The following is a 288358-nucleotide window of genomic DNA, read 5'->3' on the forward strand; positions in this document are numbered from 1 at the left end:
GCAAAAGTAGAAACCCAATGCAAATCCTGTCTGCCTTATGAAATTGTTGGTTCAGTAAATGGGATCAATTCTTGGCCTGACGAACAGCTCTATCTTCTGTTGACATGACAGAATGAGCAGGGGGTGTGTGTGTGTATGTGAACTGTGAGCCACATTAGTGGAAACACTAATAACATTCCTTGAACCCCCTCAGCCACACCTATGCGCTATTAGGATGGCTCGCCTTCCTACACCCTTAGTTCATGAGGTACATTTGCAGGCATCTAGTAGTTCATTGTTCTCTCTCTGATGGCTTTCTCCACAGCGTAATCCCTTTCAGATCTCATTTCATTTTCCAGTAAAACAACCCCCTATTTTTTGCAGTACAAATAGTGATTCTTTTTTTCCCCCCTCAACGTGTGCTAGCTTCTGTCTTCTAGGATCGGCAGGAGGAAAACATTTCCCCAGATCAGGAAACGGCACATGGGTAGTGACTAAGAACAAATCCAGACAGGCTGTGCTGAAAAACGTTCTGGCAGACTTGCTGCATAGTGGTCTCAGTGGGCTGTGAAGTTTAATTTATTTAGACTGGGCTGGTACAGATAGTGATCCTGGAACTGGTGCGCAATCTAGAGATAGATCAATTTATGTCATTTTAACCCGCAGAGGCTTTCGAAGAAAGACACCAGCACACCGCGCTTAGTGTACAAGAGTGTTTACCACGCTCTCTCTGTGAGAGTAACCCCAAGGTAGTCCTGGTGCAGTAATGGGTTTCTTTCATTTTTATAAACCCAAACTAATAATGGGCAGTATGGGGAAGAATACATATCATGGCATAGTGGAATCCGTTTTGGTAAATGTCGCGTTATAGTGATGTTTATGAATTTTGGATGCTTTATTACTTTTATGGAATGTCTGTTCTATTTTGACAGGAACCACCGAAGTAAGCCTAAAACGTTTTATTGGCCAAAATTGTACAAATAGAAATGAACCATATATAGAAAGACATCAATAGTGCTTTTCCAACATGAACAAGATGGAGAGTGCATGTAAGTACAGAGTGGCTTCTCTGAGCCCAGCGAAAATGGTGCTAAAAATTTTTTTCCATCTAAATTTTTCAAGTCATTGGTAGTGACAAAACCAGTAGACCGAGTTCATAGGTATATAGTATAAACTGACAACACAGGTAACAACATCACACAGTAGTAACGAAACTAATAACACTGACAACACTGTTAACATCATCTGACTAGGAACTAAGAAGAGGTTGACTTTTTTCCCAAGACACAGCCTTTTTTCGTTGATGTCCCTGGAAGACGTGAAGTAATTCAGGAATTTTCGTTTTCCACACAAAATGCATTATAAGTCACTGCCGCATGCAGCATTCTGTGTTAGAAAACAATGAAGTTCCAAGATTGTTCTATCTTGGGTCTAATTTTCATGAGACGCATATCTCATATTTTGTTCCATTTTTATCTCCTAGTTTATGTGTTTTGGATTTGTTACAAACTGAATAATCTAAAATGTTGCCTCTCTTTTGGCAAGCCTTGATCCTCTCAGCGTTTCCCACAGATGATAATAAATTATTATATCATTATTTCTTTGTGCAGCCAAGCACTTAATTCTCTGCACCTAAATCCCCATTAATCCAGATTGCGTAATAATGTTTTTATGACCTAAAAATGCTGGAATGTCAATAAACATCTCCATAATTGGAATATATTAGCAGTTGCACCATCATTACCGAATATTAGCATAGATTTCTAATAATTATTTTCTACTCTTCTATTCCATCACTCTAAATGATTATTGCAGTACTAATAATCAAGTACTATTACCTTTCAGAAATGGTCAGTTGATTAATTGCCCTGATGATCTAAATTGCTACCATCCGTATGTGGGCACCTTTTCTGGTGAATAATGCTTGATTAATACTGTGCACGTTATGGGTAGTTAGTTTTAATACATGTTTAGGTGCTCATTATTAGAGCTGGCATTAACTGCTATAAATACACAAACAGTGCAGATGGCTGTGAGATTATGATTTTTTTTTCCTCAGAAGCCTAAATTATGGCCAAGTATGAAATTGACTATAAAAGCATATGAAAGGTTACTTCATCATCACCACATCATCTGTTTTTCTACACAGAGCCAAGAGTTAGAGGCTTTTAGGGATGATAGGCTTACTGTGAATATATCCATCTCATAAACGTTTCCCAAGCCAGTGTTTAACAGCCCACAGTCCTGCTCCCGCAACACCTCAGCCAAGTAATCAAAGACTGTATAACATGGATTATCTGGCTCAGGTGTGTTCGCAGCTCAAATTGAACAAAAATGTGGAATGGCTAGAGGTCCTTGAAAGCCACAGCCAACCATGCTTTTTTACAGTGCAAGCCGGGGAACCCACTAGATTCTAAGATACAGTAAATTAATTGTAGTCTACTTAAAATATTAAAACCTTATTCTTATAAGATATAAAAGAAATTTTAAGACTTTGTTCCATTGTAAAGTTTTATCTAACAGAGTTCAAAAGGCCACACATTTCTGACTCTGTTCCAATTTTGCTGCAGGGGGAAAAAAAGCAAAACTGCACTGTAATGGAGTTTCTGTGCCGGTGGTTGTAATGAGATGCAGACTTTTGTGAACAGCAATCATAGTCCCTCTTTGACAAACCTGTTCCACTCCTGCTGTATCAAAAATATACACTACATGACACAGGCTCGCTTCATATTTAACATCTTAGTCTTGCCTGAAATATTTCCAGTAACTGTGTGACCAAATACTACAATGGCGGTCCATCATCCTGTACACAGACCACTATGACTCATAACTGTCTGTGTGAGGACAAAGGCTTCGCTCTATAAGTGAGAGTAAACATGTACAAATATTTTCATCCCAGTCTGGTTAAGTCATAACGTAAAAAAACTACACTAAATTGAATGCCTGCTGTGTCAGAGAAGATTCTGGATCGAAACTCACCCATTTGATGCTCGTGCCTTTGGACGTTAATATGTGCTACATTCATGGCAGCTTGAATATGAAAGCAAAATGAGGATTAGAACGTAGGACATAGACCATTATTCTTTAGCTATATTAGTCTCATCACTTCAGTGCAAAACTAAAGAAGCATTCTGCCTCATTCAAAAAGTACTCAGAGCTGAAACACTCCTTATCTTCAGCGTTAATGGGCAGAGCTAAACTGCTTTAGGCTGAACCGAGTGGGTTTGTGACATCACAGACACAATGAATTCAAAACAGTATAGTTTACAAAACAGTATAGTATAGCTTTCCATATATGGACTGTATGGATTATTTCTATAGCGCATTTGAAACAACTGCTTCAAAATGCTTTACACAGATAGGGTCATTCAAGATGAATACGAAGAAACAAACAAGTTAAAAAGAAAACAAAGCTGGAGCTGCCCAATCACCTTTACCTTTTTCCTTTAACCAGAGACACTTAGGAGACATTCATGAGAAGATCTCAGGGCTTTCTATGGTGTGTGGAACTGAAACATGTCTGATATGTAAATAAGAGCCAGGCAAAAAACCCACAATAAAACCATAGACTAAATTCTTAATTGAATTGGAAGCCAATAAAAAGATGCTACAATTGGTGCAATATGATCATGCTTTTTCATGCCAGTGAGTAATTGAGCTGCAGCATTTTGGACTAACTGTAGTCTTGCCAACAAGGAGTGACTGACAACAAGAAGCAATAAGTAAGAGTAGTCCAAACAAGATGAGACATATGAATCACCTTTTCCTGTCACTGACGGGCAAAAATGGTAGGGGTGTACAATGATGTTGGAATCATATTGGTATCGACAGATACCAAACGACATCAGACAGATGTTTGGATTTAGCAGATATTTCACAGTGATATAAAATGATCTGTTTATTGTACTCTGGAAGAGCAAAATGTTTAGGTGATGATGGGCTACTATGCTTAAATGTCTGCATATTCATTTCACTGCATGTGTAACCCTCTACAAATACATATAAAATTTCTCTGTAATGCTAATCCAAGTGGATCTAGTCTCAATTTCTACATATTATAATTTCTTATCTATTGGTATCGGTATCAGTGGATACATACATGAAAAATATAATTTATCGGCGTTGGTGCATAGGTAGGAAAAGCTGCTTTAGACCACCGTGGAGGTATGCTTATCAAAGTTGAGTTCTGAGTCAAAAGTCAATCCTAGGTTTTTTACCTGAGGTTTCATGAAAGATGATAGATGGCCCAATTTTCCAAGGTAATCACTTGTCAGGTCAGAGGAACCAAACAGAATAACCTATGATGTAATCTCATTAAGTTGTAAAAACTTGTTGGTCATCCAGTCTTAGATACACATGAGGCAGTTCAAGTCAATTTCTTTGAAGCAGAGCCGCTGTCATTCTTCAAACGGATATATAATTGTGTATCACTAGCATAACCATCAGCTTACTGAACCTACAAAAACCCTCAGAATTCTCACACAGTCAAACTAGCAAAAACGTTTAGAAGCTTCATTATGACCCATCCATAGGTATGTGGCAGAGGCTTGGACAGAACTTTTAAAATGGAGTGGCCAGGTTGATCCAGTGATTTTACTAATATGGCAAAAAAAAGGAAAAAAGGTTAATTACATTCTTCTGTGCATATATTAAGGGTACGTTATTAGGATTACTTGAAATGCCATGCATTTAATTAACTTTAAACAAAGCATTTAATGTAGATAGGCACTCATAGAGGACTCTGAATTAGGCTACCCTCACTACAGTATCCTAGCTACCCAGACAGTAAAGTATAAGGTAACATTATGTGGAAAATCTAGTGTAGCATTATCACAAACTAATATTTAGCACTGGATTCTCTTCAGATGCTGTCTAGCCTACTTTGATAAACATTCATGTATTTCGCTGTAAAAGGCAGTTAGTATGACACACGATTATAGCTGACTAATTTTTTAACACATCTTACCATTTGATAGTCTAATGTAGCCCCATTCTGTTCTATGAACAAATGTTACTTCATTCCCTGTATCATCATCTCTGCTGAACATTTTTAAAATTGTACCCTGTGTGATCCACATTGAGCACAATGTATTATAAAAACAGACAAAAATATCAAATTAGTATACTAATGTTAAGATTTATGTGCTTTTAATTCTTTATTGCTTATGTTTAAACCAGTGTTCACTGCTGAACAAGACTAACATTAACATTTTGACTAGTGTTTACTCGCGTGTTTGCTCAGTGAAGTACCGTATCACAGCGAGATTCACAAGCTGATTATTAAGTGCACTGTCATTAGACACTTATAACTGATTAGCATCTAACCTGATGGCAGATTGTCACTAGAAATCGTAGCCTTCCATGCAGGGGGGGTAGGACAGCTTCTCTCTTTTCACTGATGACGGCTGACTGTCTCACTTTATTTTACTGGGCTGGCCACTCTTCACTTTAGGCTACATCACTGGTATATAGATGTTTTTGAAAGTATAACCTTTACTCTGTGTTTTGGCCGAACAGCATTTCAGAGCTTATGCAAAACACTGTCTTTTTAAACTTTTGAAAATGACTTTTGAATTGTCAGTTATGCTCAGTTGCCTTTTTTGAATTTTAAAGTGATACATATACCTTTAAACATATGATACAGTATGGAAATTTCCTCTCACAGACTTTCAAGGGACATACAGCAAGACAGACAAAACTGCTTTTAGAAATACTAATTCAAAACATACTAATGGAACTTTTTAAGTTCTGACTACTGAATTACGTTCTGACCACTGACTACTGAATACACATAGTGTGCTGTGCTCTCTCACTCTCTCTACACACACATATATATATATATATATATATATATATATATATATATATATATATGTGTGTGTAGAGAGAGTGAGAGAGCACAGCACACTATGTGTTTTCAGTAGTCAGTGGAGCTTTCGTCCCCAGCCTAGATTTCATTCACTGTCAGTAGTGTTAACATTTCTGGGTGAATTATCTCTGTAACCCTAAAGTTGCTACAGGGCCACTGCAATTCTGACACTTCCTTCTACCCAGCACTAAAGCCTTGTGAAAAAGAGCAGAAACTGTTCAATGGCCCTAGATAAATAACTTAAAAAAGAAAGATGAAAAAAGGCCAGTCTACCCAGAACACATGGATGACATATTTCACTCCGTTGGGCCCATCATAACAGTCCAAACGATCATAGAGTGGCTGTGTGGAATATTCCAGAACAAACAGACCTTGATTCATGGGGCTATGAAAAGAGCACTGCAGGTATTCAGATGGGGCTGATACAGCAGCTTGGCTGGCCAGGCACAAAGCTCCATTTTTGTCTGGGGTATTGATAGGGTGTGTTGCATAACTCAAGGCATCAGCAAGACAGTGTCACTTAACATATAAACAGCCAATGCAAACAGACTGAGCTACGTGCATGTGTCTGTGAGATCACCATGTTACAGGGAAGTGTGTGTTATCTGTATATATGGATTAACCATCCTATTGCTGTCCTTAATCTAACAAGAAGCTACCTTGAATTTCCAGTGAAATATACATAACAGTAAACAATACCACTGAAACCTTCTGACATGCACACAAACTGCTGTTCTGTAAACTTCTGTAAGATTCTCCAAAATATACAAGGCGTTGAAAAAAAATCAGTTATTGGACACTTCTGTTTTTAAAAACTCTGCATCGATACACAAAATGTCATAATCAGGTTTTTGTGTAAGCTCTGTGTTTCCCCTACTGTAAACTCATGAGCAGCCAGAGACATTAGAAAGTAGAGTACTTTGGCAAAGCCTGGCTTGGAGGAGGAAAAGATGCAGGATCTCACTAATGCACGTGTTTGTAGTCAGTTTTTTGATATATGAAATAAAATGCCTGAAATCATAATAAGCATATTGTTCGTAAGACTGCTGCTTTGCTAACAGGTTAAACCCGTAATATTCAGAGATAGGCTTTAAGTTTAACTGTACATTTAATAGGATTAGCTCTAAAACTGCAACATACAAAGTAAAAAAAGTAAAGTGAAGGTCTGTTACAATCATCACGTCACACTTGGAGCAGAATTGCTACAACAAGTAGCAGTCTGGGGAAGTCAAGGTACAGCAGTGTTAACCTGGTGCTAAGATTACATTGAAAACCTAATTAAAATGCTAACAAAAGTTAGAAGTCACGTGGCAGTGTTATTTGTTTAAAAGCCCTCTTACAAAGTAGTGTCTACATTTAACATGATGAGAAATTTGAAAAGATGAAATGAGTGGACTGTCCTTTCTGTTTAGACAGAAAAGACAGATTTAGTTTGTTACCTTGGGGTGCGCTATGTCAGAAGTTCTCTGTCCTTAATATATGTACATTTTTTTTAACACCCGATATTGCTGATGAAAAATAAACACCTACAAGCTATACTGAATACCATTCATGACAAATATAAATGTATTTCCTTTTTTTTCCTGTTTTAAATCTTAGTTTAAACATGTTAGATGGTGAAACAGGCAGATTGTAGGCTACGTTCAGATTCTCTTCACATTCACTATAATAAATCCCATAGAGCAATACCTGACAATATGCGAAACCCACAACCCACAAGTGGAAATTTAAAACGAGGGAGGCCTCTAGAAGAAAAACATTTATCAGAAATAAAATAAAACGTAATAAATATGTGGGTGATAAACGATAATAATAAAAGCAGTTGTACATACATGATAAGTAATTTGTGCCAATCCCTTGGTAACACGCTTTTTATGTTTGTCATTACGGTATTATTTCACACTACTCAGATCTTTTAGCTCTACATAATGCAGAATTGCTGGTTTCACGATTCACCAAATTGGGCTCACCAAGTTCAGCAAATTGGGCTGGTTTGCAGTCACGTTTGAAAATGATCAAATTTCCAGCAGCTGATAAATGGGTTCAATTGCAGACAGTTGAAAATGAAATTTAACAGTTTTGTGAGTGTTAACTGATGTTGAATAGCTGGTGACCTAATGACAGACAAGCAGGTACCACACGCTTCAGTTAAGAGAGGGAGAACAGAAGAAGAGGATGGTGCGCTTGATGTTACATCAGAGATTTGTTATTGTACATCCATATCCTGATCATTTTAAACGTGAATTTAAACATTTTACCATTTGGAAACTTGCATTTAACTGCTTGACAGACAGATCTTTGTGTTTTCATACAAGTAATTATTAATCACAGTGTTTTTTAAAAAGAAGAGAGACGTTATTCATGAGTATCGCACACTGACAAAAGAAAACAGTACAAGAATATGTACAACATATGCATGTGCAAGAATTCTAGCAGTAGCATACAACATTTGTATAAGCTGTAACATTGTCATGAACGTTATCCATAAATGTACATATATATCTATAGGCTATTGTCAACAGGGAGTTTTGGGTGCCCCTGAAATGTTAAAAAAAGCTAACATCAAATTACGTCAATGGTGATAGTTGCTGTTTGTAAGAGACAGACTAGGTATCATGTAGCAAAATCATCACTATAAGGAGTGTAATTTCTGATTTGGGAGAACTGCCACTGGCCCATTGTTCAAAGGACCAGATTTTTCATAAATATTGTTGGGAAAAATTAAGCCCTTGCAGTTTATATCCCTGTCTTCAGCCCACCCTTACACAACTGTTTATAAATGTGGTTATGGAATTGTTAGAGTTGGTCTCACGCCCCACACCAGATCATAATAATAACTGAAAGCATGCGCTCAACTTACCACCTAAAGGGTTAACCATGTTCTGGAGTGTGTCTCTATCTCAAGGCAATAAACTCCAAAGTGAAACCACCAACCAACACATAACAAACAAACTCTGATAAACAACAGAGTCTGTTTTTTCCCTTCCTTTCCCTTTTGTGAAGAATTGAGAAAAGCAGGCCCAGGTCCACTGTTGGCCTGTCCACTGAAGCCCCCACCCGTCCTTTTAGAGAGCATGGATGAGGCCAAGGAGCAGCAGGGAAGGGAAGGGGAGCACACTCCAAAGATCAGGACAGGATTAGCGCTAATGCGGCCTGCTTTATCTACAGTCACGTGGGCTAACACCTGGGACTGGCTCTCTCTCAGGGTGTTGAAGAAGCCAGCAGGGCTAATCTCGCGGCCTCCCCACACACACTCATACGCGGCACACACACACACACACAGAGCAGCCACATATGCTAACCATCCCAACACACGTTCTCCTCTTCTCCTCACACGGAACTTTCGGACTCCAACTCTGATACATAATTACCCAGCAATATTTGTTGATTTACGTTATATTGTTTGAGCTACAGTTTAACTCCTATTTCATTTCCCAGAAGCTCTTGGTTATTGTGTTATTAACTCCCTGTGGTTCCTGTGGGCGTTGAGTAAAAGTTTGTTAAAGTGTGATTCCACCCAGTGCGTTCTTTTCCAGCTCTTTGAATGACAGTGCTTGCTTTCCTAAGGCAGAGTTGGGACAAATGACTGTAATGCTCAAATCAGATTTGTTTCTTCCTGTCTTTTTTCCTAACCTAATCACATTCATGTATTTATACAAGCTAGCAGCTTGGGAAAGTTTTCTGAAATGCAATGGAACAAACTGCAATGGAAAAGACTCGGACTCGTGAGGTGAAAAAAATGTTTGAGCTTCATGCTGAATGTGGGTGTGGGGAGTGATCTAGCGGCCTGTTTAAACATAACATCATGTTATATTAACATTGATTTGTGCTGCTCGTGTACAGTTTGTGTGAAATGCACGCTTGATTCATTTAAGTCCTCATATCAAACCAGAATAAAAAATGAAATGGTAGAGTGCGAGTAAACTAGTAAATCACACTTTAGATGTGAAGTAATAAGTCTGCAACATGGTGAAGTTTTGTTAAAATATTCAGTTTGGTTGCTTGTCTAAACCAAGTACCAATAGCGTGATTGAGTAAAGAATAATAACAGAATTTGAACATTACAGTATGCTGGCTAAACATATTGTAACAGTCTGATTCAGTCTGACAACAGTGCACATGTTGGTGAGAAATCAGATTCTGCTAAATGTTTCTTAGCAGGTGTGTGATTTGACTCCTCAGTTCACTGCTGATAGGGATACTATGAATATTTATAATGTTATTGTGTATTAAGACAACGTCTGATCCACATGTGGAGCACAGTCTGATTCATGTGTGTTGCAGTGAATCTTGTTTCTCTGTGCTGTGAGGTCATAACAGGCTAATCAGAGCTCACCTGAACACTGCTGGTACAGCCCATTGCTAAGCGCTAATGCACTGTCTCAGTCCTGACCTATCTATGCATCAGAGGTTACTGTGGGTACTGTGAGACCTACACTTAACAATAGCTATTCTAAGCATGTGTCACATAGATCCGGATCCTGTGTTGCTGCACTGATTGTTACAGGATTGGATTGAATTCATTCTGTTTTTTCCCTGTGATATCCGATCCAGCATTTTCGGGATAAAATTTCAGCTCTTGCAATTTGGAAATTGTTCTTTTTCAAATTGTAGTTTTTATATAAAAACAAATAATCGTTTAGCCCTATCTCAGACGAATACCTGATATCGAATTGGTGTCATCTCTAAATATAGGTACAAATCTGCGCTGCTGGTATCAACAGCATCTTTGTTTTTTTTTTAACTCTTAATCTTTTGCATTGTGGAATACCTACACTACACTTTAGACCCAAATAATTAAACCAGGAAATGATGTCTTTTCAGTAATAAGAGTATATAGAGGCTTTATGAACTGTTTTTCCAGTATATTATTCCAGTGGCAAATACTACCATTGTTTAGAAATTGTAGCACAATAAATTATGCTTATGAGAGGACATTCATGAGGGTCAACTGCAACAACAAATATGCTGACAGATTACAATAGAATATTTTATAATCATATTATTTTCTGTCATCCCATAACTTAGTAGGGCCAGCCAGTCCTGAATGATTGAGTGGCTAGTTTATATTATATTGAATAGCAGCTGTTTGTAGACTTTGATCTTGTCTTACATTTCTAAATTTGTACTCTAGACTGAAATTTTATTGTGCCATTTTACTTACTGTGATATATTATGCTAGCATCATTCTTCAGAGCTGACTACAGTTAACAGTACTGGTGGTCTATTTATAGTAAGGGTGTAATACATCATCAAGGCTTTCTGTATGTCCATGCTAGAGGGGGACAGAGGCACCCATTACGAGTTTAGAAGCTGACACTGTTTCCGTAACTGGGTCGTATTATACTAATGTGTGTGTGTGCTAACCTAAATGTTATATTTTTGACAAAAGTGTGCAGATGTCGCATACATTCTGGCAGTCAGGTTTGCACTGCAGCTTTTTACGTTTGCTTCTTTACGTAATTCAGGACCTTCAAGGCCATAAAGTCAGCTATTTCGTTCAGACAGTTTTGATTTGTGGATCAACAGAGGTCACTGAAAGAGGAATTTGATATCATTACACAGTCTGCCATCCCAAGGTCGGAACAGTCATTCCGCAGTTGGGACCTCTGATCACTGAAGCATGCTTTAGTATTGCGTTTCTCGACCCCTTTCTTCCTCCACTGTCTACGTCCAAGTGTCCACACGCTTGTTAAAATATAGTGTGCATAGGAAAATCAGAAACATCTGACACAAATAAAAGCCCAGTTGCACAGAGGAGAGACACACAAGTCTATTATTCAGATAATGGACAGAAGTTAGAACAAGATACAACTCAATGAAGATAATGTTAGGGCTGCATATATATAATTTGTTATTTCATCATGGACATGTGTAATAATGCAAAAAAGGCCTCAATACCCAAATTAATCTAGTCTTAGATAACATCTTATCTGTTTTCGTGCAATGTTATGTATAGGGATTTGCCTTCAGACTAATGTTCTGATTAATATTCAGATATACATAAGTGTCAATGAACATATAATCGGGTAAGCACAAGGAAGGAAAAACCAAAAGAATGCATTCCGCCAACATTAAGGCAGAGCTATAGGCTTACTTTTTAGGTGACAGCACTGGTATAGCAGCACACAGAGGAATACATTTTAAAACATGCCTCGTTATTCAAAAATAGCCAAGGGAAAGCAGTAGACTTTCGTGTTGGATAAGTCACGGAGGCTGTCTCTTCAGAGGAGCTAATGAGCTAACAGAGCTAACCGGTACAATCCTGAATGGTGATGAGGACTTGTTGTCTTCTTACAGGTGGACAGTGTGCCAACATGTTAATTTGTCACTCTTTCTGGACCTAGCTAAGATCAGCTAGAGTAATTTAGTTAGCCTTGTTAGTGAAAAAGCTGCGCCATACCTTAACTCATCCTTAACATTGTGTCCTTGGCAACTCGCTTAAGTTCAGGTGCTCATGTTTCAAGTAGCAAAGCATACTTACTCGCTAATATGAGTGAACGTACTATATTTTACAGTCCTGTCAAAACATAAAATCAGTGTTTCACTGAATTGTATGTCTGTGTATTTTCTCTGTCTTTCCATGCTAAAATTAAGCAAATACCCAAATAGTGATTTCAGCATTCGAATATTGGCATCTTGTATGGTTAACTGAGCACTTAAATACCCGTGCACTGTACACTCCAGTTATGTACCTGTTTTCCTGTGAAATGGTAGTTTTTTCAAAAGCTGAAATTTACACGGGTCTGCTTTTGTTTTATTTTTGTACTGGCATTGAATTTTGAGTGAACACAGACTTCTGCTTTCTTCACCCAGTTCTTTTGCTTTGTATGTCTTTGTGGCCTAGACTTTGGGTATGCCTCAGAGTTTTTGAGAAATCTTGACAGGTTTCATGTACAATGAATACTTCATACTCTAACAAATCGGAATGTCCAAACTTTAAGTTTTTGTTATGTGTGATGGCAGTTTAAAAGCCTTGCTGATTAAGGCTTGGCAAGAGCTGAATGCATCTCCTACGAGCATGTTGGAGCATGGAAGGCAGAGAAAACAAACTCCAAAGCCATCAATCTGAACCATGTGCAAGGATCAAAACGAAATGCCAAAGCACTTGGGAGGGTCATGTCTCACATGGACCAGACTAGTTCTGTAGGCCGATTTGCAGGTTTCATCGCCTGATGGAGTTCCCTCTGAGGACAAGCAAAAGCGCGTGGGTGCGAAGAGACAATTCTCACTGCGTGATCAAGAGAAGGCCTTCATCAGGCTTCAAACTAAGCCAGATTGAATCTCAGGTTACCAGAGTTGAGAAGCTCAGATGAATATAGGCTTAGCCTCTGGTGCCTCTTTCTTGCCTAAAACACACCACCTCTCATTGACCAATATTATTAGGTCATCTGCAGCCCTAAGCAGTACAGTTTGACTGCAGTGGCAAAAGATGAGCTGGTCTGAAACATGAGGTTACATGCATAAAGTGATCATTGTTGTTTTAAAGCTCTAACCAAGCTGTTTCTTTTCATATGCACCATGCAGAGAAAAAAGTTTACACAAAAAAAAATTCCAGGATTGCAACATCTATGCAAATATGCTCTACCTCTTCAACTTTCATTTCAATCTGTACCAAACAATGCAGCATTCAGGATGGATGTTTCACAGGAAGGAGCAGTAACTGCAGATCCTTCAGGGATTTGACTCTGGTGGTCCACTAAACATAGATTTCCTTTCTAGAGCAAGCTGATTAAACACTATCAAATCTGATTAGGATATTTAGTTCATTGATCTTCACAACCAATAAAATCTCCTTAAACTATATCCTCTCAAATTCAAAGATAAAATGAACACAAATCCTGGACACCCATAAATCTACGGAACTGCCGATTCTCATTTAGTGAAGAGGGCTAGTCATATGTGTATTCTGGCACAATGGGACCTCTGGGATCCTGAGCTTTCTGCACTTTTTAACACATGGGCTGTAAGCAGGAGCTTACACTAACAAAAGGAGATGTGTCCTTACCGAGGGCCCGGCTAAGTCGGACTTATCAGGGTGGCGTTGTGTTGGGTTGACCTCAGGGAAAAGGTGGGGAGGGAAAATCTCTCATTTTGTGCTGGGAGCCAGGATTGGGAACGACAGATTGTGCTCCCCCTGTGCCTCGTACATCCATGTATTCAGAGAACCTCCCGGCTAAGCTGGGTTAGGCTTGGCTGGGCTGTGTTGGGTTTGTCAGATGGAGTCTGTGTGGTCGTCACGATTTACTACTAAAACTTCATCATCACAGTGAGCCCAGTTCCAGGTTTTTCCTGAGTGTCTACATCACTTGCATGAGTCAGGATACCCTGGAGGCGGGCACGGAATTTCCTCATCCTTTGGCATAGTCCATTAGGCAGGTCCGGGACTAGCAGATTGCAACTTTATAATCTTAAGCAGCATGTAAAGTGTGCTTGTATGAATCCAGGTGCCTCTTAGATATATGATGATTCCCCTTCTGCTTATAGGGTTTCAAACCTATACAACAGGGATAAGGAAAAGGATTGCATCACGCAAAGCAGAAGACAGATCAATGGCATTCATGTGAAGCAGGTGGACATGAGGGATAGAGTGACAAAGAAAAGAGTCAAAGTTCTTTTTTACAGTCTGCACTATTTCTCAAAATTTGGTTTATTTTTAACATAAGAGAAATGAAAAAAAAGTGATTCCCCAGTTTGGTTAACAATTTGCCCATTATAAAAATTACCCATTTTGAAAAACTTTAAGCCTCACTTACTTCTGTCCCTGCCTGTTGAAATCCTGACAGCATCTCCTCTTGCATGGTGGATATGTTTACAGGACAAGGTATGTGTTTGGAGTTTAAGGACAGGCTGAGTGTGTGTGCGCTCCTCCTGGTTGTACTCTCTCTTTCTCTCTCTCTCTCTCTCTCTCTCTCTCTCTCTCTCTCTCCTCCCTGTGTTGGAGGCTCCTCCTCAGACGGAGCAGTGGTCACACACTAGCTCAGATTACTGTTGTTTCACTAATCGTATGTGGCAGGGCCCTGGCACTCCCCCATCATCAAGCAGGACATGAAGGCTGAGGGGGGGTGGTCACCAGGACACGCTGACCAGAGGCTTCTAACACCTCTTTGCCACTGCATGTCTCTGTATCACAAGCAGCAGTGGGCCAACTGGCGGCCTTGAAGTAGCCACTCTTAGCCCTGTCAGACAGGCTTTTAAAGCTCCCACTTTGTCTGTGTGACGATGGAAACTGTACTGTGACCTGTAAAACCTACCAAACTGGCCTTGCTTTTCTTAAAGCTTTACTGGTTATAAATCTTTTCCAGTTTCAGGTACGTTTGGACTAGAATGCTAACTTGTAAAGCCTTGCTTAATGAGCTCGTTCATTTCTACACCTTTAAAAAAAAGATGGTTCTTCAAGGGTTCTTTAGTAAAGACAGTGGTTGTTCAAAGAACCATGAACATTGAAACGACAATTTGCATACTTGAAGGTTCTTTGCATCGTGAAATGGTTCTTCAGATTGATGGAGAATGTGTTGTATATTGTTCTATTTAGCACCAAAGAAGATTCTTCTATTGTTGCAATCTTGATACTGTTACAATAGCAGAACCATGTTTGGTGCTATACAGATCCCTTTTCTTAAAGGTTCCATATAGAACCATTGTCTTTGTTAAAGAACACTTGAAGAACTATCTTTTTATGAGTGTACAGTCCACCTCATATCCTTAGATCCTTAGTTCTGCCACTTGTTGCGCTCTAGTTGTTCATTGCTACAGCTCCCACACTCCGAAACTCCTCATGACTGCTCTTCTGTTTCATACTTTAAAACCGTCGTCCTCCGTAATGTTCCTTATTTCCATTTCTCTTATTTTTGTTAATTTTTCCCTGCTGTAGAGCATCCTTGTAAAAGGCACTATACAAACAAAACATCTATTATTTATTATTTATACACTGAGTTGCTAGTTTATTAGGCACATCTGTAAAGTAAGATTTTGTTCCTCCTTTGGTCTTAAGAACAGTTGCTCTTGGCATGGTTTCTTCAACACACTGGATGTGTTGTGCAGGAATGTTGTACCATATGTAAATTATTATGTTGTGATGTTTCTGCAAATTGGATGGCTGCTGTGAAAGCCCTTTCCATATTATCCGACATGATGCTCAGTATAGTTGAGAGCCAGGGGCTGTGCAGGCCACTGAAGCAATGAAAACTCACTGTCATGTGTTTAGAACGATTTGATGATGATACATGATGATGACTTGGTGCCTTATCATGCTAAATTGTCAATCTCGTTTTAAGCTGAGTGTACACTGCACAATTTCAATTCCAGTTTTCAAATCTTCCAGTCACCGAAAAATTTGTGAGATCTGTGACAAACTTGATTTGCCTGGTGGTGGTTCTTCTGGTTGCATCAAGTTCACAATTCTCCTTTGATTACCCAGACCACTGAGTTACCTTCATCTACAAGATCACTGATCACAGGTAGTTATTGCTTTTCGCACAGTTGTCAGTAAACCCTTAAAATGGTTGTGCAATAAAAGAACAGGATGACAGTTGTTTGGAAGATCCTGGAACCAGCATGCCTAGTGGTAACTCCCTTAAGGTAACTTGGCTGCTAAGAGCCTTGGCTTGCTCATTTTGCACTAACACTGTACTGAACACTAACTGATGTCATAAATGCTAGTCTACCTGATTTATACCACATGCTGCAGTCACGTGATACATTATTTATTGTAATGTGCATGTGTTATTATTTGTAGTAGTAGTAGTAGTAGTAGTAGTAGTAGTAGCAGTAGTAGGTGATCCAGGGGTTGATATTAGGCTTGTTTGTGGACTTCAGTTCTATGGACAGTTAAATCCATTTTTTAATTGTTCAAAGGCCTAAATCACTTGTCCACAGAAAAAAGTAACAACATTTGCAAATGTTTTCATTGAAATGCTACAATTAGCACTGAGCAATTTATAATGTGTGTCTGTGTGTGTGTGTGTGTGTGTGTGTGAGACTATGATGCAGTCTACCATTTGTTCCTGCTCTTCTCATTCGAGAGAGATTTTAGCCTGCTCAGTTTAAATGGTGTTCCTTTATCAAACAAGGTTTCATTATGTCACACTTTTTCAAAAAGTTTAGAATGTTTTGAACAGCTTCCAAAGATCAGATCTTTTCCTGAATCCATAATTTCATTTCCCTTAAACTCTCAAAAGCCCTGTTTTTACCATTGCTATCAAAAACATTCTGACTGATAAGCTTGGCTGCTCCCGCAGAATTGGAGCTGTCAGGTCTCATGAAAATATAGACTTATTTACTGTGCATGTGCCTCGTTATGCTACTCTTGCTGGGAAACCTAAACATTTAACGTATATGTTAAAATGATCCTTTTTAAAGTGTTCACTCATCAGAATATGTTCATTTTTTTGTTTTGCAGAATAATCTGTTAGCCTGTTTGTTATTTTTATCTTGTGTATTTACTTGTCTGACCGGACAAGTAAATTCATCATCCACTTGTCCTGGCCTAGCAGACAAACGTTTACGTCGAGCCCTGTTATTGTGTTATGCTTTCGATCAGAAACTGGATGCACCTCACACGAATGCTGCGGCACGCATGGCCTTCAGCTCGATTGGCTAATAAGGAATGTCTTCAATCACGCTAGAGAACGATTCCCTCTGGAAGTCATTTCAAAAGTAAAACATCTTGCGAGCTGAAGACATAAACCAGAGGAGAAGTTTACTAGAGAGAGAGAGAGAGATGAGGAGAGAATGAAAGAGATGGAGAGAAAGATTCACATCTTTAAAAACAGGCCAGCTTTTTTGCAGTGTGAATATCGGGTGTTAAAAGCAGCTAATGGCAAACAGATGGAGGGCTTATGGGCGGCCCTCCAGCACTACAATCTTCAGAATAAATAAATACCTGGTTGCAGCGTGAGATGTCCGAGAACAACACAGAAGCAGCGGCCAAGGCTCTTACAACCACAACTGGGCAACAGGGGTCAGGGCAAGCTGCAAATAGTGTGTGTCCAGTTCCTGTCCCCCCGGCACCTTTTCCACTTGTAAGAGAGTGTCTGCTGCTCTGTTATATACAAATGTTATTCACCTGTAGCAATAAAGACACACTTTGTTAAAGTGATGAAATGGGTCAGTAGAAAAAGGCTTTATCATATTCAGTGTAATAACTGAGGAATCAGCTTATATTTTTAGTAAGTATAATAACAGTAATAACAGTAACTATTAGAGCCAGGAACAGTTACAGTGAGGGTAACACAACAGTAACAATAATGATGACAATATAATGATGTAATAATGACAGTAACAGGGCAATTATAAGCAATAAAGTGAGTAATAAAAAACTTATATGGATGCCTGCATGTCTGTTCAGCAAGTACATGACCAGCAAACACAGCTTTGAACAGTTGTACACATATAAGACCATAATATTTTTCATTAAAACACAAAAAAAGTTTACCTAATTGCAGAAAACATGTTTTGGTAGTGACAATTCTTAATGTTACACGCTTTCAGACTTTCTTTCAGACTTTGGGACAGATTCACCTTAGAAAACAATTAGGATCTAGCTGCTTACCATGTGGCAGTAAGGGAGAGGAATGCAGTCTCACATCCTGCTCTAAAATACAGGGGTGTGGCTACAATAAGACTATGGACTAAAACTCTTTGTGTTTCAGTAATAATGTGAAAACATGGGAGTTTTTACTTTAAAAATTAAACTCATAATAAATCTTAAAAATACATCTTCACCTTAGCTGAAATCAAAAAGTATTTTAAAAACACTGAATTTTTTTTTTCTTTTCAAAAGTTGAAATGTAGGAGTTAGGGTTTGGGACAGCCACCTCCCAATAATAAGTACCCTATAAATTTGGAATTTGCATATATTTAACTTATGGCTATCTCAATTAATGCCTTCAAATGCAAATCTGTGATTTAATTCTGTTGCACCTTTATTTAACTGACAAAAATACAAAGATAAGATTTGCAGTGTTTTCACTGACCAACTTAATTGTAATTTATAAATACAAACTAATTTAGAATTTGATGCCTGCAACACTCACAAAAAAGGTTGTGGCTGAGGCATGTGTTCACATTTCACTTTTCATTACATGTGTTCACCTTTCCTTTTCATTACACTTATTAATCATTTGGGAACTGAAGATACTATTTGTTGCAATATTGCAAGTAAAACATTTTCCTGTTCTGGCTTGATTCAAGAGTTAAGCTGCTCAGAAGTCCATGGTCTTTGTTGTCTTATTCTCTTCGTTGTCTTATGCACCATACATTTTCAGTAGGAGACAGATCTGGACCGCCAGTCAAGCACGTGCAATGTGTGTCTGCAAAGCCACTCTCTTGTTGCACATGCAGAATGGGGCCTGACATTTTCTTGCTGAAATAACCAAGGACTTCCCGGGAAAAGATGTTGTCTTGATGGCGGCATACGTCTCTCTAAAATCCGAGTATGTGCCTCCGTGTCTGTAGTACCTTCACACATTTGCAAGTTACGCAGTCCCATGGGCACTGATGCACCCCACACCATGACAGATATTGGCTTTTGCACCTTTGCTAATAAAAGAATGGATGGCCCAATTTGTCTTTGACACAGAGAGCTTGATCTCTGTTTTTTCCACTGTCTTTCAGACCATCTCAGATGAGCTTGGGCCCAGAGAATTCGGCAGCATTTCTGCGTAGAATTTATGAATGGCTTTCTTCTTGTATAATAGAGTTCCAAGTTGCATTTCTTGATGCAGTGGCAGACTGTGACAACGGTTTTCCGGAGTACTCCCGAGCCCATGTGGTTGTATTTAACACAGTAGCATGACGGTTTCTCATGCAGTGCCATCAGAGGGCTCAAAGGTTTCGCACATTTAACAGTGTTTTCCGGCATCATCCTACATGGATTCCTCTGGATTCCCTGAATCTTTTGACAATATTATGTAATTCGGCAGACAGTGATTGTGGGAGAGAAACAAACAAAAGTGGAAACAAACAGCAAAGTGGAAAGCTTCATTTTTCTGAAAACAAGACATAATGTTTTGAAACTGAGAGGATAAAGTTTCTGAGAAGTTGGAACATCCAGCCACTGTTGCTCTCACATTCAAATGAGAACTGTTCACCTTATTTTCATGTTTACCCTGCCTTTGCATGAGTTTCATGTTCAGGCTCATGTGAACACAGTGTTCGTAAGATGAAAATAATGTTACTGAATAGTTGAGAGTTATAAATATTTTCTGATGAAGCTGAATGTGTCTACTCATGTAGCTAATCATGTAATCATATAATATGATCAATCAACATTCAGAGACTTTGTCTTTGGCCCCTAAATTCTTTAAAATCTCCCCACAGAGTAATTACAATGCAAGCATGTCCACTTTTGTTAATAGTCATATGGATTAGCATGTGTTATAGGAGCTTTCTGTGCTGCTGTGTTTTATATCACTATATAAAAGAAACACAAGACTGTCTTTTTGTTCTTGGGTTCAGTGCAATAGTTGTCCGAACCAAAACACAAGCACATTGAGTAATCAATTTGATTTTGAATTGATTTGATTTGCAATACATATCAGGCTAGGAAATGTAAATCATTGGTAATCAACAGCTGAGCCCTTCATTTCAAACCATTGCCATTTTACAGCTGAAACAATGAGTGTAAAATGGTAAAGATTGGGTTTAAACATGCATGCAAAAGAGTAAGAGTTTCTCTCTGATATTTATTTTTTAAACCGCTTCTTAAACATTCTCAGAATGTTTTGAAGTGGTTTTCATAATTGTGTTCATTATTTGAAGAAAAATAAACCAAGAAATATTGGCTGACTTCAGAGCTAAGCTAGAGAAACAGACAAAGTTGAGGATGTCTCCATTTAAGCCCATAGAGGAGCTACATAGCTTTTTGGATGGTAGAACAAGAGGCTGTTTTCTCAGAAATTAAAATCAGAGTTCAGTGCAAGTTGGCTTGTTTAGTCTGTTTCATTAAAAAGTTTAAAACTGTGCCTGAGTAAGCCCCGATACGTTAGTGACCTTAACCCAAGAATATCAAGAAACTTGTCGAGCTTTGTAATAGGGAAATGCCTTTTCTGTGACACTAAGCCCAGATTCATTTACTGGAAATAAGACAGATTCACTGAGATGTTCTCAACGTTTTCTTAAAATATCTGGGGTGATTGGAGTAGAGCTTGAAGGCTCAGACATGTATGGCAACAGATCATCAGACTATAAAGAAATATTTATGGACTGACAAGCTTGTTATTTTATCTTAAGAAGAAGAATTTATATATTAAAAGAAAATTAAAAATAACAAAATGAATAATTAATAAAAGAGGAAAACACCATATAAGGAACACAAAAAATCCATACACATATATGAGAGAAAATTTGTTTTCTCATTAAATACAACCAAAAAATTGAAATCTGTAGTACTGTGCGAAAGTCAGAGAGCGCCTTTTCATTTATTTTATTATTAGTTTCTGCTTCTCAGTAATCCCAAACACATTCAGTGTTGTTGAGGTCTGGACTCTGGGGTGGCCTGTCCGTTGTTCTGAGAACTCCCACAGCTTCTTGTTTGTACATCTTGATCGTCTCTTGCTGTAGAATGATTTTCTTACTAATCAAACATTTTCCAAAGGGTATTACATGAAGTATTGAAAATTCCCTAAACTTCCTTAGGTTGATCCTCCATAATGCTTGACTGATGGTTGTAGAGTCTTTCATTGCTATGCCAGCATGCCTTTGGCTGCTCAGTTACTACCATAGACCTCAAATTTAGACTCATCAGTGCATAAAACCTTACTCCATGTCTCAGATTCAAGATTCAGTGTTCTAGTGCAAATTTTCTTTTTTGTCTGTTTCTTTTTTGAGTAATAACATATTGACAGCTACACATTCCTTTTGATCCATAGCATTGAATTGTCTTCTCACAGTTGAAAAAATGGACAGAGAAATCTGTGGATGTGAGGGAAGCTCATCTCTCAAAGATGAAAGCGCTAAGTACTGTTTATCTGATGGTGACAGTTTTGATGATCTAACTGGTCTTGCATGGTTGTTAAAAGTCCTGTTTTCTCTGTATCTTTTAATAATTATTGGAACTCTGGTTATGAAAACTTATTTTCGTTTATTCTCCTGTAGCAGTTTAGATGCAAATGAAAAAGATGGGTAGTTGCTTATGTGAATGTTAGTTTTCTATTTGAAGGGTAACAATGTCAGTGACTCCTTCGGGAACACCTTTGGTTGGCAGGATACAGTTGTAGCTCGTTGTATTTAAGATACTTTGTTGGTTTCATGATACTTAGTGTTGGAGTCTTTTGTTTAATTTTCTGTTAAACATTTTTTTTTTTTTCTGGCACTGAAAGTTGGATAAAGTGATTACCTTAATGTTTGTTTTCACTGGAAATTAAATAAACAAAAGGGTAGTTTCTGATTTTTGCCCAATACTGTCTATTGTCACTGTTATAAAACCTTATGTCTTTAAAATGGTTTTTAAAAGTTATTAGGAGAAAGAAAAACATTTTCTATGTTAGTATGCTATAACAAATTTGAAGGTTTACTGCTGTTTTAAAACGGTTTAATAAAATAAATACCAATAACACATGATTCAGTTTCTTAATGACATCACATACATTTGTACTTTTTTCATTTAAATATAGCTGTTTTCTGCTCAGTAAACATAAGCTAGATTCTGTTTCTTATAAGCAATTTTTGACCATTTTCAAATTTGCCTTGTTTAAGCAAAATACTAGAAAAAAATAGTATTTAAACACTTAACAGATTTATAAACTATGCTAGAGCAAGTTTTGTGCATAGAAACAGTGCTGTTGAAAGAAGTTAATGATCTGAGACTGCTGATAGGAACAACAGCAAAACACACTTGAAATGTGAATTGGTCTTTGCTGGAACGGTCTTAACGTGGTCTTGGCTGAAGATGGATCTTTCAACATGACAACGATCCAAAACACTCATCAGCTCATCAAAGAAATGGTTGACTGGGAAGAAAATCAGTGGTTTTGCTGCTCAAACCTCAAGGATCTAGAAAGGTTTTACTAGAAGGAAGTCGAAGATCTCTCTCTGTTCACTGATAAAACATTACAACTTACTGCCATTTGTAAGTGGAGCTACATAGTCAAGAGTGTTAAAATAGTTTCTTTTAGTTTTTGAGGGAAAAATTGTAATTATCATTAATTGCCTGATGCAATTCTCCCCACAGCGTTCACCAAATTGAAGAAGTCAGTTTTCACAGAAAGATTTTTTGTATGATGTTGTATGGGGGGTCATTCGTGCTTTTATTAACATCTTTTGTCAGTGTGGGATACGCCTGCGGAGTATGGAGTTGTGGAATGAGGATGTGCTCATGTGAACTGAAGGTATGATTGTGGTACATGCGCATACGCATTTGGACTGAATACATGCTTGCAGCAGAACCCTGTGCACATTCAGACTGAATACATGTTTGTGGCAGAACCACATGCGCATTGGACACAAGATATGCTTGCAGTATTTTCACATGTGGAATTAAGACCATGTAGTACCGCACTGCATGTTCCATAAGAATATCTTCAAGCCGAAAGAGACAACAAAACAAGACGTAGTGTTGAATAGTGTACAACAAGCCTTACCACCCAGCTAAGGGAAACGTGTGGGAAATTTTTTCATCTTCCACAAGCTTTGCTCCCCATTCATTTCAAACATTACCCACTTTTACAGGGTGCTTGTGATCCAACATTGTAGCTATAGTGTCTCATGTAGTTGTTGAAGTACAGCCTGGTGCCTGGGATATCTGTCTCCTCCTTCTTTTTTCTTATAAATTGAGGATTAGTTGTTTGTTGATTTGTTTTTGTGCTTGTGGTTATGCAAGACTATTTTGAACCCAAACATGGAGATAGTTTTATGGCCTTTTGAATCCTATGGAAGGTAATTTATTTGCCATCCACTGTACATTTTCACCGATCACCGTCACAGCAAAAACTATACTATACGTTTTTTGCATGATTCATGCATTATCTGTAGTTAGCTGTGTTTACACCACGAATTATTGCATCATTGTTTTAACTTCCATTGTTGGAAGCTGTAACAATTTGCATTTATATTACTTCTTGTGAATCTGCTTTGAAAAACAGAACTGCAAATCATTAGTCACTGCTGATTTGGTGTTAAAGTTTGTTGTTTTTGGCACCTGTTAATTTGCTGTTGCTATTGCACTCTTAACAGGCCTGTTCCAGAAAATGATTGTCTTTGTACTTGGTATTGACTTGTCACGCTGTCATAAAGTTGCAGTCCCTGACCGAATAGAGTTACATGGAATTGTAAGCATTTGACTGTGGACTTGCCAGGTGGTTCTTTGGAATGGGGTTCAAGAGTTCCACTGAAATCATATGACACAGAGCGAAGCAGTAACATTATCGACATAGCTGAACAGAATCATTAAACTTAATCTTTAAAAATGTGGTCATTTTGGAAATGGAAACATTTGAATTACACACTTACCTAATAATAAACTTATGTGATACATAATAATAACTTCTGTTCATTTATTTCTTGCTTATTTTATGCATATTTCTAGGGAAAATTTCCATAATTTCCATCAATATCCATCATTTTTTTTCATTCTCTCCAGGAAACCTCTGTATAATTGACATTAATAGACAGTGTCATTTTTAGTCCAGTTGTCCAGTTGTTTAATCTGTAAAAAGTTTAAAACATGTCATGTTCAGTTCTGTAAAAAAATTGGTACCCCTAGTCAAATTATCAGTGCTTTTGTTGATATTCTATTTGAAATAAGAACACAGAGAACACACTTTTCATTGCACAGTTACTGTTTATTTGCCAAATTTAACATTGTGAAAAAATAAAACATAAAATGTGGTATGTACAAAGGTTAGGGCCAACTTAATATTTAATTTTTAATTAGTTAAATTCAGTAAATAAATAGAAATAGTGCTCTAAAATTTGCAGAAAATTGCAGTATTTTCTTTGTTTACTGAAGAGGAGCTGGAGCAGAGTGCACCAAGTAAAGGATTTGTTAAGTGAATCAAAGTAGTTCAAACTGGGTGTATTCAGACTTCAGATATTTAGAAGGATTATGTTGTGACTTATTTAAACCCAGTGCATTAATTGAGATAGTAATAAGTTAAATATGTACAAAATCATAATTTATAAGGCTGTCCTAAACACTAACTGCTAAATTTCAAGTTGTAAAAATTCAACTTTATTATTTAAAGACCTTTTTATTTTGAAGTGAATTTTAAAGATTTACATTTATCATGAATTTAAATAAAAAAAAAGTGCTTTCCCACATTTTCGTGTTACAACTGAAACATTTTTGTGTCTTAATGAAAATATTATGATTGTATGTGTGTACAGCTGTTCAAACGTTTCTTAATTATGCTCAAAATTACTACTGAAATAGTCACTGCTGAAATATTAGCTAAATTTTCTGTGGTGTTATGAATGTTTTGTTAGTGACAAAATGGAATGTTCAGTCATTTGTTTTTTTGGTCATTCAAAGCAAAAAGATGTTAGTGTAAAATGTAAGTCATGAAAAACTCTAAAATGGATTTTTAAAATGGATTTTAATACTACTGAAAATTGGACTACTGACCACAGAAGAACAGTCCAATTTTCAGTAGTATCACAAATGTGTTTGTATGTATTTGATATTTGCTACTTGCCAGGTGTGAGTTTGTTGTTTTAGTAGCTTTTGCTTTCTGTCATCTACAGACTTCACGAGAACCAGCTTTAACCAAAACATCAGGGATTGTAAAGTCAACTGTTTGTAACAGAATTACGAAAAAAGAAACCACTGTTGATATAAGCACTGGAAAAATGACCTGGTTGACCAGGGAAGCCTACTGTACTGGATGATGGAGAAATCCTTTCTGTTGTCATGAGAAAACCTCAAACGTTGACCCAGCAGGAACATTTTTCAAAGTGTAGGCAGAGAAGAATTGGGTCACAATCCACTTTTATTTATTAACAAGAAATACAGAATCTTTGGAGGTCTAAACACACACATGGCTGGAGGTTCATTCTCAGGCTGATTTCAACACGTTCATTTTGAAGTGTCTGTTTCAAAAGGTACTAAGTACTATGAATCATTGAATATTGTACATGCATTTAGTTCAAAAATTAATACAAAGTGTAAAAGATACCAATTGGTAGCTTAAGGAAACCATTGTGTTAGCATAGAAAGTACACCACCAGAAGGTAAACCACTAGTAAGTCATAAGAAAAGGATGACTAAAAGCCACTAAATGCATAGTGCCAGACTATAAATTGAACACCACTTTGAATTTGTTTAGTTGGACATCAAAGGTTGAGAAATGGAAGTATCAGGTGAAAAAATATATTTTTGAAAAAATAAATGTGTAGCTGTAATGGTGGTAGACGGAACCAGACGCTTGCAGAAGAGGCTTGAGTTAAGAACTTTAATGCCAAAGGGAAAGTCCAAAATCACAGTCGATAAACAGTAGCAGGGAGTCGAAAACCAGAAAACCAAAACAGAGCAAAGGGATAAAGCTAGAATCAAAGTCATAAACGGAAAACGGGTCATAAACAGAGCAACACTAAGTAACATAGGACAAACGCTTGGTATCCACATTAACGTGACGATACTTCACAGTGAGAAGTTCCAAGCAGACTAGTTATATACATGGTATGACAGGTGTGTGTGATTTGACGTCTGATGATGAAGAACGGCAGTAGGTTGATCGGTGAGAGTCCTGAGTTAGTCTGGAGCGGTTGTGTTGGCCATGTCAAAGGGAGGCATGACAGTAGCCATTTAAGCCCAGTTTATGAAATATGCTTGTAAGTGAAGCGTCTCCATATCATAGCCATTCAGGATGTGATGTTTTTTAATGTGTAACTAAAAAAAAAACAAAAAATGGAAAAAAGAAACAGAAAACTCAATTCAAAGATGGCTACATAATCAGACTGCCTCCCCTCCAGTTGTAGTATTATTTGATTTAAATATTTAGGGTTCATATTTAGCTATCATTACTGTATGTTATTTATTAGAAATTTTGGAGATGGAATGAAAAATGTGTAAATTATGTCTTGAATATCATCATGGCTATTCTCTTAAAACTATTGACTTTAGTTAAGCTAGCTAAGGCCAACTCATTACCAAAACATTTATTTTTCATTAGTCAGTGTTACCGTAATTCACTTGTTATGGTAATGATTCCTTTTGTTGTCTATTTTATAGATAATTTCAGCCACTGAATATAGCTATACCTTTAACACAACATTTCAATTTTTTCATAAACTTCAAAAACAGGTGACGGTTACATGAAATTGGTCACAATACGACCCTAATTTAAAAACATTTAATTGTGTGACACATTTGATCTTGTTATTGAAATTATTAATGTGATTTTAGAACATCTGAACCTGGAATATGAATGCATTTATTAAAAAATACACAAGAATTTAAGATGTCATATGATCTCTCCATGAAACGTTAAACAAAAATGTAACGTCAGTGACAACAGTTTAATCAAGAAAATGTAAAGGTCATGAGATTGACGCAGTAGTAAGCAGGAAATATCTGTAGTATATGCCTGGTAGACTATACAGTGAAGATTAGAATCTGGTGCTTTGTATGCCTCCCAGAATTCAGGATGCATGTGTACTATATATATGAAGTGATGCTAAATTATAAGCATGACCAGTGCAAATTTCAAAGCTTTGGTCATAACATTTGCCTGGCCTCAAGTATCCCCTGTATGGTCATGTATATAAAAGTTGCTGTAATTTTGAAGTAGTTCATCTGATATGTCATTGTCCAAATCCTTTACAATAATTTCTGCAAACCCACAGTCATTACAAGCGGAGGGTAAGCTATGATTTGTTAACAAAGACATTTGTAAACATTCCTAAACAGCTCCTCAATGGACCTCTGTTTTCTTCATTTCAAATTTAGCAATAGCGAACTCTCAGTGTCATAGCACAACCCGGGCAGTAATGTTAAAGCACCTCTGGATGATTTTGTTGCCATGGATGATGTGTCTACAACAGCCCATGACACAGTTCTGTTCTGCTCACCCCAGTGCCAGACAAACTTCTCTGGCCCGCATAGAACAGTCCTGGGCCTTTGTGCCAATTTGTCCATGAATCTGGTTCTTTTCAGTGTTTGTTATGTTTAAGAGACAGCACTGTAATGATCCAGTCCATTATCTCCTTCATTCCAAGAGACCCTATAAGAGCTGCGACGTGTCTAGAGGTGCGTCATCTTTTTCTACGTGCATTATAAAAAAATAAATAATGCGGGACCCTATTTTTAGCTTTTTTCCTTTGTAGGCTTGCAACCAGCATGGCTTGTTCCAGGAGAAATCCCTCATGTGTGTCATTTAGATAACTGGTTATAGTCTCTGTGACAAAGTGCCGCTTTGACATCGGTTGGTGCAAGCCAAGAAAACTGGATTAATTTGTCCATTAGAGTGGCTATATTTGTGGTGCATATCAAATATTAACTTTATAAGGGAACATGAGTAGAAGATATCCAGTAACTACTATGACATGCTCTGTGTCCACTTTGTGGTGTACAGTTAGAGACTATAGAGACTATATCATGATATTCTGCTGTGCAGACTTGAGAACTTGATTGGCATCACTGACACTGTACCTCCATGGTTTAGATCATATCTTACAGATAGAACAGAAAATTGTCTCCATTGGCAAGTTTAGGTCTGAGCCATCTCACGTCTCCCTTGGTGTTCCCCAAGGTTCAGTCCTTGGCCCTTTTATTTTCGTTATATATAGCGTCCAGTTCCATTGCTATGCCCACGATAAGCAAATCTACACCTGCTGCTTTGATTAACTGTTTGGCTGATATAAAGACTTGGATTCCTAATTAGTTCTTGCAATATACTAATTGCATCATCAGCTACCCTGAATAAAATAGAACACCCCACCCTGGTTATACCAGAATTTATTTTGTCCTCAGATGCTCTCAGGTTAGGAATCGCTCCATATTATCACTTGATATTCACATTATAAACATCACTAAGACAGTGTATTTCCTTCTTAAGAATCTAGCCAGGTTACGTTCTACTCTTTCCCACTTTGTAGCCAAGAACCTTATCTATGCTTTTATTACACCCAGGCATATCTACAGCAATACTGTTCTCTTCGGGCTTCCTGTCTGTGGGCTGAAGAAGTTACAGTATGTCCAGAACTCAGCTGTGAGCTGCACATACCATGGGAACATAGAACTCCCACTCTCAGATACTTAAACTGGCTCCCTGTAAACCTCCGTATACAATATAAAATTTTGGTCCCTGCAGGGTCTGGCACATCTTTAACTGTCTGCTCTTCTTCATACGTTTTCTCTTTCACGCTCTCTTCGGTCCTTTGACACCCACCCTTTTTTCTGTCCCACCCTTCAGGCTATGCATTTATTGAGATTTTTGCTTCGGGCTTTTAGCTTTGCAGACCCAAAACCTTTGAACACTATCCCTCTACATCTCCATTCTTGTACCTCCCTCTCCTCATCCAAAAAACGAGCTGAAAACCTAGCTCTTCCATATTGCCTTCTCTCCTACTTAGTCCCTGACTTAATATCTAATGATGGCATATATGTACATTAACTTTAGGTGTACTCATTATTGATCCATTTTTGTTTTTTGTTTTTTTTATTATTATTTCCTTTTTTATTATATTTTTACCTTATTATTTTGTGCTATGTCTTTTTATTTCTTTTATTAGTTCACTTTCATTTTTGAAATTCTGATATTTGGCTGATGTATGTAAATGTGCATGTATGTGTTTTGGGTATTTTGAAAGGTCCAAATAACGTGGTCAGCAGTGGTCCTGTAGTGGTAAATGAGTTAGAGGTTGGCTGGCAAATTGTGCATGACAAGATGGGCTACTGTCTGTAATTGTTCACTTAGATTAAGGGTGGCAAACAGAGTCCAGCAATTAACTGCTGGACAATTAACTGAGTTGGATTAGGTGCGTTTGAGCAGGAAAATCACCAAACGGTGCAGGAGTCTGGCCCTTAGTTCCCCACCCCCATATATTTAGTGGATCTATAAGCTCAGTGGAGTGCATAAAGTGTTGAGTGAGCAGGAGTATTAAAATGGATGGTAAAGGTGCAAAAAATTAAAAATGTTGCATATGAAGTCCCTTCAGGATGTGAAGTTTCCACAGCCATTTAAGGATGATTCTGATACTTTATAACTACAGAATGGCTCCAGCAGTGTCGGTGCATTTTTCAGTGGCTGGTCATCTTGCTGTCTATGTTGTGTTAATTGATAAACGTCCAAATGAGCAAGGTGTTGTCAGATTTCATAAGTAAAAAAATGGCAGATTTTTTAAAACACAACTGCTCCAATGATGGAAACAATTAAATGTAACGCAATCCACTACTAGCACATATGGGGAGGAAACTATTGCCCTTTGGCTGAGGCCTAAAAAATGTTTATTTAGATCAGTGCATAATTTACAGAGCACACCAAGGGCATTCTGACATGGCTGCGGTTGGAACTCCTGTAAACATCTCCATGTAATTTTAAGCAAAGCACCAGTGGAACAATGTGTTGCCCATGTATTGCAACAGACCAGCTATGGAATGTTCTTTTGCCTCACAGCGAAATCTGAAATAGAGTATGATCTGTGATGAAGACAGTACAATTTTAAGCTATCGGACCATGTGTGTGGTGATATATGTGACTTTTTTCGTATGTCCTTCATGAGCAAGTTTTGTGAAGTGGCGTAACGGAGCTGTGATGCCAAACGAAAGGTGATTTCAGCGTTTTGACATCCACAGGAAACCACCCCACCTTTTAGTAATTGTAAAAATATACATACATGCAGGGTGGGGCAGCCATGTGACCCAGGGGTCATTGATGTTATGAAAGTGTTCGCAACCTGTTGCTGTGAGGGTGACAGCTTTGAGATGGTGGAATATAAATATTTGGCCCATTTCCTGTGATTCAGCGTTTCCTGATGGAGCTTCATGTGTTACCAGAAGATCTGACCTCCACCGCTTACTTGAAACTCTTACAGGGAACATTAAAGGAAGGAACCTCAAGCTATGCCCTGTTCTGGTTCTTCATCCAACCCAAAAAACTTCAATTACAGTCACAAAGATGTTTGAGGATTGCTGCTGTGTTCTGAGCAAGCGCAGGTTATCTGTGTAGGTCTTCAGTTCTGCTTCCTGTTCATCACTTCTAAATGAAGTCACCAGGATGAGTGGCAAGCTTATAACAAAAGTCCAGTAGACTTACAAGTCGAAGCAACTGTAGTTCAGCAGGTCAAGCTTTCCCTATCAGCAGTGCCCTCTTGTGTCAGCTTGCAAAAATTGCACCTGCCTATTTTTGCACCAAATGCTAAATGACTAATTTCAGTTAGCAGTACCCTTAGTATTTACCGTCTTGCTCTTTTTTTTGACAGTGGTCCAAAGAGTCAAAACACAAAAGCATTTAGGAAGCAAACAAAAGACGATAACACAACAACATTAAAAGAAGGCACAACAGCTTTAAGGGAAACATGGCAGTGTTGCCATCAGTTAACCGTTAACCAGTTCAGCTAATGAGCTTAATGTTGGTGTGCTCTTCTAATATTGTTTTTTTTTTTTTGCCTTAATATTGTGTTCTCCTTATTTGTGCTTCCCGTAATAATGTTCCTTCTTCTTTGATGTTGTCTTATTCCTTATTTTGTGTTCTACTTTAATATTGTTGTGTTCTCTTCATATTTTGTTCTCCCTTAATGTTGCTTTGTTCTGTCATAATGTTGTTGTGTTTTGCCTTAATATTGTTATGTTCTGTCAATATGTTGTTGTCTTCTGCCTGAATGATGAATGAGGTGTTCTTATCTTTGTTTGCTTCCTAAACGCTGTTGTGTTTTGACTATTAGGGCCACAGTAATTTTTGCATATGATGGTGGTGCACTTATACACTGCTCAAAAAAATAAAGGGAACACTTAAACAACACAATATAACTCCAAGTAAATCAAACTTCTGTGAAATCAAACTGTCCACTTAGGAAGCAACACTGATTGACAATCAATTTCACATGCTGTGCAAATGGAATAGACAACAGGTGGAAATCATTGGCGATTAGCAAGACACACTCAATAAAGGAGTGGTTCTGCAGGTGGGGACCACAGACCACTTCTCAGTACCTATGCTTTCTGGCTGATGTTTTGGTCACTTTTGAATGTTGGTGGTGCTTTCACACTCGTGGTAGCATGAGACGGACTCTACAACCCACACAAGTGGCTCAGGTAGTGCAGCTCATCCAGGATGGCACACCAATGCGAGCTGTGGCAAGAAGGTTTGCTGTGTCTGTCAGCGTAGTGTCCAGAGCCTGGAGGCACTACCAGGAGACAGGCCAGTACACCAGGAGACGTGGAGGAGGCCGTAGGAGGGCAACAACCCAGCAGCAGGACCGCTACCTCCACCTTTGTGCAAGGAGGAACAGGAGGAGCACTGCCAGAGCCCTGCAAAATGATCTCCAGCAGGCCACAAATGTGCATGTGTCTGCACAAACGGTTAGAAACCGACTCCATGAGGATGGTATGAGGGCCCGACATCCACAGATGGGGGTTGTGCTCACAGCCCAACACCGTGCAGGACGCTTGGCATTTGCCAGAGAACACCAGGATTGGCAAATTCGCCACTGGCGCCCTGTGCTCTTCACAGATGAAAGCAGGTTCACACTGAGCACATGTGACCGACGTGACAGAGTCTGGAGACGCTGTGGAGAGCGATCTGCTGCCTGCAACATCCTTCAGCATGACCGGTTTGGCAGTGGGTCGGTAATGGTGTGGGGTGGCATTTCTTTGGAGGGCCGCACAGCCCTCCATGTGCTCGCCAGAGGTAGCCTGACTGCCATTAGGTACCGAGATGAGATCCTCAGACCCCTTGTGAGACCATATGCTGGTGCAGTTGGCCCTGGGTTCCTCCTAATGCAGGACAATGCTAGACCTCATGTGGCTGGAGTGTGTCAGCAGTTCCTGCAAGATGAAGGCATTGAAGCTATGGACTGGCCCGCCCGTTCCCCAGACCTGAATCCGATTGAGCACATCTGGGACATCATGTCTCGCTCCATCCACCAACATCACGTTGCACCACAGACTGTCCAGGAGTTGGCGGATGCTTTAGTCCAGGTCTGGGAGGAGATCCCTCAGGAGACCATCCGCCACCTCATCAGGAGCATGCCCAGGCGTGGTAGGGAGGTCATACAGGCACGTGGAGGCCACACACAATACTGAGCCTCATTTTGACTTGTTTTAAGTACATTACATCAAAGTTGGATCAGCCTGTAGTGTGTTTTGCCACTTTAATTTTGTGACTCCAAATCCAGGCTTCCATTGGTTAATAAATTTGATTTCCATTGATGATTTTTGTGTGATTTTGTTGTCAGCACATTCAACTTTGTACAGAACAAAGTATTCAATGAGAATATTTCATTCATTCAGATCTAGGATGTGTTATTTGAGTGTTCCCTTTATTTTTTTTGAGCAGTGTACATTGGATGTTGGGCTTAAAAGAAGGATGCTGTTTATCTTATTAAAGCATATTGAAGGTTAGCATACAGCCAAACAGATGCACAAGTACAACAATTAGAACAGTTAGTTTTATAGGAAATAATTCAAGCTAGAGGTCCAAAACTTCTGGTCTGTGATTCATTTTCTTTTATCTAATGGAGCAATTCAACTAAATATGCTTGTCAAATTCACGCCTTAACTCACAAAATCCAAAACACAGATATTTTTAAGGTGACTTTTATTATTTCTTATATCCACACATTTCCAGGCAGTGTGTTTTTCACAGATAATGCAACATAGACTTGGGCATAAAATTGAACCACAAAAGGGAGTAGCACACTGGAGCAGTGACGTTGCGTACACATCCCAAGGAAGAGGAGGAGGCGGAAGAGTCCTTCATCCTGGACAGTACCAAGCTCCCTTCTTTTTCTACCCGGAGATCACGCTTTAAAAGCACTCTGCAGTGGCCTTTGCTTAACTAGAATGCTTGCTTTTAAAAACAGTACAACCCTCTCACAGTATAAAGTCCTTTCAAATTTCAGCCATTTGATTGTATAGTCACATAGTCCCACTGTATCCAAAGCCACTTCTTCCACAGTTAACTGTTATTTATAACTTAGTTATTCTCATTGTTAGGTCTTGTAAAGAATGCATTTACACTATATTAGTTAAGTTTTCACTTTCTTCAAATAGTTTACACTTGCACTAGTAATCGTATTTGGTATAGTTATCATCATTTTAGTTTTCGAAGTACAAGTTGATAGCTCATATCTGACTTTTGTGGGTTTGTTTTTTTTTGTTTTTTTTTTATGACAGTGATGATACCGAAGTTTGATGTAATGAAAAGCACACATTTGTTGTGGCACATCAGTCAGTAGTGTTAGCTAAAACATTTGCTATTAGTCTCCAGACAATTTCTGCACCACTCATTTGCACATAACAATAGAAGTCCTTAATCAAGAACAGTATTTTTATGCTTACTGTCAGATTTGCAGGGTGGTTCCACATAAAACTCCTGTCTCGGGAGTAATGAACATTTTACTGTTCTGGATCAGCACTGCATGGTATGTATTGAAGTTACTCTTCTGCAGATAGACTGACAGAAATTAAAATGTTACACCGTTTTAAAATTGCATTTAAAATGCATAATGGGTAATTTAGATGTTACACCAAAGCTTGATTCATATTGCACCTGTAACCACTTACTTGAATATTTGCCACCCATATATGAAACAGCATTTTAAAAAGTCAGTGTGGACAAAGCCATTGCATTGTTTCAAGGTATATTCCAGTGCGTTTTTGGAAAGCATGGCTTTGACCAGATCCTCTTCACCTAAATCTAGAGCCTCTAAGAAATCACAGAGAGGCACAGAGTAAAATCATCGCATAATTGATGGATGATTAAAAACCTGTCACGAATGATGTTATTTGAAAAGATGGAAAGATTTACTCTCACTGCATTGCTTTTTCATTTTGTTTGCATGTACAATGAGTTTTTTCTTAATTCACCTTTTATGAAAACTCAAGTCAAACCTATGTGCATTGACTTGAATGCTGTTTAATGTATTTGAAGCTAAACGATCAAAACACTCCTTTGCAATGGGAAGATACATGAGATACAGTGTAATCCACCGAGATTAAATAGAAATTTTACAGCTTTAAACACTGGCATCACACATTCAGATATGTAAAAGAACTGCAATCAAGTGTACCGAGCCATCTGAGTGATAATCAAATAACTCTGTCCTTCCTAATTATACTCTGCAAATAATGCAGTCCAGAGTTTACCCAAAGGAATTTGCAAACAGATTATGTGATTTCTGTTCCTCTCTGCATTTTGCTGCCTGGTGTCCACTGCATTACCCTGATAAGGCGGTAGTAAGCCTGTGATGTCTTGTGTTCATCTAGAATGCAATTATCTCCAATAGAGCCCCAGTTACACAGACCAGGCCTGCAGCTTTTTGACCAGATGGGCTTTTTGCCTGACCGTCGTCATGGCAACCCGTGCCTTGAAGTTGCCTCACTTTGTGCTTTGCTTGGACTGCCTGTCTGTTTCTGTTTATTTTGTTAAGTGTCACACTGTAACACGGCCTAATTATGCAGTCTGAACAAAGCGTCTGACAGTCAGCATCAATTTTTGTCTACATCCTGGTATTACTGTAACAGAAGCTTATGGTTTGAGCAGTATTCCCAGTTGTCACTGTGAGTATACTGGTATTTGTACGTATGTATGTGCAAGGTATTTTAGCAGTACTGTAGTGTGTTAGCTTATTTCCTGTGTTTTATGACAGCACCAAAATTATATCAGCGTTACCACAGTAACAGCATCTCAGCTCTCTTTTGCCAGCAACGCCCCTCTTTTCTCTGATTCCTGGTTGCTAGGAGACATGAGTGCTCCTACTGACACAGAATTTTCTGCTTGTTGCGCACATTTGATTTTCCTAACGTTTCCCCCATCAGTACTATGCACAGCCTTATAGCTGATGTTTTGTTTCTGCTTAAGGAATCATTCAACAGAGAAAACATATAGTTGGATATATAGATATTAATATAGTATATTTTATATTTTTATTATAAATTAGTTTTTTGTTAATTTTGTTTATTCTTAAGTTATATGAGGAGTACTAAGGTGACTTCTTTGAAATGAATGTTTGCTAGAAGTTTCCCTCCCAGCCTCCCCCCCTTTTTTTTAGTCCTCCTGGGGCTGTGAGCACGTTACACAGGAAGACAATATAACTACTGTATTATACTTTTTTGAATGAGAATTATTGTTGTTATTACTAAGTTACTCTGAACAGATAACAGCATTCAGCAAAGGGCATGTATAAAAACATGACACACTAGATTTAGCGCCGAGCTCAAATTTCTCTCCCCCTCTTTGACGTGCTCACGTGGTCTGGGTCACAATAGATCACACAATAGATTCACAAGCACAGTATGAGCATGGGGACCAGCCTCTTGTGCAGTCCAGCCTGGATCGAACAATCCAGTCTGGATTTGGTCCAGTCAAGGCCCAAGCACTTAAACGGGCATGATTTCATTCATTGGACGGACCTCCAGTCCTTTTGTTTAGACAACACAACAAGGAAAGATATGTCCAAAGGTAGCATAAAGAAGTGAAGCTATCAGGATGTAATAAACCTTCATTTCTGTTCTGAAACTGGGTTTAAGCTTTCATTTCTTTCTTCAAACCTCTGGTCAGTGTTGGCAGTCTCACCACTTGAACCTTTCTTGCTGTCTTGGTGCAACCTGCTTGAACCCTCAGCTCAAACTTCACCTCCAAAAACAGCTTTCAGCCTAGGTGACCGCTCCACCTGGTACAGCCTGCCGTCAAACAGCCTTCTGATTGGTTTACCCCACAAAGACACCAATCCTCATCGGTTATTTGTTCAGAGGCTTGTTGGCTTTGGGTGTCCCAGTGGTTTCTTCAGTCGTGCCCTCTGTAGCGACAGTAGGAGCAACTGTGGCATCAATCATAGCAGTTTGGTCAGCTTTGGAGGCAGAGATGTCTGGCTCCCAGAGGAAGAATTCGTGAAGAAGTGTATTCACTGTATCAGGGCATTCCATCATGACCATGTGACTGCCCTCCTCAATCACTTTCAGGAAGGCAAATAAAAGGATCTGGAAATGCACAGAATGTCATGCTTATTGTTAGCAAACATCTTTGAGACAAGGCTTCATATGAGGTTGCCAGTTAAAGTTTTGTCCCAAGGTTGATGCTACATGCTGACACTGAAAACTGTAGAATAAACGCCTGTGTGCAAAATGGCTCCAAGTCTAATATATACTGCACTACGTAGATAGCAAATGCCATTAGCTCAAAATCTAGCTAGTAGGCTCTATACTAGGCTCTATAGGGAGCCATTTTAGTTCAGCCACAGAGTATTGTGAATTTTTCAAAAGCGCTACTTTTTGCATTCACTTGCCAATGAATGCGCTCACTAGTGATAATTTACATTTAAGTGCTCAGTAACATGCTGTAAAACTCTGCTGGTCCATTTTGGCAACCATAAGACTAATCAAGCAATGTCTGGAGTAAGTTAAGTCTTAAAATTTCAAGACCAATCAAGCAATGTTTAGAATAAATAATGCTGGCACGCTTAATGTTCAGCGGAGTGAACACTCTTCTCCTCAGTAAAATAAAAAGCCTTTGTTTCATCCAGTACACATCTGCCACTTCTGCAGTGACATCTGCATATGCGTAATACTCCTTAACGAATGATACGCTTCACACTGCTCCTGTTGTTCACACTGGTCTTGCCAGCCATGGAGTCTTAACTATAGCACAGTGGCAAATCATGTTACTGTGTTGGACACTATCTCATCATACTTCTCTTTATAAAGCTAATGAGAATGAAATTGTGAAGGATATTATGAACAAAATTTTTGTAGCGTTCAACATTTCGCTGTACCTCTGCCATGCGCTGATCTTCTTCCATTGGCACAAACTTGTCGTAGAGGCCATGCACCAGCAAGATGGGTACAGTGAGCTCGGCATGGTACACCTCATCTCCCTCGGGCCAATACTGACCACTCATCATAGCTCGCAGCACGAATGGAGAGACGTTAAAGGCATTTCCTTCCTTCAGCAGCTGCTTCTCTTTAGCGCCCTGTCTGGCAAAGCCAGCCCTAAAGGGAGGGGGTGGAGAAAGAGAGAAAGATAAGAGAGATAAAATGTGCAAAAGCCCCATACAGAGAACAAGCGAGAAAGATGCAAAGAGTAATAACAATAAACATAATATATGGTGGAATAGTTTTATGAAGGTGCAGTTATCTACAAATAAACTATTATTAGTTCAGTCCAGTGACCATTGAATGCCCAAGGCATGTGCAGCCAATAAACAGTGCATTAGGTTGACGTTAATGAGCTTTAAATAAATATGTAGTCTATTAAGAACAGCCATTATATCGCCTACTATTCAGCTGCATTGAGGTGCTGAGTTTGTGTTTGAAGAAAATTCTGCCCCAACAAGAAAATTCTATCCTTGCTGCTGTCACAGTTTACATTATATATCCCTGTGCAATAAGAGTGGATGGGTGTGGCTTCGTACTTGAGGAAGCTCCAGGCGAGGCAGGGGGATAGGCAGTGCAGAATGCAGGAGGGCAGCTGGAAGATTGAGCACAGGCTGGGTTCCAGTGCAGTTGGGCCTCCCCCGTTAATCATCACCACCTTATGCACCTGCTCAGGGTACTCGTGCGCCAGAAACGTGCAGAATGATACCCTAGAGCACAAGAAACAGTAGGGAAAAGGTGCCATGTCATTGCATTTCCTAAAACGAATTAAATTAGAAAAGAAATACAGTGAAATGAAAAGAAATACAGTTCAGTTTTCCTAAATACACAAATTGAATATCTTCTAAAAATACCTTCATTTGTCAAGTGTCTAAGTTTTCTTACATCTATATAATGGGAATAGGAGCACCTAGTCCAGCAAGCTTTCTATAAAACATTAGAAAAATACAGGTAATGGTGTTGGTTACACTGACAGTTTGGCAAAAAATCTCACTTTATACAATTTTTTCCTTACCTCAAATGTAGTCACTCAGCCAAGGTATGTTTAGTTGTCCAATTTAGATTTTTTTTAGTTCTGCACTGGATCTATGAGGCTAATTTAGCTAACAAGTAATGGAAGCTTATGTATACCAATTAGCACCTATTTTTATCTATAATAATGGACAAAAGTCAGGCTTACAACTGAAATTTGTCTATATGTCATGTCTGTAGTGTGTATAGAAACTACGTAAGCAAGTGTGTGAACATTTAGGAGTGCAGTTTACATAATGCTACTTGATGAGATATAACATTGCTCCAGTGTATTACTAAAGAAGAGAACTTTGGACACCAAATATATCTTGGCTGATTGACTATTTGGGGTAGGGAGAAAATTGTGCAAATTTTTTGCCAAACTGTCACGTATAACTGTAAACGTAAGCTTACCCATATGAGTGGCCAATGAGGATGTTGCGCTTGCGGGCATATCTCTTGAATATAGCCCGCAGGTCCTCAGCCAGAGCGTAGAAGGTGTAAGCTGCTGCTATTTGAGGCGCCGTACTGGCCCCGTGCCCTGCCAGGTCAGGGGCAACGACCTCATAACCCAGTCTGGAGAAGAAGTCCAGTTGGCGGCCCCAGATGTCCAGTGAGCCCCCAACACCATGGATGAAAAAGAGCGCTACGTCAGAGTGTGTGCCTTTGCAGCTGGTGATGCGTCGCTCAGAGTCGATGAGGACGGTGCGCTTAGGCTTCCGCCTGCGGCGCCTCGGCGGGGGCGCAGGCCTCTGCTGGTCTGAGTCCGGAAGTGGAGGTGCAGGTTTGGGGTCAGGAGAGGAGGGGGCGGTCGAGTAGTCAGCCAGTTCCACCTCCACAGTGCTACACTGTTCCACATCTCCGTTCTGACACTGCAGGATCTCTGAGTGCAGGACGTCACCCAGATTCTCAATCACAAGCTGTCCATTGCGGTACACAGTGATCTTACGCTTGCAGTGGATGCTGACCCCCTGTTCCTGCTGTGAACCAGAGGTGGCTTGACGTTCGGGTAGGATGTGGCGTACCCGCAGCACGCGGCCTGGCTTCACCTCCACAAACTCAAAGCCATCAGCAGGACCTGCATCAGAAGACTCCACAGGCAGGACCACATTGGCAGTTTTGCCCGTCAGACAGCACAGGATACCCTCGGTGATGCTAGTGAGCATGCTGCTTGCTTACCTGCACAGATGCATACAGGTTCTGATCAACAAACATAGCATAGGTAATTAAATCAAGGTTGATCAAAAGTTTGATTCCCTGTCCAGGCAGAATCACCACTGCTATACCAATAAGTCCTTGGCCAAGACTCCTAATGCTACATTGCCTACTATTATATCTTGTCCTAGATAAAAGCATCTGCTAAATACACACATCTAAACACATGTTAAATTAGTGTTTTCCACTTCTGTCTTCGGGAAATGAGAAACACGAAACGCTCTATACCAGCTTCCAACAGTTCTGAACCAAGCAGTCAAAAACTCAGTCCCTTGTAGAGTTATGTTAGGAGCTGGGATAAACTGGTGAAAAATGGGCACTGTCAGGGGGATCCCTAGGCTTACACTGGAAAACACTGTATTGCAGCATTCACAGACACATCCACAAAACCAATTACAAACGCCTTCAAGACAGTAAGGCATTCAGTCAAGTCCTTATTTTCTCTGTTTGTATCATCAGTGCATGCCACTGCTTTAGTAACCTGAAAGGTTACTTCAGTAATCTGTCTTCCAGTCACCCAAGGAACTTCCTAAAGTGTCCATCATTTTAGAGGGACAACTTGGTATCCAATAATAATCAAATGTTCAAGTGGAACTACACTGGGTGTTATGGATGAAATCTCACTACTAAATCAAATTGTCTGTCAAGAATGAGTCTGTTTCTTATGTATCCAAGACACTGGCTCAAGTACCAAACAGTAAGTCCTAAATCCTTGACTTTGTTGCAAATGTGGTGGTGTTGGCATGAAGTTGTTACACAGTGTGGACCACTGTAACAAGCCTTACAGGCATGGAATGCAGGCGCAGAGAGGCACACAAAAGAGACTGCGTGCAATTGCTGACGTGGTGCCTGACAGCTTCTGTCAGCCTACAGAGCGTAAGCACTTTCAATGCCACAACAAAGCGTACAGTGCCTGCAGAAAAGCTTTCAGGGAGCTTCGAGTCCACGCTCATCTCCCGGGCTTAGGGCAGATGAGGATTCACATTCAAAAACATTTCTCTGCTGGTATTTAATGCTAAATACAAATCAGCAAGTACTGTACTGAAGACCCATCACCAAGTCCTGCGGGCAAAAGCATTGAAGACCAAACACTCACCCACATAAATGACCTCAGATTTGATGCGCATTAGCTAAGTGAAAATGCTAAGACAATAGGCAGTCTGTGGTGTTGTCCACCACTGTGGTGTTCATGGCAGTGAAGACACTGATTTACATTCTGACCTAGACACAGATCTAAAAATAGCCAGGGTTCTTCCACCATGCTTCCCTTGGGTATTAATAGAGAAAGTGGCCCAAAGCACATGACTGCACCAGTGCCAGCCATTCAGATGAAAGCTATTCTGGAGCCACACTTAGGTTTCAATAGAGAGTGGATGCTTGCCAACCCTCTGGTGTTGGGTCACAACTCTCGAGTACTTGCAGCTGTCCGTCAGAGGGCGTATACTGTGTCAGTTGGCTAAAATATAGACACAAAGACAAATGTTCAGACAATGGCCAAATCAGAATTCAGCTAAGAAGGATTTGTGTTGCATATATGTTTGTCACATTCAGAATTCTGCATGTGGGCACAGGCCAGAGGTCTTCAAATCCAGACCTTGAATCCAGTTTCCTTTCCTGCATCTGGTAAATGGTATATACAATCCTTGGGATGGCTCCCAAGCAATGACCATATCTGTATCATCTGTGACTTAGCAGGTAGACAGTTCGGTAGATATAGTGTAAAATGACCAGGGATATCACAGGAACGTACTACAATAAAATACCTATTGTCAGAAAAGTCAGCATCTAGTTTAGCGCAAAATTTGAAGAATGGCTGATGTGTTGTCTATACTGATAGTGTGACGCTGTACTATTGTGATAGTACTTTTCAGGTTTAGTGATATTTTAGCATTGTATTTGTATTTATAGACATTCTTTTAGCATAGGGTGCTAGTAAAAATCATCTCATTAACTTTATTAATACTAACTTCAGTATCATCTGATACTCTATCATGATACTGAATTTTATCTGTACTTTTGTCCAGTTCTATAGATAACAATGTCAGAAACCATATAAGTAAGTGTAATTGAGATCACTTAACAACAATGCATTTTGAGACAAGTACTTTATGATTATCTATGCAGTTCCTAATTGGCACAATGCAAACACGTATACATGAACTTTCATTACTAGTCAGCTACATTAGACTCAGCTCCAGTGCAACAGTAAAGAACCAAACTTCAAACACCAAACATGTCTTGGCTGATGGATTGTATTTAAGTTAAGGAGAAAATTGTGTAAATCAGATTTTTCGCCAGACTGTTCCTTAAAGAGTTAATAAGGCTTTCCCTAGCCCTAATGCTAGTGTCTCTTTCCTCTTACATAAAACATTTCACTTATTCATTTCTGTATTGATTGACTGTAGCCAGCACCTGCAACATCGGCAGCCGCAGAGCTGCATTAGTCAGCAGATTGCAGTAGCTCGTCCCCTGTGTGCAGGACGGGACCCAGACTGACTCCTGTACTCTCAGAGTGCTGATGGGAGCTGAGAGTGGGATGCGAAGCAGCAGACAGAGGAAACAGATAGATGGGTACTGCCGAGGTATAGCTCTCACAATTTGCAGTCAGAATACCGTGCATAAAAAAGAACCATTATTCATCCTTGATTTAATTAATGCATGCTAGCAGTAAAAAATTTAAAAATGGAGCAGAATTTTACTTTAAAGGGGCATTTAATAAATAGACATTAATATAAAGGATATCCAGGACAAGATGTAAAAAAGTAATTACATAGGAGAAGGGGAAAATGTTCTTTACTATATATATATATATATATATATATGTTTGTATGTGTGTGTATCAAGTAAGCAGTATGTAATTCTCACAGTGAATGTATCTTGTGTATAAACACAAACCTCAATTCCAAAAATGTGGGGACATTATGTGAAATGCTACTAAAACCAGAGTAGCATTTGCTGTAAATATACACTTATTCTAAATTGGCTGCCTGAAACACATTTTAAAAAAGCATGTTTACCACTGTTACATCACCTTTACTTTTATCAACAGTTAATAATTGTTTGGGGACTGGAGACACCATTTGATTCAGTTAATTTTTTTGCCATGTTTCTGCTATACAAGTCTTTGTTGTTGTATTTTGTGCTTCGCATTTTCAGTGGGAGACAGGTCTGGACAGCAGGCAGGCCAGTCTAGCACCTGCATGATCTGATAATGCACCCATTCTGTTATAACACAGGATGTGGTCTGGCAATGTCATCTTGGATGTCCCTGAAAAAGATTTTCGGAAGGCAACAAATGTTGCTACAAAATCTTTTAGCCTTAATGTTGCCTTCACAGTGAAAGTTACCCATGCCATGGGCACTAATACACCCCCAAACCAACACACAACATCCATTCTATGAACAGTCTGAAAGGTTGACTTGCCAGACCACAATACACATCTTCACTGTGCATCAGTTCATTTCAGATGAGCCTGAAACTATAGAAGTCGCAGCATTTGCTGCTTAGCTTGTATTTGTGTATACAGTGCCGTCTGAGAAAGCAATAAACAGTGTTTATTGAATTTGTTAAATGATTTCTGAGCCCATGTGGTGATATCCATCGCAGCATTGTGGCTGTTTTTTTAATGCAGTGCCGTCTGATGGTCACAGGCATTCAGTTGTGGTTTTCTGCCTTGCCCTTGACACTCAGAGATTTCTTTGGATTCCCCGAATCTTTTAATGATATTTTGCACTGCGGAGGGTGAAGTATCGAAAATCTTTGGAATCACTTGTTGAGGAACATCCTTAAATTACTTGATTATTCACTGACGCATTTTTTGGCAAATTGGTGATGGTCTGGCAAAGGTCTAGGCCTCTCCTGGATGCTCCTTTTATAGCCAAGCATGATTGCTTCACCTATTTAAGAGGGTTTTTTTGAACATTTCACATTTCTAATCCTTAATTGGCCCTGACCCAACTTTTTTGGAAAATGTAGCAATTTCAGAATGAAAGTAAACAAAGTAGATTTAGTAATCACGGCTTCCTATTTTGATTTGCATTTTATTTTTTGGAGATTGAGGTTTAGATATCAAAAAATAATGGTAATAATAATAAAACATTCTCAGAGAACATGTCTCTCCTTCATCCTCTCCCTGCCTCTTTGGCTTTCTTAGGACAACATAATAACACCACCATCTCTCTTTCTCTCTCTGTAATTTTCCCCAGCTCTGTCTCCTCTAACCATCCTTGTCTCTCTGCTCCTCCCAGCTCCACCTCCTTCTGTCTCTGTTCCCAGCCACCTCCACTCGTTTTTCCCGAGTTCATACTGGGGCGCCATACATTATTCAGACTAAACGGGAGGTTTTCGGCTGTAAATTATTCATAATTAAGGAAAGCGTTTTTCAGAGGAATTCAGTGTCTTTCAGCCTTACAGTTACTCTAGATTTTGTGGAACTACTTTACGTCATAACAGAGGGGCTACTATAAAATATTGGATAGTCCTTGCTGCTCTGCAATGTGCTAATACGATAAGATGCATTGATTTAACGAGATCTGATCTCTGTTCTGTTACTGTGGCACTGAGAATGTCGTTGTGTTTGTGACGCAGGGAAAGCATCCCTTCAAGCCTAGTCGAAAATGCTTCACATTGTCATTGGGGAACTAAATCCTTTTACAGCTTTAGTGCCCGTTAGAAGAGGAGCTGAACTTGAACATTATCATTACATTTATTTTACTTGAAAAGTTTGCAGCAGAAATCATTCTTCTCAGTTGTAACTTTGTTTTAGCTGTTGACTGTTTTTATTTTCCTTTTGTTAAGATGTAACTGGAGAGTATGTGTAGTGATTTTGGAAAATGGACTGCATTAAGTGGCTCACGTGTAGTTCACAAGTTCATGATGCTGAGTTATAGGCATCCAGGACATGCCAGAGACAGCGTAAGTGCTTGCTGTGTTATTCTTTAACAGTTTAAGGCCGCATGTTACGGCTGAAACCTTTGCAACATTTATTTTTATTTTAAATATGAATAACTTTACAACCACTTGCAGCATGCTGTAAATTCCACAATAAACTAGAGAAGCTGAGCTTTATGTGTGTATATACTATATACTATGGGTGCCAAAGGTATTATTCTGTTACACACTATTTTCAACCTTTACACTGAATATTTGTGTTCAGTAACTTGTGTAACTAAAAAAGTTGAGTTTGAGTTTGTGCTGCATCCAGGTACACATCACTTTGTGGTAGTATAATACAACCCCAAATGCACTTAGCCACTTTAATGCTTTGTTGTAAAGAGCTAAGTGCTCAGAAAACCACAGTCTGTGATGCCAGTTATCAGCACAGATTCTGATAATAGTGAAGTTTTGAGTTTTCACTGGGACAGAACCGCTGCTCTGCCTGTAGATGCTGCTGTGAATTTTCTCAACTTTCTGCTGGCAGAGGGTTTGTGCTGAGGTGTCCAAACCAGCACCCTCACTCAATCAATACCGTGGATGGCAAGAGGACAGCCAAATTTACATAACCAAGCTTCAGTAAGGCCAAGTTTCAAGAAAGAACTGTCTAAATATCTGCAAACATAATGCTTGTTACAGAGGCTACTTTACTGATCACTTATTACTTAGAAAGTACTACAAACTCTTCAGTAACTACTCTGAGAGTAATGTGTAAGTTATGTGGTTATTGCAGTGAAGTGTGAATTGAAGTGTAACCCCAATCAGGAATTGACTTTTCCATGCTCCACCCAGACAGGTTTTTTGAACAAGCTTTTCAATGTTGGCAAAAATCTTATTCATGTTTCTTCAGGGTCGCTACATAATATTGAGTTTCCAGTTTAAAATGCAACCGAGCTGAACCGTGTTGTTTTTGCTGATAGAAATGAGGCACATTGGAAACTAACATTAGCTGGATTACACAACAAAACAGTCTACATCTGATTTATCCTAACATTGTAAACTTTCACCTGCATAATAAATATCATGTGAAATTAATAATGCAGGTACAAATTTACATATCCTGACAAAAACTGAGCGCGCTACAATTTCTCATTAGGTTGAATGTTTCTTTTGCAACTGTCTATAAAGCTTTTTCGACTTTGCAATAGTTGCTATGGAAGAATGCATTTGTGGTCAGAGCATGGATAGATCGATTGCTGCAGAGCATCATAGCCACACCTCCATTAGCTCCAAGTCTGCCAACAGTGGGCACAGTAAATGTAAGTGTTTTGTATGTTGCTCCAATTGTTGTTGATCAAAAACTACTGTTGTTGCAGTACCATAACTGTCCTGCTAGTTTTCACTAGGGTTCCAACATGAAAGAAAAGGGAAAGAGGGGGTCTGCAGGTTGGAGGCTAAGACCACGTTGAACATCAAAAGCACAACTGCAAATGTGAAAGCCAGTGATTTACTGAGAAGAGGAAGGGGCATTGGCTCTTGTAAACTCAGCAAACTAAAGGATTCTCCTCTCCACAGGGAAGCTCATTAAGAGCCTGGAGTTAGCACCTCGATCGATATTGGAGGGTGAGCTGTATGGATAAGGAGAGAGTGAAGGGCAGAAGGGGAGAGAGAGGGAGCGAGGGAGAAGTGAGGACAGCAGAGGCAGGAGGACCTGCCAATCATGGCTCCACAACAACCCAATAGTCTGTGACGCATTTTCCAGACAGATATAATCACAAGTATTTGCACCTGTTTTGATTGTTCCAGCTACAAAGACAGTCACAGAATATCTAATTAAGATCAGACCTAAAGGATATAAATGATGTCCCAGAACAATTCAAACTAAATATATGAATATATAGAATGTTAATGTAATGATTCTTTGAAAGATTTCCATCTGAAAAGTAGATCTGTAGTGTAAAAGGCAAGCCCTGCGAGACATTACCTACAAAGTAACCTTAAGGAATACTGCAATTACTCAGTAACTGAGTAAAGGACTCAGCTGGTCCTAAAATAGAACGCAGGCCAGCACAAGTAAATAGCCCTTGGCCGTATCAATATGGTTCTGCTTCTGTTTTCTGTTTAATTTCACTGGCATATTTAGGTCAGCCAATTCCTCAGGATGTGTGAGCATGTGAATTAAATCTAACATGGACTGGCCCATATTTTCACCTAGTGGGATGAGCCTCTGACGTGTCCTCCTTCAGTCTGCAATGCAGAATTGGTGTGCAGGCCCACAACTGGAGTAGGCAACACATACCGGGAACAATATGTACAGTTGTACTGTAACCCAGCCACCCTTATGTGCAGTTCTATGCCAAAAACTGAAGCAAGGTGCCCACTGTAATTGCTGGTATTTAACTGATCATATCTGTGACTGTATTTAGCAAGTACTTAATAAGTGTCAGTGCATGAAGTATATGCCACTGATCTGGAGTATGATGCGTCAGAAAAAAGACATACTCCAAACATACAGGTGTAAAGGCAGTAGTGCATATAGCAGGCTGTCATTGCAGAAAGGAGGTGCAGAGCAAAATGCTGAGCTACTGTAATAAACGTGCTAGTGGTACTGATCGCAGCACACACTCTTAAGATGGATCTTCAAGGGTTCTTTAGTCAAGGGAACAGTTCTATTTAGAACCATGAGTTCCATATAGAACTATTTCGTGATTAAATGCTGCTTTGCATGGTGAAATGGTTTCTCAGATTGATGGAGTATGTGTTGCACATGGTTCTATATAGCACCAAAAAGGGTTTTTCTATTGTTGGGATGTAAAGCTTGTAACAGAAGAACCCTTTTGGGTGCTGTATAGAACCATTCTATGTAGAACCATTTACACCACATTCTCCATTAATCTGTAGAACAGTTTCACCATGTAAAGAACCATTTAAGCATTAATAATTTGTTCTATATAGAATTCATGGTTCTAAATAAAAAGCATTCATTTTACCACAGAACCCTTGAGAAATAATCCTTTTTAAGACTGAAGGCTTCAAAGTAGACTCAGCTTTGGATGCACAGAAACGATATCACAGAAATGCAACCTTACATTGGGACAGCGTGTGGTTTTCAGAGCATGCAGGTTCTGATTTATGTGCAGTATCAGCTCTAGCTTACCTGGGATGCTACTGCTCAGGGATGGAGTCTGCAGGCTGCGTCTTCGTGCTCTGCAGCGATACAGTGGCAGCTCATTCGATTTCGAAGGCAAAAAAATGACCTATGGTGTTTCGAATCTGCTGCACTACGATGTACTATCGCAGTTTGAATGAACTGTGCAAAAACGGCTGCGAAACGACTGGCATCGTTTCTTCATCTACGTCTAGCTTTACTCAATTGTTTAGGCTAGAGGGCTAAAAAAACATGCTAGTTGTCCACAGGCATCTTCCACAAGTCAGCTGCATCCCCGCTTAGCAGCGCGCACGGGCGGGTAAACTAGCAACCCAATGCCCTTGTTTTCTGCAGCCGCTAGGGGGCGGGGCCTCTCGGCTGGTTTCTTGCTTGACTGACACGGCCTGTGACCAATAGCGGTCCGCGCATATCTAGGCGCTCTCCAATTGAACCTCTCCAGCCTCAGTCCTGTTGCTATGGTGGAGAGAGCACCCCGGAGCTGTGGTCGCAGATCGACTCCACCACTGTAGTTTTCATTTATTTAAGTTACAGTCAAACAGTCCATAAGTGCATACAATATATTTAACAGAAATGTACGCTTTTTTCAGTATTTACGGTGTCCACTCTCTGCCTTTATTACAGCTTCCAGTTTTCCAAAGAAATCTGCAGGCCTATTTTTTAGTCTTCTAGCAAGTAATTCCAAACACAGTCAATAATTTTGAGGTCTGGGCTCTGGGGCAGACAATCAGTTGTTCTGAGAACACCATCAGCTTCTCTGTTTGATTTGCACATTTTCTTCTTTTTGTCTATTTCCTTTTCTCAGTAAAGGTGTCTTGACAGCTACGCATCCTTTGAGACTCATGGCGTCGTCTTCTCACAGTAGAAAGATGGACAGAAACACCTGTGGATGTTTTCAGATCTGAGGGGAGAGTGGATCTCTCTCAAAGATGAAAGCTGTAAGTGCTGTTTTTCCAGTGGTGACAGATTAGGTGGTCTGCCAGATCTTGCACTGTTGTTTGAAGTCCCATTTTCTTTGCATCTTTTAATCAATTTTAATGGGATGTCTGGAAACTCCTATTTTTCCTTTGACTTTTTCCCCTTCCTTATACAAGTGGATTATCTTATGTCTGATCTTCTCCTTAACATATTTCCTTAAAATGAATAACTTGATGACCACTTTAGTTGGAAATGAAATAGATGAGTGGTGCTCTCTGACAGTTATGTATGTAGGTACTATATATTGATGGCCATTTTAAAAAGAGAGACGTGTTGTTTTGGACCATTTTATTAAAATATTATTCATTGTATTATTATTTTTCATTGTGTTTTTATTTCAAAACAAGTATTTGTAATGTTGGCATTTCACATAAAAATGGCACACAATAATAATCAGTGCATTACCTCTAGGACTGAATTTCATCACTACTTTTTCTCTACATATGACACATTATATATTAAAAAATCATTGTGTTGACAGTGCAATGTACCTCTTGGAGTGAATTCCACCACTCTCATTCAGCTCTATTCATACCAGGGTAATTATATGACATAGTAACAGATGCTTTGTATGGCCTTAGCACTTGATTTCTTGGCTCTCTTACCTAGCATAGCTGTCAGTTGGATCTGGCCTAACATGCTAGAGAAATCACTGACTATGTCTCAGGACAGGCAGTCATCTTATGTCTTAAAAAATGAAAATGTCCATAAGGTGCTTAGTGAAGCCTGCTCTCAGTTGGATTCTCGTATGACCATGTGGGCAGAGCTGGCTCTCATCAGTTGCTCTTCCTCTAGGGCACTATGGGATCTCCATATGCACAGCTTTGCTCGATGGCGAGGTTATACCAGTTCCCTTTACCTCCTTTATACGCACTGGTGACTATCCGGGCCCAGCCTGCCTCCCCCTGTGGACAAAAGGCCAAATTACACGTACCCTTAACACAGCCACACTACTGCAAGGATCAGTCTCAGCTTAAGAGATGTAAACAATTTCCATTACATTGTGTAAACACTTGCAGTTACATAGTATGACCAAGACTACATCAAGTTAAGAGTAAGGACTATTTCTTTTCTGACATCAGCCTTTAACCCTTAGAAGCACAGTTGTTGAAAACAAACGCATACTGTAATTCAATGTTAATTATTGTTCATTCATAGCTCAAAGGAGAAATTCTGTCATAAACGAGAAACTTTGGAAAGGTCTGAACGTGTAATTCCACTTATTGGTTCTTTAACCACACAATAACCACAGTGATAGAACACACTTTATGTTGTAGCCCCTTTCACACAAGCACTTTTATATGTGTATTTAAGCCTGAGTTTAAATCCTGGTTCCACGGACGCTGCATGAGACCTAGTACACTTCCTGTGAAATAACTGGGAGGGCTCATGTGAACAAAAGTCAATATGTTACTAGGAAAGACTTTGATTGCATGTTTCAGCAACATCTTCATTTTTAGTAGATTTTTTTTTTTCCGTTTTTTGCGTAAAAAAAACAACATAGGAGTGTTTTGTATGATTAGAGTGGCACAGCACTTGAGATAAGCAGCAAAAATCTGCCCCTACTACACAAAAGCCATGCAGCATGGCCAGCAACATTTCTGTGGCGATTTTGTTTTTACATTTGAGTTTTCAGTTTTCACAGAAGAGTCTGAATGACTCAAAGCCCTAAAATTAGCAGTAATTGTATCCAAGTAATGTACTAGATGCTCACTGTGAAAACACTACATAGCTTTTTTTTAACACAACAGAACTGATGCACATGTAGCAAAGCTATTGTATGAGAACTGACCCAAAACTCTCCCCAGGAGTTCCTCACTATCCAGTACTCTGTGCCGTTCTCATCCACACCCCAACCGGCGACAGATATGATGTGGTTCATGAGAGATACGATATGAAACTCTGCAAACACCCCTCCTTGATATGCCTCAAGTCCCTTAGTCGCCATGATACCACAGCTGGAATGGAAGAGAGAACAGGCTGATGCAGCACATACAAAAGTGATAAAATAATGTTTTATCATATCATCATATTGTATTGTGATTCTGTTATTATATATTGTGATTGTGATATGCCTTGCGATATATTAAAAACATAACTATGAACCTCTGATATGCAGGCCTGGATCAACTAGTGGGTTTTATGGGCATGTGCCCAGGGGACAGAGCAACTTGGGGGCCCCCCGCAAGCAATTATGAGAAAATTTAAACAGCTGTTTTGACTCGAGGTGAGGACTTTACTAGTGGCACAACAGGAAAACTGAATACTATGTCCTAACAGCAAGCGACGTGAGCGACAACAAAACCAAAACGCTTCCATTATAAAAAACAAAGCTGTGTGACGCAGCGTTTTTGACAGACGCCCCTTTTCTCTTTTTGACACATTGCTTCATTCAATTCCACCCTAAAATAGATGACAAGAAAATCTTCCATGAAGTGGAGAAGAGAGGGATTTCTGCGAACCTTCCAGCAACAGTTTGGAGAGAAACAAGCAAAGCTTTCAGGTTTTTAGCATTGAGCTAGCATTCCTGTGAATGTACCTTGAAAATGAAGCTCCAAATAATTAAAGAATGTGTCTGAGGTATTTGTAAAAGTGAAATGTGAAACTTTGTAGTAAAAGATACCCATTTCCAAAGCTTATTTAGCTAAAATGTCAACCACTCAAGTTTATCAGTTGATTTGTACTTGTTTGCAGTGATCTGCATCATTAGTGGTAAGATATACATGGAAAAAAAAAACAAACATTTCCACATCCGCCGTGGCAGTATGCTTTAGCTGGACTACTTAAGTTTGATGCTTTTTTCCATCTTTATGCACATTTCAACCATCTGACTGTAATTTAGATCATCTACACTGGGGTTAATGTTTTGCTTGTCAAGAAGGGATGCGTGCTTTATAGGGAAATGTTGCACTGGTTGTTGGGTTTATGGTAACCTGTGTTCTTATTAATGTGTAAGTATTCTTGCCACTGTTTTGTCTTAAATGGAAAAAAATGAGATAATGGTGACGTGCCAATGCGGCTGCCATTGTGGTCCTTTTTTAATTTGCTGGTATTTCATTAAAAAAAAAATCACTGACCACCCAAACAAGGTAGCCACGTAGGGGCCCACAAAACATTTGTGCCCAGGGGCTTATAACTTGATGATCCAGGCCTGCTGATAGTTAAAGACAGTCTGCATTATTTTGACCAATATTATTTACATTTGTTGGATGACTTGAATTCATAAAACACCGACAGACACACAGTGAAGGGACATCTGGGGTTGGTTGGAGGCGCTCACATGACAAACAATTTTGTGAATAGTAAAAGGCGTATTTGCATATTGTGTTCCGATATTTTATATGTCAGTACGGTGTAAATACTGTTGTAACATGGAACATTCATGGAATCATTAAATAATTAGGTTTCCATTAAAAACTTCTGGATACATGGAGTTTTGCATTGGTACAGTGAATACAAAACAAGGAAGAGGCTGATACAGAAATGCTACCTGATTAAAATATTGCACCAAACAGAAATTCTGAAACACCTCCTAAAAACAGTAGATTCATATGCACTGCAGGTCTGAGCTAGGAGCCATACCTGATTGGCCCATTTTTGTAGATCTCAGCTTTCATTTGGTCTCGTCCTGAAATCTCCCCATAGTCTCCCACTTTCCACACAGTATAGTTCTTCACAATGGAACAGGACCCAAAGAATGAACAGGTGCCACACTGGTTAAATGGATCACATTCTGTACATACACACAAAAGACCACAGGATGAAAATCACTGTAAGAAGAATATTGTTTGTCTCAATATGTTTGATCATTACTGTTTACATGTTGGACTGTAAGTTGCATATAATATGTTATAACTGTATGTTAACTGCATTTACACGAACAGATTTCACAGACTCTGTCATCGTAATCTAATTCCTTAAACTGCAGACTTATTTTTTGTCTTTAATCTTACAACTTATATTTAGTAACTGCTATTAAAAACTATTCATAGTAAAAAGGAAGTGGGGTTTACATGCAGGCCCTTGCAGTTTGAGGACTTATGTAGGCATGCATACAATGCACATATTCTTAAAACATGCTATGTTTTGTTTAAAACTCATAGTTGATTGGTACAGTTAAGTTACTTATTGAGAAACATTGCATTAGCATTAATAAAAGATACTGTGAACTTACTTTGATTTTTGGCTTGGTAATTGTTGCAGGTCTCATCTGGAATGCCCTTCTCATGTGCGTAAGCATACACACCCAGATGGTCTCCTCCATAACAAGACCCCGCCCTTCCACAGTCGATCACATTCTGAACCGACAGGTAGGCTGATGGCCATGCCCCTTTCCTTTTGATGTTTATACGATCTTAATGAGAAGACAACAACCAAAGACAGTCTTTGCTGAATTAAAGATTTAAACCATTTCATATTATGCAGTCTTCTAAAAGCGACTAACACTTACCCCAATAATGAATGGAAGCTAATAATCATCAACACACGCAAAACAGCATAGGTGGGCAGAGTAGTCAAAAATCTCATTCAAGTACAAGTCGTTGTTTCAATCTTATGATTATTCAAGTGGAAGTTAAAGTAGTGACTAAAAAAAACATCTTGCGTATAAGAAATATTTGGGTTAAAAAGAAAAAATTGGATTATAAACTCCACCTGAGTTCCCTATAGAACTGCTGTGAAACTTCTTATAGGAATGCACAATTGGATGTGGCCAAGATCGGAATAGGCCAGCTGTTGCTCCAAACATCCATTTGGCCAATTTAAGATTTTTATTTTGGTTGATCTGTGTTGCAATTTTATGACGTAAGCAACATGAGGCAGGTAAGTGCACTTGCTCTGCATCTGAATGGCCCTGCTCTACTTACAAAATGTCATAGCATAATTATGCAATACATAACCCATTATGCTAAATAGTTAGTTGCCTCTTACAAAGCACTTCATTTTATTCATATAATTTAAGTAGGCAATTTTCATTTACAAATTTAAAATGCCAGTTTGGCTTGTTAAGGACGAAATACTGTTATTTATACTGTAACTTTGGCAATTAGAAAGTACTGGAAATGTGCTGGTGTGATTAATATGTTCATTTAACCCATACATTGGATATTTTGGCTGTAAAGATGATTGATGCATCCCTGACTTCTTAAATCCAGCACCTATCAATATATGAACTGAAGGTTGTTCAGTGCTATTCTTCTTTTTGGAATCCTTTGGTCTAAAATAAAATGCTTAAGCTCCTGAGTGAGAGGTGTAAGTGACATCAAACCAATCCAGGTGCTATCAACAACATATCAGAATGAATAAAAAGTCAACGACGTTAGGGACTAATTGCAAAGGAATGAAATGGATCCTTTCATCACAAATACACTTGAGTGTGAATCATTTCAAACCATTCAGTACACTGTACATTTTCACTGCACGTGATTTTCCCAGTTCCAACACACTAATCTGAAACTTTATTAAAATTAATTAACGAGCTGATAATGAAACAAACAGCTCCAGTCTGTCCTACCCGCAAGTGCGCTGGTGGCCCCCATGGCCCAGCATGAGCCGCAGTACTGCGGGATGTGCTGGTTGCGCGTGACGCTTACATAGTTTCTCCCATCGACACGCCGCCAGTCCCAGACTGCAGGAAGGTCTGAGGCATTCAGGTACTCATGAGGCCTGGGGTAAGTCCTAAGAAAGACACATGAATGCGTGAAGAGCTGAGTTGCTGGGGTTCTTAAATGCAAAACACCTCATGGACCTGGATTTAACTCACTCATTCAAATATTCACTCACTCACGATTAACAAGATTGTCCACATGGGGGAGCTATTGGCACTCTAGGAAAAAAATCACGGTGGGCTGGTGAGAAAGTGAGAAATGCATGGTTTCTAATGTAGTCATATATTAAAATGAACGAAGACCGCCCAGGACAAATAGTATGTGCCAGGTTATAACTGTAGTGCACATACCTACATTCATTGGTGGCCCACTGTGTGCTCAGCATGTGGTCATTGGCCAGTCCCGCAAATGCCACTGCCCCCAGAAGAAAGCACTATAACAGAGTTTCACTTTCACACATTATTCTACCCCAACCTACATAGGTCAGCTAGGTTACGGTAAAGTCCACTGGCAAAAAGCAATTAAACAAAACAAAAAATATTACTAATAGAGTACTACATGCTGGAGCTTCGCATCAATGACACTTTGTGCCTTAGTTTTTGTATGAAATTATGGTTATTCATATGTTGGAGCTGTATAACAGTGCAACTGTATAACAGTGCAAATCAATTTATTAAATGTCTTAAGAATTCTTCTTGTTTTGGAACTTCCTATGATGATTATCATTATTATTATTATTATCATTAATAATAATAATTATTATTATTATTATAATTATTATCATTATCATCATTATTATTATTTGTAGCAGTAGTAACAATAGTAGTATTATCAAAGAATTTGTAGAGAGGAGAATTACTATTATAGAATTACATTACTATACTATGTAATGTCCGGGTTTCTCAAATGCTAGAGGGCGTTCCTGAGTGAGTTCAAAATGAATGGGTTAATATGGAGCATTTGAGCAAAAATCATAGTTTGTAAATGCTTCAGCATTTTTAATATAAAAGAAGACATTCGTTTCCAGAACACACAACAGCATAAAACAATTTAATGCTGCTGTTATATTTTTAAGAGCTTCTGAACTTGAGTTACAGAGGTTTAAAATGGTGCCTCATGTACGTTCATGACATCAGTGAGCATGAAAAGCCAAGCTGCTCCACTTGCCCACCAATCAGCACCCAGTAGCACTAATCCTAGCATCCTGCTTCCCCAAACCCATCTGCTATAGCATACAGGTAAGTTTTCTTTGTTTTGTTTTTTTTTTTAGTGAAATACATCCTTCTACTTTCTACAGTTAAAGGAAAGTTCTTGGCAATTGATCAGAAACTATTTTAACTTATCATTAACATTGCTGAATCTAAATCTTTCTGTCCACTGGCAGGCTGTTTTTCCCCATTTTTCTAATTAAATATTTTATATTAATTCTCTGTTCTGTTCTTATTCTCTGTTCATATTGCTCTTATGTTATTGTTTTGCCATCCGGTGACCAGAGGAGGATGGGTTCCCCTTTTGAGTCTTGGTTCCTCTCAAGGTTTCTTCCTCTTGCTCTTAGGGGGACTTGGACCTGGATTTTTCTGCTTTGTGATAATGCCTGTTGTAAAAAGCACTGCATAAATAAACTTTGATTTGAAGTGACTTGACTTGCTCACAGGTGTCCTCTAGTGTTTTGCAGTCATGTTTTTTTATATAATAGGGGGAAATGGGAAGTGGCCAGGATCCTCTTAATCCAGGTCTGGTATTACTCCAATTATAAGTAGTACTGTTATTCTTAATATAATAATAATAACAGCCAGAAAATCTCACCATGCTTTTACTTTTAATACTTAAGTACATTTAAAAGGCAGTACTTTTGTACTTTAACTCTAGTAGAAATTGTAGACAGAGAGCTTCCACTTTTACGTAAGTAATTTTTAGCAATGGTACAGTATCTTTACTTTCAAGTAATTTTAGTAGAAATAGTAGTACTAGTAGTAATAGCACTAGCAGTCATAGTTATAGTAGTAGTAGTATTAGTAATAGTGGTGAAAATAATAGTAGTATTACTAGAAGCAGTAATACTAATAGTCTAGTAGTTACATAGTAAAGTTCTTTAGTAAAGAAAATGGTTCTATATAGAACAATGAACACTCAAATAGCCCTTTGCATAGTTAAAGGGTTCTTTGCAGTGTGAAAGCGTTCGTCAGATTGATGGATAACGTGCTGTAGATTGTTCTATATAGCACTAAAAAGAATTGTAGTTCTAATGTCAAGCTTGTAACAATAGAAAAACCCTTTTTGGTGCTATACAGAACCCTTTTCAAAAAGGTTTTATATAGAACCGTCTACAGCACACTGTGTATATGAATCATCAATCTGAAGAACCCTTTGACGATGCAAATTTATAACATAAAATATAGAACCATTTTCTTTCCTAAAGATCCCTTTAAGAACCATCATTTTAGAGTGTAGTAGAAGGAATAGTAGTAGTAATAGTATTAGTCTAGTAATAGTATCAGTAGTAGTAGAAATAGTAGTGTTAACATTTGTAGTAGTAACAGCATCAGTTTTACTAGAACTAACAGTAGATGTAGTAGATCAGTAGTAATCATAGTAATAGCATCACAATTAGTAGTACTAATAGTAGTAGTCATAGTAGCCTCAGTAGTAATTACAGTAATAGCTCCAATATTAGCATTACAAACGTAGTAGGATAATAATAGTGGTAGTCTAGTAATAGCACCAGTAGAAGTAGTAGAAACAGCAGTAGCAGTAATAACAGTAGTAGACCGAATGGTAGTAGCAGAATTAGGTTTTCAAATGGGCTTTCTGGATTACATCAGCGACCTCCTAAAAGAGACTTCCTGTGACAGCTTTTTGAAACCGGGATGTGAGCTCTGAGGCAAAAGCCAAGGGTCCACTAACCAACACCCTACCTCTAAGAATACGGACTATAATAAAGGAATAGGAGCTTGGAGGTCCAGGCCCAAAACCTCGACCTGTAGCCATGGTAGAAAAGAAATTTTGATGAAAGCTCTAAGGCCCAGGCAAGGGTCAAGTAAGACCCAGCCATTTAGCCTCTAACTGTGAGCTGTGAGGCACAGGGCCAGCGTCCTCGCACCAACCCCCAGCCCCTTAGAACAGGTATGGGTCCAGTGCACAAGACCCAGCCCTTTAGTCTTGATAAAAATAAATTTGGGATGAGAGCTCTGAGGCCTTTACTCCAGCACCCAAGACCCTGCCCTATCGCACTGTTAGAAAAAAGTCCGTAAAAGAGAGTCTGTAAAATGATCCTTTATTCGCCTGAGCAAACCGGAGTGAACTTTTTTGATAGCGTAGCTGGATCATCGACTAAATCTTAGATACTGTAGGTTACATAAACCTTTTGTGTTGCTAAGCTCACCTTATAAACGAAGGTCGGTCGTCCTTGACTGGCTTGTAACACGAATCCTCGACAGCGCTTAACTCCAAAATATGTAAAACTAAAGCCAAGCAAAACAAAACAGCGTTGACGGGCGCCATGCTGTATTTGTTTTGATGTAGCGCTTGTTTTAGCGCCACCTACGGTAGTGGAGGAGAACCGTCTCTCACTCAACAAGACAAACTCCAGGCTGTCGTTTCTGCGGCTGTCGAAAGATCAGTCGATAATTCACCCACAAAAGCGCCAAAGACATAATGATAATGAAGCTTTTGCAGAACTAATGAGACGTCGATACAGGCGATTGTACTGGTCAATATTCCTGACCATTATTCCCATTATTTACTACGACTGCTGTCTGCTGCTCAGTGCCCCGATGTTTTTATCCTTTTCGTCCTCCAGTGAAAACTTAAGTAACTGATTTAATATAATAGCAGTAATCATAATAGTTATTTAATCATTAAATCATTAATAACTATTATAATAGTTATTAAATCATATTATCATTAATAATAATAACTATAGTATATTTACATAAGAGTAATTTTAGTAAACTTAGTAATAATAGTAGTAGACATAGTAGCTCAGTAGTAGTCACAGTAATAGCATCGATATTAGTAGTATCCTTTCATCGTCCCCTGGAAATTTTATATGGTGTGCATATTATTATTATTATTATTATTATTATTATTATTTTATTAACTACATTTGGAGATATTGAAGGACATTACGTAGCCTTGTCACTACTTAAGAGAAAAAAAAATACATTTAACATCTAATGACCTGATGCTCATGATGTGGATGTCCTGCTCCAGATTTCCAAGATAAAAATAATGAAAATGAATTTTTGAGGATGAGCACGTGCAAAATGTCCATGCAAGCACTGCAGAAGTAATATCCTCCGTAAGACGTGCGTCTTATTTAATTGTACTTGATTTTATCGTATTTTGTATGTTCTTAAAACGTTATAGAACAGCTTACAGTATGTAAGTTTTTTGACCAGTAGAGGGCACCAATCACCTACCAGAGTACACAGGCATATAAATCTGGCCTGTATGTTTCATTTATTTGCACAGGTGGACTAGTTGTAGATTTGTAGTAGTTGTAGTTGTAGTAGTTGCAGTTGTTGTACTACACACAATATTAGTAACAGTAGTTGTAGTAGTAATAATAATAATTGTATTTTTGATAGCAGTCATGGTAATGTCAGTAGTAGTAACAATAATGATAGTGTCTTATTCTGTATTATGATTATTATTATTAGTAGTAGTAGTAATAGTAGTAGTAGAAGTAGTATTAGAAGTACAACCACATTTCCAAAAAAGTAGGGACACTGTAAAAATATAAATAAAAACCGAATGCAATGATGTGCAAATCATTTAAACCGTATATTTAATTGAAAATAGTAAAAAGACAACAAATCATGTTGAAACTGCGAAATCTTATTGTTTTTTGAAAAATATATTTGCTAATTTAGAATTTGATGCCAGCAACATGTTTCAGAAAAGTTGAGACAGGGCAAAAAAGGCTGGTAAAGTTGTGTAATGCTAAAATAAACACCTGGTGGTTAGTTGACAACAGGTCAGTAACATGATTGGGCATAAAAAGAGTAAAGAAGGGGAGGGGTTCACCACTCTGTGAAAGACTGCACGATCAAATAGTGCAACAATTCAAGAATAACGTTTTCAACCTAAATCAGCAAAGAACTTGGGGATTTAATCAATAAGGTACATAATATTAGGTACAAAAGGTACAAAATATTCAGAGAATCCAGAGAAATCTCTGTATGCAAGGGACAAGGCAAAAACCAATATTGGCTGGCCGTGATGTTCAGGCTCTCAGGTGGCACTCATCGCTGCATCCATAAATGCAAGTTAAAATTGTACCATGCAAAGTAAATGCGGGATGCAGAAACGCTGCCGCTTTGTCTTGTGGTTCATTTAAAGTTGGATTGAGGCGAAGTGGACAAGTGTCCTGTGGTCCGACGAATCAAAATTTGAAATTCTTTTTGGAAATCATGGACACTGTGTCTTCTGGGATAAAGATCACCCGACTTGTTATTAGTGCACATTTCAAAAGCCAGAATTCATGATGGTATAGGGGTGCATTAGTGCACATGGCATGGGTGATCTGCACATTTGTGAAGGCAACATTAATCCTGAGTGATATATACATGTTTTGGCATAACATATGCTGTCATCCAGACGTCTTTTTTAGGGAAGGCCTTGTTTATTTCAGCATGACAATGCCAAAATACATTCTGCATGTATTACAAGAGCATTGCTCTGTATTAAAAGAGTCTGGGTGCTAAATTGACCTGCCTGCAGTCTAGACCTGCAGCCTTGGATCACTGTTGAGAACATTTGGCGCATTATGAAACGAGAAAGTACGATAAAGGAGACCACAAACTGCTGAGCAGCTGAAATCGTATATCAAGCAAAAATGGGAAAACATACTTCTTTCAAAACTACAATTTCGCAATTGGTCTCCTCAGTTCCCAAACTCTTACAGAGTGTTGTCAAAAGCAGCGGTGATGCAACACAACCCCCGTCCAAACTTTTCTGAAACGTGTTGCTGGAATCAAATTCAAAATGGGCATATATTTTTCAAAAAACAATAAAATTCCTCAGTTTCAACATTTGATATGTTGTCTTTGTACTATTTTCAATTAAATATAAGGTTGAAATGATTTGCATATCATTGCATTCTGTTTATATTTACATTTTGCAGAGCGTCCCAACTTTTTTGGAAATGAGGGTTTAGTAGTAGTAGTAGTAAAAGTTACCGCATCAGTGTCAGTAGAAAAAGTCATAGCAGTAGAATCACAGTTACATACATACATATATCATCTAAACCGCTTATCCTTCTGGGTCGCGGTGTGGTGCTGGAGCCTATCCCAGCTGTCATTGGGCGGAAGGCAGGATACACCCTGGACAGGTCGCCAGTCCATCGCAGGGCAGACAGACATACACAATCACACCTAGGGGCAATTTTAGCACGTCCGTTGGCCTAAATGCATGTCCTTGGACTGTGGGAGGAAACCCACACAGACACAGGGAGAACAGGCAAACTCCACACAGAAATGCCCCTGGTCACCCGGCCAGGAATCGAACCCAGGCCATTCTTGCTGTGAGACAGCGCTACCCACTGCGCCACCTTGCCGCCCAGGATCACAGTTGACCTTTTGAAAATATCAAACATAAGGTCTTTCACTGGCCTTTTTCCCTCCTTTTTGCAGTATATTTCTGCAGGTATTTTGCAGGTGCACTAAATGCTTTAGTACATCAGGCCCATTATTGAATGTATTATGTTTGTTGACTATACTTTTACATAATTAAATTGTTCTCAATAGTTTAACAGCCTCGGATCATTACTCCACTTTTTGTCCAGTCAGCAGAGTGCTTTGAGTTTAGATTGCCATGTGATCCAATTAGATGCAGCACACTTCCCCTTAAATGCAGCCCATCGCTTTCTGCTTGTCAAATGAGGCAGGTATCTTAACATAATCAGAGTAATTTGTATTGTTCAGTGGCAGTATGCACTCTTATGCTAAAAGCTTGTGCAGCTAAATAGAAATTAAGGTGGCATTTGACTACGGGATGGTAAATATGTCTGTTTATTAAAGAATAATTGTAGAAAATTAGATTTGGCCTGCACTGAGGGAGCTAGCATTAAAGGGGCATTACACAAAACTGTTCAGCCTGGTTCCAGTGGGACATACAAGGAGATCTGAGAGTTTTTTTTTCATATCTGTTTATTTTGCATTATATGGAATTTCATAAATCTTTGTTTCTAATGAAAACTCTACAATGTTGATTACACACAAAAAATGGCATGCATTGTATTGCTTTAAGTGTGTTCAGTTTCCACACACGCTTAATGGAAAATGAACGATTGCCTCGACTCGACAGAGCTGCCCTTGCCTAATTTGGTTATGTAACTCATAAATAAAACTTTCCCCAATGAAATAGTTTTTCCTAATTGATTAGCTCATTTCTTCTAACTGAGGTCATTGTTCTCAGAACAGTTAACATTTAAACAGAATTTACTCAAAGTTAACTACAGAGTTATATAATGCTTGCATTTCTGATATCAAACATGATATTGCATGTGGGAAGATCATTTCATTGCCGGTGTTTTGGCATGGAAAGCTGTAAAGCTTATTTTTCAGGATGTTCAGCAGTCTGCAGATTAAAACTGAAGAGGATATGTAGTGTAATGCAATACATACAAATTAAATGGTAATGGTAGACTGCCTTTGAAAATAATACTTAATATTCTCCACCACTGTTAACAGCACTGAAATTAATTTATTGAAATTTAAGAAAGTATGGAGAACCTCATGTTAGGATGTCAGCTGAGCACATGAAAGCAATTTTGCATTAGCAATTCAAGTGAATGGACTTTTACAGTGTCTCTTTCCATATTAATGATATTTGCTTGTGTGTTAATTTCAGTTTTCCTATCATCTAAGTTATGACCATTGGAGTAAACCTCTATAGTAAACTATATGCTGTGTATGCAGGAGGAGGCTGTAAAATAGGGTGTGGTGGGAGCTCGGGTCATTGAACTGTGTTAAAAGCTTGAGACGGTTAGCTCTTAACTGCAGATTTGCATGGTACAAATGGCCTCCAGTAATGCATGGCAGGATGGGTAGCCCTGGAATTAACAGGACATTATAAATGTTTTAGGGATGATAATGATGATGATCAGTCACATACATAGCAGTGCATAACTGAACAGATAAGCACTGTAATGGACAGTATGCTAATGTTCTGTCCTGCAAATTCTGATGTCCTGATTAAAAAAACATATATTTAATCAGCTTGGTGATTAGTTTGCAATTCAAGGGATATACAGGGTAACACGCGTCATTATAAAGCCATGTTTAGCAGATTCTTTCCAAGGGGGAGCTTTGGGCGCTCAAATTGTTTTTCTGCACAGTGTTGAAAGAGAGGAAACCCACACCAGAAAGATCACACAAATTGTAATTGAAGCAAAATTAAATATTTGGTGTTACAAGCTATGTGTATGTGAAGTAAAACTGTGTTAACACTGTATAATTAAAGCATTTGTTCACCTAAGTCTAGGCTGAACATCTCTGCAGATATCTAACAGGCTACCCCAATATTCAGAGTTAGACTTTACCAAAGGATTCACTGTAGAACTATAAAGAATATGGCATTTGAATGTCTGTTACAAGTGTTACATGCTGTAGCAAAGAATTCAAAATATGTATCATCCTGGTATTTGTGGGTATCAAGAAAATCTTCATATAGCAGTATATAATGCAAGATGATACTAATTTCTGCTAACACTGATAAGGGAGTTTTTATTTAAGTGCCAAATTAGTGGTTCTGGTTTTTCACTTCACACACAGACATATAAATAAACATATATATATATATATATATATATATATATGTGTGTGTGTGTGTGTGTGTGTGTGTGGAGGAGTGCTGGGAACAACCTAACGTGATTCACAATTTAACACAGACTTTTTATGTTGTTATACAAGGTCAAGCAGTGTGTGCTTCCTAACCACAGTCTCCGGCGAAAATTCAGAGCGATTCATCAGTGTTTTAAAGAGATCTGTGCCAAAAAGTGTTTTCAGGGCATGTAGGTAATTTAGTTGTTTTTTGTTTTTTTTTTGTTGGTTACTGAGCTGTTTGTGTAAATCACAATTTACAAGCTTGTGTTACTTTAATCACCATCTTATTGCCTACAATGTAGTGCCATTTTAAAGTATGTGACAAGCTTACAGCAAGTCCTACAGCCTCCGTACCGCGGGGTTAGTTGTTACATGGTGTTACAACTAAGACACCTTTAGTAAACAAAGAGAAATAAAGTAAATTTTGTCTTTTTGTTCCATATGTGTACACAGATTTTAATGAAAAATGAAAATGAAATTATTAGCATCTTTCAGATATTAGCATTTTGTTTGCACTCATTAAATTTTTCTAGCAAGTATTACGACTAAACCTCTGGCTGTTACAATGAACCCCACCCATGGGGTAAATTGTAACATTGTGCTTAATGTCATTTTCAGTGGAATTGTACATGAACGGTAGGTGCTAGACATAAAGCTTAAGTGGTAAATGTATACAGTACTGTGCAAAAGTCAGAGATCATCTTATCTTTCTTTAATTTCTTAAATTCGAAGCCAAAATGGCTAGTAAGTGTCATTTATTCATTTTTCATGAGATACTTCTGAGGAGGTTAACTATAAAATAATTCACTTCAGAAGTCAAAGAAAAATAAGTGAAAAAACAGGAGTTTCTAAAACACAAATAGGACTCTTAACAACTGTGCAAGACCTGGACCACTAAAACTGTCTGCATTAGATAGACAGTACTCCTTGAGAGAGAGGAGAAATTCAGGCTACTCATTTGCTTCAGATCTGACAAAATCCACAGGTGTTTCTGTTTATCCTTCCACTGTGAGAAGACAACCCAACAGCATGAGTCTGAAAGGATGTGTAGCTGTCAAGAAGCTGTTACTGAGAAGAAGAAATAGATAAGAAGAAAGAAGAAAATCTGCAAATCCAACAAAGAAGCTGTTTGTGTTCGTGGTCACCCCAGAGGCTGGACTTTACATCAGTAAATGTGTTAAATGGGACGAATGTAAATTTTTAATTGGTATTGGATTGTAAGAAGCAGAAAATGCAATCAAATTCTATGACTGAACTTTGAAGGAGTGGAAAGAATATCTCTGCAGATATCTTTGAAAAATGGAAAGCAAGTCTCTCAAAAGGCCAGGGTTGGGCACAATAAATACAGAAAAAATGATACTACATTTAGTTGTTGAGGCCTTTGTGTGATTATCTGTTAAATGTTTTCTGCTTTTTTCCTGATGCTGGTGCTTAATGGTATTTGTATTTTCAAAGAATTTCTGTTTCTCCTTTTCAGTAAAGGATTTTGGAATCTTTGAAAGGTTCTACACAGTATGTTATTGTTCAATTAGGGTCACGTTGAAAACATTCTGTATATGAGTATAATGACTTTTTTATCTTTATTCAACTTCTGCATCAGCAGCAGTTGTTAAACAATAAATAAGATAATGACATAATGGGCTTACATCCAATCAACATAAATCACATACCCCTAATCAGTGCCAGTGTAAAATCTGCAGACAACAAATGAGAAAGCTGACATCTGATAAGCTTTTACAGACCAGACAGCCCAGCTTAAATTATAAAACAAAATGAAATATTTTTCAGTGGTTTGGTCATGTTCTGTCATTTGTGTTATAGTTAATATAGAGAAGTTCTTCATTGATTTCACACCAATGAACTTATCAGTATGCATTCTGAGCAGATACCCTTGGGGATTATGTTATTATCAAGCGATCAATTGTGATACTTTTTTTGACCCACTGTTTATAATCAATGTGATTTGCTTTGTCTACCATTAAGCGAGAGCCTCACTATCAATCATATTTGATGTGCATGGAAGATAAAACTTTGGGACAAAAAAAGTCCCAACCGTTGCCAGAAGAGTGGAAGAGTGGTGGGGTATAGAAAATGGCATCCATTTTGTCTACAACATTAACTCAACAACTCCTAAATTATGGATAAAAGACGATTGTTTCCTGATGTTTGTTAGTCACCGAGACTGGGCCTTCGGAGAACAGTCTTAAAAAGTATCGGCATCAGTCAATAGATGCCACTTTGCTCTGTATTGATTGACTGTATGCCATGCATCCTTTGCTTCCTGAAGAGAATTGCCTGAGTAAAGTAGCTGTGTTAACGGGCGGGGGGGTGAGTGAGATCATTCTGCATGAACATCTTCCCCTATGGATCTTGATCGTCTGGAGTGTGGTTGGTTTGTTCGAGATTGTTGGGATCAGTGTCTCCTCTGCAACAGCAGCCATGGTGGAGTTTGCTGGGAGAAAAATAGAATTATTTATTTTACCCATGTGCTATAGGAAGTATGAAAAATGTCAATGCCCACAGCAACTTCAAACTGCTGTAACCAAAGAATGGTCATGCAGATGATCCAGATTGGTTCTCTGAGTCAGTACTTAATTACTTTGCCTTCATTCTTCACTCAGAAGTGTAGAGTTGGTTGGACTCATGAGATTTAGTCAAATGATAGTATTTTTGAAGGGTTCCTCGTGTTTCAAGCAAGTGCATACATGTAACTCCTAAATTTAGAAGCTTTTTTATATCAGTTGTTCTTAGATTTTTTTTCTTCTAAATGATCTACACTTAAAATTATCATTATAAATATTGTTTTCAATGAGGGGCAGCCTGGAAATCAGTTCCTTTATTATCATTTTCATTTTGAACCTTTCCCCTGATGGAAAGTATTTGCATATCTAGAAAGCATACTTAAGATAACCACCCTTTCGTTTCTTTAATTTTCAGTCAAAATGACCCATTAAGTACAAGTTATTTATTTTTTTAGTGTTAGACAAAAAGCAGAAAATATAGTTTTAACAGAAAATCACACAAAGGCCTCCAACATTATAACAGCAAATCTATCAGTATTTATTTTGTCTACTCCTTACTTTTGTGCACGCTACTATCACTTTAGCTGTTCCATCCTTCCAATCTTAAAACCCCTGTTAAACTACAGTTAGGCCTGTCACGATCATGAAATTTCAGCTGGCGATTATCCATTGAATGCTACTTTTACAGAACAAGTCTAAAGTGGCCACATTTGCTGATTAGCTGATCTGCTTTCCAGCTAAGTTTGATTAGTAGCTAATTCGTGTTGTACTGATGAAATGATACACTACTGTTGTGCCCAAACACTCACACAAAGAATCTACATAATCATGTATAGTCAAGCAAAGCTACCCTAGAGTGAAAATATAAGCAAAAAAAAGCTCTGCTAGCATACATGCTAAAAATGTTAGAATTAGCTACATAACTAACAAATACACAAACATTGGCACTTTCCTTTAAACAAGTACTGGAGCAAGTTAGAAGTTAAAACGTTTTTATTTTTATAAGCCCCACGGTGTCTCAGTGAGTGCATTTACTGCTTTCTTTTATTTACATTTACATGCCTCAAACTCACCTTAGCTGACTTGCAAATTTCTTTCTTATGTGCTTTAATTTTTACCCGATTTTTCTGCCCAATTTAGTTGTCTCAACGAAAAAAAAGCTCCACTCTTGCTTCAGATAAAAAAAATCCACAGGTGTTTCTGTCCCTCCTTCCACTGTGAAAAGACACCTCAACACTGTGGGTCTGAAAGGATGTGTAGCAGTCAGGAAACCATTTCTGAGATAAGGAAATAGACAAAAAAGAAGAAAATTAGCACTAGAACACCAAACTGGACAGCTGAGATATTGAGTAGGGTTTTTCCGATGAGTATAAAGTTATAATTGGCTTTGGACTGTGAGAAGCAGAAAATGTAACTTATACGACTGAACTTTGGAGGTCTGGAAAAATATCCCTGCATTTTTGTTTGTAAAACTGAAAGCAAGTCTTCCAAAAAGAACAGAAGCTGTAATAAAGGCAAAGGCATAGTAACTTTACAAGAAAAGGCAAGAACATTTTTAACTTTTAATATAAATTAATATAATAAAATTATATTTACATTTTTTAATTATGAAAGGTTTTACACAGTGTAAAGGACAGTTGATGTAGAAAAAATAGAGATGCATGGTTTTAACATGACAGTGATTTATACAATTAATACGTATGTAGGGGTGGGCAAAATGACTATTGTTATCATAATAAATTATTTCATTATACACTTTTCTAAGCATCTTGTGGACATCGCTAATACCTAAAGAACACTGACTAACTGCATATTTCACAATAAAGTGAGCATAATTACACCTGTTTAGTTGGATTTAGTTCAGTACAGTTTGTAAAACACGGAATAAAATCATTGTAATTGTAGATTTATTGTTATTGTTGTTGTATTTTTTTTAAATATGGCACTACAGGTTCTATTTTGTCTGTTCCAACTTAGTAAGTCACAGAACAAAAATATTATGATGTGTATTGTGAATTTTGAAAAAGTCTGAAAGTATCCCACCCCTATATGTGTGTATGGTTTTATACAGCTATTACAAAAAGTAAAGTTTGTAATAAGCATTTGTATAAATAAAGTAATAAATTATGACAGCTGTACATTTAGCCAAAGCTTTTCAACAGAGTAACAAATATGAAGTCACTGTAAGGGTGGTCCTTTTGAAGATGGGTTTGGTGCCTTATTCAAGGCCACTACAGCGATAGCCATCAAGTGCGATCAGATGAGCTCGACTCATAAGCTGATGTACCAAATAAAATAGAAAAAACTAGTGTATCTATTATTGGCCGTGAGGAAGTTGTTAGACACTAAAAGCTGCAGAGAAGTTAGATACAGCAGCCTAATTGCTTTTGGAAAAAAAGAAAGTGATTATGTAATCCTATGCCTAAAAGTGGTCTTCAAATAGTTTACAACATAATGTAGAAGCAACAAAATGTAACATCAGTTATTCCTTCCTAATCAAAGCCATTAGTAACTTAATATTAAAACAAAGTTTGCATCACACTGAGAACATTTTGATGACATGTATGGATATTTTGTTGTATGGATACATTGTTCAATTAACCCCTTAAATGGCCACAGCTTGCCAGCAGGCCCAAAGTTTTATTATACATTTCTATAACCTGAGAACAGCTCAACCAGTTTGCTTTGAAGTCCCTGTAGTTACAGAATAATAAGCCTTGGTATGTAATAAGCCTGGAATTTTAAGGGGTTAAACTAGTGTTGAAACTGCATAAGTACAATATGTTCTAGTATGATGCTCATGCTAAAAAATTATTAACTTATACCCAAACACGATTTTGACTGGAAATAAAATAAATGGGTGGTGTAAGACAGCACATGTTACGGATGCAGAGTTTAATAATAATATCAATAATAAAAAAAGACACAAAGTAACAAGATGAGCAGTTAATACAGTCCAAAAATATCCAACAGGATATAGAAAGGTCCATTGTACAAAATACAAAGGGAAAAATCATGATCAGGGTCAAAACAGGCAGGGAGTCAAAAAACAGTGAAGCGGCTGTAAAAAGTCTAAATGGCTAGGAACTGACACTGAGTGGCAATACCTTGCAAAGAGCATGAACAAAAGTCTGTATATTTGTGGGCTGAGTAAGTGTGAATCAGATGTGTGTAAACAGGAGGGGTTGATGATCAGTAATCCAAGGAAGCTGATCGCTGATAGGTGGTTCTTCCAGAGGACATGACAGGTGGTCTCTGTCTGTATATATATATATTCTTTGGGTTGCTTATGACTGGTCCTTGGATGAGCTCTGTTCCCCACATCTCCAACACCTTACTTAAGCTTTAAACTAAATGAAGCGGCACACTTATTTTTAACATAAGTTTAAAAGGTTTTATATCACAGCAGATCAAGAGAAAGAGAGAGCTTATAGAGAGAGAAAAATAGACTTTTAGAAGAAGCACTAGCTTGTCCATACTCTATGGAGCCTATTTGGCGTTAATGGATTTTTATCAGTAATTTGCAGGCCCCATTTTACAGACCATTTAACAGCACTAGTACAATGTTTGAATTCCTACATATTATTCTATCTAAAATGTAGTGACTGTGGACAATCTGCTGGAGAAACCTTTGGAAAGGTAGAGCTGGGCTTTTCATACATAAAACCTTTTTAGGCCAAATGCACACAGGACCCAATGGTCATTTCTTAGTAATGGATCTAAATTGGTGGCCTGTTTCTCAGCAGATCTATTGTGATGTATGCTGACGCAGAGATATGATAATTGTTCGTCTACATTCTTGGCGAAGTGCAGACTTCCCCAGCTGTGACTATTTTCTTGGCGCTTGGAAAACGGAAAATGCCCGTAATGTGAGCGAAAACCTGATTCTGTTACATATTAATTAGTCTGTCAGAAAATACATCTGCAACAAGGCGGCTGACAGGAATAATGTTCTCTAGAAAAGCTCTCATTTTTAATGAACCGGAGTTCCTTCTGAATGCTGGTGCTGTCTGAGTGCTTTTCCCCCACCGGTATTCCGCAAGCCCCGCCTCCCTCAGTGGGATTGGTTGGCACGATTCCGCCTCCTGCGCAGGGATTGGCTAGTATTTTATACTCACAAGACGTCCACCTATCGATCTGCCGCTAATTATAAACTATTAGCCAATCCTATAGCAGGAGGCGGGGTTTGTCTGAATACGGGTGGGAAAGAAATAACGCAGTCAGAGTTGAACTCCCTCTGGTCCCTCGCGCTCATTCTCATTGGTTGTGTCGCTGATTGCGTATGAATTATTTTGTTATTGCCCCATGAGCGGGCAGCATTTCAGTCAGTGCAGCCTCGTGGAGTTTTTGGCTGAGGTGCGGAGGAACACTGCCTCAGAAACCGAGCCTGAGGTAAATACGAAACGTTTTATTTGACAGTAAATTTAACATACAACTACAAGTATTTACTCTGTTTACTCCATCAAACAGCACGGTGAACTTTTTTTGTCCGGCACTTCAGTGAACGCTGTGGTTGATGTTGACTGTTGGCCGTTAAGTCGGTTGACCCAACGGTGACAGAAAAGCAAGAAAACTCATCACACTTTTACCAGAAAACTGAATGTTCTGAGTCAGTAAAACCTGCCTCCGTTTTTTGTGCCAAGGTGAGTCTACCACTTTAATGAAAAGCATGAAACTGTGTGAAATCTGTGAAGTTGAGAAGTCGTCGGTGGTGAGCTGTGAAGTGGAGAACTGAAGCAGCCCGAGGACTCTCTAAAGGAACTCATGTAGCGCGATGCCGCCTTGTTCGGACTCAAGGAGGGAACCAAAACGGCCAAGTTCATTTGCTTTAATTGAACCGGATAGCAAGAGTTTTCTTTTTTGACGTTTTGAACTAAGCTGGATGTGAGACCCCTGGGCCATGGCGAGCGAGGTAGTGTGTGGACTCGTCTTCAGGCTGCTGCTGCCGTTTTGCTTGGCGGCAGGTGAGTTTACCTACATCCTCATCTCAGAATATCTCAGCTGAAGGCTTTCTGATAGGGTTAACGTTCAAATTTAATGGTATTTTTCCTCACATTTTTCTCGTCTGTCAGTAAACATTGACAAACTGAATTTACCAGAATGCAAGAATAAATCCACTGAAAATATGCTAAATTAAACAAATTGAGTTAGTTTCCCAGACAGGGATTAAGTTTAGTCCTGGACTATACAGTCTTCTGAATTCTGGAGATTCTCCATTGAAAAGAAGAATGCAGTCCAGGTCTAGGTTTAATCCCTGTCTGGGAAACTGACTTAGTGTGTTTGACTTAGGAAAGATCTTTGACTTCTGCTTTGTTTCAGACAGTGTCTTACATTTGGAGTTCATTCAGAATCAGATGGTAGTTTTTTGTAAGAACTCTTGAGCTTTGCGTGTGTGTAAAGCAGGCTGTGTGAGTTTGGGCTGCAGTCATAACATTTTCACTTGAAGCAGAATTTTGGGGAAAAGGCGATACGAATGCGAACAATTTATAGCTCAGTTTCTACTAAACTGGAAGGCATATTTCTCACTGAAGGTGACTGTTAGCTAATTCACCTTTTTAAAAAGTTCTTCTTTACATGCATGTTGAATTTCTTTTTTTAATTATGTTGCAAAATCTAACATTTGCCATGGAAAGTTATTCTTAAAGAGAAAAAGGTACCTTGAAAACATGTCACACAATTTAAGTTCTTGATTTAGGTGATATTCCTAAAAGAATAACCTAATGACATAAATCACAACACAATGCATCACTTTTTGTTGTGGATTTATAATTTGATGATGCAGTAATCATATTGTATAGAATAACAGTACTTTGATGTCATATTGAATACACTCAGGTTCATATCTCTGAAATCTCACTGGGTGTTTTTGAGCATGTACAGCCTTTTAACGGCAGTCAGGTTTCACTGCCAGTACTCATCTCTGACAAAATGCAAAATGGAGCTCTCCAGCGTTGTGCCAACACAGTTATTGAATTGGACCCAGATATTGCAGTGCAGTGTTAATGTGCCGCTCCTGTAATCCATTAGGCATCAAAACACCAAGCACTTAATTTTAAATCTACATGTAATAAACCAGATAATGCCACTTAATTTTATATATTGAAGGTCTTGATTTGATGTATGGGTGACCACAATTGATAAGAATTAAGCCACTGTCACTCATAATACTCAGAATCGCTCTCTCAGTGTGGGCTTTCAGCAGCATGAAGCTTTCTATAGATAAGATCCACTCAACAGTATAGACTGATAATGTATCGCGTGACAGCTGAAAAAGTCTGTCCTTTTTCCTCAGAAAGCAATCTCACCAAGCTGTGGCGCATCCCCATTAATCGCTGGAAAGTCGCTTTAACCGCATGAATTAATAATGTGGCATGAGAGGAGAGAAAAATTGACTGCCCATTATCGTAAACACACCTTTAATATTTGATGATTTTTTGTTTTAAGTGGGGATGAACAGAGGTCACTCACAGGAATGTTCCATGCTAACAGGAAAAAACAATATGGAGAAGATAGGAAATCTACATGGGTAATGCAGATGAATAGAACACAATGAATTGTGGGAAGTGGGAACATTTGCAGGCTTGTATGAGTGATCTGTTGTTTGGATGAGTCCTTAATGAATACTGCTTGCTGATTGTTTTGGCTTTTAAAGATGCTGAGACGTCTGTACTGAGGCACAATTTATTGTAAACTACCAAGGAAACAAGGCCAGAAGCATCATAGCATTAAGATGCTCTTAACTAATGAAAAGCGGTATCAATTGGTGGTCATTCTTTGTTTATATGACAGTGTTTGTTTTACATTGGGTTTGACTATGTATAATTCTATAAAAGGTAATGGGATCTTTTGTGCCTGTTTCACATTTCTAGGAAATTATTTGCTGGATGTGAGGTAACAGAAAGCTGATGGCTCAATAACAGTGTGATTCGTAGACTTTAGAGGTTTGACCTCTATATTTAATGGTAATTCCTTATATAGGATAATTTGATTAGAGTAATTTGTCGTGCATATATGTTATTTATGCCTGTTAAACTATATCAAGGTCAATAATATCAAATGGCTAAATTCCTGTTCTATGTTTGGTGTTCATGTTTCTCAAAGTTCAGGCTCATAAAATTGTGCAACGGTTAAATAATCAAGATTGATGTAGGCATGAGATCTTTAAGTGTTCTTAGACCGTATCATTTTAAACTCAGCTCACAGCTGCTGTGGCTTCCACTTTTCAAAAGGCATCAATTATTCCTGAGTCGGTTCACCATGCCGGTGGTCAAACCCAGCAGTTAAGACAAACGCAGGATTGTTGCATTCTGAAACCGCTGCTTTTTTATTCATGTTCCTGAGCTAGGCTGCAAACAAAGATGAGCATCATTGTAAACAGTCTTATAATGGCTGACAACTTAGCTTAACCTGTTCTTATGTGTACTACATTTGCAAATGCTCTGAAATGAGCCTGTATGTGTAGTGTGGTTGTCACGATGAGAATATTTCAGCTTTACTGCTGATGCCAAATGATCCATAACAAAACAATTCAGTGACAAAAAATGAAAAACACTCATCATTTGAATACCTAATGCTTATTGGCCTTGACACAGAAAAATATTTAAATTATTACAGTTCAATTAACATCTGATTTGTTCTGATCTATTCAATATAAATCTATTCTAAATATTCTGAAGCGTAGATCAGCAGAGAGACGATAAAATACAATGTAGCCTAACATTCAACACACTGTGTTTGAAACAAACAGTGAATAACTTTATATAATAACATTGATATTGATTGTTTCTAGGTGTGTATGAATAAGACTCTTCACATTTGTGTAGAGGTGGCACAATGCCACTCACTGTTTTCTGATACCGATAAGGATATTTCAGCTCTGAGCATCGACTAAGGTTGATCTGTTTGACCAAGGTTGGTTTGATTTTTTTTTAAACACTACTAAGCTTTGAGCTAAGTTTAGAACTTCAATTTGGATAAGATTCTAAGCTCTTTTCACACCTAGTTTGTTTACTAAAGTCCGCACCAGAGCTTAGGCTTTTGTGACATGATATCTTTTTCATTGGTGAAAAATTGCAGGGATACAAGTGCTCTATTACTGTCACATTTGCTACTATTTGAGCCAAAAAACTCATATTTCCATACAAATAGAGAAACTTAACATCTATGTGTATTACAAAACAATAATATTAAACCTCACTTGATATCTGCTTCATTGTGATTCGTTTGTCAGTTTGATTGTCAGTTGCTGTTGTGAATTAGGAGGATATCAGTTTTTAGTTGATGACTGAGGGCTCTCTTAAATTGGTAGTGGTATGCACAAAAGGGAAGAGCCTGGCTATAACTATTAAGCACTGGCAGAAAAAAAAGAATCCACTGGATGGCACATTAATATATATAGGTTTCAGAACAAATAAAATCATTAAATGAAGATTTTTTTTAACATGTTGGTTTCCACCAGAGAGCTATTCTTTACTCTCCTGGCACTGAACTGTCCATTTGTTTCCATTGTGTAATTGTGTGTTAGAACTCTTCAGTAGGCATTATTTACAGGGTAAATAACACTCAGGCTATCCCCTCTCTGCCCTGCAGTCAGTGTGGCATAGACAGAGGGATGCACAGAGGATATGTAACTTTAGTCGATGAAGGATTTTACACAACTTTCATATAATACACCTTAATTAGTTTTGAGTCCAGCCAAACTAATTGGAGTGTTGCTGAGTCTGGTTCATATAATCGGATGTAAAGGGACATCAGATAATTTTGGCTCATCCCTCCTCACACCAAAGCTACTGTTTGAATAGTGATGATGTCATGTAGACACACATTGTCACTCACAGGTTTTGCTCAGGTTTTGAGTTTGCATCTTGACCTCAGATGACACAATTCTTTTTTCTCAGACAGCACTCTGCTTCTTCTCTGAATGCATTCTGGTTGTGTTTTATTAGCATGACAAATGTGTGCATTGTGACAATATATAAAATTGGTGCCCCCTGTGGTGTTTAGAGCATCCTTATTTCAGTGTTATCTTCTTCTCTGCCACATAACAGAGCTGTGGGATTGTATCATTGTGAAAATGGATCCTTTTTCTATGTAGTTCAGATGATCTTGTTTGAGAACAAATTCAGCATGTCTTTGTAAGGAGGTGCTTAAAGGAACAGTCCAGTGCAACATTTTAGTGTAATGATAAGGGCTGACCTGAGTAATTAAAATACCTGTTTTTTCATTCATTATACTGCTATTTGTTTCTCTGTTTACTAGGGGTGGGAATCTTTAGGCACCTCACGATTCGATTCGATTACGATTCAGAGGGCTGCAATGCGATTATAAGACAATTATCGATGCATCTCGATGCATCTTTTTTCTATACAGGATTTCTATTTTCCTACTGTCTGAGGACTTGGTACTTTTACAGCAAAGTATCTGTAATGATCCATAGTGAATTTACTTCCAATATCTTTTATTAATAAATCAAATGGAAGTGATGTGGTAAGTGAAATGGAAGGCTCTCATTCACTGCTATTGTTTGGAGCACAAGAGACGCTGCTGCCACTCATCTGCGATAAAATGCGCGCATGCGCGCACACACACACACACACACACCATCTAAACTGCTTATCCTTCTGGGTCGCAGTGGGGCGCTGGAGCCTATCCCAGCTGTCATCAAACGGAAGGCAGGATACACCCTGGACAGGTCGCCAGTCCAGACAGACATACATACACAATCACACACACAGTCACACCAAGGGGCAATCTAGCGTGTCTGGTTGGCCTGACTGCATGTCTTTGGACTATGGGAGGAAACCGGAGTACCCGGAGGAAACCCACGTAGACACGGGGAGAACATGCAAACTCCACACAGAAATGACCCTGGTGGCCCCGGCTGGGAATCCAGGCCATCCTCGCTGTGAGGCAACAGCGCTACCCCATTACAGCTATCCTACCCGTTTAATTCAGTGATTTTATAACTTTGGTTTTGGTCTCGTTGTAGAGACGGGGGGGGGTAAAGTAAAGTATCTTGAGGCGGGGCGTGTGCAACATAGCGCTAAAGCCCTGTTTCGCAACTGGCTGCAGGTCACATAGCAACGATGCGTTATCCGCATTCATAAGCACTGCAGTTGATTCCTGGCAAGTTAAATCTGCAACGAGAGACTGTCACACACTTAAAAGGTGCAAAGATGAAGTCGCTTCTCTTTAGAATTTTCCCGTTCCACCTTAAATAGTGCCGCATTTACATTCGGTGCCTCAGTCAGATTTTAAAGTGGAACGGGAAAATTCGAACAAGAAGCTGGAGAATAAGAAGCGACTTAAGCCTCATAAAACAGTAGAAGGTTGAGAGGCATTTTACGAGAAACTGTTCTACTTCTGAAGAAAAGTTTTCTGGCGGAGATGGGAGGAAAGCGGCTATGGCTAAAGCTTAAAGCAGAATAAAGTAAATCTGCACTTTTGTTTATATTGTTAAGCCTCTAGCAGGACATCAGCACATACTGAGACATACTGGACATTAAATGTTGTGGCTGCCAAGGTCCTTTGATTTTTCTTGAAAGGACAAAATGGCTCTTCTTATTATTTGGGTTGTGACTCCTGATCTAACCTGGCTTTAATGCAGAGGCTGCCGGTCTGATTTCTCACTCATCCAGTAGTGTTTTTGTTATGTGCCACCGCAGATTGTCCAGGCGCTGCACTTACCCACTTCCAAGTTCAGCCTTTTGCGTTTCGTCAACATTACATTATAAATTAAATATTTAGAAAATCGATTTTTGACGTTTGTGAATCAATTCAGAATCGTTCGCGTCCGCATCACGATGCATCTGAGAAACTATTTTTTTTCCACACCCCTACTGTTTACTATTCAGTCCATCACTCACCTCTATAGGTGGGAATATTAGCTCTTTTCTCCCTTTCTATTCTAATTATACAGTGTTACAGCAGGTTTAAAACTTGACAGCACAAACAGTGAATCTGTCTATCATGACAAAATCACAACTTTTTTCTGCTGTTGGTATCAGAGAAGAGTAGTCTCCACATACCATTAAGGCAGCACAGTGGTTGCAGAGCAACTACAAGATCATCATATTTAAGTAAATTATTATTTTGACTAGATCTCTATGAAATTTATCCTTCGTTCATGCGCAAGTGGAAAAAAATATGCTTTTTGATGGACACAAAACACAAATCTAATGTATCTGTTCCATCAGCAACCATCTAAAAATAAATAAATATTACTAAAAAGATGACTAAATAAAATATTATTGTTTTTAAGAATGATTTTGAGAAATATCAGCAAGAATTCAAAGCCTTTAAAATGCTTTTTTGGACCAGCCCTACTAACAGTGAATAAAAGCTAATATTGTCAATTAGCATGGATTTTTATATTAACCAGCAACACTTTGTTTCACTGTGATGTCTTTGCTAACTGGAAACGCTTTCTTTCATTGTAACTTCATGTTAATTGGCAATGTTTGTTTTCATTCATTGTGAGATCACACTAATTGGCAACACAGTCACATTATGATAAATCCTAATTGGCAACATTTACGTTTATCCATTGTGATGTGATACTAACTGGCAACACTTGCTTTCATTCAAGATGATGTCATGCTCAATTATTTAATTCATTGTTGACTTTGTGAGCATTGTCTGATTGAACTGCTTTTCTAAAGGCATGTCATGTGTTCTCAGAATTATATTATTGTGTATCGACTATGAACCCAAGGCTGCCATACTTTCAAATAGGGCTGTGCGATTAATCAGATTTTCCTTATAGTGATATGAGTTTCCACCACAAACTAATAGTGATACGAGTTTCTGCTGCAGGAGTGTAGTAGCACAAATGTAGAGGGAAGAACTTCTCTGCTACAGGCACAAATCAAAAGTTCTCTGTACTTTACTATTAAAATGTAATTATTCTTCAGAGATGATTATTCTCACTTGTGTGTTGTGTGTAAAATGTTTGAAGCACTAATGCATAATGTCACAGCAAACCTAGATCAGCAAAAGATATTTATTTATTTATTTATTTGATTGTTTAGTAGGCCTGTATATAACTGTGTGTAGCTGTGGAAGCATGTAAGAAGCTATTAGAATTCCAGCATTTTTATTTGTGCAGTAATTAATTCTGTAGTATGGAGTTGATTTTGTGCCAAAAGTTTCAAATAAAATAATAAATCCGCAAGCAAAAGTATCAAAATGTCCAAACTATGCTGCAAATAAAAATAATGAGAGTTAAATTAAACCTAATTTTTCAAAAAGATTACTACTAATTTTCTCTCAGTCTGACATAAATGTGTTACTCATTTTGCCAGTCTTAGCTTTTATTTTTTTCTATTTTTCTGATATATTGTTTTGCTACTAGAATTGCTCTTTTGCTTGTGAAATATTTCTTTTGCTATTGACTTTTGGCACTTTTTAACTGGGGACGGGTCTTAGAAGAGGGCGATCACCTGCACTCTGTATTCGTCAACTGATGTGGAGCCCAGCTGTGATCAAATCCTGAGAGGGTTACGCTGACATGTCCGACATTATAAGCAAAGTTTGTCATATTTATTAATGTAACACATGCTCATGGTCGTATATAGAGCTGTGCTATATACATACACATATAAAAATATGTATAGATATGTATGTGTTTAAGAAAATAATGTAGCACTGGCAAAAACAAAGAATGGAAAATACCACTAATTACTGCCAGCTATGAGTAACTGCTGCCACAAGATAGTTGATAGACGGTCAAGTTTAATCATTCTAAGGAAGTCGACATGTCATAGTTGGCCGTTATGTTTTGGGGAATACGGAGGCTGTTATGTTAGTCTCTTCTTGTTTCTACCCACAGAATCCCTCTGTCACTGAAACCGGCTTTCTAACTATCTCAGCACACCAGTTTACAGCATGTGCTGCTCCAAATCACTGTCTTCACATCAATACAGTGAACTAACTTTTGATATTTATGCAGTTTAGTTCCATTACCAGTATGACTCACCTAGTTAGCCCTAGAGAACACTGCTAGGCTAGCTAGCGCAAGCAGCAGACCCAAAAGATACAGTTTCGTTCATTCACAAACAACTAAGTTTATGTTTTTCAGTGCCCAAAATAACAGTTACATTGTTTTATACAGGTCGACACAGAAACTTTAAAAGGAAGAACATAGCATACATACATAACATACATTACTCATTATGTTGGACATGCCGGTACAACGCTGCACTCAGAACAATGTGTTCAGCCGTGTTGGGGCGGTTCATGCTGAGTGGAACTCCAGATCAGTTGACCATTAGAGCGTGCATGATCACCTTCTTCAAAGACCCATCCACCAATGAAAGGGTTTCAAAAGTCAGAAGCAAAATAGAAAAAAATGAAAACATAAACTGGCAAAATGAGTAGTAAATGTATATCAGAATGAGTGAAAGTTAGTTGTAAATAGTAGTAGTAGGAAAAAATATGTTTGATTTAACTCTCATTTGTATTTGTAAAACATTATTGATTTTTGATAATATTTTGCTTGTGGATTTTAGCATTTTATTTGAAACTTCTGGCACAAAATTAACCGCATACTATAGTGTTGTATTTTTGGTGTTTGCTTAAAGGAGAGATTAGTTATTTCTCTTTAATTACATTGCAAGAAAAGTTTGCTACACAACCAGTCAGAGACACAAGGCACGATATTTTAATCTTAATTTATCGCTTATATCATCATCGTGATATCCAACAGCTTTATCAAACCTCACGTTTTTATGTTCAAAAAATATTGTCTTAAAATTTGGTGGCATTATATCAGTGCTTCACAAATGCTATATAAACAGAATGTTTTAGTTAAAGATTATTGCTAAAGGCTGCAGAATGTGAAAATGACAGGAGAAACCTTGCTTTTCACATAGTTTGAAACGAAAAGATGGATATATAATGAGAATCTCAAAACATGATCTGCACTTACAGCTTAGCTCAAGCTTATTTTAATTTACCATGACAAAAATGTCCTGGTCCAGTGAGTGCAGAGAAGAAATGGTAGGATTGACTGTGTCATCCAGCTGTCGCCATCTGGATGGCAGTGCTTCAGAACCAGTAGTGCAGCAGCTCTGCAGAGGCCAGATGAGACTTCTTCCTCTTGTCCCTTTTTTCACACATTTTTACGGGAAAGAAATGCTGACCAGACACAGACATTGCCATTAGACACCAGCTGAATGAATATAATTTTATTGGCAATTTCTATATTGTAATGTAATTGGTTTTTTGATTGTATGGCACATATTAGGATTGTTCTTATGTTTGATGAATGGACTGCTGTTAGATTCAGATGAGATCTTGGATTGATGATTGGATTTGTTTGTTTCGTGCTTTAAATATGTGCTTATGATATGGCAACACTTCATGGTTTTAAAAGCTTGATTTTGTTTAGATATATCACTTAGTTTAGTCCCTGTGCAGGTTTACATTGGTGTTTTTTTAACGAAGACGTTGTCCTCCCTGTGCCCCCTGAAAATGACTACATAGCCTCTGACCAATGGACCTATATAATCAAGGTTGATATGCTGAATAAATTCACAATATCCTAAATTGACCATTAACCAGCACTGATTCAAGCCAATGGAAGAAATAAATGTACTATATCTTCATATGTATTCATAGGTATAGACTACACCTTTTACCACTAACATGTTTGAGAAATATGTAGCCAACCTAAGGGTTCCCACTTTCCACATATGCTCATTTTAATAACCCTATTTATATATATGTATATACACACACACACATATATATGTATGTGTGTGTGTGTGTGTGTGTGTGTGTGTGTGTGTGTGTGTATGTGTAATATATAATAAGTAGTCATATCAAGTAATAGTCAGTGTTAGGCTAATTTAACTGATTACCTCTGGTTGACTTTATATATTGACATTCTGAACCTTAATGTATTGATTACTCCTGTTCAGACATGGTCAGTTATAATTATCTTTGCTCATGGCCATGTCTTAACTGGAGATCTCGATGCAGTCAGTCTTGCCTCTTCTGCTACACATTTTATGGTTGTTTTATATTCAGTAATCAAATATTCTTAACAGGAATTTTAATGTTAGCACAAGTTAATGGTATGAGATCATTTGTTACTTTGACAGGGGATTTGTAGGGAATTTAACGTTTCTTTACTGTTCTCACTTTTTCTTTGGGTTGCATTGTAGCAAATGTAATTTGTTTAGCTTGTCTTAATTTAATCTTTGGCTCTGGCTGCTTTATACTGAATTCCATTTCCCTGGAAATGCACCAGTGCAGTATATTACCTGGGCGAGCACCAAAAAGCTAAATTTCAGTACTGCAGAGCTTAATTAGTGATCCTGGCACTTATGCAGCATAGTACCAGAAAGAGATTTTCACAGATTTTATCACTGTGTTGATTATACAGTGCAGTAACTTTTTATTTACCTGTTTTAACTCTTCCATGGTCTGTTTTTTGTGTTTGTTGTGTCTTGTTTCTCTGTAGCATGTATGTTCAGGTACAATGGTCTCTCCTTGGTCTACCTAATCTACCTCCTCCTCATCCCGCTGTTTCCCGAGCCCACAACCAAAACTATGCAAGGTAAGAGCTGGTCAATGGACATAAAAATGTGAATGGAATTATTTAAGATAATTGTTATTTAATTTTTTAGTGATCTGAGTCCTTCAATGTTGAGTATTGATCCAAAACAGTTTTGATCTGATATTTATATTTTCAGAAATAATGCAGCCACACATTGCACACTACAAGTGCATTAAAGTCAAAACAATCAAGTGTAGCTAAGATGTTCTAGGCTGTCAGGTAACACTACAGCAAAAATTATTTCATTTGTTTTTAGTATGTTAATAATGTCATGCTCTGAACTGATACATTTCATTTTTGTACTGTGCTAGTTTTAGGTACCTGAGAAAATTACATTTATATTTAAAAAGCTATTAATCTGATCAGTAAGCAATTATTAGTTTAGAGAAAAACACTATACTATTGTTAGAGTAAATACAAACAATATTAATATGACAAGTTCTGATTTAATGTATGTTAATGTGTTTATTTCCAAACCTCTCATTGATGAAACCCGAATTATTTGTAGTTATCATCCAATACCTACTTCAGCTAATCAATGCTTCTTTACCTTAAATAATGTGAGCTGTTGATGGAATTGAATAAATCCATGCAGCGGCTGAGGGCACAGAGGAAATATCTATATTGGACAACCGACTGGCCACTTCCTCAAAACCGCCACCTTGTTTCTACACTCATTGTCCATTTTATCAGCTCCACTTACCATATAGCTGCTTTTTTTGTAGTTCTACAATTACATGTTGTAGTCCATCTGTTTCTCTGCATACTTTGTTAGATCCCTTTTACCCTGCTCTTCAATAATCAGAACCCCCACAGGACCACCACAGAGCAGGTATTATTTGGGTGGAGGATCATTCTCAGCACTGCAGTAGCACTGATGTGGTGGTGGCATGTTTGTGTGTTGCATAGTGCATGTGCCACGTAAATGTTTTTCTAGGTAAAAGACATACTGATATAACTGCCATTTCACAAGTTTCTAATATATCCCTCTTTGTTACCATGTCTAGCCAGTTCATGATAGTAGCTTTGTATTGGTGTTTATTCATGCTCCTACATACCTTTTGGCTTTATTAACCATTTATGTAAGAAGCTTAAGCTTCGGGATTTTGTAATGCTTTGTAGTCACACTAAAGATTTAAAGCTCATTAAAGTGTAATTATCTGAGAGACATGCAGAGACTGGGGCAGGACACTGCATTGATCCACTGACACTTAAAGTTTGCCATTTTATCTCTCTTGATTAAAAACCTGTAGCCTTGTGTGGCAAAGCCTTGGGAAGGTCCTTGCAACCAGGTTAAATGAAGACAAAGCCTCATACATACAAACTAAACACAGCTACTTCGTTCATTCGTTCATGCATTCAATCACTCATTTATAAATATTATTTGAAACAGCTAAGACAAATAAGAACTCTTTTACATGATGGATAGTTTGAACGAAATACAGAATACATGAAGGGCAATAACATACAAACATCAGAAAGGTCATTAGTCTTAGATTGGAGGTACTGACCAGTATGTGTCACCAGAGTCACTGTTGTTACAGATTTTTGTTTACCATGCAGCAGCCCAGTAGCAGTGTGGTCTTAAGTGTCCTGCTCAAAGACGCTGTAGTCAGAGTGGTCAGAGGAAGGGGCAGGGACATTACTGCATTGTGTCTTATGAAACCAGGAGAGAAAGGAAGAGGATGGGAGTTTCTAAAGTGGACCACTTACATCCTCATCAATAGTTAAAGACACCTGCCTTCATTGTAAAGAAAATGCACTCTGCCATGGTGTTTCTTAGACCGTTGTGTTGGAGATATATAGTTGTGTAATACCTGTATAGGAGGGCGATATGACGATATTATCGTTATCGCGATAAATTGCAATGATATTCTTTTCTGAGCACAATGCAGGTATCGTCGGTATTTCTACAAGAATGAGTTCATGTTTCATTAAAAATAGGGATTTAGACCAACAACCTGACCTGACCTGTAAATTCAGTACTTCAGTACTGTGCAAAAGTTAGAGACCACTCTTCATTTATTTAATGTCCAGTCAAAATGGCCAGCAACCAAAAAATGCAGCCAACCTCTGAGACTAAACTTTGGAGGTAAGGAAAAATGTCCCTACAGATTCTATTTGAAAAACTGAAGCACGTCTCCTGAAAAAAAATGGAAGCTGTAAAAGGTTGACACACGAAATACTGGAAACAATTATGCTATATTTAGTTATAGAGGCTTCTGTATAATTTGATGCTGAAAAGTGGATGGAATGGAAATTAAATCAATGAAGGGCGGTCTCTGACTAGCACTGACTGACATATCATTACAGTAAAGGTGTAACAGAAGTGAGCAGTGTGCAGGACTATGAGCAGGACTAGAGTTATGTGTATTTGACCATCAGTATTTGTCAACTGTATGAATACCCGCTAGCTTCAGTACATTGTATGAATCCAGTGTGTACTGTATATGTTTGTGTAGCACATAGGAGATGCATGCATACACACACACACACACACACATTCACACAATGTAGATGTACTGTCTCTTGTTCAGTAGCAGCACTTAAAACTGGAACAAGTTTTTTCTGTCCCAGGCTGTATTCTTTAAACTCTACAACAGTAATATAATTGAGTTATGTGTTGCTAATGGCACTCTTGGTTCTGTTAGTGTGTTGTAGAGCTGGTTAGTATCTTTTTCTTTATGTGGATGACAGATTCAGGCTGTTGTCTGTCTGGTTTTTTTTTTTTCTTCAGAAAGCTGCTGGTGAGGCAGAGACTTCCTTGATGGTTTTGACCAAACATTGAGTCAAACATTGAGATAAAAGCAACTATGAGAAAAGTACATCTTTAACATTTAGAGTCAACCTTTGAGACAACGGTTAAATCCTAGATTGGCAATAAAAATTCTAGGGCAAAATATTGGTTCACGTATTGGCTCACAGCAATGTTTCCCCTTGAAGCTGTTAAATAGGCTTTTATATGTACTTATTTGTGCTCTGCTCTAGATAAGAGCATCTGGTAAATGATAATGCAGTAAAAAATGAAATGAAACAACAAGAACAGCTTCTGTCTAATTTGACACAGGCAGTAAATTCTGTAATTACATGTTAGAAAATTAGCTGTAAAATGTTTGGGTAGTGTTCTGTATTTAATGTACCACAGATAGAAATGCATTCATGGCATATTAAACAATGAATAATGAGTTAAAATCAGCTTCATTAATAAAATATGATATGATGCATCCATCTTTCAGTTATGATTTCACCATGGAGTGATGAGTTTGTTTGTGGGTTTTGTGACTCATTTAGTAACCTGAGGTGTTATGTCTGTGATGTTAAATGTGTTTTCAATACTACTCAGCTGTTTGAAACTGTTTTTATTTGATAGGTGGCTCTGTACTGAAAGGTTATGCCAGGAGGCATTTTAGTCACATCTGTGTAATGTAGATGACGAGATGATTTGCCTTAGGACAGTTTTGAAGAATGGGTACAGTATCCTGTATTGTCGCCACAGACTTGCACAGACTTGCACATACAAACACCCATGGCATATGAAGTACAATTCAGCTGAATTAGTTCAAACTGTGGTCCCACAGTAAACAACCTTTAAAATAAAACAGTTAAGTATTCAGGCCTTATTTATTTATTTATATTTGCAAAAATTATGTTATGATATATTTAAATCCAAGGCATTAATAGAGATTGTAATATGCTAAATATATGCAAAATCATCATCTCTAGGGTACTTTCTATTTGGAGGTGACCGTCTCAGACCCCTAAATTTTAACTTGTGAAAATATTTAATTCATAGTTAGTTTAATTTGTAAATAAAAAAATATTTGTAAATAAAAACAAGCCTCTACCTAAACACACTGTTTTAGTCCATAGACAGAGGCTTATTTTAGCCACACCCCAACATTTTAGAGCACTAAAAGTGAGACTACATCCTAGCCCTTGTGGTCAGCAGTTACTGTAATGTGATGTCTAATGATAAATAACATTAGAAAAAAGATCAGTTAAGATCAGTTAGTTAACTAGTTAGCTTATCTTAATTTAACTGCTGACTTCTTGATAAATCAGTAATATTAAACAGGACTGTACAGTGTTCATTCATATTTTGTCATTTCTCAAACATGTATGTCTACACTGACCATCTTGTAAAACCTTTTTTAAACTGTTTATTTTTTACCAATGTAATGCTTTGTGTGCTTCTGAATTTTCCTTTGTATTAATGAACTCTTTAGTCAGTGTATTGTGTGCTATGCTGAAAAAAAATTTCTTGATTAAAATGTGGCAAGTGGTTACACAAATAAAGTACAATATGTCACAACTGCTTAATTTGAATTTGCTTGTTTTGGCAAGATTTGTGTTGTTGTAACACATTCATGTGCAACCACTTGCCACATTTTAATCATGTAAATTCAAAGTGCCATTTCTTTCAGCGTACCAGTTAGCATGAACCAAACGTTTGACAGACGTAGCAACAATAACTAAGGGAAGGGCTTTCTGAGTTATTCCTCTTTGTTTACAAATGGTCATTTAATATTTAAAGGGAATCTGTGGTTTGGCCTCAGGTTCTGTTATTAGTTGATCATGAAATGACAAAAGTGATGCATCCTGTATTATAGTATATGTACTGTATTTTAATTTTATATTTTAAGGCACAAACAGTCTCCATCTTTTTACAGGGATGCTTGTAAAAGGAGTTCTCCCTAAACACGAGAACTTTTGCTGCATATTTCAGCAGGACTTTACACAGCCAGACATTTCTTTGGATGCACTATGAAAATGCACATTTAAAAATCATCACATTATTGCTAAATATAACTGGATATGAAATTTAAGTTCATATTTAAGTACTTAAGTTTTTTTGTCTGTCATTTTTAGATAAAACCTGTTGGAAAAAGCTTTACCAGATTTACCAAAATCTGGCCTTTTCCTTCTCACTTTTGTTTTATGGGGACAGAAGCAGCAGCATCTGGAGCAGTGTGATGTGGTTGAGGGTTTTAGCAGGGAATTTGAACCACAGGCTTCTGGCTCTCTCTTTTCCGTCGACCTCGCCTTAACGAGCATTCTCTATCCTCTCTGTGACTGCCAGGGGCAAACTTGAGGGGAAATTAGCACAAATTGTTTTGTGCTCTCAGTTTTATGAAGCCATGGCAGGCCTGAGCCAGGGCTGAGTCAGATAAGGTAGGTTAGAAAAGCTGGCAGACTGGAGCTGGTCTGTGTTTGGGATCCTGGGGTCTCTGTACTAAACTTAGTGGTCTTTTGGATTAGGTTAGAGATCATGCTTCACAGCAACAATTCGACCAATACATTGGAACATGTGGAATTTTGGTTAAGAGAAACTGAAGAAACTCCTGATTATTGTGAGCTGTGTTTTGCTACAGTAGGTTATAGGAATAAAAATGTTTATTGGCTATGTAAAGGAGTTTCCATAATTACAGCTATATTACACTAACATATATCTAGCTACATATAAGCTCTCACAAGTGTTGATAAAGAATCCTTATCCAGTGGAAAATGAAGGTTTCACAGTAAAATTATCACCCAAACATCCATAAGCGTCACTTCAACATAGGTGCAACATGCGCGTTTTGCTGCATTTGCAAAAAAAACCTTAACATCCTTACTTTCGTTTTAACCAGGGTAGGTTACATTCCATCATGATTTACAACTTTTTTCCTACATCAGCCTGATCTTAGTCTCTTTATGGCTTTGTTTGGCCACAAAATGGACACTCATCCAAGAAATACTGCGTTGGAAAGATGTTCTGTGACCATTTGGAAGATTGTGTAACCTCTGTGTGTTGTGTTTCAGAGATTTCATGTAGTATTTCTTGTATTTATATTAGAAGTGCGTGGTTAGTCTGATTTATGTAATTGTTTGGCACCAATATGATCTAATTAAACTAATTTATTTAATAACATTAATGTGATTTATGTTGTATTAGTTATTTAGTAACATAGTCACCGTGACATACAATAGATTATTAATTTAAAGTTGTACTTGTCTGTAATCATATTTTATAATCCCTTTCCCTGACATTGTTATGTCTTCTACAGGCCACACTGGGCGTTTGCTGAAGTCTCTGTTCTTTGCCAGTATGACCTTCCTTGTGTTCCACATCATCTACCAAATCACAGTCAACAGTCTGCTGGCAGGAAACACTATCAGGCCTGACTTTAACTGTAAGTTCAACACGCTTTTAAGTATGATGCAAAGTCAAATAGGCATATTCATTTACAAACGATTGTACAATGTAAAGTAGTTAAACTGTAATAGTCATTGGCTGTGCAGTTTGCTTACAAACTTAAATGCCTACCATGACACAATACAGACTAGACATTAGTTGCTAGTAGCTTGTAGTAATTAATGGTTACAGATCATTTTTTAAGGATTTAGAAAGATATTAATTCTGGTCTGGTAGAGACAGTGGTCAAAGTGATGCTCAATCCACCATTTTATAATAATCTTTGTCCTGCAGTGCTTTTGGAAAGACAGGCTCACACTTGCCAACAGAGAAATGAGGCTACATAGACACAAACTGTAACATCTGCTCACAAGATGTGTGTTAATAGATAAAAACAGTCTAGAGAATGACGAGATGTAGAAGATTGTCTTGGTGTTGCTGCTGACGGAGGTCATTGCAAATGCCTGTTAAGTGTTTCAGAAATAGAGGACATTGGTTAAATTATACCAATGCATTTGTCACGTTTTGAATTACATCTGACAGATTGCCTACAGATCTTTTTTTGTTCAAGATTTATGTTAAAAAGCAAGTGGCCAGTCTGCCTTCTGTTTCCATTAAAAAAAACAATTTCTGGGGTAACGTTAGTACTTGATATCCCACATTTATATATGACACAAAAGTAGTAATATTGCACAACAGAAGAAGCTGTTTTCGTTGTCTATTTAAATATAGACATACAAGGTCATTAGAAGTACTGTCATTAGTTTAAATGTACATACTTTTGAGCTAAGTTTATTAATATCAATATAAGCAGTACAGTTCTGAAGTAAATTGGACTGAGCAATGTTTGATTGCAACTTACTCAACACATGCATATATGACCACATATATTAACTAAATTCTGTTCATAAATTAATCTGCTAAATTATTTAAAAATTGCTTGTTGCTCATCATGTTTGTAATGTTAACATTACACAGAAACCTCAAGTAAATGTGCACTATGCATATTGTATTTTAATATGCATATATATATATTTATACACACACACATATATATATATTTATACACACACACACGCACACATACATATATATACTATATATATATATATATATATATATATATATATATATATATATATATATGTGTGTGTGTGTGTGTGTGTGTGCATATATAACATATATATATTTACACCGATCAGGCATAACATTATGACTCCTTCTTTCTAAGCTCATTGTCCATTTTATCAGCTCCACTTACTATATAGGTGCACTTTGTAGTTCTACAATTACAGACTGTAGTCCATCTGTTTCTCTGCATACTTTGTTAGCCCACTTTTACCCTGTTCTTCAGTGGTCAGGACCCCCATGGACCCTCACAGAGCAGGTAGTATTTAGGTGGTGGATCATTCTCAGCACTGCAGTAACTCTGATGGGGTGGTGGTGTGTTAGTGTGTGTTGTGTTGGTCTGAGAGGATCAGACACAGCAGTGCTGCTGGAGTTTTTAAACACCTCAGTGTCACTGCTGGACTAAGAACCACCCAAATAGTACCTGCTCTGTGAGGGTCCATGGCGGTCCTGACCACTGAAGAACAGGGTAAAAGGGGGCTAACAAAGTATGCAGAGAAACAGATGGACTACAGTCTGTAATGGTAGAACTACAAAGTGCACCTATATAGTAAGTGAAGCTGATAAAATGGACAATGAGCATAGAAACAAGGAGGTGGTCATAATGTTATGCCTGATCGGTGTATATAATAGCACTATACTTCTAAGTAAAATCACTTCAGGCTGTAACACGATATTATCTTATTTACAAAGAGACTGTGTTAAATGGCCATATTCTCCATCCAGTACATAGAGTGCACTTTTCAAAACAGCCATTTAAATGCTAAGCACTACAGTAATAACCCAAGACCATATTCACTAAGGGGGTAACGATCCTGGGTTCACGATTCAACATTCTTATGATATTTTGAACAAAATACAAATAAAGAAAAATGACTTTTATAACATTGTTGACAGCTTACTAACAGCACTAGAGCTGGGAGGCATGAGGAATGCAGGTTGTTGATTGGTGCTGAATGTTTGCAAACGTTTGTATTTAACGATGCAGTTGCATTAGGCGGCATAATAAGTAGAACATCCATTATCCATGATGAATTGTTGCACCTGTACATTGTCACATTGTCACAGTTTTGCAATGTGTTATCACATTGTCACAATGCATTGTTACACCTCATTATGCGATATATTGAACGGAGCTTACTTTAAGGAGAAAAGACAGAGACTTTGGCCATGAGTCTGAAAAGCCTCTCTTGGGTTGTGAAGTGTGTGGATATTTGGCTTTCAAAAGCTTGTGAAACTCTGCCTCAAACCATTAAACTCATATTTGTCTAGACAGGACTGCTCCTGAGCTTGGAGAGATTCCTCACCATTAATTTATATTTTCATATTGTATATGTTTGCCTTCACAGACAGGGGTTTGCATCTTGATGAAAGTTGATTCTCAAACATTAGAATATGCTATTCATATCTTGTCAACCATTCTAGTGTTCTAGTCAAATAATAACCTGTAATTTGTTGATTTTATTTAGGAATAAATCCACCAGACTAAGTTATTATGATTCAACCTGTGAGATCCTTGAGCTTTCTGACTTTTTGTCCCAATTATAAATCACAAAGAAAAGCACAAAAGCTCTCCACACTGCGTAGGCCATCTGTCTGATGCTTTGATAACATGACACTCTTCCCTCCTGTTTCTGTTCTCACCATGCTTCTGTCCTCACTGTGCCAAATAAGCCATTAATGCAGTAACCTGGAAACATTCACAAAACATGGGAGAGCTGTTATTTGAGCAATTTAAAAACAATTTTAAAAATGATGTGACGAAGATCATCTTGCAGCCTCCAGGATGATTTGTGTTACGCACATTTATTTTTTATACATTTTTTTTATGTTAGGACATAGAATCATAGATTTGTCCCAGTATTTATGTATATCAGAAACAGCCCATCCTTAATTAAGTTTCATTCAAATTTTCTATTAAGTACAATAGCTTGTACCTGGTGGTGGTTTTGACTGGAAGGTAAGTAAATGAAGGCTGGTATCTGACTTTTGCACAGTACTGTGTCTTGTGTACTCCTAGGCAAAAAATGGGCCAAGTCCAAAATGGCAAAACATTAGGTATTTAATGGTCTTAACAAAAAATCATTAAACAAATAGATAAAATAACTTGGTATGGGGTAGCTTTTCCCATTTCTTTAAATGTTGAAGACTGTAAATTTGCATACAGTTTTTTTACAGAAAGAAGAGTCAGTATTTTTCTACTCAGCATTTATGGCTTCAAACAGTTGAAAAACTTTGCCGAGCTAGTTTGTGTTTGGTTGTGAGACCAAATTTTCTCTATAGGGCTTAAATCTGGACTCTGACCAGGCCAAAAGCATCAGTAAAAACACATTTGTTGGCCATTTTTTTGGAGTGTACATCTGTAAGTACTTAATCGTAAAAAAATGTTCCATGTGTATTATATATATCGCTGCTGTCAGAACAAAACCTTGTATCTACATTTTTTTTTCGTTTTTCAGTTTTTGTCATAATTTGAAAATGCCTTTTGCCCTTTACATTGTGTCTGAATTTAATGATGAATGGACCAAAACAAATGGCCCAAGTTTTGTGGAAAAAAGCCTGGTTACATAGACTTACATTAAATATAAGGTTTTCTTTCGACATCAGCGATATTTATGTACTATATGTATGTACCTACATGTAATAAGCCTACTCTAAACCTAACCTCACTAACAAAAATAAATGGTTTTGGCTTTTCAGTTAAAAATAAATGAAACTTTTGTAAAAAGTCTTTTACAAGGTCAAGACCATTTTGTTGGTCTTGTGAGTGTAGGTTCTGTTTTTCTCCAGTATTAAAAATTGAGACAATTTTGTCCTGAAACGTCCACACATACTTCTTCTGATCTGGCCAGAACCTATGCAGAGTTAGTAATGTCTCACTAAGCCAGTGGTGTCTTGCCTCTCTTGTTTCATCTCAGGCTCCAGTGCATTGTGCTGACCACAATCATTTTTATCACTTTTAAAGACATGAGTTACTGCTAGCTGAAAAAGACATATCCTGCTGCAAAAAGGAAGGCAGAGAATAGCACAAGATAGAAAGAGTACATTTTTGGTTACCATTAAGGTTACCATTAAAGATAAAGTTTCTATTACAAGAAAAAATCTAAGAGCTCCTTCTGGAAAGTAATGAACTTAAATACATCTGACGAATGGAACTGCTACAAAAACAAAGAAATGAAAACAAAACAAAAGAAGTACGTGCTAGGAACACTGACCAGATGGATCCCTTGGGAAGGATTTGGCTTAATAAATAAAAGCTGAGGGTTGATTGCAGCCTTTATGAAAAACAAGACCAAAGTGTTGATTAATGATAGTGAACACAGTGTTGCCTCATAGCTTCATCAGAACTTTCAGCACTTGCACATGCTTCTTAAAAAAAGCTTCTATGAACTCATGGTCTTTTTGACCTTTCTGACCTTAAATTATTTGAATTGTCTGCCCTGCCTTGTATTGATGTTTCAGGCCTGCAATAATATGGGATGCCTGTGCTTTTAGGTATACTGCTATAGATCACCCTTTCATTAGGACTCAACATTTGGCTGGGGACATTATCCAGTGAAATTCTGTATATTTATTTTTGGTATCATGACTTAAGCCAATATTGTTAAATACAGACCTTGAGCCAGGTAACCCTAACTGTTCATATGGATGATACAATCTTATGGGGAGGGGTGACATTATTGCTATTGTTACAAAATGTTTAGCATTGTCCATGTGAACCTCTCAAACAACATGGAAATGAGGTGTTGTATTGAACTGATCAAAAGACTGCACATCAGGGCAAGTTTAACCATAAACCATCATAGTATAAAAATGGTTAGATGGTAGAACAAGCATCACTTAGAACACTCTCTTTACAGTAGATGTGATGTTCTTAAAGTTTTGCCGATTGTCTTTTGAAAAGCTGGCGATGAACAGTCACTGCGCAGTTGTTTTTGTACTCCAGCTGTGGAACAGCCGTCAGTACTCATCCACCTGTTGGCTCGGTTTGGGCTGGAGGCAGTTAGGTGTTACAAATGTTTGGATCCAGGAATGTCAGTTTTTCTTTTATGGCAGTGCTATTCAGAGCCTGACTAGACATTTTCTATTTACAGCCACTCTCCTCAGCAGTGCTTTAGGCAGACCTTAGTGCTCAATACATCTCCATCCCCAGATATCCAGATACCACTGAAACAGAAAGACAAAACATTACTACTTAAAAGTTTGTACTTGGCTGAAATCCTGCAAATTTGTTTCTAAAATAAGTACTGTATACATAGACATTAATGCCTATGTATATATTTCCTAACAAAATAAAAAAAAAAAATTAAAAGCTAGTATCATTTAGAAATGGAAAATGTTAAAAAAAATTGTATCATCCTGATTGCCTAATTACAATTTGTGACTTTAAAAGTTATTGGTAGAATGTCTTTCCTCATTGCTATATTAGAGCCAGTCAGTTGTGTAGGGTGGGTCTTAATGGCCTTTTCTGGTAGAAGGCCATTTTTTCTGATAATTACATATAATTACATATGAATTAACTTACTCCATACTATCACATCTTTGCTATTATTGTACAGTATGTAGAATAGCACAAATTATAAAATGAAGAGTAGATGTATTTATTCAAACTTTTGATTGGTGTGTATGCATGTGTACTTAAATTAAAAACCTGTAATTGACTGATGTTTGTTTGAGGTCACCAAATGCTGTTCCTAAAGAAGCTGTCAGTGGTTTCCTGTGTGTGAAGTCACATTTAAGGTTCAGACTTTGGTGATGGCGCAGAGGCTGAGTAATGTTCGTAATAGTACCTCTGCCTCAAAAGGCAAGCCAACACCTAATTACACCCCTAATTTACTAACAAAATAGAGAGACATATTGATTTGTCATTATTGTAAACACTTCAGTTATAGACAAAGCTGTGTACAGTTCTGCTTGGCAGCCTAACAAAGTCCAATTACCGACACCACTCAGCTCTCAAGGCAAAGAATACCTGGAAATAAAATGCAGTGACTGGAATGACGATCAGGAACTTCATTAAACAAACATTTAAATAGAATGTACTGTGTCTGTTTGTTTGCTTGTTGAAAAGGTCCAGGCTGTGTAAACTATTTTAAAACATTGACAGAATAAGGCCTTGATATAGAAAACTAACTCAAGAAATAATGTGAATGCATGACACAATGAAGATTTTTAAGGTATTACTGTATTCATTGATTGTGTTGTGAAAACTGTAAATATAGATGACCTTTTGCTCACATGAAAGCAAAAACTAAATTAGAAATTATTCACAAGTATCACAAACGTATCTTCTCCCAAGAACCCTGCGATGGCTATTTTTATTTTGCATTTACAATGCAGTTGTGAAGATGGGTTCTAAAGAAAAATGTAAACCAAATGTTAAATGCCTTTGTTTTTGTTTCTCCAGGTACGCTGTGGGAGAAGTCTATACGACAGATTGGATTTGAGAGGTAAAACAATGATTTTATTTTGTCTTTTGACTCCATGTGGATTATTTTATGTCTGTTGCATACACTGTATTGCAAAAGCAAATGAATCCCAAATATTGAGACTGTTATAATTTCAGCTACAATTTCAACAGTTGAATACTGTGATATCGCTTTAAATTTCCTCAAATCAACATAAATTCCAAGTTGAAATCTGTTTCCAAATGACTTTGACACACTGTAGAGTGAACCTAGAGGTGTCAGACTACAGTCTAGGAGGGCCAAGAAACTGCTAAGCTTAGTATTTTCCCTGATTTATCACACTTGATTCAACCTTTATGAGTGGATTTGAGTGTTTTAAAACAGTAAAAATGCTCCGCAGAGCTGTTATCTTCCAACATTTGAGTTTGAGATTCATAGATATTCTCCCTAGAGAGAGGTGATCTTGGAAATGCTGTACATAGCCATAGTGTTCTGTTGCTAGCTTTTTCAGTTCTATTTGCAGCATGAATTGTGAGGCTGCTATACTCGATAAATTGAGCATGAATCTTCCCCTCCCAGGGTCAATCAGCTCTGACCACTTGGCATTTTACAGTCAATAATGTTTCACTTCAGTGATTGTATGCTTTGAAACTTAAAGCAAGGTCAGCATGGAAGGAGTGTGTTAAGGAGAGAAAAGAGAGAGAGAGGTGAAGAAAGTCTTTTACACTTTTGATGCTGGTGCAGTATGAAAGGAGCTTCTATGTAAAGTACCAGGGAAAAGTTTGGACTCATCTCATTGAGTGTATGTTTTTCATAATCTTGCAGAAATTTTGGTCTAAAGGCTTATGCTTAAATGCTTGAAATTTGTTTCTCAGACAAATATAAATGGTGAAGTTGATGCCAGTAGTCTCATTTACATTTACGCCATAGCCATCACATAAAGAGGGCCTAGTCCATTTTTAGATTTGTAGACAAGAATCAGCAGGCAGCTACAGGAAGCCAGTGAAGGAAATGCAGCAGTGGAGTGACATCAGTAAACTTGTGTTGCTGTATTCTGGATCATTTGCGAGGGACTGATGGCATGCATAGGAAGACCAGCCTGGAGCGAGTTGCAGTAGTCAAGCCATGAGATGATGAGAGACTGAACAAGCACCTGGTTGGCCTCCCTAGAGAGAAGGGGGGGATTCCTTCGGATGTTGTAGAGGAGAAACTTGCATGGCCGAGTCAGGTTTGCAGCATGAGCTGAGAATGACCAAATCTCCATTTAGTCTCCAGTTAGAACTTTGTTGACATTTAGAGTTGGAAAATATTGAACCACAATCATTATATCTTCCCTATTACTGCATATTAAGAGTTAATTTGACTGATCAGCTCTGTTGTAAGGTAGGATGGCTTTAAATAGTTCTATTTGGGAGAAGTCCAGTATTTCTAATTGCACTGATTACATATTCCACAGGCACAGCTGTTTCATAGTTTTCATGTCTTCACTATTAACAGTAGGAGTGTCCAAAAGGGGCTTGTGCTGGTGTTGTCAATGACAGTTTGAAGTTTAAGGGAGGGGTGTATTGAGGAGCATCAGATTTGCTCCATTTGTTTGGAAGAGATTTAACTCATGGTACACCCCATGTAGCTAATAACTTCAAATGGTGGAAAATTATCGACTAGCGCACTCTTTTGCAGTTGGTTGTTTTGAGTGTAGGTGAGCGAGAGATGTTTGTGATATTTTTAAAGTATTGAGCCGCTTGTCTTTGTAAGCATCGTTCTCCGGTCTCAGAATCAAACAGCATTACGGCCCACTTATGTGTATGTTCAGCAGTCTGCCCATCACTCCAAACGGCTCCAACCTGTATTCTCCCTCCAACCGGCAGCTTCCCTGAAGATGACTAAACCCAATTACACCTGACCTGAGCTTGACAGCCTTATTTTTCAGAGCCTGCCTTGACATATGGATGCGCTCGCAAGGCCCTGATCCTATTAACTGCGGTTTTGCTAAGTGCGGGAACGTCCGAAACATGTCTTTTGCCAGCAGCACTGCAGACAGGGAGCGCAGGGCCGCTGGAAAGTGGCAGGAAGCTGAACTGTAAACTGTTTATGTCCCTAATTGACCTGTTACTCCAACGAAGGCATTTAGCTATGACATTACGGCACACTGATGCCTCTCTCCTCTTAAACCTGGCATGGAGATGTGGGAGAGGGAGGAAACAGAGCCGCCAAATTGACTTAGAGCCGGGACGGCAGGGAGAGATGAGTCTAAAGTGGCCGCTTTGGCCCTGAAAAGATAGAAACCGGGCATGTCATTACATAGTGTTTTGCCAAGAGCTGTTAGTGTGCGTTGAAGCACCTATTAAGGTGTGGTTTAATTTGGCCTTCTACAACCCCCACCACAGATAAATCATTGACCATTGTGTTTATTTGCTTTGTATGGATGTTTATCCTTCATACATGTGTTGTTTCCTGTGTATTATAGGGCAGGGCTCACCCATGTAGCTTAATGAAATAACATAGAGGTTCTGTAAAAGTGCAGTTTCTAAGCATTTTTATAAGCCTGTCAATACAGGATGTAAATCGAACGTAAATGTAATTTAGGGTTTTTCTACTCTTTCTTTTTTTAAGAATGCATATTAAATTTTGAACTTGTGCAAAACAAGTTTTGACCTGAATAGCCTACCGCTTTAGTATGCTTATTCATTATGCGTGAATACAAACATGAAGATTTCTTTGACTGATGCGTACCTCTAGCCTCAAAGTCTGTATAACTTTATTGGCTGACAGTTTAGTTAAGGACTGCTAGTTGGAGACTTAGGGTTTGTGCTGCGATCTCATGGCAGTAAACATAAATCTCATGGGTTTTATGCTCTCTAGAGAAGTTTGTTTAACTGCTTGGTACCTCAGCGCCATCACAAAAAAGAAAGTGAGATCAGCTGTGTGTTTGCAGTGCATTACTCAGCTCAATTATTTGCCAATATGGCCTCATCAAATTAAAGAAAAATATGTTGATTAGGCATGCTGTAATGATCGCAGCTTATGGGCTGTTCGAACTGAAAATGTAGTGGATTAACATTAAATTTGTGCTCATAAATTTTTCTTTCTACTTCTGTCTATTTTAAATCAAGAGCTCCTGTGCTCATTGACAAAAAGACAGACTGAGAAAATGTCCATCGCATTCAGTAGCACTGTAGGTACATTGGCCCATGAAGGTGTTGTTTCATTGTGTTTTAAAGGGCAAAGTTAAGCTTTTCATTAAATGGAAATACCAGAGGTTCCTAATTAGACAGGAATTCGTTTTTCCAACATTGATTTGCTGTTGTTCCTCCAGTCTGACTTTTATAAGGCACTCACCCTTTGCTAATATAGCCAGTGACAGGCTCTTCTCCTGAGCGAGCCACATGTGACTGACAAAAAAAAAGCAGTGTTTTTTGCAATCAAAGTGACAGCAAGAGTTATTTATTGTAAACAATTTCACTTGATTAAGAGCGTGGTATGAGAAGTGAATGCATTTCGGGTCACAGAAAAAAAAGTTCTCTGTGGTAAAATAAATCTCCTTATAAACTGGCAAATAAAAAGGTTGAGACTTAATCACTTACTTAAAGGATGATGTTTATTTCACACTCATCTGTTAGCTATTTACACCTTCTGTTAACCTTGAATATAAACATTGCAAAATGTCCTGACGTTCAGTAATTTAGGCATGAGAACTACAAACACTTTACTGGGATTGTGAGGTGTGATATTTGACACATTGAATGAAGAACCATTAAAGTGTCCCGTTGCCTGGCTGCAGCTTTCTTATCACTGCTTATTTCCTGAATGATAAACTTACTTATTATTCTGCAAGCCCCTGAAATCACAGAAGTTTCACTTTGTGGGTTTTAAGTAAAAGTTCAAGCTGTTTGTACAGACCTAAAGTACACCACAATGCTTCTAAAAGGAAAGTCAGCCTCCTTCGAAAACATGATTTTATGGACACCCTAATGGAGCTCTGAAAAAAAAAGTTGTTTTGAAGAAATCATTCCTGTATAGAATAACACTTTAGAGAAGGGCTTAATTTCACTGGGGACGCTTTAGAGGAAGCCAATGTGTGTTTAATGAGAAATATTTATATCCTTTTAATATGGGGCAAGGCTGATTTTATGGAACTGGGTGGAGAGGCATATAAAACCAACGCATTATAGCATGCAACAGATGTGCAAGAAGCTTTAGTTGGAAAATGCTGCCGGAAAAATCGGCATTCCCAGAAAGTTCCCACCTTTCCATCAACCCAGATGGTGTTTGTTCACAGGAGCTCCGCAAATGCATGTGGTATTTGGTTACTGGCAGATGAACCCCAATAACAGGTTCATGTGTGTGGCAGGGTTCTCATAAAGATACTAGCCTTACTTTAACATTGCTGACTTTCTCAGAACATTAAAGAAATTACACAGAAATGAATCTGTTTTGTGAAATATGCACAAATATGCACATCAATGGTGTTATATCAAAATATGATGCTGGTCCAAAATATTGCCATAATCAGAAAACCTTTTACTATAACCTCTTTGGGGCAAGATGTTGCATTATTAAAGCAATAGTTTGATAAAAATTCAAACTTACATAATTTTCCCTGTTACCCTTGAATGTAGGCCAAGTAATGTCAGCCAAGTAAACTCAAAAAAGACTTACTCATGTAGTTTCTGACCCTGTATGACCTTATAAGTGTGTTTCATAGAAATAAACAAAAAGTATGTTACAAAACGTTTGTCCATTTGTGAAGGTACTATTATGTTGTATGGTGTCAGAAACCACAAGAGCAAATCTATGATTTTATAATACATATAATATCATATATAATTGGTGAGGTATAAGCTTCCATTAATTGGTAGCTACATTATATATTATAGCTTAAGTGCAAATCTAAAGAAGCCAGCTTAAAACAGTAACTTAAACCAACTTTAAACAACAAACATATTGGCTGATCGACTACATTTGGGGAACAAGGGAAAACTATATTTTGCTTAAAGAATCCCAGAAGAATGTAAACCTACAATCAGAGCCTTGTTCACTACTTGTCATGAAACCAGCAACTCATTTCTGATGTCTTCTCTGTGGTCAGTGTTGTAGGGGCAGATGCAAGCAATGGCATCCGGGTGTTTATTCCAGACATTGGCATGTTCATGGTAGGCCTGGGCACCTGGCTGCTGTGTAGGAGTCTAGAGCAGAAGAGGCCGTCGGAAGACATGGCCCAGTACAACCATGACTTTGAGGCAGAATATCAGGTAAGATTTATAGAGACTATTCAAGCGTATTTTCATTCTTACACTCTTATTTTTACTTTTCTCACTATCGGTTCAGTTGATTGTGTTGACTGTAGTATGTGCAGTATTGCCAAGGCAATTACAAGATTCAAAGCTTTGAATACTGTTTATCTGAAGGTGACAGTTTTGGTGGTCTGCCAGGTTTTGCAAGGCTGTTAGGAGTCTAATTTTTTTGTATTTTTTAATGATTTTTTAAACTCCAGTGTTGGAAACTTTTCCTTGGACTTTCTCATTCTTTATGCATGTGGATTATCTTATATCTAATCTCCTCATAAATATCTTGTGGAAAATTAATAACATGTAATTAATGGCCATTTGAAATGGCCATTTGAAATGAAGGATGGTATCTGAAACCTTTAACAGCTACACCACTTAAGAGGTGCTTCTAAACCTCTTTTTAAAGAAACATACAAATATATTGTCATACCACCCAGCCCTACAAGCAACAGAGAAGCAAACAAAAAAAAAAAATTGGTTTACCCTCAACAGCATTCTGACTTGTAATTCGGCAATTATTTCAAGTTTGGTGGGCCAAACAGGCAGTGCAGAATGTTTAGCCAGTATTTCATTTGATAATGAATGAGAGAATTTGTATTTTTAAAAGTTTTGTCTGGTTTTCTGTTTGATTTTCACTTATTTTACAGCGTATTTTACTGCATTTTGCTGGGTGGCTCCCGCAGCCCCACATCTGTTCTATAAATGCTATGCGCTTTTCTTTTAGAAATGTCGGACTTGTTAACATAAACGCTGAAATACAAAAAGAGATGTTCCGGATAGCTCTTTTAAATTAAAAATATTTTCACTTAATAATTATATAAATTAACATTACGAGCAGATCATATGCCTCATATGATCATATGTGGTCTGCCTGTAAAAATTATGAGAGTACAGCAGTGCAAAGGGTTCACATCATCTGCCTTAAAGTTTATGATACTGAAAATTAAATAAATTATTAGTATTTTATTTAATATGTAGTCACCCATGACTTTAGTATCCTTCACCCAAATTAAAGTCCGTCATCAGATTAGGACATAAATTCTATTTTTTTTTCACCCCCTATATTTAACTCAAGTTGATTAACGTTGATTAACTCAAGTTGATTAAAAAGAAGCAGAGTCTCAGTTTGGCCCTAAACAGTTCTATTGCAGCAGGTGTGGCAATAGAACAGTAATTCCATAAAACAGAGAGCCGTTTTTTTTTTTTATTTTGCTGGTTTACTGGGACACTGAAGTGTTTGACTACATGAACAATTCGTCAGATTCAGAACAGTTGTGTTGACAAAAAGTGATCTTCAAAGACATAGAGACATGCTTGCACACTTCTACACACACACACAAACACATTTTCTAAGCCGCTTATTCTCCTGGGTCGGGGGGGCTGCTGAAGCCTATGCCAGCACTCATTGAGCGGAAACGCCCTGGACAGGTTGCCAGTCCATCACAGGACAGGATTCTTATACAAACATGCTGTATTTATAAGTTTGGAGGTTCTTTTACTTGTTCTAGCTTCAAATCAGCTCATCTTAATGTGCATCTTTTATTTCTTGGACTGAAAGCAAACTGAAGGGCTTATGGCAGTCTCTCCAAAGCACATATTTTCCTGTAATAAAACCCTGTTGTATTTTACACTGGAATGACTTGTAAACATCAGAGTGACAATTAGCTAACAGAGAATCTCTTTGAAAATAATGGCATCTTTAGATGAGAGTGACGTCACTGTATTTATGATTTTTATTTTAAAAAGGCTGCTTGGGATCGCATGTAAAATGCATGGCAGAGCTATAAAGTACTTGTTAAGTTTTATTTGAAGAAATAGAAAGCTATGATTAAATTTCTATGAACAGCATTTTTCCTAAACGTTCTGCTGTTAGTATTTGTTTTCCTCCATTATAAGGCCTTATTCTCATGAGAACAACTTTATTGTGCTGTAGAATTGAGGTGGGAAAATGGTGCATAGCCAAATTTAGACTGTAAGATATCCCATACTGAAATACTGAAATGAAAATGTAGCTGCATTTACATTAATGTGGCTAATTTATTTGCTTTGGATTCTCAGTTCAGTTTAGAATAGTTTGTACAAGACTGCCACTTTGTGTAGTTTGCATTGCATTTTGCATCACAGTTCTTTTTCTGCTCAGCTTATAATGAACTGAAATAAATGCTTAGCTATCCACTTTGCATATTTTCAAGGTTTTGTCTTCTTAAAACCTTTTAAGAGCATAAAACTGGGATGCATTTGCAGACCCAGATTAAGTCTAAGCCTAGACTAAAAAGGGTATTTTTTTATTTATATTGCAATGGAAATGTCCCTACTAGCCTCACTGAAGAGTCATTGGTATAGAATGTAAATTTGCAGTTTCTCACATAACTGTAAATAATAATGCAAGTGTGTAATTACATTCATACAGTATAACAGGACAACAGTAATAACTCTCAAAGTCTAATGGTTAGTGTCCAGTTCTAGCCTTACTTAATGTTCAGGAAACCAGCCCATAGTGTTTAATGAGTAAGCATTATCATATGGTCTGTGAGGAGCTCTTGGGTGTGTTCAGTAGAGCCAGTATGCCGTGCTAACATTAGGGTGCTGGTTCCTGTGCTGTAGGCCACACATGTGGAGCAGTTAAAAGCTTGTTTAGTTTATTGTGTGTTGTTGCTGATCGGGTACAGATTTACTGAGGTGGGTTAATATGCAGCAGGTTTGTTATGCTGCAGTCATACAGGGACACATTTTTACACAGGCTGATTCATACTTGCTGCACATTAGGGCTGAAAGATTAGCTGTGACATCACAACCACAAATAACTGGCAGACTGGTGAACAAAGGTCAGTGTTCAAGCCTCAAGTCAGAAAAAGTGGATATGCTGATCTGTTTGTCCAAAAAAAGGTCCAGACCTTAATTTATAGAAAACAATTGCAATTTAAATCATAATTGCAGTTAGATATTTTGCTAGAATTGTTCAGCCCAATTGCACATAGACGAATCTACATCAAGACACAGTGAAGAAGCTGGTGAGTAAGTGTAGATTTGCAGAGGCCACAACATGCATACCTTCAAAATCTCAACTATGTGTCATAAGCCCTTTTATAATACATAGTGTCTGACTTTTTTCTCTTTGTCGCTCTCTCTTCCGCTCAGTCTCTTCCATATTCTCGTTCTCTCATTTCTTTCATTTTCTCTCCTCCCTCTCGCTTACTTATTCAATATACTTTCCTAAAACTTTTTCAGTCACAGTTTAACATAATCTCATCTGTGCTCAGTTTTCTGTGCTCTCCTTATAGAGGAGCTCTATCGGAATTATCCTATAGCTCTCCTAGGATCCTTAAGACAGAAACCTATGCAAGTATGCAAATGCTTTAAGGTTTGCAAAATCAGTTTCACATGTCGTTGAATTCTAAAATGTGTCACTTGAAATTCATAATACTCCGAAAGCACAAGCTGTATTCTCAGTGTTGCAATGAGAAGTGCTATAACAGACATAACCCATGAATATATTGAACAGGAGAGACATCCTCTCCTTCCAGAGTAATTTACCAAGTAAAGCAACACACACTCATCAACTGTTGACATTTGTTTTTATGACTGTTGTCTTAATAGTAAATCCATTTTAGACAGTCTGATATATACCCTGTCGCCTCCTTGAATGTAATGTCACCTGTAATTTAAGTGTGTGCAGCAGAAATGTATTGGTCAGTCATTGTTATTTGTGTTTGCGTACTTGCAAATGTTTCTGGTGTGTGGTATATTTCTGGCCTTAGTCTACTCCACGAGAGTTATTCAGTCTATATCTGTTGGGATATATTCTCGTTCTCAAACAAGAGCTTAGTTAAGGTTTGGGGAGCACTCCTTGTGGAAGAATCATTAGCTAGCTTCATTGTAGTTCTGTTTTATATTGTGTCATTTGACATTGTTTTTGTGAAACCACATGCAGGAGGAGGAGAGTGAAGAGAAGCGGGACCTTGATGATGAAAATGACGAGATGCTCTTTGATGAGGACTTTGATGCTGAAGATGAGGCAGAGGAAGAGGATGATGGCCTGGAGGAGGAAGAAGAGGGTGAGGAAGTGAAGGAGAGTGCTAAGATGAAGGTCCTGCGCATAGTTGCAGGAGTGGCCTCTAAAGTGAAGGATGTCATTGGTAACCTCATCACCACAGCAGGGAAGGTGGTGGTGACTATATTGCTGGGCCTAACAGGTAAGAAGCACTCATAGGATGAGACTGATGCTTGAAGCAAAATGACAAACACTTTTTTAACAAGAGGCAGTTGATAGCAGCAGCTTATTGACAGAAAACAATGTTACAACCGTGAAAGAATGTTATTAGTTTTCCTTTTTGCTTTTGTAGCAATTTCAGGGCATTCTAGGCTTCTTCATTTTTTATATGAACTTACAGTAAATTATACACTAAACTCTTAAGAATGGACATCAGCTCCTATGAAAATAGGAAAACAGCACAAAATACAAACAGTATGTCATAGTAAAAATTTACTCTAAAATTACAGCACATATTTACAGTGTGGGAGAGATTTATCATTGTGCCTTCTAGTCCAGTGTCTGCCATTCATTAAAGCTGCTGTTTTCTGTGTGCTTTTAACTTTGTGTGCTCTCATCTTCTCTTTTCCTTCTGTACTCACAGGTATGATGCTGCCCTCTCTGACCTCAGCTGTCTACTTCTTTGTCTTCCTGGCCCTGTGCACATGGTGGTCTTTTTGCCGGACTTTTGACACCCTCCTTTTCAGTTGCCTGTGTGTGCTGATGGCCATCTTCTCTGCCGGCCATCTCATTGTCCTCTACCTCTACCAGTTCCAGTTTCTCCAGGACAGCATCCCGCATAATGACAGCTACATCAGGTTTGGGATAGAGAATCTGTAAATCTTTTAAATCTAGTTTTTAAATCTAGGTTCTAGGCATCTCACTCTAAACTTGAGCCTAGGATGAAATAGGGACTTCAAATCTTCATTGCATTCTGTAGCTGTTTCACTGGAAATTTTTTTTTGTTGTTTTAGCTCTCCTGTGTAGCACGTTGGCCTATTAAGTTAAAGTCATGAATGTCATCTTTAATTTGAGGGTGCATTTATCAATAGTCCATTGTCAGGCCTTATATTTTGGCTCTGTCCTGACAGATTTTTTCTGATTCTTCAGCCTCATGATGGAATACTTCTGGCATTGACACTGATTTGGTCTTCGTTTTGAAAAACAGCAGCAACAGACTACAAATTCAAATTCCACATCTATAATGAACTGTAGACCTTTTGCAAGCTCGATTTTGGATTAACGGCAGAGATATAGCCAAGATACAACTAGCAGCCAATTGTCCAGTTACTTTTGGTCCCATTAAAATTGAAGGACTTCATATAAAAATGGCTGTAATTCTTACATAGTTTTCCCAATATGGATGTAAACGTACCATGGAATTTAAACTGATAATCTGCCGTTTAACTTCAGGGTTACTGTTTTGCATTGATCTGGCACATAGGAGTACATAGCCAAATGCATACAAACAGCAATGCATGTTTGTCGTATTATGAATAGATGGGGAAACACTGGTTATCTTAAAAATGCTTTACAGCTGAAAGTAAAAGATCAGGGTTGTACATCAAGAAAACAATGACAAAGCAGGGTAGGGATAGCTACTGAAAAATTTGTAGTTAGTTACTTTGTAGCTACTTTCCCAAAATTTGTAGCTAGCTATAATTTAGCTACTTTTCCAGAAAATGTAGAGGCTACTTTTTAGCTACTTTTTGAAAAGTAGTGCATTACTTTTTAGCTACTTTAAAAGCGCGATTGTCAGAATGTTTGTGAATCTCCACCTGATACACCAAACAAGCCCAACTGACAGTGTAAACAAGACACTACATTTAATCATGTGCCAGAAAGAAACATACAAACAATTGAAAAGCTGCAAATATACAAAAAGATCACCAAAAAGTAAGTTTAAGTGTAACCAACAATCAAACTTACACAACCAAAGGTGTGATATCCAACAAAAATTTAGACTAAAGGTAAAGTCAATCATTCCAGGTTTTTACCTTACAAAAATCAACAAAAAATAACCGTATACAGACCAAACTATTTTGTGCAAAGCATTGTCAATAGTGGAAATAAAACTGCTCCAATATAGACATTTCAGCCAGATATGTACAGAAATGACATTCAGAGTCTGTTTGTTAAACTTCAGCAACACTTTAGCCTCAAAATTCTCATCAAAATTCTCATAAATGGTCTTAAATGCTGGAGTTAATGTATAACTGCTAATTCACCAACCTTTAACGCTGAAGACTGACGTGCAGACTGCTGGTCACACAGCAATGCAGAAAATTAAAAGGCAAAGACAAAGATTTAAGACGAACATTAATAATTTGGAGATGAATGGACTTATTTACATTTATAATCACTCAGCTGGTTTCCTGTTTAATCTGCAACAACTTGCAAAGCTTAAGTCGGCTTCTCATTCTTCTGCTTCTCGTTCGAATTGTCCAGTTCCACCTTAAATACCACAGCAGTACAATCTGGCGCCTCAGGCACCATTTAAGGTGGAACGGGACAATTCGAACGAGAAGCTGGAGAATGCGACTTCAGCCTTGTAAAAAGTCAAACATTGAGAGACATTTTACAAGAAACTCATGGAGAAGTTTCCCGAGATGTGAGAAAAGAGGCTACAGCTGAGCTAAAGGTTAAAGCAGAGCAAAGTAATTCTGGGTTTTTGTTACTAGTAGCACATCAACACACACTGAGACACACTTACAGCCAAGATGGTAAAACGGATATAAAATGTTGTGGCTCCCAAGGTTGTTTCATTTTTGTTGAAAGAACAAAATGCCTCTGACCATTTCGGTTGCGACTTCTGAGTTAAGCCTACTAGTAAGGGGAGATCCGTGTGTGGGGCGAGTGCATGCACGTTTGCTTGAACTGTCCGCGGCTCAGTCAGGATTGCACAATCGCCACCAGCCCAGTTAATGACCATGTTCTATGGTTCACATTTTGCGCGGATTGCCTGTAGCGAAATTGTAATGAAAATTATCGCTATAGCTACACAAAAATTTGTATGCACTACAGCTATTAGCTACATTTCATAAAACTGTAGCAGCTACAGCTGTTAGCTACAAAAAATTGTAGTTTACTACAAAATGTAGCATGCTACTTAGCTACTCACCCATCCCTGCAACAAAGCTACAAAAATGTGCTAACTAACGCACAGCAGCTGTGTGGATTATGGCATATGCTGGCTGTTAGCAATTTTGCAGCCAGTGTAGTACATTCACAGTGCCAATAATCACCCAAAGAACCCTGTTATGAGTACTGTATTATTCTGAATGCTGACTAATCCAGCAGTGGATGTATTCAGGATGTACTATGAGGTCTGATGCCTATCACTTTTTAATCAATACTGGCTTAATTAATAATGCATGTCTAAATGCACCTCTGCCCTGCAGCATAGTGCTATGTTGTATTTCAGTATCGTAGATAACCTTTTTTGAAACAGTTTTTGTTTTTTGAAGCAGGCTGTGTCTGTCAACAGCTGGTTTGAAACATAGGTCAGATCCCATTCGGCACCTGTTCTCATTCTCTCGTCTTTACAAAAGGCTGCCAATAAAGTGGCCTCTGAGTTTGCATGTGAATCGAGTTTATGAGTCAGACAAACTGAAACTATTTTAGTTGTTCTTGCCGCAGTGCACGCATCTTACAGCCTGCTTGTGTAACTCAAGTTTATATAATTGAAGTAATGGCTGAATGATATTAGGAAAAAGTGACATTGCAGTATTTTAGATATTTGCAAAAATATTGTGATATTTGATAGAGCAAATAATCTCTCTAGCAATGGTAAGGCTCAGTTTAGAGAGCTACTTAAGGCAGTAGTTCAGTACTCTGGTTTGCTTAACAGCTGTTTTCAATGAATACTCACTTGTGCTTCACAATATGTACAAAATAACACATTTTGATTATTTTATTGTTAGATGTTGCAGTTGCAACATGCCTTGCAATATATTAAAACACATTAGTGAACCTCTGATATGCCTATCCCATTTTTTAAACCCCATTAAATTGTGTTTACTGGATCATGTGAATGTCTTGATTTATCAAAATACTTACAGAAAAACACCTGAAACATTTGAAGTTGGTCAGAATACCCATGGCACACAATAAAGAAAAACTTTTGTAATTTGTTAGGGGGCTCATTTGCATACTGCAGCCTACTACAATTTCAGTATTTAAAAAGGCCTGTATCGCAATAATGATTGATAAACAATATATTGTGCAGTTGGAAAGTATATATTGTGCAGTTGGAAAGTTCAAGAAACCACACATACACATATTTTGTAGTTGGGAGTCATGTTTATATATATATATATATATATATATATATATATATTAATTATATGACAAAAAATAAAAATTGTCAATAAAATGGGTATCCCATGCTCTATTTCATGTTAGTAGGTTATCAGAGCACATTTAGAACTTTCATGTGCCCATGTTTATTTAGAATAATAATACTCAGAAAAATATTAAATATTATTTTTTTTCCTGTTGGGAATACAATATTCAAATGTAAACATTTGGTAGCACAAATGGTTAAAATGCCCATACCTAGTGATATAACTTGTGCTGGCTTTTAAAAAACAAGGCTACTCTCTGTATGTGGCCTCTTGAGAGTGCTGTTTGCTGGCATTGCTCTCTTTCGTTTTCCTTCTCGTGCACTAATTCCCATCTCTCATGCTTGATCAACACCACTGATTCAAAATGCTCAGTTGGCCAAAACAGCACTGACAGCTAGAGCTGATCATTCAGGACACACTACATAAATCACAGGCGATGGTCAGCCGCTTGACCGTCAGATGGCTTGGTTTGTCATGGCCCTAAAAAATACTATACTTCATCAGCTTCCGCCGCATTGCTTAGCATTTTTACCAGACCTGCAGAATAACCTTTGAAGGTGCCTGCTCACCTGTCAGCACAGGGACTAATGTGCTAACATTTAAAGTGCAGAGAGAAATCAAGCATCCCTCATTTTCAGTAGCTTTTTCTTGAGTGATCTTTGTCACTCTACATTTACGGCCCCACTGCATCTATTCTTAACTATTAGTTCATTATCCACGATATATCCGTCTATGTGAGGTATTCTGAAATGCCCCCACCTTTCCCATAATACTGACTCGTCATGCTCTGATTGGGCTGCTCAGGTCTCTCTATACACCCAGGACTTTCCCTGTGCCTTTGTATTGTTGTCCTTGACTCACTGGTTGGAAATTGATTTCAGGAGCTTTAATTCAGTTGCCTTGGAAGAGTAAGGCCATTACTTCTAAGTATAGCTGTATCATCTTGGACGACCCTCACTTCCTCCTATTCAATACTTCGCATTCTTCATCAGCAAACGCGATGTTGAAGTTTATGAGCCTGACGATTATGTGCATGATGCTAAACTAGGTGCTGTGAAGACTATATGCAATCACTGGTGCTAAATAAACACCTACAGTGTGCTTTGGAGGCTGATGTAACTCCCCATTGTTCACTGGGTCTTTATACTGTATGTCTGAGAAAACAAAATTTTGTGGTGGCTTCAATGAGACTTACAGAATATTACATTTCTTCAGCATCACCTGTGTGAAAATTGTTTCCATGAGATTTTTGCTTGTAATCTTTTTATGGAAATTATACATCTTGAGGGTGGCACTCTGTTCCCTGGGCATACTGGCTCGCTGTGGCAGCCTACACAGTAGGTGTGTCCATGTCCCATGGCCTAATTGTGGCTGTTGACAGAGTCTTGGCCTTGGTCTACATGACTGTTGAAAGAGATTGTCGACAGACGCCACTTCCCACATCATATCCTGTTTGCATTCACAATAGAGCCATGGAACTTGACCATTCACAGGTACAGGAAGGAGCCCAAGCAGGAAGTGACATCATCAGGATGGAGGCTCATGTCTATACAGCAGTGGCTCCAATGAATCACTGCAAAGGAAAATAGAGAAAATACTTTGCCTAAAAATGCTTTAAAAGGTTTTCTCAAAAATCATGATCTCTCTCTCTCTCTGTCTCTCTCGCTCTCTTTTTCTCCCCAGTGTGTTTGGCATTTCCTCTATAGTTCAGACAGACTGTGTGTCCACTTGGAGGTTCAATGTGAATTCCAGCCTGAAGTGGTACCATTTTGTCAATCCCATCATGCTCCTGGTACTGTACTACACACTGGCCACGTTGATCCGTCTCTGGCTGCAGGACCCCATGATCACGGTTAAGACTAATGTTACTTTTCTTTCCTATTATCCTGTAAATTAGATATTGTCCATATACAGCATTCATAAGGAGTCGCCATTACAGATATGTTGATATAATAGGGGCAAGCCAAAACCTGCTGCTGGATATCTATTAGCCTGAACAGTCTTAATGTAGTTTCTAGCATGTGAATAAGACAAGTGTGCTGAAACTGCAGGGTGGTAGATCTCTAGGACCAGAGTTGAGTGCCATTAGAGTAACACAACAAAGTATTTTCATAACAAGTAGGGTTGTAGCAACAAATCAATTACATAAATATCTCTGATACTAAAAAAGAACAGTTTTCTTAAAGAATATTTGGTCTCACAACACCTACTTTTTTCCATCTAACATTAAATCACTCAACTAAAATACAGGCATTGGAAGCTGTGCAGGTGTGTGAAAAATATGGCATGTATTCACTTTAACATCACCTAAAAAGACGGTTTCATGTAAACTGTGTGAAACTGAGCTGACCTTATGCCTGAGAATCTTTGAGAAAATGCACTGCATCTGGCTCAGCATGGTTAGTAACTGAGATACTACAACTGCAGTCGTCATCTGCTTTTAGCTAGCTCTGTTTTTATTTCGTAAGTAGATAAATGAACAACATACTGATGGGATGAATTGTACTTTGGAGTTGTTCACCCAAACACATAAGTTGTTCATAGTAAAATTATGCTACTCCGTTGCCAAGGTTACATCTTGAGATTTTGGAAAATTATTTGTTGAGAATGCTTCAGGACTGTGTGCTTCACATGGTTCACAACAAAGCTGTTTCTGTATGGACTGTGTTGTGTAAAATGTTAAATATATATAGCTAATTATTAACAACTAACAAACACACAATTTCTTTTCACCATTAACTAATTAATTGACATCATAAGGGACTGATTAATCGATTACTGAAATAATCATTAGCTGTAGCCCTAACGACCAGTGTTTGGAATTAATTTTCCTTATTGTGGATGGTCTGCATGGTTGAAGAGTGTAGGGTGGCATTATTAACTGGAAGCAGGTGGCATTATTAGCTTTCACATGCAGTGTAGAAGACACAGTAATATGATTTGTCTGTGTTAGTGACTAAGTAGCAGGCATGCTATGAGATCACTAGAATGTCTAATCAGTACACTCAAATTTATTGTCTTAATTACCAAGACTTTAGCATGGATTTAGTTAGGTAGTGCAGCAAATTGTAACACTTTCAGATTACAAACTTTGAGCCATTGTAAAGATATGTAAAATTAGCATAGCATAGCATTCTGCCCCATAAATGCCAAAATCCAAAATCAATTGTTTAGTGTCCAACAACAAGTATTCCCTACTATCCCCTCTATGGCTACACAGCCCTGCAGTACATAGTTTATAGAGTGGTCAATAGTCCGTGTCCTTTAAAAACCGGCATGTATGAGAACTTATTGATCTGTGGGCTGAGTGTTTCTCTGTTTACAGTTTGGAAAGCTAGCAGTGATCATATCTTATTACACTCTAAATCTGTAGGTGACAATACAGGGAAGCCATTCCGGAAAGCAGTCAATATTAATGTTGATATCTATATAATTATGAAACGCTGTTTTCATCCAGCAAGATAGACTTTATTTAACATTTTGTGAGTCATATTATTTTTAATCATTGTAATTATTTTATTTTTAAGACCTAAAGTATTGTCATTGTCATAAGAAAACTCAGAAACCTCATTTTTTATTTCTTTAAAGTATTTGAAAACTTCAGCTGCTCTTTTCTCTTTTCACTGTGTCATCATTTTAAAGTGTTGTTTCTTTTCTTTTTTTAAAGTTACATTAACAGATATGTTGAGTTAGGAACATTTGTTTCTTGTGTAAAGTTACCTTTTTGGAGATAAGAGATGTTTTTTACAACACTGGCGAAATAAAATTTGAATTCATTAGGCATAATTTTAAAACTTTTTTTTTATTTTATTACTCCCTTACTTATAGGAGAATGAGGAAGAGGAAATGAATGAAAACAGTGATGCACAAACAGCAAACAGGAGGAGGCACTTGTGGTGGATGGCACATCAGAGGACTGAGGAGAAAAACGTAAGTAACGTGCGCTCACTGCAAGTGGATTAATAGTAAAGAAGACCAGTCATGCTATCAAAGAATACGTTTTAGCCTTCTATACAAACATTCAGGACAAATATTGCTGTTTAACAAACAAAATTTAACAAACACCTCCACTCTGAGTTAATGAGCAACGGCAACTTTTGCTGTTGAAGGTTGTATAGGAAGCTAAGGCATTCTTCATCACACACTGCTGAGAGACTGTGAATTTAGTTAAAAGTGGTTGGTTTCCATTAATAACAGAGGCTGAGATGAAACACACAATCTACTGAAAACATTCCGTTGTGTTCAAAACTCTTCAAGAAGGATTTAAAGTTTGGACAATATCAGATCTTGACTGGAGCTTATTCTTTCTGTGGACACTAATAAACTGGAGCTTAGGTATGCTTTAGCTGCTATATGCTGAGGTAAAAAAACACTGTGTGTTTTCTTCTCCAGTGTCTGTTCCATCTCTTTCAGGGTGAACTACAGTTTAAAATTGCATGGTTTTATGGTGGCTTCAGAACCAAATGTTTCATCTTTCGCTTCTACTAACTCGTGGTGCCACTAGCGTCAGCCATATATAAAAATATATAATCTACTCCAACCTTTGCTATGCAACCTTTGCTAGACCCTGCACTTCAACAGCAACAGCAGACCTTTGGGCTAAGTCCTCTTTCCATTTGATATCAGACCAAAGATATCATTGGCCTGGTTTGTCCTCACTTTTCTCTCTGAAATGGCTTTGGTGGTATATAATGTGTTTTTTAAAGCACTGGCATGACGCAGTACATTCTGACTTACAAAAACAGCTAGCATGATGGTTGCTCTTTAAATGGTGGCCATTTGAATAATTTCATTAACATTAATAATTTCAAGTTTTTTGAAGTGGCTAGTAGCCCAAAAGAGAATATCAAAACACATAAACTGGACAGTAAAAGTGTCTTAGTAGCTCTTGATAGGTATTAGGAGTCGTAGCCTTTGGCCATGTGCCAGTAGATGGCAGCCATATTATTCTAACTGCAGGGTTACAGCTGTCCTCAGCAGGACTGAAAGCTTTTGGCTCAGGGAGGAGCAAGCAAGTGAGTGATGGTCTCTAATCTCTATAGGCTGCTCCTCTTTGTTCCAGCTTTGCATTGATGTTAGAGAACAGAGTAATGCCATCGACCCTCTTCTGCTGGTCAATACCTTCACCTCACTCTTTTCTTCTCTCTCCATCTCCCTCTATGTCTGTTTCTCTCTCTAGCTACTGTCCACTCAGGATGGTTACAGCACCTCTGAGGTTAGAGCACATTTGTGGTTTTCCCAAGTGTTATGAAAGCTTCTGTTCATATCGACAAATTTAAGCCCAGAGATGTACACCACAATTGATCCAGTCCTTATATAATTTTGTTGTCCATAGTGCTCTTGTTGTGGCATGATTTTTAGTGGTGTCACATTAAGATGGGTGTACACTACAGACTTTTAACCCCGATTTTAAGCCCGTTTTACTTGTTCTAACAAATTGCCAATGATACTGGCATTTCGCAAACACTCATTTATCCGCAGTTTGAATTTCTGCTACGCTTCTTGTGTTTGCATAAAGCATAAACAACTCTGTTCCAGTTTGTATTTTGTTTGTATCGTGTGATAACAGTGAGACTTGGGATTTTGAGCACTTTTTGTACAACACCAAATCACAAAAAGTTGGGATGGTATAGAAAAGCCAATTTCCTTTTAAGATGACATCTTTTTCAGGGACGCCCTGGAAATTTCAACAAGACAGTGCAAAACCACTTTCTGCACACATTACAGAGGCATGGCTGCAGAAGAAGAGGGTGCGGGTGCTGGACTGGCCTGCCTGCAGTCCTGACTTGTCCCCAATAGAGAATGTGTGGCACATTTTAAAACGCAAAATGTGACAACGAAGACCCTATACTGTTGACCCTAAACTTGTTCGCTGGAAGAATGGGACAGAATTACACCTCACTGGGTGTCTTCAGTCCTAAATGTCTTTTAAGTGTTGTAAAATGAAATGGCAACATTACAAAGAGGTAAAGGCTTTACTGTCGCAACTTTTTTTGAAGTATGTTGCAAGAATCAAAATTGAATCAAGTGTTTATTTAAAAAATAAAATAAAGTCATGAGGTAAAACATCAAATAATGTACTGTTACATTGTTTTCAGTGCAGGTCAAAAATAATTTACAAATAACTGTTTTCAGGTTTAAATTTAATTTAAAGTACTATCCCAACTCTTTCTGATTTGGGACTGTACTTGTGTTGTATGTAATACCATCTGTTTGCCTAATAATCTAAAGTGCACTCTCTCACAATAAAAACGAGAAATTCTGTAAAAGACTGACATTAAGTTTAACGTAAGTCGTGTAGTGTACACCTGGCTTGTTGGAGGCATTTGATATATTTGTTTAAAGTTTTGCCTTTACTAGAAATTTATAATATTAAAAATTCAGTGTTTTAGACACCTATAATTGGCTTTATTAAATATTGAGGTGCCTTTTTTCATGATGTGTGGGCAAATAGTGCTGGATCTTTGAATCTTGTTATCTTTTTAGTTATCTGGTGTGAATATGCACTTATCATATAGCTTAATATTGGGATAAACAGATTAAATAGATTTGTTTTGTTTATTTATTTATTTTGGATCCCCATGAAAGGTAAAAGTGTAAAGCATAAAATATATTTTCTACCTAATTACCTCACAGGCAGCAATAGTGAACTCCAATGGGACATCTTTTGGCTATGTCTCCACCCAGAATTCAGAGAATGGACCAGTCAGCTTAGACCTCTACTCCACTCCTAAGTATAAAGTGGACCAAACCAACATTGTCGATGGTGAGATTAATATCATAATCTCATATTCTTCATATTTATTTTCAGCAACACATTTTTTGACACATAGAGATGCACATTTTGCTATTTATAGATGTTGCATTATGATTAGTGTATTAAAACATATACACATAAACAGACTGATAAAATGTTATAATTATTAGAAGAAGTGCATGAAGCCAGCAATTAACTGCTAACTGTTGGTTGAACTATCCCTCTAATAACAGTCTGTGACTATGTATAATGGTGGGCTTGTACCATTTAACACAGACCAGAAGGATGGAGAGATATATGAAGTAGTGGAGGTGCCACAGGAAGAGGAAGAGGAGAAGACGGAAGACAGTGAGCAGGCCAGCAGCCCTGGAGCTTTTGTCAAAGTCTTCAGGTTCATCATGAAGCAGAGCTATGTCTGTGCTCTCATTGCCATGATGGTAAGTGTCAAAAGTCTTAATGTTCAATGAGAAAAGTCAAGTCTAGGTTGCATGTAAATGTTTTCTCTTTGTTGTTGCTGTTGTTGTTTCCCTTTTTTGCTGGGCAGTTGTTGGCTGGAGGTTAGGGAACCAGCCTTGCGACCGGAAGGTTGCCAGTTCGATCCCCTGAGCTGACAGGACATGACTGAAGTGCCCTTGAGCAAGGTCCCCAACTGCTCTCTGGGTGCTGTGCATAGGGCTGCCCACTGTTCTGGGCAAGTGTGCTCACTGCCCCCTAGTGTGTGTGCATTCACTAGTGTGAATGTGGAGTATGTGTTTCACTGCACAAATGGGTTAAAAAGGGGGAGGTTAATTTCCCTGTTGTGGGACTAAGAAAGGGTAACCTAACTTTAAAGGTAAAGTTAGGACATGCCTTCCTCAGAGATGCGTAACACCAGCCATTGTAACTTTTCAAACTGCCAGCAGAGAGCAACTCAGAAATCCTGCCTATGACCTTTTAAAATAATAATTCAGCGAAGAATCCAGTTGATACAATTTTTTCACTTGCACCAAATGAGTCCATCAGCCAGTCACACATGTGCCTCAGACTGCATCAAGTTGTTAAATAATGTCCAGAAGATTTGTTTATGTGGTTTTTGACACCCACCTGACAAACTGCTATCCATAAAAATAGACAAAGACAAAGTTCAGGCTTGGTAAGATTGCTGCTTCTGCTGTTTTTAGGTAAGCAACATACCTTTGTCCATTTTTAGAGAACATGTCAGTATGTTATGTAGTGTTAGAAAACACATAAGCAAGTTTGAGTTCATGTGTTTTGCTACTTGTATTGAGACAAATGTGTGATAATTTAGGCATGCAGTTTGCACAATGTTGATTGGTGTTCATAGGCTTCCATTACTTACTAATTACATTAGTTTTGTAGTTCCAGTGCCTAAAGAGGCAAACTACATGAGAAACAAGCAGAAAATTGTGCAAATTTGATTTTTTGCCAGACTGTTCTTTTCTCTCTCTCCTTCTTTCTTAGGCTTGGAGCATTACATACGTGAGCTGGTTGACGTTTGTGTTTCTGTTGTGGTCCTGCGCCTTATGGATGGTGCGAGATAGGAGGAAGTATGCCATGCTGAGCTCACCCTTCATGGTGGCCTATGGTAACCTGTTGCTGGTGCTGCAGTATATTTGGAGCTTTGAACACCTAAACCAGGTCCCCGGCCTTTTCCCCAAAACGGAGGTGCCCTTCACTGCTCTCGGTTCTAAGGTAAAAATAGAAAGACTCATTCCAACCCAAATGAAAGAAAAGTCAGCCTTTTTTTTTCAAAACTTGACCAGCATAAGGTGAAGTTTGCTTTTAAACACTTTTGCTTAGTAATGGGCACAAACACAGCAGTTAATGAAGAGGTACATTGCAGGATATCCCAAGAAGCACACCATTGCAGTGTTAGTTATAACTGGTTGATTTTATGTGCAAGATTAAATAATGTATGCTTGAGTATGCTCTATATAATTTTGTTGTCCATTAAAGATGGTGTCTATTTCCTTCCTTCTTTTTTGGGAAGTAGAAATGGCAATATCCAGTGATTTTTAACGTATTCTTTTACTTACCTGCTTTGAGAAATGACTCTGTCTGTGTCTGTGTGTGTACTTGGTAAACCCTCTGTAGGTGCTGTGTCTGCTGAGTTTCTGGTTGCTGTTGCATCAGACCCTGACTGAACGGCAGGACAGGCTGAAAGAGGAAGAAGCTCTTTCTGAAGTTACAGTTGACTCTGAGAAGAAGGGTGAGATGGACTCCATACATGACCAAAGGCTGCTGGCTGGTCATGTATATAAAATGTGCATGAGGCTTCCTTTCTTGTTGGGTGCACTGCTTCTGAGTTCATTCAGAGTGCAGTTCAAATCCCAATGCGCTTATTGTCTTGTTTAATCAGAGTAATGATAAAGCGTGACTCCTGAGTGACTTTGACTCCTATTCATGTGTTTTCTTATTTTCTCATTATAAATTGTAGTTTGTTAGATTACATTCTTTACATAACAAATAAATGCGACAATAGCATTCAGAAGTTGCATTAATAAGACATATACCCTCTTTCTATGAAAATTTTACATGTTGATATTGATATTTGCAGGCTGCTTTGTACTATGCTGCCCAGTGCGTTAGATGACCAAACGCAGCAAAACATTGTGTTTTTGTCCAACCGAGGACGTAGAGTGAGATTCTTTGTACAGCTACAAGAATAAACAGAATGTCTGTGTGACAAATGACAGATTTCACATTGTAGCCTACATCATCTCAGGCATATAAACCGTCCCTAATGCAAAACTCCATCTCTATTCCGAATTAAAGTTCTACTTTTTTGATAAAAGCATGTTATGTTAAGGCTGGAGAAATACTAGGCTTACCTTAAATAAACACTAATGTCAGTTGTTTGACAGACAGTCAGAATGTCCAAAATGACGAACATTTTAGAGCTCCTCCCTACCGCATACATTTGCTGAAAAAGCATGAAAGGTATAAAAATCAGTTCTCAAAAATAGTTGTAGTAAAAAAATGTTTCCAGCATGTCTAATGTAGTGGAAAAAAATATGCTCATCTAAAGAATATGGTTACTTAATTTTATATTTATTTACTAAACTATTGAAAATATTATTTGAAACATTTTAACATATTTGAAGTCTATCATTATGATACAGTAATTAAATAATTATGGTATTTATTGCATACATATATACATCAATGTATGTGTTATACACCAATGTATAGTTTTATATAAATACTATATGCAGTGTCCTTAAAATGCATTGTCATATAAAATGACGAATGAGAAGAAATGTTTTGTGTTGCAGAGGTGGAGAAGCCAGAGGAAGAGGATGGCAGGGAGAATGACCTGATGCAGGTTGTGGGAAAACTTGTGATGGCCATGCTGGTGAAGTACTGGATCTACATCTGTGGCGGCATGTTCTTCTTCGTCAGCTTCGAGGGACGCATTGTAATGTACAAGATCATCTACATGATGCTGTTGCTCTTCTGTGTAGCCCTCTATCAGGTACTGCTTAAAAGTTCAAGATTGCACTTGCATTTGTAATTTGATTGCTCATGTAATGGAGGTCTGTAATGTTCAAAACTCTAGACTGGTTCCTACTGCTCACCATCACGTGCTTTAGATATGAAGTTGGCCTTCTCTTCCCCAGGTACATTATGAGTGGTGGCGCAGGATCCTGAAGTACTTCTGGATGTCGGTGGTGGTGTACACCATGCTGGTAGTCATCCTTATCTACACCTGCCAGTTTGAGGCCTCTATACCCATCTGGTCCAACATTACAGGCATAAGTGTAGCTAAGTGAGTACAGCAGCTTGGTATATAAACTTGCCTGGATCAAAGTAATCCAATGCAATTTTAAGGGGCTAAAAATTCTGATAACTAATCATGTTCATATTACGTTGTAATTCCACTAATCACAATATAATTTCATATGGTCAGTATATATTATTTTGTGGGTAATGTTGGTATAAGGACACACTAACATGTAATACAACACTATTCACATTTACTCATCCACTTACATAGTAAGTCTTCCTCTCTTCATTTCTGTGTTCTGTCTCTCATCCTTTGCCTAACCACATGCACCCAATTGAGCCCAGTACTGGGACCAAAAAGACAAGGAAAGCTGCTCATTTAAATCTACCGCCAGACAGTAGTTCTGTCACTATATAAAAGGCTTGAGGCTTCCTTTCTTGTTGGGTGCACTGCGTCTGAGTTCATTCAGAGTGCAGTTCAAATCCCAATGCGCTTATTGTCTTGTTTAATCAGAGTAATGATAAAGCGTGACTCCTGAGTGACTTTGACTCCTATTCATGTGTTTTCTTATTTTCTCATTATAAATTGTAGTTTGTTAGATTACATTCTTTACATAACAAATAAATGCGACAATAGCATTCAGAAGTTGCATTAATAAGACATATGCCCACTTTCTATGAAAATTTTACATGTTGATATTGATATTGATGTTTGCAGTTGCAGTTATTCCCTGAGGCTAATTGTTGGTGCCATTAGGCAAATGGTGATTGTTTTAGCAAGAGAAAGCCTGAGGCCCCAGCCCCTGCAGTGTAACAGCAAATCATCTTGTGAATATTTAATGCTGCATCCATACAATCCTCGCAGAGGACTGTAGAAAAGTCGAAAAGTTGTACGATAACGCCACAAAAAATGTGGTTGCTACTGCTGTACTTTAAATTAAAAGGTACTAAACACAGGGAAAGGATAATAAATGTTATCTTCTTCCTCCTCTTTCTCTCCTGCAGACTGAATGATCTGGGCTTGGAGAGGTTCTCCTTAGGTGATCTGTTTACCCGGATCTTCATCCCCACTTCTTTCCTTTTAGTGTGCATTCTTCACCTGCATTACTTCCATGAGCACTTCCTCGAGCTCACCGACCTCAAAGCTGTGGCTGCCAAACATGACAGTGCCATCTATAGGTAAGGAGCTTCTTCACAACAGATTTGTTTGTTGTTGTTAAGTATACTGGTCTCAGTAGAACTTCACAGTCAGGAGGCCTACAACTGTACACAGTTAAAAACTGAAGTTTTTAGACCTCCAGTTTTAAAGAAATCCTTAATAAATACATTTTCACTTCCTTGGTCAAACATTAAACAGACTGCAGTAGTTCTAGTTCAACAGTGACTGTCAGTTGTCAACTGTGAATTGTCAAGTATGACTGTTAGCTTTTAATTTTCTAAACCCATATAAACTGCGGTCACTCATAGTCATAATATAAATAATGTATAATGTGTGAATATCAGCTCATATTTGTCCTAGTTTTCATCAGTTCTCTTCGTATAAAAGCATTTTGTGTTCTACCTTTGTCGTTACCAAAAAAAAAAAAATCATATATATATAAATCCTGCATTAATATTGACTGTTATTATTGGCTAACTGTTATATCAGTTAGACTATTCTGTAGCATGAGGTCATTATTCTGTCTAATTAGGGTTTTTATACTTACTTAGAAGAAGAGTTTCTTATCCAACCAGTGACCTTTTCTCATGTACATCCTGGACCCATCTTAACTAATCCTCTGCTCTCATCTCTCCTTGCCATCTTTCATGGCACTGGTTCCACAGCCATGCCAAAGTCAGTGCTCGTATCTGTCTGATTATGGATAGGTGGGTGACTGCTCTTGTCTTACAGCACCCATGGGCCCTCCACACTGCGAATGTGTGAATTTCCCTCCCTCTCTTTTCCGTTAAACCTCTTTCTTCCCCACTTTCACCTGCTCGTAACACAGTTTGTATAACTATTCAAAAATGTTTGCTCCTGTTTCTCTAATGAATAAGAGTTTGTGAATGATTTGTTTGTTGGTAATGAATGTAGCAGTTAAGTAATGTTTTGAACTATTTGTTTATGAATGATGTATCAGTTCCTGTTTTTTCAGTCCCTGGCACAGTAAAGAGACCTTTGATCCTGACCCACAGAGACCTCTATCTATATAGCCTTTTCCTTCTGATCCTCCCACTGCATTTAAAATCCTTTCCTTTCCTCAGCATGTTAAGAATGTACACATTCATTTCCCTGGTCCCAATCCCTTTTTCCCCACTGATATTCTCTGATAATGTCTTATTGTTCTACAGAATTATTCTCCTGTCTTGGAGTAACCTTGTGGTTTCATATTTGAATTAAGACTGTCACTATCGATTATATTAGTAAATGATCTGTCTTCAGATGATTGATTAAAAATTAACTTAATAATCTTGACTTTTTGAACAGTAACACACTATGCATAGCATACATAAGAAAAAATAAACTAAGAGACTAACAGTCAGTAGAAGTATTTAAAATATGCATCATCATCAAGCCCTTTCAACTAATCATTGCTGATTCATCAAGGTGCATTTTAATTGGTGAATTTTGTAATTGAGTTTTTTAGTTTCATTGATTCATTGTGACAGCCCTAATTTGAATCCTGATCTTTTTCTCTGCTGTTGTTCTGATTTTACATGTTTACATGTTTCTACTATAAACTATTGCCTTTTTAACAGCATCAAGCAAAAAATCCCCCCTCCTCAGAGCAAGTAAGTGAGTTTGAGGCAGTGCAGAAAAAGCTTACACTGCCATGCAGCCATGCCATGCAAGCATTCAACCGCCTGACCCTCCATCACTTGAGGAGACAGCACTTATGGCACTGTTGCCCTTTTTTGCTCTACTTTAGCTCTTCATTGATATTTTGAGCATCATTGACCATGCCCTTAATTCTGACTGAGATTGCTGCAGTTTTTTTACTTTCTACCCAGTACATTTGACCTATGACTGACTACCTGTGGCAAAGAAATGAGCATTTGTTTGTTTTGAAATGCTTTTAACCACAAATATCTCCCCGCTGTGCTGTGAAGACTCTGGACTCACAGCATTTGTGACCCAAACCCTGCTTGTACAACACAACCCAAATCCAGATATTTGCTATTTATAAAGGCACTAACCTATAAATCCATCTTTTTTTATTCAATTTTTTTTTTTTTCAAAATCAGATTATGGAATTATTGTCAACACTAAATAAATAAATGATCTGTGATTTTTAACAAAAGACAACATGAACAGTTAGTGCTCTTATAAATGGACAACTATGTCATCTGCCCCTTCTTTAATAATAATAAAAAAAACTTTGATGTACAGACTTGCCCATCCGGATGGGAGCTTGGCAGACCTCACCATGATGAGCTCCTCCCCTGAGCCCTTACTGAAAGAGGAGAGAGAGAAAGAGGTGCTGGTGGTGGAGGCCATAGTGGAGGAGAAAAAGAAGGAGGGGTCGGTTCACCTATCCAGCCATGAAGGGAGTCAACAGTGCAGCATGGCTACAGATCCGGAAATCCCATCAGAACAAAGCTCAGGTATTCTCCCACTGTTCTAACTGTGCTGACTGGCAGAGAGGTGTATGTCACAGGACTAGGCCTAGGACTTTAACAGCAATTCATACATTTCTTGGAATGTCACATCACCATATTCACCTATAACCTAGTGACATGCAAAAACAAAACAAATAAATGTTGCAGCCACCAGCTATGTCAGTGAAATTAACATAGATTTTATGCAAGCTTTGCTGTCCGTCAGTACAGCATCAGTGAAGGCTAATCTGTGAACTGAATGGTACTGTTAAGCAACAATACCTGCATACAGATTTGTCTTTGTGGAATGTGTCATGTTATAGCAGTAGGGAACCCTCAGGACCTTCTGATGATGTCTGATTTCTGTGAAATAATCATTTAATAATTTATTTTATTTTGTTGTATTTAAATTCTGCAAGTGTTGTAGTAATACTCTTATTTCATTTTTAAGTTTTGGTTGGAAGGGGTTAAATTCTTGAAGCATCTAGTTGTATTGCTGCCAAGTGATCTTTTTCAGTTAGGATTTCAGGAGCTGGTCAAAAGGCCTAATTAACATAATTGGAAACTGACAGAGGAATCAGCCAATTGATTTCTAATGGGTGGGACCGAGGCCCCTTAGTTCCAGTGAGGGGTAATATTAATGCTACAGCATACAAAGACTAATAGTCATGGCCAGGTATCGCAGGTATTAGTGCATAGTGTCTATTTTGCTTTCATTAAAAGCTCTGTTCATTCAGTTCTATAGTGTATGTTATCAATCATACAACGCAAGGACAATGTTTGTTATGCTGACCACAGGAGGCGGTTAGGAAAGTAATAAACAATTCAGTGAGAAGAGCACTGCAGGCTGTTCTAGGTAGTTTATACGCACTTTACAAGTTTTATGAGTCATTTTATCACTGTGCACTGCCACAGCTTGTACTAAAGCTCCCAGAATTGATTCTAGGTTGGCACAGTTCCTTTTATAGTAAACAAACCTGAGGATCATTCAGCAGGATTTTTAATTTTAAAGGTTTTCTTTTTAAGAGTGCTCCATACAGTTATGTGTGAAACTGATTACAGTCACCAGCTATGCTGATGGTAATCACTTGGCAATAACCCTAAGCTCGTTGCTTGTGTTTAGATCTGAAGAGCAAGTGGCACTTGGTGGTGGATCGTCTGACTGTGCTGTTTTTGAAGTTCCTGGAGTACTTCCACAAACTGCAGCTTTTCATATGGTGGCTGCTGGAGATCCACATCATCAAGATTGTGTCTTCCTACATCATTCTGGTGTCTGTTACAGAGGTAATGGCTAGCTGATTCATTCTGTCGTATTAATAACAAATAAGACATTCAGGTTGAATGTATTTATTTACTGTTGTATGTATAATGTCCTATATTGACACAGCAACTTGACTAAATTTAATAAATTAAAAGGAAAAATAAGATCGCTTTCTGCTGTCACATTTATCTACTTATCGTTTATTGTGTAGTACTAGTTGATTTGTATGGAACACTCATGTTGTTCAAACCAAATGAAATATAAAAATTAAACTTTAACTGATGCTTGCGTGTAGGGTAATATGTGGTACGTTGATTTGAGAACGTTCAAATCAGTAATCAATTTTTATACCATTTCAGTTCTAGGACTATTTTGACGTTTGGTGTATTTTTATTGCCTGTATTCCAGTACTGTATGAAAATTTCCTCCAGTCGCATTTCTATATTCTTGGATTACTTGTCTTTTTGATGTCATATAATTAAATAAATACCAGAGGAAAGCAATTTTAGCAGGACGACCTCCTAGCACAGGATAAACAGAAAAGCATGGAAACACTGCATGTGATGTAATTTTTGTACTGTATGTGTGCTGTGTATGACCATTTGAAAATGTCAGACATTTTGGTGGTGTTAATCAGGTATTCAAGAAAAGAATGCATATTTTGGAATCTAAATGTATGTATTAGAATATTGTATATTGTGCTTTACATTCCTTTAGTCCTTTACTCCTCAAGTCCTGTTTTTGTGAAATGGATGCGTCTAGGAGCAAACTGAGTTCCAAACTGCCTCTGGAAGCAACATCAGTACAAGAAACCTGTGTCTGCTTGGGCTAGTGGCCTGCACAGAGCCCAGACTTTACCTCCATTGAACATCTTTAAGATGAATTTAAACACCGATTGCAAGCCAGGCCTTATTGTCCAACATCAGTGCCTGACATCACAAATGCCTTTTGATAGAATGGGCACAAATTCCCACAGACACACTCCATAATTGTGTGATAAGCCGTTCCAGAGGAATGGAAGCTGTTATAGTGACAAAGGGGGGCAACTCCATATTAATATCCATTGTTTACACCTTTCAGTCCTGTAATTGTAAAAGAATAAAGTTACTTTTTTGTATCCTGATTACATGACACCACTACATGTATTCCGTTACTTCCCAGCCCTGCCCCTAATTCTGTGGTGTTTGCAGGTGTCTCTGCTGAATTATGTGTTTCTGGCCTCGTGGGCCTTCGCTCTGCCCTACCGTCAGTTCCGCCCATTGGCCTCCAGTATCTGCACTGTGTGGACCTGTGTCATCATCATCTGCAAAATGTTGTACCAGCTACAGACCATACGACCAGAAACATACTCCAAAAATTGCTCAATGGTGTGTGCCTGATGTTAAGAGATTTGCAGAGGCCTGTATCATAGTTGTATTTATGTCGCTTCATGCATAGAAGGTGTTTTTGACTATGTTTAATTCAAATCACATAATTGCAGGCTAATTCTACAAGCTAAAATCCGGTCCACTATTTGAATCCATCTTCTAGATTTTGTGAATTTGTTTACTTATTTCCCATCAGCCTACAAACTACAGTGACCAGGCGATAGATTACATGAAGATGTCTCTACTGTACAGTGAGCCAGTGGACCCTGCAAACTGGGTTGGACTGAAGAAGTTTGAACATCTCTTGATAAATCTGAGGGTGAGGAAAAGGCTTATGTTCTAAAACCTGATCTTTTGGGTTAACCTTAATGATTTATGAAAATACTTGTCTTGAGATGTGTTGGCATCATTTATTTTGTGTACACTATTGGTAGAGGGCTTAAAAGTGAAGACGATTCAAATGAATCGAGGCAATCTGTTTCCATAAATCCAAACAAATGTTTATTATTCAGATATACTCTCTATCAAAACATTGCTTGGTTTTGGAATGTTTGATGTTTCTTACACAAAAGAAAACCTTACTGTATCCTCTTTTTAGTGTTGTTTACAATAGTTTTTATAGTAAAGACACTGAATGGGAAATCATTGCTGATACTGTTTTACCAATCCTTGTCTGTCCTGTCTTCCAGAATAACTTGCTAATACTGGCCATCTTGGCTTTTGAAGTGACCATCTACAGACATCAGGAGTATTTCCGGCTACACAACAAACTCTCCGCTCCCCCTTCTAGAACCATTTTTCATGATATTACTCGCCAACACCTTGACAATGGTATTGTCAACTGCATCAAATACTTCATCAACTACTCCTTCTACAAGTTTGGGGTAGAGGTATGTCAAATCGTTTGTCGCTTTATAATAAAACCTCTTATCTCCAAAATGAAAAGGAAGGAAAAATTATTTTAGCTTTAATGTACGTTCATGTAACCAGATTTTATTTTGGACCATTTCTGTTCTATTCCAAATCTTCATGCAGTGTAAAGGGCTGCTGACATTTACAAATGGTTCCTGTCTCAGGTGTGTTTCCTGCTAGCAGTGAATGTGATTGGCCAGCGGATGGACTTCTACTCCATGCTGCATGCCATAGCACTGGCAGCAGTGATGTACCGGCGCAGGAGGAAGGCCATTGCTGAGATTTGGCCCAAATATTGCTGCTTCCTGGCCTGCGTGATCACCTTCCAATATTTTGTTTGTATAGGCATCCCACCAGCAGCTTGTAAAGGTGAGCATTAGTGTGAGCCTGTGCAGTTAATTTGTGTTCTAATTTTTCAGATGAATAATGCTTTTTCTGTGTGACTTATAAGGATACAACATTGCTAGCAATAAACAGATGCTAGCATTCTGCTAAAGCAAGCAATTAAAGCAAACATTAGATTTAAAAGTACAACCCCATTTCCAAAAAAGTTGGGATGCTGTGCAAAATGTAAATGAAAACAAAATGCAATGATGTACTCATTTAAACCCCGTATTTATTTGAAAATAGTACAAAGACAACATATTAAATGTTGAAACTGAGAAATTCTATTGTTTTTTTTAAACATTTGCCCATTTTAAATTTGATGCCAGCAACATGTTTCAAAAAAGTTGGGACGGGGGCAACAAAAGACTGGTAAAGTTGTGTACTGCTGAAAAAACACCTGAAGGTTAATTGGCAACAGGTCAGTAACATCACTGGGTAGAAAAAGAGCATCCCAGAGAGGCTGCGTCTTTCAGAAGTTAAGATGGGGAGGGGTTCACCACTCTGTGAAAGACACATTTCACTTTCAAAACTACAGCAGTCGGTCTCCTCAGTTCCCAAACGCTGACAGAGTGTTGTTAAAAGAAGAGGTGATGAAACACAGTTCTACCAGAAAGACTCCAGAGACGAACGTGAAAGGAAGGAAAATAGTTTAAGCTTAATAATATTTAACAATTCCATAGATGACAATTTTTGTAAGTTAAAGTCCTTGGCGCAGGCCTCGTTATCAGCCCAGATCTTCAAACGTGTAGAGCTTTGCAGATCCTGCCGTATAGGGACGGCAGGGGGCGGAGCCTACTCCCTGGGCAACCGGGCAGGGACCAACTGGTGGCGGCGGGGAGGAAAGAGGGGAACGTTGAAACGTCAGCATCTGAAAGCAGCAAAGCAGGTGTGTAAGTTGAGTCATTTTATAGACAGGTGGAAGCTTGTGATTGGTTAGAGTAATGAGAGACATATCATTGGAGTCTCCCTGGCAGAACTTGCGCTAAAGCTTTCATTGGTAAACATGCACCTGTCCCAACTTCTTTGGAATATGTTGCTGCCATCAAATTCAAAATGGGCATGTATTTTTTTTTTAGCATTTGATATGTTGTCTTTTTACTATTTTCAAATATGGGTTTAAATGATTTGCACATCATTGCATTTTGTTTTCATTTACATTTTGCACATCCCAACTTTTTTGGAAATGAGCTTGTACATATTTAGCTTAGCTTTATTATTCGCAGCTTAAGTGCATATTTCTAGCTTAACTGAGGTTAATTCAGTTTAGATAACTGACTTGTTTGTGTTTACACAGACTATCCCTGGAGGTTTCCTAACTCAACAGCTTCTAACGTCATTAAGTGGTTCTATCTGCCTGATTTCCGCACCAAACCAAACCCCAAGTTTCTCCTCTGTGAGTCATTGCAGTCAACTATTACAGTATATTAGTTATTATGAATATTAGTTATGTGTAGTATTAGGTATATTATGTCAGTTTGTCAATGTCATTATCATTACAGACGTTTTACAGCTACTGACCCAATTTGACTGGCTTGAATGTTGACTCAAAAACAATACAATAATTTAAAATGTAGGTGACTAAAAAGTAAAAAAAATCACATTCAGTTATCTCTCCCAAACCCCCTGCCTCTACCCATATTCTCTCATTCCCTCATTCTCTCTTTCTCTCTTTCTGCTATAGATGACTTCATGTTGCTGCTGAGTGCCTCTCTGCAGCGACAGGTGTTTGATGAGGAGAACAAGGCAGCGGTGCGTTTGTTGGCAGGAGACAATGTGGAGATCTGCCGAGATCTAGACGCCGCCTCTTTTAGTGTGCACAACCCTGTGCCAGACTTCATACACTGCAGGTGCAAGCCCACACACATGCATTCAGAGTATGAGGCGTATACAGTAAAGTATTAGTTTTACAGTATTATTAGAATGCATCATATCTTATAATGCAATACATAATTATAAGAAGAGGGAAGGTAAATGAACGGAAATTCCATGAGATATGAAAGAGAAAGACAGAGAGATCTGCATTACACTAAAAATAGGCTCCCCTAACAAAAAATCGGTCATGTGCATCATTTATCTAATATTTGGTAAAACATCCAGTTGCCCCTGTGAAAGAGACAATTCTGTAAGGTAAGGAGACATTAGTAGACATTACCACATTCCAGGATGTCAACTGTACGGTGTCTGTATGTAACCAGTTCAACAGACATGATGGGCCACTGGGACAGTTTGGCTGACCGAAAAATCACCTGACCTCAATTGCAATGCTCAATTTGGAATAGCAGGTGAAATTCTGAAATAGACACAAATTCAGGCTGAAATGTGCTCCCAGTTTGTGGAAGAGAGGGCTAAAATGGACATCTCTAGACTGATGTAATCCTTACCTGGCAGGGTTGGTCCTGTTATTAAGGCAAGAAGATATTAGAAAAGAAATTATAAATGCAACAAATTTTTGCGCAGTGAGCATTCCAGTGCTTTGAGTTTGCATGATTCAAACGTACATAATTTCCACATGAACAAGATGTTACATCAACACAATTAGCTTTTTTTTTAAGAGTCTAGCTGCAGATATGCACTCTCAGTCCGATGCACTCTCAGCCCCAGTGATGTCATGTGCACATGCACTGTCTGCTACAATGGCAGAAGCGGCTCAACCACACATTAACATTTAGCTGCTTTTGCCTAGCGAGTCGAGAGGAATCTTAAAACAGTATCATCGTCATAATTTTCTTTTTCTATCTCAATAGCCACATTATTACTTAATTCATTTTTCATACATAACATAGCTATATATTTCATGAGTTTCAGCAGTAGCTGAATGAGTAGTATTTGCTTTTTCTGCTAATAGACCTGACATAACGTGTTATCATCATGGTAGGTTTTATTTTGTAAATCACCATATTATTTAATTCCTTTATTGTCAGTATGACAAAGCTAAAATCCATTCAGTGTAACTCAAGTAGCCCAACAGTATGTGGTTCGCTGTTTTTGCTCATCAAACCGAGAAAACCTTGTCGTGGCAGAGCATGCACTGACGTCATTAATAGGCTGGCAATGCATGTCAGGCTGAGAGTGCATGTCTGCAGACCTTTCTCTTTTTTTATAACTGTAATCGAATCCATATAAGAGCCTTGGAATGAGAACAGATGAAGTGGTTTATGTTTGTCAAAAGACAGTGATTAATAAAAAGAGCTCTCTGCTTTACGCAATATCAAAGTAGCTGAAAGGACAGAGTGTTTACAGTCTGGACAACCATAACAATAATTATGTCAGTACTGACATTTGAGTTAATGCAAAACACTATTTTTTCAGTGCGTGACAGCCTATCCAGGTTAACAGTGAAACTGTAAAGTGGACATTTGGAATTCACAAAAATATGTGAATATTACATCACTTTGCGGTACCCTGTTATGGTTGTTGGGACTGTAAACACTTTGGCTGCTTTGTAAATGTGTACAGCAGAGAGCTCTGTTTATTAACTGCTGTCTGTTGACAAACTTAAAACCACTCATACTTGCCCTTCATCTATTCTCATTCCAAAGCTCTTTTATGGATCCAATCACAGATAGAGCGTTACCTATAACTCACCATCACTGTCTCACTCGCTTGCAATTTTAGCCTTAACTCAATAAACAGCTTTTAAGTACAAAGAGGCTTGTTTTCTTTCTGTGAGGCAGTTGAGCTTGGTGAGAAAGAGGTATCTGTTTATCCTGAGTCATCAACAACACAAATCTCATAACAGCTCAGCTTTTCATCAGAGCCCTTGACACTGTTTTATATTATGTATCGTTGGTCCCACATTCATTATGAGTTTTCTGTTTACTGTGATTGTGCCCACACATTCATGGGTGTTCAGGGATAGCAATGGGATTCAGATTGCTAAGGACTAATTACTGATTTGTTTAATCAGAGTGACAATATAAGGGACTGGAGTATGAAGTGTGTTCCTGTTTGTTTGTTTGCCAGTTTAGGATTGTAGTTTTTGGCACTCACAAAATAAATATCTATGAATTTTTGGCTCTGTTGGATCATGTTACATGTTTACACATAAAAAAAAATGCAAACACACCATTAAGGCCAAGTTATCAATAGACATGACAAGATTAAAAGGTAGAAATGGTCACTTTTTGCCTCTGCATTTGAATATTTATTGCAGGCTGAATAGCACGATCTAATCTGCTGAGTTTCTGCACACAGCTCTCAGCAGCTGTGAGCGGTAATGTGTAGAAGGATGTAGTTCACACCCAGGTGGGTGTGGGTTAGAGTGCACTCAGCTGATAAAGATCCAGACATACTAGCTTTTAGAGGCTGGATAGCAAGCATTCACCTTCTTTATGTACGTACATGGGAAGTGCTCATGTACAAATAAGACATAAAAAGGCAGATAGTCCCTTTACAACATTATTTTTTGACCAAATTTTTCATGGTCCTTTAAATTACTTTTGTGCTTTGAATAAGCTACATTCATGCTTCTGGTCCATATGCAGTGTTGATTTTTTTAATGGAAAAAGTCAGGTTTCAACATGTCTATACAGAATGTAAATTAAATGTAATTCCAGTTACTTTTACTGGATGGTTAATGATGTAATCATTACATAATTTAAATAATTATTGTCAACTTGACAATAATATGTCTAGGCTTCTAAGGGTGGATAGTTACTTAAAGCTTATATGTTATATTGTAAATGAAAGCAGCAAAATAATTCAGTGAGTGAAAAATATTGTTTTTGTTACTCTTTGTCAGCAGTTGCTTGATATTCAGTGCACACATTTTGTAGTGGTTGTGATAATTTGGTATGGGTGTGTTTCAGGTCATATCTGGACATGTTTAAGGTGATTGTGTTCAGCTACCTGTTCTGGTTTGTCCTCACCATCATCTTCATCACGGGCACCACACGCATCAGTATCTTCTGTATGGGCTACCTGGTGGCCTGCTTCTACTTCCTGCTCTTTGGGGGAGAGCTACTCCTGAAACCAATCAAAAAGATCCTGCGCTACTGGGATTTCTTGATAGCCTACAACGTCTTTGTTATCACAATGAAGAACGTCTTTTCTGTGAGACACAAAATTGTTTACATAATGCAGTGCTGAATCTCTATAATTTTAATGTAACAAAGACTTCTTGTTAAAATTCAGACATCCATTGTGTTTATTTCCTGTTTAATATTGGACACTATTGTAAAGTTCTAACTTGATTGTCATTGTTTTGGTCAGATTCTTGCGTGTGGCTGTATCAGCCACCTGATAGCGAAATCCTGCTGGCTGATACAATTGCTGAGTCTGGCCTGCACCATCAAAGAATATGAAGACCTGCCAGGTATGAACCTCAGTGCTTAGCCTCAGTGGTCCTTATTCATCAAAGTTGTGTAGTAATGAGTTCAGATTTTACAGACCTGTTTGACGTATGAACTGCCCGAGCTGTCTGATTCGGGAAACTGGTTCTGTCATATTGTGTTTTTAGGGAGCTAATTATTTACTACACCAGTAATGTAAAGTTACATTTGTTTCTATCATTGTGCAGGTAAAGAAATTAAGTACATCCACTTTAGTAAAAGAGTTTCTGTGTACACAATTATTAGTGTTCTCATTTGTATTTCCTATTTATTGTTATTGTTAATAAAATACTGATGATATTGATTATCATTTTGATTTTGATTGTTTAACCTCTTAACAAGCCATGGACCCACCAATGGGCCCAAAGTTTTATTGCACACTTCTATACCCTAAAAATAGTTCAGTTAATTTGCACTGAAGTCCCTGTAGTTACTGAATAATAAGCCTTTGTATGTAATAAACCCACAATGTTAAGGGGTGTTGCATACTAAATGTAAAAAACTCCAAATTAATGCAGAAAATACACTTATTATTGACTGATTATACACTTATCATGATTATCCCTCATAGAAACCATGAAATGTTCCACATGGACAGTGGTTTTCTTTTGTTCTGTTGCTGCTCAAACTGTTTGAAAGCATCTTTACTGAGTGGCATATGACAACAAAGAAAACAGCATTTTTAATCACTGTTGCTTATTTTCATAAGGCATCTGGAAGACATTATTTGCCTAATGCTATTTGTACTACAATCAATATTTTCTGTTTTTTACTGAACTACAGCATAAATTTTCCAAACTATAGACATTTGATCTACTGTTTTTTTCTGTAAAATGTCACTGGTGTGTGTTTCCAGTCTCCAGTACTGACTGTGACTTGCCCCGGGATGAAGCAGGGATCATCTGGGACAGCATTTGTTTCAGCTTCCTGCTACTGCAGCGACGCGTCTTCATGAGCTACTACTTCTTGCACGTGGTAGCTGATATCCGCGCTGGACAGATACTAGCTTCTAGGTGAACTGCGTCCAAATACACACATATATAAAAGAAACATATACTTTTATATACTCTTCAGGGCCTTTCTTAAACTTGCCATTTCTCTTTTTGTAATTCTATAATGCATCATCATAATGCTGTAAAACTAGCACTATACTGTGTATATCTTATATCTCGTTCTCTCTCTCTTTTTCTCTTTTTCTATGTCTCTCAGAGGAGCAGAGCTGTTCCAGGCTTCCATAGTGAAGGCAGTGAGAGCTCGAATAGAGGAGGAGAACAAATCCATGGAACAGCTCAAGAGACAGTGAGAAACAAACATATTAAACATTACCCTGAGGGCATAAGGTCTTGAATCATTCAGAAATTAAATAATAAAGTGAAATACTATACTTTTACATTCCACTTCTGTCTATAAACTTTCTTTGACATTTGAGACTCCAGTCATATAGCCATTTACCTCGTTTGTTAAACGCTGTGGAATATGCCCTGAAGTGGATTGTTAAAAGTAGTTAATAGACAAGTGCTGATGTTTCAGTTCCGGGTCTTTGCCATGTGATATGTGTAGTCACTAAAGAAAGCAGCTGTTCAGTTTAATTGGGCAAACCTGTTTATTAGGTATTTGTATACTCATTTTGAGGAGAGCGATTAGCATTTTACTCCCACTGAGTTGAGGGAACTAGGTGAATAGATGCATTGATATGCCTTAAGTGCATCAGTTTCCCAATACAGTGTTGCTAATGTGTGATGGAGAGGACAGCTTCACAGTTAAGCATCTTCCTATCATGACCTGAGTGTTTTTGGGTTAATTAGGTAATGACAGATATCAGTATTTATTGACTGTGATGCATTATATCATGACAGGCTTGGATTTCTGGCAAAAAGGCTTTGCTGCATACAGTAGTGGCATATTTATTTGAGTCTAAATTTGTTCATATTTAGCATATAAAAGATACACTAAAATAATGTGACTGCAACGAGTAAGAACAAATCAGATGCTCACAGGTAAAAAACAGTTTCGAGGTTTTAATGAAAAAAGGAGATCCAAACTCGCAGTGATTAAACAGGCCAAGCTCCAAACCAAGAGAGAGTGAACAAAAGCCAAAAGGGACATCCAGAGAAAGGTCAAAAAATACATAAACAGATCAAGTCAAAAACACAACAGGACAGGCAGAGAACACTCAGTACACTCAATGAAACTGTGGCAGCATTGGCAAAAAAGTAGGAGCAAACAGACAATATATTTAGCACTAGACACAGGTGAGGAAAATCAGTAATCAGGTGAAGCTGATCTGGGGTAGGCTGGTGCCTGAGAGTTCTGAGTCATGTGATCCTCCTGTGAATTCTGGGAGTTGGAGTTCAGGAGCATAAGAGTCTGTGAAGTAGCAGCTGAGTCGGAAGGAGGCATGACAGTGACTTACAACCTTGTTTTAATCCAAAGATGACATTGGAAGGAAAATATGCTTTTTTAATTACTGTGTGAAAAAAAGACTTTGTTTTTTATTTAAAATGTTTTAAAGTGCAGTGACACTCTTTTGTTTCTGAATTGGCATAAAATTATGATAAATAATCATCAGTAAGTTCAGTATTGTACAAAAATTGTAATCTTCATTTTATTTATCACTATTATTGTATTGGGGGGACAGACATGAAATTTAACTCACGGCAAATTATGGTACTATATAATAGATAATATACTAGATAATATACTGTCCATTGTCCCTGCTAAATTATAGTCTCTCAGTATATACAGATACAATCGTATGCAAAAGTTTGAACACCCCCAGTCAAATTATGTTTTGTTGATTTTATAAGTGAAAACATGTTAACATACCCTCTACAGCAAACAAACTGAAATATGCAAATTTTAGAGCACATTTTTCTATTTATTTGCCAAATTTAAATATTAGGAAAAAATAAATCATAACATATTCAATGTTCCATAACTTTTGTACTTGCCACATTTTATGTTTTCTTTTTTTCCAATATGTTAAATTCAACAAATAAACAGTAATTGTGCATTAAAATGTTCAGAACTGTGTTTTCTTCAGAGGATGTCTTCAGAGGATGTATATTTTCGCTTAGAAAATCAGCAAAACACCAGGGTTGCCCACACTTTTGCATACAACTGTATGTAAGGAATAAATAATTACATAAAGTAGAACAATTTAGAGTAAAAGTGACTTCATAGAACTCAATTAAACCGTTGTGACTTGAAATCAGAATCATATTTTTGAGTGTGAATGCATTAACCCAGGATGGACCGCATTAAGACCCGGCAGCAGAAGTTTAAGAAGGGGAAGGAGAAGATGCTGAGCATGGCCCAGGAATCTGGAGACGGGCAGAACCTTATCCCACCCGAAGGAGAAGACGATGATGGTATGATGGAGGCCTCTGAATTAAAGGAGAATATGTTTGTATTGAGTGTGTGGTGTATGGTCTCATCAAAAGCCTGGCCTTTACTAACAAGAGTGGAAACTGTAGACCAAAAATGACCTCACTGAACAGAATCATCTTCTTTGTCCTGAAAGATTTCATCTGTTTAATGATAAAGCCTGTGTGAAGTGACAATGCTTAAAAAATAACATTGTTATAAATTGTTACATCATAAGAAAACACAGCAAAACAATCTTACTTGTTGCATGTGCACATGGTTTCAGTTTTGTTAATGATCTTGCCACCATTTTATTTTAGGAGCAGAGAAAGAGAAAACCAAGGCCAAAAAAAAGCAGTGGTGGAGGCCTTGGGTTGACCATGCTTCCAGTAGGTTTACCATCATCATTTCGTCTGCTCTGAGTGCTCCTCGTGTCCTTGACCAGAACTCAGAGGATTCTCATACTGCACCAGGGCTCTGAGACTGACCCGTCAACAAACACGTATCACCCAGGCCTTACATTTCTCCTGCATCTATTTAAGGCTTCTTACACACTGGCAAAGAATGCAGCAAATATACAGTGAATATGATATTTCATAGACATTACTGTTCAAAAGTTTGGAATCACTTGTCATATTAATTATTGCTGTTATTTTATGCAATAACAATTTGACATACTATAAGCTACACATGAGAAGTTAAGATGTTTACTTAGTATTTCAAGGTTTATGGGAACATTCTTAATTCTGAATGTTATACATCTTCATTTTTCACTGCTCCATTCAAGTAAGTTAAAACCTGTGACATGGTAGCGTCGTAGCATAGAATCATTTTTATTAGAATCATTTTATAAATGTACTTGCAACAGAATTGGGTTTATACAGTTGTGTGCAAAGGTTTGAGCGCCCTGGCCAAAATGTTTTGTTGATTTTCTAAGTGAAAGTAAGTTAACACATCTGCTACAGAGAACACACTTCTGCACATTTTAATGCATAATTACTGTTTGTTTGCTGAATTTAACATATTAGAAGGAAGAATAAAACAAAAAATGAGATGTGCAAAAATTATGGCACATTTATTGTTTTCTGTTTTATTTTTACCAATATGCTAAACTTGGCAAGTGAATGCCATATTTAAATTTGTTCCCTGTAGAGAATCAGTTAACTTAATTTTTTACTAAGCAATAAAACGTGATTTCACAAGAGGTATTCAAACCATTGCATATGACTATTAAAGAAAATATATATTAAAGAAAATATATATATCAAAGAAAAGAGTGATTAGAAACTTTTGATTAATGCTTACAAAGTTTTGAAATTGAAATTTATGAAATCAGTCCATATCAAGTGTTTACATCTGAAATAACACAAAATAATAAGTACCTTAAATAGATTTGTAACACAAAGCTTCTTAGTACAGGAAAAATGTTCAAATCTGGGTGGTATCGGGTTTTTTGACCATGTTGTGACATGGATTATAAAAATCACCAGGTCTCCAGATCCAACAGTTGAGAATCACTCTGCTGTGTTTCAAATTAATCTCAAACCCATGAAGAGAAAGAGAGAGTTCATCTTTCCCAGTCACATGTACTTCTTAGAGATTAAGAATCATGACTGCAATCTCTCTCTTTCACAAATAGAGATAGAGACACCTGCGGAATGAACTGATATCTGTGGATGAAAGGTTTAATTTCATACACAGAGATGATAAAGATGAATAAAAAATAGCTCTCACGTGTATATTTTATGTCACGTCTGAACAAAACCTTGTGTCTCCAAAATGGTAATTTTTCAGGAAGAGGAAAAAAACATTCTTAACTTTAAATGTAACTTGATGGTTAATAAACGTTACATTTCATCCTAAGTAATTTTGGACCTTTTTTGTTGGTCCAGAATTACTATTTTGCATGGAGCATGAAATATTCACACAATTTAAAGACTAGCTGGCGTTTTCAAATTGTATTTAAAAAGCATGAAAAAAAGAGTTACGAGGTTTTGATCTGACAGTGATGTTGTTCTACTCTACTAGACTATGGATGGTTCAACCTGGAATGCTAGTTTGGCTAGCAGTGAATGATAGTAGATTCCAGGGTCCTAGCTTTGTCATATTAAGCCCAATTAACATTTCTGTTGTAAATAAATAAATTACAAACCAGTCCAGATAAATGGCAATTGAACAATATCAAAATGTTCAGAAACCTTGAAGCAGAACAGTTCATCTGCGTGGGGTCCTGTCTGTTTCATATCATGTTATGATGATATGATGTTATGATGTTATGATGAATTATATGACATAATTTGCTTTCATTGTTTCTATTCCTTCTTCCATAGAAATTGATTCTGTTTCTGTGACTTATCATGTTTTGATTTCTTTCATCACCCCCACCCCTATCCCACCCCTCTATATTGTGGCTCTTCTGTTCAAGGACATAAGGCAGTTTCCCTACTCGAATTCCTGTCCTGCACTGTGAAACTGAGGACAAATATGTTGATCCATTATTTTCTTTCATATGAGGACAAACTTCAAGCAGGGCTTGATTCATGATACTGTCATGTTTAGTCAGTTACAGGGCACTGCTCAGAATTCTTATATAATGTCTAGTAGTAGTTGCTTACTATTTTCAGACTTAATCTGTCATTTTAAGAGGAAAGCTAAAGTGTCTTAAAGCCTGTTAATCTTTTAATCTAAGAGTGCTTCTTTTCATTTCCCTTGACTTTTGCATGCTGTCTTCAAGCCAGAGCTTTCATAATTTTAGTTTTGAAATTGTACTGTCTGTGGTCTCTGTTGTGTTAGTAAAATTTACCAGGTTTGTAGATTTTCCTTGAATACTGTTATATATTTGGTTAAAAACTGGATAGATGTTGCCTTCCTTTGCAATCCATTTTTGGCTCATATGATAAGATACTACAGATTCTTAATTCCGAGATTGATGTAAATCAGATCATTGACTCTGTAGACTGTTAAGTGAATATCTCTGTGTTAAACCATTTTAAACCTGCACATTTGATGTTGTCCTGTGCTACTGTTTTAGCTAGAGACTATGCCTTAGGTGACTATTCACACTTTTCCTCTCTCAGTGGTGAGGAGTGGGGATTATTACCTGTTTGAGACTGACAGCGAAGAGGAGGAAGAAGAGGAAGAGAAAAAAGAGGACGAACCTCCCAAGAAATCAGCTTTCCAGGTGAAACCCTAGGTTTGAGAGGAGAAAAAAAATACAGCTGAATGCCAGAGTAGCCATATTAACATCTTTTCATGACAAGTTTTGGACCAAAGAGTTCCAACATTAACATAACTCAAGAGAACAGTGCTTCATTGTTCCTATACTATGAATTTTAGTATTCACATTTATTAACTGTAAGCTTTGCTCAAGCATTTGCATCATATCAACCTATGTGTATTTATCTATTTTACCTAGGTTTATCAATTTTAATACAGAACAATATTGATCTGAAATCTCTTGTGTTCTCTGTACATATCCATAGCCTGCTAAAGGGATACTTTAACCAAAAAAAAGCTTAAACCTGTGGTGTAAATATCTGGCCTAACAAAAACTGTGTTAAATTTTTAAAATTTCAGTGAATCTTTGTTAAATGTCAATATAATCAATTATAATTATTATAACATTCAGACATTGTTACAGTGGAATCACCACCTACACCCTTATTGTTTGTGCTGTTGGCATTTGGTCATATTAGCACTGTTTAGTCAAACAATCCCTTTAAAGGCACCCTGGAGGTGTTATTTTTCTTCGTCAAACCCACTAACTCCGTGACTGTTTTCTTTAAGTTCCCTCTAACTCTGGCTGGCTCTGTCCTTCTCCCTCAGCGAGCGATTGGAAAGTTTGCCTCAGCTGTCCTGGCTTTGCCCAGGTCTATCATAAAACTGCCCAAAACTATCCTGCAGTATATTATCAGGGCAGCCAAGGTATCACACCAGAGTTATGCAGCACTGTCTGGTTGCTTGTGTTAGATTATGGTGTTCTGCTGGCAATGCTTAGCCTTTCCCTCCCTTGGTGCTGTTTGTTGTATTAATGGGGTCTTAAAATGATTCTAAAATATTGTCCCAGATGAAGCAGCATGGAATGGAAAAGCTCTGTAAAATATGCAGTCTTGTGTTTGTTTATTGGTTTGTTTATTTATTTAGAGTGCCAAAATCTTTGGTTAGCATGTATTTCAGATGTGGCATTGCCTTTATTGATGTTGTTATATATGTGATTTGTACTGTGTTGTGTAGTGTGTTTTTCCATAAATATGTGTCTTGTCAAGGTTCAGTCCATGTGACTTGCCTCACTGTATGATAATAATAAGACCAAACAAAAGAACTCACCAGTAAGCTTATTCAAAATTTCAGAAGTGATTTCTATCTCAGTGGGGCAAACAAACTGTAGTCATGGCATTTTCCATCTTGGTTGGCTTGTGTTGCCTGGATTCAAACAATCAAAATGAAAAAAATCATATAAAAATCTTTAAAAATGCAAAGATGTTGTAATCATGATTTCATATGACGCCAGACCTTTGCTGGTTGGTATGAAGATACAGAGAGTATGAAAGTTGAAAGCAAATAGCTGAAAAATGGTTGTTTGACTTCAGGCTGAGGCTTGGCAATGTAAAAAAATTGTGATGTGCTGCCTGCAACTCGTCCATGTAATTAGCTAAATCTGTTTAGATGCTTTGATTGGTGTAGCTTGTGTTACTCCACAGTTTGTATACCACGCGTGGGTCACAGACTCCAAAACGGCACTGAAAGAGCGAAGCAAGGAGAGGCGCCATTTCTGGAGAAGATACGGTAGAGGGCATAAACATCAAAAGGACAGGAAAGAAGGTGCATCATAGAGCTAATAAAGCATTACGTAGTATTTCACACACAGTACACACTTAACACAATATGACAATAATAAGATGCATTTTTATGTGTGTCAGGGCATGTAGCAATCGAGGTAGGGGATGATGAACAACAGACCACAGAGGAGAAGAAAGAAGGGCCAGGTATGCCTGCAGATGAGCATGAAAACAAGCGTTAATGCTAATAAAAACCTCTAAGGAAGGCTTTTTAGCTTCTTTCAGAAAGTACAGACTTCTGTTTATTTGTATTTATGGTTCTGTCTTTCCAAAGCTATATGAGTAATATGCCCATCTTTTTCTAACAGACAACATCATTAAGAGGGTTTTCAACATAATCAAATTCACGTGGGTGCTGTTCCTGACCACACTGGACAGCCTGACTGTGTGGATCAACTCCATCTGTAAAGAGTACATTGATATCTCCACTGTCCTTCGCATTGAACGCTGTATGCTCACCAGAGAGGTCAAAAAGGTGCTGAACACAAAAATAAACAACATATAAGCATCATTTTCCAATTAATTGCTTCGGAGTATACAGTCTTTGTGTTTTGCAATTCAGACTAGACTGAATCAAGGTAATTATGCATGAACAGTCATCTAGTAGCCTTTCTCTTTTAATAAAAAGTAACACTTTCTTAGGGCACTTTGCCTGTTATTGTGTCTTACAGGAGAGATAGTAATGTTATCAGTTTAATTTCTGTGAGAAATGAAATTTCATAGTCTTGCTGTCTCAGAATTTGTCTTGAGAATGCATAATGTCCTGTGTTGCACAAAAAAAATCCACAAGAGTAAAAGAAAAGTCAGTTGTTTTGAGCTTTTTTTGATGCAGAGAAGAATAATATTTGCCAAAGCTGCTCACATTTGATCTGATCCCACAGGGTAATGTGCCATCACGTGAGAGCATCCATGTGTACTACCAGAAACAGATGCGTCTAAATGCGTCCCGGGAGTCAGGGCTAGACAGGATCAGCGAGGAGGATTCAACTTCAGGCTCTCAAAGGGTCCGTCGCAGACGCAGGGGCTACACTATGGAGAGCCAAGACTCTGTGATGTCCAGAGACAGCATCTCAAGGTATGTCTGACACCATAAACAGAGAATATCTTTTATGTTGTTGACCTGTTTTTGAAACAGAACAGCACAGATCTACATCTGTAGCTACCATTAATTCCTTTCTTGTATTGGATTTTTCCTCAATTTACTGTTTTAAAATTATTAACAGATTAGTAAGCCAGGGAGTTCATTAAGCCAATAATTTCAAGGGGTTCAAATATCAGAACATCCCTCCAAAACAATAATCGCTTCCAATATCTTGAGGACACTGAGAGCTTTTTTAACAGTGAAGTCATGGTTAAAGTGGTGTAATATGAAAAAGCCTGTATCGCACTCTGGTTACACTTAGAAACCATTGGTCATTTATTTTGCTGCATTCCATCAGTAAGGCTTTTGATAACAATACCCAGCCAAATTCTCAAATTCATATGCTTCATATGAATCACACCCCATGCCCAGCTATAACATTGTGAAATTACTTTAATGCTTTAAAGAACAAAGAGTCTAAAATGTATGGCTTTGAGGGTAATGTCACATTTCATCAATTATATACAGTTTATATAATTTATACATTGTTATTTTGCTCATCCTTTCTTTGTTCCCCTCAGTCATTTCATGTTTCCATCTCTCCATCTCCTTATGTCTCCATCCATTAGCGCATACACAGAGGCCACCATGCTCTTTTCCCGCCAGTCCACACTGGATGACCTGGACGATATGCCTCAGAATGTGCCCAAAACAAGCGAGCGTGCTCGGCCCAAACTGCGCAAAATGTATGGCCTGGACATGTCCAACTCATCCGGGGACAGCGGCAGCAGTGCCATCTCCAGGTCTTTAATGCAATTACACATCCTTGGTTGTTCACACCGTCACACCATCTCCTCTGCTAGAAAACGTATGATAAGAACAGGGATAAGGCCTGTTTTCAGTACTGCTAAAGTTTGCAGACACCTGACTTTTCAAAATGCTCTACACATGAGAATTTTCCTTTTATTGAAAAAGGAGAATTTTAATTTAAGTAAATTTATTTTGAGGAAAAAACATTATTGGGTGTAAATATATGTGACAGTATTTGATAGAGTACTACTCTGCTATGAGGAATAGTGTAATATTTCTAAAGTATTAGAAAACAGCTGTTTCATGTTAACAGCACATTTGCAGGAAATCTTTCTTACCAAATTAAAAAAGGAACAGCAAGAAAATTCAAATTTCAAAAGAGGTTAAGGTGTCCCAAAACTTGTGATGTTTATAATTGTACTGCATAATTTACTTCTGTTTATTAGGATTGAGTGTGTGAAAATTGCTGTTTTTTCCAATAGTGAAGCCACTCAGTGCATCACTTTATTCTCACGGCAAGGCACCAGTGACACTATCGAGGAGGCGGAGGATGAGCAGGACCATGCGCAGACCAAACGGGAAAGTCCTAAACAAGTCGAGGAACGAGAGGAAGGCCCTTGGAGCTCCATGAAGCCTGAACCAGAGCAGGAGCCCAAACTAGAGCAGGAGCTTGAAGTAGAGCAGGAGCTTGAACCAGAGCAGGAGCCTAAACTAGAGCAAGAGTTTGAACCAGAGCGGGAGCTTGAGACAGAGCAGGAGCTTGAGCCAGAGCAGGAGCCTGAGCCAGAGCAGGAAATTGAACCTGGGCAGGAGCTTGAACCAGAGCAGGAGCCTGAACCAGAGCAAGGGCCCGATCCAGAGCAGGAAATCGAACTAGGGCAGGAGCTTAAACCAGAGCAAGGGCCCAAACCAGACCAGGAGCTTGAACCAGAGCAGGAACCTGAAGAAAAAGCCCCTGGACAAATTGAATGGGAACCTGAAGATCAGCAGGATGAGGAGCAGTACAGGATGGAGCAAGAAGCCGGAGATCAGAGCCCCAGGAGGACTGACGGTGAGTCTTCTGGCCCAGAATACATATCTGCAGATCGGGGAGCTGGCCAGCTCTTTACCCCTGACACAGATGCCCCCAACACGTCTGATGCAGATGTACCGCCCAGCTATAGCAAGGCCGTAAGCTTTGACAGGCTGTCAGTAAGTTCGGAGGAAAGTGACAACGACAAGAGGCTGATGCTGATGACCTCGGACAGCAGGTCAGACTTGGACGACTCACTGCTGCCTTCACAGACCACCGAGCTCACTGCCAGCGAGCTGCTCCTCAACAAGTGAGCCATACACACTGTACACATTATATGTGTCTGTTTATATGTTTTGAAGCTGGGGATTAGAGGTCTGCATAGGTCTGATTATTAATACCTGCACCTGTTCGATTTAACCACTAATCACGTCCGCCTGCACCCGCAAAATAGTCTAGTCTATGAATCTAGTGTAATTCTTGCCCACTCCCACCCAAAAAAACCTAGCACCATTTTTGCCTGCACCCACCTGGTTCAACCTACTTTGGGCTATGCATGTGGTCCTCGTCAGCTCCCACCTGTGTTTACTGCAATCAGCTACACTGACATAGAACGTGTTCGTGCAAATCCCATGACACGCTGCAGCAGCCTCCAGGCCCTTCACACCTCTGCACACCCTGCAGCACATATAAACACTTCAGTGTTGCAAAAGAAATGTAAATATTTTGTGTATTTTAGGTAATATTTTGTGTAGCAGCTTGATGTCACTACTAACATTATTTTTATCTGTGTCATCATTATATTGTTTGCTAATTACTCTATAAGATGTCTACAAGTCAGCTGAAATTAATTTAAAGCCAAAAAAGAGACTAAGGCCGCGGCACAGGTTAAAAGGCCAAAAGAATTGCCACAGAGACAAATCTGTGATTTTGTGCATAGATATTTCTTCGATGCTCTATAGCTCCATGTGTTTTGCTGCTTGTGATTATCAACGTGTTTTTCTCTGTGGCCCACTTGCAGCTTATTTGTTGCTTGTTTGCTTCTACAAACAGCCAATAATTGTCCATGCCCACCCAAGTCAGCCAGCCATAATACCCACCCGAGCCCGCAACCTGTTGGCTGTTTACCTGCAATGACCGAAATGCTTCAAACTGAATCCCGCCCGCAAATTATTTAGCACATCTCGCAGAAGCCGCGGGTAAACCCGCCATGTGCAGACCTCTATTGGGGATGAAAGAGTTTGATTATACTTTTTAAAATAATACAATTGTACATTGTACAATTTAATTTGTTTCTCTCCATTTTCCAGAATGTTCTATGACGAGGAGCTTGAAGGCTCTGAGCGGTTCTACAAGTCCCAGCCACTGGGTCTACAGCTGTGCTATGCCCTCTACAACCTGCTGGTGGCGCACTCTGAAATGGTCTGCTACCTGGTCATCATCCTAAACCACATGATCTCGGCCTACATGGCAACGCTGGTGTTGCCCATCCTCATCTTTCTGTGGGCCATGCTCTCTGTGCCACGGCCCAGCAAACGCTTCTGGATGACCGCCATCGTGTACACAGAGGCAAGCGCCTTTTTAGTACTGGATAGTTTTTAGAGCATATTTAGAGAATGTTGTAGTAGACACAGGTTTAGAGTATCTGTACCTGTATCTGGACAGGTAACGTTCTCTCTTTACTGCCTTTCTAATAAAGTACACACAGTCTACATAATTAAATTTCATTATGATATGCAATGCCTGGACTTTACAGAAGATTAAAAAAGTGGGTAAACTCTTCTTTCAGGTTACCATTGTCATCAAATACTTCTTCCAGTTCAGTTTCTTCCCCTTCAACCAGAACCTAGCGGACAGAAATAAGCCGTACCACCCCCCCAACATCATTGGGGTTGAGAAAAAAGATGGCTACGTCCATTATGACCTTGTCCAGCTGCTTGCCCTCTTCTTCCATCGCTCTATTCTCAAGGTGCTTTCCTATGCTTATTTTTTTGTCTTAATATTTCATTTTTAGATGGTACTTAAGAAAATCTAGACTGAAAAGTGTTGTTTTATTTTTACTTGATTCAAATGTGTACATCTTTTCCACATAAATGTCACATCAACACGTTTCTTGCCAAAATTAAGTAAAATGAATTGAGTTGATCTGATAGATTTCATTCATGTGGAGCCATTGTATACACTGAAGTAAATTCAGAGCAATGTTTTTTTCAGCGTTAAAAGACAAAAACTGGCAATAACCAACATTTTGACACAATTAATGAGAGTATTACACTGAAAAAAAATTGAGGTTTAAAATTTGTCTGGGCTGCCTTAATATTTTGAGTTATTTAAACTTCAAATAATAAACTCTTCAATAAACTGAGCATAAAACGTAGATTCTTGTTCTGTTAACTTACTATGCAAAATTCATTTAACTCAAAATTTTAAGGAAGACTTAACCCTTACAGTATAGAGAGTATTATAGCTCTACATTTGACTGTACATTGACTGTACATTTGAATACTATATTTATTTGTTTTTTTATCTCATTGATGGGATGCTATTTAACAAAATTCACATGCAGTCCAGAACAGAGATTCCCAACGGAGTCCTAGGGGACCGTCAGCCAGTCCACATCTTTGTTCTGTTTCAGCTACAAACACACCTGCCTCTGGTAATTAGTCTGTAAAATACTGATTGGCTGACACGGGTGTATTGGATACTAGAACAGAACAAAATGCAGACTGGCCAGGGGTTCCTAAGGACTAGGTTGAGAACCACTGGTGCAAAATACACACAAGGGCATGTTGTTCACTTTATATCACCAAAGGTAACTTTATAAAAGAAGATAAAAGTGTTTTTAATTTTAATGTGCATTAATCTTATGATTAATTTCAAGAAAATTGCAATGTTTCTATTTGCCCATAAAATTTTCACACAGTGGAAGCTAACATTTTAGAATGTATTTTAAAAAAAGAAAATACAACAAGATTTTGATATGACAGTGACTATATTCAGTATAAAATATGAATTATATGCAGCTCCATTTATTACTTACATATGTCTATTCTGATGGGTAGTAATACCTTTCCACTTTTAACCACTTGTCTTCTCATTTTCCAGTGCCATGGTTTATGGGATGATGATGACCCCAAAGCAACAAAGAAAGACCACTCCCTTCATCGTGACGAGTCTGAGGATGAAGAGATGACAACGAAGGTGATCCCAGCTGAGGAAGAGAAGAAGAGCTTGTCCACTCACTCCATGAAGTCCATCAACATGGGCACCTCAGTTGACTCCATGCAGGTGCACGTACATATGCGCTTCCCTGAGCAGCGCACGTACCAGCGACGCAAAAGCTCCAGCGGGGTCTCACATGTGTCCCGCAATTCGTCTCTGCGCTCAAAGAGAGGTGAGGGGTCAAGGTAGCGCTCAGAATATTTGGCCAAACCAGACAGAACATGACTATTCACATCAAGTTTGGGCAACAGAAAAAAGCCATTCCTTTAAAAGCACATAAAGCTTTAATTTAAAATGAAACATATCCTGAACAGATACAAAAGAAAATTAAAAATCTCCTGACACTACATTTAAGGAGATTATTTGTATAAACATGTTGTTTTTGCATGATTATAGTTATGTTGCATGTTCTTTGCCTCCCCCAGGCAGCACGAGTACAAGAAACAGCATTCGCAGAGAGGGCAGCGAGGCCGGCGTGCAGCCAAAGAGCCGCAAAGAGCTTATCATCGAGAAGATTCGAGAGCAGCTTATCAAAGCCAAGGTCTTTCTCCTTAGGAAGTGAGTGTACATACAACAAACACTACAGATCCTACAGATCATTATTTTGGGTTTTATATGTAAATCTAAGGTATAGGGTCTTCCCTTACATTGTTTTGGGTTTTAGCTTTCTGTAAGTTTACAGCCAGATGTAAATATAAATAAAAATGTACCTGTAATGTCAGGTTGTCTGTTTCATTTAATTATAATCCAGTTGACATTTCTCTTTGCTATTCTTTATACTTTCACCAGAGCGATGGAGATCTACCTGCCCATTCGTCAGTTCTTCTATAATCTGATCCATCCTGAATATAGCGCTGTGACAGACGTCTATGTCCTTATGTTCTTGGCGGACACCGTTGACTTCATTATCATTGTTTTTGGCTTCTGGGCTTTCGGGGTATTTAAGATCAGACTTGTTATGTAGTAAAACTTTGAAAGCATGCCACTAGGAGGTGACATAGAATTTAATTATTAAAGGAGCTGTCAAATCAAAAACATAACTCATTAATAGATGAAAGATGCATCAACATCAGTTTCTTCCAGCATAAGGTTGCCAACTGAAATCCAACAGAGGAAACACAAAATTGGACGGTTATTTCAGTCAATGATTGTTCTTTATTTGATAGTTAACAGTAAGTTGCAGGGCCCTATAGCAAACAGCAAAGAATGGATGAATGAAATAAGTTGACAACCCCTCTAAACCTGTTGTTTTTTAAGAAATAAATAATTTACCATTTAATTCTTTCACTTCTAGTTCTGCTAATTGGAAATCATGTTTTGTGTGTGTCAAGCCAGTGATCTTTTCGTCTCATTAACATGTGCCTCACAGAAACATCAAGGAGGAGCAGATATTACGTCTTCGCTGTCCGAAGACCAGGTGCCAGGAGCGTTCCTGGTCATGGTCCTGATTCAGTTTGGGACAATGGTGGTGGACCGGGCCCTGTACCTCCGCAAAACTGTAATGGGAAAAGTGATTTTTCAGGTCATCCTAGTGTTCGGCATCCACTTCTGGATGTTCTTCATCCTCCCAGGGGTGACAGAGAGGTAAACAGTCCAGAAACTGTCTCTACAGTCACAGACATTTAATGCTTGTTCATACTAACAATGTATATTTCTTTTATGAGGCTATTTAGCATTGTGTACAGAACCGTTTTCTTGTGCGGTTGCAAATCATTTAAAAGCTACTATATGCTTTCACATGCGGTGTTGTTTTATAATTAATTATGCTAAAACATTTTAAACAAAGAGCATCTCCCCTCTTTGCTCTCCTCCAGGCGTTTCAGCCAGAACACCGTAGCCCAGCTGTGGTACTTTGTGAAGTGTATTTACTTCGGCCTCTCAGCCTATCAGATCCGCTGTGGTTACCCCACTCGTGTGCTGGGCAACTTCCTGACCAAAAGCTACAACTATGTCAACCTCTTCCTCTTCCAAGGGTGAGAACATAAGCAGCTATAGTGGTCAAGGCGGGAGTCATGATGGAATACTGGAAAGCATTATGATTGATTTGGTTGATTGAGGTTGAGATTGATTGAGATGTGCTTGTGGTTATGAGCAATAAAGGTAAGATGGTAAATTTATGTGTGCACTTTGGGAACCTGACTTGTGCAGACATTGCTTACCAGAGAGGGAGTAAAGTGTAACAAGGAGATTGAAAAGTTATTTAATGCTGCATGATGTAAACCAGCATGCGTCAGTTACCAGGGAATGGTCTGGTGGATCGTTTCCATCTAAGCTTGTAAAATGATGTATCAGAGCATCTTAGTTATTTACAAAGGTAATGAGTACAGTGTATATGGGGCAGGTTGGGTGTATAGCCACAGTTTGCTTAACAATCAGGGGGGAAATGAACAGAATAATCAGGAAACAACAAAACAAAGTCAGCCTAATTAATGTAGTACTACAATTGGATTGGCAGAACTCATTGTTTAAGGCTTCAAGCATAAATTCTAATTCTGAATTGACTCATATGTACAACAATATCTTACAAAAAAAATGTATACCAAAGGTTGTATTCTCATGACATATTTTAATTAATTAAAGTGCATCAGGGATTCACTGAATGTACTATTATGATAATGTGTCACACAGACTTTTTTATACATCATATTCCTTGTGCTTTTGGTGTTAATAGTGTGAAATTCTTCCCAACAGATAGATGACTTTGAATTATTAACAGAAATTGCATTTCATCTGAACTGAAATCAGTCAGAATGCCTGTAGTCTTCTTCCTGAACTTTTCCATTATTTCCCAGCTCCCAGTAGACATGAGCTGAGTAATTAGTGTTGTAGAATTCTTAATTATCGGTCTTATCTCTATCTAAAACGACATGGCCTGCTGGAAGTCTGTGGATTGGCCTCAGAACATAAGCACTGCCTGCTGTGCAGGGAAATGACTTTCTGACTGTGTTGTGAAGGTTCCGTTTGATTCCGTTCCTGACGGAGCTACGGGCCGTGATGGACTGGGTGTGGACAGACACCACGCTCAGCTTGTCCAGTTGGATCTGTGTAGAGGACATTTACGCCCACATCTTTGTGCTTAAGTGCTGGAGGGAGTCAGAGAAGGTAAGAGGCTAAAAGCATGCTGTAGTACAGATGTGGAAACACAAAGAAAGCTTATAGAAAGAAATGTGAACGTGTGTACATTTATTTAAATGATGCATTTATGCCCTATGTAGCTCTGTCACAATTATTACATAATTGCCTATTTATTTGAGGTGATCGTAATTATTTAAGCTGACCACAATCATTTACCACAGTCGTCAGATTTCACTAGCTGCAACAAGCAAAATGTAATATGGCCAAGTAAATGTAAATAAAAGAAGGCAGTAAATACATTAATTAAGACACAACATAGAGCTCATGAAAACAAAATTTGGTGCTGTAACTTATTTAGAAACAGAAACTTAGAAACTTATTCACCAACCATTAAGAAGAAGAAAGTTATTTTTCACAAAGATTCTGACATTCTCCAGTGTTTTCCTATTTGGGATTTGTGCTTAGGTATGAACAGAATCTATGCAAACTCAAGAGCACAAAAGTGCTAACAGTTCTGCAGTTTAAGAACCTGTCATGAATCTGACATAGACTTTTTCTTAGGACCTTTCTTAAGAACAAATTTAAGAAACACGTAAGAAGATATTGGTGAATGAGGCCCATTATTGGCATGAATGTTAGCATAATGAGTGGGTTTTTTTGTTTGTTTTTTTTTTGTTTTTGCTTATATTTTAACACTTGAGTAAAATTGTAGTGTACACATGATCCTGCGTAACTACTAATTTGAGTGTGTGCACACAGTGTAGAATAGCTTTTACATAGCTACTAAACAGAGCTGATCTGCTTATTTGGCCACTTTAGTCTTGTACTTTCAATGTTATATACAATGAACAAAAATAGACAGTTAAATCGCTAATTGCAATGATGTGACACTTCATGATTGTGACAGCTCTAGCGATCTGTGTTTGATCAGGCAGAGGCCTGTGACAAACTGTACTATAACACTACTACACTGGTAATGGTAATGTATTATGACAAACTGTCTTTCCTTGGGACAACTAGTGCCATTTTAGAAAGAACACGTTATACATGGTAACAATTTTTGACAGAAGAATTAATAAAAATGTTCTTTAGAAAATTTGTTAATGTGTTTGTTGTTTGGTTTTTCTGTTTTTTGTCTAAGCACAGGGAAATGCATCGAATTTATTGTCCATGATAACTTACTGATTGCTACAGATGCAGTAGATAGAGATTAGGTTGAAAATTGCTGCAGTATTGCTCTAACAGGAAGTTAATTTACAGCCTTAAATTAACTTTAGAATTAAAGTAAAAACTTGCAGCTTCGCTAGGTTTTGGGAGAAATTAAAAGCCTTAAACATAAAATGTAGGGGATAAAATGAGAGTGTGTACTGACCTCTTCTGTATGTCTGTGTTTGTGTTCCAGCGTTATCCTCAGCCACGAGGCCAGAAGAAGAAGAAGGTGGTGAAGTATGGGATGGGTGGTATGATTGTGATGTTGCTGATCTGCATTGTCTGGTTCCCCCTACTCTTCATGTCTCTAGTTAAATCTGTGGCCGGTGTCGTCAACACACCTCTGGATGTCTCTGTCAGTCTCACACTCGGAGGATTCCAGGTGTGTGTGCATGTGGGTGGGTTGGTGTTTGGGTGGGTAGTTGAGGGTTCTTAACAACTCATCTGCAGCATTATTAGAACCCTTACTTACCTGGTGTTCCTAATCGTTATATTGCATATTACTGCCACGTACATACAATAATGCTGTAAGGCTGTCACCTGGGCTCAGAAATGAAATTCGAATTCTAATTACATTATTGTTTCAGGAAGATTTAGAAGTAATTTAGAAGAAGTAATTTTTCTACAACAGTGTATTCTAATTACATATGTGGAATCTCATAAATTTCAAGCATCCCATATGCCCACAGTGTTAGAACACAGTGGTTCTCAACCTGGAGTCACATGACAGTAGTCCAAAACAAGCTTCACAGAATTTTACATTTAAAAAAAAATAACTTTTCCATTAAATCTCCCAAGCCAATGAAACCCATGCAGCATTTGTAGCTGCAGTGTGTAGCACCCCTTTGCTAAGAAGCTAATCTAGCAGCTTACTGTTATTATTATCTCACTCTGCTACAGAGTGCCTAATGTGCTAAAAATCTACCAGGAGTTTCTAGTATTCTTATACATTAAAATTTCTAATTCAAGTCAGAATAGAACATTTTTTTTGTTAATATATGGTCAGCAATGACATGTTCTTCTGCATGTTTGGTATCCATCATGTGTGATTGATTGGCCTATAATGCTGTGTACAATGATATTGAGATTTTTTATGCTGTTTTGTTTTGTTCAATTTAACCTTTTCCATCTTTTTGCTTTTATTTAGCCAATCTTCACAATGAGTGCTCAGCAGAAAAACCTGAACAACGTCACAGAGGAAGAATTTCGTTCTTTCCTTAAACTGTATAGTAAAGATTCTGTAAGTAACTGGCAAAATAAATAGTTCACATTTTGAATTGGATGTGTGATATATTTTGTTTAACCCTCTGGGGTCCACAAACTTGCCTGTGCATCGTATTATATACACTATATTGCCAAAGGTATTCACTCACCCATCCAAATCATTTAATTCAGGTGTTCCAATCACTTCCGTGGCCACAGGTGTATAAAACCAAGCACCTAGGCATGCAGACTGCTTCTACAAACATTTGTGAAAGAATGGGTCGCTCTCAGGAGCTCAGTGAATTCCAGCGTGGTATCGTGATAGGATGCCACCTGTGCAACAAGTCCAGTCGTGAAATTTTCTCGCTACTAAATATTCCACAGTCAACTGTCAGTGGTATTATAACAAAGTGGAAGCGATTGGGAACGACAGCAACTCAGCCACGAGTTGGAAGGCCACGTAAAATGGCAGCGGGGTCAGCGGATGCTGAGGCACATAGTGCGCAGAGGTCGGCAACTTTCTGCAGAGTCAATCGCTACAGACCTCCAAACTTTATGTGGCCTTCAGATTAGCTCAAGAACACTGTGTAGAGAGCTTCATGGAATGGGTTTCCATGGCCAAGCAGCTGCATCCAAGCCTTACGTCACCAAGCGCAATGCAAGGCGTCGAATGCAGTGGTGTAAAGTGCCGCCACTGGACTCTAGAGCAGTGGAGACGTGTTCTCTGGAGTGACAAATCAGGCTTCTACGTCTGGCAATCCAATGGACGAGTCTGGGTTTGGCGGTTGCCAGGAGAACGGCACTTGTCCGACTGCATTGTGCCAAGTGTAAAGTTTGGTGGAGGGGGGATTATGGTGTGGGGTTGTTTTTCAGGAGTTGGGCTCGGCCCCTTAGTTCCAGTGAAAGGAACTCTTAATGCTTCAGCAGACCAAGAGATTTTGGACAATTTCATGCTCCCAACTTTGTGGGAACAGTTTGGGGATGGCCCCTTCCTGTTCCAACATGATTGCACACCAGTGCACAAAGCAAGGTCCATAAAGACATGGATGAGCAAGTTTGGTGTGGAAGAACTTGACTGGCCTGCACAGAGTCCTGACCTTAACTCGATATAACACTTTTGGGATGAATTAGAGCGGAGACTATGAGCAAGGCCTTCTCGTCCAGCATCAGTGTCTGACCTCACAAATGCACTTCTGGAAGAATGGTCAAAAATTCCCATAAACACACTCCTAAACCTTGTGGAAAACCTTCCCAGAAGAGTTGAAGCTGTTATAGCTTCAAAGGGTGGGCCGACATCATATTAAACGCTATGGATTAAGAATGTGATGTCACTCAAGCTTATATGCGTGTGAAGGCAAACAAGTGAAAACTTGTGGCAATATAGTGTATGTGTGTGTATCATGTCATATGCAAGTGCCTTTAAAAGTGAATTTAAGAAGATATTTAAGAAGACCCCAGCAGAGGGTTAACATTAACATATTTGGTGCTAAAAAATACAAACTCAATTCCAAAAGAGTTGGGACACTAGGTAAAATGTAAATAAAAACAGAAAGCAATTATTTATCCACTTTGACTGTATTTAAACTAAAGCACTGAAAAGGCAAGATATGTAATGTTTTACCATATCAACTTCACTGTTTTATGTAAATATATGCTCATACTGAAATTGATTCCTGCAACATGTTCCAAAAGAATTGGGACAAGGTCAGTTTAAGACTATGTACACTGTGAAATGTTCAGAAACAGGTGATTCAATTATGCTTGAAGGAGCATCCAGGAAATGTCTAGTCCTTTATGAGCAAGGATGGGTTGAGGCTTACCACTTTGCCAAAAATGCAACAGTTTAAAAGGAGCATTCCTCAACTGGGGATTGCAAGGATTTTAGATATTTTACCCTCTAGAGCATGTGTCAAGCCCCAGTCTTCACAGGCCAAAACACTGCAGACTTCAGCATGCTGCTTAATGAAACACACCTGATACAGCTCATCAGCTAATTTGCAAAGCCTTCATGGACTGAATTCAGACCGTTAGACAAGGGTAAACGCTAGTCTTTGCAGGACTTTGACCTGAAAGGTGCATAATATCATCAAAAGATTCAGGGAATCCGGAGGAATTTCTGTGCATAAAGGGCAAGACTGAAGACTACAATGAATGCCTGTTACCTTTGACCACTCAGACTGCACAGCATTAAAAGCTGGCATGCTTCTGTGATGGACATCAACATATGAGCCGGAAATACTTTGACAAAGCGTTGTCAATAAACATTGTCTGTCGCTGCTTCCACAAATGCAAGTTAAGTCTGTACTTTGCACAATGGAAGGCAAATGTCAACAACATACAGAAACGCTATTGACGTTTCTGGGCTCAAAGTCAGCACAGTGGAAACGTATTGTGGTCTGATAAGTCAACCTTTCAGATTGTTTATGGGAGTAATTGATCTCGTGTTCTCTGGGTCAGTGAAGAAAAGGATTGTTACTAGTGTAAATTTCAAAAGGCTGGTTCTCTCATGGTGTGGAGATTATCAGTGAGTCTTTTTCAGGGATGCACATGCTTATTTCAACATGACAGTGCTCCCCTCACAACTTTGTTGGAATGTGTTTTAGTTATTACATTTGGAATTAGAGTATATTTACAAAAACAATGCAATTTATAAGCTAAAAAATAAAATATTGTGTTTTTGTACTGTTTTCAATGTAATACAGGTCAAATTTACCAATCACTGCAAATTTACCAAAACTGTGTGACGGTTTTGGAACTGGGTTTGTAATAGGCTTAAAATGCTTTACATGAAAATGCCAATTAGAATGATACCCATTGGTCTGTGTTGGGATCAGTTCTGTTTTAGTTCAACCATATTGAGCTTGAAGACTCATAACTTTACAGCAGACATTGAAATAAATAATGTGACTGAACTGAAAACAACCTGATTGAACTGACCCTAACCCTGTCTCTCTGCAAGTAAATACAGTGCATGAGTTTTACTTACTTCCTGTAAATTTCAATTCTGCTAAGTAGTAAATGTGAGAACAGTAGTTCTAAATAAAGTGTGTTGTTTCATGTGTAGACAGCCTTGCAGTTTCTTGAGGCATATGTGCATCAGGATCTTACTATAGCTCACCTTGAGGGAAACTCCAACTCACTGTGGACCATCAGCCCACCCAGCAGGAAAAACCTGATAGAAAGGCTGGCCCCAGATGTCGAATTCCCTTTAACCATGACCTGGTCTATACAGAGGTACAACTCACTGTCTCACTGAACAATTTACAGAGGAGTTTAGTGAACGCTATTACACTCCTAAGAAAATTGTCCTTTAAAAGAGCAGTTTGTAAGGGTGGCGATCCCTCTGGTGAAAATGTACATTTGCAAGCAACTTGTACACAAACACTTTAAGCATGTTCTCCATGTTTAACAAGCTGTAGTGGTTGCAGTATACGATGGTAATTTGCAAATGTAGACTTGCTTATAAGGGGAACATGCAGGGCAGTGGTGTTAACCACTATGCTACAACCACACTGCCATTCTTAACAACGCTTTAATCCATTTGGGTGTCTAGCCAATCTGTCTGGACTGTCTTTTTCATTAAGCCTAAGTTTGCAGCATAAATGATGTAATGATGTAGCATTGACTTTTGAATGAATATTTCAGGCTTAACAGGTTGACTTGCAACAGCATTCAGACACCACATTTAACTGTTTTTCTGACTCAATAATTTCATAATTATTAACATTTTTTTGTAGCGCAGCTTTGAAGAACTATACTCTGAAAGTTTTTTAGGGTACTAAAATTGGTTCTTCCATGGCAAGAACCCCTTTTAGCACCTTTATGTTCAGAAAAGACTGAAAGAGTGCAGAAAGAGAGGGGAAAGTGTAGAAAACAATACAAGATCATAAGCATTCCCTTTGTCAATTTAACAAAGAAAGTTTTTTTGAAAAACTGGATATGAGTTCTTTGGTTACTTTTAGGCTTTTGCTCAGAAATTCTTCATCATAATCCTCTGCACACCTATCCACCTATCCTTGTCAGTGAATTTAAAATATTTTGAATATTATGTCATGATCTGGGACAGCAGTGCTGCTGGAGTTTTTAAACACTTAAGTGTCACTGCTGGACTGAAAATAGTACACCAACCAAAAATATTGAGTTAACAGCGTCCTGTGAACAGCATCCCCTGACCACTGATGAAGGACTAGAGGATGACCAACACAAACTGTGCAGCAACAGATGAACTACTGTCTTTGACTTTATATCTACAAGGTGGACCAACAAAGTAGGAGTGTCAGTGAGTGGACACATTGTTTAAAAACTCCAGCAGCACTGCTGTGTTGATCCACTAATAGCAGCGCAACACACACTAACACACCAACACGTCAGTGTCACAGCAGTTCTGAGAATGAATCACCACCCAAACAATACCTGCTCTGTGGTGGTCTTGTGGGGGCCCCACCAATGAAGAATGGGGTAAAAGATGGCTCTTTAACAAAGTAGGCAGAGAAACAGGTGGACTACAGTCTGTAGATGTAGAACTACAGAGTGCAACTATATGGTAAGTGGAGCTGTTAAATGGACACTTAGTGTAGATACAAGGAGGTGTACTTAATAAAGTGATTGGTTTGTGTATATAAGCCATCCATATAACCATGTAGTTCCAGGCTGAAGCCCAGCTGCATATGCGCTGTATGTTGCTATGATAAAATCTTGTTCAAAAACAGCTTTTAAATGGCTTTTAAAGTAAAACCTTAAGCACCCTTTCACTTTTCACACTTTCACTTTCCCTGTACAATGTAATATAGTGAGCAGTTAAAAAGAACTGTCTCTGTATGAAAGCTTTCTCTAAATATATTTTGGTTGTTGATTTTGTACAGGAACATGAGTTTAGGAGCCAAAGCAGAAGTGGCAACAGGCAAACACATCATCACCTTGGACCAGGAAACAAAAGAAAACCTTAAGAAAATACTGCGGAATGATTCTGAAGCGAAAGATAAAGTGTGAGTCTGTACTTAACAGTTTAAGCATTTATTTAACATTTAACATTTATTACAACTTTAGCATTGTTTTTGATGTGTGATAATTTGTTTCAAAATGCATTTTTTTAGGCTCATCAAAAACATTTTTCCAAGATATCTTCGGGCACCTAGTGATTCCAACACCAAACCCATTGAGCAGCTGAGTGCAGGTAAGACAGTGGCTTTGAGATTCAGCACATTAAGCTGTGATCAAATACAATTTCAGTAACACACCTAGATCTAACCTACATTACCTAACACAACTATTACAGAGGCTGTTTCCACTACCACTACCAACCTGATAATTTTTCACTGGCACGGCATGTGCCAGAGACACTCACACATCACTTTATGCAAGTCTGAGTCAAGTCTGAAGTCTTTAGTTGTGAGCTTCAGTTCACTCTCAAATTGTATTAGCTGTAGACATTACATTGCACATAGGCAATGAAAGCACTACAGTGTGCGTGGTATAAGGCCTCAGTTATGGCCACAGTAACAGCCTTCCTGTCTCTGATGGCCCTTGCTGTATGCTTGTACACCTGTCATGGACTAGAAAGCGTCTTACTCTGTTCCACTGACCACTTTACTGAATATATGAAAGTAAAAGGTAATCTTATACCTGAACAACAAAGAAATAATTTCAACCCATTATTCTTTAGTGATGACCTGAAACTTACTAAAAAAAACTTTATAAGCTATGTTAGCTGTCAGGCTGTCCAGCTATTGTACTCGCTGAATACACATGTTTTAACCCCTTAAATGGCTAGCTCCCACTAATAAACTTTAGAATGTAATAAGGCTGGGATTTTAAGAGGTTTCAGAGGCGGTTATAAGTCCTACACGCTAACTCGTGTCCCATTTCTGGCATATGCTAAATGTATGAGTGAGTCAACAACCTTGAAGGATATTTAGAAGATTTATATATACTATATGGACAAAAGTATTAGGACACCTACACATTACATCTACAGGAGCTTTTATGACATCCCATTCTAAATCCATAGGCATTAATATGGAGTTGGTCCCCCCCTTTGCAGTTATAACATCTTCCACTCTTTCTACAAGATTTTGGAGCGTGTCTGTGGGAAATATTTGCCTATTCATCCAGAAGAGCATTTGTGAGGTCAGACAGTGATGTTAGACGAGACAGCCTGGCTCACAATCTCCATTCTAGTTCATCCCAAAGGTGTTCGATGGGGTTGAGGTCTGGGCTCTGTTAGGGCCAGACAAGTTCTTCCACACCAAACTCACCCAACCATGCCTTTATGGACCTTGCCTTATGCACTGGAGCACAGTCATGCTGGAACAGAAAAGGGCCTTCCCCAAACTGTTCCCACAAAGTTGAAAGCATAAAGTTGTCCAAAATGTCTTGGTACGCTAAAGCATTAAGAGTTCCTTCACTGGAACTAAGGGGCCTAGGCCATTCTGCTTGGTGATGTAAGGCTGGCACGCAGCTGCTCAGCCATGGAAACCCATGCCATGAAGCCCCAAGCGCACAGTTATTGTGCTGATGTTAACACCAGAGGGCGTTTGGAACTCTGCGGTTATTGAGTCAGCAGAGCGTTGGCAACTTTTGCACATGATGTGTCTCAGCACTCAGCGATCCCGCTTTTATACTTTGTGGAATGTCTAGGAGGCAAACTGACTTGTTACAACGGTGGCATCCTATTACATAACCATGCTCAAATTCATTGAGCTCTTTAGAACGACCCATTCTTTCACAAATGTTTGTAAAGGTTAGGTGCTTGATTTTATACACCTGTGGCAATGAGACTGAATAAAATACCTGAATTTAATGATTAAGAGGTGTGTCCTAATGCTTTTGTTCATATAGTGTACCTCTCCTCTGCTCCCTGGGTCTCTACATATTCATTTTCATGCAATATCAAAGTAAATCATCAATGTAGTTAGTGTAGCTTTAACAAGCCCACAGGCCAAATGGTAAGTGACCAATTCAGTTAGTAAACATCTACTGATGGTTTGGTACAAGGCAAATGAGCCCTGGTTAAAAATGAACCCTGAGAAAACAGAAGTTAGTACTGTCGTTTTGCTGTACTATTTACATTTGTTTAAAGGTATACTTTGTACATATATTTCTTAACAAATGACTAAAACATGGCAAAAAGGTCAAGGATGGTTTAAAGTTTTAGAATGCAAAACTTAATGCAAAACAGACTTTTTCTCAACTTTAATCACAACAAAATACTACTTTCTACTTGGAATTCTACTTGTTAACACAAATGGGGTATTGATTAGAACCACTACCAACAGAATTTGTCCACTTGTGTTATGAGTGAGAAATGAATAATATCAAATTACACCTTGCTTTTTAATGTGCGATAACTGCTAACTTGAGAGTTACTGAGTACAAAAAACACATTTGACATTAGATCTGATTAAATCTTGATAGATCACAGAATACTACCACATGCTTCCTTGCTCTAACACACGTAATTAAGCTTCTCAGCTTCTAGTTATCAGTGAAAGACTATAGTATGCTAGAGCAGTGTGATACCGAACAGACATAGATCTGATAATATCTAGATCTGACGTCTTTTTGACAATGGAGTGAGATTGAAAACAGGCAAAGAACTAACAATTTTATGTTTGCTCCAGATTTCGAAAATATTGACCTGTCTCTGAAACGAGGGAACGGCAGTGAAGGAAACCCTCAAGAATGGTGGACTGTGAACCAGAGCAACGCAGGCTCCATCAAGCTGAAATCTGTCAACTATTCCCAGGGTTTGGAGCTCTATATCTTCAGCGATCAGGTCAGCCCTCCGAGCTTGGGCTTTCTGGCTGGATACGGGTAAGTGGCTGCAAGTTGGATCTGACTTGTTCTGTCTTCAACCATGATTATTTTTCAAAACACTGCTCTGCTCTTAACGCCAAAATATTGTCCAGGTGACATGTATCAGACCTTGCCGCGTACATTAAGGCACACTCTGATTGGATAGAAACTTAATGTTCTAAGTTCTGGGGTCAGTGGTCATGGTGTGCAGCTGTGTTTACTTTCTTGCTGCTCCGCTGCTGTCAGAAACAAAACGGGTTGCCAGCTATTCAGAACTAAAATTCGTCGCTGGCACAGAACTATAAAAGCCTACAGCACTGCAACATCTGTCAACCAGTTTTTTTTGTTGAGCAACACTTGTCGCCTAGACTATAAATTGGCCTTTAGAATGCCACAGACATAGACGTGGGTAGTATGGCAAAAATATAACATACACAATATAAAGTTTAATAAGTTGGAACCATCAAAAGAAGTGTTACATTATAAAAATGCTGTAAAAGATGAGTATAAAGACTTTATCCAACTTTTCTGTGAAAGCATATCCAATTAAACATTTAAGCCCCATATGTCAAACACAAGGCACGCGGGCAAGTCAGGCTCGTAGCGCAATCCTTTCCCTCCTGTGAAATGATTTTAATTTTCTATTAATATTAGCCTGTTTCACAGTGCTCTGCACTGTAATCCCCAGCATGCAGTGCAACAGTCTATGGGACAGCGGTTGTACCACAAAGGTTTAAAAATCCTACTTCTTGGGTACATTTAAAGAGGTTTAAGTTATGTGCCGCTACTGTGTGTGTATTTACACACACACACACACACACACACACACACACATATATATGTATATATTTTATATATATTCATATATGTATACTACACTTAAGAATACAAAAAGCTGCTCACATGTTTTTTTAGCCAGACACACCTCACTCTCATTTCCCAAGCCAGAAAGCTTTTGTCATCAACATGATATCCAAAAGCTTTATCGAACATCACATTTTATATAAATATCATGGAGCCCCATGTTGGAGATGTCTTTTTAATTGAATATGTGGTCGGTCACTGTTCTTTAAATTGTGATGATATCCATGATATGCTCAGAAAAGTATATTGTGACACAGTCTATCATGAAAGCATTATCATAGTCGTTCGATCCATCTCTAACACACAAATATAAACAAGAAACATAAATATACAACCGTCATAGAGGACTGCATTTGAAATACATACTTCTTCCATGACATTTTCTTCATTTGCATGCATTGTACTGTGTATTTCAAAATTTTAAATCTTTAAATCTAAATATATAGAATCAATTACAGCATCACTACCAAATTCACTTGTGCTATATGCAGTATGAGGGATCTGTAACTGGTTTTAACTGAGCTGAATTCTTCTCTCTCAGCATCATGGGTCTGTACATGTCCGTTGTACTGGTGATTGGCAAGTTCGTACGTGAGTTCTTCAGTGGAATCTCGCACACAATTATGTTCGAGGAGCTGCCCAACGTGGACCGCATCCTCAAACTCTGCACCGACATCTTCCTCGTGCGAGAGACTGGAGAGCTGGACCTGGAGGAAGATCTCTATGCTAAGCTCATCTTCCTCTATCGCTCTCCAGAGACAATGATCAAATGGACCAGAGAAAAAAAACAGTGAAGATGATGGTGATGGTAGTAAGAAATGGCAGGGAAAAGGACACTGATCACATGGCATGAAGACATGGAACATGGAAAAGCACCAGGCTGTGTGTCGGACCATGCTGCTGCCTATGTGTATTTGTTTAACAGGTGGACAGTACAGCAGCCAATAGCTACGATTAGTAATTGTAGCTGCACCTTACTTGACCATACACAAAGTACCATGCAGCGTGCAGTAGCCGCCCAGTGAGAGATGCCTGATCTGCGGCTACTTGTATTTTTAAGGGCTTTTAATGGACATGAAGTCTTCCTGTCATGCATAAAAATTGCAAAACTTTTCACAACTGGGAATGCATGAGCCAAGGAGGCGGTCCATCATGACCATGCGCTGATTGACAGGCGAGTCAACAAATCCCAGTGTGATTACATTCAGAGACTTTTAAAGTGTTAAGAACTGATTTTTAAGAGACCTATTTATCAAGCTTTTTTCCTGAAGAGGAGAGAGACAACTTCTGGTTTTGCAGAAGTTTGAAGAAAATCAACACCAACAGCAATCACCTGAAAATATTCACTTGCCTTATTTAGTTTATACAAATAACTGCATTTTCATTCACCATCCTTTTCTCAGGAACACACACCAGTCATTTCTTTACGAGATGTTCGCTTTTTCCAATGCGCGTTAGGGTAGAGCCGCAAAATAGATACATGCAAATAGATGGCGTCTATGGAGGGAGAAAACAAGGCACATATCATGATGATGCAATGCTGATTACTGATTGTTTGTGGCTGGTCGACAGTGATGGAGCATGAACTCTTCATAGGTGGCTACTGTAATGCTATTTATGCTGTACAAGACTTGGGAGTTCTTGTGTTGGTCAGACAGAAAGATATAGGACCATATGTGAAGTTGAGATAATGACTAGTTGCTTATATTAAAAGGGTGAAGCAATATGAAAATACATTATTAAAAGACGGGCGGGAAAGTGTAATACGTTAATTTGTATATATATCCAGTTTAATGAGCAGGAAAGGTCTGTTTTTGAATGTATCATGATTACATGAATATAATGGTGCAGCGACAGACAACAACAAAAAATTGGTGTTGTTTTGAATATGACCTCCAGCGTTCTAATGCAATCATGAAGACATCATAAGAAAGCTGGGAGTAATGAGAAGAGCTTTATCAGATGTGATTTTGAATGAAAAAACACCTCTTACGTTTCTATGCATTATTTAAAGCGACTGTAGCATGAGAGAATACTTACTATTTGACTTGAGACATTTTCATTACATCACATGTACATAAGCTTTTACAGGGACAAAGAAATGTGAAATTATTAGGTTTACTATGTAATGGTACGAAAGGATGGAAAACAAGGAGCTGAACAAGAGCAATGACCTCCAAATAAAGCACATATTAGAAGGGCACTGTTATTTTCCTTTTTTCAACCTGATTAAACCTGTCGGATCTGTAGCGTACAGTCGATTATCACGGACAGGAATTTTGAGTCATTTCCCTCTTTCCTACTTAGTAAAAAAACAACTCACAACACATTTATAATAGAAAGTAGTGGGCATTTGCTTCAGATGAGGTAAACCCTGAAGCAGTCCTTTGCTTATGTGCATACTGTGTAGAGGTATGCAACAAAAAAAAATCTGTCGGACACAAGTTAGACGCATACACAGGAACTTATGATGTCGGAAGCTGCAGTAAATCTGTTTAACTGGAGTCTAGAGAAGGATGCAGAAGTGTGGTGCTGATAGCATTTTCGATATCTTAAACAATCCCCTGCTCTGCTGCACCCCACTAATGCACTCTTACATCAAAGACCTATTGGAAAAAGCATCAGCAACAGCAGTTGCATACATTAATGATGAACTAAAGATGGAATAGGGTGGGAGTTCAGCTCCATACTCTACACCCTCATCAAATATAAATAGGAACAAAAAAGTTTAATGTCTGTACTAAGGGCTCTTAGTGCACAGGATGTATGCAGAGATGCATATGAATGCTGAAGTGGAAAATGATCAGGTAGATGTGCGTTATAACAGACTATTACTGTTGAGAACCCGTCATCAACTCTAAACAACCCTGAAGCTTTGCAGAGTTTAATTTTGTAGGAGCCTTTCTTCAAGAGGTTAATCCACATATGGTCAGTTTGATCCTGTAACCTGTAATTGTGAGCAACTGGGGGCTGGTTGACCTGCAAAATATATCTCTTATCCACACAATACAATGAGCATAAGCTGTGCACCAGCAGAGGGGTTTATTGCTGTGCATACATTTAGATGTGTTCATCATAATCATCATCATCAGTAGAGGAATGCATTAGACAGACATGTTTGATTGTGTCTTACAACCACGTGGTTCAATGTGTCTTGATTACAGTGAAGTTGTAGTGTTAAACATACAGTATACATAAGAAAAGTTAGGGAGGCCCTGGTCAAAATACAGTTTTGTTGATTTTCTAAGTAAAAATGAATGCACATTATCTACAGAGAATACACTTATGAAAACTTACTGTTTATTTGCTAAATTTAACATGCTGTGAAAAAAAATGTGGCCTGTGCGAAAGTTAACATATTCTATATTTTATATTAGATTTTCCTAATATGTTAAACTCAAATAAATTAAAATAAAATAAATAATAAATACAAACAAACAAATAAATACATATAAAAAATGGCATATTTAAATGTGTTCTCTGTAGAGCATGTGTTAACATATTTTCACTTAGAAAATCAACAAATGGTATTTGATTGGGGTGTTCCAACTTCCATAATCTCAAATATATCTCGGATTGTAGCTCTGATGCCACTGTCTGTCATAACTCTGCTGCTGTGAAGAGAAATCTTTATGTGCTTGTAGACATAATTCAGACAAGAACTACACAGAATATAACAGCACCGCCCTCATGTTCACTCTACCTGTGTATTGCCTGGTTAGGACCTGTTGTTTAATTATGCAATTTCTTGAAATATAGCTGCGTTCCAAAACCTAGGCTGCAGTCTAGATGGGCTGCATTTCTACACAGCTACGTCAGAGAAGGCTGTTCCAATTCGAGGGATTCTTCAAATTTTCAAGGATGCTACCAGAGTACCTTTCACGGTCTTCTGTCACCCATAATCCTTTGTGCACATGAAGAAAGATGCATGCTGGCAGATTAAACCATCTACTACATGTTGTTTAACAAGTCCAGTAATGTACAGTAAAATATACAATACACTATTTCTTTAGTCATATCTGTTTAAGAGATTGTACATTGAATGCAGGGTGTAAAATGCACCTGCTTTTAGTGAGCTGAACAGTTTTTAGCTTGCAGGTAGTATTTCATTACCAACAAATTCATGTTTTGCGACATTACATCATTCACATCAATGCTTTGCTTGCCAGCTTATTATCATTCAAATCAACTATATTTTCTCCAGCAAATTTTGTGTGCCGACTGTACAAAGCAGCTTTGTTAAACCATTCTATTTTGCATTAATACAAACAAAACTTTCAGAGAACAGCACTACTGAGGACCCACCCTCCTCAGCTGCAGCCTAGCTATTAGCTGAGCCTAATCAGTGCTGTTTTGACTTAATATATACAGTATATACAGTATCACTGTTACTGCATACAGACTTGCAGAACATTCTTACTAACAGTTACGATGCTCTTTACACTGAAACTGTCAGGAAAGCAAGCCGTGATTATACACTCAAAAAGGTTATGCACTTAAGGTACTTGATTCAACAGATGTGTACATCATTACCACATAAATAAAATACATCAACACAGTTTTGCCTTTCTGTTTACTTACTATAGTCAAAACTGTGTTATTATATATAATATAATATAATTGTATTCATGTGGACATTATTTACACAGTCGATTCAAGTACATTTGATACACTTTTTTAATGTAGTTGTTTTCGAATGGACTAGATGTGATTTGAAGAAAACAAGGCAGTGCTTCCAAAAGTGAACAGCCAAATATACTGGCAAAATATTCATATACTGCTATTGTAGTGGTATGCTATCGTACTGGAGTTCACAGCAGCGCAGAGCTTCTGGACTTACAGTGGCACTGATTGCAAATAACCCAAAGCTGGTTTGGTTGGCTTATTTGACTCAAACACAACAAACAGACTTTTGCTCAGTCATATTTCTGGATGTTGTGCACTGTGCCTTGCACTAAACATAGCTACACACTGAAGGAGTAGTTGGGCCAAAAAATGGCAGTGTGGCTAACTGTGAATTGAGATTAGATGGACACAAAAGCCCCCACCTAGCATTATCATGCTAACTGTTGGATTACTGTGCCTGGTATTCACTGTCATGCACGTTAGCATTTTTGGCTAAACAAACCCTTCCAGTTCAAACAACACTATGAATAAGTCACTGTACGTTATGGTCATTTAAATATGATTGCAGAAACTACATAAACATATTTGATACGAGACGTCTTCACTGTCTTACAGACCTGTCAATATTTAAATCATACATAATACATAAACTGATACTGTAAACATGACAATACATTTGTTTTATCATTGAAAGTAAATGAAAATACATCTTGAAAGACATTTTCATAAATAAACTGACATTTAACATTTATATCTAAAACTTAAAATAGATTTAGCTTCTCTTAAGTATCCTCTTAAGTATTTTTAAAGGTAAATGTACACCGTTCACATTACAGCTTGTTTGTTCTGAGTGGACCTCCAAGCTCCAGAAGGTTTAGACAAAAAAGGAATTTGTCAGGACTTGGAATGAATCCACCTTGCACAATGGGGAAGGTCACATTAAGTCACCAAATACGCAAACACGCACACGTACGCCCACATGTATATCTCTCACATTCACACACTCATACTCTTGGAAGGGCTGAAATGTTTCAGATTAACACAGTCCTCCTTCATACTCATCCTCCTCCTCTGCTGGTGGTGCTCCTCCAGCGCCCCCCTGTGGAGCAGAGGGTGATTTCTTTTTCTTCCCTCCTCCCCCTGGCACCTTCAGAGAGATGGCCAGCTTTGCATACTGTTCAAAAGAAGGGAAAAGAGCACTGTTGAACTTTTCTTTCCATAATGTTACATACATGTTTGCAAATGTAAAGTACATGTATAACCATCCAATGCAAAAACATAAAATTTATTTCACATTTCTATATAGATGTTTTATATGAAGTTCTGCAGAAGTCAGTCAACACTCACATCATTGTCCATGTACTTCAGAAGAGGTGAGTTACACACACGATACACCTGGTCCTCATCTTGCTCATCATAACCTGCCAATAATGTCTCCATGGCAACACAGTCCTCACTGCCACTGAACCCTGGGAGACTTGAAGGAAAAAGCATAAGACATGCATATCATCACTGTCACAACAAAAAAGTAATTTCTCCAAAAAAGTAAGTTTACAGGAGAAGGACAAACATTCATAGCTTTGATGTACTTTAATGCACCAAGACTGTTTTCTAAGTAATTCTGGACCATGTCTAGCAGCTGGAATCAACTTATGTAAAATAATAAGAAAAAAAAAATGACAATACAAGATCTTGTCCAAGAGCAACAATATTTATCAGATATCTCAAAGGTAGTGATCTAGGAAATGCTTTTATAATTTGATCTCTGCAATCAAAACAAGACAAAAATATTGGAAATCAAATTGAATCTCTTTCTCTGAATCAAAAATCTTATAGATATCATGTGTGTGTATATATGTATACACACACACACACCTATTGTAATGCAGCACACAGTCACTATAAATACTCTTTCATACCTGTAACTTTCTCTCACACACTTATCTGCTGCTACAAAGTCTCCTCTGTGAAGATGGACCAACACTTGGGCTATAGTTTTCTACAGAGAAAGCAGATTAACAATTACTTATGAACAAATAACATCTGTGAAAATGGTCTACAAGAAATCAAAGGCCTGTACTTTTGCACAGCAAAACCATAAATATGGAGTTCAGTTTCATAGTTGTGATTTAAGAAATAAACATGAAACAGATTATAGTTTTTCCATCATATGGTTTGAACGTTTGATAGTACCTTAAAGCAAGTGGGATAATTCTCAATTTCCTTGTACATGTTTTTTTCTTTCTGGATGGAGACTGCAGCTTCATCCAGCCTATGGAGCAGAGGACACGTAAGACGAGATGCACTGCATTGTACTGCACAGTAAAGAGGCTAAAATTAGCCCTTAGTCTCTGCACCAAGTCTCAACTGTTTACAGGAAAACAAAAGCGGGAAGATGAGAGGAACAGAGAATGGAAATGTTGTGCTGCACATCAAACCAGATCAGACTGTCGTGCTCACCTGCGTAGTCGCACCAGCAGTCTGGAGGCTTTTCCCAGCAGTTCTGCAGCCTGTCTCAGACGGTCCTCATTCTACACACATACCACATGTGAAGCTTTGTATAAGGCTTGTTTTTAAAAAGAACCAGTGACAGTCGGGTGGCACCAGCACCACTTCTTTAAGGCCTACATTGCTCACTTATATCAGCTAACACAGGTACTGTCTTTAGGACAAATTTCAAATGTCAACCTCAGAAATGTACAATTTTAGCAACTGAAATTTCAAATGTCATCATGATGATGCAATGATCTAGTAATATTAGTCTATGCTAGTGACTATAATAATTACAGTCATACTATAGTGGACTAAGTTTTCTTACCTCAAAAACAGAAGCAGCTTTCTGATACAAGTCGACCGCTTTCTCTAGATCCATTGGTTCAATAAGTCTGTGAGAAACACAATTCTTAACTGTGTGCATAACATTATTCAATACACATGATAAACAACCACCACAAATGCAAGGCTGGCCCCAAATAGACAGTCTGTGACAAAATAAAGGAATGCCCCAGCATGTTCCAACCTAATCTCTATCTGCCACATCTGTATTACACAGAGAATTACAACAAAAGCTGATAGGTATTTGCTAAATTCTGTGAATAAACCCTTGAAATGCATAACTACATAACACAAATACAAATTCAATACAGTTCTTAGGATGCGACAGACATGAGACAATGCCATGGTCATGATGTTTTATCCCATTTTTGAACACTGGACCAATACAGGTTTTTTGCTTTCTTTAAGGCTGGCTGGTTTTCATGGATGATCAGGCAGAAGCCTTTAAACACTCCACACCACAATGCTGGTAACATATAACCACATTCTCTAGAAAGCTAGTCCCATGTTTGAGAAGGCAAATTACACAGATTTAAAGCTTCAATTACAAACACCTTAAGAATTCCTGAAAGAGTTTTACAGAATACATATTTATGTTTTTTCACAGAATTCAGCAACTGCCTACTGAGTTATATTATCATTAAGATGACTACTATTATAAGTGAGATTTATGACCAACAGGTTTTCGGTTCTTTACAAGGAAGCACATCAAAACTGCTGTCCAGGGTAATTGGCAATATGCAATAAATGGAGATGTGTTTGGGAAACACTAAAGCTATGGCTAATTCTCTGACTCTCCTTTATGTAGAACCTGTGGTATGATGATCAGTCTTCAATATTTCACCTACTTGCCGGCCCTGTCCAGAGCCATGCCTGCAGTTCCAGATGTCCCATTCTCCACGTACATCACACTGGCTTTCTCAATCAGCTCGACAGCCTCTGGTAATCGCTTCATATCCTACAGGGAGGGGATATCAACTTTGTTACTCACGGCAATAACAGCGATTCAGTTCTAACTAGTATTCAGTGGCTATAGATTCCATCCAAAGGCATTTTTGTTTCGCTTTAATTTTATGAACCAAGACTAAACAAAGCAATAAGAGTTTATTATATACTTAAAACATACAGAAAAAGGAATTGCAAAAATGCAAATGCAAAAAAGGAACAGTAACTGAAATGTCCAGAATTCACAGGCGTCTTCTTGTTTTTCCAGCTTACAGTAAGTGTATGGAAGATGAGGTAGACATAGCAAGTTACATGAAAAAGGCATAGGCTGACCATATAATCGCACCTAGTTATTTTTCTATCAAGCAAAGATATAATATATAATCAATTTTCCAAAAATACTGACAGTTATTGTGTTCTTGGTGAATTATGGTGTTCTGGTTAATCAATGTTTTTTATTTTAAACTGACTTATAACTGATGTTGCACTGCAATACTGCCGCTAGAGGATTGATAACAATTCGCGCAGACATTAAAACTTACCTTTAGCATCATACCTGCTGCTTCAATTGCCCTGAAGGAGAAACAGAATTACAAAATTATCCCACACAATAAAACTGTATTTATTTAATCACTATCATAGGTTCTTATATTGTTTCCCATTATAAAAATACAATTATACACATACATATACTCACTGGACACTTTATTAAGTTTGTCCATTTTATTAAGTCTTCTTAGCGAACAGGTGGTGGGCCATTCTTAGCATTGCAGTGACGTGGCAGTGGCATGATCACACACAGCAGTGCTGCAGGATTTTTATCAAAAATTAATTATTAGTTATTTATTAACTCTGCGCTGTAAAGCTGTTCAATTAGAAAGGAACCATAAATATCCAGCCAACAGCATGCTGGGGCCAGTAACTGACCACTGATGAAGGACTATAGGTTGACTAACATAAACTGTGCAGGAACAGATGGGCTTTCATATCTGACTTTACATCCACAAGGTGGGCAAGGTAATAGAGTGGACAGTAAGCTGTGTCTGATCCACTTGTACCAGCGCAACACAGACTAACATACTACCACCACATTAGTGTCACTGCAGTGCTGAGAATGATCCACCACCCAAATAATACCGGCTCTCTGGTGCCCTGAGGGCTCCTGACCATGGATGAATGGGGTAAAAAAGACTATTAAATTATGCAGAGAAACTGAATACAGTCTGTGATTGTAGAACTACAAAGTGCACCTAATGGCCATTGAGTATGTCTATCATAAGAATTAGTTGGTTTTTTTTTGTTTTTTTTTTGCAGCATTGTGGTTATATTTGGCTCATTCCTGGCAAACCGTGCTCAATTCCCCAAGGCTACAAGAGTCCCTCTGTAGGATTCAGATTTTGAAAATCCTCTATACGTTTTCAAAGGTATTCCTATCAGGATATTGGCCATGCAAGAACCTTCATCATTTTAGAAAGCAGTCTTGAGTTACTGAAAAGTCTTGTTGAAAAGTCCATCTTCTCACTTTTCATGGCCGATAATCTAGCCGATATTATTGCCAAAGAGTTCTGTTTTTTTGTCAGACCAGAGTATATTGTTTGCAAGAGTTCTGATTTGTCTACATGCTCGTGTCCAAATTTTAGACACACATCTCTGTGCTTCTTTTTTTAGCAGAGAAATTCTGCGAGGCGTGTATGAATGAAGATGATTGTGCTGCAGTTTGTTGCTTATTGTTCTCTGTGTAACTTGTTTCTGCCATTTTTTCTGAGTTTCTGCGGCTTTCTTATCATTATCATGAGCCTGGGAGCAGGAAATCATTAGTTGTGCTTCCATAAAGTTTCCAATTGCATATTTTCAAATAAATTGTACTGATAGGGATGCTTAAGGTACTGGAAGTGTATTAAATAACTAAAACAGAAGTGTGTGAATACTTGTTTCAACCCACTGTGGTGTATATACAACGATCAGGCATAACATTATGGCCACCTCCTTGTTTCTATGCTCATTGTCCATTTTATCAGCTCCACTTACTATATAGGTGCACTTTGTAGTTCTACAATTACAGACTGTAATTTGTTAGCCCCCTTTTACCCTGTTCTTCAGTGGTCAGGACCCCCATGGACCCTCACAGAGCAGGTACTATTTGGGTGGTGGATCATTCTCAGCACTGCAGTAACACTGACGTGTTGGTGGTGTGTTAGTGTGTGTTGCGCTGATCTGAGTGGATCAGACACAGCAGTGCTGCTGAAGTTTTTAAACACTGTGTCCACTCACTGTCCACTCTATTAGACACTCCTACCTTGTCAGTCCACCTTGTAGATGTAAAGTCAGAGACGATAGCTCATCTGCTGCTGCACAGTTTGTGTTGTTCGTCCTCTAGTCCTTCATCAGTGGTCACAGGACACTGCCCACAGGACGCTGTTGGCTGGATATTTTTGGTTGGTGGACTATTCTCAGTCTAAAAACTTAAGAACTCCAGCAGCACTGCTGTGTCTGATCCACTCAGACCAGCACAACACACACTAACACACCACCACCACATCAGTGTTAATGCAGTGCTGAGAATGATCCACCACCCAAATAGTACCTGCTCTGTGAGGGTCCATGGGGGACCACTGAAGAACAGGGTAAAAGGGGGCTAACAAAGTATGCAGAGAAACAGATGGACTACAGTCTGTAATTGTAGAACTACAAAGGACAATGAGCGTAGAAACAAGGAGGTGGTCATAATGTTATGCCTGATCAGTGTATATGAATACTCACTTTGCAGCGTGGAATAATCTGTTGTTTAAGGTTAAGGAAAGAACTTGGCAGGAATAATAGAAAACAAGTTAACATTTTAAAAATTCAGCATCTCCTTAAAACAAAGGCCATAGTGTACACTCTACAAAAAGATGGTTCTTCAAGGGTTCTTTAGCAAAGGAAATGGTTCTTTATAGAACCATGAACAAAGATCCCTTTGCTTGATTAAAGGGTTCTTTGCATCATAAAAGGTTCTTTAGATCGAAAGAGAATATGTTCTCTCTACATAGAACCTTTTTGAAAAGGATTCTATATAGCACCAAAAAGGGTTCTTCTATTGTTACGATGCCAAACTTGTTACAATAGAAGACCCCTTTTTGGTTCTTTTTGAAAAGGTTCTATAAAGAACCATCTACCGCACAGTCTCCATTAATGAAGAACCCGTTTATGATGCAAAGAACCCTTTATTCATGCAAATGGTTTTTTGAGTGTTCATGCTTGTATTTAGATCCACTTTCTTTACTAAAGAACCCTTCAAGAACAGTCTTTTTAAGAGTGTAGGCCAGATGTCTGTAAGAGATTTATTTGGGGATTTAACACCAAACATTAGTGCACTGTGCTTTGCAATAACACGTCTCTGCTGTCACTATTTTCAGCATGGTACCACTGACCTCTAAAATTACACCTGATCAGGAACAACACTGTATAACATTATACATTATATTGTAAAGAGTAACTGTATAACATAAATATGCAAATATGCATAAATAAAATAAAAAAAACAGGAGTTTGAAGAACAAAGTTTGTCTCAGATTTTAAAGCCCCCAGTCACTGCATGAGTTTTTAAATTCCACACACCTGTTTTAACATTATGAAGTATTGATTAGCCACACCAGGTATTGGATGATAACCTATATAATATAATAATATATAGAATACTATAATAATAATGAGCTGAAACAAAGAGAGGAAAATTGTTAAATCAGGGGTGCACAATTCCGGTCCTGGAGGGCCAGTGTCCAGCACCGTTTGGAGCTTGCCCCACTCAAGCACACTCACTAGACCTTGCAGTTAACAGATAAGCGTCAATAGGTGTGTTTGAGTAGGTAAATCACCAAATTGCATTGAACACCGGCCTTCCAGGACTGGAGTTGTGCATCCCTGGGTTAAATGAACACATTGACCTACATAAAATCACGACTTATTGTATGTTCTTTGTGTTTTTCTGAGCAGCTACCCAGCTTACTGCCAAATTAAATACCTCAGCTGTCTAAAGCTTTTGCACAGTACTGTATAAATACACAGAAGCACAAAACACGTCAATTTCTACTGATCCAGTGTCTACAGGGATATTCTACCATTTCTTCATCCTACTTAACCTCCTCATTGCATACAGTTTTGTCCTAGATTTGCTTTTGTAGTAGTTATGCCATCAGGTCCAATTTTTCACATTTCTACAGAACTCTGCCTTTCGAATTTGCTTAAATTTTTATCCTTTAAAAAAAATTAAGGTATTGTACCCAGAAATAATGATGTTCTCTGTGCTTGCTCTTTATTTTTGATATATTAGTGATAATAAATGTGTTCATTTTTCAAACGCTCACAGATTATGTGTATGAATCAAAACATACCATATCGTTGCTGTCGGAACAAAACCTTGTACCTTCATTTTTGTCATTTTTCAGTTTTTGACATAATTTGAAAATGCCTGTTGTCCTTTACATTGTGTGTAATTTTCATGATGAATAGACCAAAAGAAATGGCCAAAATTACTTGGAAAAAAGTCTGGTTCCACTGACTTACATTGAAAGTAAAGTATGTTTTTTCCTTGTCCTGTAAAGTTACCATTTTGGAGACACAAGGTTTTGTTTCGACAGCAGCGATATACCAAATACCGAATGTTCTATAGTTCCAACCCAAAAGAATATAAAATTAATGGATGATGCTGTTTCATGTGCAACTTTGAACATTTCACAACACAGCACAAGTTTGTACATTTTCCAGAACTGAGGAGGTTCAGCCGCATAAAGTCACAGTGCAGTTAATTCACTCTGAGTCTGATTCTGGCTCAGAGGGAAAGGATACGCTTTGTTCTCAGTGTGGTATTCTGCCTCCTTCAGGTAGGCGTCCTTCGCTTGCTCAAACTGCTTGGCATTCTTGAAAGCCACAGCTGTGGATATTGACACACAATGGTCACGACATCATTTAATCATTTTTAGACTCTTAACCACATTAACTCTCTGCTGAAGCTAACATTGTCTGAATGAGGTGTTCTCACCAGCCTTTGCCATTTCAGATGCTGCTCCATCATAGTCCGGTTTCCACTTTGTCATGCTGGTCTTCAAACTGCAGAAACACACTCAAAACATCAGCCATGTCTGTATTTATATTTGTCGTTTGGTTAATTAGCTAGCACAATGACATCTACTGCGGTCAGGCTAGCTAGCTAACTTCAGTAACTAGGCTGGTCACTCTAAGCAACAGCTTTATGTTGCTGCTGTTTAGAAGAACCATGTAAGACCTTTCCGTGAGTGATCTCATGTTTCTGTAACAGCTAACACCAAAATACTAACATTTCACTGTTTGAAACAAGACCACTCAGAAATTCAGAAGTGCTGAGGATAAACTGTTTTAAATTCACAAGTTTTGGTTAGTCAGCATCTTATATTTCTATAATTCTTACTATTATTCTGAGATATTTAGTGTGTGAATGCAATTATCCATTTCTGCCAACATGCATGTGTGTAAACTGCCGTGTGTGTCCACCTCCTCTTTGAATGAACATACACAGCAAAATGTAGTCTTAATAGAGAAATCCATCCATTGTTTTATTTCTGCATAATTAAACCACTGAGATGTAAACAAAATATAAGAAACTTACAGAGTCAGAATTGATCACAGTGGTGGTGATAGGAACCAGACGCCGGAAGTGATTAACACCTTTAAAAGCTACATCACAAAAAAGTTATCACTTTACAAACACACTACCTGATGCCGAAGCCATTGTATTATGACAGTTTTTGGCCTTAAACATTTTTAAAACCATTCATGGCAGAGTTGTATATGCATGACCCTGTAAGGCAAAATAGTCCCAAAAGAAATCTTTTTTTCAGATTTATCACTAATTTACCTTTACGAACATTGTTGTACACATTGCAACACCTGGTTCCTATCACCACCACTGTACTGAAATCTGAGTCTGTGAGTTACTGTCTGTAGATAAGCACATTTAAATTTTCTTATAGTTATATATTTCTCTATAATGAACCATTTCACATCAAAACACTCCGGATGACTTTGTTTACATCTCAACAATTGAATTATGCCATTTTGAAAAACTGGTGGAATTTCCTTTTCAAAAGTGTTAATTTTACAGAGTTAATTCTGGAGTTGATTTTATACCCAGATCGTTAATAAATCTAAGAGCCTGGCATTTCAGTGGAGCGTCAGCACTGAACTCTTACAAGAAGGTGAAGGTAGAAGTCAACTGTATTTTAGCACTGGGGGTGGAGCTTCCCAGCATTCCTTGAGGTAAATATTTTTGTAAACATTTTAACAATGAAAGTCGTGTGAGAAACCAACACTTCATAAAGTGTAAATTGAATTGGATTGGAGAAGGCATTAAAGGGGCATTCCAGCCTAAAACTCCATCTCTAAGTTTCATTAGTTTGCCACAATTCACAATCTTGCATCAATACCGAGCATATATTACACAAATATGTCATACAACCACTGGTAATCTCCCCCTCGGCAATAAAGAAGTCCATTGATGCAGAGGCTATTAAATACAGACGTGATATTCAGCTTCCTAATTGTGATGTTAGTTAACGTAACTGTTGTGTTGGTTCTTTTGAATGTTTTTACTTTCTTTTCAACAAACTTACTGAACAAGTCCTAATTTTTTGTTTGTTTGTTTTGCATTAACACAATGTTTTACACCAGCTTTACAGGCTGAAGACATCTAATAAAATGTTTATAATAAAATTCCTAAATTAACCTCTTAAAAATCACAACCTAGTGAAAAAACAAGCAAATATACAAAAAAAAGTATTTCAAACAGCCTGCCCTAATGTATCTGCCTCAAGGCACTTTTTTAAACTTCCTCCCACCTTCAACATGCATCATCAGAGGTTTAAGTATAATACTTATACTGGAAAATTTCACTCACTCTACTGTGTCAGCACTGTAGGATATGAGTAGGCATGTTCAGCAGAGAAATAGCAATTTACATTTTTTTTCATTTTGGATGGAGTGCCCCTTTAAATGTAACACTCATGGCATTGATTTAACACTGACAAGTTGCTGTGTATGGATTAAAACCCACACCACTAAGCAAGCCATGGAGCTCTCTCTTTAATTTGCTTGATTTTTTTAATTAATTTATTTACTTTCTAAATCACCAGTGAATCTACACGTCTTGTGAGTGTTTATATGTGGTGATGATGGTAAATTACCAGAATATCTGGTATTTTCTTTGGGGACTGTTTCGCCTTAAAACGCCCTACATGTACTCCTCCGCCATGAATGGATGAAGATAAATGGATTAACAAGGCCAAAACTTAATTACAAAACTACTGCAAAACAGTGGATCAGCCATCAGGCAGTATTCATAACCATTTTGTGTATCAACTTTCTGTGAGAGAGATTTACTTTGTTTACATCTTAACCATTTAATCATGTAGAATGTTTTGAAAAACTGGTGGGACAGGAAACATTTAGGGAGCTGAATCTCTGAAAGTTTTGGGGAAATAGTGAACGTCTCACATCGCCAGCTGCACGCGACCAACCTCAGCACCACTACAGCGGTCACCAGGGCAACCACGGCAGTGCACGCGCGATTACGCAATCCGCACAGTGTCTCCTTAATCTAACCTACAAGCTGCACCGCGTACTAGCAGGACAGCGTTAAATACCCTAATATTCTTCATAATTACAGCACATTAGTGATTAAAGTAGTCACCAGCCGAGTGTACATGCCCTAAAATACCGAACACACGAGCTCCACTAGCGAGTGACACTGCGCTCTGTCTGTACCCAGATAGCAAGGTTAGCTCACGGCTAACGGCTCTTTAACGCTTCTCACGGCGAGTCTTCATAGAAAACAATTGAAACATGACTGTTTTCTCACCATTTCTCAGCTTTGGCGATGTGTTCATGAGCCTCGTTTATCTTCTGCGCAGCCATGGTGCAGGGGAAGCCCTCAGAGAGCAGCGGACGGGTTTGAGGGTTGAGGAAGGGAAGAAAAAGCAATGGATGGTAAACAGTATGGCAGCAGAGCCGTTACGTAGATTATCCGACTTTACTCAGGAGCTCAGCGTCACACTGTTTTTCTACGGGGGCCGAAGTGAAATGCTGCATGAACTTATATTTCATTCCTGAATATGGTTATTCCCTTTATTTTAACGTAAGCAATAAAACGATGCGTTTAAATATCTCATACATTCACATTATTATTTTTATTATACTCTAAAATAAATGGTTCCTGTGTGTCCATGAGCCCTGGTCTGAATTCTGATTCCAGTATTTCCAAGTTTGTGATGTAAGGGAAAACAAGAACTGGGAATAGATATTCAGAACACAGAAATGGTGTATGTGGTCTCAGTCCAACTTACATATAGAAGAATATTTTTGGGATACTTACCCCTTACCTGCTAAATATATATGTGTGTATGTATATATAAATATATATATATATATATATATATATATATATATATATATATATATACACACACAAATCAGGCATAACATTATGACCACCTCCTTGTTTCTACGCTCATTGTCCATTTTATCAGCTCCACTTACTATATAGGTGCACTTTGTAGTTCCACAATTACAGACAGTGCTGATTCTCAGCACTGCAGTAACACTGCCATGGTGGTGGTGTGTTAGTGTGTGTTGTGCTGGTGCGAGTGGATCAGACACAGCAGTGCTGCTGAAGTTTTTAAAGACTGTGTCCTCTCACTGTCCACTCTATTAGACACTCTTACCTTGTCAGTCCACCTTGTAGATGTAAAGTCAGAGATGATAGCTCATCTGCTGCTGCACAGTATGTGTTGGTCATTCTCTAGTCCTTCATCAGTGGTCACAGGACACTGCCCACAGGACGCTGTTGGCTGGATATTTTTGGTTGGTGGACTATTCTCAGTCCAGCAGTGACACTGAGGTGCTGTGTCTGATCCACTCGTACCAGCACAACACACACTATCACACCACATCAGTGTTACTGCAGTGCTGAGAATGATCCACCACCCAAGTAGTACCTGCTCTATGAGGGTCCATGGAGGTCCTGACCACTGAAGAACAGGGTAAAAGGGGGCTAACAAAGTATGCAGAGAAACAGATGGACTACAGTCTGTAATACATACATACATACACACACACACTGTCTTCAAAAGAAACATCTTGTTTAACTTATTTATAATGTGAAGATGTAGACCTGCTCTAAAGATGAACTCTAAGAATAGCTTCTTTACAAACAGTGTCCTTGAAAGACTGAGTGGACTGATAAATCACTGTGATGAGGCAGTTACTAATCTGAGCGTTAGTAAACCTTTTGAGTTATGAACTGAACAGTCTCCTCAGTAGTGGACATGTTCACTCACGAGTGATAAGCTTAGTTTTGTTATTGTACTGGACTTGTGCATGTGTTCTGTGGCAAGTTACATACTGTACACATCATTAACTGAAAATCACACTGAGCTTTTGCTGTTGGAATATGGTGAATTGTTTGCTTAGTTTATGACACAGCAGTGGATTTATGGGAGTGGCAGTGAAGTGAAGCAAGCGACGAGAGCTGAAATAACATTGAGAATTTTGCATTTATTTGTATTCATTTGAACAATTAATTTTTTTATATTAACAGAAGGATCACATGAAGGAAACTGCCAACCAGTATCAGGAAGGAACAGTATGAATTAAATAACAGCAGGGTTTTTCCTAAGTGCCTTATCAGTGTGTATTGTAAATGTACTTCAAATGTATTTTGAATATGTTACTGTTTCACATGTTGTAATGGAATGCTTTACTGAATACATTTCATATTATTAAAATATATTACAGCTGAGAAATACGAAAATATTTATCGTTATTGTTATAAAGTACATCACAATATATAAAATAACTTCCCAACTGCATGTTTGATTACAAAGAGAGCAAAAAAGTCCTGTTTAACTGGATTTAGTGCAGCACAGTGTGTGAAATGTTGAATACAAGTAATTGGATTAATAGTTTTTGAAGGTTTTTTTTTATTTGTGGCACTTCTTTGTCTGTTCTAATTAATTATATTGTCCTACCCATGGAGCTGTCCTACTGAGCATGCCCATATTATTAGTACAGCGTAGTAACTTTGTGTTTTAATATAAAAAACATTTAATTATGTTTTTAATGTTAATTCAGTACAGACTTAATATAACTACTTACCTCCTGAGAGGGTGAGTTAAGCTGTCACAATATCTTAATTATTCTTTAAATGCTGGTAAAATTTTCTGATAAGGAGATTTACTTTATCAAAATATCAAAATATCTCCCATTTCAGTTGTCAGAGCATCTTCTGATTTGGCTTTCAAAATATCCTATGTCAGATTATATATTGTGTCAGAGCGTAAGCCCAGAGGCTAAATTGGGCCAGAGAGCACCTCTGATTTGTGTAATTGCCAATCAGCTCCCAACAGCCATCAGTTCAGTTGGTTAAATTGGTTAGAGATGTTAGGTAGGAAGGCAGGAGTTTTCAGTAGTTTGTGAAGCATGCTTCCAAATCTGACTGAATAGCATTGAACACTTGGCAGTAAGCAGAGACATAGCCAAGGGGTGGAAAGTGCAACCCTGGAATGAAGCATGACTACCCTTCTGGTCACCCCAGTTAAGGAAAGTGAGACAGTGAAACACCATTAGCCAGCCATCATCAGTATAGCATCGGTTATGCTTTATGGTGAAAATCTGCCATGATAGATAGACTTAGATAAGCACAGACGAAAATAACACATCTTTTATGTTATTTTAATGCAGTAACACTTTTTATTCAGTTTTATTTCCTATCTGTTTGCCACCCCAATAAAGTCTCAGGGTCTAACCTGGCCACCCCATTCTAAAAGTTCCAGGAACTCTCCTGGCAGTAAGTATCTGAAATCCCAATTTAACCCCTGTATAATTCAATGCACAAAATTAAGTTCATTTAGCATTTTAAAGTGGTATCTATGATCATGTGATTTGATGAAGTTAAAGTGAATCATATTAAACACATTTAAAATTGCAATTTAAAAAAGAAGGCAAAAAGTTTAGCTTCATATTATGCACATCATAAAATTAGTCATTTTACTGCTGCATTTCAAAGTGATTAGTAGCCTAGAATGTCTTACCTAAACTGGATTGGTATTAATTTTATTATAGTTGAAGTATGAACTATGTATTTTTTGATCTACAAAAATACAGATATCGATTCGGATTCCGTATTTACAGATGCCCAATGTTAATATTATGACAATGTCGACAGTGTCCGCTGTAAAAAGATCTATACAAACGCGATTTAAGCGTTGAAGTGAACGTTCGATTCATTGAATCGGACAGTTCGAAAGAATCGGTTCGATGAACTGACTCGAGCTTCCCATTATATGAATCCCTACGGAGCTCGACGGAACCGGAAGGCGCAATGACGTAATCGGCCGCTCTCTCCGTTCCCAGCGCAGGACAACAAACCGAGAAGAGAAGAAGACAACAAACAAACAAAACTTTAACAAACTCGACACAAGGCACTTTAGAAAGTTCCTTCAAACATTTCCACGCTATGCAGACTTCATTCTAAGCAGGAACAGCGTCACGGATGTGGAAGTAAGTCTGTACTGATGGAGTCGCGCTATGAGATCCAGCGGAGGGCCGGCGGAGGCGCTGCTGGGTTCGGCGGGGGCTCCGCCACTGGCTCCCCGGCTCTCGGAGCCTCGGCTCGCCGCAGGAAAACACCGCCCAGACCGGCGGATTACAAACTACAGGTCATCATTATTGGCTCCCGGGGTGTGGGAAAGACGAGCCTTATGGAGAGATTCACAGACGACACTTTCTGTGAAGCCTGCAAGTCGACTGTCGGTAAGAAAGAGAGGAAAAAGTTGAACGCTCGCTCACTCGCTAACTGCCGCTGTCCGGCTAATGCTGTCAGCGGAGGGTAACGTTACCTCACTATTTAAAAAAAACAGGGTTCTTATCGAAAGCTGGGAACTTTAGTACCTGACTAAAACTAAAACTGAAGTGAGGACTGTCCATTCAAAGTGCCCCTTAGCTGACATTTTCTCTTAAGCTGTCTGGCTAACCAAGAAACCTTGTTTTCACAAACTCCACCAGTTGTGCGCTCAAAGCTGGGCAGCTGTGTTTAATGTCGCTTTTGATATGTTAATCACTTTTGTACTGTTGTATTCTGAGTTTAACGACCTCAGACACTAGTTTTCAGTGTGAGACCAAACTTCCCATTGCCGTTTTGTTCTTTCTCTCAAAAAGATGTTTTTTTTCAAGGTTTTTTTAGTGAAGGGAATGGTTCTATTTGGAACCATAGTTCTATAACGGACCATTACGGACTTAAATGGTTCTTTACATGGTGAAATGGTTCTTCAGATTGATGGAGAATGTGTTGTGTATGGCTCTATATAGTAGTAGTATTTGAAAGTGGTTCTATATAGCACCAAAAATGGTTCTGTACTGTTGCGATGTCAAGCTTGTAACAATAGCAGTACTCTTTTTAGAACTCTAATTAGAACATTTCTCTTTACTAAAGAACCCTTGAACAGCCTTTTTTGTGTAGTCTCAATTACTGGCACAGCAATTTGAGAACTCAACAACACCTCAGAGGTCAAGGGGGCGCCTGTGTTGCTTCTCTTTTTATAGATTTTAGCCATATCTGAGCAAAAATGAAGTCAAACTTAGACTAATAATGCTGTGGGAGTTTAAGTTTTGAATCTCTGACATTGTACTGACTTTGTGAGTTTCAGTCTAATTTCTATAAAGATTCTATGAGCTCAATCTGCATTCAGGGCGATAAATAAAAAAACGGCTAGCATGTAGATGATGAACAGTTCTTTTGATATTGTGGAATTTTACTACTAATAATAGTAAATTTAGGGGAGTTTAAACCAGAACATCAACAAAGCCGGTGAAATACAAAAGAAAAACTTAAATGTGCGAGACACTTAACTGTCTGATCTAATCACAAGCTAAATCGTTTGTTTTCTCACTCATATGATCACCACTGATGGGAGTAATGGCAGTAACAACAAACTGACACATTCAGGAATTTATGTCCAGTTAGATGAATGTTAATGCGGTTATATTTATAGTTATAAGTTAAAAAACCTCAAAGATCAGCTAAATGTGGAAATTTTCTAATACCTTGATTCCAGCGCAGTATGTTTATGAAACCTCACACTGGTACATATTACTCAGTAACGACAAGCCTTCAGATCAGATCGGTGGTCCACCAGACTAATTTCCCAAAATAGTCAGGCTCACACACAGCTGCCATGGCATGGCTTGGCCTCCATTTTCTGCACTGTCACCCCTGTGACACAGGCCAAACAGGCTGTTATATTAGCCTGTAGTGCCCCTGTTTATCTCACAAGCACTCCACCAGCAGCCTTTGCCAGAACACAAACCACTGGTAGCTTCACCTCTACACTGCTGCTCAAATGTTATTGGCCTGAGGTGGTTTCAGAAGACCAAAACTGCACTCAAGTAAAAGTTGTGTTTTATTGTTATTTTAGTGAAGAACTGACACAAGTAAAAGTGCCAGGGATACTTGTGTCATTAATGGCTGTTTCCAGTTTCTTGACAGCCATACTGGCTGATGGCTGATTTTTTTTTGGCTATTTTAGTAGGCTTTTTTTTTTCTTAAACCCAAAGCCCAAACTGTTTAGGCTGAACAAATTAGCACATCTTCAGTAATTTCTTAGCCCCAGTATAAGTAGCATTATTTGCCAAACAGGCATTATAAATTCTTGAATGTAAAATAACTTGCCTATTCAAATAGCGTGAATGACATAAAGTGCTACATTGAAAGTAAAAGAGGCAAGTGGCAATTTAGCAAATGAGGTGAACGTAATTATGCTACAGTTTGGTACAGATTTAGCAGCAGCACTCAAATACAGAGCAAGTGCACGGACCTGCATCACATTACATACGTAATGAAACTGCAACAGAGATCAGCCAAAATAAAAATAATCAGTGCAGGAACGAACATCTTTCAGGCTCTGTTCTTCTATTTGCAATCTTGGTCTAAAGTAAAATGCTAAAACTCAGAGATGTGACCGATCGCAAAGTGCAGATGCTGTTTCCAGCAACTAACATATTGTAACAAATTTTTAAGATTTAAATGTAACTGGGTAACGTATAAACGTCTGTAGTAGAAGTAAAGGTGTTATCATTTAAAAAACTCAGGCAGGTACCTTGACACCTTTAGAGCCTTAACATAGAGCAGCCACTGTTGTCCATCTGAGCGAAATGCATTATACTTTCAGTCAGTGACATATCTGGAACTTCTATAAGGCCTAGAGTGATGTGTTTTTTTTTTTTTTCTCACAAACTTGGTCCCACCCTTTGGAAATGGTCCCACCCTTAGAAAAAACATGAATGGTTGATTCCACTGTAAATTCCTTATTATGCTAGTGGTTAATCTTACATGTTAGGCCTTCAGTTCAGCTTCTGAAGTCTTAACTAGTGAGAGAGCGTGGCTTAGCTGTATCTACCTAGATACCACAGAAAAAATTGATTGGTTTTAAATGGGATGTTTAAAAAAGATTGGCTGCTCTGAAGGCCTAGAAGGTCCTGAGGATTTCCCCATTGTGTAATAGGTCTGTCATAACCGCCCATTAACTCTTAAGATTTCTCAGGTGGTGGGAGGAACTTTTTATTGAGCATGTCTGAAAATTTTGCAAGCCTTGTATTTCCTCTCTTTTATTTCATTCTTTCTTCTCTTGGCCACAAATTTGAGTTCATAGCGTATTAGCTAATGAATTTAGCACTAATGTATACATTTGTGTCTTCTCAACCTCCAGAACTGTTTTTTTCTGCTCTCAAGCTTATGCAAGTGTCATATGTTCTTCTAAAATTCTGTCACACTTGCTTTCTCTGTGCGGTTGTCTCTCTCTCTCTCTCTCTCTCTCTCTCTCTCTCTCTCTCTCTCTCTCTCTCTCTCCCTCTCTCTCCCTGTCTGTCTCTCTACGCATCAAGGTGTGGATTTTAAAATCAAAACAGTGGAGCTAAGAGGGAAGAAGATAAGGTTGCAGATCTGGTAAGTGGACAGGAAGTGCTCTGTCTTTATCACTGACTCACCCTGACCATTTCACTTCCTGTGTCTCAGAAGCACAAGATCGACTTAGCTCTGCTCTCAGCCAGGAAGTCTAGCGCATAAGGCCCCCTTCGCTCATTGTCACAGTCTGAGACTAATCTGTTCCAGTCTCTAGCTTTGTCCAGAAGCTGAATCATTGTTGGAACTGGCTGACTTTCAGCAGCGCATCAGTGAATATAACTGTTAGTTTCTCTCAACATGTGTTCCTGTGATGTGAACAGGATCAGAGAATAATGTTCTGAAGCTGCATTATCTACCTGGGGGGGTAAAGATAAAACCTGACCACGAATTTGACTAAGGTTCTTTAGGAAATCATTCAGTACATCACAAATCTTAAATTTCACTGAAATTAGTTTTGATTACTCTTAAAATCAATAATATAAAACTTAATTGGTTGCAGAGAAGTGTATAAAATGATTTGAATATGACAGTCCTGTGGGACTTTACAGATTTCAAATAATTAGTAAGACACAAGGAAGCTGTTAATAAGAATTTAGAAATTTTAGATGTTTCTAGAATGATGACTGGCATCATAGAAGATTAAAAGATGACTGAGAAAACTGAGATAGCATCACAAATGAAGTTATCACAAAATGAAAGCTGCACTTTGTAAGATTTTGTGTTAAAATTGAAAAAAGGAGCGTTACTGAGTAAGAAGAAAGACATGCTAAAGTATGGTGTGCGTATGCTGCTGCAAGTCTCACTGTAAAGCCTGAAATAATATTTTAGAAGTTATCAGACCACCTCATATGTCTTCACATATTGCCATCGCACATGCACAAGAAACTTATGTAGTGTAGCTTTAATACCCAAAGTTCATCACATCATAGATGAGATTAAATCCCAGGGCAGATAACTTGTAAATAAATGTAAATAGATAATTATAGCATATTATCATTTTATTCACTTCTTTTTCACAGATTTCTTGAAATATTGAATACAACATTTAAAACTATCTTTTGTAGAATAGTTTAGAATAGAATAGTGTTTATATCCATATTGAATAAGTTTCTTGTTTTATATAATAACCGAAATGGTTAACATTCCAAATAATTCTGAACTTTTGGACGGCTTTGTTTTTTGGTACAATTCAGAATTAATTGCAAAAATACGCAAACGTTCATTACCTTGGAAAATTGCCTGAGAATACAATTTTGGCCAAAACGTGAACTCATACTTTATATTGAACATTACTGCATTGGATGATCATCAATTCTAACATTCTGAAATCAGTGCAGTTGAACCATCAGAGCATCCCCACTTATCACTTATCCTCACTTATCTACCATAGCCCACTCATCACCGCTTCCATTAGGGGAGGTCATGCTCGCTTGCTTCTGATAACGAGTTTGCAGCCGTGTGAAGTATGACTGCAGTGTGCTTGAGTCTGGTGGATCATAATAACATGTCATGTTTACTGACCTCCCCTGTGCCCCTTTCTGTGTTGCTGACCTTCCTTTGGGTCCTTCTCTCTAAATTGCTTTCTCCCTCTTCATCTTTCTCCCTGCTGCTTTGGTCTAACATCAGATCTTTGTACCCTCTCACTTACATCTATGCTTTTATATTCAGTCCTAAACCAGCTGTTAACTCTTTCATGAGTTTCCTCTCTTCTACATATGCTCAGTGCACAGCTGTTATTAAAAACTAATTGCGAATCTCCACAAGTGGGATAACAATACTGTGAGGTTGGTGCCACTGTGTAACAAGTGCGTAATATGCACATTTACCAGACCCCTGTTAGTACCTGGAGGCTGTGGCAAAAAATAGGTAGTAAAGAGTTTGATAATTCACTCAGAGTGGATTGTGGTGGAGTGCTGTAGAGGCACATCAACCAATGAAAACATGCATGGATGGGTAAAGACAGAAATCTGATTTGTTTAGTTGAATTTGAACCATACAAACTCCACCCCTGCTCCAGCTGGGTACATGCCTCCTAGACAGACAAGATCTGCATGCATTTGCATCTAGCACTCTATTTTTGCGATGTCTAGTGTATAAGCACCCCAGATCAGCATTTAGGCATGAAGTTTGCACAGTGCTGAGGTTCCAGTACTGTTTAGCTACTATGTAAACCCTAAAGAAGCAAACTTCGGAAACTGAGTATGTCTTGGCTGATCTGAGGTTAGGGGAGAAATTGTGTAATTTCGATTTTTGACTGTATCATCATTGAAGAAAGTATCTAGAGCAGGGGTCGGCAACCCAAATGTTAAGAAGAGCCGTTTTGTCCTTTCAACAAAAATCTAAAATCATACCTTGGGAGCCGTAACATTTTATGTCCATTTTAACATCTTGGCTTGTCTCAGTACATGTTAATGTCCTAGTATAGGCTAAAAATATAATATAAACGAAAACGCTCTGCTCTAAGCTTTAGCTCAGCTATAGCCACATTTCTCACATCTCTGGCAGGAAACTTTTCCTCAAACAGTAGAATAGTGTCTTATAAAATGTATCTCAACATTCAACTTTTTATGAAGCTGAAGTCAGCATCTCATTCTCTAGCTTGTTGTTCTAATGTTTCCGTTCCACCTTAAATGGTGCCAGAGCGCCAGAATGCAACTGCAGCACCATTTAACGAGAAACTGACTTCATCTTCACGACTTTTTAGTGTTTGACAGTTTTTCTTTGCAGATTAAACGTATCAGGAAACCAGCTGAGTGCTTATAAATGCAAATAAGTCCATTTGTCTCTAAATTACCGATGTTCGTTTTAAATCTTTCTCTTTGCCTCTTCGTTAGCTACAAGCTAGGCGAGATTATTGTCTCCATTGCTATGTGACCAGCAGTCTGTGTTCCAGTCTTTATGGTTAGAGGTTGTTGAATTAGCAGATATATGCTACATTAACTCCAGCATTTTAGACCATTTAGTGTTAAAACTGTGTTGAACGATCAGCAGAGCTTTATTTTACTGCAAAGCAGGATTATTTTTTTACCTAAATATCTAATTCTGGTGTGGAACCAGTTTGGAGCCGCATTTTGCCGACCACTGATCTAGAGAAACCCATACCAACTTATCAACTCAAGACGCATCTAAGATTAAAATCCGCTGCTGTTGTTAAAAAGGGGGAGATTTTTTCACATTTCATTGGTACATGCTTATTACATTTGTCAGAAACTTTTGGAAAGCTATCTAATTAGAAATAATTAGGACAACGTCTGTGGCATGCTGCTTAATGGAGCAAATGTACTTTTTGCAACCAGTATGTAGCTCCTTTAATTCCTGTACACTTAATGTGAGTTCTTGTGTTCAACAAATATGTGGACCATCGGCTTCTTAACATGTCAGAAATCATTGAACGGAACCCCTCTAACACTCCATTCTTCCTGCTGTTTATGTTAACCTCTAACCCCCACCACCCCCACACCCACCCCAGCCTATCTTGCCTCCATCTCTGCAGATGGCTGCCTCTAACATTGTCTGTGTCACATGTCCACTCACATCCAGCAACCCAGCATCCTTGGCTCCACCACTGTTCGCCTTAACATGTCATCACTGCCATGTGACGCCTCACCGTTCGTTTTTGTGACCTCATGCCCTGTTTTTGGAAAGTGCAACCAGGCTAGGGTGGATAAGGTACAGTAAAATCAAAGGATATAATTATTCTCTGAATCCAGTGAAATAGCAGCAGCTCTCTGAAGGAATCATTAATCAGATTTTATCAAAGGCTGTTTTTATGCTTCTATAAAGTAAGAAGACTAAGTGAAAGGAATTTTTACCTCCATTTTAATAACTGTTTTAACGTGACCTCACCATGTAGGCCTCACCATTTCCCCTTGGGAGAATCACCTATGCCAGTCAGTAACTGTATTAGTTTGATGGTATTTGTATTAAGTACATTGTATTAAGTTAGATGACCCAAAAAAACAGCAGACAAAGCAAAGCAACCAGAGCACTAAAATACTTAAAATCCTTGATATTTTAAAACTTTAGTGCTGCATTCACATTGGCATTGAAAATACTGTCACTCCTTGCTTCATAGCCGTACGCATCGCACTGCTAGAAAAAAGGGTGCTGTGCAGGTACATTTTTATTCATCAAGGTACAAACAGTGTAAATTACCCTCAAAGGTACAACAGTGGTTTTAAGGTCCAATTGTGAACCTTAAATACGTTTCCTAGGTAAAAAGTACATACTTCTATCTTTTCATAACCTAATGTTTTGAAGTAGAACAATAAAATAAAAAGCCTGGAGACGAGACGGGGTGTGTGGAGTCAATACAACTTTTTAAATTTAAATGGATTATGGTGCCATTATGTTCTCTGACTGAAGGTACTGAGATGTGCCTTTGAGGGTACCACCCCAGTGACAAGAGGGGTACTGCCCTAGTGACAGTTTCATACCTTTTTTCTGAGAGTGTACAGAAGTAACGATGCCACTGTTACTGGCTATTCAGATGATTATCAGAGAAAAGCTTTAGCAATGTCAGTTCCTTATTTAAGGTAAAAAAAAAAAAGGCAAGAGTTCTATGCTCTTTTATTTTTTCTGTTTTCTGTACAATACTGGGAGATCCTGGACTTCAACAATGAGAAGTTCGCCATTCATGGATCTTAAAACATCAACATTGTTTTACCACTGCCTCTGCTTAATACTGCCTTTCACTGAACTGTAGATGGATCGTGGAATTTTCCATCGTGGCTCTGTTGAAAATAATGGAATATCAGGTTTGCCATAGACTGTCTACCACCAACATGGGAACGCAGCATATCATTTGATCTGCTACAGTCAAACTAGGCTTTCTGTGGCAGACTGTTCTGTCTGTTGTGACTGCTGATGCAACTTTGTTACCTTACTCTACTCGCTTTCTAGTTAAAGGCACTATAGTAAAAATCTTTTAATAATAATTCAAATAGCAATAGCAATAAGGCCGATGCATCATGCTTCTGAATCTGAAGCTTAAGCCAGTCAAAGCACAAAGCTTATGTAAGCTACGCTTGAACTCAAAAAATGTTTTGCTTTTCAAAGTTTGCTTGCCTGGCTGATTAGTTCACTGAGACCAAGGGCAAGTGTGTTCCTAATGAATTATGCTCTTTTCATTTTCCCCTTGATCCATTGTGCTGCACTTGTAGGTGGCACACAAGTAGCCACTTGTAGGTGGTGCATTTTTGAGTCGTGAGGCAAGTTAAAGGCATGTTAAAACAGTATTGAAGTGGAGGTCTTTTTCCATGATTTAACTAAAATTAATCTACAATTTCCAATGGATCCGTTGGAAATCACTGCAGCAGTGTTTTATTGGTTTAACAGGTTTCTTTTTGTTGTGATCTTAAAATTGAGTTTTTTACTGTGACACTGTTCTGATCTGAGTCATTCCTTATTGCTTACTTACTGCTAATCCTTAGAACTTTAATTTAGCTAAAACCTTAGACTCCAGCAACGTATCAAAAACATTGTGAAGTCATGCATGACATTTTCCTTCTGAGTAAGTAGCATTGTGTAGTCCAGGGGTAGGAAACTGTGGGCCGGAGTCCAGCACAGTTTGGTGTTTTCCCTGTTGTACCACTCCAACTAAACCTTTTAATTAACTGACGACTTGAATTGGATGTGTTTCGAGCAGAAAAATCACCAAACTCTGCAGGAATCTTGTGTAATGTGTGAGTAATTACATTGTAGCAGATGAACAGTTAGTGTTTTGTCTCTGTGTGTATTATTGAGATGTTTTTCAGTGATACAGTAATGAAGTGATGATTATAGTGATCCAGTAATGTAGTGGTGTTATGTAGGAATGCCATAATTTGCAGAAATGCAGTAATGTGGTGGTGTTTTCTAGGGACACAGCTGGTCAGGAGAGGTTTAACAGCATCACCTCAGCCTATTACCGAGGCGCTAAGGGCATCATAATAGTGTATGATATCACCAAGCAGGAGACATTTGACGATCTGCCCAAATGGATGAAAATGATCGACAAGGTATGTACAGCAGCAACTATACGAACAGCATGATGTGCTATATCCGTATATCATACTATATCAGTTGGCTATACTATGATGATAATGTCTTTGATTATGATCATGAAAGATTTGTTACTTATGCTCTGAACAAAAATGACTCACTCCATACCTAAGATTTTGTATGTATCTGTTTCCTTTAGGTGTGTAGTTATGTATGCAAAGAGTATGAATGCTGCTGACGTGCGGTCTGAGAGGTTTTTTGGGGTTTAATTAGCACTGAACTTTAGAGTTGTGTATTCTACAGTACGCGTCAGAGGATGCTGAGCTCCTGTTGGTTGGGAACAAGCTGGACTGTGAGGCAGACCGTATCATCACACGACAACAGGCCGAGAGGGTGAGTGTCAAGTCAGGGGGGAAAAAAGTTCCTGACCAACCATCTTATCTGTTTTTATTGTGCCCAGTAGTTTGCAAAATTTTAAGCCAGTGGTCACCAGCCCTCCTCCTGGAGATCTACTTTCCAGCAGAGTTTAGTTCCAACCTGCATCTAACAAGCTGCCCTCCCCTCCTTTTACTTAACACCAAAGCATTTGATCCAGCCTAACTATGACATTAATTAGCTGAAGCTCGTCTAGCAGATGGTTGGAACGAGACTTCACAGGAAGGTAGACCTCCAGGACGGGATTGGTGACCACTGGGCTTAATTTTGAGTCATTCCTTTTGAAACATAAGGAGATGTATGTTTGCCTTATTATGGCTTGATAAAAATACATATATACGTGTTAATAATAATGTCTGTGTTTGTGTGTGCGTATCTGTAAAATGACTTGGAATGCAATCTTTTTACTTAAATTTTCATTTAAAGTTAAGAATGTGTTTTTTCTTTTCATGTAAAGTTACTTTCTTGGAGATACAAGGTTTTGTTTTGACAGCGACAGTATGCTGCCAGGCACCTTTTGCATGCATTGGATTCAGTTAAATGAGTGTCTGCTTGTTTTCCTGGAGAACCTGAATGTAAATACTGAATTGTACATTGTTGAGTTGTGAAGCTCTTTCATTCAAGCTAGCGCACCTCTTCTCTCTCCTGATTGGCAGTTTGCTTCCCGGATATCAGGAATGCGTTTCTGTGAAGCCAGTGCTAAGGATAACTTTAATGTGGATGAGATCTTCCTCAAACTAGTGGATGACATTTTGAGTAAGGTTAGTACTGGTCCGTTTTAATTGTGTTCCATTATGATGGCTTTTAATTTTTCAATTTGAAAACTCAGTTACCCATTGCATTACATTAAAATGTTTATGGTAATATAGAAGTGGCCCAAAATTGCTTGAAAGAGTCTGTACATTATCCTCCCCTTAAAAGTTAAAGACTGTTTTTTATATGGTCATGGTACGTTTTTTTTTGTTTTTTTGTTTTTTTTTAAATAAATATATAGCTCTATAAAGTTACCACTTTGGAGATACAAGGTTTTTAGTGGGGCTGTTCGATGTTTTATTGTTATCACGGCATGAGTTTCCATGATGAACACGTCTTTAAGAGCTGCTATGGCAGAACAGATCAAAGTACGTATAATGCTGACTGTTTCTCAGCCTTTCAGTGCACAAAAAATGTGCTTGCACTTCTGATGTAAGTAGCTGTCTTTATTTTGTACAGTAGTGATTGTAGCTTTTGTAATTTTGTATTTTGCTGTTTGCTTAAAAGAGAAGTTAGATTTATGTTCACACATCCAAAAAAACTTGCATCACATCCAGTCAGAGGCACATTATTGATAATAATGATTTATCACTTCTCATATCATCACTGTGATATCCCTCAGCTTTATCGAACATTGGACATTTTATGTCCATGTCGTACAGCCCTACTCTGTAGGCATTTATGTGTTGTTTCATATCATATTTTTTGTTTCTGCAGATGCCTCTTGAAGTGCCCAGCAGGGAGCTTTCCAACAGTGTCCTTTCTCTCCAGCCGGAGCCAGAAGTGCCCCCGGAGCTGCCCCCTCCTCGTATGCGCTGCTGTTGATACCACTCCCTGTCTTTTCTGAACCCCCACAAACCCCACTGTCTCCTGTTGTCCGCCCTGGGCACCTGCAGTTCCAGCTTCTGACCACCAGAGGGTGAAATGCACCTGCACTGACAACCTCCTACCAGCAGGGGGCTGTGGACTCCAGCTCATGTGGAGCATGTGGGTGAATTGTCAGTCATGCAGTGCCCAGAGTGAGAGAAGACTCTGCAAAACAACTAAAAGCTTCTGTTGTCTCCATCCCCTGTAAGAATCCACCACTACTAGCCATGTCCTCTGTAGAGTGTAACCTTTAGGTCGCGCATTCACAAGTACATAAAACTCCCCACGCTGGGCAAATGTATTCTGCTCCAGCTCTGTACATTTAGATGTGGAAGGCATTCATCACCCCTTTACTATACTACCCCACCCGCTCTACCTCATATCCAGGAGGCCCTTGGTCGGGGTGTCCTACAGGTGCCTTCTAGGTAAACATCCCCTCTCTTTTGATGCTGCGCCAACACATGGAGAAGACAGGGGGTAGGTAGAAGACGACTGAGTCTCTTCACACATGAACTTATTTAGTTTAATATTCACACTTCTGTACAAGTGTAATACAAACCCTAAAGGTTTGTCTCTGTATCTCATTTGTAGCATCTCACTCTGTAGCATTTGCAGTGTTAGTGAGGGCTCCTCTAAACACCTTTCGCAAAGATCAGCATCAAGTGTGTATGGCTGCACAATATGAACAGCATACCACAATATGATTATATAGCTATATTTTCTGATTATGAGCCACGCAGTATGTTAAAAACGCAATGTAGAGCCTGCAGTCAACCTTTGATGAAATATGATCAAAGATTGACCTGTACTGTTTTGATCGAAATGATACACGTTTGTTGGATCATGAAAAAGCCTTGATTCGTCCCGACAACCTTAGAAACATCTAGAACATCCAAGACCCTGTTTACACCTGGTCGTTTCATGTGACTAGAATGCAGATTATAACCTGATTAAAATATTAACCACCTACATTTCCACTTGTTAATCAAATGTGTCTTGGTTGGTCAGCCTGCGAACCGATTGCTGTATGGTAGGCATAGGTGTCAACCTTACATTGCCTCCAAACTGTATAAATGAACTGAAACCTCGATCCTTGTGCTATGTGCGCTCGGTAGCATATTTAAGTAAGTTACACCAGATGCAGCAATTTTTAAAGGACGCACATCATGGATAACACATTTTTGCTTACTTATTTGTCGTAGAAGGAGTGACATTTTTTACCCAGCCCATGCATATGAATATATAATATATATATATATATATATATATATATATATATATATATGATAATAAAACTGTCTCTATATATATAAATATATATATATATATGAAAACGCCTATTTTGTATACCCCTATTTAAATTGAAGTTGTAAGGAGTGTTTGGGATTTTTGGGGCATAGTATAGTGCAGCCAATCAGAACAGAGTTCTTTTACACAGATCAGTCAGGCACAGTAACAAAAAAAGGCCTTTTTAATTCTGAAGGTTATGGAAAAATCAATTATAACAAATGTAGAACACAATCATCATAAATGGACCTCAGTTGACAAAGTGTAGGTTATGGGCACGGAAACTAATCCCATAACACTTTTTAAAATTCTGGTTGTGCTCTAAGGGCTTTTTCCTCACATGAGGGGATATCTGCCTACACTGCCACCACACCACCCACAGTCTGATCTCTTAATTATTTGGCAATTAAGTCTAAAAAAAACAAAAAAAAACAAAGTGTGATTGAATAGTTAATGTTGACTGGCGAAAGTTTATGGGGAAATGGTATTAGACTAGACTCCTTGTATCCCAGGCTTTCATGGCCGTTTACTTCCAAAATTGTGAAAACTTACACAGTTATACAGGTAAATCGCATCGGTTGATAGCAATGCGCTCGCAATAAGTAGATCAGCTATTGCCTGAGCTGTTTATCGTTTTTGCCTGTTGTATTTATAAAGGTGGTTGTCACCTTAAAAATTACAGTTTTTCCTGGTGGTATTCATTTCCTTACGTCGGCTTTTCATCATTGTTTACAAGGCGACAGCTGTTCAAATATTTAGCCTCATGTATTAGTAAAAGCTAAGGAGAAACTCATGTGAGGAGTTGAAGTGAAGGAGCAGGGTTGCCTTGGTTCAGAGGGTGTTTTATTCCTCACAGCCGGGGGAGACACCATCGCAGTATTGGGGTTGTTGCTTGGAGGGACGGATGCATTTACACTTTATAACATCTGGCTAAAATGCGTCTCAGACCGATTTCGAGCGATCGAAAGCGATAAATCAGATTTCATGCGTCTTTGGTGTGTTTACACCTGCATTTTTTATGTGGATTGTCTCTATCTGGATGTAATCCTATTACTCAGTAAAGCGACCAGGTGTAAATGGGGTCTAAGATTAGTCAGGATGCTCACAACACCCGATGAAATGTTTTCTGATTTAGATGGGTCATTTGCGTTCTGCAGCATTCTACAATATTGGTATTTCTAAGGCTGAAATTGCCAATATTACAATAGCTATTTACAGTATATTGTGCAGCCCTTGTGTCTAGGTTATCTGACCAGTGATTCATTTGGAACAGTGAGTATAAATGCAAAGAGACAAGAGCTTTTCACTTCAGCAGATGTCCATAAGCTGTTTGTTTCTGTGGTGGCTGTCATAGGCTATTAGCAGTTGCCTGTTTTGGGGGTGGTGGTCAGATTTACAGTGTCCGCATGTGTTACACAGTCTGTCAGTCGTTTTTTTTTTTTTTATTACGAAGGGGCCGGACAGCCCACATCATGTTTTTGCACTACAATCCACACTTGTAGCTAGTTCACAAACAAGCTGAAATGCTGAACTTTTACTAGGCGGACTGTGTACAGATGATTACACCGCACTAATAACCTTGTCGCTGCAGTGTTGTCCACTACTAGTGCCGTTTTTGACTTTTGCTGCAAGTGGAGCAACAGAATGACACTAATAGAGGCTTCCATGGAGAGAGGCACTGCTCTGTGCTTCAGAACTGGAATTGAAAGGGCTACCACTTCAGAGAAATAGTGAGCTGGATAGAAGAAAAAACATTTTACGATGGCAGTTTCAGTGTCTCCAGGGCTCTCCACTTCAACAGCAAGAACATGGATCTTTCTGTCTTTGGTGGTTGCTGACTAAACAGGCGCCCACATTGTTTGAGTAAATAGTAATTAACATTGACCGTAGTTTAGGGATTATATAGTAATGCTTTGTAAAGGACAGTTGAACTATCAAATATAAATGTTGCACCTTTTTTTCAGTACATCTTATAAAGTCCTAAGTTTTGCGGAGAATGCCATGGGAACAGAAGGATATTTGCCCAGCTAGCCAGTGTTTCACAAGACAGTGATTTAAAGCAATACTCTGGCATTCAGTGTAATCTCTGTCTAATGTCGTGTTCATTTAGTTTCCACAGGCAGTCATTTCAATGTATATCACAGATCACTTACGGTAGAAACCAATGAGAAGGTGTTTCAGAGAGTGTCTGTGGTAACTGACTGTGTGTAGATAGAGATTAGGTTGAAAAATGCTGGAGTATTTCTTTAATGTTAGTCTGTCAAGATGGCAGCTTTTTTGGAACAAGACCCATCAATGTTTCTTGAATTGAGTCCTAAACCAGGCTGTCAGTATTTCTCAATATTTTCATACTATTTTGGCCTTACCCAAATTTCCCATTGTGCCTCTTGTATCACAAATTAGTATAATACACAGAACTATATGAAGTTGGGAGGAAGGCGTTGATAAGTTAGTCTGTTTATAGTGTTGTTTTCTTATTAATTTTTTGGAATGTGCAGAAAAACATGCACAGGTCATTCCACACCAAATCCCCTAGAGCCTGGCATGTCATGACATCGATTTACATGGGAAAAAAATCAATTTAAACCTTTGATTTAATTCATAGAACCATGCAGAATTTCAAACCTGTACTCCATAAAGTTTTTTTAGTTACGAAAGTTCAAAGTTGCATTGTAAATTTTGAGTAAACAGCATGACTGAACTGAGCTGAAATGTGAAATGGGTGAATACGTGCAGTACTGTTTAAACATTTGGAATCAATTTGTTGTTGTTTTCAATCATATAAAACATTTTTGCAGATGTATAAATTGATTATGATTATTCTACTCTACAACTTTAGAAGTTTCAAGTAATTTGTAGGAAGCTGTAAAAACAAGAATGTTTAACACTTAATATGAAGTTTAAAATAGAAAGTTAACATCCAGAATGCCTTGTTTTTTAATAGGTGGTAATCAAATTTCGAGGCAGGTAACAAAATAATTAAAAATAACTTATCACAGTATGTCACTTAATAATGCTCAAATCTTGCTGTTTCCAAAACCAAAAAAAAAACATAAAAATCTTCAATAAAACATCTTCAAATACCTTCATATGGAGAGCTTATAGTATTTTATTCTACACTGTATAAGTTATTACTGAATATAATATTACAAGTGACTTTTACTATTCCAAACTTCTGAATGGTACATTTTTAAAAAAATAGTTGATTTAAAATATTACTCTTTTTGTTGTATTTATACGCAGATGAAGTTTCAGCTCAGTTCAGTCATTCTGTTAGCAGCTTAATTCAAACCTGCAGTGTAGAAGAAGAACCTATTATGAGCACAGTTTTAAAATTGTGGTAGTCGTATGACTTAAATCAGAGTTTCTGCTTGATTTTTAAAATGGAAATCCATGACAACCTGACAGGTCCTGGATGAGTTCACATGAAATAACGCAGGTGTGAATGAGTGCATGCTCATGTGTTTAGCAGATTAACTCCACAGTCGTGTGATTTGGCGTGTCAGTTTTTCCCCTTCTCTTTAAGAGAAAGATGTCTGGCTGTTTCTCTAGTGAACACCTACCCCTTGCATAGCGGTACGTGGTTTGCTTTCACACAGCTCCATGTGTTTCTGCTGTTAGGAGACCACACGTTTGGTCTTCATGTTTACTTTATGATTTCCTACCATACAAAGTATTACGAAGCAGCCTAAAACTGACCATGTTTCGCTTATTTCCTGACAGATTTAGGAAACGTATACTAACCTTTTAATATTGTCTTTTGCCAGCTTGTGCCATGTTGTGAAAATGTTGGCTTAGTTGATGAAGGGCCTTTGTTCATCACTAAGTGCTTTTTACTTTACTTATACTGTGCAGATCATTGTTTTTCCTGTTTTGTTTTTTTCTTTCTTTGTACTCGGGATCCTTGAAGCCCCATGAGTCAGATTTACTAAGCTGTTTACAGTATTGGTTTTCTGCTTCTGTTCTCAGATCCTTTGCCTGTTTTGTAAAGGGAAAAAAAAACTATTGATTTGACCTGTTTTTATTTGAAGTTGATCTCATTTTTACACCTTTTTTAAGAAACAAGTTTGTCAGTTTGTAATCAAACACACTGGGGCAATTGCGCTGCCGTTAGCTTAGCTTCGGTTTAAATACAAACTAAACCTGGTGTAGTTTAATGCAAGTCATTTAGAAATAACACATCCGCCACTGGACGCTGTTTTTGAGGTTTATCTTCAACCTGCTACAGACAGGCTGTGCTGAGGTTTAAGGGAAGATGATTGTAATCAAGCATTTTAATATTCCATACTTAGACCTGTAGGACTGCCATCACCATGTTTTGCAGGCTTCAGGCTAGTATTAATTAAAGACAGAATTATTTGATAAGGACAAAAATGTTAACTGTTGCATCATTGATTAGGGTGTTTTTCCCAGGTAATTTGATGGGTGTAAATTAGCCTAATCAGGCCAGAGAACTTTCTGTCAGCTAAAACAATGGGGTTAAGTTTCGTGTAGACTTAAAGTTTTTGTAATATGTATATTTTACAGTGATGGCTACAAAGGAAAAAGGAATTAAGAATATTATTCACAATTAGGAATAATTTCCATCGCGGAGTTAGGCTTATAGTCATATGCAAAAGTTTGAACAGCCCAGATCAAATGACATGTTTTGCTGAAGTGAAAATATGTTAACAGATCCTCTACAGGGATCAAACATAAATATTACTTTTTTTCATGCAAATATTGAATAAGGCATGAAAGGCAGTGTGTTGTCCATGTCAGGGGATGGACCTCCACCTAGCCTCATTCTTAGTAACAAGAAATAAATATTTTACTAATAATTATCACAATAAAATTCTTCTGCCAAACAGTGTAGTTGATTGGGAGTAGGCTAAGGTCACCAAGCCACATAAATGGTTTCAATACCTTGGCAAATGAATACAGGATAAAATTAAACACCTTTGAAGGCGCTTCACCCATCAGATTTTAGAACTGGAACTGTTTTATCGTTTGTATTTAACAGTATGGTGCAAAATTTTGGTCTAATGTTTAGTTGTGTGGAAAAGGAAATATAACACATTGGCAGATTATGATGTTACTTGATAGGTGAACCTGCAGTTCAGCTGCAGATCACTAGACTTGTGTGTGTTTTGACAGAGCAATCAGGGTTAATTATGCGTTCAATTAAGCTAAACCGCTGTTAATCTAATGATGGCGCAATAGCCCCTTTAAGCTCAGTAAATCTGTACCGTGGTTTTGACTTGTGTTATTGGGCGTGTCGTGGAAAACCCACATCACCTCATCAGTTATACTTTTAAAAAATGTTCAGCCCACTTTGAGAATTTCCTGAGTAGCAATAACTGTTGCCTTTCCAAATCTCCATGATACAGAAATGAAAGGAATACAGAAAATGTGCCCTCATTAAGACGTGAAGGAGAAGAACAGTATTTTGTTTGAGAAATTTTGGTTGACTTTAGGTTTTTGAAGCAGTTTGGCATGTTTAAGCAGTTTTGTGGTATTTATAACTTGTGGCATTCTTGAACTAATGAAGTGCAAATAAAGATTATATTTATTACCTATATGAGCACATTCTGAGATTCTTTCTGAGAGCTTGAATTCTTCAACTTAATCTCTATCTGCTCGATCTGGATCTGTAAGTCGATTACCTGGGACAATCATTTTAACATGTTTTCGTGTTCTTGGTGAAAGAAGCAAAACAACAATAAAGCTCCTGCCCATTGGCTTCTATGTAATAGATGTGTTATGAATCAGTGGCTTTTCTTTTCAATGAAATATGTCTTGCTAAAAGACATGCAGCAGATTCAGATTATGTTGAAACAAATATTCTTTAATGTTGTTTAGAGATGCAGTACCTCTCTTAAGCCAACAGATGGTGCTATCAGATTGTACTGAATCCTGCAATTCTGTGACAGGATCAATCACTGATGGTGTGGTAAACTGGAGATAGTTGAACAGTGCTGCACACTTTCATACCGGCCGAGCTGCGTTTAAGTGCTCTGTGAGAAGGGAAGACACTGCTGGCTTTTATTTGGGGTCCTTTATCGAGTCTGTATCTGCTGTATGTGGATCCGAGGATACATTTGCATCTCACCACAGGCGTCATGTTGTGTTTTTGGATTTGCAGGAGAAAAGGGCAGTCAGTGTGCAGGAGCTGGACATGTGCAGTCCTGAACAGTGACCTTAAACCACCTGCTCATTCATCCTGCTGAGTGGCACGAGGGAGCTACTGTTAATCTCATTTATTCTCAATGTGAAACGTGATTAGAGACGCCTGTTCAGAATTTGAATACAACTAAAGACCGCCTCTCTTCCCTGTGTGTTTGCGTGTGTGTGCATGTGTGTTTGGTTCAGGGCTGCCCAGAATTATTTGCCCATGAGGTGGTTTGATTTTCCCCGCTAGAAAGTAAAAAAAATAAATAAATACAAAATATAGTGTACAGCCATAAAATACATTTTTAAAACTTAAATTTAATTTTTTGTCTATACTGTTTTGTCTTTTTGTCCCTCAGCTCATAAGAAACATTGCACTTTGGCCCTCTAAGGCAAATGAAGTTGATGGAAACCACAAACCATTTTAACATGTTTGGACATTTAGCAGGTCCTTCTGAGGAAACCTAATGTTTATGGTTATTAATTAGTTGATTAATTGATTTAAAAAAATGTAGCTTTTATTTGAAAACGTAAACATGGTTAAGGTTAGAACTCAGTTCTACATATGAGGACATTTAGCTACCTGCTATATATATAATAATTACTTGTTTAAAAAATGCAGTTTTTATTTAAAAAGGTAAACAAGGTTAAAAGTTAGGATTGACTTAGATGTAACAGTTAAAAAGGAATCCCACTGATTTCTCAAATTTTCACAATAATTGAATCATTAAAACGTAAACAAAATCTTGCAGAGTAGTTTGCTGTGAAATGCGTTGTTCTAGAGAAAGTTACTGAATCAGAACCATGAAGTGGTTATGAATAAGCTGATGTTTGACTTTTACAGTAATTCTGAGAGGGAATTTTAGGCCTGATACATATTTCTAAAAGCTGTTCATGGCAGAGAGATACACGCAATCAAAACAGTCTCCAAAGATATTTTTCCCAGGTTTACCACCATTTTGAACATTACATATGAAAATCAGAAGACAGGTAGGTTCACTAGTCGTTTTGGGTAGTTAATAAATTGGTTGTTTGTGTTGCAGACATTGGTAAATCCTGTGTGAAGGGCTTGCGCAGAGTTTTGCTCTCCTCCATCTGCTGTTCTTCTCTTTCTCTTGACTCCTGCCCTCCACCTGTTCTTATTCTCCTTGTTCTCCTCTACCGGTTCTCTTCTCCTTCTTCTCATCTGCTCCTTACCCTCCTCTCCCTCTTCCCCCATCTCCACCACCTGTTCTTCTTCTCACTCTCTATTACTCTCTACCACTCCTTCTTCTGCTATACTCTTCTTCTTCACCTCTCTCTCTCTCTCTCTCTCTCTCTCTCTCTCTTCTCATCTCTACTCCACTTCACCTGCTCTTCTCCTTCTCTCCTCATGCTCTTTCACCTTCTCTCCATCTCTACTATTTCAAGACTACAGATAAAAAATAGATGTGTCATGTTCACTAGTGGTTTTGGGTAGTTAATAAAATGACTGCATTAGTGTTGTAATCATCACAACCTCTGGTTCCGATCAGCTCCACTGTAAACGAAGTCTGTAAGATTCTATACAGTGAACCGCTTCACATCAAACCACTGAATGACTGTTTACATCTCAAACACTGAACTATGTAGAAATGATGAAGAATCGACTACAGGACAACAAAACACCCCACCAGCACAGGTATACATAACCGTTTGTGTGTGTGTTTGTATGTATATGTATGTGTGTGTGTGTGTGCTCGCGTGTATATGTGTGAGAAAGCGAGAGTGATCTGCACCCCCTCACCCCTACCGCGTCACACGCGCACGCACGCGTGCATGTGCTGAAAGCGAGCGCGAGGGGCGTGTACGGTGTGTGCGAGTGTGTGCGTGAATCTACAGGAGGCTGCTGCGCATGCGCGCCGCGCAAACCACGGCACGGGCGTCACACCGCAGCGGCTGCAGAGTGTTTTTTTCTTCCTTTTCGCCGTCAGATCTCAGAGACACGGAGGAGCGAGTGAGTGAAGAAGAGACGGAAGGAAAGAAGGAAGAGCTCGCGAGCGGAGATCGGGGGACACCGTAAAGTGGGAGGAGCGGAAACACACACATCTCGATTTCCAGACTGATGCGAATCCCGAGCGGATGATTCGTGTGTGAATGTGTGAGGGAGGCAGCGCGCGGCTCTGATACGGGACTCATAATGAGCGCGCGCTGATTCTTTCTGCTTCTGCTTTTCCTCTTCCTTTTCCCCTCGTGCTTATTTGAATCGGTGCTGAGGTGATGAGAGGCCGGAGTGAAGAAGAGCAGCGCGCGCTCCTCCTCTTCTCCTCCTCCTCCTCCTCCTCCTTCTCTTCTACCTCCGGCCGTCGCCCTTGATGGAGCGCGACCGCGCGGCCGATGGCTCTGGCGGAGACGCGCCGCCGCCGCCGCCGCCGCCGCACAAGCGCAGGCCGAACCGCGCGCCCTCGCCGGCCAGACCCGCGTTGAAGGAGGCGCACTATCCGCGCGCGTCCAAGCCGCCTCCCTCCGCGCCGCCCAAGTCGCCCAGGCCGCTCGCGCATCAGCAGCAGCGCGTGACAGCTCCTCCGCGACGCGCTGGAACTCCAGACAAATCCACCGCAGCGGTGAAGAGCGGCGCGAGGGCGACGGCGGCGAAAAAAGCCGCGAAGGTCGCGCAAACAGAGCGCAAAGTCACCGCGCCGGCGCAACCGCCGCCGCCGCTTGGACCGGCTGCCAAGAGCAAGACGGGCGGCAGGAGAGCGAGCGCGCCGCCCCGCGCGCCCCCGTTCGCCCTCGCCTCGCCGGTGCGCGTGCCCACCGGCAGCACTGGCGTGGCTCGCACCGACAGCAGCTCGGATCTGTCCGACTGCGCCTCGGAGCCGCTCTCCGACGAGCAAAGGCTCGCGCAGGCCGCCAGCAGTGACGCCGAGTCCGGCTCGTGCTCAGGCTCCGCCGCTTCCGGCTCGGGCTCCGAGCACAATGCGGCCGCCGCCGAAGGGACGTCGAGCTCGGGGGCTCGGGCGCGCGCGCCAACGGCCACATCCACATCAGCAGCAGCAACTAGAGCAGCCGCGGCGCCAGCGTCACCCGCGCCAGGACAGGCGGACAAATGCAAAGCGGACAAACAGGGCGCGAGCGCACCGGCCAGACCAGAGCTGAGCGAGGACGAGCTGCTGCGCGAGATCGAGGAGCTGCGCTCAGAAAACGACTACCTCAAGGTAACCTGCGCGCGAGAGTCGACCACTGCACTGCTCTGCATTGCACTGCACGCGCCTTACAACTGTCTGTATTGCTCCATATGCGTTTAGCACTGCTGGAAGCGCGCGCTCCCGCCTGGCTGAGTAAATCCCGTGTGAAGGGCGCGCGCAGGGCTTCGCTCTCCACCTGTTCTTGTTCTCCTCGTTCTCCTCCACCGGTTCTCTTCTCCTTCTTCTCATCTGCTCCTTACCCTCCTCTCCCTTTTCTTCCCCCGTCTCCCCCGACCTGTTCGTTTTCTCCCTCTCTCTTACTACTCTCTTCCACCAGATCTTTTCCTGCTCTCCTCCACTTCCTCTCCTTCCTCTCCTGTACTCTTCTTCTCCACTTTCTCCTTCTCTCTTCCCTCGTCTCTACTCCACTTCACCTGCTCTTCTGCTTTCTTTCTGCTCTCTTTCACCTTCTCTCCGTCTTCTCCTCTAGCTCCCTCTCTCCTCCTTCTCCTCTCCACCTCCATCTTTTTCTTCTTCTCTATTCTTCTTTTTGACCTGATCTCTTTCTCCTCCTTCTTGCTCTTTTTCTCTTCCATTCACTCTACGTCTCCTCCAGCTTGCTTCTCTTTCTCTTTCTCCTGCTCTCTTCTAATGTTCTCCTCCTCTCCTCCACCTGCTCTCTTTTTCCTCTTCCCCACTGCCTTCTCCTCTGCTCTTCTTCTCCACCTATTTGCTTTCTTTCATTCTACTTGTCTCTTCCACATGCTCTCCTTCTCCTTCTTTCCTCCAGCTGCCACCTTCTGCTCTCCTTCTCCTACTCTTCTGTGCTCTTCCGTCTCTCCTCTCCTCAGGCTGGTCTGCAGTGCCTGTAAGTGTCTGACTGCAGTCTGCAACACAGTCTGCTGGTTCTCTATTTCTAACAGGGCCAAGGGCTGATTGTCAAAATGTAACTGCTGCTCTGATCTGTTCCGAGTGAATCGGAAGTCAGAATTCCAGAAAGAAGGATTTAACCACTAACACATTTCTGTTTAATTTGTCTATGACTAGTATAAACCATCCCTCATGTTCTGCTCTCTCACATTAAACCTACACACTCAACCACTAAATGACTCCCAGGGCCGGTTTCGTGGACAGGGATTAGGCTTTGTCTTAGGCTAAACTACAATGCCAATGCATTTTACCATTAGAAATCCATTTAGTTCAAGTTTAATCTGGGTCTGAGAAACTGGCCCCAGTAAAACCTACAGAAGGTCCAAACCCTTGAATTGTAAGCCAGTGGTTTTTAGGTCATATTGGTCTACAGGGACCAGCCTGGGTGAATTTCTGCATCTGTATGACAGACAGTAGCACTGTGTGCTGCAGAGTGAAGCGGCTGTGGATGAGCCTGAGTGCTTGCGGTATGGTGTGATAATTAATAGGACGCTACCCTGCTTGGGATGATAGATTTGATGTCTTTCCAGCCCTCTGATGCAGCCTGCCATGACTTATTGTACAGTGTGTTCTCTCTCTTTGTCTCATTCTCTCTCTCTCTCTGTCTTAGTCTACATCGCACAGATAGACAGATGGATAGATGGATGGTAGGAGTGCACCAGTTGTGAACTGTGTGCTGATGCTGATTGCCAATACTTTTCATTTGCATATTTGTCAATGTAAATACATAAACAGTCTACTTGGATTATCATTGTAGAGAAATGTAACGTTTATTTCTTTATGGTTGCAAAATCAGTAAAGTGAATAAAATACACATAGTTTAGCACAGTAGCCCAGCATCACCAAAACATTCTGCTCTTCCAGAGTACAGTAAATACATTATGTAATATCAGTTCGAAATATCGGTCAATTCTAAACATATGTCCTTATATATTCTTTAAGCAATTATCTGCTGATATCAATATGATGCATCCTTCAAGGCTAGATGTGTATGGGTGATAAGTAAGCAAAATCCATCATACGATAACATACAATGGTGTCTTCATTCATTTTTTGATGCTGAAAAATAAGGAGTGCCTGACAATGTGGCTTATGTTAATATGTTTATTAGCTCACTCAACATTATTAATACTAAAGTATTTGAGACTTGAATTGTGTGACCTATTCATACTGGTTTCTGGCTTAGCAGCTTCAAAACTAAGCTAAAGTGCTAACGTGCTTGCCACAGGCCAATATGTTAGCCCCAAGCTAGCCATGATATAGAAGAGTAATATGATATGTTATTGTACGATATGATACATTGTATAGTTACATCCCTAGTAGATGGATATAGTTAGGTGTTCTTTACTAATCCCTAAGGGGGGGATTTGGGTGCTACAGTAGCAGAAAATTATGCAGACATTATGTGTACATGCTACACCTGTTTATGATTGTTTGTCTATTTGTTTGTTTGTTTAAAATTGTTGTTTCTTCATTCCATCATCAATGAATCCATCTGTCTATATATCTATTTATCACTTAATCTGTCAGTATTAATCAGACAATTTCAGGGACAGTTTGTCAGGGACAGTGCACATTAATTGACCCAATGAGCCAGTATTAACCAGCTGGCTAGTATTCACCTGAGTCCTGATATTACAGAGCCAGAAACCATGATGATCCTGGCGAATCCTGGTTACAAAGCTGGACTTACTCTGCACAATATTGTCTATGAACTACTTAGAGTACAGTAGTGCTTTGCAGGCGCATCTGTGGACTGAGAGAACATGGCAGTGTGATGCTGTCATGTGACTCTGTCCCCCAGCATCCCATGAAGGTCGTATATGATGGTTTGGATGTTGTGGTGTAAATAATGAAGGCACTGCCCTCAGGTGCACCCATATCAGAGGACACTGTACCGAATACTGCCCCCTTTCATACAGCATCCTTATGGAATCCAGATATATAAAGATTACTGTACTTTCTGACTGTATAATCTGTTACTTTAACAGAATGAGTCTACACTATATCACACTATTTAAGCCTTGTTTTGGATATTTGAGCTGCATGTTGTTATTCGAACAGTAGACTAGCAGGGAGAGCAGAACTTGGCCTTGATTTTGATCTGGTTCGTTGATAAATATACATGTTGAGTTGTTTGAAAGCAGATTCTGATTCTGATGCTGATATGATTCCAATTCTGATGTTGAGTCTGATACTATTCCAATTGTGATACTGATTATAATTCTGATTCTGAGACTAATTCAGATTCAAATGCTAATTTTGATTCTTGTACTGATTCTCATACTTATGCAGATTATAATTCTAATTGTGCTTCCGATATTGATTCTAATACTGATTTTGATTCTAATGCTTATTTTGATCTCGATACAGATTCAGAGTTGCTAATCCTAATGCTGTGGCTGAGGCTGATACTGATTCTGATACTGATTCCGATAATGATTCTGATTCTAATGCTGATTCATTTTGAATACTGATTCAGATTCTGATATCAATTCTGATTCTAATGCTGATTCATTTTGAATACTGATTCTGATCCTGACATCAATTCTGATTCTAATGCTGATTCATTTTAAATACTGATTTGGATTCTATCAATTCTGATTCTAATGCTGATTCATTTTGAATACTGATTCCGATTCTGACATCAGTTCTGATTCTAATGCTGATTCATTTTGAAAATTGATTTTATATCCGTCAGTTCTGATTCTAATACTGTCGTACTGATATTGCTTCAAATTCTGATGTGTTGATTCTTACACTGACTCTGATGCTGATTGCTATTCTGCCTCTCATGCTTGTGGTCAGGATGAAGTGGACGAGCTGCGAGCTGAGATGGAGGAGATCAGGGACAGTTACCTGGAGGAGGAGGTGTATCAGCTGCAGGAGCTACGCAGGGAGTTGGACCGCTCCAATAAGAACTGCCGCATCCTCCAGTACCGTCTGCGCAAGGCCGAGCAGAAGAGCCTGCGTGTAGCACAGACCGGCCATGTGGATGGAGAACTGCTCCGCAACCTAGAGCAGGACCTCAAGGTGTGTGTGTATGTTTGTGTTTTGATGCGTTCTTCCACAGAATAACAAAAAATGTGCTTTTTGCTGTTAACTTTCATATCCTCCTTAGAAAAGTGCAGTAATGGTGATAAAAGCATATCTACCTCTCTACTGTTACTGCTGGATGTTTAGGCTGATTATTGTGATTTTGATATAACTTCAGTTTAAATTACATATTTCTATAGAATTACATAATTAATCACATGTGTAGTTACATAATGAATTACATTTATATTTGGTTTACATTCTGTATCAAAAGCTTAAGGTCTGCACTTCCAACCTTTTTTATTGGTTAGGTATTGTAAAGTGACAAATTCAAATCATGCTCACCAAATCAACATTGGCCAGCAACATTCTAGAACATTACGAATGGAGAAAATTGTAGAACAGTGTGAATCGTGCAGAACCTTTTAAAGCAGTGTGAATAGGGTAGAACATTCTTGAACAATGTGAAATGAGGAGAAAAGTCTAGAACCTGAATCAAATACAGGTACAGGACACCAACCAACATATTGTTTTTTGGAGAACATTGCACCGGTGTGCTCTGGCCTTAAAGTGCAGTATCAATTGAAAGTTTAGAACCTGCACTTGTGGCAAACGTTCTCCACTTTTCAATGAGCTACAAGTGAGAGATACTTTCAAAAATGTAAAAGGCATTTCAGAGTATACCTTAAATTGGATGTTTCCCACAATCACTTACACATCTGCGTCCGTCTGACCACAGGTGGCCAAAGATGTGTCAGTGCGTCTGCACAATGAGCTGGAGAGTGTGGAGGACCAGCGCACTCGGGCGGAGGATGAGAACGAGATGCTCAGGCAGAAGATCATTGAGGTGGAGATCTCCAAGCAGGCCCTGCACAACGAGCTGGAGAGAGCCAAAGAGGTACAGAACTTTCAGATTCTTCTCCCGACCCGGGCACAGCTTTTAGACAAATTGCAAACAGGACAGACACCCATGGAGGTGATGTGTAACTTTATAATGGCCAGCGAATACTCAGTTTGTCATTCAGATGGCAAACCGATACACATATATGCATATACTGGAACATTTCCAAGACATATTATATATACACATACACACACACACACACACACACACGCATATACATACATATATATATATATATATATATATATATATATATATATATATATATATGTATATATATGGTATAGAGTTTGTGAAGACACAGGGTGTTTCGGACAGAAAGTCCTTCATCACCCTTCGCAGCCTTGGGGCCTTTTTGTACATTCACAGGCTGTAGTGTTGTGCTGTGGAGTAATGGGATGAGGAAGAGTTATTCCAGGGCTTGCGAGGTAAGCTTAAGCTAATCAGGAAGAACAGCATCATGGGTAGAAGTGGCTCATAATGCGAGTCAGCACTCTGCAGACTGTCAGTGTAGAGGAGGATGACACAGCCAGAGTGGCAGTCTAGAGCAAAGCCTATGTAGAGAGTTCCTGATTATTTTGTAGCATGAAAGCTTTTGAGACACGGCTACAGTGTGACTGTGATGAAGCACACTTGCATACAACCGTTTCATTATGTGTGTTGAAAATGCATTCTACAGTCAGTCTTTCCATGTGTGAAAGGTAAGGTGTTAGTTTTTATTCAGATTAGGCAAGAGATGTAATCACGCCAAGACATGGAAAAAGAGTCGCCAGCATCTCGCAGAGTTTATTTTGAACAGAGGCTGAATATGAATATTGCAAACACTGTAAGAAGTTGTCCCCAGTCGCAAGCAGCTGGTGTGAGATGGTTGCTGAGTGATTTATGAATGTATTTACTACCAGAGATGAAGGACAAAACAGGTTTAGATTTCTGGTGAAAAGGTGGTGATGGATTGCCGCAAAGCCCACATGCATTCCGTTCTGCTCCATGTATTACGCTCTTATCATGAGAAACTTTTTGACAGAACGTTTAGACTGTGAGCTTTCATTCTGCTTTTTTCCTGTTGTTCTATGCTTACTGATTATGAGGCAGTCGCATCGTCTGGTGAAACGTGTGCAGTGTTTTTATCCAGTCCGCTGCTGCAGTGCCAGGGCCTATTTTGGGTTCGGTGACAGTATAAAATACAAAACCCTGCAGGGACCGTACCTATCAAAGCAGGCGAGGGATCAGATCAGCTTGAATTTTTTCAAAGCAGCTGCCCTGCAATCTGACTGATCTACTGCATGGTCTGACATTGTTCTCTCAGTGTCTCACCATGCTGCAAATTAGTGAGAATTTCCAGTTAGGGCCTACAAGTACAGTGGCTTTATACTGCTGTCATTGTACAGCCTTATGTGGTCATATTAATAGATTTTGTTATTTTGTTCATATGTAGTAACACAGTTTAACAAGTTTTACATATGTTGTCAGTGATACACTGAGAGACTTTGTCCTCTTTAACTCATTAAATCTGTTCCCAGCTGGCCATAGTGAAATGGATCAGCATGCAGAATAGGAGCATTCTGTGTGCTACTGTATTTTATCTCACTGTATAAAAGAAGCTCTATGCTGCCTTTATTCTTGGATGCACTGTGGGCCATTGATATTTAAAATATGCCAAAACTGCAATAGCAAAATAGGCATTCAATACTTATTCAAAAATATTTCTAAATAAAAATGAATTGTTTTCAACAGTTTTTTTAAATTATACATCTTTTCTTTTTGTGTAACCACTGACCCATCCATCATCTAAACCGCTTATCCTTCTGGGTCGCGGTGGGGTGCTGGAGCCTATCCCAGCTGTCATTGGGCGGAAGGCAGGATACACCCTGGACAGGTCGCCAGTCCATCGCAGGGCAGACAGACAGACAGACATACACATTCACACACACACTCACTCACACCTAGGGGCAATTTAGCACGTCCAATTGGCCTGACTGCATGTCTTTGGACCGTGGGAGGAAACCCACGCAGACACGGGGAGAACATGCAAACACCACACAGAAATGACCCTGGTCACCCGGCCGGGAATCGAACCCAGGCCATTCTTGCTGTGAGGCAACAGCGCTACCCACTGCGCCACCATGCTGCCGCCACTGACCCATAGATTGTTTTTTGGGAAAGGGTTCAGAATGTACACTGTGTTGCAGTACCTGCTGGGGACTGTAGTGCATCTCAGGGTGAAACGGGCTACTAAGAATAGAAAATTAAAATCATTTCGCTGGCTAAAAAAAAAAAGTCACAGGTCTGTGACTTGGCCAGCGGGCCTTGTGTTTGACACATGGGCATTAAAGTGTTAAACTTACCACCATTCTTTATTAGTTCGTCACTTGAAAACGTCACTATTCATTCGTGTTAGTTTGTTTATCCGGACCTTTAATGCAACTGGACCTTCGCAAGCTTTGGTTTAATACCCCGAATCTACACAAATTCTGTTATCGGCACAGGCCTTAGTAGATGTGTGATGTACCGTGATGTGTTTATAAGGCGGTGATAAGATTTAGCATCATGTTATGATCAATGTAAGGAGTGTGTTGGCCTTTGGTGGGGGTATGTGTGTGCGTGTGTGTGCACACAGTAAGTGGTTGGGTCTGGTCAGTTTGTGCCATAGCAGCCTTTCGCATTTATCTTGACTGTCTGTCTGACCTCTCTCGCTCTCGCAGTCAAACACCTCCACTACCAACTCCAAATGGTAGAGTTCCCTACAGGGTCGCTGTGAGAGAGAGGCAGTGGGGTAGAGAGAGGGAGGGAAAAGAATAAGAGAGCTTATGTGGAGTTGCTGTTCTGCTGTGAGCCCACCCCCCTCCTCTCTTCTAACCGTGCCTCAGGTTTGCCCCAGAAAACAGCGAGCTCCATTTCTCTTACATTTATCATGGGACTCGCTCCATCCCTTCATCCATCAATCCCTCCATCCCGCTATGCATGCATTCTCCTATCTCGCTCTGCCAGAGGTGCTGAAACCAGATGTTCCACATCTCTCAAATGGGGAATAATTTAATGTCCTATTTATGCTGCTGCTGCATACAGTACTCTATACTACACTACTTATCTGCATCTCTGTGTGCGCTGTTTAATGTGTCATTAAATAGTCATTAAATGAGTCGTGACTCTGGATTACTCTGGTATGTTTCAGAGTTAAAAATACACACAATACCTGTGGGCACCTGCGATGAAAGGTGCCTCATTCATATGGAGTAGAGTATCCCTAAACAGACTGGAATGTGGTTAAGCCAGGCCAACAGGATGCTGTCTGCCCTGAGAACTGCCCTGACAGCCTTGCCCTTCACTAAAAATATCACTTTCACACATCAGATGTCAACATAGTTCGATCCAGTACAGCCACATAGAGAGTTTACTGCTCACTTCAGTGAAGGTGAATTGATAGTGAACGCTGTGTGTAAACCAGGGCCCAGCCGATATGAACGTTTTGTGGCTGATACCGATTTTAAGGGACTGATGAGCCAGAAGGCTATAATTTTGGCTGATAACATTTTATATTTAGATTTTAGATTTTAATTTTATACTCTTATATTTGTTAAACAGTGCTTCACTAACTGATACACTGGCACTTTTTCCTAAATGCAAAGAAAAACACAAACTCACAGTCTTAAATACTTAAATACTTGTTCTCATGTTCAGTGATTACATTTGGATATTTTGGATATGTTTTTGTTATTTAAATTATGATGGTGTTTTGTGTTTAAATATACTAGTTGCCATAGTTAAACAAAGGGTCTTATTCATACTCATATTGGGCTCCCAAGTGACACAGCCATCTAAGGTTTTACCCTATCATTGGGAGATGGCGAGTTTGAATCTTGGTGATGCCACAACCAAAAAAGTTGCTAATTATCAGGTGTTTGTAAAGCATAATCACAATAGGGGATGTTATGATATTGATATCTATGCAGAGGAAACCTCCAGATGAGTGTTTCTGTGGGGGTATTGATGAATCAAGGTATTCATGTAATCAAACAATAGTAAACAATTTTTTTGTCAAAATAATGCAGGTCAGTCTTTGTCGCACATTTAGGTTCATCACTGCTTTTTAATAGGTTGCAAAGTATCGCAGTCACATAATGAAACAGCCTCAAAACATCTCTGTAAATATTGAGCGTCATAAGCATCAGGCAGATTCATATCATCATATCATTTAGTAAACCAGTTGGAGCTTTATAAGGTACAGAAATAAGTTCATTTTTCTATTTAAATTATTTTTTGCTTTTTTTTTACTCTAATTCTTATTACCTAAATGTGTCCAGATATGTATTTCCCATTACCTATTATATATTATCATTTTTCTGCCTTTGTTCATTGAACAAAAACGTGTTTGTATTATTTTTAACTGTTGAGTCTCTTAATGTTTTCTTTGTAAACTGTAAGGACGGAAACTAAAACAACAGTGTTATGTGGCACAAGTTAAAAATAAAATGGCTGTCAGTGTGTTGTCGTAGTGAGAAAAAATTGCAAAACATTTTGCAAAATATATATTTTTTAATAATACTTGAAAAATTCAGTTAAGAGAATTTGGTCTCTTAAATTAGAAAAGGTTACTCCAAAAAATGGTTTAGAATCAATAAAATCACTGAGGTTTGTTTTTAATCATTTTTCCAGGCATCACTGCTTGTATATTCCAGCAAAACGAAATTGAAAACATTAAGTATTAGTCTTTTTAATTTTGTCAAGTTGGGCCACATGTTCATGTGAATAATCCTCCTGTGAATCTCATGAATTTGATATTCTGTAACTCAGCCCCACTCCTCATGGATAGTAGTCCCACAACAGTATGTTTTCCTTCTCTGTTATGCCTGTTTCTTGATAATTAACCTTTAGAAGTCTCAGTTAGTGCTAGCGATTACAAAAACATGCTATAACTTTTTATTAATTATTTCTCATGCAGCTCACTGAAATAAATGGACACATTCTCTCGAAAGTGTGGATTCTAAACTTTCAATCCATAGCGTGAGATTTAAATAAAAAATAGGGGATGTGAAAAGTTATTGTTGTACAGTCTTGTTTTGTAGAAAGAAAGATTATGCTTTACATTTGTGCATATTTTTTATTTTCTGACATAACACAATCATGTAGTTACAATCAAATAATTATGTAATGTGTAAACATAGTATTACATAGTAATAATGCTTGAACTCTAAGGGTTGAGGCTGGTTAGGCTAAAGCAGTAATGCTGTGTAGACCGAGCAGACATGCTTTTTTAACTAACACAACACATTTCCAAGGACCAAATGAAACAAACCACCAGAAACACATACTAAGGCCAGTAAATCAGACCCTTTGCTTGCGAGCCTGGCCGAAGCATGTGCCTATTGACGCACTGCATGCTTGCGTTACGTTATGACTTTGCTAGCCCGTGCCTCAGCTGATGTGCTGGCAGTGCTTTAGTGTGAATGCTGCCTGGGCTAGAATTAGCGGGGCTGAGTTACTGTGCTGCTGTGAGCTGTTTGTATACCTCAGCTGCATGTGCTGTATCTACTGCTGTTTGCTGTTCTGTGTTGAGGTGAGGGGTGCAACAGTACATCAATGTATCAGTAGTCGTGTCACAGTAATAACATAATTGCAGTGGCCAACTGTCAGAGCCAGGCCTTCAGCCATAAATGTCAAAACTCAGTCAAAAAATACATCTCTACAATAATCTCTGCCAGTGCCCCTAAGGGATTTCTGGTAGCATGTTAGCACTTAAGCTAACGGCGATTCGCATGAAAATTTTTTGGCCGTTCTAGATTAAACTCAGGCGTTTGAAGCTTGTAAAAGACATTGTATTTGTTTTATTCGAAGCTGGTAGGAGACATTAACATATATTTTGACATGTGGCTTTGTTATGTCTAACTGACCTCTGCTTGGTGCTTGAAAAGACAAGTCAATAAGACTTTACCTTCAAGTGTAGATGCTAACATTTATGCAATGGGGAGACGACGTGAAAAGGCTATGAGAAATCAGCCCCCCGTTTCAATACAGGTTGTGACAAGCCCTCATCTACTTGGTCTCACCATTTCTCCTCATGGGAATCCGCAGTGCCATCTTAAGGGCTGTTTCATTACCTTTTTAGCTGAAGTGAAGGGTGTTACCCGAGCCCTCAGAGGGGTGATAGATTGAGCGAACACCAGTGTCGGCTTCAGCAGCAGCAACTTGCCCAAAAGTCATTGCAATCTAATGTATTTTCCTTTTCAAACCACAATGGTGGACAAGGCTGTCTATAAGCCAAAGTAATAGACTACTTTAAATTGCTTAACATTTCAAAACAAAAAAGTTCAAATTACTGGACTTTAATTTACATATTATCCCATTGAATTTGAGGATCATGGCAGGAAAGGAAGCGTGTCTGTGCAATAAGTGTCTATACTGGATTAAGGGATTAGTTCAGCTGAAAATGCTAATGTGACTCACAGTGAAACAAAGCTAGTAGTGCTAGTTAGCATGACTTGCTAACAGGCTCGCTTTGCTTAAATGCACAGTTATATTTAACCCCTTAAACTGAAGGCATATTATTATTATTAAACTTATTAGACTTATTATTTAATAACTATTATGAATCCAGTAGTTTTTATGAATGTGATTTGTGAGTCATGTAATTCTGGGAGTTGTGAGGGTCCACATATGGACCATTTCAGTTTAAGAGGTTAACTGAGCTTGAACATCATCAAGTTAATAATAACCTGTGTCATGTCTGGCATATTAATTGTAATAAATCCTGCACTGTGTTCTCTCAGGGGAAAGTATTTTAGGATGCTAGCTGAAGCTGTAGTGGACTACACTGTCTGAACTGGGATTGGTGGGTCGGCACGGGTTTCGGCCGACTGCACAGCTAGCTGTAGGACTGGCACCCAGATCAGCATTAATCCAACCCAGCGGACTGTTATGAAACCTCTTGGCAGGTTTGGCTTTCACAGGGGAGGAGGAAGGAGAGAGATGGAGCGACACAGAGAGAGAGAGGAAGAAAGAGAATGTGTAAGTGAGAGAGAGAGAGCGAGAGAGGCTGATGGGTTTATATATCTCTCTGGCTGTAATATGGCAACAGCTTATGGAGGTTTTTGTCAACAGGCTATGAGTTGTGCATGCGCTGGAATATTTGCACTGTTGGTACGTGTGCTCACAGTGGCGCATTGATGTAGTTCTGTAACAATTATAATGGCTTTGACACAGGTTGCCTGCTAGTGTACTGACTGATAGCAAAAGACAAGAATTTCAAACTAAAAATATTTTTTTTATTTATTCAGGCCTGAAATATTGGTCCAAACACGAATACAGGCAGAGAATTTTTTATCCTAGTCTGACTCAACCAGACCCACAATACAACGTTACATTCTAAGTCTGAAATCATTAAAATTCTGTACAAATCCAACCAACCCACATCACCAAGTTTTGAGTCTGAAACTGACTCAGGTCCTAGAGAATTATGTTTGAAACTGACCCCAAACAAGTGCAAATAAGGATAGCACAGCTAAAGATTAGATCAAATTAGATCAAAGGACAAATAAAGTAATAACCAAATATATATATTTGATATTTCAAGTGCCTATATCTTTGGTTGTATTTGACATTTTTGAGGATATCTCAGAACTTGATTATGGCTTTTCTTTTTAAGCACCAGTAAGAACCCACAGATCATCAGAATGTTAATGTAACATTGCGATAGATCTGCTTTCTTGTAGCCTCATGCAGTTCATGCAGCCCCCCTAGTTCAAGATAGCATATTCCTATTTATTCATATACTTTCCCTAAATAACACCAACATAGGAACATGTTGAGATTACGTTGCTTATAAAGAGGTGTAAATTATTATTAACTTTTAATTTACAGAATTAACCTTTTTCCCCCTCTGTGTAAAAGGGTGAAAAAGCCTATATCATGACACAGTACAGTATAATACAGAATGTGACCCGTAACAGAGCTGTTGACGACGCTGTGGCACTACAGAACACTCAGCCATATCAGCCATATCACAGCATGCACATACAGCATGCACATACATTCCCACAGTCGCCTTAATCCCATTACAGCTGCAATACTGCGTTTGATAGCATGATTCATAAAGTAGATACTGAATTCTTCAGCACAGGAGATATACTGCAGTTTCAGTGCAGCACAAAAGACAAAGACAATGAACCCCCTTCTTGCTGTGGCTGATGTTTTAGGGAGAAGGAATCTCATTGACCTAGTTAGTATCTTCTTTCCATCTCTGCCAGTGCAGAGGGGCAGGGCCAGCAGCTGCGTAAGGTGTCTGTCGTTACAGTGAATTATGCTATACTGACATGAAGTAGAACCATTAAAGGACTAGGTCAGCGAAAAATCAAATTTACATAATTTTCCACTTACCGCAAATGCAGCAATTTTGCTTTTTTAGTTTAGAACTGGAGCGACTAGGCTAACAGTGCACATTCTAAACACTGGAAATCAGGAGTCACCCAAGCTGTTTTTGTAAATACATCCCCAAAACTTCTCTCAACCACATCCAGGCCTTAATTCAGGTTGTGCAGACAAGTCAAAGTGGTTCAGAGCACATTATGATGATTTACACACAATGTAAAAGGCAATATATACCCTGTATTTATTTATATATATACATACAGGGTATTGTAAAAAATGTGTTATCTGTGTTACAGAAACTTCTAAACTCTGTATTGTTATCATGACTAAATAGATAAGAGTGACTAAACAGAATAAGATCTTATCCTAACTCCAGATAAGAAAACAGTATCAGGGTAACATTCTAACTAGACAAAATTTCCTAAATTCTGTCCTGACGACAACCCCAGAGGTGTCTTAACTTCTGTTTTAATCTTCCATTTCTAATGTTTTTAGGCAGCTCTGACTGGCAGCTCAGTTCAATACTAGCATAATGATGTTACATTTATTTATGTAGCTAAATGGTGGTTTCAGTTGTGAGATCTTTTTTAGAAATTCCAGACACAGCAGACACAGTCTCCACCGTCCCATCATATTACCACTGTGTGTTAATGATGATCAAACCTTGTCAGATAAAATATTACAATGACGGTGTAACTTACATTTTTAACGTTATTTTGATTGCATTTCAGCTGTGTGCGTATGGTCGGTTGCTAGATAACAGAATGACAGTTAATTGTCGACTTTGATCGAGTAGATTTCCTAACTTGAGATAAGATGCTGTAAGATAAGAAAAAAATCCTAAATTACGATAAAATTTGCTTCTGTAATATAAATTTGTGAAAAATCTTATCTTGACCTTTCAGATCTTAACCTAAGACAAAAAGATAGGAAGTTTCTGTAATACGGCCTCAGGTTCCTATGACAACCACTGTAAAGTCAGTTTCACATAAAACTATTCTGAGTGACTTTGTTTACATCTGAACATATAAAATTATGCAGACGTTGTGAGAAATGGGCAGAATTCCCCTTTAAAGCAAATGAAGTGAATACATTATTAGTGAATTCTACTGTACGTTTAGGAGTGTGTGCTTTCTGTGTTTAGATGTTGGTTTTTCAAAGGATGTGTCCCCCTGCGTATCTGCACTGGGAGGTGAGAAATGAGGAGATGTTCGTATCCAAGAGCACAGTGCTGTAATTGCAGCATCAGCTCAGGCTTTGATGTGAAGAGCGGAGGGTTGTGAAGAGGGGGGAACAAAGAACCGTCTAATATTCTACATTTCTTACATAAGAGTGCTGGAACATTCTCCACATGCTGATGAGATCTGGACGCAGTCACTTTTACACAATGCTATAAACTACACTCTAAAAAAGATGGTTCTTCAAGGGTTCTTTAGTAAACACAATGGTTTTATATAGAACCATGAACACCCAAAGAACCATTTGCATGCTTGAAGTGTTCTTTGCATCATGAAATTGTTCTTCAGATTGATGGAGAATGTGTTGTATGTGGTTCTGTATAGAACCTTTCTTGAGAATGAATCTACATAGCACCAAAAAGGGTTCTGCAATTGTTACGATGTCAAGCTTGTAACTATAAAAATTTTTTGGTGCTACGTAGAGCCATTTTCAAAAAGGTTCTAAGTAGAACCATATACAACACATTCTCCTTCAATGTGATACACCATTTCATGAGGCAAAGGACCCTTTAACCCTCTACTGCACACATTATGAGAGCAATTAAAAAAATGTATTCACTTTTCTTGCATTAAATGGACCCGATTATTAAATTCAAAAACATTAGAAAAAAAGTATGTGTGCAGGGGTCCTTTTGGAGTATGTTGCCTTTAGGCAACATTATGCGACAATGAGAAAAAATTGTATAGAGCCGTGTTCCCTAAAGAGGTGAGACCTAGCTTGTGACTTGCTAAATCCATTTCACTGTCACACAATGTTGCTTCTAGGCAGCATACTTCTGCAAGTTCTCATAACAAAATAATTGATACTGAATGTAAAAAAGAGGTTTAAAAGTGCCCACTAAGATACAGTATGACCAAGTACATGCTTTTTATTGACTTACTTAAACTCTTCCCTTTATTGTTAACCCTGTCATTGTATAATGTTTTTGTAAAGTGAGGAAAATTAGTTTGTTGCCCTGAGGCAACATCGTGCAATTGAGGGTTAAGCATGCAAATGGTTCTTGAAGTGTTCATGATTCTATTTGCAACCATTATCTCTACAAAAGAACCCTTAAAGAACAGTCTTTTTTAAGAGTCCATACATACAAAATGATATTAATTGTTCAGCTGAAATAAATAGAGTACTTCATATCTGTTTGATGCACTTATACAGTAGTATATTATACCATGTCAGATTATCATACATTTATCATCTATCATTGTGATATGAATGTTTGCCCACATGGGCTAATATAACCAGACTTCCTTTTTTCTTATTGTTCCTTGCAAAGGCCTACACAGTCTGAAACAATCCTCTCGAAAAGCCATCTGGAATTAGATCCATTAGTGTGATCTGTTTAAAATCCATTGGCACAAGTAAACAATCTTAAATCGTACAGTAGCATGTTTGCTGCCATTGTGAAAGTGATTTGGAGAATTTGAACAGTGGTTAATATTTACATATCATTTGAGTCAGGGAGGTTTGATTGTGCATGATTTACAGACTCGAGAGTGTGAAGATTTTAAAATGAGTAAGCGTGTGATAGTGTGTGAGCAGTGAGAACCGAGTCTTAGTGGAGTCATTTTTTGTGTTGGTGTCTATATTTATAGAGCTGAAAATGATGAATACTTTTCATGGTTTGGATAATCTCCTCTACAGAGGGAAAAACACTCTTTGCTGCATAGAACAAAAGCTGTGTGTGGACATTAAAGACTGAAGGGCGACGTTTTCAATAGCATCTCGCAGGCAGGCAGTGAAATCCCTCTTGAGTTTTCTATATTGCAGGGCTCTTTGTTGGCGCACAACGATGTGGTGGTATTTGGATTTGGTGCAGCTCTGTGTACATCAGCAATAAACAATAAACAATGCGCTAAACAAACTGTAAGACAGTAGATATAAAGGAAGGCGTTTGAAACACCACGGAAGGTGTAGATGAACACATATGGGAAAGAAGTGTAATATAGTCATGACTGTACGCTAGAGCCGCAATATCTCCATCAGCATCAAATAAGTTGCAGTCCATTAGTGACCCCTGATACTCTTGATCAGAAATGTGGAATGTGGAGTGTGTGAGCAGTGAATCAAATGCCCTCAGATTTCATTGCGCTGCTCCAAACATCAGCAAGCTGCCTTGATGTTGTTAATTAAATTCTGTCTGTAATTCGAAAGAGCTGTATTCTGGCGATAGCACCTAGCATTAGCGCTTTCTAAATATAAAACCAGGGAGCTGTTTTCCAGCCCGTCTGCCTCACACGGGCTGCGGAAGAGCTTGAGGTCTATTCAGAGGCGGTGACTGCGCTTTGGCACGGAACAGAGTGGTGTAGCTGACTTCACACACCTCTCTTTCTGGTGTGTTTGGACAAAAATCAAATTTACCCAATTCGCTACTATCTCACTCACACATGTAATTCATCAGTCAAGATATGTTTGGAGTTTCCAAACAGACCAGCATGAACTCAGTGCTGGTCTGAGCTGGTTTATGCTGGTCTAGTGCTGGTCTAGTTGGTCACCCAGCATGTTCAAGCTAGTTGACCAGCATACCAGCATCCAAAACACAACATATGCTGTTTTGCTGGTGACCAGCATATTAACTTCCATTGCTGCTGACCAGCATATCAGCATCCAAAACACTGGAACGCTGGAATTGCTGGTGACCAGGCTGTGCTGGTTTTTCTAGCAGGGTTGTTTCTTTAGTTTTGTGCTCGAGCTACGAGGCTAATGTAGCAAGTGAGCAGTGGAAGCTAAACCTGTTAGCATTGTGGTGCTCAAACACAAAATGGTTTCAGACGAATGTGTGATGGTTAAGGCAAGTGGTTTGTACAGTATGCACAAATGTAGCTAACAGATGTTCACAAGTGTGAGTCAAGACTCATCTTTAGTAGACAATTTTAGTGTAGTCTTCTTATTAGCTGCAGGTGTTGCATTGCACAAAATTTAATCCCTTCTGTAAACTTTTCATTCAATGGCTTCAAAAAATGAGCCTTTTGTTATAGAGGAACCTGAAAGACAGAACTGAAGCGCTACACACAGTAAATGTGATGTTAAAGGAAAGAGGCAAAACAACTTGAAATGGTTTGTTAGTTCGTTGTTTATATAGGACTTATGCTAGCTAGCACAACAGCTAATCCAGCTGATTTATTTGTATTTTTAAAAGAATCTGATGTGTAACTTACTAAAATGTCAGTTAGATTAACTGGCAACTTCAGCTATAATAGTTATTATGCTATCATAGCATACTTGCTATCCAAACTTCATGTTAGCCAGCCAATAAAGTTGTTTTTTCTCTTTCTTTAAAACTGCTTTCATGGTGTGTATCACTTGATATAGAACATTTTTCTATAAAGAAAGTCTCATTATTTGAAGATGTGTTGAACCTGGTGCTGCTGTGAGCTGTGGGAGAGCAGCATTTCAGTAATGACTGCACAACTGTAGCAAAACTGACATGCAGTGTCAAACACAAATTTTATCAGGGTTGTTTTGTGTTTTTTTGTCTTATTTTGTGGCTAAAAAGTTGTAAGCCTTGAGTACGAATTGAGTCATGAGTCATTTAAGGGCAAGTCAGAGTGAAGTCACGAGTCAGTCAACATGCGGCCCCATCTCCTGTAGCTAACAAGTAAAGGAAGTATAGCCACCAGTTAGCAAAGCACACTTGCCTCAAACCATGAGTTTGAGCACCATAACAGTAACTAACAGCAATGACATATTTTTTTATTTATTAGCTTAATTAGCCTCATAGCTCCAGTGCAAAATTAAAGAAGTGAACTTTGGACAACAAACATGTCTTAACTGATCGACTAAATTCATGGTAAGGGGGAAAATTTGTTAATTAACTTTAAATCTGGTTGACTAGATCATTTTGTTTTCCATGCAGTTACTGAATAATAAGCCTTAGAATGTGGACATCGGTCGTCCATTAGTGCTCTCTCGCTCCCTCGCTCTTTCCTACAGTGTGTGTCAGTCTTTCTGTTTCTGTCTCTCAGTCATCATTCAGTGCTGGGGAAGAGACTGAAAGAAAGACAGTTGAATCGGAAGTCCACCATACTGTAAACATTATTTCAGGCCCAGCTCTTCCTGAGAGTGGAAAGTGGTACTTCATAGCTTTATAGTATTTGACTAGGAGAGAACGGATTGACGCTCAGCCATTTAGATTGAGTGAGTGGCTTTTTGAGAGAAAGAGAAAAAGAGAGGGATATAGAAGGAAAAACGGGTGGGGGGTGGGCAGAGGAAGTTGTTAAAGGTTACAATGTTGACACTGTAACTGACTGAGAAGCTGGACGTTGGTTAAGGGAAGGATGGGCCTGTGTACCGTTAGCATTTGTTAGCTTTTATGAACAGGACAACTGCTGTTATTGAGAAGAATGAGAATGCAATATTGTTTCTGCTTAACTTCTGAACAACAGTGGTTATGGGAACTTTATAGAAGAAGTATAAATAAATAAATACATACATTAAAAATAAATAAATATATAAATGAATGAATGAATCAATAAACGAATGAAAGAATCAATCCATCAGTCTTAAAAGGCCCAAATCATGGAAAATCAAAATCACACTTTTGAAATAAATGAGTGTACTATGTTCAGTTTAAACCCTGTGAAAATTTCAAAATGTACCATTCACTTCTCTGTCCATACAGTCCACCACACTGAACTGTGATGTCACAAAAAACAGCCGTTTACATATTTACATTTGCATATATCTGCCACTTCAGCTTACTGTAGGTTAAACAAACCCATTCGCATGGAGTGTTTCAGCCCACACTACTTTTTAAATGAGGCACAGTACAGGGCAGCCAATCAGAACAAATTAACATACATGAGTCTTGGAGGTACAGTAACAAAACCAGCTGTCTAAGGGACAAAGAGAGGTAGGCAACGGCCAGGTAAAAATGAATTATGACTGTTTTTGGTACATTAAACCACATAAATGTCATAAGGTGACCTCAGCTGAAAAAATGAAAGATGAATGCAGGATAGTGGCTCTTTATTGTAAAATGTAATAATGTAATTTCAGACTGTTTATATTGATCCATTTGTTATGAAATGTTCACACAATGTGAAAGTGCAAAAAAACAACTGAAAAAGATAAATTCCAAGATATTCGTCTGACTTCAATATTATGTAATACATTGTAGTGCATATTAGAGCATAACGAGAAGAAGCCACAGTCAAAGCGGCCTAATGTTCCCATTAAAGCCTTTTTTATGACTTCCACTGCAGTGCACAGCTACTGGTCCTCAGAAAGACTAGACAAATGGAAAGGCTGCTGGGGTGAAACAGATGGGAAGAGGATACTGCGCAATGTTTGTTGCACTTTTACACACCTGTAATAATTTAGATATGAGGTTTGCACAATGCTCACTAGTGGCTGTAAGCTTCAATTACTTGTTAGCCTTATTTGCCTTGTAGATCCAGACATTAGGCATGTGGTTTGCACAATGCTAGATGACATGTTTGGATTGATGGATCAGTGGATAAACGTTCTATCATTTTAACCTCATATACTTTCGAAATTGATGGATGGATGATGAATGGATTGGTTATTGTGGAGCACAGACTAGACTGAAATACTCAGCAGCTTTTTGCACTGACAGTGATAATTAAGTTATGATTTCATAGATGAATCTGTCTCTTGCCTGGGTGAGCTCCACTTAGCTTCCTTCAGAGGCTCTCCCCTTTTTTCTGCTTCCTTCTTGTGCCTTCCTTTTATTTCAACTGTCAGGGGAAATGTTTGTCATCTGGCAAATAATGGCGTAATATAGCTATCACTTCATGTCCTGCCAAGGTAAGAAAGATAATTTCTGAATATTCAGACTGTTCAATTTACTAAGACTGCAGCTAATCATGAAAAACTGTATAGCCCTGCTCACTACCTGCATGCTCATGAGGCTCTGCATATCTCTGAATTTCAAATCTGAAAAAAATGACATCTCTAAATTTCAAGAAACAACTGAGCAGCTGATTGTCCAATTATTTTTGGCCTGTCCAGTTCAGTTGGTCTGTACAAATGCATTCTTTCGCAGCGACTGTTGTGAAGTTGGACAAACTTTTCAGAGCATTCGTAAAAAAAACATTGAAATGAATGAGAAACTGTCAAAAGATGTAAATGTAGAGTGTTATTAATGTCAAATGATGTTTATTTTGTATGCGTGTGAAATATCAAGCTGTTAGGATGGATCAGATCTCATTTTTTGTTGTGTCATTGAGCTAACATTACTGTGTCCTTGCTGCTTCCTGTAACAGGACAGAACAAGGCAGACGCTCGTGATAAAAAACAAGAAATGAGGCTTTACTTGAAAAGGGTTTGACAATATTCGTAGTTGGTAGACAGGCGGTGGTCAAATCCAAAAAGCCCAAAATACAGAGAATGACAAACATAACAAAGAAAATCAGGTAACCAGATCCAAAAGGGCATAGACAAAAAGGCAAAGTCAGGAAGTCCAAAACCCGGTCAGGAAAACACGAAGGCAATATAACAGACAGACATGCTCAGTAGCTCTACAGAGAGAAGGGATACATCGCAAAGAACCTATACTAAAGCCCAGGCTTAAATACAAAGCTAGATCTAGTCATATGATACACACAACAGGTGAAACAGGTTGGTACTCAGGTGAACTGGAATGGTGAGTGGTGGATTGTGGAGGTTCATGTGATCTCCCAGAGCATTCTGGGAAATAGAGTCTTTACGAATGTCAGAGCCGGAGGGATGTTTGACACTTCCTAGTTTTTGCCTAGTTTTGATTAGCTACAACAACATAGTCAAGAACAGTGGTGTAGCAATTTAAACCTGATACTCAACATTAGGGGTGGGCGATATGGCAAAAATATAACATCGCTGTAATTTCACAACATTTTCATGATACATGATATGTATCACAATATTTAGTTTATGTTTATATTTATGTTTATGTAACATATCATGATAGCGGTAAAATATTGTCATATTGCCCACCCCTACTCAACGTTATATAGAAACTCTATACAACAATGGCTACAATTTCTTATTCAGTGGAAAGGGATTTTTGCAATTACATAACATTCAATTTACAGGCCTGAACCTGTTTATCAGAACTAGCTTAATCCCCTGTTCTCATTACTGATATTGTCCACAATGCCCAGAGCAGTCTTTGTTTGATATGGTGATCCAAACTAGCCTGATTTATGAGTCTCTGATGTTCCCTCTGCTCCACATGGAAGAGCTGGTCTGATTTTAACCATCTGTCTTCATTTCAGCTTAGAGGAAGCTCTTTTACATTGATCTGAGGTCGCTTTTGTAGCTTCTCCCATAGTAAAAAAGAAGATTTAGCTGGAAATCATGGTGCCCTACATCAGTGTGAAGCGGCGACATCTGGCCAGATTGTATTGTTTTCTGTAACACTCAGCACTGAGGGAAATCCAACCTGAAGTGTCATGTAAACTGGTTTGGGATGGCATAAGAGATCTATCCCCTTGAGATGTCCGTTTAAGCCCCATTATGTCACCCTGGGCCCTGGTTAGCGGACTGCCATCTGGACTAAAGCCTGGGAGGTGTAGTTATAGCAAGATGGTGGCTCCACCTGGACTAGTGAGCTGTAATCAACATGGCAAGAGCCAGACATGCATTGAGTTAATTAGACAGGTTTCTGAGAGGATCGTGTGTCTTAAAACTGATCTCCCAAAGCATACACTGTTGATGGTATTGACTTTAGAATGATCACTTTGAATCTGTTTTGGATATGCAAACAGGGGCCACTGGGAGAGGTCTTTCTTTTGCTTGGTTAAAATTCTGTCCTGTGGTCAATGGAGGCAATAGATTAGAGTATAATAATTTGTGACCTCATGATTTGCTATAGTGATTTTAGTGTTTTACTACACTGAAGCTGTTTATTTTAGAGTTGATTTAACAATTTCTATGTATTTCAAAACTGTGTTAAACTGTGTTTGTGGAGTACTTCAACAGAATATGTACAGATTAATATCTTATTTATTGATGTTTTATATATATATATATATATATATATATATATATATATATATATATTCTGATAATAATGTTATTGAAATATAAAAAGTAAAATATACATTTTGATGAAGCTTATTTGCCCATTCATGTAGCTATAACAAGAAACACAGCTTTAAAACAAAAAACTAAACCTTTCTTTAGGGTAGAATTAGATCAAATTAAACCTTAAACAAAACATTGAATCAAGAAAGGGGAATTCCACCAATTTTCAAAATTTCTGCACAATTCAGTGATTGAGATGTAAGCCCAGACATTCAGTGGTTTGAAATGGTTAATTGTAGAGAAACCTACGGAGTCAGATTACTTTACAGTGGTGGTAATAGGAACCTGTCTACAATGAAAATATACTCATTTTATTACTTGCCAAAACGACCAGTAATCCTGCATGTCTTCTGAGTTTTTATGTAAAGTTTGATTATGGTAAAATAGCATTAAATCTATTCATTTCACTTAATAACTTTCTATGATGAAGACATTAAGCATTTCAGATGTCTGGTTCCGGTCACCACCACTGTGAGCAATTCTGTTTCTGTAATTTGACTAAATGACTTTATTTTCATCTTAATGACATAGTTATGCAGAATGTTTGAAAAATTGGTGGAATTCCCCTTCACCTACACCCCTAGCATTATTATTATTATTATCGTTGTTGTTGTTGTTGTTGAATACCTCTTCGAAGTATATCTTATTTGTTGTTATTTTTAATTACATTGTCTAATCCACTGAGCTGCACTGAGCTGGTCTGTGGAGGCCAATAAGCGGCTGGTGCTGAATATTCAAATAGCGGCGCTTGTCTACTGCACCAGCTGTCCACTGCCAAAGAGCCACTCAGACTGCCTGATTAGATGTCCAACCCCCTTATTACCCGCTCACAATGGGGACCCCACTGACCACAGATGTTTGTGTGTGTGAGAGAGAGTGAGGGTGAGCGTGAGAGAGAGAAGGTGGTCTATGGGGCAAAGGCAAGCCTCTCATTAACCAGCTGGGCCAAAGTGAGCCCCCTCCCAAAAGGCCGACTCACACACATACACACTGTCTCCCTCTCAACTCTCCGGAGGACCACAGCCCCCCAGATTAGAGAAAAGAATCTATTGTGTTATTGTGTTTTGTCCCTGGAGTGACAGCAGAAGAGAGAGAGAGAGCCCTATGTGTGCAATACACAGGGACAGTGTTAAACACAGCACCCTGATCCTGCAGGCTCACAGACAGAGATTAAAAGCTTAGAGGAATCCCCCCGTCTCCCAACACACAGCAACACAGCCCTTATCTTCATACACACACAACAACAGAGCCACACACCAGTGACAGGGAACTCATGTTTTCCACTTTCAGCGCATTACTGCTCGTTCCTCACGACTTTCAGCCTCCCCAGGTACATCCACCTGCTATTAGCATCCAGATGAGACATGGGTCTAAGCCGTTTTCATCGATGGGAAAAATGAATGGTGTTTTTGAATATCGTTCCTGTTGCGCCTTGTCGTTAACAAAGTTCCAAAACCTGTGTGTCATCTTATGTACTTTTCTCCTTTATATATACAGTGCTGAGCAAAAGTCCGAGACATTTAAAACAGCCATTAAGTACAAGGTATTCATTCTTCAGTGACGGCTTTTATTAGAGTGTACATTCTTTTTTAGGAGACTTGCTTTCAGTTTTCAAAGCAATCTGCAGGGATATTTTTTCCACACCTCCAAAGTTCAGTCTTAGAACTTTTTCTTCTTTTCACGATCCACACATTCTCAAACACATGATGTTGAGGTCAGGTCTTTGGAGTGACCAGTCCGTTCTGAGAACACCAGAAGGTCTTTTGTTAGATTTGCAAAGTTTTTTCTTTCGTTTACCTTTTCTCAGTAACCTTTCAGACACATAGCTAGAGCTATTAGATTCCAGAAACTTAGAATTGGACTCTAATTCCAAGTGATAGGAATCTATGGAGTGCATGCACAATAATCTCAATTCCAAAAAACCAAGACATAGAGAAGTACATCCGGCAAAAATACTGCATTAATTTTAATTAACCTTAGGAAGGACATTTGGTGAGTTACCTGAAACAAAATTAGCTTAACCGAGTAATGCGGGCTGGCTAAACTGTACCTGCTGGGTAGATGTTTCAGCACTGGTAGAGTTGTCTGTAAGTCACTTTTTTTGTTACAAACTTTACATTTTACTCTGTTTTTGATTTGGTCCAAAGTAAAATACAACCAATATACTGATGTACGTGTTGTGGAAGGACAAAACTTTCAGGCAGGCTGTCCAAAGAGAGACGGCGGAATATCTCACTCTCCGCTTGCGCGCAGGTACAGGCAGACTTCTCTGTATGGAACTGAGTCCAAGGCTTTGAAGTAGACTCTCCATAGCCCAATGCCTGGAATCGGAGAATTGATTATTTTTTGGATCAACTCCCAGCCCTACTCATAGCACTGAGTCGTCTCCTCACAGTGGAAGGTTGGCCAGAAGGTTGGATTTTTTCAGATCTGAAGCCAGATCTGAGCTTGATTTCCTGCTCCCGCGCATTTAATTCATATAATAAGACTAGCAACTTCACCAAAATACCCCACATAAACCAGCAGGCTTTGTCAAGAGGGCTAGTCAAATGAGTAGGCCACAGTTCGAGCTGCTGTATTGAAGGAGTGTATAGTAGTAGTAGCCTCTCTTTCACGCAACTTAGTGATGTCAATTAAATCACATAAATATGTGATTATAGCCTGTATGTAGCAGTTTTGAAGTAGTTGTGGGAGAGCAGGGTGCAGGTTGGAGGCAAGCTATCATAATTATGTGTCCATTAAGACACAATGGGTGAATAAACACTCAGAGAGCAATACTGGTATTTCAACTATGGTTCTTCAAGCTTCTTTAGTAGTAGGTAATGGTTCTGTTTACAACTATGAGTTCTATATAGAACCATTTCATGTTTAAATGGTTCTTTGTATGGTGAAATAGTTCTTCAAATTGATGGAGAATGTGTTGTATATGGTTTTATATAGAATTTTTTTGAAAGGTTAGCAACAACAAGGATTCTGCTATTGTAACTATGTCAGGCTTGTAACAATAGAAGAACCCTTTTTGGTGCTACATACAATTGTAGTACTTAATATGTAATTACAGTACTTTGATCTTTGAGAGAGAGGAGAAGATCAAGCTCCACTCTTGCTTCAGATCTGAAAAAATCCACAGGTGTTTCTGTTCATCCTTCCACTGTGAGAAAACAACTCAACACTATGAGTCTGAAAGGATGTGTACCTTTAAGAAGCTGTTACTGAGAAAAGGAAATAGACAAAAAGAAGAAATTTTGCACAAGAACACCAAAAGTGGACGACTTCTAAGACTGAACTTTGGAGGTGTGGAAAAATATCCCTGCAGATTTCTTTGAAAAACTGAAGGCGTGTCTCCTGAAAAGAATGGAAGCTGTAATAAAGGCAAAGAATAGACACTGAATACTGAAGAACCTGATATATATCTAATATAATATACTTAGTTGTTGAAGTTTCTGTGTCAATTTTGTTAAATAGATTTTTCCCCTGATTAATTTTTCTGTTGTGTATCTGTGAAGCATGTGATCTCAGTGCTGTGGGTCACAGCTGGAGGAGAGTGAATAAAGCGGAGGTGATAATGATGAAAGCGGCTGACTTGTGAAGATCTGTTATCTCTGTTTTAATAACCCACTTCACTTTCCTCTGTATCTGTTCTTTTTCTCTTTTCAGAGTAATTGAAAATGAATGCAGTGTATGTTTGTAGCTTTAGGGCCGACTGAACACATGCTCCTCGTCCTCTACCTCCTTCTGGATATCAGACACTCTGCGCAGGGCGATCTGCAGGACCTGCACTAAAGCTGCCTGAAAGCAGAATGTGATCTTTTTCTCTCGGGGTTGATTTAATTTACAGTGGCATTGAGGGCAGGCTAAAGTGGGATGACTTAGGCACTTCTCTGCAGAAAAACCATATCGTTCAGTTTCTGTATTTCACCTTTAAGAAGTCAGTAGCGTTTGGAAGCAGGTCCTGTAATGCTGGATGTTCCCTGAGGCAGAGTTTTTTGATGTATGAGTTGTGGCAGGTGTGTCGTGCTGTGGTTTGAGCCGTATTGCTGAGAAATGATACACTGGAAAACGGGATTGGTTGAGGGCACTGCAGTGGCTTATGGAAGATGAGTGGATTGGCTTATTTGAATCATTTAAGGAAATAGTTTCGTCTAAAAAGCCTAATACTGCTAACAATGTATAAAAGTGAAAAGTAGGGCCAGGCCTGGATCATTATATTATAAACCCCTGAACACAAATGTTTGAAGGGCCTTTGTTGGTGGTGATGAATTTTTTTCTGATAATATAGCAGGTTACATGAGGCTGGGTAGCATCATGATGGCAGCATGATAACTACAGTATTGGGTACATGATTGCTATAAAAGCTTGGATGCTTGCTTATTTGTTTGTTTGTTTGTTTGATTATGAAAGAATGTTTTGGAATGTTCTGACCAAGCTGCATAAGTCTGGGACTTGCTGTGTACAAAACTGTTACCAGGTTATTTCATGCTTATTTCAAGTGCTTCTAGAAACAAATTGAATTAAATATTCCTATCATAATATTAAGTATGATAGTCATTTATTTGTTGTCATCTAGGGGACTATGTTGTTCTCGCCTGGCTGCATAAAGTCAGTAGTAAAACAAACAATTAATTTTCCAAATATGCTGTATCCTGTGGCATGATGTGAGGTTTTAGCTTATTCCTGACAAACAGTATCATCAAACACCCTACAGTGCTACAAAACAAACTAAACAATAGCAAAATTGTACACGAATTAACAAGGAACACAGGTTAACATAAACCCAGCAACCAATGCATGCATGTAGAGAACAAAGATGACGAAAAAACAACAAACTTAAAATACTAAACCGTCAAGCAATCTAGGCTAAAGCATACTGCCATAGCAGGTTATGTCGCAGATCACTGCAGTCAAGGATGCAGCAACTTTTTTCTCTAGCTCAGACTGACATTGTTTATTTGTGTTAGGCTTTGGAAATGGCCATCCTCTACTCAGTCGAGATATCAGGTCTGTTGTACAAACCAAGGCAGCTCAAGGAAATCGAGGACATTTATGCATCACTCCAGCAAACTGTTCTTGCACCGCCCGGCCTTATCTTTAATTAGATATGAACCTGCATGACCTGTTCTGGCTTTGGACCATGCTTTCCATCAGATGTTTGTTGGCTTATTTATCAGTACAGTGTAAAAGTGGAACGGGGCAGAGGTTGATTTGAAGTGTTTATGAAAATTAGATTGATGAAGAATATTGCTTTTGTTAATCTGAAATGTTATTTTGCTTGCTCCTTTTTTAGTCAAAGACTAAAATAATTTGCCTTCACATTTCAAAGTTCATGTTTGGCTGTGCAGTGTTATTCAAAAAACCATGGATTGACCTCTCATTAGCCCTAATCTTTCTGTGGTCAGACACACTTGCTTGATAATGGGCACCACAAATTGGTCTTTTTCAAATGTTTGAGTTGGGACAGTTGTGAGGCTTCTCAAACAATCCACTGGATCCACCAAAACCACTTAGAAAATAAGCTTCAATTTTAACATCACCGTGAATCAGAAATCATAGCAATATGAATTTTCCTTCCATATAATGACATTTCCAAGTAAAACAGGGTATCATGGTTTCACTTGATGATAGGTGGGGGTTCTCAGAGGGGGAGGTAAAACACAATATTATTGATTTATTGTACGTAAAAAATGGACTTTTTAGAGCAAAAAACAGAATTTTTGTCCTTTAATTGATATCGTATGATGAATTGTGCTTAAAATTACCAAGGATATTAACTAACAAGGTGGGAAGGATCAATTTTGACTTCAGGTTAAATTTTAAATATATACAAAACAATATTTCTTTACTTGTATTTTTTATACTTCTTGTTATCTATTATCTGTCATAGTCATACGATTCTATTTTGTTATCTAGGCCTATTACATGTTAGCTATTATCAGACTTTTGGCCTTGTTAGATCACATTCTGCATATTAAATTGATACAAAAATGAATTGGGTTATTAACAGAGAAGAGCAAGTTAAACAGCAGAAATGCCCCCCTTTTTGTTAATAAAAAGATCTTGACTCCTACACATTTTAGAGCTGCTTAACAGTTGATTTATTATATGTGGTAATATATTAATGGTCAGCTGCAGTTAAGAACTGATATGTAGAATGAAATAAGTAGTGGTTTGCTCCAGGCCTGCTGTGTTGCTCCAGCCTCCCGTTAGTCAGCAGCTAAATTAGTCGAGCTCGGAGTCCGCCCTCTTCTCCACAGAGACACGCTCTCTCTGCTGCCTCTCAGCCTGGACTCGGCTCAGTTCATCCGCACTGCCTCCTCCACACTTAACACGTTTTACTACCAACACTGAGGGCTTCACTCCTCTTGAGTGAGAGTGTGAACTGTGATATAGGAAAAGTGTGTGTGAATTATTATCGTTGGCTTTGGTTGGCATCACATGGACTGAAATAGCAACTCTGTGTAGCGAAGAAAATCATGTTGATGTGTTTTTGCTATTGACTCTCCACCTCCTTCTCCTAACTTCCCTCTCCTCCTCCCTCTCTCTGTCTCTCTGTCTCTTCTTGTTTTAGTTTTCTTATGCTCTTCTCCTCCCTCCTTCCTTTCCTCAGTCGTGACGTGCCGCAAACTTGTTGTCTGACAGATAGTGACGTTGTCAGACGATGTTTAGTCACCAGTCACAGAGAGAGAGAGAGAGAGAGAGAGATAGAGAGAGAGAGAGAGAGAGAGAGAGAGAGAGAGAGTGAGTGAGTGAGAGAGAGTGAGAAAGAGACTAAATTAGTGAGAGAGACTGAGAAAGAGACAAGAAAGAGAGAGAAAAAGAGAGACAGAAGGAGAGAGAGACATAGGCAGAGGGAGAAAGAGAGAGAGAGAGAGATAGGTAGAAGACAGCGACTGAATAAGAGAGAAAGGGAGAGAGAGAGAGAGAGATAGAGGCACAGAGAGATAGAAAGAGGAATAGAGGGTGAGTGGGGAGTAAATGAGAGAAAAGTGAGAAAGGTGAGAGAGAGACAGGCAGAAAGACAGGTTGAGTGAAAGAGACAGGGATGAAGGGAGAGCGAGCATGATGGAGAAAGAGAGAGACAGCTGTATTGCTGTGCGGTGTGGAGGCTACTCTAGCGTTGGTCTGAATCCAGTGAGTACACTGGGGGATACATTGGCTGGTTAATGACCCGGTGCTTCTTAGCTCTGCTGATGGACGTAAGCCTGCATTATGCCAAGCTACTGATCTGCGGCTAATTTGGAATTTTAAAGAAGCTGGTAATAGGGTGGATAGAGCCCAGTCTCTTTACTAGTATTAAGCTCAATGTTACTGTGAAGAACACTGTTCATTAAGACACTTGCTTTAGAGTCGTCTGAGGATTTTTGTGTGAGGATGCTCGGGGAAAACCAGGAGCTGATTAGTTGATTCTAAATCCTTAGCTTTGATCTGGATAAAGGATGCATTCTAGCTTGTCCTAGAGCGTATTGAAGCAGCAGCACAGAGTCTTGCTCATTACCTTAACTGTTCTCAGACAACAATCACAAGCCACATTAATCCTTTTTTAGCCTTTTTTAGCGACAGAGTTGGTAGATAATTTAATAACATGTAAAATATTAATGTTGCAGTTCCTGTCTGATGCATTAATGTTTGCCGCAGCTCCCGTGGCGGTTCACTTCCTGAGCCAAAAGCTTGTTATGTTCATATTATCTCCTTCTCTCTACCTCTCTCTCTCCCCATGCTGCATGTATGGCCTGGTTAAGTGGTCGTGTATCGATTGCAGGGTATTGGGAACATGCATGATGGAAGGCTGGGATCATTCGGTCTCAAACATGCCTGATTTTTGTAATTTTAGGAGAGTGATGTCAGGGGTAGGGGAGGGTTTTGGTATACTGTGGTAAATAGGCTGAAAAAGATTTTACTTCCTAGTACATATATGGACACTAAGCTGAAAAAACAGCATGGTCTTGAATTCCTTAGGTTGTGATGTCACAACCATGAACATATATAAATATGACTGCCCAGTTTAGCCTATAACAGTTTAGCCCGCCCATCCGTGCTGAAGTGGTGAGGAGTGTTGTTACTGCAGATAGTCAAATAGTCATGTAAAACTATGAATTACGAATTGGTACACAAAACAAAAAGCTACTCCTACCACTGCTGTTTTGTGATGACTACCAGGTTTAGCAGTACTGAAGAATGTGTGTTGATGAAATGTATCCAAGTAAGTGTTTGGTCAGTTGTTATGATCTGTATCATTATCTGTTTGCTTATTTTAAGAGAGAAAGGGAGAGAGAGAGATAGGAGCACAGAGGGGTATATCCATAGAAACAGAGGGAGAAGAAGAGGGATAGAGGGTGAGAGAGTGAGCAGTCAGTTTTTATGATCTGTATCATTATCCGTTTGCTTATTTTAAGAGAGAGAGGGAGAGAGAGAGATAGGGGCACAGAGAGGTATATCCATGGAGACAGAGGGAGAAGAAGAGGGATAGAGGGTGAGAGAGTGAGCGGTCAGTTTTTATGATCTGTATCATTATCAGTTTGCTTATTTAAAGGGAGGTCCTTGAGATGAATTGCTATTCTAATGGCGTGCTTTACCGTCTTTACCACTAATGTTCGGGCTTTGCGTCACTTAAGCTTGCAGCCATTAAACAAAATGCATCCTGTCATAGAAGACGACTTCTTCAGCATGAATGGCCAAGAGGCCCGCTATTTCTCAGTCACCTATAAAATGCATTCATAGTAGCAGCTACGCACGCAAGACAGGCATATTTTGCTGCTTTTCAAAAGCAGTATGGCATTAGAATTACACCAAAACACACCTGGGAAGCTTTTCATTAAAAAAAACTCAAAACCTGACAGTAAAAACAAAAGCATCACAGACATGCTCAGCTTTGTCGGCCTTAATCACGACATCTCAATGTATCAGAATTGTTTTAGTTAAATTTCTGCCTCAGTCTTACTAGGATTTCAACACTGGCTTGCATTACAACAGGGTGACTATATTTTTGAAATTTTCAGAACAAAATTAGAACAACAGAAGACTGAGCTCGGCTCACCTTCAGCTTTTCATAAAGTCAGTCAAACACAGAAGAGATCCACTTCAAGTCTCATTCATGAACTGAGAAAACAAAAAAGAAAAAAAGCTAGTTTTTGTTAGTTCTGCAGTGGACCTTATAGTTCTGATTTAGTTTTTGTGTTTTTAAACACTGTCATTTTTATTTTTAGTGGAGATAATAAGCACATTTTTTCACTGCTAGTTTTCATTTTAGTAATAGTGTTAGTTATCCATAACCCTATTTCACACTTAGGCCCAATCCCATTTCTTATTTTCACCCCTACCCCTTGTTCTCGAGTGTCATTTGTCACTACAAGGGGTAGTGGTTGAAATCTTCCCCTTTGAAATGGGACAACCCTCAAATAAAGAAGAACATTACTTCATTAACAGGCTATTATCACCCCTAATTCTTCAGTCATATGAAGCTAAAGTCAGCTATTCGCCAGCTTCTCATGCAAATTTTCCTGTTCCACCTTAAATGGTGCAGTAGTTACATTCTGGCTCCTCAGGAATCAGAACTGCTGCACCATTTAAGGTGGAAGGGGAAATTTAGCTAGCTAGCTAACGAGACATCAGTGTACTACTAGCGATTTTTTTATGGTTGTTATGAACAAAAGGGTCATAATACATTGAAATGACATTAAACTAAGGTAATACAATGGTTATTGTATTTTGTAATGGAGAAAATACTTACATTTGTGGGTTTCTTTGGTCGCTTTTGCAGCCATCTTGCTGTTTTTTCCTTTTTTTTCTCATAACACTCCATCTGGAGTGTGCCTCTGAGAAACCTCTGTCTGGGGGGCCATGTAGCCCTAGCACTTGGCCCTACCCCTCTATCTCAACAAATATCGGGATACCCTACCCCTAGGCATGAATGTGCAAAATAAAGGGGTAAGGGCTTAGTGGTGGGGCAAGAGGTGAAATGGGATTGGGCCATAAATAGAGGCTAATAAATACTCACATGATTATTCTGCTTCCTCGCAGTAACAGCAGTCTGGCTTCCTCTTGCATTAGCAAGGTAGTGGAAAAAAACAATTATTTTAAAAAATTTAAACCAGAAAATCTCACTCTCTGAATATGATCTAATTATCCATTACTATAGAGAGCAAGCAGGCATGTTTACAGCTGATGTATAATTTTCATTTTGGCTGCAGTGCCCCTTTAAATTCCCACATAAAAGTGCATGTGTGAAAGGGAAAAGACTCATATAGACTTTATCATTCGTTTTTGCACTTTGTGCACTTAGACCACTCGTGTCTACAGGGTGCCGTGTATAAAGAATCAACCCATTCATGAATGTATTACCTCCTAATTATACTCCAGTTCTTCAGGGTGTATTTAGGAGGGTATTAGGCATTTGGGTGGCAGATAAGGATTATAAAGTCTTTACAAATCAGTGGCTAGCTCGTTATCCAGTGGCCTCGATTGTTTTTCCTCTCATAAATCCATTTAATTAAAAGATATCCGGTTCAGAGATTATTTTCTTGAGGGCTTTAAATCGGTCTGTAATCTAAATCTGTCCACCGAATCTTGTGAAATGTGTTCTAAACCCTGTCACATGTCTGTTCAGTGCAGAGAGGACAGCTGGTTGCCACGCAATGCCAGTGGAAGAAATGCAGGGTAACAGAGGTGGAGAGTGAAAGCGAGAGAGAGGGAGAGGCAGAGGGAGGAGGGGGTGGCATTTTTGGGCACGCTGTGCCCGTACAGGGCGAGCGGAGTGCTTTGTTGTGATGGGGTGAAAGGCGTTCTGTGTGCGAGCGGGTGAGCGAGGCCTCTTTTGTGTGTGTAGTGTCTGTATTCTGTGATAGCAGAGACAAGCTGCACTCTCAGAGAGAGCAGTGAAGAGGAACAACAGAGACCTGACCCTCAGAGAGACAGAGGGAGAGTGAGAGAGGGAGGGAGAGCGAGAGAGAGAGGGAGAGCGAGAGGGGGGGGGCAGAGAGAGAGGGAGTGGGGGGGGTGCTGAAAGAGAGAGACGGAGGGATGGAGGGGAAGGAAAAGAGAGGGAGAAAGAGACAGGGAGGAATGGAAAGGATAACAGAGAGGAAGGGGAAGGTAGAAAGGGAGAGAGATGGAGGGAGGAAGAAAAAGGTAGAGGGAGAGAGACAGAGGGAGGGAGGGGAAGGAGAAAGGGAAGGAGGGAAAGAAAGAGAGAGGGAGGGAAGGGAAAGAAAGAGAGAGGGGGTAAAGGAGAGAGGGAGGGAGGGGAAGAAAGAGAAGGAGGGGAAGGAAGAAGGAGGGAAAGAGTGAGGGAGGGAGGGGAAAGGAGAGGCAGAAAGGAAACAAAGAAAGAGAATCAGAAAACAGAAATGGAGATGTGTCGAGAGACAGAGGGAGAGATAATGAAGGGGGTAGAAGGAAAGAAAGAGAAAACAGAGAGAGAGGAAGACAGAGAAAACAGAAAAATGATGGGAAGGGAAGGAGAAAACAGAAAGTGAGAGGGGAGAAAGGAAGAAAGAGAGAGAAAACAGGATGATGAGGGAAAGAAAGAGAGGGGGAAAAGAGAAAACAGCAATGGAGAGAGGGAAAGACAACAGAAAGTGAGTGAAAAACAGAGATGAAAGGGAGAGAGAGAGAGAGAGAGATGGAAAGCAAAGAGAGAAAACAGAAATGAGAGAAAGAAGTTAAAGGTGATGAGACAGTACACAGAGAGACGTCTGCGCTCTGACTGCAGCCTCAGTGGATGATGTGCTGTTTTAAAAAAGCTAGTCAGACTTGATGTGAAGGCTTTGGCGCAGAGCGAGTTTGAAAAGACTTAATGACAACTAAACGTGAAACTATAACTGAGGACGAAACATAGTGTCTCTGGTAGCATCAGGACGACTCAATGTGTGTGTAAATGAAGGACATTATCCTGCCATTATCGAAAATTATCAATAAATTGATAAGTTGTGATGGTTCAGTGAAAGATCAATGTTCTTATCACCCCTAAATGTAGTCCATCAGCCAAGACTTTTAGTGTCCAAAGCTTCCTTCTTTTTGGTAATGTAGCTAACAAGCTGACAGTAGACTTGGTGTTGTGGGTTCTGACTCTGTACAAGATACTGTTATATAATAAAATAGATAAAATAGGTAATGTAACTAAAAACAGTAGTCAAACGGTCGTAGCATCCATGTTGAAGCCTAATTATTTTACAGTTTTTCAGTATGTAAAATCCATATAGGTTGTAGGTAGCAGCTGGAACAGAGGTAGGTTATAGGTAGCAGTATAGGTAGCAGTTGGGAGAGCAGAGAATCCCAGACGACCCTGTCCCCGGCATTTTCCTCCAGCTCATTCCCGGGGACCCCAAGCCGCTCCCCGGCCAACTTGGAGATATAATCCCTCCAGCGTTCCTAGGATGACCCTGGGATCTGGTCCAAGTAGGCCGTGCCTCACCAGGAGGCGTCCAGGCGTACCACCTCACCTGGCTCCTCTCAATGTGGAGGAGTAGCAGCTCTACTCTGAGCTCCTCTCGGATGACCGAGCTCCTCACCCTGTCAAATAGAATGTCAAGAGAAATTATGGGGATATATTTTTGGAAAAGATTTAGGTGACTATTGAGTTCTAGTGTTTGTTAACAGTGTTAGTCTTGTAGTGCCAGTTTTAAACTAAAAAAAAAAAATTAACTACAAAATTATTATTATGTATTAACTATGTCTGGTCTAAGTGGGAACATTTAGTAAATGTGATTTTTTGGCAAATTATTCCCTTAAACAGTTCAGGGCAGTTCATGCTCAAAGCACTCCATTATGGCTGAATTAAAGCAATCCTGCGAAAAAAAGAGGGGGCCAGACTTTTAAAACCAATGTTTTTCTGTTTCCTCGTGTTGTCCTTGTGTGCCCTTGTCCATTCTGTGTGAGAATCCGAAACCATTTTCTATGACAAATATGCACAAATAGAGGAAATTAGATGGGGGAAAATCATTTTCCTGGCACTGTACTTTGCAACTCAACATGATTTTTAGGAAACTGTTGATTCAGGTAAGCAGTTTGTACAATGAGAATCGTACATGAGCTCCCTTTACTTCTTAGCTACATTATTATCATGTATTTACTGGTTAACTACATCTGGGAGGAAAAGAAAAAATGTATAAAATTGATTTTGGGCCAAACTATTGCCTTCAGCTTGAGAAAATACATAGAAAGAATGAATTACATTGGCATTGGCTGGTTGGTATGAGTTGTTATGTGATGTGTGCTACTACAAAGTGCTACTTACATGCAAAATTTGAAGATTTAATCTGGTGCAGTTGTCTTAATTGTATACAGGTAATGTGTGTGTTGGGCAAGCTTGTATTGCTGGATTTATTCTAGTGGGCCTGGTTACTGACTCACTGTCATAGTGGAATGGTCCTTCAGACTCCAGCACTTTACAGTCGGTGTCAACCAGAAGGCAGCTCTTAATCACCGATCACCACGGGAACGTGAACAATGCTGTAAACAACCTCCATCCATCTCCACTACAGAGCCCACACAGACAGTTTGTTGTTTTTGTTTTGAAGCGCAGAGGCAGATCTTAAGCAAGCTTTGCAGAGCCTACATTGCCTTCAGAGAGTATATAAGGAGTGTGAATATTTGTCCAACGTAACCCTGGATAACATAACTGTATCCTGGATCTTTAATCCTGATATTTAGTCCAAAATATGCAGCATATAATGAGCTAACATGGGTTTTCGGGACACCGTGTGCAAAGCCATTTCTTTTCACTCGCTACCAATTAGCACAGTACACAATGTTAAACGGTCCGCAAGGACCAGTGATAAGTGAAAGACTGCGACGGCTGCTTAGAGGATACAGGCATGGTTATTAGCCAGTGATTCATGCCAAAATAATCTCTCTCTCAGACGCATACATTAAGAAGAAAATACATCAGGTCATGGAGATCTTCATTAAGAACATCACTGAGTAATTTCACAGAGAGAAAACTGTTTGTTATCAATGAACTTTCATTTGTTTCTTATGAATATCTTAATCTTAATCATTAGATCAAGATCTACAAGATGTAGCCTAGTTCCTTTAGATAAGGAGCACCTTATTAAGTAGCTGATCTCTGCTTAATGATTATCTGACAGATTTTAAATATTGGTTCCTGTTTCTGGCAGCTCAGTTTGATGGTGCCTTTGATTTGCAGATATTTTTTCCCAAGAAGATAACAAACTACTGTTATCTTCTGACTAAGAGTGCCTGCTAAATGCTATAAATATAAACTTAAGTTTATAGAAATTGAGGGTATTTAGTCCAGTCAGCCATCATTAGAGTCAAGATTCAGGAGAGCATCTCCTTCAGTTCAGTATATTTAGTGGGCTATACTCAGATGATTCAGCCACTTTTGATTCCTTCCATCAAAGGGAAGTTGGTTCACGTGAATAATTCAGTCAAGTCTATTTGATTCCATTGTCAGGTTCATTCAGTTTATCCCCCTTATGACTTTGTACTTCTGACATTGTGTTCTTACTTCAGATATTAGAAGCTTTATTGAGCGGTCTCTTTATGCCTTTTGTTAGAGACACCATTTTTTGACTATACTGGACTTTTTCAGTCTTCGTGTTTGTCTTGTGAGAAATGAGTCGAGTCATGCACTGATGCAACATCAAAGGAAGATAGTCCAGATAGATGATTCACTCAGTTCATGTCTATTTGACTCAATTGTCAGATCTGTTCAGTTGGCCTTCTCCAGCAAGTTTGTTTGATCTGAATTTCTTTTTTATCTTGTTCTTACTACATGGAGCAGTGTCCTCCTGATTTTGCTAGAGGTACAGTATCATTTTGGCCATCCTGGACAGTTTCTTTCTTCTTGTTTGTAGGTCTTGTGAGTAAAGACTTGAGTTTTGCACTGATGGAGTGTCAAAGGAAGTCGGTCCATATGATTGTTCAGTTGCTTCAAGTCTGTTTGATACAGGTGCCAGATCAATTCAGTTGATTTTTTTCCCCCAAAGGCCACTACAGACCAACAGCACAAAAAATTTGAAATTACTGTGTTTGCGTGTCCGAGTCGAGTCTCTAAAGTGTGAGTCCTAATCAAGTCTTGAGTCCAAATCAAGTCTCACGTCTCTAAGGTGCAAGTCTGAGTCCAGTTTTGAGTCTCAGAGGCATGATTCCAAATCCACGCGAATCTCTGAGGCATGAGTCCACTTCCAGTCTTGAGTCTCTGGGGTACAAGTCTGAGTCCAGTCTAGAGGCTCTGAGGTGTGAGTCTGAGTCTAGTCTCAAGACTTTGGGAAGCAAGTTTGAGTCCAGTCTTGAGTCTCTGGGGTGCGAGTCTGAGTCAACCCTGGAGTCTCTGAGCTGCGAATTTCAGTTGAGCCTCGAGTCTCTGAGGTACGAGTCTGAGTCGAGTCTTTGAAGTGCAAGCCTGAGTCGACTCTAAAGTCTCTAGGTTGCGAGTCTGAGTCAAGTCCCAAGTCTCTGGATTGCAAGTCTGAGATGAGTCTTAAGTCTCTATGTTCGAGTCTGAGTCAAGTCTCAAGTCTCTGGATTGCGAGTCTGAGTAAAGTCTCTTGCCTTAAATGGTGCATTTACTGAATGTAGCAGGTTTTTCTGTAATGAAAGGCTCGTTATTTGAAGCTGTATTGAACCTGACACTGTTGTGAGCTATGAGGAGAGCAGCATTACACTAATTACTGCTGCTTCCTTTTCCTGAGTTCTGCTTCCAAGTTGTGAGTCAATTTGCAAGTCACTTAAGTGCGAGTCTGAGTCGAGCTGCGAGTCTGTTAACCCCAAGTCCAAGTCGGGTTGTGAGTCACTTCAACATGTGACTCGAGTCCCCATCTCTGGTGTATGCATTTCATACAGTAATCAGATCCATTCTCTTGCATTTTTCACCCAGTAGTCCTTTGTTTGTTCTAAACTCCTTTTGCTGCGGCACTTGTACTTCTTGTAATTAGGAAGAAGCTGTACTGGGCAGTCTTTTGATGTTTTTGCTAGAGATACCATTTTGGCCATCCTTGACCATTTTGATTTTCTTGTTAGTGCATTTTGTGGGCAAAGACTTGAATATTCCACTGATGGAATATGGTATTTAAGCAAGAACCAGTTTGAATGATTGAACACGTTAACAAAACACATAATAAAGGTTCTTTTCCAGTGGTCCAGAAAGGAGCAGAAGGTTTAAGTGGGCGACATTCAAATAAGTGAGATGAGAACTCGTCCCACTGCACCTAAATGGCTAATTCCCCCTTTTGTGGAGCCTCGTTACTAATCTCATTGAAAGGTTTTGGGTGATAAATGGGGAAACGTGTGCTGCAGCCGCCCTCACAAAGCCGTCCTGCGGACGATCCAGTTTTAGGCTTGTATTTAGAATGAAAAGACAAAAGCTGATCTAGAACCTGTGTTGGAAATTCACTGCAGTCCAGACAAGATGTGAAACTGGACCTGGAACAGCAGAGGCTGAACTGCTTTTTTCAGCGAGGGAGATGGCGGGAGTAGAGGCTTGTGACTGGCGCTTTGTGCCGCTGGTGAATAGGCTGATGTATGCGCCTGTTGCAGAGCGTTTAACGGTCTCTTTTGTGTGTAATATCATCCCTCCTAAGCCTCTCACGGTCGCAGCAAACCTCCTGCTCATGCATGCTAACACATACACAGACACGGCCTGTCTGACTCAAAAAGGGGAAAATAGGCCAAGCTGTTGCATTTTTAAAAACATATTTAAATGAGAGGCTGTTTACTCAAATGAGGTTGAAGTGGTTTTGTCTGTGTCTGTGTCTCTGCTTGTCCATATTTATGTTAGGGATGCACCGATCCACTGATTCCACTACCTGAACTTGAGATGTCGTCCGGTACAGAGTACCGGTCCAGTATTTTCTGAGATTTATTCAATATCTTCTTCAATTTAAAATCTGTATACATCATATAATGTGCTGTTACAACTGAAGGGTTCACTACAAACATGATATATCTATTTTAAGACATTTTGCTAATTAAGGATTTCTAAAATGAGGTACACTGAACAAATATTTCATATTCAACCATATTCTTCTAATTTATTTTATGACTATGAAGTCTAATCATAACTGTACACATCTTATCTGTCACTTTTATTTTCTCAGAATCACCCAAAAGTAATTGTTTAGCCTAAATTACTAAAAGATGTAAATGTCTGAGACAGTTATTGAAGTGATTGAATATGTTGGTGTAAAGCACAACAGAATTAGAAAATAATTCCTGCACAGGGCTTTTATTCTGATGCACTTTGTGAAAAAGTGCTTTTATTTTGTCACATTGCAGCGCTTTGTAGAGAAACACATGGCACATAGAACACTGTAGTCGTGTCATCATTTTGTAGTCGGCGCCATGTTCTTATACCCATATTAGGAACTCCGGGTCTAAGCTTCATTTCCCTATGGGCAGAATGAATAGGGTTTTCGAAAAATCGCCTCTATCTCACCCTGTGTTAAATAAAAATGTTCAGAACCCGATACGTTTTGTCCTGTTTACATTTTTCACCCGAATATCACTGGATCCTCCAAATTACAAGGTTGTTGAAGTGTTGAAATATGAATATTGCTACATGTGAGCTAAAGCTACTGCGCATCAATTTGACGTCACTAAGCTACATGAAACTAGTATTCAGGCTCTTTAACGACCTCGTAGTTCAGAGGATCCAGTGATATTCCGGAGAAAAATGTATAGAGGCGATTTCTCGAAAACCTTATTCATTCTGGCCATAGAGAAATGGAGCTCAGACCCGGAGTTCCTAATATGGGCATAACGAGGACTACAGAATGACGCACGACTACAGGGGTCTATTACATGTTTTCAAAGCAATTCTTGTTTCATTTTCTAGAAGAAGTCTGCCTCTGATCACTGATAATTTTAGTAATGCACTGAAATGAAAGTTTTTGGCTGAAACAGAAACCGAAATTCAGAACACACTGGGTAGAAAACTGAAAAAACAAATAATACATTAAAGCAGTTTGCAAAGAGTAAACTTACTTGAAATTAGCTCCTGAGTGGTGCAGTCGTCTAAGCGTTGGCCCTATCAGCAGAGCCTACGTACTAAAATTATTATAGTTTATAGGCTACAGTATGTGCGACAAAATCCAACGTCCTCGACAATGGAGAACAGTTGGTCATCCAAGACAACGAATTCTGTTTTTTTTTTAAGTATTATTGTACACTTTGGCTGTCATTTGTGATTGTCTTCAGCATTTTCTTACTGCCTCTATTATTTTTGGTAAGTAGTTTCAAATAATTATTTCTCATATTAGCATATTACCTTTAAATGTATTTCGTTGTAGGCCTGTTTAGTCTTTGTATAGTCAGTCAAAATTATCAGTTTGTCCTTGGGCCAAAAACTGAAAGTGCCATATTTTATCTTTACCATTTTTGGCCTAACATTTTGGTGCTTCCCTAATAATTAATAGCTGTATGTATAGTGTTCATTTCCATAAATAAAACCACCAAGTGAAAATTTTATGTGTGATGTTTTGGAATGTCAGCTGTGTCTAATAAACCAGTCTTGATAGTGGATCAGTCACGTCTGGCCGATGCTGGAGTAGCAATTGGAAATGTTTGTTTATTTGAGCTCAAACTGTTTATGTTGACGTTTGGGAGCTATTAAGAATTGACAGCTAGGAATATAGAAGATAGCTAATAATCAGCCAATATGGACGTTTTAGACTTTATTTACTTGCATAAACAATTAATTTAGTTGCAATCATTTATATAGTAATTAATTATCAGCTATGATTTTAAGTGAAGGTTCTTTAAATTAGAGAAAGGTTCAGATCTATTGAAAGTTTTTAGGGAATTAAAAATTGTCCTCCTATGGCATCCCTTCAACAAACCCTTTTTTGCACCTGTTAAAAAATTATAAATTGCTATTTTCTTTTTAGTAATTGGTGCATGTACATTTTTCAATAATCAGCCTCATCAATAAACAAACAACTTGACTGAGCAAAGCCGTTCTGCACTCATATTTAGCAGTTTATACTTAGATCCCAACTGGTTCCATGGTGAGGAAGGGTGGAGTAGGTGGTTCTCACTGCTGGACTGACGGGAGACCGAGCCAGCTGCTAATCTGCTTTAGCTCTGGTCTGGTGTATTGGCTCCTGTTAGTGCATAATAGTATTCAAGGGGATGATAAGCTGCTCCAGGCAGTGCACAAAGAAGCAGCAAAGCTAGCCAGATTTGCCCTTCACTAAATGTTTTATAGGAAAACATGACAGGGGGGCTTTGGACACCTGGGGCTTTGGGACAGTTGCATCAGGATGAATGTGATAGCAGTGGAACTTTGGGTTATGTTGTAGTTTGGTTCCACTCACATGGGTCCCTAGCTTTTGGTAAGAATTTATCATTTTAATTAATCCTTCTGATTAGGACGTTTTACGATATTTTACAGACTATTTCACTTTGCTTTTGAAGAACAATTGAAGTGTCCACAACAAATAATGACCATCAAAAGTTTAGGGACACTTTATCTTCTTTAGAAATTTCAATTTTCTCGTATTTGTTTGCATTTAGGAAAACACCTGCAAGGTTTTTGGTAATAGCTGCTGTAATACCTATAATATGTATTAAGTATTAGAAATATAAGTATTAGCATCTGTTTATCATGTTTATCAAAGTGCCTTGGTATGAGGGTAACACTTTCTTTTGTAGTCCTTTAAGTTGTATGTATTATTACACAAACTAGTTACCTTGTACTTTGAAATTTGTACCTTATACTTCTGGTTAAGACCTAAAACTAAAGAAAATGTTATCAGTATAAAGTTTTCCTCATACAATGATTGTTAACATTTTTCAACTATTGTTAAAAGCACATGTTGTAAATATTAAACACCTGAAAGATTTGAGTGCTGATGAGTGGCGACATCATAACAAAGGCATTTGTATGGGCTTTGGATTTATTGTCAAGGAAGTGTCATCATAAATATTTACACACACATTGACTCGTGTGCTTAAAATAAACCTGCTTTGTCTTTAGTTATTGCAAACCGACAAAATAAAACATGTTCGTTCGTATCATAAACGTTTTGAAAAGCTAGGTGTCCCCAAAATTTTGATGTGCAGTTTTCTATCTCAAATGGTGGTGTGATTCGGGAGGGTGGACATGTGGAGGCTGTTAGGAGCTGATTTGGGACAAGGCCAGGCAGCAGGATTAGCAGGCCGTAGTTAGACTGTGATTATCCAAGCCTGAATGAACAGCTACTGTGGGCCACGGTCCATCACACACCTCTCCGCCCTCCCTCCACACGTCCCCTGTGGGTTACTCCTCATGCTCCCTCTTCTTTCTTCTACCCTAATCCTCTGCTTGACTCCTCTTTGCAGGGTGGATGCAGCCAATAGTCAGTGGAGGGGGAGCAGTTGCTTATTTGAAAATAACAGAAACTTTACCAGCCAGGAATGCTTTAATGACAGCAACACATTGCATTATCCTGAAAGCTAAAAATGCCAGGTGCACTGCCCTGTAAACAACCTGCTTCAAGTCTCCATGCTGTGGAGAAAAAATGCCACCCAGGGCACATAAAATGTGAGATGCCATATGTGCAAAAATAGCAAACAAAACACATCTCTCACTGAAAACAAATCTAAATATTTTTTTATCTCCCTCATTATTGCCTAACATCCTGCTGCCTCTCATTTTGTCCTTCAGAGCTGTCTCAGGGCCAGAGTGGGACTTGTTCTCAGACTGGTAGTTACATGATGCAGACCAGCTCGTGTGCAAAATAACTTTGTTTGTAAAATCTGTGTATTTTCATCTTCTTCATTCAAACTGGTGAATATTTTTATCTTAAATGTAACACAATCATGACACTCAATATGCTACAAACTAATCCTGCCTAAGTAAATTAATGCCCACCTGCTCGGATATGTCTATGATATATTCTTGTCTTCTTAGAGCCACCTACGTTTTTGTCATTCTTGCCACTGCTGTCCATCTTCATACAATGATTTTATTCAATATTTGACCTACTGTGTTGTACTGTATCCAGTTAAATAAGACTAATTTTGCTCTCTTTATAATGAAACATGCAGTTGGTCAGTGTTCTACAAGCACTACTGATATCCCAGCCCTAGCCCAAACCTTGAATAAGCAACGGTAAGAATACTAAAAGATACTGCACTGGCTGAAAATGCCCGGTCAGTAACATTGTTTCAGTGATGGGATGAAGATGTCCCTGCAGTGAGATTTGCATGTGTTGTGAATGAGTCCTTAAACAAAATAAATAAAGCTGGATGTGTAGACTTGAGACGATTGATGTGGAATGTAAATTAAATGTAAATGAAATTATTACATACCTAACTGTGTAGTTAATTATATAATTACATAATTGTATGTAAATATTCTTGCATTTGGACTGTACTGTGCAAAAGCTACAGACCACCCTTCATTTACTTAATCTCCACTCAATCACCCAGCTCATGAAGGACTTTAGAAGCTTTCAGTGGCACTGAGGTCTGGACACTGGGGTGGCCAGGCCACTGTTCTAAAAACACCAGCAGCTTTAACTTTGAAGAGATAGATACCAAATGTGATAAATTTATGAAATTATATTGAAAGTTCCTTTAAATTAATATCATTAAATCCATAGTAGTGGAGTGTAAAAGAAGTCTGAGCATGTTGTTTATCGGTGCTATGCTCTCACTGCGGAGCTTACTGTGTGGTATTATATTATATTGTTATATATATCTTATATGTTATTTTATTATACTTTAGATTATTACACATTATAAAGGAGAAACCAGTTCACTGAGTGAAAAATGAGTGTGAAAGCTTGTACATGACATCAGTTTATGGAGAAATTCTTTCCCTTTTAGTTTCAGGATTATAGGCCCCTCCATATTCAAAGAAATAGAGCCTGGGGGCATTTCCATGAAGGCCACCAAGTGGACAGACTGTCCTATAAGGACTTTGTCTGTGCAGGATATTTTTCCTGCTGTCTGCTTCACAACATTGCGCAACATCTCTTGTCCAGTGTGCAGTAGCCTATAGACAGAAGCTGATGTAACAGTAAATGTTTAAGACTTTAATGACTATTTGAAAAATTCAAAGATTCTAATTCGCCGCTAATCTCAGTAGTCTTTTCTGAGCACATTGTAGATATTGTCAATACGGACCGACTGCATATTTCGTTACAAATAGATCATAATCGGTCCTGTTGTATTAGATTTAGTGCAGCTCTGTGTGTAAACAATGAATTAAAACCATTGTAATAATGGCATTTTGTAAATGTGACACTGCTGGTGGATTCTGTCCGCTCCAACTTATCAAACTTCTGAAAAAACAAATATTGTGTATTTTGCCCAACTCTATAATCACAGCACAGCACGTTTTAACAGGCTTCTGAAAGCTAGAAATGCTCATAATGTGGCAGCGGTCTTAATTTAAATGCATTAGTTGCTGCCTTTTGTGAGTTGAAGACTAAAATCATGCCCTTACTGGCTAAAAGCCATCTCCTTTCCACATGTAGAAGTGTTTTCTGGTCAGCTCCGTAATCGTAGAAATGAAACAGGACACGCCTCTGAGAGCTGGGTGTGCAGTGACTCAGGCAGTTTGAATCCACAGCTTTGCATTAGCCAGTTCACTTACATAAAACATGACATCACTTTAGCCTCTGTGTTTCTAAGCATGTTTTGGTGCTGTATCTAGGTGGGCTGCATCTCTCTCTCTCTCTCTCTCTCTCTCTCTCTCTCACTGAAGATGGGAAATGATTAAACTCCTTGCTCTTCCTCAGTCTTTCCATACTTCTGGCCATAAATGATTCAAACTCCATCAGCTGTGGACTATTTAAGCTCCATGTACTCTGTTCTTAAACCCAGTTCAGAGCCAGGCTAACGCTGGCCTGCAGTGTTAGGATCACTACGAATGTCACCCCATCAGCGCTCTGATCAGATGCATCAGCTAGATGTACTTCCTAAAAAAGATTCCAGTGCAGGAAGACACATCAGAAGACTTTAAATATAACCACAGTAGCGCTAACGCTGTTCTGACATCAGATAAACTCACTGCACTCTCCCTCTATCTCTCTCTCTCTCTCTCCCATACCATCTGATTATATTATATATAATGTGTCCAACCTTTGCCTTCATTACAGCTTCCATTTTTTTCAGGAGACTTGCTTTCAGTTTTCTTTGAAGCCCTGCTGGTGACATCTTGTATGAATAAAAATAATACGTATTTGATAAGGCGTGGGAACGAGACAATTAAGTTGTGGCCACAACTTATTAAGGCGTGTGAACAAGAGCCTAATGCATGGCCACGATTTAGTAAGGTGTGGGAACGAAATCATGCCTTTTTAAGCTGTGGTCATGGCTTAATTATCTCATTCCCCCACCTTACTAAATCATGGCCATGCATTAGTGTCTCATTCCCACGCCTTACTAAGTTATGGTCACACAGGATCTTGTTCCCACGCCTTACTAAGTTGTGGCCACGCAATATTTATACGAGATGTCACCAGCAGGGCTCCGTAGTTTTCTAAAGAAATCTGCAGGGATATTTTTCCACATGAACAAAGTTCAATCTTAAAAGACTAATTAGGTTCATTTTGTTCTTGCAGACAAACAGTAAACATGTACCAATTATACACTTTGAATATTGTTCCAGTGACAAATAAATAACCAATATATTTCACCATATGTCTCTTCCCACAATGTAAACTGGGTGGGCCTAATCTTGGGTCACACTTCCGTAAACATTCCCCTCACCAGTCACAAGGCTGACATCTCTTGATCTGCCCACACAAAACAATTTGAGTCAGAGAAACTTGGCGAGCTAAAGCTAACCCAGCATAACCAAAAGCTAGCAAGCTAGACCACCTGCCTGTAGAGGCCTGTTGCACATGCATTCATTTATACATACGTGAGCATCGGTCGTTCAAGCTTTGCTTTGTCTATCTGTTTGTTTGTTTGTCCATTGGTTCGTGCATTGCTTCATCTGTTCATTTGTTGGTCCATTTGTCCATTTGCATATCTGTTTGTCCATGACTTTTTTCATCCAGTTACCGTCACATAAAAGCTGGATAATAATTTTAGTTCTGTATGAGTGGCAGAGCAGGCTAGCAGTGTTGAACAACGAGCTGTCAATCAAGCTGCTCATTAGCCACTCCCGCCACTCCCACACATTTCTCAGGTATGTCTGATCAGTTTTAGGCCATATTTATATTTTATATTTTCGTTCAATCTTTGCTGGACGCTAAATACAACACTCAAGTTTGATCCAAGTAATACTAACACATTCAGTGACGTTAAGGTCTGGACTCTGGGGTGGTCAGTCCATTCCTCTGAGAACACCAGCAGCTCTTTTGTTTGATTTGCAAATTTCTTCCTTTTTGACAGATCTCTTTTTTCAGTAAGAGCTTATTGATAGCCTGTGGATTTTTTCAGATCTGAAGCAAAAGTGGAGCTTGATTTTCTCCTCTCTCTCAAAGATGAAAGTTTTAAGTACTGTTTATCTGATGGTGTCGGTTTTGGAGGTCTACCAGCTCCTGCTCGGTTATTAGGAGCCTCATTTTCTCTGGGACTTTTAATCATTTTTTCGAAGCTCCTGTTCTTTTTTTCTTGACTTTCTCCTTCCTTATGCAAGTGTATTATCGTATATCTAATCTAATATATCTAATACCTAATGATTAGAAAAAATGAATAGCTTGTACTTAATGGCCATTTTCACTGTAATTTTAATAGATGAAGGGACCTTATGCATTCACTGCTTTGATGAAAGAATATATCCATGAAAATCAATGACTGCACACACTGCACAAAACAGCATTTAACTGACTCTTTTGCCATGTGTGATTTTTACAGGTCAGGCCTTAAGCCTGTGTGTTGCGTGCAGAGGTCACTCTTGATCCTGGCTTTGCGTGCGTTTTGTGTCCAGCCTCCCTGCATTACACTAGCTTTTCCCTCCCTGTACACAGATGCCTCAGCATGACAATGCTGACTGTGCTCACAAACCAGATCCCTCCTGCAGAATGCTATGGCACATTCACAAAGGGTATCTGGTCAAATATGGTCTTGTGTGACAGTCATTTCCTTGAGTTTTCATTGGTGGGTCGTTGATCTGATGGCATATATTCAGATACTGCCTTTCAGTAATAACGAACCAATGACGTATATCATATGAATGTATAAAATGATTCTAATATGTATGTCTTGTGCAACTACACGGACTTTGGTTAATTCATAGGACATTAAGTCTGTAAATATTAAATTAAGAAATGTAAAATATAGTTGTATGCAAAGGTTTGGGCACCCCTTGGTCAAATGGCTTTTTTTTTTTGATTTTCTGAATGAAAATTAGTGAACACATCCTCTATGGGAAACACTTCTGCACATTTAAGTGCACAATTACTGTTTATTTACTGAGTTTAACAAACTGGAAAAATAAAACATAACATGTGGCTTGTGTAAAAGTGTTTTTCCCACAATATGTTAATGTTGTGCACTAAAGTCTGCAGAAAAATGAATAAGAAAACTGAGATAGCATTGATAATTTAATTATAATAAATGAATATCCAGAATTCATCACATTTCAAAAGTGGAGATTAAATCTCAAGGCCGATGATGTAATAAAAAACCCTCTAAGAATACCATTCGATGAATAGTTGGTAATATTTAAATCCATATTTTTGTTTTTTTTTCTAAATTTGCTGCGTGTGTATTCAGCTACATTGCAACATTTTGTTGATTTTTATAGTTTACAATAAGACTATAAAACATACTGTGCTCTAAACCACATTGGCAAGCCTGCATGACTGTAATGAAGACCTGAATGCGATTTACGCTGGTTCAAAGTAGTTTTGGAGATGTATTTATGTAAAAGATTTGGGAGACTGTTGACTTCTGGTGTTTATTAGCAATGTTATCCTTGTCAGCTCCAGAGCTAAACTAAAGAAACAAATTTTGGACACCAAAAGTTTACTGACTATATCTGGAATAAGTGAAATTTGTAAATTTAATTTTTCACCATTATTTCAAAGCCATAGTTTGGGAAAAACTCATGGATGGCATACTGTTAAGAAGAAAAATAAACAAGACTGATTTTTTTGGCTTATTAACTACATTTAGGGTAAGGGTACAATTGTGTAAATTACATTTTTCGACTATTACTTTAACAGGCTGTACATTATGATCATGAGAGCTGGGTGCTTTTATAGATAGGTTGTGTAATGTCTTGTGTAAGTCCACTCTTATCTAAGTACATGTGCACATACACATGTAAACCTAAACAGAAGTCTCAGTGTCACATGAAGAGATAAAAAATCTGTTACCAGGACAGTGGGGGGGAGGGGGGTGTTAAATAATCAGATAACTGCATGCATTTCGATCTGACTTTGTAATGTGTTTCAGATGACCTCTGATGCTTGGTTCTAAATACATGTATCACATGTTAAAGGTCTGCACAGATAAAGGCATAAGCTGTGTCTCTATAGGTCTATAGAGTAATGTGCTGAATGAGAATGCTGCTATGGAAAAGCACATTCTTATAGGCAGCGTTCTCTAATGCTGTTCTTACATAATAGCACACTATCAGCATTCAGAGCTCATGCTGAAACTGACATTGCTAATACTAAAACAAATGCATTCTGTTGAGGTGTCAAACTATGCTGTATCATCTGTTGACACATCAGCTTCATAGTTGCTCTTTTCTCTTCTCACGTCGTTGCTTCTCCTCGTTCTTTCAGATGGCACTGAGGAGACGAGGGAGTAGGGAAACCTTCAAGGATAAGAAATCTCTTACTCAGGTTTGTGTTTTCAATGCCACACATACACAACATACATATACTGCTGAAATGTCACTGATAACTTTTTTTTTTTACATTTTCACTGTAAAAACCTGATTGGTTATAATAATGCGAAGCTATTGAATGCCACTGGGAAACTATGACTATCAGAGCTAGGCCTTCAATTCAGGATACAAATGTCATAACTTGATCAAAAGGAAAAGAAGAAAAACCTGCCTCTATGATAATGCTAACTTCTGCTAGCTTCTCTATAGAATTCTAGTAGTTTGTTAGCAATAAGCTATCTGCTTTTTGCATGAACACTTTTTGGCAGTTCTAGATTAAATACAGACATTTGAATCTTCTAAAAGACATTTTATGTTGTATCTGAAGTTTATGACAGACATTTTAGCATATGTTGTACCTTGTAGTAGGTTCACAATGTCTCTTTCTGTAGAGAGCCCTGGTGTAGAGCTGTCGACGCTTTTTCCATTTCTAACTACCCATTGATTAGGATGCCACTTGTATTTACAGTCAGTAATATATCTAGGACTTCCAGATGGCCCATAAATTGGTCCTGCCTATTGGAAATCCAAACGTGATTCGTTGATTGCCCTGTCATTCCGTAATTATACTGATTGTTAATCTTAAATGTTAGAACTTTCGAAGTCTTAACCAGTAGGAGAGCTCACTTCTACCTATATACCACAAACACAATTCCTGATTGCCCAATTTTCCATTCAGTGTTTCAAGAAAGTAACCCTTTTGTTTCCATCCAGAACTTTACAATGAAACCAAAGTAGTACTGTAATACTCGCAGAGTTTAAATTCAAGCATGATTCTATTGAATAAAAATTAACTAAAAATTACAGACATGTATTCTTTAATTCCCTGCAATCATTAGGCCTTCTCCAAAGGCCTAGAAGGCCCTAAGAGTTCTCCTCTGCCCAATGACCGCTGGGATAGGTTCCACTTCCCCCCTCCAACCCAGAAGGATAAGTGGCTTAGAAAATGTGTGTGTGTGTGTGTGTGTATTTTGTTACTGTCAATGAAATGTTTTGACAATTTTTCATTGTAAGGATTCATCATAGATTAGTTTAAGTTGGATATAAGTTGCTAACGACCTGACAGAATATGTACAAGTGGTTGGCAAAATACTCACCTATTTAAGGATTGAAATCACAAGTAGGCTTTAGATGAAAACGGAAGCTGATGATAAAACTGACATAATGAAAAGCCCCTTTGCTCCAATCCTTCTCCACAGGAGGACAGTGCAGACCTACGCTGTCAGCTGCAGTTTGCTAAAGAAGAATCGGCCTTGATGCGCAAGAAGATGGCCAAACTGGGCCGGGAAAAGGACGAGCTGGAGCAGGAGCTCCAGAAGTACAAGTCTGTGTACGGGGACGTGGACAGCCCCCTGCCCCTGGCTGAGGTGACGGGCGGCGGGCCGCACAGCACACGGGAGGCTGAGCTGCGACTGCGGCTCAGGCTGGTGGAGGAGGAGGCCAACATCCTGGGGCGCAAGATCGTGGAGCTGGAGGTGGAGAACCGTGGCCTCCGGGCCGAGAATGAGGACCTACGTTCACAGTACGAGCGTGACTGCTTCGGCCGCGAGCCCTTTTCCAGCGTGCCTACATCTCCATATGGCACCGATGGGGCACTGGAGTCGGCCAGTGAACTGCGGCGCCACCTGCAGTTTGTGGAAGAGGAGGCCGAGCTGCTGCGACGTTCCATCTCCGAGATTGAGGACCATAACAGGCAGCTTACCACCGAGCTCAACCGCTTTAAGTTTGGGCCTGGGCAAGGTGATGGAGAGGCTGAGGGCGGAGGCACCTTAGGTGTCTTGAAGCCTGGAAATGGGGGCAATGGTGGTAATGGGGCAAGCGTCCCACCAAGTGGTGCTGGTCTCCTGCAGGAGGAGCTGAAAGCCGCCCGTCTGCAGATTGATGAACTGAGTGGGAAGGTGATGAAGCTGCAGTACGAGAACCGTGTGCTAATCTCCAATGTACAGCGTTGCGATCTGGCCGCCCACTTGGGCTTGCGCTCTGGGAGCCCCAGGGACAGCGATGCTGAGAGCAGGGAAGCTGAAGATGAGGAGGCAGGACGGCTCCTGCTACTCCATCCCAAACGGGAGGGTCCTGTGGGCGGCGAGAGCGACTCTGAGGACCCATTCGAGAAGACAGCCACTTCTGGGTTTGGGAGTGGTGGGAAAGCGTCGGACGTCTGCGAGCTGGGAGGAGCGGAGCTAGCGCAGCGGAGGCGGGAGGATCGGGAGATGCTCATGGGTATTAAAAGGGAGGCGGAGCGGCTGGGAAAAACAGTGGAGCGCCTCATTGTGGACACAAACAGTCTGATCTGCGAGGGGCGCCTGGTCGTGACAGGAGCAGACTCTGTCGGGGTAGGCAAAGATACTATAATGAGAGATTTGATGCCAGTTCACTATTTCAGTTTAGCATACAAACATTACTGTACATTGAGTGCTTTGGTCCAGCTGTTTTGGCTCATGCATCACATACTTTCTGTTGTTGTTTCTGTTGTCATATGTGAACTCATCCAGACATTTACTCAGTCAGACAGTGGAAAAATATAAGCATTAGTCATTGGTCATTTCTCAGTACATAGCGCATCTTAGACACTAGGGCCAGATTTAATTATGTTTTGGGACATCCCTAACTCTGTTTTGTCGTTAAAAAGTAGCTGTCACAATTTTCTAAATAGTTGCTATGGCACTTTACCGCCCATAGTAAGATCAAAGAGGTGGTCGCTTCTCTTTTTTTGCTTTTGCCTTTGAGATTATAGTAATCTATAATAATCAAGCAATGATATGTGGTGGCTGTCATACAAAAAGCATGTGAACCAAACACATTATTATATTGCACTGATCAAATGTTAATTACAAAGTTGCACTTTGCATGGAAGTTCTTAGTAGATAACCTGCTAAATTACCCACAAACCCACCTGCGCAAAGCATCGGTAGAGTGTCATTAATTAGTGTCTCTCTTAGTAAATCTCCTGGTTTCCAGGACAGGGATTAAGCCTAGTCATGGACTACAGCATTCTGAATGGATGTTCTCCATTGTATTCCAGGACAGCACTTTAAAGGAATTGATTAATTTTGATAAAATTAATTGAATTGATTAAACTTCTTCCAAACAGAAATCTAGAAATAACCTACTGTACTCCTTAAATACAGCAGACTGCTGTAAAAATGGTGCATTCTGAGAGATACAGGTCAGGCTCTTTGTTAAAGAGGTTAAAATTTTGGACTTTACAGTAATTAGCTGTTATTTGCAAAGCATGTTGGGAAAGTGAGAGCACTTTGCGGTCTTGAGCAGAATGTCTCTGAATATTGTAGTGTGTGTGGGGGGGTGGAGCTTCCCAGCATTCCTTGAAATATTGTTCGTTTTTTCATCTACAGTTCTTTTTAGATGTTTTCATTGTTGTTGTTTTAATGTGTTATTCTTTCCGTAAAGATACGTTTGAATGCATTTTACATATTTTGGTCTTCCAACCATGATGGTGTTTGTGTTTCAGTTAACTACTTCATTTTGTAATGTTATAATTAATGGATATTTGGTTACTGCTGTTGTCGTAGTCTTAATGACTAGCAACAGTGTGTATAACTGCTGTAATGCGATGTTCAGTTCAGGGTGTGAAGGATAAACAATACTACACTGTTGTGAAAAATAGTGTGATTGGTCTCCTAACTATGCTTATAATTTTGTGTTCATGAACATTCAAATGTTTGCTAACAGAAGTTAGCTAGTGGAGCGTTTGCCTATATCTTTACAGGTTGTACAACATAATGTAGCAAAATAGAGGGCCTTCAGACAGCTGGGGGTGTACAATAGAACACATGTGAGCTGTGCATAAGAAATACAGGGGAGCAAGACAACTGACAGTAATCACTTGTAAAGTATTGGAATTTTATAATAAAGCACTATTACTGTAAATTAACGGTCAATTACTGTAATTAACAGAACTGTAATTAATTCAACTGAAATATTTTACTACGTAAGGAAAGGACCATGGTATTTTCATCAATATGATATCTTGCTTAAAACATGTTATTTTCTCTTCCAGACTGCTGGGGAAGGTTACGAGTTCAGGGGCGACGGAGACACTGCCGAACCCAAGCCCGACTCTCAGGTGCTGGATGCCATCAACACCCGCATGCGGGCATTACGGGCAGAACTCCATTCCTTTGTGGAGAAAGTGGACCACTTGGGTGAGGGTCTGAAAGAACGCACTGATGACCTTTCACCCCATGCCCAACCTCACGGAGTCCAGCAGCTTCCTGTCCACTGTCACCTCCATGTCTCGCGACTCGCCCATCGGCACTCTGGGAAGAGACCTGGTGACAGACTTTCAGGTAGGTCGTACATCATGCTGTCTTTCGTCTGCTGTCACATGCTACCTGAGACATGATTATGTCCACCTGCTGCTTACTTTCTGAGCCTGATATCCACCAGAGAGAATGACTAAGTGAATCTTAATCTCTGTATCAATCAAACTGCTTAATCAAAACTAGGGATGGGCACGAGTAATTGACTAACAAGTACCCGTAACATAACCGTCTATTCCACTGGTAAAGTACTACTGAGAATCCACAAATGATTCTGCATTGAGACTCAAATAGTCTCGCAGGGCCAGAGATGATGTCATGATGAGAGTACACATCTAGAGATAACTGTAATTAACCTGGCTTAAAAGAAGATAGAAACTTAGGTTTGTTTTGGTGGAGTTTGAAATTTCTAAACCAACTAAACCTCATGAAGGCAGAGCTGAAAGTAGGTGGATAGTGTGCTTGTTGTCCACTATAATATAATGAAAATAAAAATGCGACAGACCCTTGATCACCTCCCACTGTCTAGTCCGCTGCATGTGACTTTGTTTTCGAGGCAGCGGACATAAAGGAGTGGCCAGTTTTTTGAGGTAAGGACACTAGAGTGCTTCTCGGGGTTTGTGCACACAACAAGAACCTAAACACTGCTCTATTTAAGGTGGAACGGAAAATTCTAACAAAAAGCTGGCAAATAAGAAGCCATTTTCAGCCGTGTAGAAAAGAAAATGTGGAGCAACATTTAGCACCGTTTTTGCGAGGCCTGCAGGGCTAGTGTTAAAGCAATATTGACAGAGTATATCTATATATTTTGCGGTGTTGTTTTTACTATTTTGCCCAATAAAAAATCTGATTTGCTTTGGTTGTTAAAAATAGTTCCTATTAAATGAAGAATAATATATCCCAGAATAATAAGCCACTTTTAAATTACAAAAATATTTAGTTAAACTTCTAAAATGATTGTTTTTGATAAGAAATAAATACTGTAACATACACCAAAACAATCAGAAACTTCAGTAATTTGGCATTGCTGCCAAATATGGTATGATTTTATTAATTGTGCTTAATATGACCAGGTACATGAACTAACAAGCTATCAAAGATCAATTTTGCCTTAAGCCAGAGTACACTTTAAGGACAGGTGATAAAAGTTAATGGTATGAATAGCTGTTTCCTCTGCTGTTCGCAGTTACAGCAGCCAGAGTAAATGTAACGTGGACAGATTTGGCCACTATGTTTCCAGAATCTATTTCACTTGCTAGTGAGGTGTATTTGTTTTTTTATCGAATACCTAAAGGATGCATCAGACTGAAGAAATTTGGTGGTGGGTTTTAGAGGAAAAGTCTGTGGGTGAAGCCTTTTAGTGGCAGATTTTGCCACCATCCACCTCCAAAATTTTGAAAAGGTCGTCTCCATATGTGTATTCCTGTTACAAGATCATTTCTTGCCCTGCAAAGCTAGAGACCACATAAATCTCTCATATCTGTATTTTTATTTAAAGAAATATTCGTATCTCATACATAGCTGATTCGCTGAGTTACAACAGAATCCATAGCATGAAATCTGTCATTAGACTACCTGTTTTGTAATTCAAACAGGTGTCATTCTCAAAAGGCACATTTTTTACAGTGGCCAACAAGACCCAACACAATGCAAAATAAAAATGAGCTGCAAACTCAGAAAACACTTTCATCAATATGACAGCATACGTTCTGCGTTTTACACATACTCCGCAAAATAATAAAATGTGGGGCAAATTCGTAGATGCTCTGCAAACTCAGAAAACACTCAAAGTCACAACACAGTGGAAATGTTTCCATTTAAGTATAAACATTCACCTGTAAAAGTAAGTTAACTTATACTTGAACAGGTAACTAATATCACTGTATCGTAAAAGAAAATTAGCTAACTGTAACTGTAAAATTTCAAACAGCAATACCAGATATGACTGTATTACTGCTATGACATGTCATATAGCTAACAAGCCAGCTAAGGTAACCATGAACATACTGGAAAGTGAGTCTTATTGAGACTTATTAACCTCTGTCAGGGACTTTCATCACAGATGTTCCATTCCCTTTGAGAGTCTTCCAGAAACATTTCTGATGTGTTGGGGCTTGCTTCTGTTTTGCTGATGAAAATGTTTTCTGAATTTGCATCACATTCATGAATTTGCAACACATTTTTAATTGTACCGTACGTTTTTGGCACTGTGTACGGAATACTTGTGACTAGTTACCATGTAGCTTAGTAAAGGCTGAAATTTGTTAATTTCCTTTTTTTTGAAGCTAACACCTACTGAACAACAAAAAAACAGCTCTATTTCTGTTATTATTAATGCTGTAAATAAAGCACAGTATAAGTTTCACATGCATGCCAGGCTGTTTCTAAATTATTTAATTTATAATTATATAATTTTCAAATAATAAGTTACTCTTGTTTGAGTACTTAATAACAAAATTACTCGATGCCCATCATGTACCAAAATCAAAATTATACAACAGGACTCATTACTACCAGGGCTTACATGTACACCCGCACCATGATGTACACTTAGGTGAAACTATGTTAAAAATGTCAGTGGTCTCATCAAGTTTAATACACTAGGTAACGCTACTATAATCAGTGGGTGATTTGTTGCCTCTTCACTGTTTCGGTTGTGTTCATGTTATGTAGAAGAGAAGTTAGTTAGTTGGGTGTAGATATATGTAATGGCATGTCTAAGCATGCGTATCATGTACAGACTGACAGCCCGCAGTGCAGCTCCATTGCTTCTGTATGCTTCAGTCATGGACGTTTGGCTTATACACTCCATATTTTCTGTTGTTTTCACTTCAAAAATTGGAAAATCTGTTGTTTTGTTCTTGTATTTGAAGATAACCAAACATTTATTCAGTCAGCCAGAGAAAAAGCTTAAGGATTAGTCCGTCCCTAAGTATTACCTTGAAGACTTGATATTTCTGATATACCTCACTTTTAAAGAGCAATTTATTAGTGCAGCACAGAATGCCACAGTGTGATAGTCTCATAATCAAAGTCATAAGACAATATACAGTAGTATGCAAACGTTCCGTGCCCCCGGTCAGTTTACGTGTTGTTAATTTTCTAAGTGAAAATAAGTTCATACATCCTCTATAGAAAACACACATCTGTACATTTTAGTGCACAGTTACTGCTGATCTGCTAAAAATGTAATTAATTGCTGGAGCTGTTGAGGAGGACATAAAATGTGGCCTTTACAAAAGTAAAAAAAACAATTCTTTTCCCAAGATCAGGAAAATAGGAATTGTGCACTAAAATATTTAAGTTTAAGCCTTATTTCAGTTTGTTCTCTGTAGAGGATGTGTGCTTATTTTCACTAAGAAAATGAAGAAAGCATGTTGAGGGTGTTCAAACTTATGCATACGACTGTACACATATACCCACAGGATTACTAGAGTTGGAGGTGCATGGAGGTTTTGTAGGCCTTTATACCTCCACAATGCTTCACGATTCGCCAGATAACTACACTGTTACACTCATATATAGTTCCATACACCACCCAGCTCAGCCAAAGACCAATCCTGCCAACCCTCCAACCTGCCCCCACACCCTGAACCAGTTTCCCACAATCATGCCCACACCCCACATTGCACACACCTGTACCCACCCCTGCGTCCACACCTGCCCTCCTCCATTTCTACCCTTATGCCCACTGTCTTACCCACCCGTGGCTGCTTGCTGAACTGCTGTGTCAGGTTCAGAGTACAGAATGAGAGAAGAGCCATTGTTGCCTGCATGGCTTCATAAGCCTGTTGCAGCAAGCGAGTGGTGCATGAGACCCTTTTAAAAGCAAAGCTTTTATGCCGTAACAGGCACAGCTTGACTCTGCATGACAGCTGATTTTGATTCAAAACCTCAATGAGGTCTACCTTGCTTTTAAAACTTTGAGTGATAACTCCAGTCTCCAGTTGTGCTATGATTTCCTTCCATCTTTGATGTCCAGTTGTTAAAGGGGGATTTTTTAAGTCATTCAGAGTGGCGTGATGTGAAATGTTCTGTTGTAGAGGCACATGCCGAGGCAGAATTGTTCACAATGGTGGTGTTAGGAACCTGGCGTCTAAAGACTTCATAAAAAGTTATTACACAAAATGGTTCCGAATTAGGGCTGGGTGATTAATTGAAATTTGTTTTCAGCTACGATTTTGGCTTCCAACAATTCTGAAGACATGATAATCGAGATAAAATGATTATTGAGCTGCAATCCGTTGTGCAATGTTGCTCTCGTTTTGTCTTGTGTTATAAATCCAGCGCACTTTACAGTGGTGCGTCTCCCCCCCAAAAAAGCCCAAGTTCATCTAATTTATTTTTGTCTTATTTATTTTTAATTAGTATATATATATAGTATATATATATGAGTAAATGTGCTAAATAATCATGATCTCAATATTGACCAAAATAATCGTGATTATGATTTTTGCCATGATCATGCAGCCCTATTATGGATAGAGTTACTTGGGGGAAGACCCTGCCCAGGATGAAATGGCTGTATATTCATTGTAGTCATCATGATTACTGGTTCCTGTCATCACTGTGAAGAAAATCTCTCTTTAAATTCCTCTACAGTAAATCATTTCACATTAAACCACTCTGAATGACTTTGTACAGTTCAATCTCAATGACTGAATTATGAATTAAGACTGCATTGACAATTTTAAGAATGAAAAGCAATTTATTATATCCATTCTGTTAATTTTACTGAGAATATAAAGGAACATTTCACTCAAAATGCTTAATAACTAGGCTTGCATGCATAGAGTGCCCCGACTAAGTTCTTATTTTGCCTAAGAAACTGGACTGAACCAAAAGACATATAAAACTAGTTCATTTATGGTTTTGTTTACATGCATGCCAGCATAGACAGACTTTATAACGTGACTGCGTTTCCACCGTGTCCTTTGTTCCTTTTTTCTCCTTACATTAAAATATCTAATGATGCCTATTTCTGACTAAATGATTAACACGATGGACATTTGTTCCTCTCCGCAAAAGTGCAGAACTGCCGCCTTTTGACTGTGAAACATAATTCTTTTGGTGTCGCAAAGCGTTTACACATCCAAATCTCATCTCATAGGCTATGTTCAGACTGCCAGCCTAAATGCAATTTTTGACATATCTAGATTGTATCCAGATTGGTTTTTGATAGCTAAAAAAAACAATCAGATTTTTGCTAATTGAACCTGAACCACATTTGGGGGTGATTTGTGATTGTGATTCCAATCGGATTTTCACTGGTGCGTCTCAGTCTGGACGCTGTGCCTGCACAAATCAAATTTCAAAGTGTCTTTTGCGTCACTCGCAAGGCGACAAACAACGACGATGTCAAATCCAGAGTGACGGAAGTGCTGGGATTCAAGAAGAGCGCCAGAGATTCTTGCTTATGCCAGAAAATTCTGAGTTTGGAGGGCGAAATGATGCACTTCCATCTTGCCTCATCCATGTCACCAGCATAGCTACAGAGTTACGCCTGCTTCGTTACCACAGCAACCCATGCAGATAGATTGGTGATGTTTGGACACACAAATCTGATCTGATCACTGCAGTTGTTTCAAAAGATCTGATTTGAGAAACAAATCCAGTTTGCTTGTGGTCTGAACACAGCAATATGGTCCCACCATCGACCTGGGCTGCATATCAGGCTAAGTTGAGGTCTAAGTACTATTTGGATGGGATTCGTCTTACATGGGGAGGTGGGGTAATGTATATATTACTGGAATTTCTCAGCATTTTTATTACTATCTAAATCTGCCATGTCAGCCTTTTTTACAGGTTACGCAACATCACGTCAGTAAAGATTTTGGCAGCTTTTACCCACTACAAACAAATAGTAGTTTTTTTACTGCCATTCTCTGTGGCTCATATCTAGCTCATATGTATTGTCCTACCTCAAGTGTACGGTTCCAAACATTAAAAGCCGTTGACTATAAATTCCCAAGCTAATGACACACTGCAATTACTTAAGACGTCTTTGTAGATGGTCAAGGTTTAAAAAATTACAGTGAAATAAAATGTTTGGACATGGTTTGTACATATAAACTTTTTTTCTGGTGGATCTTTGTTGGGGATTGCCAGCAGGGGAGCTGACTCATCGTACGTCAGAGTAGCTAATTCTGCTGTGACTAACATTTCCGCAGCTATTGTTGGACGCTGGTTTTTTTGCCCATTAAAAGTTAAGTTTAGATCTAATTACTGTGCCACATGCAGTTATTGACTTACTTGGCACTTCTTTTGCATGAAATGGTTACATAGATCTCTGAAGCCGTGCGTCATTCTGTAGTTCACGTCATGCCCATATTAGCAACTCCTGGTCTATGCTGGTTTTCTCTATGATAAAAATGAATGGGATTTTCACAAATTGCCACTATCACACTCTGTGGTACACAAAAGTTTCCAAATCTGATATTTTAGTCATACATGCATTTTTCAACTGAATGTCACTGGAATCTCTGAATAACAAGGTTGGTAAAGAATTAAAATTTAAACATTGGTGCATCCATGCTAGTAGCGAGCTAACACTCCAGCGCAATGAAATGGCATTGCATGAAAATCTACTATCAAACACTTTTATATAATAACACCAGACACTCCTAATTTGCTTTATTACTTCCAAAACAGCTTAACTACCACACTTGGCAAAGCTTGCTAGTTTGTGTGGGGTATTTTTGTGCATTTGTCTGTCTTATGATGTCAGTTCAGTGCGCAGCAGTGTTTGCTTGCATGTAGCATCGAAAATCCCTTTTCATTTTGCCATAGGTCAGGCCTAGAGTTTCTAAATTGGGCATGACACCAAATCCAGAGTGATGACACAGCTTAAGTGGTCCATAGCAGTTTGTTAACTGCAAAATCTGCAAAAGTTTGAGGTGGAGCTTAAATGTACTCGCTAACAGAGCGCCGTCCAGGCCTCCCCAAACTTTTGGTATGATGGCAATGCATAAATTGAGTAGCCTCTCTCATTGCTGTAATTTGCAGCAAGTTTTCTCATTCAGTGTGAGTCAGTCATACATATTACAGAGGAGGTGAGGTAAACTTGCTCTACCCCACCACTTCAGTCCCGTCCGAATAGTACTTAAGATCTTCTTCAGACCATAACAATTTAACCATGCTCTTTACATCATTCTAGCTTAGTTATACAAGTCAGACTAATACTGAATCATTGGTGTGCATGTAAACATACTGTTTCTTTAAAAGCAGAATAAGAAATACAGCTTTTTTTAATAAACCGTTATGGGATCCGTCTGTTATGTTTCAGTGTTCTTATCACTGATACACACAGCTGCTTTTGCTTGTAGCTTCTCACCTTTCCTCTGCTTTGTGCTTCCGCAGAAGAAAACATGAGTCAACAAGTCAACAATTTACTTGTTGGGTAAAAAAATTAAAGCTTCTATATTCCAACTTAAGTTTTTTTTATTCTGGAAATGCAAACATTCACACAGAGCTTTGGAAAGGTTTTTTCGTATTTATTTCTGATGGTGTCACATTTTGGCTCATGTTCATTGGTGGAACCCATTGGTGAAGCTGGGTGGCTAATGCTTTTGGACACAACACTTAAACCAACAAATAAATACAGACTGTCTCGGCATCAAGCACAAAGCCATGGCCTGTACATCATACATTAAGATGGAGTCAGATACAAATCACTGGTAACCAATAAAGGCCTTTGACAAATAACTACATCTCACTTGCACGCTGCTTCCACAGCATGGCCGAGGTGCACACACGCACACACATACACACTCACGGGCAAGCGACACATGTGCGTGCATGCCTTTAGCGCTTAGCATAGTGTTCACTGCACAGTTTTTTGGTTGTTGGTTTTTTAGACTCATGTATCCCTCATTGCATGCGCTTCATAACAAGAGTTTTGCATTCTTTTTTCCCTCCCTTGCCCCTTTTCTCCCTCTCTTTCTCTCTCTCTTTTTCTCTCTCTCCTCTCTCTCTCCTCTCTCTTCGTCTGTCTCTCTCCCTCGTTCTCTTTGTGTTTCCTTCAGATGTTTCAGCCCATGATTCTGTTCATCCTCATACTCGTCCTTTTCTCATCACTCTCCTACGGCATTATCTTTAAGTTGGTTTTCCTTTTTGCGCTTTTCTTCGTCTTGTAGCCCGCTCTGCCTCTGTTTCTGTCTCTGCCATGGTTTTATTCCATCATCATCATCTCTTTTTTTAAACTGTGTGTGTTGATCAGTTCCATTTCTTTTACTATTTTTTTACACATTAAGTTCCGCCTTTACTGCCCCACCCCTTTTTAAATTCCGTGTCTTCTCGTGCGTCGTTTCCGTTTTGTCGTTCACCAATCGACTCCATGCATCTCCTTCCCCTCGTTACCCTCCCCCCTTCTCCACCCCCACCCCCTCACTCCTGACCCCATCCACCCCTTTCCTCCCTCCCTGTCCCCCCCTCCCTCACTCACAGTCCGGGCGGAGGCAGGAGCTGGAGTGGTCCCTAGGCCGGCAGACTGGCCCGGAGGCCCCAGGGCCCGCCGCACCCAGGGGAGCCCCCGCACTCAGTAGATACGCCAGGCCCCACAGTGTCAGACCCGAGGTCAGTGCCTCGTCCATCTCCCTCCCAGCCTTCAGATAGCTCTGATGCCTTTTAATCATGTGCTTGACTTCTGTAGTGCCTCTATGAATTTCCGAAAAAGGAGTTTTTTTAGGCCGTTATAACTTAAATATGCTAAATTCAGAACAGCATCAAGGAGCAAAGAAGTCTTCTGAGAGCAATATAAAGTAGAATGTTGTTTTCTTTGCTCCAAATTTCAAGATAGAGATTGTTTATGCTTTGTTTTTATGTTGAGTGGTGTTTATTAAATGTAACTTTACCTTATTCTCTAATGCATCTTTGCAAAAAGGAAAAGAGAGACAAATTATAGAACACACAATGCATTTGGGTCATTAAATTGAGAAAATTATCTTAGGGTCTTGTTGTATTATGGTCTTGTTAAAAGTATTCTAGAAAAAGCCCCCAAAAAGGAAGATTCTGTGCACTATTATGCATATATTTGATATCACCCAGTGAAGCAAATGCAAGGTAGTTCAGCAGTTTAATATATTAGAAAAGATGCAAATCCAAAAACAATTTTTCATTTAAAAAACACCAGTTTAGGTTTAAAAAAAAGGAAAAAAGAAAACATATATATTACAACTCAGTCTGCTATGCAGTACTGGCGGTCACACAATCTCACGTCATCATCCGTGGTGCACTTTCTGTCTGTGAAGGTCACTCCACTCACAGCCACTGCTCTTAATTTAAGGTCGCTTTGATTTCTCATTACTTGTGTTCATTTGCCACTCATTCACCACAGGCATTTTGGGCTAGCTTGTACTATGTTTCACATTTACCGCTCATGGTTCTGGTATCTGAAAAGGCTTTTGTTACGTTAATAAGTGAAAATTACCACAAAGTGTGTGGTACTGTGTGTTAAATCTGCATTTATGTTTCAGCAATTTCATAAAAAGTCCACGATTAGCATTTAAAAGAACACTGTCACATTCAACACTGAATGGTTTCTACTTAGCCAGTGCTAAAATAGTAGAGTGCACTTGGTATAACCACTTAAATGGTCAGGGCCCGTTATAATTACACACTTACCCAGTCAGATACCTAGTCAGTTTGCTTCCCATTGTCTTCATAGACAGCTAGATAGGTAGCATTTTAGCTTAAACAAAAATGGCTGTGACACTTTACTTAGATAGACATCAATCATTCTCACTCCCTAAATATGACAGCGGTTTACTCAGCTCAGTGTTCTTGTCAAAATTTTATGTAAAACACTGCAAGCTGAATACCCAGCTAGCAGTTAACAGTGAATCCTCATTATCCTAGTTATACAAGAAAGTTGAGAATGCCTGTGTTTTGTTTAGTCTAAAAATAAAAGGTAGCATGTTTATGGATGTTTGTTCATGCTAATTTTAGGCTATTTTAGTTCTCCTGGGTTTATTCTCTAGGTTTATCCTTTGTGGACTATTCTGAAGGGCAGCTGTGTGCTGTAGCAAGATTGAGCTGACAGTAAGAGCCAAGCGCTAGCATGAGAACTGTGTTTTTACTGTTTCTGTATGCTGAGTATATCACGTAAAGCTGAGTTATAGACCAGAACCTCAATGCGTCCAAGCTGAGAACACCCTCATGTCACATTGGTGTCAGAAGTGGGATAAACACAGTTCTCAGGTTCTTCCTGTTAACTTGCTCTAGCTCTCTATAGCTTCCTATAACACACAGCCCTGACAGTTCCTAGCTCCAGCCTTCAGAACGAGTCCACAATGAATACACTTATAATAAATGCAGCAGAACTAACCTAAAATTATCCTGCACAAACATTTATGAACAGGTTCAATGAATTTATGAATAATAAAGGTTACTTTATTATTTTTAAATGAAACAGAACACAAGTGTGCTCTGATGCCACAGTATGTTACACAGTTATGTTACACAAGTTGGGACAATGATTTGGTAACACTAACCAGCAAATACAGCTTGACAACATGAACCTAGTGCTAAGCTAAGAAATCATAAATAAATTATTTACGGCTATAAAATTGTAAATAAAATTATATCTGTACACTTTTATGAAACGTAAAACTCACTACATCTCCTCCGTCAGCCTTCTTGAATGAATGTTAGAAAAAAAGAAACAAGTAAAACATGATACACTGAGTGAAATAACGTACAATTAAAGATTGAACATTGCCTCAGTATGCCATCTTGACTCAAATTTGTGATGAAAGCTTGTATTATATTGTATTATGGTATTACCAAATACTGCTTATGATTCAAATTTGACCAAAAAAAAAAAGAATATTTAACGTTTGACGGTCTTACATGCATCAAATGATATAATATATTCTATTTTATAGTATAGTATGTGTATTGGGACATAACAGCACATCTGTGTGCCATGGAAAAACTTGCCAAGAAAAAGCATAGTTAGCACCAGTTAGCGCCAAGAGCAGTTGTATCCACCTGCAGAGCCGCAGCACCACAACTTTAGCATGGACACTTTCAGACCTGCACTTTCAGCTCCCTACACCTCCGTTTAGGAACCGCAGCCACACTTTTAGCATGCCTGAGTGTGGAAGTAAACAATGGACTGAACATCTACTACCTTACTCTGATTAGATGAGAAAAACCATACTAACAGAGAAACTGTTTGTATTTATAATAACACCTTTGGTACTTTCAGTACTAAAGTATATTTTGGTCCTAGGCTGCTATTAAGCGAGCACAGGTGTAAATCACCACTGTTCACACAGCCAGCCTCTCCAGCTCGACCGCACGACAAACCTCCTTTATTTCATAATCACTTAGGCTGAATCGCAAAGACTCCCTACTCCCTGTGTAGTGCACTACGTAGGTCTTAAAGTAATGATGCCAGCACCCAAACAGTGCATAATGTGTCTAACAAAGAGCCATTTGAGATTCAGCCACAAGTGCACAATTCCCCTCGTGATATGTGCTGCACTATTTTTGTGTAGGAGTCGAAAGTACATAACTCACACAGGGCACTATGCAGGGAGTAAGGAGCCATTTGGGACTCAGCTATAATGTTTAAGGGTTTCTAAAAACAGAGCTGAGAGTATGGGTCTGAGAGTGCAGTACTGCGGCTCTGCGGCTAGACCCTTCTCGCCAAGTGTGCTGTTTTGCTGTAGCCTACATATTAATGCTTCTCATGCAAATTTGCCTGAACTCATAGAACATTATGTGTCTAACTCAATGGGACATTATGTCTGTCTGAAATTCCTCCTTCAGAAGAAAGAAAGAGAATTAAATCTGTTTCTGTGGAAGGCAAAATCAAAGCTTGTTTCACGGCTGTAGGATTCGACTGGCACGTCGAATTAGCTCTTCTGCATTTCTGTCTGTTTGCGTCTGACATTGAGGATCCTGAGAGGATGTTATTAGGACACCAGCTCCCCACAGAGCAGCTGCTAAGAACCAGGCCACTGCTTACTTCACAGTTAAATTCATTTTAAAGGAGGGAAAAATGATTTTGCAAATTTTGGCAATAAGTAGAAAATGCAAGCTTAATGAATATGTTGGAGATACAGAGAATAATTCAAAAGAGCTACAGTAATTGATACGCAGTGAAGTCAAAGAAGTCAAAATACAGTTTACTCTTAAAAATACCCTCAAAGCAGAACCTTTTTGTGATAATCATGAAAAAAGATCATTTTTGGCCTGCTCTTTTGGTTCTGGGGTCCCCATCATGATAGGCATAGTGATATTTGAACAGTGACCACATTTTGGTGCCCACCAAATATGTTTGTCATGCACACAGAATAAATGTATTATTTCAGGGTTATTAAATAAGTTAAATAACATCAAATAATGCAACAATAAATAGATGTTTATTTACTGTGACCTTCAGAGTCCAAATCATTAGCATGGCTCGCCAACAGTCACACTGTTAGCCTAGCTAAATCAGATCTGCACAGTTTACCTCTTTTCTCAAATGTAGATGACTGGCCAAGACATGTTTGGTGTCAAAAGTTTGCTTCTTTAATTTATTCACTGGAGTTATGAGGCTAATATAGCTAAAAAAGTAATGGAAGTCTGTCACCAAAAATCTTTTTTTGTTTCATGTAGTGTCAGCCTCTTAGCTCCACTGCTAAACTAAAAAAACGGAAGGGGAAAATTAATTTGAGGTAAGGGGAAAATCCTCTTTTAGCCAATAGTCAATACTGATGTTAACATTAGCAATGTAGACTCTCCAAAACAGCATGTCCCCAGATAGCAAGAGGATAGCGGGCCACTGTTGGCCTGCTAACGGTAAAGCTGGTGGCCAACTAGCTTTTTGCTCAGCATTTTCTGGGCAGCAAAGTTGTTGGTTAAGCAGAGTATTAGAGACAAAGCTACTTTTTATTGTCTCTTTTCCACTCACAATCCGGTTAACTTATTTCCCTTCGTTTGATGTCCATTGTACATTGCTTTAGTAAAGAATTTTAAGAGCAATATCACAAATAAAGTCAGTTATGCAGCTGTAATCAATCCAGCACAGTGTCAGCAACAACATTTTCAACAAAATAATTTTCATGATTTTTTTTCTCAACTGTTTGTAATAATTGTTAGTTTATTTTCCAAAATAAAAGGTTATGTGCATTTAAAATCAGTTTGAGGAGATTAAAAACTTGTTAGACCTTGTGTGCAGGACAGTAATCTGGGGGGTCCGAATGTGGACCAGCAGTGGCATACAGTCAGTAGGTGCTGACCTTATTAAGTCAGCGGACTGATACATGCTTGCTATCTGGGTCTAGCTAGAAAACAGTCGGCCTAGTTAGTTAGAGCCTTAATCGTTTAACTTAGTTAATAGTGCTAACATTAGCAAAGCACAATTATGACTGAAAATTCTTGGCAAATATTAATGGCAGACCACTACAACAACAATATGACGTTAGACTAATAGATTATAGGCTGTTAAAGACAGTAATGATAAGATGGCATTTGCTCACAAGAAGAGGGTGAAGTTTAGGTTGTAAAAATATCTCGTATCATGTTAGAACATATTCTGAGATATACGTTCTGTGTTGTGGTGGGTTCAGCTCCGGGACCCAAGCCTGCCAGATGTGGGGACCCCTGCCAGGGAAATGCAATTCTGCCTGGACCCGGAAAGGAGACTGAGAGCAGGACAGGAGGAGAGAGAGAGCCTGTCCTCTGCCATCACTCAGGTAGGACAAACTGTCTGCATGGCTGCATATTCCACAGCTTCCACAAGGTCATCCACAGCCCACCAGCTGCTAATTACAGTGGGCTTATGTTCAGCTAAAGGGCTGCTTTATCTACAGATCCCATTCTAGATAAATGAACTGCAAGCCTTCAGGTATGGAAATAGATGTGAAGAGATTTAAGTGATTTCAAACAAACCTCAAGCACATGATATTATCAGTAAGCTGCATATATCTAAGCTTACGTTGTGTAAAACCCAACACTACACTGTTCTTATTAAGATATGAACAGAAGTGCATATCAAGGGTGAATATACATCTACAAATATTCAAGCCTAATGTGTTTGAGTGTAAACATGTTGAGAACTGAAATATTAACCAAGGAGGGTTTAATTCTTGTATTTTTGAAGTTGCTTATATGAAATTTATTTTGAGACACTACAAATAAGATGTTCATGTTCGTTGATCTTATGGAGATTAGACTATTTTTAACATCCAGCTTTGCCCTAGATGTGCTTCTTACAGTATCTAAACATAATAAATATTCGATTTGTTTTTTTGCCCCCACTTTTTTACAGTGTGATAAATGATTAATGAGATTTTATATCTACCATCTCAAAGTAAGAGTGCTGGGCTTTTCATGTTCGCCATATTCACTGATCTGAGACTATATGGCTGTAAACTATAATTTGAGTGAGTCATTGTTCTGTAGGTGTATTAAATAACAAATGCCTAAACCACAGAGATTAATAAAGCACTAAATGAACTTCGGGTACAGGATCTCTTATTGTAACTGTATGCAAAAAAAGCTTTTTTAGATGCTAAGCACCTCATTGACCTGGCCTGTAACACACTCACATGTGTTTAGCAGGCTGAAGTTACTTACTCCACAGGAGTACCCAACAGGAAAATTTAAACAAAAAGCTGGCAAATTGGAAGCCAACTTTAGCCTCATCATGTCTATTTCACTAATGAAAAACATTTTTTTGGCTCCTATCTTGCTGTATATTTGACTCCTATCTTGCTGTAAACTCGCTGTGTGAACGTGAGCTGTAATGATTGTGGTTTGTTGTCAAAGCTTCGAGGATTCATTTCTGTTAGCATGTTAGCATCCGAGTGCTAATCTTAGCTTAGCTTACACTGCAGGTTTCTCTGTTTCTGCTTGATGGGTATGAGTAACATTAATTTTATTTTTAGCTATTTCACAGAATCAGTAGGTCGGTAGGTTATGTTTGTGATTAGCTTTACAGTAGCGATTGCAGTGAGTTTGCCAACCTACAACCCAGCTAACGTTAGTTACGTTACTTGCTGTGTTGTTGTTCGCTCTAACGTTATATCATGGCATTTGTCTGAACAACGTTTGCGAGGGGTTTTATGGCCACAGAGATCTAAAAAGTGTCGTTTGCAATGCGCAAATTTGGGGGTCAGAGCTTCTGAAGGAGCACTGAAGGGAGGGGTCTGTTTGTTTTGCTGTTGAGATTCGCTTCTGTGCCTATAATTCTGGCATTCAGCCCTGCCCTTGATCGATATCGGCTATCGGCCGACTGTGCTGAAAGGCAATCAGCGGTCAGTATCGGCCTCAAAAACACTGAACGCTCCATCTCTAGTTTGTGGGTAGTTATTGACTGTAATACTGTTACATAATACAAAAAAGTTAAATATTTTACTTGTACTCATAACCATTTAAAATATTTTTTCATTATGATACACAATACAGTTTCCACAATTCAGTCCCTAGTTTAAGGGATTTCATCTAATTTGTTTCTGAATTTTTTTTCTCAGTGCATGATTTAAGCTGCTGTTGATTTTTCTTTTGAGGAAAAAAAGTGCAGCATCATAACACTAGCAGCAGTAATGATTACGCGACTGGGGCTTGCTCTTCAGGGGCATATCAGATCTCTTTATATAGGAGGGTCTATGACGGACAGACTGTGCCATTGATTGGTTTTATGACCAGTGGCGAACAACTAATAAGAAAATTAATATTCATTTACTCTTTTTTGTTGATGCCGAGCAATGAAGTGGAAGCCCACGACAAGGTAGAGGCTCTAGGCAATTGCCTGTTCTGCCTATAACTGGCGCCAGCCCTGTTCAGATCCATAACAACAAGGTCACAGGTTCAGATTTTTCATTGTGCAGCACAGAGATAAGATTAAATGTCAGTGACCTGCTCTGTGGCTGTATTTTGCCCGTGGACTTTTCAAAGCAGATCCTGTAACTGTAGTGAGAGGATAATATGACTGAGTTCACACTTTTGGGTGAGTGTGTAAGGAACTCCTCAGGGCCAGGTGCTTAATGATGAACTAGACCTGCTTAACAGTAAACACATTGCCCATATATAGATTTAGGGCTGAAGAATTAAAAAAATCTTTTAAGAGTTTATGGGAATGTAGTTTAACCATAGACTCATATGTATGACGCCACATAATGTTGTCATGTTATTTATGTTTGCTGTGGGTAAAAGTCCTTAATCTCAGTGTACATAAAGAAAGCACAAGATAGACTCAGCTTAAAAGAGCTTCTCTTTTCTTGTCCCTATTAGTGCAGCCTTGAATTTGAAATCAAAACGCATTTTCTGTCTGTAACGTGCTATCTTTACGAGAGAAATATGGGGGTCTCAAAGCTAGCTCAGCATTTTTGTTCAATGATGGTAGGGGTTGTAAAATGTTATCTTAAATATTATTGGTTAATTTTACCTTTCCACCCCCACAGATGCATGGTGATGTAATCAAAATTCAGAAGGCATTTTAGAGGCAGGCAAAAATCGTTACATCTTCACAAGAATTTTGTCTTTTAAATTATATGATATGATGGATCATTCTTAATATGACCAAGGACAGAAACTAACAAGGTGAAAAAGGTTATTTTGATTCCAGGTTGATTTTAACCTGCATTGCATTTTCCAGTAACCTGCATTATGAAAATCGTGTTCTGTTCATTTGCTTTATACAGACTATGTTTTTACTAGGGGTGAATCCATACTATTGTTTTTTAGGTTTGGCACAATTTTTAATTCTGGTTTTTGAGATTCTGTGGAGCACTAATTAAATACTACACATATAAACCGAATATTTATATTATGCCTAGTATGCTGTTGGTCCTCTGTGTCGATGAGGTCAAGGCATGGACTCTACAAGACCTCTGAAGGTGCCCTGTGGTATTTGGTACTAAGATGCTAGCAGCAGAACACTTAATTCTGCTTTAATTTGGCCACAACTTTTTTCAGTATTATATTGATACTGTGATGGCCTTAATATTTCCACTGACTCCTTTTCTCTCTTTCTCTCTGCAGGAGGAGGAGAGGAGACGCTTGGAGGCACGACGGTGCCTGGAGCTGCAGGGGCTGCAGTCGCACGAGCTGGCATGGCCTCAGGAAAGAGCTCTGCTGCAGCAGGAAGTACGTCTGTTCCGGCAGAACACCATCATCGTGTACATGAAGCTCCGCTGGATCCTCAAGCACTGGAGGCTCGGTCGCAGGACCGACATTGCTGAGGAGGGGGCGCACGCTGAGGTGAAGCTCAGTGAGGAAACAAAACCACACGTCTGCTCGAGCCAAAGTGGTTTCCAAAGTGATTATAGTAAAAGTGATGATAGTAAAAGCCACATTGTGAAGAGATTACAGTCCACAGTGGCAGTTCACATAAACAGTGCGTTAGGGCTTTACTTGTGTACAAAGTAGAAGTGGGTGTGGCCTAAGCCAGAAATGAGTGTTAGGTATGAGCCAATGGCACGGAAAGATGTGGCTGCCAGTGGGACGGTCATTTCTATGATAGGGAATGGGAAAACCTTAACAGCTTCACAGTGCTTAAGTATAATTTTTCAAAAAAATTGGGATTATTAATTCATTAAGATCTTATCAGAGTCATTCAGAGTGGTTTAATGTAAAATGATTCATTGTAGAGACACTTATCAAGTCAGAATTTTTCACAGGAGGGGTGATAGAAACCAGACGTCTGAAGAGTTTAATGCCTCTAAAAGCCCCCTCACAGAAAGTTAGGGCATGAAATTATTATGAATATGCTGTGTCATGCCTGAGGAGGCATTGTTTTACCATCGTTATGAGAGTTTTGGATTAAAACATTTTTTAAAGTGCAGTAATGGCAGAGAGGTACATACAGGGCAATGTAAGGCAGACCAAACTTTTTTCTTTTTTTTACCATTATCAACATTACATATTAAAACTCAGAAGATGTGTAGGTTACTGGTGGTTTTGTATTGTTAAAAGAATAGCTATATTAGTGCTGTAGCCAGCTTAACCCCTAGTTCCAGTCACCATCACTGTAAAGAATTATGCATCGGTAAGTTACATTACAATGAACCATTTTACATTAAACCACTCTGAATGACTTGTGACATTTTAAGTTAAACCACTCTGATTGAATTATGTAGAAATTTTGAAAAATTTGAGGAATTCCACTTTCAAGAGATGATGAAACTATGCAAATGCTGAAATGAATGCTGATGCAAAGCCATGTTTAACTTTGGAAAGACTTCCCATGTCATATTTCTTTTATAATGCATTGATGTAATCTTCACTCAGCCAAGTCAGTTTGTACTTGATTAGATCATATAATGAACAATCAACATTTTCTTTTTGCATATCTTGCATGATGTTCTAATTTCACAGCCTGTCGGGTCCAGCAGCTGCTGTGCTCCTCAGTAAACAAATGTTCATTTCCCACATCCCTGTAAAGCAAATCAATAATGTTTGGAGTCATTCGGCTAGAAGGCTAGTCACTGAATTGAACTGCAGTATTGCTCAAAGTGATTTATATAATGGCTGCATGAAGCATGAAAACAGACCACATTGATTACTGTGAACAGTCTCACTTACTGACATTTATCCAGAGAACACTGAAGACATATTTGTCTTAGGCAGTCTATACCACAGTTATTAAAGCATTTGTACAGTTCATAAAGCATTTGTATAGTCTTTATAGTGAAGTACTGTAGAACGTATGTTCATAAGGCTACATGACACCTGCATAAGACCTTCATGACAACTGACACAGACCTACACAAACATTTATAAACACTTATTCCAATAGGTGTAATACCATCTGTCAGGTGACATTTTTTTTTCTGTCATTAGGTTGTCATTTCAGGGTTGAAATGACAGCACATTATGGCATCTTACTTTGTAACTCAGTGGCATAATGCTGATGATGTGACATAGCTTGCCAAGTCAGAATGTCTGAACAAAAGTAAGTACTTCACAGTGGCATAGGCAAAAATTAGCAACTTTTCCAAATGCACATAATACTACAATGTCATAACATCAGGCTATAGCCTATTGCTGACAGCAGTGCAGTCATCGCCCAAAGTATTCCAATGCTAACACCCTGTGGTGATACAAAACAATAGCGAGACTGTGTACACATCAACCAGAATGCTGGTTTCACATAAATCCGACCAATACTGCAACACCCTTCACTATAAAGCATGTCAACTCGTGAAAAGCACATTTTTTGCCGAATGAAGACAGCATAACCGAGCAAAAATCAGACAGCTGTGATGTACAAAGACAAGAAAAAATAACACAGCAAACTTAAAGGTATTTATCATAGGCTAAAGCATGATGGCATAATGGGTGGGCCTGAAAAAGACATGATTGAGTTAAAATCAGACAGCAACCTTAAAAAACCTAAACCTAATAATCCTAGGCTAAAGTATACTGGCACAGCATCTGGGTAGGCCCAGGCTTAGCCAGGCCTACTCATGGCTAGGCTTGTGGTACTTCAAAAAGGTTCTCTGTAGCATTCTCTGTGGTAACAGGGACATGACAAGCTGCTGTAAAACTCCTATACAGTGAAGGTTTTCACACTGACAGTCTTTACCCTGTAATGACAGAGTTCTGTATATTCTCTACCCTTAGATGAAGTGAGTTTCCTCTTACTATTATGCAGATATCATGACATTGTAATTGCAGAGGTGTGTATTTTCTATGGCCTTTAGGTAAAATCCTTATACCAGTGCTGTAGCTTTGACACAGCTAAGTATCTAAGTTGTTTAACGTGCTAACCAATAAACTCAACATTTGTAAGCTGGTGTAAAAAATAGATTATATTATAAACCTGAGTGTGAAAACAAAACTACATTAAGCAATTACAGTCCATTTATAATTTGAGTTTTACTGAGGACGTAATGTGCTTTATATTTGCCAATGTTTTCCATGCCAAGGAGCGAGCCAGGAGACTGGAGATGCAATTATGAAGTATTTATTTGGGTGTGCACTGTCCATCAGTCTGCAGTAGCCCAGTCTTACAACAGTCCTAGAATACAGGCTTTTCCCTGTGTTTCCCTGCAGCTGTTGGTACATCTGCTAAGGATGTAGTTGTCATAATATGTCATAATATGCCAACTACATGCCATAACATGCCACAACATTCAAAAAACAAACAACCCAATGTAAGGAAAAAAAACAATGTCACCTGAAATAGGTGTTATGTCAACTCATCATCAAAGCAGCCTTTGTGACAAATTAATCCTATTAAAATCCACCTTCAGAAATGGTTATGTAGGTTTATGAACAGTACCCTACAATAAAGTGTTACCTTAAATAATTCAACCGTCTGTGTCACTCTGTTGTTCAGTATGAGCGGTTGGAGAGTATTCCAGAGGTGGGAGTGGTGGTGGAGCATGGAGAGGGGGAAACAGAGCGGGAGGATAAAGTGTGTCCCCAGCCGATGTGGGGAGACGTCTCTGAACCTGGACCGCTCCTGCCCTCACCGGAAAGATTCCAGTATCAGAAACAGGTACTGTACTGTTTTCTATCATGGCTTTGGCAAGAATCCACATTGTGATGCTGATATTAAGTTCTAAATAGGGCTGGGCAATATGGCAATATTTATTGTTATGGTGATAAGTTATGTCACAATACATAACAATGCACTTTTCTGAGTATGTCGTGGATACATTTCATTATAAAAGAGCAGAAGGTAGTCCTGTTTAAATGCATTTTGCATAGTTTTTGTTAGTATTTTCTTTAACTGTGCAGCTACTTTGTTTGTTCCAATGTATCAGATGCCAGAAAAAATGTGTATCATGTCATAGCGTGTATCGTGATATTACATTTTGCCATATCGCCAACCTCTAGTGCTAATATACAATACCATAAGATATAAAGAGCACTTTCAGGTCTGGAAGGCCACAGCACTGCTAGTTTAATGTGTCAATTTCTTTAACATGTCTGAGAGGGGCCTGGAGTAGCACTGATCCCCATAGAAATTTGGCCACCATTGGTTCCCCCTCACTAAAGTTGGTAGTTGATTGGTTATTAGGTTATCAGTCCCGGACAGAGTTGGTTGTCTTCCTTTGCTTCTTTATAGCAACCAGAAGAAAGTGGATGTAATCTACTGGCAAATTCTATGCGCGCATTTAGCTTCAAACTGCATGACAGTATGACACAGTCTGCAAAGCGAAACATTGCTGTGCTGCGGTTTTTGTGAATTAAAATGCTGTAGGAGTGTTTTAGCCCTGTTTGAGCTGCTTTTGGAGATTGTGATCATTATGACATTTGCAAAAATGTTCCAGTTGCTGGAACACAGCTGATCTGTCATCTTGGTATAGCCATGCCAATGAAAGAGATGACCGTGATTGGTCAGAGAGTTCATGTCGCTGGCAAAAGAGGGCAAAAATATTAATATTGCAGCATCTGAAAAATCACGTTTAGTGTGTGGCTTATCATCAGTTACACGTGCTGGAAATCATTGTTGGCATCTGAATAAATCGCACAAATAAACTGAGCTCAATGTGTAAAGACCTTTAGAATGAATTACTGTATTTGTTACATAAAACCAAACAAATGTCATAAGTGGACATTAGGGGGAAAAAATAATACATTAGAAAACTGTAGGCTATAACTATGGCCCCTGTTAGTCACTTGCTGTGCTTTCATTCTCCTGTTTTATTGCATTTTGACAGGGTAATGGAGAGTCCTAAGTAAAGATAGGGAAGAGAAAGCAATGTGAGTGCTGAATGTGTCCACTGGTCTCAGCGCTAGGGACATTTTCCCACTGTGAAACTAGAAACAGAGCTGAGTGCTCCAGCCCCAGCAATCCGCTGCCTTGTCTGGGTAAAAGCAGAAAACACTCACTCTGTTCCCATCCATTTTTCATTAGGCCTAAGTGTTGCATTTTGTATGCGGCTTTGATTTTATACATCTTGAAATGCTGAATTGTTATGTCAGTCAGAAAGGATTTTTTTTTGTTATATAATCAAATCTGTACAGCAACATGTGCCGTATTCAATGCCATTATGATATTTGTAGTAAATTAAAACACCTTTAAAATAAAAAACACGCACAAAGATTTAAAAAAGTATAAATATAGGAAGCTGCCTACAGTTTTTTTCTGTATTCATTTGGTGTGAGGCCACTTCGTGACACTCCCTATCCAACCAGTATTTGAAAATTTTAATAACCCACATATTTCATTGAAATTTTTTGGGGAAAAAGGAACAGTTCCTAAAGTAACTCCAGACAGTAATTTTGTTATCCACATATATCCACAAATTACCCATATATTATTGTAGTTTGACTCGTTCTAATTCAGGTCGTACCTTTTTATAGTCCATCTTTTTGTAGTTTTCGTATGAGAGTCATTTTCCTGTTGGACTTTTTCGGTCTTCCAAAGGAGTTACTTTTTGTGCATGTTTTACATATTTTCATGAAAAAATGTTCTACTCATCTCATGAAGTGATAAAATGGGCCAATATCTCAACAAATCACCATCAACATTTTGATTACCACCTTACTCACACACACGTACAAGTGTGTGCTCCCTAGAATTAAGGACCACTGTTGTCCAGGTGTTATGTGGGTGGTGGATCATTCTCAGTACAGCACTACTCTAAACGGCACATCATTTTTTTATCTTGCTTTGATATTGAGCTTTGCTCCTACACTGTTAATTACGCAGATTTGAAAGAAAATAAGTGAAGACTGTGTGGCAGCTGTTTGAAGTACATCAAAGACAATCAAGTTTAATAGCAACCACTAAGGGTGTTAACACGTTTATTTCATTTCCCGCCCTCTTGTGTAGTTATAACTCTTTAACATTCCTTAAATGGATGTTTATCGAGGCTAATTTGCCTTGCCTATCCACATAAAACTATTGCATGACTATGACACATCAGAGCTGCTGATACTGTACAGCAGAGAGTACATACACATTATTAAACAATAGCAGTTTAAGGGTTATCTGAAGTTAATTATTTTATGTGTATCTTCAAAGTTTTAAGCAACGGTAATTGGTTTAGATAAGATTCCATTCATGTTATTTACATTAGCCACATAGCTACATATCAAAACTAAAGAAACAAATTTTAAACACCAAACGTGTCTTGGCTGATAGAATAAATTTGTAATAGGGAGTAGTAAATTTTTGCCAACCTAAGAGGAAAAATCCTCTATAAAGAGGATTTTAATGCAATATTAGTGTTTATTTTCTGAATTTAATATATTGGGGTAAAATAAAACCTACCCAAAACTTGTCATGTAAGGTCAGCCACCACATCTTTTTCAAAAGGAGGACGATCCCAACCACCTAGAGAGAATGAAGCCAACGATGCTCTCCTCGACTCCCAGCCACGGATGGCTGTGGCATCCCTAGGCATTGAACTCGCAATCTCCACTCAGGTGCCCCAACAAAACATGTAATTTGACCAGGGGCATTCAGACTTTTGCATTTGACTGGACTGTAACACTCTACCTCTAAGGCAGCACTCCTGAAGCAGCAGGCTACAGTCTTGCTGAGTCTGTGTACAGACAGTGCTCCATTGCAATTGCACTGTATGTAATGCATTCTTAGGCAGGCAGAGAGCTCCCAATGTGGGACTGAACAGAGGCAGACTGATAGAGGAGGCTGATAAGAGCTCTCACAGGCACTACAGAACAAGCAGGAGTGGATCGCTTATGTCTACGGCTGCTGCTTGGTAGGCTGGCAGGCATTCGAGTGGTGCTAATTAAATACCTCAAGAGAGGTGGAGTTAGTTATTGTATTCTGATTAACCTCCCAACTCCTACACCTTCTCTTCACACATACGCAGTCATGCACATAACTGTGGTGTCTCTATATATCACAAGCATACAGCACTGTATATATGCACAGGGCTGAGATTGTTTTGTAGTAATCATTTGTAATGATTTGTACTAATCAGCCATGAAGAACAAGTTAAGTACAAGTTATTTATTTTCAGTATTAAAATTAAAAAAGCAGGATAGATATTTAGCAGAAAATGACACATAATCCTCCAACAGTAAGTATAATATCAAATCTATTAGTATTTAATTTTTCCATTCTTTAGTTTTGTGCACCCTGCTGCCACTTCAATTCTTCCAATCTTACCGAGTTACAGCTGTGTCCTCCCAACAAAAGCTGTTCCCAGAGCTCTCACTGACATTATGTTCCCCTTCATACTGACATTCACATAAGCTCACTGTCTGAGGAGATTAGATGTAAGATATTCTGCTTGTGTAAGAAAAAGGAAAGTCAAAGTTAAATAAGTAGAGGTCAAAAAATGATTAACAAATGATTAAAAACAGAGAAATGAGATTTCTAATGTCCATGCAAGACCTGGTAGGCCAAAAAGTCACTATCAGATAACCAGCACTTAAAGCTTTCATCTTGGAGAGAGAGGAGAAAATCAAGTTCCACTCTTGTTTCAGATCTGAAAAAAATCCACAGGTGTTTCTGTCCATCCTTCCACTGTGAGAAGACACCTCAACGCTATGAGTCTGAAAGGATGTGTAGCTGCCAAGCTATTACTGAGAAAAGGAAATAGAGAAAAAGAAGAACATTTGCACAGGAGCACAGAAACAGGGCAGAGTCCAGATCTCAGCATCCCTGAATGTGTTTGGGATTATTTGGATTGTGAGAAGCAGAAAATGCAACCAACTGCTAAGACTGAACTTTGGAGGTGTGGAAAAATATCCCTGCAGATTTCTTTGAAAAACTGAAAGTGAGTCTCCCAAAAAGAATAGAATAAAGGCAGTAGGTGGACACACTAAATAATGAAAATTTTTAAATAATGAAGATTTTTCTGACCCTGAGAGTGATTAAATTTGTTCTTTGACCGTTTTGACCGGAAATTAGATAAATCAGTGGTTGGTCTCTGACTGTATCGACAAGTTTGACTTTGCGCTTCCAACTTTTTTTCCATTTGTTTCAGTGCATAGCAAAAACATGGCAAATGTATTTTTTTCTTTCCATTACAATTCATCGACTCCATATTATATTACAATTTCGGTAACACTTCCTTTGAATCCTGTATTCAAAATGCATTAGATATTTATAAGACATTCTTTGGTATATATAATACATTATAATACTGGGCATAAGCTTGTATCATTGTTCTTAAGTAGTTATAGTTGCATGCATAAGACTTTATAAAGCTAGAATATATGACTTTATAAGGTCAGATTCCGTGTCTCCCATGGCTGTTAGGGGCAGAATTGATTATACCCAACAAATGTTTGCCTGGATTTGCCTGGTTATGCTGACACTGTTTTTAAGAGTGCAGATCATAGTGTGTTACAAAACCTGACATTATAAGCTATACAGTCTTGTTTTACGCATGTTATGCATGTAATTCTATACAAGCAAATGCCAGGCATTTTAACGTATTATGTATAAAATAAAACACATTATAAATGCATTTATAAAGCATAATGAATAAAGTATTCATAGGAAAATTTCTACCAATGTCTTACCAAAATTTCTGTTTCATGTGGTGTCAATTAAAAGTTTAAAGCCTACACTTTTCACAGAATTTCTCCATTTGTTTCAAAGAGCTACACATAAAATAACTGCTCTTTTGCAGTACCTGGCAATAACTGTGACAAATATTTATGTCCCATGAGAACTATTTGAATATTGGAACCTTATCATACTCTCTCCCCTCCTCTTCTGTCTCTTCTCCCAGGTGGGGGACAGCAGGCGGGTGCTACATGCCCTGCGCTTGCTGCTGGAGGAGCTGAGGGCGGAGCTGCGGGAGGAGGCACAGAGACGCTGTCAGCTGCAGCAGACGCTGGCCAGTGAGAGAGCAGCCTGGGAAATACAGCGCATCGAGATGAGGAGCCACATAGCACAGGTACAGCCACTCCCACAATGCTGAGCAACAGTACCACACAGCTGGACACAGAGGGCCAAATTCATAAAACTCAGTGGCAACAGCACTATGCCCTGCAAAGCGGCACAGTGAATAAAACCTATTCGGTGATTAGTGTACGGGTGTCTTTTAACGCTGCAATATCACCAGTGTTTTAATCAAGAACCAATCAAAATCAACATGTAAATGAGGTCCATAATGCAGCGCAATGTGATGTCTGTTCCCAAACACCATACAGAAACAGCACAGTACTACACCACTTCCCACCCAGCGTGATGCTAGGCCCGGACATCCAACATGGCGTAGCGTTGTGTGAGAGAGACCTAGCTAGAGTTCCTCCATCAACTGCTAAGTGGAAACACTTAGCAGTTTTTGGACCGTGAACACAAAACCCAGAGAATTGGGAACAAGGTTATCGGACAGTTTGTCCACCGAGTAATCCCATAGCACGATTACATGTCGTCAGTATAGTAACTTCATTCTACAAAGGTTTTATTGTGTTTTTGATGCCAATTCAGCCTTACTTCAAGTGTATTTAACAGACTCTTTATATTACTATCTCCAATATGGTGAATAAGACTATCAAAATAACCTACATATACCTATACTATTTTCCGATCAAGTGATTTAGTCTATCAAAATATCTCACTTATAGTCACCTATAAATAAATGCTTTGGTAGGACATTTCAACAAAGTAGAACTGGCACATTGAATATAATCATTGCAGACAGGTCGCAAGTTAGTATCAGTGATTATGACCCAAATATATCTAACTTACCTTACTACAAATTGGCATCACATCTGTTTATTATTCATTAGCAGCAGTGTATTTAATCAGCTGTGTTCCTTTATATTATAAAATATGAAAAAATATTACACACTATGGCCGTCACTAAAGGAATAACAATATAAGAAGGTATAAGAAGAACAAGAAAACAAAACACTGGCTAAATTCCTATATAATGCACTACATAAATCATAAACCCATGCCTTCTACACCCAAATAGTGCAGTAAATGTTACATCATGCAGACTATGGTTGAATATAAATGGCTCTCTATTAGATATATAATGCACCATGTGAATGTGGAAGACTTACATGCTGTGCAAGGGAGTATTTGAGATTCCATTTGAGATTCAGCCACTAGTTGATCAAATATTAGACAGCTAGCGCCGGTTCGTTACGCCTAACATTGTCCTTTTAGCCCACTGGCAGCTTGGAAAACTGGCTGATTTTGGCTAAATCAGCTAGATAAAAAGTAATTGACCTAGACATTTAGTTTCCCTAGAAAGAAAATAGCTGTTTTATTGCTGGGCAAAACAATTTACTTCTTCATTTCACAGTCCCAAAACTGCAAATGTGTTTCCACTTATCAGCTGATGGAGGAACTGCAGGATCCCGTGACTATGGGACTAAAGCTATGCGCCTCGTGCAGGGCTCCAGCAATCCCATATTGACTGAAAAACTGGCAAAATACACAGAAAATTGTCAGAACATTAAAGAGTAAAACAGGCAAAAATAATAAAAATGCAAGAAATGAAAGCAATGAAAAAAGCAATGAGTTAGCTAATTAACAAGCCCTTCCTGAGCTGTAGTGGTTTGTTTCAGCAGAGGAAACACTACACTACACAGAGCAGGGCTACTACAGAAATAGGCTTGGGAACCACTGCTTTAGACCAACCATATCACACTCTACACCAGGGTATAAACTCGTAGTGCATACAGCGGTCATGTTCAGAGCCGTGTCCCTGTTTATGTACAGAGCAAAGTGCATGAATATTCAACATCCCCTTTGTTAATCAATAAAATAAATATCATTCTGTAGAGTTTAAGATGGAGAAACAAATATTTGAAAGTCCAGCATTGTCAAATGATTAAAAAATGGTTGTTATACCAACAGTTGTATGTCTCAACAGTTACTACCTACTAGCTACTAACCACTCTTCACTTGTTTTACTCTGTGGTTAAGATGACTTTGGAAGCTTTTGGTCATCAGCAGTAAGGGGACCTCTATGAATAGCTGGCTATATTTACATGGCTTGGCTCTCAAAAGAAGTCATAGTCTATTAAAAGTGAGCATGTGTCTGAGTCAAATGCTGCATGCGCTATAAGCCGCTTTCTGTCTCACTGATCTGATGGGAACGATTAGGCTGTCGTCCTGCTCTGTCCCTGTTTGTTTTATGGCAACAGACAGACAAATGAAAATATGTAGAGTGATGTGGAGTAACACAAAAGGATGTAGGATTCTCATAAGACATCAACCTCCTTCATTCACTGCTGCTGTCATTAATGACTCAGTGCTTCTAGGGTTGATAGGGTTATTTTTAAAATGTATTCAGATACAGATTACTGATTACCTGTTAAAATGTAATCTGTAACTTATTCAGAAAAGTACTGTATTTGTAACACATTGCCCTGCCTTGCCCATTTTGCCATGTCCTTGTTTACGTTCTCCCCTGTGTCACTTCCATGTGCTTCTGTTTTTGTTTTTTGGCTTCTCCCTTGTTCCACCCTTTTGTTATGCCACTCACCTATTTCTTGTCTGTAGCTCTGCCCACTCATTAGTCCCAGGTGTTTGTTGTTTGTTCTCGGTATATTATACCCCGTGTTTACTTTGTGTCTTGGCTTTGTGATTTGTGCCTTTAGTTTGTATTCATTCTGTAGGTTTTTGGTTTAGATTTGTCTTCATCTGTGTTTGGTTCTATGTTTTATTCCTGTTGTTTGAACAGGCATCTCGCTGCATCTGTGTTTGGTCTTGCATTCTTTTTTTCTGAGAGTGTAGGCAATGAGGCTGGATGCAAGTGTGAGTTGCTTTTATTTATATCAGATTTAACAGAATGCAAGAACTTAGTAGCTGTGGTGAAAAAAGAGATATCCTTAGTGAACAGAATTAAACAAAAGAACAAAAGTAAACCAAACAATAGAAATAAAACATAGAACCAAACATCAAGGAAGACAAATCCAAACCAGAAACCTACAGGATGAATACAAACTAAAAGTATAAATCACAAAGGCAATGCATTTTTTTTTAATTTCTACGTGATTAAGTGGTTCAGGTGTCAGCAAAGTCATTCAGTGTGGTTTGGTGTGACATGCTCTGTTTTAGAGACACTTAGGAGTCAGAACAGTTCACGGTGGTGTTAATAGGAAACAGACGTCTGAAGAGTTTAATGCTTCTAAAAGTTACCTCACAGAAATCTATTATGTAGAATGGTTATACACTGCTTGATGCCTGAGACATTGTTTTACAATAGCTTTGAGATATGATTTTGGCTTAGAATATGTTTTCTTTAATCCATTCATGGTGGTGGTCTACATGCAGGGCGTTGTAAGGCAAAATAGTCCTCAAAATGAATTTTCTTCAAATTTACCACTGTTTTACCATTTTTAGCTTTACATATAAAAACTCAGAAGACACATGGAGGTTCACTGGTAGTTTTGGATAGTAAATAAAATGCCTATATCAGCGTTGTAGACGTTGCGTTTCAGACCAGGGGCCGTATTACAGAAACTTCCTATCTTTTTGTCTTAAGATCTGACAGGTCAAGACAAGATTTTTCACTAATGTGTTTAACAGAAGCAAATCTTATCTCAATTTAGGAACCTTATCTTACAGTGTTTTATCTCAGATTAGGAAATCTTAATCATTGATAAGCAACTGTCATGTCTGTTACCCAGCAACCCAACATAAGCACACAGCTGAAACTTAAGTATATAATCAAAATAATCAAGTTATCCAGACAGCTAGCTACTGATGTAACAATGTGTGTTACTGATGTAAAAAGGGGCAAACAGAACTAAAGCACAATAAAGTTGAAGTTAAGAATATTGTGACAGCACTTCATGCTGTTTATCAGAGCGTCACTGCTCTCCAGTTTCAGTTTCTAAAAAGGCTGTGAGAAAAAAAAAACTCAAAGCACCATTTTCATAAATTTAATGTCATTATCCTGGTTATAGTGAACTAATCTGCCTGTCACTGCATAAAACTATTGAAACAGAAGTTAGGACACCCCTGGGGTTGTCTTAAAGTTAAGACAGAATTTAGGATGTTTCTGTAATACTGTTTTGTTATCTGAAAGATAAAAAAGATTAAGAACTTAAGAACTGTTGTTCTGTAATAGCTTCAGTCCTAACTGAAGTCATCATGGCGACTAAACAGATAAGATTTCAAAGTTAATAAGTTTCTGTAATACGCCACTGTAAAGAAACCTGAGTGGGTAAGTTTCTCTACAATGAACATCATGATTTCACATCAAACTACTCTGAATAACTTTGTTTCCATCTCAGTGACTGGATTATGCAGAAAATTTTACAGAATTCTCCTTTCAGAATATATTTACTGTTTAATTAATTTCAAAGATGCAACGCACTTTAAGATTGCGCTACTTGAATGTTTTGCTTTAGCTTTAAATATTTGTAATTAAGCCACAGCTGCCATAAGTGTTAATAAACCCAGAGTGAGACAATGAATGTACAACATAATTTGCTTGGTGCTAACATAACATATTATATCCTCATAGGGCTAGTAGAATGCTGGGAGAAATTAGCATCACTGTAAAGGTGATAAGCAAAGATTGCTTATAAAGTAAAGGTATATGTCATGGAGATGACTATAGGCAAGAAAATCATCAGGAGTGCTCTGTGTAAGAATGGTTTGAATACAGTCATGCTAATTACCTGTTTTTTTAATATCATATCTAATCTGAGTATTATATTTTTTTCTGAAGCTGCAACATAAACAGTTACCTTTTTGTATCTTAATAGGGTAACATTATTAGATGTGTTCTGTTACTCACCAAGTCTGAATCTTTAAACAAATAGTATGTGACTTGACATTTCAGTGCTTAACAGCAGCATTTTCTGGCCAGACGTTTTAGAAAATCTAAAATGAATAAGAACTTAACCTTATAACTCAATCAATGGGCAGATCATTTAAAGGCCGTGTCTGTGTTAAAAATCCTGGCCTAGTCCTTTGTGAAAACTAAATGATTGGACTTTTATCTCATATTCCATTTATCCCTGCAGCTCCCCATTAGCTTTCAATTAAAATTTCTGAAGAGGCAGATTTTAAACTTATTAAAGGATATTGTGCTGCTAAGAAATCTGTAACCTGGAGATAAAAATGATGAATCTCTGTCTGCATATGTGAGTGCATGATTGTATGCCTGTGTATGATTGTATGTTCTCTCGCTAGCTAGAGGAGTCGAGAACAGGAGCGTCAGGGTCAGCGGGCGGGGCGGACTCATCCCGGCAGGAGCGTGAGAGAGAGCGAGAGGAGCAGCAGAGGCTCCTGGCGGACAGCCACAGCCTGGCTATGGAGCTGCGCTGGAAGCTGCAGCACGGGGAGCTGCGCTGGAGCCGGGAAAGGAGTGAACTTCTCGAGAGGTTCGAGAGGGAGCGGCAGGAGTGGGACCGCAGCATCCGCGACCTGCGCCACAAAATGGAGAAGGTCAGGCAGTGCCTCATAACCTGATAGTCACATACTGCAACAAATAATATATTAGTAAGTGAAATGATCTCAAATCTAGTCAATATATCTAATATTTCTCATTTTAAGATTGTTGTAAGCTTATCATAAGCATATCATAAACTTATTTCTAGACCATTTTTACTTGTTTCAAATAATTTTATTTATGTACATTTATCTTACTGTATCAGCAGATAATTTTGCTTGTTTCAAGCATATTTCTCACAACAAGCAAAATGTTCTGACAATATAGGAAGACGATTTTACTTCATAAACTTAAAACAAGTAAATTGTAATGTCAAGAAATAATCTTATAGTAAGCTCAAAATGAGAAATATTAAAATATGTTGACTAAATTTAAGATCATTTCACTTCCTAAGATACTGTTGTTTTGCACTGCAGTGCTCTTATTAAAATACTTTGATGATGAAGTCTAAAGATGATGTGATACCACTTTTTTGAAACTTTGAGCAACCCATTATTGTTTCTTTTACAACTACTACACTTGAAAATTAGCTGTTCTTAATTCAAGCACTTCACTTCAGATGAGCATCTAAAAGTAGCCCATCATCCTCAAACTACTCAAACAGTCTACTCCCCCACAGGGAGAAATACACAGCTAGCAACGTCACATCTCACAGTGTGAGTGTGAGCTGTTTCAGGATAGATTTGTTACAGGATTTTCTATTGATTTTGCCCTGATACCTTGCAATACCTTGTATCAGATCTGTACCATCTCTAAATGTAGTTCAAATACAGTACAGTACTTAGATACCTAGACAGTTTATCTCAGCAGTCACTGAGTTTCTCCCAGTAGAACACTTTATAACTTCTAAATAAACACCTATTTAAGAAAAAGTGAAAAGAATTTCTTGTTTTGAAAAACTTAGATGTTTTGAGCTAGTAGAAGATCACAGATTTGGTTCCTGATTTTTCCTCCATGCTTCCAACCATTGCACTGTTTGTTCAAATCTGTCACTACCACACCTGATTTAACTTCCACACCATACTTGGGCAGGGTTCTCAGACCTTATTGTACTGTTTGGAACACAGATTCTGTCGGCACTTTTCTGCATATGTTTTGGGATTGCAGTGAGATTAGCAAATTCTGGGACTATATATTGTCCACATTGTCTGATATGCTTGAAATTCCTATTAACAAAAATCCATGTCTCATTTCAGTAAATGATGATAGTCTCTTCACCTTCACATTAACTCAAAAACGATTAATCTTGCGGGTCTAACTGCTGCTAAAAATTGGTTTAATCCGAATATGTGGCTTAAATCAGCTCTTAAGAGTTTAGTACTATCCCATAAAATAAATGCCCACAAAACTCACCCTACACTTAATTTCTTATTTGTTGTGACAGTGTTTATATTTGTACTAGCATAGACTGTGATCTTGACCGTACCTATTCATGTTTGTCTGCAGTGAACAGGAATGTAAGTTACATATCTGTTAAAAGGTAAAAAAAAGTTGATCACAAAAAGTTTAAACACGGCATTCAAAGTGGTTTAATGTGAAACTTACCAAGTCAGAATTGTTCAAAGGGTGGTGACAGGGCAGACGTCTGAAGAGTTTAGTGCCTCTAAAAGCTCCCTTTTAGTGCCTGCTAACATCTAACAAACTAAAAAAAAAAAGAAATTATTGTTACTTTTTATTAAATAGATGTTTATTTTTATTTGTTCTAAAGTTATAAGGTGATCTACTGGCAGAAACTCACTGAGTGCTGAAATAAATGCCTGAGACGTTGTTTTGTGATAGTTTTGAGATATCGTTTTGGCATAAAACATGTTTTGCTATATCCATTCATGGCGGAGGGGTACGTGCAGAGAGTTGTAAAGTAAAATGGT

At 38.7% G+C, this 288358-nt stretch overlaps 7 protein-coding genes across 14 annotated transcripts in view; 3 read left to right on the forward strand and 4 right to left on the reverse strand.

The window, feature by feature from the left end:
- LOC118797117 (neurturin) overlaps positions 1-14715 on the reverse strand; it is a 17994-nt gene extending 3279 nt beyond the window's left edge. Inside the window, exons 1-2 of one of the 2 annotated variants that reach the window (XM_036556347.1) lie at positions 14605-14715; positions 13857-14345 (exon numbers count right to left, since the gene is read on the reverse strand). The gene's annotated coding sequence lies outside the window, so the exon portion shown is untranslated. Of the gene's footprint in view, positions 1-8708; positions 8898-13856; positions 14346-14604 lie in introns of those variants that run through there. The other variant, XM_036556349.1, reaches the window with a different exon arrangement.
- Positions 14716-34250: 19535 nt separating this feature from the next.
- Positions 34251-48366, reverse strand: abhd8a (abhydrolase domain containing 8a). Of its 2 annotated transcripts, XM_036556779.1 has the most exons (5): positions 48074-48366; positions 39243-40007; positions 38357-38527; positions 37718-37934; positions 34251-36926 (listed from the first exon to the last, which is right to left on the reverse strand). In XM_036556779.1, the coding sequence occupies exons 2-5, from the start codon at positions 39992-39994 to the stop codon at positions 36687-36689; spliced, it is 1380 nt and encodes a 459-aa protein (XP_036412672.1). In that variant the 5' UTR covers positions 39995-40007; positions 48074-48366; the 3' UTR covers positions 34251-36686. The 2 variants fall into 2 exon arrangements, with proteins under 2 accessions (XP_036412672.1, XP_036412673.1); XM_036556780.1 differs by lacking the exon at positions 48074-48366 and having other exon boundaries at positions 39243-40092.
- A 1008-nt stretch (positions 48367-49374) lies between these two features.
- On the reverse strand, positions 49375-58175 carry LOC118797262 (cathepsin Z). The gene is made up of 6 exons (XM_036556547.1): positions 58049-58175; positions 54573-54736; positions 53235-53414; positions 52643-52793; positions 50853-51018; positions 49375-49965 (listed from the first exon to the last, which is right to left on the reverse strand). The coding sequence occupies exons 1-6, from the start codon at positions 58165-58167 to the stop codon at positions 49852-49854; spliced, it is 894 nt and encodes a 297-aa protein (XP_036412440.1). The 5' UTR covers positions 58168-58175; the 3' UTR covers positions 49375-49851.
- A 12585-nt stretch (positions 58176-70760) lies between these two features.
- LOC118796923 (piezo-type mechanosensitive ion channel component 2) lies at positions 70761-162473 on the forward strand. 6 transcript variants are annotated; one of them, XM_036556069.1, is made up of 54 exons: positions 70761-70980; positions 81483-81578; positions 87626-87751; positions 94289-94331; positions 99379-99541; positions 103509-103770; positions 104212-104425; positions 109637-109805; positions 111782-111883; positions 113133-113168; positions 114590-114719; positions 114987-115147; positions 116172-116402; positions 116805-116919; positions 117986-118185; positions 118331-118479; positions 119442-119615; positions 121807-122021; positions 123139-123299; positions 124467-124643; positions 124840-124962; positions 125333-125533; positions 125720-125924; positions 127237-127335; positions 127624-127789; positions 130751-130994; positions 131154-131256; positions 132129-132285; positions 132482-132571; positions 134522-134643; positions 134959-135027; positions 137716-137819; positions 138464-138562; positions 139339-139459; positions 139537-139623; positions 139785-139951; positions 140358-140551; positions 141187-141360; positions 141850-142689; positions 143690-143948; positions 144169-144348; positions 145485-145773; positions 146027-146159; positions 146391-146538; positions 146971-147185; positions 147416-147574; positions 148556-148703; positions 150079-150267; positions 151033-151125; positions 154153-154322; positions 155951-156073; positions 156182-156261; positions 158708-158900; positions 160288-162473. In XM_036556069.1, the coding sequence occupies exons 1-54, from the start codon at positions 70917-70919 to the stop codon at positions 160538-160540; spliced, it is 8985 nt and encodes a 2994-aa protein (XP_036411962.1). In that variant the 5' UTR covers positions 70761-70916; the 3' UTR covers positions 160541-162473. The 6 variants fall into 6 exon arrangements, with proteins under 6 accessions (XP_036411962.1, XP_036411963.1, XP_036411967.1 ...); XM_036556070.1 differs by having other exon boundaries at positions 139558-139623; XM_036556074.1 differs by lacking the exon at positions 138464-138562.
- A 747-nt stretch (positions 162474-163220) lies between these two features.
- On the reverse strand, positions 163221-176186 carry napgb (N-ethylmaleimide-sensitive factor attachment protein, gamma b). Its single transcript, XM_036556701.1, has 12 exons — positions 176020-176186; positions 173170-173237; positions 172977-173061; positions 170913-170930; positions 168695-168725; positions 168056-168165; positions 167191-167257; positions 166833-166903; positions 166566-166644; positions 166292-166371; positions 165720-165849; positions 163221-165546 (listed from the first exon to the last, which is right to left on the reverse strand). Exons 1-12 carry the CDS (start codon positions 176073-176075, stop codon positions 165409-165411), a joined length of 933 nt encoding a protein of 310 aa, XP_036412594.1. The 5' UTR covers positions 176076-176186; the 3' UTR covers positions 163221-165408.
- Positions 176187-179524: 3338 nt separating this feature from the next.
- Positions 179525-191320, forward strand: rab12 (RAB12, member RAS oncogene family). Its single transcript, XM_036556331.1, has 6 exons — positions 179525-179969; positions 183096-183156; positions 188975-189113; positions 189400-189489; positions 190188-190292; positions 191002-191320. The coding sequence occupies exons 1-6, from the start codon at positions 179732-179734 to the stop codon at positions 191107-191109; spliced, it is 741 nt and encodes a 246-aa protein (XP_036412224.1). The 5' UTR covers positions 179525-179731; the 3' UTR covers positions 191110-191320.
- Positions 191321-201649: 10329 nt separating this feature from the next.
- The window catches only part of LOC118797174 (microtubule cross-linking factor 1), a 99226-nt gene continuing 12517 nt past the window's right edge, over positions 201650-288358 (forward strand). Inside the window, 12 exon segments of the mRNA XM_036556428.1 lie at positions 201650-201764; positions 205473-205697; positions 206440-206598; positions 250860-250919; positions 252163-253296; positions 254982-255161; positions 255163-255270; positions 268806-268931; positions 272221-272439; positions 275522-275683; positions 280851-281018; positions 286232-286486. Of these exon segments, the coding sequence (XP_036412321.1) occupies positions 205500-205697; positions 206440-206598; positions 250860-250919; positions 252163-253296; positions 254982-255161; positions 255163-255270; positions 268806-268931; positions 272221-272439; positions 275522-275683; positions 280851-281018; positions 286232-286486 (2769 nt within the window). The 5' untranslated portion in view covers positions 201650-201764; positions 205473-205499.

Source organism: Colossoma macropomum, unplaced genomic scaffold (assembly GCF_904425465.1).
Source record: "Colossoma macropomum unplaced genomic scaffold, Colossoma_macropomum, whole genome shotgun sequence".
NCBI lineage: Eukaryota > Metazoa > Chordata > Actinopteri > Characiformes > Serrasalmidae > Colossoma > Colossoma macropomum.

Bases quoted from the DNA above. Each gene is read 5' to 3' on its own strand.
- abhd8a (XM_036556779.1), bottom strand. From the start codon at position 39,994: ATGCTCACTAGCATCACCGAGGGTATCCTGTGCTGTCTGACGGGCAAA. The intron at 38,528-39,242 runs GTAAGCTTACGT...CTTGTGCTCTAG, and splicing joins CTCATTGGCCACTCATATGG to GGTATCATTCTGCACGTTTC. The intron at 36,927-37,717 runs GTACAGCGAAAT...GTGCATTTCCAG, and splicing joins AAGATCAGCGCATGGCAGAG to ATCCTTTTATTTGCCTTCCT.
- LOC118797262 (XM_036556547.1), bottom strand. From the start codon at position 58,167: ATGGCGCCCGTCAACGCTGTTTTGTTTTGCTTGGCTTTAGTTTTACAT. The intron at 54,737-58,048 runs GTGAGCTTAGCA...TGTCTTTCTTAG, and splicing joins GACCGACCTTCGTTTATAAG to GACTTACCCCAGGCCTCATG. The intron at 53,415-54,572 runs GTAGGACAGACT...CTTCTCATTAAG, and splicing joins GGCCACCAGCGCACTTGCGG to ATCGTATAAACATCAAAAGG.
- LOC118796923 (XM_036556069.1), top strand. From the start codon at position 70,917: ATGGCGAGCGAGGTAGTGTGTGGACTCGTCTTCAGGCTGCTGCTGCCG. The intron at 103,771-104,211 runs GTAAGAAGCACT...CTGTACTCACAG, and splicing joins TATATTGCTGGGCCTAACAG to GTATGATGCTGCCCTCTCTG. The intron at 132,572-134,521 runs GTGAGAAACAAA...GCATTAACCCAG, and splicing joins ATGGAACAGCTCAAGAGACA to GATGGACCGCATTAAGACCC.
- napgb (XM_036556701.1), bottom strand. From the start codon at position 176,075: ATGGCTGCGCAGAAGATAAACGAGGCTCATGAACACATCGCCAAAGCT. The intron at 167,258-168,055 runs GTAGGTGAAATA...TGTTTCTCACAG, and splicing joins GCTCTGGACAGGGCCGGCAA to ACTTATTGAACCAATGGATC. The intron at 165,850-166,291 runs GTATGAAAGAGT...TTTTCCTTCAAG, and splicing joins TGTGTGAGAGAAAGTTACAG to TCTCCCAGGGTTCAGTGGCA.
- rab12 (XM_036556331.1), top strand. From the start codon at position 179,732: ATGGAGTCGCGCTATGAGATCCAGCGGAGGGCCGGCGGAGGCGCTGCT. The intron at 179,970-183,095 runs GTAAGAAAGAGA...CTACGCATCAAG, and splicing joins AGCCTGCAAGTCGACTGTCG to GTGTGGATTTTAAAATCAAA. The intron at 190,293-191,001 runs GTTAGTACTGGT...TTGTTTCTGCAG, and splicing joins TGGATGACATTTTGAGTAAG to ATGCCTCTTGAAGTGCCCAG.